The 243,793-nt window shown below is 40.6% G+C and overlaps 7 protein-coding genes and 3 non-coding genes across 19 annotated transcripts in view; 7 read left to right on the top strand and 3 right to left on the bottom strand.

Annotated features, from left to right (window-relative positions):
• LOC148894763 (partitioning defective 3 homolog B-like) overlaps positions 1 to 54,449 on the bottom strand; it is a 141,775-nt gene extending 87,326 nt beyond the window's left edge. For 3 of the 4 annotated variants that reach the window (XM_089002561.1, XM_089002560.1, XM_089002563.1), the window contains exons 1-12: positions 54,207 to 54,449; positions 51,915 to 52,123; positions 42,452 to 42,553; positions 24,781 to 24,934; positions 21,086 to 21,180; positions 17,175 to 17,227; positions 11,771 to 11,854; positions 10,794 to 10,919; positions 9,836 to 10,088; positions 8,987 to 9,095; positions 6,076 to 6,215; positions 5,846 to 5,974 (exon numbers count right to left, since the gene is read on the bottom strand). In XM_089002561.1, coding sequence (XP_088858687.1) covers positions 5,846 to 5,974; positions 6,076 to 6,215; positions 8,987 to 9,095; positions 9,836 to 10,088; positions 10,794 to 10,919; positions 11,771 to 11,854; positions 17,175 to 17,227; positions 21,086 to 21,180; positions 24,781 to 24,934; positions 42,452 to 42,553; positions 51,915 to 52,031 — 1,362 coding nt within the window. In that variant the 5' untranslated portion in view covers positions 52,032 to 52,123; positions 54,207 to 54,449. Of the gene's footprint in view, positions 1 to 5,845; positions 5,975 to 6,075; positions 6,216 to 8,986; positions 9,096 to 9,835; positions 10,089 to 10,793; positions 10,920 to 11,770; positions 11,855 to 17,174; positions 17,228 to 21,085; positions 21,181 to 24,780; positions 24,935 to 25,163; positions 25,308 to 42,451; positions 42,554 to 51,914; positions 52,124 to 54,206 lie in introns of those variants that run through there. The other variant, XM_089002562.1, reaches the window with a different exon arrangement.
• trnae-uuc (transfer RNA glutamic acid (anticodon UUC)) lies at positions 15,612 to 15,685 on the top strand. Its single transcript has one exon. It is a non-coding gene; the product is annotated as a tRNA-Glu (tRNA).
• A 69,950-nt stretch (positions 54,450 to 124,399) lies between the features above and the next one.
• On the top strand, positions 124,400 to 124,472 carry trnak-cuu (transfer RNA lysine (anticodon CUU)). The gene has a single exon. It is a non-coding gene; the product is annotated as a tRNA-Lys (tRNA).
• Positions 124,473 to 127,689: 3,217 nt separating this feature from the next.
• glb1l (galactosidase, beta 1-like) lies at positions 127,690 to 134,330 on the top strand. Its single transcript, XM_089002672.1, has 16 exons — positions 127,690 to 127,916; positions 128,183 to 128,352; positions 128,433 to 128,583; positions 128,818 to 128,878; positions 129,133 to 129,227; positions 129,329 to 129,509; positions 129,582 to 129,640; positions 129,722 to 129,843; positions 131,482 to 131,522; positions 131,606 to 131,724; positions 131,819 to 131,893; positions 132,615 to 132,701; positions 132,779 to 132,892; positions 132,981 to 133,112; positions 133,500 to 133,718; positions 133,782 to 134,330. The coding sequence occupies exons 1-16, from the start codon at positions 127,857 to 127,859 to the stop codon at positions 133,980 to 133,982; spliced, it is 1,887 nt and encodes a 628-aa protein (XP_088858798.1). The 5' UTR covers positions 127,690 to 127,856; the 3' UTR covers positions 133,983 to 134,330.
• ankzf1 (ankyrin repeat and zinc finger peptidyl tRNA hydrolase 1) lies at positions 134,011 to 141,644 on the bottom strand. 4 transcript variants are annotated; one of them, XM_089002671.1, is made up of 16 exons: positions 141,576 to 141,644; positions 140,742 to 140,880; positions 140,567 to 140,661; positions 140,284 to 140,386; positions 139,984 to 140,195; positions 139,746 to 139,855; positions 139,444 to 139,597; positions 138,463 to 138,685; positions 138,267 to 138,365; positions 136,400 to 136,582; positions 136,162 to 136,269; positions 135,253 to 135,529; positions 135,040 to 135,151; positions 134,798 to 134,965; positions 134,643 to 134,713; positions 134,011 to 134,553 (listed from the first exon to the last, which is right to left on the bottom strand). In XM_089002671.1, the coding sequence occupies exons 1-16, from the start codon at positions 141,576 to 141,578 to the stop codon at positions 134,427 to 134,429; spliced, it is 2,184 nt and encodes a 727-aa protein (XP_088858797.1). In that variant the 5' UTR covers positions 141,579 to 141,644; the 3' UTR covers positions 134,011 to 134,426. The 4 variants fall into 4 exon arrangements, with proteins under 4 accessions (XP_088858797.1, XP_088858796.1, XP_088858795.1 ...); XM_089002670.1 differs by having other exon boundaries at positions 136,400 to 136,585; XM_089002669.1 differs by having other exon boundaries at positions 134,011 to 134,713.
• A 377-nt stretch (positions 141,645 to 142,021) lies between these two features.
• trnak-uuu (transfer RNA lysine (anticodon UUU)) lies at positions 142,022 to 142,094 on the top strand. The gene has a single exon. It is a non-coding gene; the product is annotated as a tRNA-Lys (tRNA).
• A 3,771-nt stretch (positions 142,095 to 145,865) lies between these two features.
• igf2bp2a (insulin-like growth factor 2 mRNA binding protein 2a) lies at positions 145,866 to 204,755 on the top strand. 4 transcript variants are annotated; one of them, XM_089003448.1, is made up of 16 exons: positions 145,866 to 146,268; positions 147,146 to 147,206; positions 179,462 to 179,510; positions 180,902 to 180,953; positions 181,417 to 181,480; positions 181,795 to 182,088; positions 183,280 to 183,414; positions 185,314 to 185,436; positions 186,089 to 186,224; positions 187,555 to 187,686; positions 190,528 to 190,596; positions 193,471 to 193,587; positions 193,675 to 193,749; positions 194,011 to 194,142; positions 194,254 to 194,367; positions 195,504 to 204,755. In XM_089003448.1, the coding sequence occupies exons 1-16, from the start codon at positions 146,094 to 146,096 to the stop codon at positions 195,600 to 195,602; spliced, it is 1,827 nt and encodes a 608-aa protein (XP_088859574.1). In that variant the 5' UTR covers positions 145,866 to 146,093; the 3' UTR covers positions 195,603 to 204,755. The 4 variants fall into 4 exon arrangements, with proteins under 4 accessions (XP_088859574.1, XP_088859573.1, XP_088859575.1 ...); XM_089003447.1 differs by having other exon boundaries at positions 145,867 to 146,268; positions 187,549 to 187,686; XM_089003449.1 differs by lacking the exon at positions 190,528 to 190,596 and having other exon boundaries at positions 145,868 to 146,268; positions 187,549 to 187,686.
• Positions 204,756 to 205,895: 1,140 nt separating this feature from the next.
• tmem41aa (transmembrane protein 41aa) lies at positions 205,896 to 209,633 on the bottom strand. Its single transcript, XM_089003451.1, has 5 exons — positions 209,414 to 209,633; positions 208,440 to 208,590; positions 208,002 to 208,163; positions 207,538 to 207,676; positions 205,896 to 206,797 (listed from the first exon to the last, which is right to left on the bottom strand). The coding sequence occupies exons 1-5, from the start codon at positions 209,596 to 209,598 to the stop codon at positions 206,574 to 206,576; spliced, it is 861 nt and encodes a 286-aa protein (XP_088859577.1). The 5' UTR covers positions 209,599 to 209,633; the 3' UTR covers positions 205,896 to 206,573.
• Positions 209,634 to 210,235: 602 nt separating this feature from the next.
• On the top strand, positions 210,236 to 222,108 carry ehhadh (enoyl-CoA hydratase and 3-hydroxyacyl CoA dehydrogenase). The gene is made up of 7 exons (XM_089003446.1): positions 210,236 to 210,458; positions 210,667 to 210,770; positions 210,966 to 211,135; positions 211,663 to 211,774; positions 212,141 to 212,245; positions 216,995 to 217,336; positions 219,904 to 222,108. The coding sequence occupies exons 1-7, from the start codon at positions 210,385 to 210,387 to the stop codon at positions 221,136 to 221,138; spliced, it is 2,142 nt and encodes a 713-aa protein (XP_088859572.1). The 5' UTR covers positions 210,236 to 210,384; the 3' UTR covers positions 221,139 to 222,108.
• Positions 222,109 to 223,008: 900 nt separating this feature from the next.
• LOC148894772 (UPF0524 protein C3orf70 homolog B) lies at positions 223,009 to 240,866 on the top strand. Its single transcript, XM_089003452.1, has 2 exons — positions 223,009 to 224,016; positions 237,631 to 240,866. The coding sequence occupies exons 1-2, from the start codon at positions 223,833 to 223,835 to the stop codon at positions 238,251 to 238,253; spliced, it is 807 nt and encodes a 268-aa protein (XP_088859578.1). The 5' UTR covers positions 223,009 to 223,832; the 3' UTR covers positions 238,254 to 240,866.
• Positions 240,867 to 243,793: the final 2,927 nt, after the last annotated feature.

Below are 243,793 nucleotides of genomic sequence, written 5' to 3' on the forward strand. Positions count from 1 at the left end.
ACAGCTGAAGCTGAAATGAAGCATTAACATGAAAAAAGGGAAATGTTGCCCCCTTGTGGAAAAGAAAACAATTGCCAGAGCACATGGCCAGCGCTGTATCGGCATCCAAGCATGAAAAAACAAAACCGAAACAAATTCGGAAATGGAGATCTATGTCATATGTCTATTTCAATTCCCAAATAAATTCTTGAATGGCAATGAATGAGTTAAAGATTTTAAAATGACCTCGCCAAAACAACTTTCCAAAGAATGTGTATGCTTAATAAGTTGTAACTTTTTAATGAGTGTCTCAAGCAGCCAATGATAGACATTTTCATGGATCTGGTGCTTGGTGGTACTTCATTGCAGGTTGTTCACAATTTTTTTTCATCTTGAAATGGTAATAGTGGTTAGCCTTGTTTCACTTCCATCCATCAATTTTCCAAACTGCTGATATCCTTGAGGGTCACAGGCAGCTGGTTCCCATCCTTGTTGTCTTCTGGCAGAAGACAGGGCATATGCAGAACTTGTTGCCAGCCAATCATAGGGCACACATTGACAGACAACCATCCGTGCTCACAATCAGACCTTGGGACAATTTAGACTTTAGACCATTCGAACATACCATGTATGTTTTTGGAATGTGAGACAAACATGCAAACTCCACACAGGAGTAACCAGCCAATAACCGTGCTGTCCATGTGTAGCCTTTATTCAACTAAAATGTCTATGACACAGCTCTTGATAAAAATGCTCATGCAAAGGTATACGGGGGGAAAGAAAGATACATATTCTCAGATGACATCCCCTGAGAGGACGGGAAGTCCAACAGAGACAGTGAGGTCACTTTGAGTTTGTGTGTTGACATGGACATGTGCGCACACACAAGTCTCTGAGGGCACAGCAGATGGGGAAATGTATAAAGACGGTTGTATGAGGTCACAACGATGACGTTATCAATACAAACACAGTAGTGGTGTAAGGTATGGGAGAGCAGAATGAAGCTGCTTCTCAATATGTCGTCTTAATATAGACAGGACATGCGTTGGGGACCATCTGGTGTAATCAATACATTCGCAGCTCTCTTTGGGTGGATTTACTTTTTCCTTCAAGGTGGTAGCCATCTTAAATGCAGAATTCCTCATTCTTAAAATGTATTACGCATTAATAATTGTGTTGTAGAACTGGTAGCTCGATGGACAGCATGTGGGTTTATACATACTGTACATTGTGTTCATTAACATGATTATATGCCGAGAAAAAGATGACTGGGTGCCAGTATGTGTTTCAGCTGTACAAATATAGTAATGTGTTTGTACTCCACTGATCGCAGATGTGAACATACAACACCATATGGTGATCTGAAGCGAAACAGCAGCAATGATGGGGGAGGAGATCGACAAGATGGATCCATTATTTCATTGTGGTTCTTGTGGCTCAATTTCCCTTACACAACCAACATGGCATGAACCAGCAATTATCATCAACTCATTCCATGCCAGCAATTTTCGAAACAGACTACACTGACTTTTTTTCCTCAAAGACATAAAATAAAATAATTATAATATGTTCCTTCTTGCTTTTTACATTCTATGGTAATCAACAGTAGAATGGTGGTTGTTTTGACCCAAGAACAAAAAGTGGAAAAAATGAAATTATAAAAAAGAAAAATTGTGAAAGATAGCAACTTTGATTGTAATCATTTATTTGGTAAGACTTTAAATGATAAACAAAAAACAAAAAACCTACTGATTTCAAGGCAAATAAATTTGAAAAATATATATAAAAAATAGATATACAACAAAGAAATGTGCTCTTTGTGTAACTGATTCAATGCATGGCATCGGTAGCTTGTTTTACTCATTCCCCTCACAACAAACGGGATCATATTTTCTCATAATCACAACACTTGTTCTCCTGGCAGTGGGAGGTGTACACACGTATGTGACGTACAGCATAATTGGCATTCCTTTGCCTGATCAACTGTCAATCATGACAATGGTTTATAAATCTAAATTTCACAAAAACTGGAAATTATTCTTTTCGAAATCCATCTGTTGCCCACCTAATGCTTAAAGGACAACCGACGTCACTTTTTGTTTTTTAACTGACGTCAGAAAAACGTTTTATAGCATCTAAAATACCCCAAAAAATATTTTTAGTCAAATGCAAAACACCAATAAAAATGACTTAAAGTGTCCAAAATCTGAAAAAAATTGAGCTGCAAATTGGGCATTTTCAGAAAGTCCCGCCCCCAGTTTGTGACGTCACGCACGTCTTGCATTGCTTGTGAATCAAAACAATGGCTTCAGATTCGGAGAATATGCTTTCGTTACACATCCAGTTATGAATATGATTCAAATAGTCCTGAAGAGGAAAGCGTACATGTTTGCAATCGATTAAAGCAGGGGTGCTCATTACGTCGATCGCTACCGATCCATGCGCACCAAATCCAGCGGACATTTCAACAGCTTCTTCCCCCAAGCCATTAACTCTTTGAACTCTTTGAACTCTTTAAACAGTAGCCCAAATGGAACCGTATAGTGCCACTTAGCCATTTTTTGATGATGATACTAGTGCAGCGTGTTCTACCGGAAACAAATTCCTTGTGTGTTCTACATACTTATACATACAATAAAGATGATTCTGATTCTGATTTATTATACATAAAATAATGTATATTTTGTGTAGTTTTAAGGCTTATTTAGTAGAAAATTATGTTTTATGGGGACCTGGGAACAGATTATTGTCATTTTTAATGGTTTCTTATGGGAAATAAATGTTTGGCAGACAAACTTTTCGGCTTACACACACTTTCTGGGAACCAATTTAGTTAGTAAGCTGAGGTATCACTGTACAGTGAACGCCTTGGCTAACGAACTTTTCGGCTTACGAACGTTAAATTCACGAGAATTTAATCTTGGCATACGAACTATTTTTCGGGATACACACAGAGCACAACAATGAGTGATGTCTCGTTCATGAACGAGCCCGTTCTCCAAACAAGGAAATGGCAGCACACTTTTTTTGTCCTCTATTCCCCACCTCCAGTCTTTGTTAAAGCCGCACGTTATTGGTCAAGAACGCAGCAGTGGGGGGGGGGGGGGGGGTACAGAAACACAGAGGTGCAAACTTAAATAGATAGGCGGACGAGTGTGAGAAAATGGATAGAAAACACAGTGAAATTTGGACTCGTTTCAACTTTATTGATCGTTCAAAGGCAGAGTATAAACTGCGAGGTTAAAATATCCCATCAATCAGGCTCTACAAATAACCCGCACAAGCCATCTGCACACTTCATGTAAAAAGCTATCAACCCAGCTAAACGGAACACAATTGATGAGGAACTAGGTAAAATGATCACAGAGAAAGCACGGCGACTTCACTCGGATATCATCAAGAGGCAACCTGGAAGTTCGTCATCCATTGATGATTTCAAGGCTAGCCACGGATGGTTCGAGAACTTTAAACGTCCTACAGGAATTCATAGTGTCATTTGTCATGGTGAGGCCGCCAGTTCTGATGATAAAGCTACCAAAGCTTACAAGGAATCATTCCTCAAGATGGTGGAAGAAGGTGACTACGTTCCTCATCAAGTGTTAAATGCTGATGAAACCGACCACTCCATTCCATCAAGGCATCAACGGCCATCACAAAGGTGAATAATAATAATAATAATAATAATAATAATAATAATAATAATAATAATAATAATAATAATAATAATAATAATAATACATTACATTACATACATTTCAAAATTCTCAAGAACACTTTACACATAAAACGACTTTATTACACAGCACAGTTTATTTTTTTATTACAGTACCACAGCACATTTATTATACATCAAGTAAGGTATCTTTTGCGTAGTTTTAAGGCTTTGAAAATTAGAAAGTAGAAAATGTTGTTTCATGGGGACCTGGAACGGATTATTCTCATTTTAATGGTTTCTTATGCAAAATTTATGTTTGGGATACAAACTTTTCACCTTACACACTGTCTGGGAACCAATTAAGCTCGTAAGCCAAGGTATCACTGTATATCTATTTTGGCAAGAACCTGATATTTTGGAAAATACGACCCTGCCAAGTGCACAAAATAGTTTGCCTGCATTAAATTCATAAAGTAACGTAAGAATGTCCATCCAAGCTTTTAAGCGTTGAGATAAAAACATTCAGACATCGTCTGTTCCTCTGTCGTCTCAGTTGGGGCGAAGTAGTAGTAGTAGTAATATAGTGGTCAATTTAAAAAAATAATTTAAAAAGGCTGAATTCTCTATTCTGTGTCATTTGTGCGTATCCTAGATTATACACAGTCTGAATAATTATATCCAAAACCCAAACAACCACACACAACTACTTTATTGACATATTCAAGCTGAGCTAAGCAATTCTATGAGAAATTGCAGTACACTCGTATAATTAATCAGTTCTCACGATTAACTGTAATGGAGACGCAATCCATCCATTTTTCACATTCATTCCTCAATTCCAAGCCGTCCAGCCAGAGCCGTATCGATTGATCTGCTTTCTTCTCCAATTGAAATAATCACCACAGTCAATTTTTCCAAGATAACATTTGCATTTTCATTTGTAGAACTCGAGATTACATTTGTGCACTGGGTGCCAAACATCTCGGAAGAAACAAAAGCTTCAGAAATAATTGAATGCCCGATGCCCCCGGACAGAAAGTGAGTAACGGTACATGAACTCTCTACATGTGCAAAAATGAATAAATAAATAAAACTGGCCTCTTTGAACTATTGCATCCTGTGTTAATGGAATATTAATTAATTACTTCCCCACAAATGAAAATCAGCCCCTAAGTAGATTTATTAACTGAATAGAGTTGTCCTCTCAGGACAGGTGTGTGAACTTGATCAAAATGCTAATCAACATTGTGTTAGCGTGCTGAAGAAGTCCATGATTCAAAATGGTTTTCATTTGTACATTTGTTTGTTACCTCAAAATGGTTTAAACTAAGTCTTAAAAATGCAATATTTGATGTCAGGACTCATTGAGAAATTGATTTTAAAATTGAAAACAACCATAAAAAAATAAAAATGAAATGAATGTGAAAAATGAATGAGTGTTCATTTTGTTGGTAAAACTCCAGTTATGAAGTAAAAAAAATACCTGTGCTCACAATGCACTACACAATCACATTGCAGGCATCTCTTATGCCGTTAGTTTATGTTTCTCTCTCTCTCTCTCTCTCTCTCTCTCTCTCTCTCTCTCTCTCTCTCTCTCTCTCTCTCTCTCTCTCTCTCTCTCTCTCTCTCTCTCTCTCTCTCTCTCTCTCTCTCTCTCTCTCTCTCTCTCTCTCTCTCTCTCTCTCTCTCTCTCTCTCTCTCTCTTTGCCTCCCCACTCTCTCTAGGGTGTGTACAGACTGGCAGAGACAGATGGAGAGATGGAGAGACGGATGGAGAGAGAGAGAGAGAGAGAGAGAGACAGACAGACAGACAGACAGACAGACAGACAGACAGACAGACAGACAGACAGACAGACAGACAGACAGACAGACAGACAGACAGACAGATAGATAGATAGATAGATAGATAGATAGATAGATAGATAGATAGATAGATAGATAGATAGATAGATAGATAGATAGATAGATAGATAGATAGATAGATAGATAGATAGATAGGATCCCCCCCTTCCCTGCGAGCTGGTTGGTTGTCATCCAGAAGAACAAACATGGAACAAATTGTTAATGATTGAAAACAATGACTCTTTAATCAGAGGAAGAAACCCACTATATGATATGGAAGAGAAAGGCAAAGTCGATGAACAAGATATTATGACTGCGTGGTTTGAAGAAGTCACGGGGTTTCCAAATAAAGCATTAACTGGACCTTACCATCTCGCGTGGTAGAAACATGTCTTCTTGTCGTAGAACCACAAGACACACACTCTCTCCATGCCGTGTGCTGCGCAGCATGCACACGAGTTCCTCCTGTCCGACACCTGTTATGTCCACACCGTTCACCTGGAGACAAAGAATCCATTAAATATATAGTACCATAAACATAACGAATATCAACATGGAAAAGAATAAATAAATAAAACTGATCAGGTGATTATCCTTACCTCCAATATGCGGTCTCCTGATTGCAAGCGTCCATCCTTGACAGCCGCCCCACGTGGCAGAATGTTTTTGACAAAAATTGGACCAGGGCCATGAACCGAAGAATCTCTAGTTACCACTGTAAATCCAAGACCTTCTGAACCTAGAACAGTGAGTTACAAATATTGGTTAATCCTTTCAATCAAGTAGAAACTTTCTGGATCCAAATCCCACTGTAGACAAGACACAATAAAATAAAATCATGTGGAGTGAAAATGACGAAAAAAAAACAATTCTTGTGACTTTTGGGTTGTCCCATCACGTTTTGTCACAGTTGTTCACTTGCATGTTTTGTTTGTTCACACTCTATTCGATCTTGACACATCCCAACACTGTTATTTATGTATATATTTATTAATGTTTCTGACTGGGTATGAGAGCATTGGCCGGGAATTGACGATATGCCGTCCGCATGCACGACAGCATGTACCACAACACTAACAGAACACCCATTTATCCGAAAGTAAATCTACACATAGAATATGTATATATATGCACTTGTATGTGTCCATTTTTAATGACTTTTTGCCCCCATAAAACCATCCATAATTAACACATTCACTGCCAGACGTGCAAAAATGTGTCCACTCCAGTGCCAGGGTTTATGTCATTGCCACTCGAAATCCAGGATCCACAGAATATTGAGTTTTTGGACGACATAAACATTCAATGCAGCGTAAGAAACCTTAGACTCTCTTCTTTCATCAGAAAAAAAGAGTTAATTCCTAAATTATATGAGTCTGGAGTTATATTAAGCTGTAATAAAGCGCTAAGGAAAAAACATTGCCAGAGGCCATGGCCACCGCTTTATCAGCATCCAAACAAGAAGAAAAAGAACACATTCGGGAATGCCGCTCTACATCATATTTTCAATTCCGAATGAATTTGTGAATGGCAGTGAATGAGTTGAACAAGCAATTATTTAAATAAGTAATTCTCATCCATTGCGCTGTGACATAATTGTGTGCCGTATGAGATCATTGTTTGCCGTGGGAAAATATCCAATTTTACTAGTTTATTTTTTTATTTTTTTGTCATTCAGTACCTATTTGTTAATTGCACTGATGTCTTTTTATTCAACTGGCCAGCAACACATAGTCAAAGGCAGAATGAAAAGGTACTCCTACATTAGACTGAAGAAGGTATATCGAGCTGTTTATCTGCTGCCATTCATGCAATAAAATAAGTCATGCCCCTAATATGTCTGCTTTGATAATAATAATCCATTTCATTTCTAAGCGGCTTTCAAAACTCTCAAGGTTACTTTACAGTCACAGAATCCGTTTTTCTGTGGGTGAGCAGTGGCAGCCACACGCGCCAGTGTTCACTCAACCAGGAATAACTCAAATAGATCAAAAGTTAGCTAGCTAGCTAATAGATAATTAATAGATAGATTGCTAGCTCGCTAGTTAGATAGCAATGATAGCAAATAGACAGATTGCTAGGAAGCCACCCAGATATCTAGCCAGGTAGCCAGCTAGATGGCTAGCTAGATAGCTAAATACCTAGCCAGATACCTAGCCAGTTAGCCCCTACTGCAGATGCCCCGCAGCTTGATACCCCATAGGATTCCCCATAGGTTGGGAGTTTAATCTTTAGTTTCTGTGTCACTTTTGAGGTCCACTGTAAAAATCCCAAATTGTAGGACCTTTGAAAATATTTCACATTTTGACTAACCACAGTGTCACTGTGCCCTTTCGTGATACTTAATCAATATGGTGCAAAAATCGTTAACACAAAATAGGTTTGTGATGTACTCTCATGTGGTTGTCGCTGGGCAATAACGCAAACACAAGATATGAAATGCAATTGACCACATTTCATTTTCAACACAACACTCGTATGGGCGCATGGGGAAGAAAAATTACTTCAGCATGAGTTGGAACCAAACAAATGTTGCAATGTGCTTTGGGCAGCACATAAGACAAAAGTCAGTGTATGCATTGCTTTGAACAGGTGGCTTGTATCTGCAAAGAGTTCAGGTATGTGTGCGCGGGGCAGGGGGTGAAGTACACAACATTAAAGCGGAAATGAGATATAAGGGTAACAAAGCAGAAGAGTGAAGGTTCTGGAAAGAGAAGTGAGGAAGATTAAAATACTAATCAATGAAAAACAGGCTCACGTATGTGCACATGCGCACACGCAAACACGCACGCACACACACACACACACACACACACACACACACACACACACACACACACGCACACGCACGCACACACACACACACACACACGCACACACACGCACACACACACACACGCACACACACACACACACACAAACACAAGCAATATGTAAGAAAGCACTCAAACATGAATGCCAGAGTCCAAAACACAGGCTGGGTGTGCGTTTTATAGACCTCATTTAGTGTGGTCTCTTTAGCAGTGCCAAGTCAGCAGTTTGGTCTGCTATGAATTCATATCAGCAGAAATGAACAGATCAATAAAGATTTAATAGACCTTGAAGAGAACAAGTCAAAAAGATGGAGAGAGGAAGGGGAGCTCCACAAGGATGGGAAAAGGGTAGGTAAGGGAACAAAAAAAAAGAAACCAACATATGTACATTGTCACAGTCTGAAATATGTGAGATATGGTTACTAATACGACTACAATGTTGGTCATTGTTTTGTTCATGTTCCCATTGGATGGATTGTAACTGAGAAAGTAAATTCCTTGCATGTTTGAAAAACTTGGCAAAAATGGCATAAATGTTCTTCATAACTGTGAAACAAGGATTAAACGAGCAATTTTACTATATCACAGATTTGTTTTCTACTTTATGTATCAGTATTGAAAAGCAGAGTAGGATTAAAATAATGTTGGTTATGTATGTACGTAAATCCATGTTACAAAAATATGCAGTATAATTTACCTTTCTTCAGGTCAATTCTTAATCTGCGTCCTCCTTTCTTACTGGCCATCAGACTGGACGAGGCAGGGCTTTTATCTGAGAGTGAGCTCTCACTTCCTCCTTTTGATCTCTAGATAGACAGGAAAAAAAACGGTATTAAATAGTGTACACTGGTTTCAAAAAATAATCAAATAGCAACACAACATAAACTGCAGAGGACATACACTCACAGATATTGAAATAGCTGGTGACTTTCAAGTAACATTTAGGAAACATCAACATTTTCAATGTTAATTGACATAAAAATATTGTAAAAAAGAGAGGTAGTGTAAGACAAACCACTGTGCCCTTGGTATCAAACTTCTGACATCAATATGATACAGTATCTCTTTTTCAGTGGGCGATTGAAACTGAATTGAACTCGTATCACACAAAAAACTAAGTCTGTAAAAGCAATTGAATAATAGCAGGAAAAATATGTATTTTTTTAAACAATATTTGGACACTAATTCGGAAACTCTTGATAAAATACTATCTTTTTTTAACCCTATGCTCCACGAACAGAAGGCATTCACTGTACAGTATTCAATTAAAAGTAGAAATGGCGATTTGAAAACATTTAATTATTTATTAATCTCCTTTTTCTTTTCCTTTCGGCTTTTCCCTTCAAGAGTCGCCATAGCGAATCAATGTCATCCATCTATCCCGGTTTGTGCATCCGCTTCTCTCACACCAGCTACCTTCATGTCTTCTTTGACCACATCCATAAACCTCCTCTTCGGTATTTAATTATTTATTTAGTGTTTTTAATTTGATTGCTGTCAAGCTATATTGTGAAATGATGTCAGTTTGGATGTGCTAAAGACTCACAGCGGCTTCCAGAGAGCCAGCCGCTTCTGCCACTTTCACAATGCCACTCTCGGGAGGCTGGAACACGGGTTTGGCTTTGACAGGTGGAGGTGGCTCTTTGGTTTTGGGAATTTGGGAACTGCTGTCAGGACTAGAATGGTTGCTAAAAAGATGACCGATCAGACTCTTCTCAAAGCGTTCTCGGTTGGATGAGGAAAGTACTTCCAAGGTGACCATGGGATAGTGCATTGCCTGCCGGAAGATTTCTTGGGCTCTGGGAGAAGGGAATAGTAACAAACACAGAATAAATAAGGGAGCATTGCAGATGAAAAATTGGATTAAATATAAAAAGTACACAGGGCAGCCACTAATATGGAACAATGTTTTAAAAAAAGCACAGGCCAAGTCAAAGTTTTTCTGCAATACAACTCAGAATAATGATCATATATTTTGAATTAAAAGGGATGAATGTTATGTTTGTTTTTTTGCACTCATGGCATGTAATCATTCAAACATCTAGTCCATGCATTGCTTGCAGTGGCACCTTCATATGTGTATAATTAGGTTAAAACCCCAAATCCCACTAAGTTATCCTACTTGGTCGGTACTTCACTGATGTAATAAACACTGCCAAACATCAAGTCTCAAATGACTCCTGTACAAATCTTCTCTGAAAGTAATAGAATGAGATGTGTAGAAATACAAAGTGATCTCTGTGGATTCCCCCTCAGACATCTGCCAAGAGTCTTTTGTATTATTCTGTGATGTTGCCACATGTTATATTAGCCTTCTGACAAAAGGAAGACGACATCATAGGTAACAGCAAGAGAGACCAGAAAATCAATGCGTATTGACACCCTACATTCAATTGCATTAAACAATGTTGAATACATTATTTAATTAGTTCTTTTGCTTGCTAAATTCTGACAGTATTATCAATCATATGGCCCTGGAGAAACAAAGGCAGGAGTAAACTCACTGGTTAAACGTCTTGTCCATGAGGTCCGTGTTGTTAATCTTGACAATGCATTCATCCTCCTGGAACAAACCTTCCTTACTGGAGCGACTTTCTTCCTCCACGCCGCGGATATACAACCCAAGAGACCTGTAAGCAAAGTTACCAGTGAAATGTATTATAGAGTGCCCTGATCCATTGACATTGTTTTTCTATCTATGTATCTGCACAGTGGAACCTTGATTTAGCAGTGATCCTTTTACGAGTGTTCAGGTGATTTGTGAGCAGAAATTAGAGCTACAAGCGCCTGACAGCAACTGGGAACTTCCCAACAAGCAGCATTGTGGCAGATACTGCACAGGTATTAAAAAAAACACCCCCCCCCCCCCCAAAAAAAAAAAACACCCTAATGCTTGATTGATGCTGTTTCTTGCCACACCCAGTTGAGATTTACTCAAAAACCTTCATCAAACACTCATTCACTGCCATCCCCGAATTTATTCGATAATTGAAAATATGATGTAGGGCGCCATTCCCAAAATTGTTTGTGTTTTGGCTTTTCTTGAGTGGGTGCAGATAAAGCGCTGGTAAGACCTCTAGCAATGTGTTTCCACTCTACGAGGGGGCAGTATTTCCTTTTTTCCATATTCACACTTATTTCCAGCTTCAGCTGTTGTTAAAGCACAATATAAACCAATATGTATGTATTACATTGTATTTTGGACAGCCAACCTCATTTCAAGTGCATCTAACAATTAATTTATAAGGTATTTTATTTAAATATTTGTAATTGTTTTATTTATTTTTTACATTTTTATATTTATGTTATTCAATTAATTTGTGTTCCAACCGTCACAGATTAATGGTGTTTACATTCATTCGAAATGGTTAAAATGATTGAAGGTAAAACTATTTAGAAAAATTAAACTCAAGTAAACTTACGACTGATGACAAGCACGACGAATACAATTTGTATTAAGGTTGGTGTGTACATAACTCACCGTCCACTGAGAGATGAGCAGTACGGAACCACGTGAATTCCCAAAGGGCTGTCCCCTCCCAGGATCTCCACTGTTCGGGTCAGGCTTTGCAAATTGAGAAAATAAATATGAAGAATTATTGTGTCCATTTTCTTGAAAGAAACGGAACACAAATCAATGTCTTTGAAACATGGGGGGAAAAAATGACAGACAATTCTCAAACATGAGACAATGACTTCGGAACTGCCTCGGAAAAGAGTATGTTCTTCTTATATCGAGTTAATACATTACCAAAATGATACATTATGATCACAAACATCCTCATTGGTTGAAAGGGGGTTATATGAAGTTAACCCATTTGCACCAACATTTTTTTTCAATGGGATACTTTTTGTGGAAAGTCATCCAAACAGCTCGCTTGTTACATGTGAAAATAAGGCACCAATATGTGCTCATTTTCTGTCTTTCTTTGTGGTCATCTATGAATATGTCTCTCAATTGGATTGTTCACATATACATCTGATTAGTGTCCGTCCGTGTTTAAAAAGGAGCCCTTATTGAAGTCCTTCTTTGACTAGTTTATGTATCAGAGCGCAGCCAATAATCCCTGCCTGCCTTACTCCCAACTCCTTCTGTGTATGCGTTTTCTCTAGAGAAGTTGTCGTCAATTTATTTCTGTGCGCTGTAGTTACAATCTCAATTATGTCCTTTTGACTTTCTCTCTCTTTAAGTCCCTCCACCCAATCTGCAAAGCACCCATTGAACTGAGCAGTAGCTACGATGATAGGATTCGGAGAGATGACTTGGATAATGGTGGGTGGGAAAGAGCAAGCGATGAAAGCTCCGCATTCTCATTACTTCTTGCCACTCTTCCAGAAACTGTATCAACAAATTAAGCGAACAAGAAGGTGGAGAAATAAACAAATGCGGTGAGATCGGGGAAATAAATCACATGACTCAAGATCATGCTTACGTAATGGGCTGCTAAGCATTATGTTTTATGGAAAAGTGAGACATGGGGTGGAACTTCTGGTCGAATGGCTACAATACTAAATAGTGATTTTTTAATCAATAACTTATGATCACAAAGCAGGGATTTGCCAGATTTCAGACATTGAGAATTGTAAGGTCACCAAAAATTAATGACGTGGATGGGGTAAAAAAACAAGAATAACACGAAGACAGAACAAAAAAAGCACATAAAGGAAAAAGGAAGCAAGTGGGGACTCTAAGATAGATGCCGTGAAACGAGGGAAATACTGAATTAATTAAACAAAACTAATGAATAGTATTATACTCCGAAAGGAAAAATGAAGACTCTCTGATGTCTTCCTATATCTCTTCTGCGATTTCTTACAGCCGCACCACAGCCTCAATACAGAATCAAGTACTTGGGATACATTTACATTTCCTTTTTGATTTCAGGATGTTCGAGGGGGAAAAATACTAGTGCGAGGTGATGGAATAAATTGGGTGTAAAAAGAGAAAGGTGACCAATGCAAAAGGACAACAGACTATAAAGGCCGCACACGTGCATGCACACGCACGTAGATGAAAAGAGCAGGTGTTCTCAACCTGCCACTTCACTGATGCTTGATATGAAAGGCTGATCCATACAGAGGAGAAATTACCCCGAAAGGATGCATAGTACAAAGCCGAGCATTTTCATGCGGTCATCTCTTTTCTAATGGATTGAATGGATCCTTCTCCTTTTGCATCACCCACATTTTTACAGGTTGATCTTCAAAGTGCATCCCAGAAAATAGGAGTAGAGTGAATGCAAAGTAGGGAAAATGTTAATGCTATGCAAAAATGTTAATCTATGCAAATACAAATTAAAAGACAAAAGGAGGAATCATTTATATTTGAAAAGCATATTCTCCATGTGATTGGTGGATCACTAGATTCACGGGTGTTTGCTTTTGGACACATTTTGGAGCGATTGGAGTGCATCTTTTGCCAAGGTCATGGGCATTTCTGACAGCAGTTATGTAGTTTTCAACAATGGAACACTAGGTGGTCAAATGAACTGGGACACATCTGTTTATAAATATTTCAACCGTTGACTGAACCAGACCCTGAGGTGAGGTACATATAAAGAGTTGAGCGTAAAGAGTTAGCAGTTTCCCTCTGTTGCGATCAAAGGTTAGGAAGCACTCAATTCTCAGACGTCTAGAAAAAAATTATCCTGAGCGAATAAATCCATAGTATAGGGAGTAATGTAACTTCACTGATGTGCTTGGAAAACCATAAGGACGACAAGAGTAAGTTTTACCATTGTTCAATACTCCCGCTTGCAAATCCTTACGCGCGGAAGATCAAAAGAGTTCGGCAGAATCATGGACTCTGATTATGACGTGAAACAGAACGACAGCCAATTCCAAAGCTCAGTGAAGCTTGTGCTCTCGTCAGACGTGAATAGAGGAGAAACAGTTTGTGCTGAAAATGTACATAACGTGTCTCACAGGAGAAGAGTTTGAAAGTAGTATTTACCTAAGAGGAATGTGTCTGGATATGGACTGATATCACGATCAGTGCAAATACTGAACATCTGTATTTGTACTTGGACTTAAAAAATGCTCCGACACGACAACAAGGATACTACTTCATCAGTCCGACATAAGACCAAAAACCATGCATGACGTGTTGAAATACTTTAAGGTTGCCACAGATGACAATTGTATGTTAACCGGCCACAAATGAGAATCCGAGAAATGAATGATAACTTGGCTAGTGAGCTTCGCTTCTTTCATTTTGTGTTCTTTGACTCTTTTTCTTTGTATTTTATGTCTGCATGCCCAGTGGCACTGTGCTGCCTTATCAGCCATACGATTTAATAGATGAGATTAAGATTGTTCGCAGAGATATAGTATGTGTGTAGTGGTCTGTGCAGTTTACCACCATTAGAAAAAGAGTAAGCACACACAGGGTGTCAATTGTGGGTTCTCAACAGGGTGTCAATTGTGGGTTCTCAACAGGGTGTAAATTGTGGGCTAGAAAACACTTAATATGTTCAGATAAAAAATGTCATACCTGTACTGCCACTTTGGTTAATCTTCATCTTTATTCAAGACCAATTTAAATTTTAATTTTGTGTCAAACCTTTTGCATAAGAGCACAAAGCAAGGGCATGGTCTGGTGCGGAAAACTTCACAACATAGTTGTTTGTTTTCAGGAATGTGACAATATCAAATCTGAACAATAACTTTTATTTTTAACTCATTCATTGCCATTCACAAATTTATTCGGGAATTAAAAATATGACGTAGAGCGCCATGCCCGAATTATTTCCGATAAAGCGCTGGCCATGGCTTCTGGCAAGTTTTTCCCTTCCACAAGGCATTTCCTTTTTTCCATGTTAGCACTTTGTTCCAGCTTCAGCTGTTGTTAGAGTGCTATAAAAACCAATATGTATGTATTGCATTGTATTTTGGACAGCCACCCTCATTTCAAGCTCATTTAACTCCAGACCCATCTTCTTTTCCTTTCAGCTTTTCCCTTTAGGCGTCGCCACGGCGAATCAGTCTCCTCCATCTTCAGAGGTTTGATTGGCATTTTTGATTTGGCCAAGCTTAACGTCAGATGCCCTTCCTGACACAACCCTCTGTATTTATTCGGGTTTAGGACCAGCACAATAAAAAACTGGCTTGTGTCCCCTTGAGGCTACATAATAAGCAACTCATTGAACTTAATAAAGATAAAAATGCTCCATGAAAGGCTTCCAAACACAAAATGGTCATTGGCACAGCAGCATTCAAATAAAGTAAAACTATACCAGACTCTTATTAGGAAAAAACACACATTCAGCCAATTAGGATTCATGGTTAGGTGAGAAAAGCTTACATGAACAATTCAAGCAGTGTCCCATATGGTCTATAGTGGTTAGGGTTCCTGGTTTTCACCCAGGTGGCCTGGGTTCAACTCCCGGTGTGGGAACACACATTGGCCAACTTCAAGGTGTGAGAGTGAATGGGTGTTTATATCTGTGTGCCCTGCGATTGGCTGGAAACCAATTTAGGGTGTCCCATACAAAATAAGTCTCATCATTTGGTTGGGAGACTCCCGATTTTGACCACAATCCTCACGCCTCACGATTAGAGAGCCGAATCTCCCAGTTTCCCAAAAAGTATATATATATTTTTGCCGCTCTGATGTTTCACTATTTTGTAACAATACCATTTGCCCCCATTTGGAAATAAGTTAGGAATTAACTTTTTTCTGATGAAGAAGAGATTCTAATATTTCCTACGCTGCATTGAATGTTTATATAGTCCAAAAACTCAATATTTTATGGGTCCTGGAATTCGAGTGATAATGACAAAAACCCTGGCACACATTTTTGACACATTTTCGCACGTCTGGCAGTGAATAAGTTAAAAAGCACTCCAGACCTTCCTCAGCTGTTTTTCCAGGAACAGCTCCCAGGCAGAAATATGTGGCACTATTAAAGTCTTTCCAAAAAACAATTTGCAGTAAATCTCACCCTTTGGGTAAAAATGACGTTTTTATTCAAATGTGATGTCATCCTCTTCCTGTATTTACAGTAGTTGATGCGCAGATTGATTTAAGGAACACTTTATAGTTCTAATATTTATAGCCGTAGTCCTGGTCCATAGTTTATGGTTTTTTGCAATTTCAAGGCTCATTTCACCGACACACGCAGAAACCACTAAATCACTGAGACATCACTGCATGCTGAGAATTGTCTTGTTTGAGTTTGTATGAGTGCAAGCAATGGTGAAAATATGCAGACTAATTCCCAAATAAATCAAATTATTATGACTGCAGAGAAGTTTATATACATATTTAATATACCCACAAAACTAACAGTAACCCCGGTAGGATGAAGGGATGCATGTATGAACAGACAGGATATTTTTATTTCTTGCAAAACAACCCTAGATGTTTGAGTACAAATGAGAGCTGCCCAATTTAACGTTTGGAGTGGAAGATACTGAATACATCCCATGGGTCATTTTCTGTGCGTGTGTCTTCGTCTGACCTTGTTTTGCTCTTTTGTAGTGGGCTAATGATGGTGAAGCTTTATACTAACTGTGGATTTAAAGGCCTTGATCTACATTAGATGATGAATAAAGATGGCCAAGTAGGACACAAAAACATAAACATGCACATGCACAAAGACAAGAAGGCCCACGTTTCATAACTGCACAAGTGGAGAATCAGCCCATGTTCATGTGCACATGGCTACTTTGACCTTTTTTCTCCATTCATTTATCTTGGTGTTTGGATTTTAGCAAGTTTACTTGATGCTCCTCTTTTACTGCAAATCATAATTATGTGCAAGCGGTCATAGGTTGAGGCTAGGAATTATATATTTGATATATAGATTATACCTACCTAGCTATTTTACTTGAAGGTGGAACTCACACTCATAAAACATTGAAAAGATGCACATCAAACTGACCTGTCAATGAAAGTATATTTGACTTGGGGTCTTGCAACAGCTGGACTTACAGCCTGTTGAGAGAGCACACAAACACATTGTTTTAATGATCAAGTATCAAAAAGGCAGAAATTGTCATGATCTGGTTGGCGACCAACGGGGGGGGGGGGGGGGGGGGGGGGGGGGGGGGGGGGGGGGGGGGGGGGGGGCTGGGCTGTCCGCCACAGGTGCGGGTCGTCCCGATCAGATTGGCGACCAACGGGTAGCGACGTCAGCCCTGCCTGCAGCCTCGCAGGTGCTGGTCGTTTAATCACTGACACTTAAAAGGACACCCGGCATGACCATCCGCTGTCGGTTCATTGTTTGCTGCATTGTTTGCTGCTTGTTTGTTGCATGCTGTGCTTTGTGTGTTTAACCTTGGCGGACTTTTACTTTTGGTCTTCTTTTGATACTTTGTATTTCTTCTGTTCAGATGATTTTGATGTTTTACATTTTGTTCCTGCTGACCTTTATTTTAATACAATTTGTCAAACAACCTCCTGCTCCCTCCTGCCTGCTTTTTGGGATCCGCACCCGCCATCACCACCTTGCAAAACGTGACAGAAATAAGCGACAGAAAAATCATACCCCATAATATTGTTTATCCTCATTGCAGTTGCAGATAAACTGCAGCCCTTGACAGCAAATTTTCCCCAATGAATGAATGGAAATGTCATTATCTGGTCCAACATTGCGCTTAATGTGGTGTTTGTGCCTTGGCCACCAGTGGGGAGTATGTGACTGGATAGACATAAATGTATAGACTTTTACACAGACACAGGAAGAAGATGACATAGCTGACAGGAAGCTGCAGTACCATTAGTCATTTTTACAGAGGATAAAGAACATATGATTGTGACTATTGTTGTATTGATTGTCTACAGGCATTGCTACACAAATTGTGTTAAAATACCAATTACTTCAAGTGTTAACTAACATTTGGCATTTTCTATTGTGTTTGCATTAAAGTTGGTGGGTTTCCTGAAGTAAAGATTGAAATACGCAATGGCTTTTTGATACATATTTCATTAGTTTTGCCTCAAATGTGAAGGTCAATCAACATCTTGAAGCCTTTTTTGAAGAAAAAAAACTATACTGTCAAACTGCACCTTTTTGTCAAGTGATTTGAATTAAATCTGTCATGCAATAACACGTATCTCAAAACATTTGTGATAAGGGTTACTCGAAGTCAAGGCACAACTGTATTTTTCGTTGCGGTCTCTGTATTCTGTGAGACCGTGTTATCTTTTCCTGCTCATTGGGTTCAGTGAAGGAGGCTCGTGAAAGTATGTGGTACTATCATGTGTACTGTGAAATGTTGGTCATTACACACCACACATACAATAAAATCATTTGTTCCTTTACTGTATGTGTGCCATCAGGGACAAATAAATGGTTACGTTGGCTGGAATCAGTATGTGTGTACCTCATTTTAGATATCTGAGTGTGGCAATGAAAAGAAGTGAGAACGCCATAGTAGCACCAACAGTGATTGACAGATTACACATACACTACATATGCTCGGGCTTTGGGGCCTTGAAAACAATTAGCCTGGCCATGATGCAGATGCTGTCATACCATCTTAATGACTCTCAGAGTGGCAGGTAACATCCATTATACTGACACCTTCATTATATTATCAACTGCTGAAATACTGTATTAATTGCTAAGTGTCACATTGTGACTAAGTCTAACAGTGCATACTTGGATGCCTCATTTAATCGCTCTGAAGTTATTAAAAGAGGCCAATAATTCAGTGTTTAACCAAACATTAGTTTGTAAAACATCATTGTATTCTGATAAAAGCAATACAGTACTACACTTTTTTGTACTGCAAATGTCCATGCACCCCGAAACGGTTGTCAGCCAATCACAGGGCACACTGAGACAAACAAGTGCGCTTACACTTACACCTAAAGACAATTTAGAGTCGGTCGAAGTGCAAACCACTGTGTCACCGGGCCGCCCTTACTGCAAGCTGTTTTTAGGTATACTGTACCTCAAAAACACACAGACTCTCTCGAGTCGAATTCTGGGCAACAGCAAATACTGTCTCTGTCTTAATCATGATGAACGCATTGTAACTAGCCTGTCAATGCACAACACACACCACAAAATAGTTTTTTAAAACAGGAGAGAACACGGAGAGAGATTCATTGTAAGAACATCACTTCCTTCCTCTTGCAGCTCTCACCGAAAGGCCAAGTGGCTTTTTGAACAATTACACTGGACCATTACCTCCATTTGAACCTGGAAGGGCAAGTGGGCGATCGACTCTGTGTGAATGAGTGAAACCGAAAGAGAAATGGCAAAAAAAGTGATGTCACATTGTGGTGAGGAAAATAGTCTATTCGGATAAAAAGACCAGGATCATATCTATTTTTAGTCATTGTTTGGATTGGATTGGATTTGCCTTTATGAGTCTTGCAGTGGCGAAATTTACATTTCACAGCAGCAAAGTGATGAAAGGAATGAAAGTAGAAAAACAAAATACATGAGCTGCTGGAAAGGCAGCCACTCTCGCGACGCCGTCTTGAGGTCAAAAGAAAAAAAGACTAAATAACAAATAATCTGACATCTAGTTATTTTTCATTTATCAGTGGTCTTTAGTTAAAAAAGGCCCTGGAGCACTATCAAAGACACAATGTGTAAACAATGTGCCTTGCAAATCAAGCGAACAGAGAGACACATGTTTTTATCTGTCCTCGGGGAGACTGGCAGCAGAGGAAGAATTGATGCAGGCCGTCCAACAACATGCCTGAGCTGAGGCTGTTCTATATGGGGGGGATAAGCTAAAATCCATTCAAGTCTGCGTGCAAGCCGAGCAGCCTCCTCTCATTTAGCTCTCTCTTTCATAGCCATCAGGGTTATTGTGCTTCACAGCAAGCTGAATGACCCTCAGTGAAGGCGAAATCTTTTTCGCCCCTCACGAACTGCACACACAAACTTCCATACAATTACTTTGATTATTTTTGGCATGTGGCCTAAAAAAATACAGACATCAATTATATGATGTTGTGCGTGACTGAATGTTACAAGTGTTCATCAAAGGGGTTTGAACCTTTAAATCATTCACTGCCAGACGATGTGCAAAAATGTGTCCATGTAAGAAACCTTAGACTCTCTTCTTTTATCAGAAAAAAACATTGCCAGAGGCCATGGCCAGCACTTTATCAGCACCTAAACAAGAAAAAAACAAAACCCGAACCAATTCGGGAATGGCGCTCGATGTTATATTTTCAATTCCCGAATACATTTGTGAATGGCAGTGAATGAGTGAATATTTTTTTCAAAATCACTGCATGGTTCAAGTTACGCTATTCAAGATTTCTATTCTCAAGTGGCACAATCGAAATATACTTTACAGGAAGCCTAAATTAAAAAAAATGTGATGGAAATTTGTTATTTTACAGTCCGAATCAGATTGTGAATAAAAATCAAAAACGAAATCAGATATCTGCAAATTTGAGTGCATCCCTCAAAAGAACGGAACCACGGCAACAAGATACACTACGGAGATTAGATGTTGAGGAAAAAAAACAATACTAGTCCAGAGCGAGATCTCAAGAGGCTCACCACTCAGGTGCCCAATCGGGCATGGAGGAGCTTTCAAAAGACATCATCTGGGATTTACAACCATGTTAAGGGAATAACTGTACAATAACATGTCAAGTCCTATACTCATGAATGAAATGATCACAGATATATTAGTATTATAGTAAATATAATTCAGAAAGGTAAATGTTGAGGTAACATGTATAAAAAAATAGGTGTGCAGACTAAAGGGCAACCTGTGAGTCCAAAAAGTTATTCACTCTTTTGGTACTGTATATGGAGTCGCAAATGAAGGTTCAAGGTTTCATGTGACGCGCCTTGCAGTGTCAGTGTCTTACCATCACAGAAGCATCTTCCTGGCGGGAGGATTCAAGCTCGGCTGACTGAGCACCGAGAGCTGAGTCGCTGCTGCTTCTCACCAGCAGGGGGGTGTCTGTGAAAGTACAAGGGCACATATGGAAGTGCAGAGATACCTTGGCATACGAACTTAATTGGTTCCCAGACAGAGTGTGTAAGGCGAAGTGTGTATCCCAAAAAGTAAGTTCCCATAGGAAACCATTAAAATGAGAATAATCCGTTCCTGGGTCCCCATAAAACATAATTTTCTACTTTCTAATTTTCTAAACCTTAAAGGACAACCGACGTCTCCGGACAAGTTGTGTCCATAATTTGTAAAATGGCTTCAAATGACTTCTACTGAGCGTATTTTACAAAGATTCCACCGCATATAGCTATATTTTACATTTTAAGACCCGCGCTAAATATTCAGGAAGTCTTGTTTTTGAGTTGGTGACGAGTCCGTACGTGACGTCACTAAAGGACCACCCTTCACCATAAACAAGACGCATTGTAGCGGTCCTTCCATCGCGTCAATGTATTTTGCTGTATTTGTTTGGTCTGGGGACCTCGTGTTGCACCCAAAAGCCGCCAGGAGGCCATAAGAGGGCGTCCAAGCGCCATATAAGGAATTTATCAGCCTGTGGAAACGGAGGTGGCCACTGGAGGTCGCCATTTTGTGCCTCTTTTTTTGGGTGAGAGATTTTCCCCCAATGTTTCCTCAAAATGGCACAAATAAATTCTTTAGTCGATTGCAAACATGTATGCTTTCCTCTTCAGAACTATTTGAATCATATTCATAACTGGATGTGTAACAAGAAAGCATATTCTCCGAATCTGAAGCCATTGTTTTGATCCACAAGCAATGCAAGACGTCTTGGCGGGACGTCACGAACTGGGGGCGGGACTTTCTGAAAATGCCCAATTCGCAGCTCAATTTTTTGCAGATTTTGGACACTTTTGCATTTGACTAAAAATATCATACTGCGTGTTTTGGGTATTTTGGATGCTATAAAACGTTTTTCTGGTGTCAGTTAAAAAACAAAAAAGTGACGTCAGTTGTCCTTTAAAACTACAACAAATATACCTTATTTTACCGATAATAATTGTGCCATGGTATAATAATTAAAGAAATACACTGTACAGTATAATAAAGTCATTTTATTTACCTTTGTGATGGTCGTTGATGGCTTAATGGAAGGGAGTGGCCAGTTTCATCAGCATTAAACACTTGATGAGGAACGTAGCCTCCTTCTTTCACCATCGTGAGGAATAATCCTTGTAGGTGCTTTCTCTGTGATAATTTAACCCAGTTCCCCATCAATTGTGTTCTGTTTAGCTGGGTTGATAGCTTTTTGCATCAAGTGAACTGAAGGCTTGTGCGGGTTATTTGTGGAGCCTGATTGATGGAAATTTTAACCTTGCGGCCTACACTCTGCCTTTGAACTATCAAAGTTGAAACGAGACCAAATTTCACTGTTTTCTCTACATTTTCTTCAGTCTCTCTTTCTCTGTCGTCAGCCTGCCTCTTTAATGTTTAAACCACCTCCCCTCACTGCTGCGTTCTTGACCAATCACGTGGCTTTAACCAAAGACTGAGGGCGGGGAATAGAGGACCAAAACAAGCCGGCTGCCATTTTCTTGTCAGGAGAACGGGCTCGTTTGTGAACGACACATCACTCATTGTGGAAGCTCGTGTGTATCCCGAAAAATAGTTTGTACGCCAAGGTAAAATTTTCATAAATTATACATTCGTAAACCAAAAAGTTCGTAAACCGAGGTATCACTGTATTCTTTTGTACATTCATGAGGATTTGGACACTTCGGAATAAACTGTTGGCAAAAAAGGAAAGCTAGGTTTATGATTTGGATGGTCATCACTGTATTGGTCGATTATAAATTATATGCAATGTGTGGAATTGTTAAATCAAACACGGCACTTTATGAATAATGGAATGCACTACTTGGCTGAATAGACGCAGCAGGTGATTCAGTCTAAATGAGGTTAGAACTCTGACATCAACTGTAACAAAAATTGTAATAATAATAATAATAATAATAATAATAATAATAATAATAATATATTTAATTTATAAGTGCCTTTCAAAACTTTCTAAGTCACTCTACAGTCACAGGACAAACTTTTCTGTGTCAACCCGGATGTGTTGCATTTGCATAATCAAAATGACAATTAACAAGAATAAGTAACTAAAGGTTAGCCAAAGTAGTACTTAACCTTTGTATTGTCTACACAAATCTCATTTAAGAATTTATGTTTAATCCATGAACTGACCAAACGAATGTTGTCAACAATGTGTATTTCCCAAATGTGAGTCGGTATAGCCTCTTAAGCTGTGTATGTATTTCATGTGGTACCTCTCGCAAGCTGACGCTCATTGGTCCAATTGGTTGATAAGTATGTGATTTGCAAATATGGGTATGCATACTGCTAACATAATATGGTGTCTTCCTGTTGCACATTTCATCACCTCACTGCATAAAATAATCATTAAATAGAAGATGATGAATGAAACACTGCAGTGGACGACCAATGTGAGAGTTTAGAAAAATAATAGGAGAAACGTAACATGGTAAAACGTTCAAGGATCTGCATACTCCCTACTCTCACATTTAGCCTCTTTTATCTAAATCAATTAATCATAATATGTACATTAAGACACTGGTTACATGAGCCTTGTGGTTCCATTGGTAATCAAATGACAAAGGTTTGAATAAATACAGTTATATAAGTGAAGCACCATGAACAAATGGCAAATGATATTGGGGGGGTAATTTATTGATTATGACAAAATGGACCCTTGGTGCTCTGAAGACTGTCTGGGGGGTAGGATGACATCAATGATATAATCAATACACCCCCGCCCCATTGAATGGCAATGAAAGAGATAAAGGAAGAGGACAAAAGAGGCATAAATAGTTGGCTCAAGATGGCAGCAGCGTGAAAGAGGATGGGAATGAAAGCGAAACTAATTTGGCAAGTTCTCTAGTGCGATAACAGCACAAATGAGAAGCTAACAAGGGGCAAAATGTCAAGTATTTATCCTCAGGGACTCTTCAAGATCAATTTATTTGTGGGCGGTGATAAAATGTTGTTTTCGGAAAATCCAACATTTGAAAAGGATTCGCAGGAAAAAAAGTGAAAGTCAAAAAAGGAGCAAGAGTGTTTGGAAGAGAAAAGTTGTTCTATAGTAGCAGTCGGCGACAGAGGGCTACCTCTGACCTTCTCACACTGACAGTAATAGTCTCCAGAGCGCTGTTACCTCTAATCTTCCATGACAACCACACATTACCTCTAATCTTTCCTACCAGGGAACCACACTGAAACAGACTAAACTTCCTGTCTTAACAGTGTCTGGATCGAACTGCTAGGGCATCCTCGCTATCTCGGATAGTTTAAAATCCCCCAAAGCCACAGTTTGAACAGATTCTAAAATGCAATATGTTTTAAAGGTACATCGGTGCTCTGTTATGGCATCCTGAGCATGATTTTTATATCTGCTAAAACATATCACTCGCATCACTAAAATTAGACTGATACATTCAGACGGTCAGCGGATCCAGCACCATATACTGCCCAAACATTTGAATGAACCTTCTTAACTTTTTCACTTATAGTGGTAGTTGGTTTGAAAAAAGTGGCATTGGTGCATCCATCTTTTTTTTCTCCAATACTCACTTGACTTGAGAGCTGATGAATTGACTTCTATCTCTCCTCCCGAGATTGGTTGGAAGACAGAGAGCTCAGCCTGGTGGAGATCATGGCTGGAGGAAGGGCTTGTGTTGGCTGCATCCCTCCCTTGGGCTTCCTGTTCTTCATACACAGCCATCAGCTGATCAATGAAAAATAAAAACACAAGCATAATCTGGTTATTTTCAGCAATTCTTAAAAAACGATATTCTTCCAAGTCAGTTGCGCAAGGCTGAAAGTCAAAGAAAACATAGAAAAGATAAAGCAGGATAAAATTGACACAATGACTACAATTCTCTGTAGATTCACAACACCACAAAGAATAGTTCCTGAAACCGAACAAAGACAATGGGTGTCTTTGGTTTACACACCTTGTGGATGAGGACACTATAAAGGACGTCCAAGGACCCCAGCATTCCAATGAGTGTGTAACGACTACTTAACCACAGCCTCCATTTGCATCCTTCCTCTTCATGTGTGTGACACCCAGCTCCCACCCTCGTAGTTATATAGTGAAATCCCCATCTATTGAACATAGCACTGAGTCTGCGTTTAGCTCAACATGAGACAGAGCTGGTCAACACTGGGTTCTAGGGGCCTCCACACAAATGCTGAATAGGCCTGTGGTGTACACACGTGGCTCTGGGTGTTTGTGCCATAGACATAGTGGTAAAGAAAAAAGAAAGCAGAGGGTGCCAGTAAAGCCAGAGCTTGATCCATATGAGGGTCACTGGATTTCTGTATGAAGTGCTGACATTTGTTTGTAATGGTCCAAAATAAACCATAAAAAAGTCTGCACACCTTCCATTAGAATATTCTCAAACTGGGAAGAAATGTGTGTGTGTGTGTGTGTGTGTGTGTGTGTGTGTGTGTGTGTGTGTGTGTGTGTGTGTGTGTGTGTGTGCGTGCGTGCGTGCGTGCGTGCGTGCGTGCGTGCGTGCGTGCGTGCGTGCGTGTGTGTGTGTGTGTGTGTGTGTGCGTGTGTGTGTATGTGCATGGGTGCATGCGTGCGTGTGAATTAAAATACTGTATAAACATCTACAAACAAAATAAATGAGATTTTTCTTGTATGTCTCATCTACACAATGCTAATTCAATTAGGTCATAATTACAGTCGTACAGAGTACAGGTAATAATCTCAAGTAACACTTAAAGGAAAACCTACGCCTCCGGACAGGTTGTGTCCATAATTTGTGAAATCACTTCAAATGACTTCGACTGAGCGTATTTTACAATGATTCCACTGCATATAGCTATATTTTACGCTTTAAGACTCTTGTTTTCGAGTTGATGACACGTGACGTCACGTTTGGAACGAGAAAGCGACACACAATGCATTTTGCGGTACTTTGTTTGCTCGGAAAACTTCGTGTTGATGGCGAAATTAGAAGGAAAACACATAAATAACGCGATGGTGAATCGTGTGTTGCACCAAGACAACTATTTGGTATTCGCTGACAAATTCCCAGCAGACAAATCAGCCCATTTCCGTCGGAGCTTGGGGTGCATCTTCTGCATTTTCTGGGTGCTACATTTCTGTCCAGATACCTCAAAATGACACGGAATAACTTCAGAACTATTTGAATCATATTCATAACTGGATGAGTAACAAGCAAACATCTTCTCCGCAAGCAAGACGTCTTGGCAAGGCAAGGCAAGACGTCTTGGCGTGACGTCACAAACAAGGGGGTGGGACCTTCTGAAACTTTGACGTCGTTTTTGAACACTTTATGTCATTTTTATTGGTGTTTTTCATTTGACTAAAAATATCAGCCTGCGTGTTTTGAGCATTTTAGATGCTATAAAACGTTTTTCTGATGTCAGTTAGGAAACAAAAAAATGGTGTCGGTTGTCCTTTAACTGCCAGACATGTGCAAAAAAAAAACTCCAGTGCCAGGGTTTTTGTCATTGTTACTTGAATTCCAGGACCCACAGAATATTGAGTTTTAGGAGTACATAAACATTCAATGCAGCGTTAGAAAACTTAGACCCTCTTCTTTCATCAGAGAGAGTAAATTCCTAAATTATATGGGTCTGGAGTTAGATGAGTTTGAAATGGTACCTATTGGTTTATAGCGGGCCTTAACAATAGCTGAAGCTGAAAAAAAGCGCTTACATGGAAAAAAGGCCATATATATATATATATATATATATATATATATATATATATATATATATATATAAAACGTTTATATATATACAGTGATACCTCAGTTCTCGACCATAATCCGTTCCAGAACCCTGTACGAAAAGCGATTTGTTCGAACACCGAAACCATTTTTCCCATTACAAATAATGTGAATCGTTTTAATCCGTTCCAACACCCTGAATGTTTACCTTTTTAGTTCAGTATGTTATACATTATTTTATGCATGAAATTGCACATTAAAATGCTGACCAACACATAAAAAGCAATGTATATCTTAGAAAATGTTAAGGAAAATGGCAAAGACACAAATAACATAAACATAAATGTAACCCAGGATAATTGTACGTTCGTAAAGAAAATAATTATGAATAGGATTTTTTATCTTTGTGGTGGTCAGCAGAAGGCGCAGGTGGACGGAGGAAAGAAATGTATTGTTTGGAAGGAGACTATCTGAGGGGTGCTCACACGTTCAAATCTCATTGCTACGGATGACTCGGCTACAGGATGTTCTTTTCTCTTAAAATATCTATCCAATGACACTTGCTCTCACTCCTATAGCTAGATTTCATTAGATTTGATAGCCTCCTTATTCTTTAATATCGTACTGATCGTAGATTTCGCCATGCTGTATTCCCTACCAGGGGTGCTCAATATGTCGATCGTGGTCGACCAATGGCTCTCCATGGTACTATTGGTAGATCGCAAGACAAGGTGATGTGACATTGTCAGGAACTGACGCTTAACAAATCAAGTGGAGTTCTTTTGAAAAAAACTCGACGTCAGCCAATCAGCCATCCCTTTATTTGATTGATACACCGGAGAACCAATCAAATGACATCTCATTGAGAGACTCACTGCGAGCTCAAACAACGCCGCTTTGTTGCAAAGTGAACAAGGATGTCGTTAGTTACATCCTAATTTTTCGCTCGGTTTTTCCCCTTAAACGTAAGATTAAGGGGAAGTTTAAGTATAACCATATATATAAGTAATTAACTATGAAAAAAGTGGAAGAGCTGGACCTAGTAAGAAGAAAAAAACGTATCACTTTTATACGGAATGAGAGGATGACTTTTTTTCACGATGACATTTTCAAGTGCGGTTGCCTCGTCTGCCAGTTATCAGAGTGAACTCAGGTAATGGCAAACAATTGACATAATTATGTTGTGTTGTGCAACATACGCGGATATACATCAACATAAATTGCAATAATCTTCACTATATTTCTCAATAAATATAATGAGTAGATAATTTTGACTTGGTCATTTCAAAAGTAGCTCCCTCGCTGAAAAAAGTGTGAGCACCCCTGCCCTAGCCAGATCAGTACTCGCACACCTCCTTCATATTTTGCTATTATTTCTTTCTTAGTTGTACGCACTACTTTTCTTTTTTGACTTGGAGCAGCACTTACTTTCTTTGGAGGCATGATTAGGGGCTTAATCTCTTCGTACACCTATATTAAATGCGAGAGCAAAACGCAGCACGTCCGCAAGCGACAACAGTTGGTCACGATGAGAGCGATACACCCATACGCAGCTCAGCATCCCACCGTTGCGTACGCACTCACATGTCGTACCGGCGTTCGAAATCCGATTGTTGTTCGAACTACGAAGCAAGAATATCTCGAAATGTGTTTGAACTGTGAGTCGTTCGAAAACCGAGGTCTCTCTCTCTCTCTCTCTCTCTCTCTCTCTCTCTCTCTCTCTCTCTATATATATATATATATATATATATATATATATAAAAAAAAAAAAATCCTCGTCTCACCCACCATGGGTGGTGTCTGTCCCCATTTCAGCTCGGGTCCTCTACCAGAGGCCAGGAAGCTTGAGGGTTCTGCGCAGTATCCGTGCTGTTCCCAGCACTGCGCTTTTCTGGACCGAGATATCCGATGTTGTTCCCGGGATCTGTTGCAACCACTCGTCGAGTTTGGGGGTCACTGCCCCAAGTGCTCCGACCACCACAGGCACGACTGTCACCTTTACCTTCCAGGCTCTCTCCAGCTCCTCTCTGAGCCCTTGGTATTTCTCGATTTTCTCATGTTCCTTCTTTCTGATGTTCCCATCACTCGGGACCGCTACATCCACGACAACGGCTTTCCTTTCCCCTTTATCTATGACCACGATATCTGGTTGGTTGGCCATTACCATCTTGTCAGTCTGTATCTGGAAGTCCCACAGGATTTTTGCTCGGTCATTCTCCACCACCTTGGGAGGTGTTTCCCATTTTGACCTTGGGGTTTCCAGTCCATACTCCGCACAGATGTTTCGGTAGACTATGCCAGCCACCTGGTTATGGCGCTCCATGTAGGCTTTCCCTGCCAGCATCTTACACCCTGCAGTTACGTGTTGGATTGTCTCAGGTGCCTCTTTGCACAACCTACACCTTGGGTCTTGTCTGGTGTGGTATATCCTTGCCTCTATGGCTCTGGTGTTCAGGGCCTGTTCTTGGGCAGCCAGGATGAGTGCCTCTGTGCTGTCCTTTAGGCCAGCCCTCTCTAGCCACTGATAGGACTTCTTGAGATCAGCCACTTCTGCTATGGTTCGGTGGTACATCCCGTGTAGGGGCTTTTCCTCCCATGATTGTCCCTCTTCCAGCACCTCATCCTCTGTTCCCCATTGACTGAGACATTCTCTGAGTACATCATCCGTTGGAGCCTTCTCTTTGATGTATTCATGGAGCTTGGATGTTTCATCCTGGACAGTGGCTCTCACACTCACTAGTCCCCGGCCTCCTTCCTTACGGCTTGTGTACAGTCTCAGGGTGCTGGACTTGGGATGGAACCCTCCGTGCATGGTGAGGAGTTTTCGGGTCTTAACATCTGTGGTCTGAATCTCTTCCTTTGGCCACCTTATTATTCCTGCAGGGTATCTGATCACTGGCAGGGCATAGCTGTTTATTGCCCGGGTCTTGTTCTTGCCATTGAGCTGGCTTCTGAGGACTTGCCTCACCCGCTGGAGGTATTTGGTCGTAGCCGCTTTCCTTGTTGCTAATTCGAGGTTGCCATTGGCCTGTGGTATACCAAGGTACTTGTAGCTGTTTTCAATGTCTGCTATTGTTCCTTCAGGGAGTGAGACCCCTTCAGTGTGAACTACCTTGCCCCTCTTAGTCACCATCCGACTACATTTCTCCAGCCCGAATGACATTCCGATATCACTGCTGTAGATCCTGGTTGTGTGGATCAGGGAGTCTATGTCCCTATCGCTCTTAGCATACAGCTTGATGTCATCCATGTAGAGGAGGTGACTGATCGTAGCTCCATTTCTGAGGCGGTATCCATAGCCTGTCTTGGCGATTATCTGGCTGAGGGGGTTCAGTCCTATGCAGAACAGCAGTGGGGAGAGTGCATCACCTTGGTATATGCCACATTTGATGGACACTTGCGTTAGTGGCTTGCCATTGGCTTCAAGTGTGGTTTTCCACATCCTCATCGAGTTTGCAACGAAGGCTCTCAGGGTCCTGTTGACTTTATACAACTCCAAGCATTCATTGATCCATGTGTGTGGCATCGAGTCATATGCTTTCTTGTAATCAATCCAGGCTGTGCACAGGTTGGTATGTCGGGACCTGCAGTCTTGAGCGACTGTTCTGTCAACCAGCAGCTGATGTTTGGCACCTCTAGTATCTCTACTAATGCCTTTCTGTGCTTTGCTCATGTATTGATCCATGTGTCCACTTATCTTAGCCGCAATGATGCCTGACATGAGCTTCCATGTTGTGGAGAGACAGGTTATTGGCCGATAGTTGGAAGGAACTGCACCCTTTGAGGAATCCTTCATGATCAGGATTGTTCGCCCTTCGGTTAGCCATCCTGGGTGAGTCCCATCCATCAGCAGCTGGTTCATTTGTGCTGCTAGGCGCTCGTGGAGAGCTGTGAGTTTCTTTAGCCAGTAGGTGTGGACCATATCTGGGCCTGGTGCCGTCCAGTTTTTCATACCTGAGACTCTTCCTTGTATATCTGCCGCTGTGATGGTAACTGGGTTCTGTTCAGGGAGGTTGCTGTGCTCCTCTTTCAGAGTCACCAGCCATTGTGCACTGCTGTTATGTACGACCTCCTTCTCCCATATGCCTTTCCAGTATCTTTCAGTTTCCAGCCTTGGAGGGTCTGCTCTGCTGTTAGAACCCTGCCACTGAGCGTACACTTTCGCAGGTTGTGTTGCGAACAGCCTGTTTATTCTTCTGGCCTCATTCTCTTTCGTGTACCTCTTTAGGCGACTGGCCAAGGCCTGGAGCCTTTGTTTGGCAGTTTCGAGTGCTTCAGGTATGGTTATCTGCATGTACCTCTTGGGTATTGGCCTTTTATTCACACCTCTCTGGGTCTCCGTCAATTGACTCACATCTTTCCGAGCCGCCTTGATCTTGGCCTCCAACCGTCTTTTCCATGGTGGGTAATGAATCTCGTGGCTCTCATGGTTGCTCTTGTAGCCAAGCATGTCTAGGATCACTGATGCTGAGGTGTATATCAGCTCATTGGTTTCCGTGATCGTTCCGGTCGGGATCGTTCTCAGTGCTGCATTCACAGTTTCCATGAGACTTTCAGGTGGTACTTCACATAGCCGTTGTAATCGGTGCCTTCGTTGCCCAGTTTTCATTCTTGCCATGATCTTATCTCTCAGGTCATTTGCTGCCTCGCTCAGCATTTCATTTATTGGGGCTGGCTTCCCAATCTCATTATTCATTGGGGCTTGCCTCCCAATCTCTGGTTGAACCTCTTCCTGTGATGTGGCAGCCTGGGGCCCTTCACCTCGGAATTTGTGTTGTACCTCATCAATCTCAAGTTGTGATAGCAATTGCCGTTTGTGGATATTGGAACACTGAGCTACTAGTTGTTTCGTGGTCAACCGTGACTGTGGGTTTCGAAGTAACCATTCAGCCCCCATTCTCCGCATGTAACCCCTCTGACTAGGGTTGCTTGAGTAGTAGCATTCCAACAGAGCCATGTTATCGCATCTCGTCCATCTCCGCTTTGTTCCAGTAGCCCATTTTTCATCAGGGTGCTCTGGTTCCCCAGCACCTGACGCAGACCTTGTTTGGCCGGGCGACGTCTGAGCCGGCATGTCATTCCATTTATTGTCTCTCATCATTGTATGAGGTAGGCATTAGCGTGAAGGGTCTTGCCCAAGGACCCACACTGGATGATGTCATTGTGCTCATTTTCTCTGCCACAAGTGGGATTCGAACCCTCGTCTCCCATATGCCAAACCGATGCATTATCAACTGAGCTATCCAGCCGCTTATATATATATATATATATATATATATATATATATATATATATATATATATATATATATATATATATATATATATATATACCTACGTTTCATATAATAATATATATACTCACGTTTCATATAATAAGCAATCAGAATCTGGTGGGTAGGTGAAAACAGGTGTCTTTATGTGTTTACAAAGACTCAATACATTCTGTGTCCTAAAAGAATATTGTTTATGTGGTAATGTATTAGTGTGTAACCTTTACAAAAGACTACCTCCGAGTGAGTGTAGAGCACACAAGGCCATATAGAAGAGTGTTATGTAGACTCGTAACCCAGATGGACACATTCTACGCTAACCAATTGCGGCTGATCCAACAGAAGGCATCTAAGGGCGCTTTCACACTTGCAAACTCGAGTAGTTCCCTCCACTTAATCCGGTCCACTTTTAATCACAGCAAATGAACTATTGAGGAGAGAAAATCAATCATTTTTGTGTAGTTTACACATGCTCTCACTCTCTCTCTTTTTTTAACTAATGGTTTCGCTCAATACCATAAACCTTGAGCCTACATCTCCAAATCCCATTCAAAGCCAACATACCTTTTTCTCATTTTTTCTAACCTCTTATCTCATTCAATTAACTTGCCTCACAACAATGTATGTCTGAGTAGCTTTTGAAGTTGGAATTGCTTTCTGTCAGGTGTCACTGATTAGAACACCCTCCAACCCGAACGCTGATATGCAGTAGGCCTTTCTGTGAAACTTTCTTGGATTTGGGAGTTTGCTTCAACGATACTATACATTTTCAAGCTGAAAATACATTCAACAATACAAAAATATATTTAGAAATGTGTCCATCGTCCTAGGAATCTGTTATGATTTTCCGTAATTTGCTGTAACGATAAAGGTGTAGTGAGATTAAAATTACTATGAGATCATCACTGTCAGGTTACGATATTCAAAGCAGCACAGATCCATCAACAACCATATTGTTTTTTTGGCTTGAGGCTTACACAACACTGTGCACTAGAGACGCTCCCCAGTTTACGAACATTTGAATTACGACAAAACGGTACATAGGAACATTTTTGCAAGTACTATATGTCAAAGAATGTTTGTACAGCGATGCTGTAAATTAGATTTTGTATTGCATGCCTTTTTCCGGCCGAGCTCACTTGCGATTGCCTGTGTACTGTGTTTCACACATACATTGGAGGTTTCAAGGGTTTATGCAACGGACACCGAGGCTGATCAATCAGTGGCTGAAGTGTTGCCAACAAGTTCAGGCCCCGAACCGTCGAGCTATCTTAAGATTGGCTGCATAAAGTATGTGGGCGGGGAGGTAATCCTTCTTACCAGTTGACGCTCTGAGGAGAAGGTGCCAAGCTCTTTTATGATTGGCTGTGTAGAGTATGTGGGCGGGGAGGAAATCCCTCTTCCCAGTTGATGCTCCGCGAGGACTTCCCCGTTCAGTGTTTGACTTAAACATACATTCCATCCAAAATATAGCACTGAAGCTACTTACGACCGAATTCACCGCTCGGAACGTATCTCGTTCGTAAGGAGGGCAGCGTCTGTACTTTGTAATTTCTTGAGAATTATCATGATATTTTGGATCTGATTATATCCCTACTTGTTGCACTGCATTCAATGTCACGGGTATTGAAAAACACAACATGGGTGAAATTGCCCGAAGAGGTTGAAAAATAGCAACAGTATGCAATAGAAAATTGCTATGTACTGTACTTTGGCCCGGTAGTCGAGTGGTTAGCACACCGGCTTCACAGTGCAGAGGTCGCCGGTTCGCGTCCCGGTCCGGCCTCCCTGTGTGGAGTTTGCATGTTCTCCCCGGACCTGCGTGGGTTTTGTCCGGGTCCTCCGGTTTCCTCCCACACTCCAAAAACATGCATGGCAGGCAGATTGACCACTCCAAATTGTCCCTAGGTGTGAGTGTAAGAGTGACTGTTGTATGTCTTTGTGTGCCCTGCGATTGGCTGGCAACCAATTTAGGGTGTCCCTCGCCTCGTGCCCGAAGACAGCTGAGATAGGCTCCAGCAACCCCCGCGACCCTAATGAGGAGGAAGCGGTACGGAAAATAAGAGATGAGATGTACTTTGACAATGCGCCACACTCATGGGCAGCGGAAGCTAGCGGATGAGTCCAATGTTAGCTAAAACCATCTTGAGCCCAACACCAATACAGTGATACCTCAGATTACGAACTTGATTGGTTCCCAGAAAGTGTGTATAAGGCAAAAAGTTTGTCTGCCAAATATTTATTTCCCATAAGAAACCATTAAAAATGAGAATAATCTGTTCCCAGGTCCCCATTAAACATATGTTTCTCCTAAATAAGCCTTAAAACTACACAAAATATACCTTATTTTATGTATAATACATGGGCTATTGTATTGTAATTACAGTAAAGTCTCGTTATATCGATATCGGATATATCGATAGTCCCGGTTATATCGATACTATTTCTATGCACGCACGGAGAAAATTACATGCAAACAGGGTCGGATATATCGATAGTCCCGGTTATATCGATATTTTTTCGGACTCCCTTGAATATCGATATAACGAGACTTTACTGTAATAATAATAGATATATTGCACTGTATAATAAAGTCGTTTTATTTACCTTTGTGATGGCCGTTGATGTAGTTGCCTCTTGATGCCTCTTAACGCTAGCCTGTGGTGGGGTCTTTTTCGGTCCCATAATAGCTAAAGTACTCCACTCGATAGCAAACCACATCTGCACTCAAATAGGGTGTGGAATTAAACTAGTCCACCAGCCACGAAAGCATTTGCCAAGAATGTTTTCATTAATCTTTGTTCAAGCGTGTGGTTTGGTGTTTATCCGCAGAAAACTAGTCCGCCAGACACCGTGGCGCTGTGTGGTTTGGTTCATCCGCCGAAAACTACTTTGTATGCCAAGATTATATTCTCGTGAATTTAATGTTCGTAAGGCGAAAGTAAGGCGAAAGGTTCGTGAGCAAAAGTGTTCGTAAACCAAGGTATCACTGTAGTTTTATGTCTGTGACTAGGAATAAAAAGGCAGTGACACGAAGTCCAACAGCAACAGTGCAGCATATATAAATTGCACCTCATTAACATGTGTTTTTAATGACGAAAATAGACAAGTGTTTTTAACAGAACAGGTATATGTTTTAGTAGACTGGTTACTTTAGATTATTTCCTAGTGTCCTCCTCCTCAAAGTATTTTCTTTTCTAGAAAAAAGTTCAGTAGCATGCTCTGATTACCTGCTGAAAATGTGTCCTCTATTTTTTTGAGGTACTGACAGACCAATTTCTCCTGTGAACAATTCAGGCTCATATGTTTGATATTAAATCATTCACTGCCATTCCACAATTGCAATATTTACCTCCCACAAGGGGGCAGCATTTGTCTTTTGTACAGCCGCCCCCAATTCAACCTCAGATATCTCCAGACTAATATATAACGTAGTAATTAACTCTTTTATCTGATGAAAGAAGAGTGTCTAAGGTTTCTTACGCTGCATTGAATGTTGATGTAGTCAACTCAACATTTTGTGGGTCCTACAATTTGAGTGAAAATGACAAAAACCCTTGCATTGGAGTAGAAACATGTTTGCACATTATCTGGGAGTGAATGAGTTCATGCATAGGACTGGTCAAAAATAGCCCTTTGAGAAAATCATAGCAACGGTGATTCATAAACTTTTTAAATAAAGAAAGAATTCTAAAAAATAATAAAGTTCAAACAATGTCATGGCAAAAAAAGAATCAGAAGTGAAAATGGGAAAATGAACTGAATCACTTCACAACACATTGTCGCTGCACCAACTAGTTCATTGTGCTTGGTTTAGAAACTCCAAGCCCTTATTTACATTGTGACCGTCAGGCATCCTGTACTTCTGTAAATTAAGCAACAGCATTCACTGCCAGATACAGTAAAGTCTCGTTATATCGATATTCAAGGGAGTCCGAAAAAATATCGATATAACCGGGACTATCGATATATCCGACCCTGTTTGCATGTAATTTTCTCCGTGCGTGCATAGAAATAGTATCGATATAACCGGGACTATCGATATATCCGATATCGATATAACGAGACTTTACTGTATGTGCAAAAACGTGTCCAGTCCAGTGCCAGGGTTTTTGTCATTGTCACTGGAATTCCAGCACCCACAGAATATTGAGTTTTAGGACTACATAAATATTCAATGCAGCGTCAGAAACCTTGGACTCTCTTCTTTCATCAGAAAAAAAAATAGTTAATTCCTAAATTATATGGGTCTGGAGTAATGAGCTTGAAATGAGGGTGGCTGTGCAAAATACAACGCAATACAGTAAAGTCTCGTTATATCGATATTCAAGGGAGTCCGAAAAAATATCGATATAACCGGGACTATCGATATATCCGACCCTGTTTGCATGTAATTTTCTCCGTGCGTGCATAGAAATAGTATCGATATAACCGGGACTATCGATATATCCGATATCGATATAACGAGACTTTACTGTATATACATATTGGTTTATATAGCGCTTTAACAACAGCTGAAGCTGGAACAAAGCGCGACCATGGAAAAAAGGGAAATGCCGCCCTTTGTGGAAGGGAAAAAACATTGCCAGAGGCCATGGCCACCGCTTTATCAGCACCCAAACAAGAGAAAAAACAAAACCCGAACAATGGCGGTCTACGTCATATTTTCAATTCCCGAATACATTTGTGAATGGCAGTCAATACCATCATCCCAGAACTCCTCATCCCCAAACTTCTCCAGCTTGGTGTGTCCCCCACGATCTGCCAGTGGACCCTCAGCTTCCTGACAGGACGGACACAACAGGTCAGACTGGGAAATATATCATCCACAACACGAACCACGAGCACTGGAGCCCCGCAGGGATGCGTCCTCTCTCCATTGCTCTTCTCTCTCTACACGAACGACTGCACCTCAACGCACCCAGCTGTCAAATTCATAAAGTTCGCAGACGACACTACGGTCATCGGTCTCATCAAAGACGGCGACGAGTCTGCGTACCGACAACAAGTGGAGCAGCTGGAGCTCTGGTGCAGCCGTCACAACCTGGAGCTGAACACGCTCAAGACAGTTGAGATGATGGTGGACTTCAGGAAACATCCATCACCACAGCTACCCCTCACACTATCCAACTGCCTGGTGTCAACCGTTGAGACCTTCAAGTTCCTGGGAATCACAGTCTCCCAGGACATGAAGTGGGAGGTCAACACCAACTCTATCCTGAAAAAGGCCCAACAGAGAATGTACTTCCTGAGGCTGCTAAAGAAGCATGGCCTGCCACAGGAGGTGCTGCAACATTTCTACACGGCTGTCATCGAATCCATCCTGTGTTCTTCCATCACCGTTTGGTTCGGGGCCGCCACAAAAATGGACAAAATCCGACCTCAACGGACAGTTAGGACGGCGGAAAAAATCATTGGCACCGCCCTACCCACTCTCGAGGACTTGCACACTGCAAGAATCCAAACTAGGGCGCGGAAAATCCTACTGGACCCTCCGCACCCTGCCCACCACCTTTTCCAGCTACTCCCCTCAGGGAGGCGCTACCGATCCATGCGCACCAAATCCAGCAGACATTTAAACAGCTTCTTCCCCCAAGCCATTAACTCTTTGAACTCTTTCAACAGTAGCCAAAATGGAACTGTATAGTGCCACTTAGCAGTTTGTTTGTTTTTTGACAACGATACTAGTGCAGCGTGTTCTACCGGAAACAAATTCCTTGTGTGTTCTACATACTTGGCAATAAAGATGATTCTGATTCTGATTCTGAATGAGTTAAATTGACATGCCCTCCAGATAAAAAAACATTGATAAACATTCCTTTTTCAATAAATCAAGCTTTTTGTCACCGCTCTACCTGAACTTCTGTGTTTTGGTCGCTTCGTTCTACATGATTTGATTAAGGAAGTAATTTCACTCTCCATATCCCAAATCACCTGCTCGCATTTGGTCACGCTTTGGCATCCTCACCATGTCGCCTCCCTCCGCCCTCCGTCTCTTACTTCATTCGTCATCTCTCTTACCCCATCTTCTAATGAATTCAATCATGTTTGAGTCACATCTTGGTGTGACCAGTCCTGATACATATGTTGACCTTTAGCTAGCAACCTTGGAGGGGGTTAATTGAGTCAAGGCATTTACTCTACAGGAGAATAAGCCAGAAAGCAAGAGAGATTAAGGAACAGCGGCAACAGTTGCATTAAGAGAGTCCGAATGAGACAAATAGGTGCAATTTGTCAGCACATAAAAGGGGACGAAGCAGGAGAGGGCAAGAGGAAAAAAGGGGTTAAATGCTGGTGTGAATGGAATGAAACACACTGGGAGGTGAATAGTTAAAGAAGTGAGGAAGAGAGTGAAATACAGCCAAATGTGGGTTTAATGGGAACATTGTGTGTGCCATGGGTGCAAGGTAACAGTAAGAAGGAGCCAATCAACAAGCTATGGGAGACGAATTTAAGTGATAAGGAGAGGAGGTTAACAGGTTGATTGAAATGAAACCGGGTGAGAACCTGATAGGGTGAAAAGGAAACGGTTAATTATGAGTATAATAAATGCTCGAGCCTCTCCTCTGCATGGACCTTTACTCTTAATGAAGGAAACACAGCTCCACCTGAGGTCCGACCATAATTGATGGATGCAGGAAATCGGGAAATGGGTGTGTGTGTGTGTGCGTGCATGCAATTTGTGTTTAGGATGAAGCCCAACTCCTCATGGAATCATCATGATGATTAACTTTTGTAATGAAGTGTCTGAAAGTGGGGTTTGTTGAGGAAGATGACAAGGAACTGGTCACTTATATCAATAACCCATCTGTCAGTCATGGTAGGAAGTCAATGGCTAAATTGTAGAACTACAAAAGAACTAAGTAGTGTTAAGGCTGTCAGTGACAATTCATTCAGAGGGGTGATCAACTTTATTCAAATTGTTTGTTTTGATGATGTGTTTGTGTGATGTCCCTGTTATCTCAAGATATGTTTCTGGTGACAAACCCTTGCAGCAAATATCACGGGACATTGCGTAGTTGTCAAATTGTTAGTGCAGAGACGACAGAAAACCATTTTCATTTTTGCTTCAAAAACACATTTGAAGACTGGCTCATAAACATTTTTAAGGTAGACCTCATCGTTTTGTTTTAGAACACAAATCAAAGCGAGATCATTGCATTACAAAATGTACGTTATTACATTCTAACATTTCTTAAAATGGTAAATATTTTGTTTTGAATTCGCTTAACTCATTCACTGCTATTTTTTTATATTTGTCAACTAGCGTCACCAAAAATATGTTAAGGTGGATTTTGAAATGGGTTGGAGCGGAAGTGGGTCTCGCCCAGCTTGTCTGTTAATTTCAGGATTGTTCACCACTGTCATGTAAGGATAAAGATCACCAGTGAGTAGTGTTGACATGTATAAATAAATTTCGGCTTTAGAAATTAATCACTGTTTTGCCCTTTACAAAAAGCTCATATTCTCAGCTAATTGGTCAGAAACTTGTGTTTTTTGGTGAGCCCGCCCATGATTAAGAACAGAAACAGCTAGAAACCTCTTGGCAGTATGGAGGAACAATATTTTTTTTAACATATGGCAGTACTAACGAACTAAGAATAATTGATATGATCATTCACAGCATGAATCACTGTAGTTCAGCTCCACATGCACATATTCTATGTACAAAATACAAGAAGATGAAAGCAGTTCTGAAAAAAACTCTGGAAAGCTCTGGATTTTTTGCCTCAAAAACAGCTTAAAAAGACTTGTATAACACAACAAACATGCACCAAAGAATGTGCGAAAGGCGCTTGAAATTAAATTTATTATTATTATTATTATTATTATTATTATTATTATTATTATTATTATTATTATTATTATTATTATTATTATAAATGTTAGCAGCCTCTAGTCTACATGAACACACTACGATTCTCTGTAAATGAAACCATTTCAATGCGTGAAAGCAATAAGGTACACTGCTTTCTTTAATCCAAGGTCAATATTATTCTTACCGGCTGGCCACTTCACATGGAGGGCCCGAGATGGCAAAGGTGACCAAGAAACTGTTTGCATAGCGATACACTGGGTGTGTGACAGAAACCTTAGAGTGTGTTTGTCTTTCACTTTTGTTCACTTAACTTTATAAAGCTGACATTACACGATAGAAAAATAAACATCTCAGAATCTACTTGCTAGGAGAAATGCGATCTCGAATCAGGAAAGAATGTTTATTCTTTGTTTCTCGTATTTAGTAGTCATAGCTGTGGGTTGACATGGACCCAAAATAGCATCAGATGTCGTTAAATGTATGTATGTCTCGATGTAATGAGATGTCGTTATGAAATAGCTATTATGACCAAAAATTAACAGTTAACAGAAAATGCAATTTACAATTTCCAGTATGTACATCAAATGCCTTTGAATGTCGCCGGCAGCTAATATCTGTGTCTTGCGTGCTTATTCCTGGAAAGCCTTCTTGTAGTTCGCGAGGTCAGTAAACAATTATGAGGTAATTGTGAATAACAATGCACACGTCACCTCACAGAATATTAACAAGTATCAAAATGCCTTAGAACATGCAAAACAATCACAGCAGATTGTGTCATGCATATAAATATCTATATATCATACAATAAATAAATATGGCACACTGTGTACACTTAACAAAATGCAGTGTAATCAAGATGCATTATGTGTGTGAGGGCACACGGCTATTGAGACCGCTTTTACGCTGATGCAGCCCAGTCCTTTTACGGACCAAGAAATAGGAGCGTGCTCAACCAAATGAAATTGATAAAGCTAACATACAGTACTTTATTGGTCTAATTTACGAAAATCCCAAATAGCGACAGCTAAATTGCTGGTTGGAACATATTGTGTGCTGTTGGTGACTGTGTTGTTTGTGATTTCCTGAGATTGTGATATTTTACAAAATTTACTGTAAAAGATCGCGAGTGCTGTTCTGACCGGGTGTAAAAGTGATGGAGATCAACAGACTTAAAAGAGAGGTTTGCGCTTGCTGTAGCTCTGACGGTTGTGTTCTGTGAGCACGCAGATGAGGACCGTATCTACGAAGGGAATTTTGAAGTGATGGAATAGGAAGCGTTAGTGGAAGAGGAAAACAAACATATTGCTGAAAGAAAACAATTAATTTGCAAAATTTTGGTGAGCACAAGAAAAAAACAATATGTTGTTTGAGTTAAACTGCCAGTATGTGAAAGATGGGCAGAAATACAGTACTATGTATGAATATATACAGTACTATAATCAGATTTACTTTAAATTACATAAGATTATCTTTTATTATCTTTTATCTCAAACTGGAGAAATTTACATTTCACAGTTGCAAAGGGATGAAAGGAAGAGGTAAGGATAAGAATAAGTAGAAAAACAAAATACAGGAGTCGCTGTAGAGGCAAGAACTCACATTTTCAAAACCATCTTTCGGCATCTTTTGTCACAAATGATGATTTATCAGGGGGTTGGAAATTACGCTAATTCACTTAAAAACTGCAAAGAATAGCCCAGTGACAAGGTACTTGGCTTTGGAAGTAATGTGTCTTGTATGAAGCTGTGTGGAAGGGCAAAGTAAATCATGCTAGAGCAATGTAAAACAATGTATCCCTTTCGGAATGTCATCTTTCAATAATAAAGGAGCTGATAGGAAAGTTCCACAAAGCAAACTAAAGAAGGCGAGTTTCGGCCTGAAATGTAGCAGAGTTCAAGGGAGTAAAACAGAAAAAAACACAAAGATAACATAAAGGGAAAGGCAATATGAGTGGAATTTCAGTGTGAGGGAGAATGATTACCCATATTTAAATTATAGCCTGAGCTAGCGCTTACTGGTGTGGGCTGACAGCTTCTGTATGGCTAAGTTTGAGTCAAGTCCTATTTTAGGCTTGTTACCTTCGCAACAGTTCACAAGAGGAGTATGAAAAATGCCCCCCCCCCCCAAAAAAAAAAAAAAAAATACATATATGTTAAAGGTAAAGAAAGAAGCAACAAAAATGATGACTTTAGTGAGCTCCTCAAAACAATTCAATATATACTGCACTTAAGACGTACAGTCGGAGGCTGCAAAGCAATATAATGAAGGAACATTGTGTGATACGTATATAACAGTAGATGGGAGGGGGTGATATGATAAAATATCTAAGAAGAGGAAGCTTGGGCAGTATGCATTAGGCCCATCAGTGAAATGTTAATAAGTCTAATAAGACAATCACATTTGCATTTTGCTGGTGAGCCGAGAATGTCAAGTTCTTACTTTGTCCTTGTCCTCCACAAGATCACTCAGTATATCGTCAGGGTCAAGAATCCCTCCATCGCAGTATTCAACATGGTGTGTCCGAACCACGAATTCCCCTTCCTGTGCAACAAAAGAGCAAACACATTCAAGTCAAGATATAATGTATACATCTTGAATAGATTTTTTTAAATATATTGAGTGAGACTCAAAGATTAGGATTTCCTCGTTTAATTGTTCTGTATTATAATTTTATTCATTCTCCAAAACACCAACATCTATTACCAAACCATGTTCCGGGTTTAAGTGAAGCAGATCCGGTGGAACGAAAATAACTCTTGATTGTGGAATTTTTCGTCCTTAGGATTGAACTGTGATTCATTTGAGCCAAAGCGGAGAGGCTACCTTGATGACTGGAAACACATTCCAGTTGATAAAAATTGGAGAGAGCTTGAATGCATGAATTGAGCCAAAAAAATTAACTCCCCCGGCCTCTAATACTTTTAAATGGGTGTTAATTATAGGTGAGTTTTCCCTTTTCACGGCCCAAACTGGTCCCTTTTATCTGCAAATAGCTCGATTTTAAAAGTTTAAAAAAATAAAACTTTCATTTTTGTTTCCCCGAATGCATTGTGTAGCGCAATGCATCAAAATGTAGTAATAAGGACCTCGTTCTTGCATGTTTTTGTGTTGCCAGCAGTTTGCAATATTTAAGGATTTATGTTGCGCAGTTTCATCCATCCATTTTCCATCCATCCATCCATCCATTTTCCGTACCGCTTATTCCTCAGTAGAGTTGCGGGGGGTGCCGGAGCCTATCCCAGCTGTCTTCGGGCACGAGGCGGGGGACACCCTGAATTGGTTGCCAGCCAATCGCAGGGCACACAAAGACAAACAACTCCTTTGGACAATTTGGAGTGGTCAATCTGCCTGCCATGCATGTTTTTGGAATGTGGGAGCAAACCGGAGTACCCGGAGAAAACCCACGCGGACCCAAGGGCACATGCAAACTCAACACAGGGAGGCCGGACCGGGATGCGAGCCGGCGACCTCTGCACTGTGAAGCCGGTGTGCTCACCACTCGACTACGAGGGCGCCCTTGTTGCGCAGTTATTTTTTTTAATTATTACTCTTATTTTAAACAAAACAGGACTTCAGATTGAAAACAATCCTCACTTGGGTCAATTCATTATACACCTTTCATTGCTCATCAAAGCATTGTTTTTAATAATCAAGATTTGTTTTCAATGACGAGTCCATAGGTCTAATAAAAATTCACTTTCCTACTTTCATACTTCTCACCATTGTTTCGTCATTTGGATATTTCACATCTTGTGCTGGACAACTACTATAGATTACCGTTATTATTACCATCCCGAACTGCAGTATTATCACTGCCGCACCATTCCTTTTATCCGCAGCATTAGGTCTGTGATTGATGACAGTGACGCTGCATTGGACAGCCGCCGACAAATAGTTGATTGTAGTTGGTTGTTAAACAACATCGGGCCACAGCACACAAGCTTGCAAATACCATGTGTCCACATGAATTGTGATGAACCAAAGAGCATGCACGAATCAAAATGTAACATGGCTGTGTCTCATTAAATATGTGGTTTTCATTACACTCCAGAGGTAAAGGATTTTCTGAGATCAAGTCTCCAAATCACGACTCTATAAAAGTAATTTTCAGCGGTTCTATTGAATACAGTACATGCCTGAAGGAAATTGGTCATTACCCGTACACAATCTATCTTTGACAAAGTGTGTATTCTATAAAATCAAGGCAGATTCAAAGGGCTATGAGGTTGGAAATAGACATGTGAACCATAACTCACCATTGTTCACAAGATATCTGACAAGGTGCCATGTCATTGTCATTGTCATGTGTTCACTCAAACCTCAAATTTTACTTTGGGTTAGAGGAAGACCAATATAAAACAGATCGGTTGCTCAGGGCAACAAAGCATCCCTGGAATATTTTCTTGCAGCCGCAGTGAAATGGCAACGCGTTAGATTCATACCGTTAGATCAGGTCACCATTAGAGTCCAAAAATAAATATATAAATAAATAAAATGCATTTTTCCTCAAATTAATGATTTTCGTCTTACATAGTCCAGGACTCTTACAAGTATATGTATATACATCAAATTAATTAAACATTTAGAACACCTGCAGATACTGTGTACTATCATACGTCAACTCAGGTTGTAAAATACACTCTCAGGCCACTGAAGCAAGTGTGGAAGCTTATGAGCCGTGTGCAGGCTAGCTAGCAGTAACTTCGCCTCTGGACCGGCAAATTGAATTTCATTCCGATCGTTTGCCTGGATTTTTACCAATCACGAGGAACGGAAACCATTCATGTTAACGGTGAGTACTATCACAAAGTTATTTTAAAAAATACATTCTGATATTTTGTTGAAAAATGGCCGCACGTGTGCGTGTGCGCGCGCAGTCAAGCATTTGTATGTGCGCGCGCGCGTGCATGTGGCTCTCACTGAAAAACATTTCTAAATATTTTACTTTTATGGCTCTCTTAGTCAAAAAGGTTCCGACACCTGATCTAAAGGCATATAGCATTTTCATTATCTCTGCTGTGGAATTAATTCACTCAATTCTGCTTTGGTATACTTTACCATATTTTGGAATACGTTTTGCAGTTCTTCCACCAACTTGTTTGGCATTCTTTTTTTTTTTTTTGTTTATTTCTAACGTTTTCAATTTATATAACAAGACTATATCAGAAGTTCAAAACGGGAATACTTCTCTATTTCAGTCTGTGTACATTTTGAGGAATCGAAACCAACACAAACACCATTGTAGTGAAGACCTATTCCACTGCATTAAAATGTCCAATAACAACATTTACAGTGCTGGAGTCTAACAATGTAGTAGATTAGTAAAACAGTTCATTACTGCCACAATGTAGCATGTGGGGAAAGCAGAGGGCTGGTGGGGATATTTTGGATCAAAGTTAAAAAAATACTCTGAAGTATGATGAATCACAGAAGCAGATGTCATGGAAATAAACAAACAACAGGCGGGCTGTCTCGGCGACTTGTTCGAAAGATATTTGCATAGCGCCAGGAGCAACAGGAGGATCGGACAGTGCATCCACACACACAGCAACACCCGAGAAACATCAATTGAGATTGCAAACAAACTACAGATTATAATTACAGCAAGAACACGAGTGAAAACAACAGGGGAAAAGAGAGGAAAAACGAAAACACAATTAATACGTTATTACATCCATGAGGAATGAAGGGGGAGGGAGGCATAATAACTCAAAAGGCGAAACAAAAAATCGGCATCACTTAAAGGACAACCGACGTCACTTTTTTGTTTCTTAACTGACATCAGAAAAACGTTTTGGAGCATCTAAAATACCCAAAACACGCAGTATGATATTTTTATTCAAATGCAAAACACCAATAAAAATGAGTTAGTGTCCAAAATCTGAAAAAAAATGAGCTGCGAATTGGGCATTTTCAGAAAGTCCCGCCCCCAGTTCGTGACATCACGCCAAGACGTCTTGCATTGCTGCAGAATCAAAACAATGGCTTCAGATTCGGAGAATATGCTTTCTTGTTACACATCCAGTTATGAATATGATTCAAATAGTTCTGAAGAGGAAATACATGTTTGCAATCGATTAAAGAATTTATTCCGTGCCATTATGAGGCAACATTGAGGAGAGATGTCTCAACGAAAAAGAGGCACAAAATGGCGACCTCCTGTGGCCACCTCAGTTTCCACAGGCTGATAAATTCCTTATATGGAGCTTGGACGCCCTGTTCTGGCAGCTTTTGGGTGCAACACGAGGTCCCCAGACCAAACAAGTACAGCTAAATACATTGACGTGATGGAAGGACCGCTACAATGCGTCTTTTTTTTCGGTCAGGGGCATTGCTTTCGTGACGTCACGTACGGACTCGTCACCAACTCAAAAACAAGACTTCCTGAATATTCAGCGCGAGTCTTAAAACGTAAAATATAGCTATATGCGGTGGAATCTTTTTAAAATACGCTCAGTAGAAGTCGTTTGAAGCCATTTTACAAATTATGTCCGGAGTTGTCCGGAGACGTCGGTTGTCCTTCAACTAAAAAAGCTGCAAAAAATGCTGCCAATCCAGACATGCTTAACAAGGCATAACATTCACAGAGGGAGGGTGAAAACTAGTACCTCCGATTTAATCAATACAAGAGACAGTGAGGCCCTTAAATACAGCTTCAGGAAAACCTACCTGGAGAATGTTCATCCCTGGAAACATTTATAGGACCACTAATGCGGCTGTAGTGGTGGAAACCGCCAAAAAGTAAAAAAAAAGTCTGATCTGATCGGGCACAATAATATCAATTATACTGCTAGGATTTAAAAATGTATGAGAATATTAAATTATGGGTGCACCATAATTTCTTTTTTTTAAAAACACCTCCAATTACAACCGCCAAGTCTTGTTCAGAAGTGCACGTCATTGTTCAGGGTTGGTGTTTACTTTATCATAGATGCTATTTAGACAAACGGTGTTGTGCTGTTGACAGGTTTTGTTCACTGTTAGCACATTTGCTCAATGTTGCAGCTGCCTAAGCTCCTGGTCATGGACTTCCGTCAGCTTCAAGCTGCCACAGCGGCTTAAGAATGACACTTCAAGTCGTACTGAGGGAGCCAGGGAGTGAATACAACTGTTATGATTCACTGTTTAGTGCTATTTTTAATTTCACATATCAAAACAGGTCTTGAAGTTTCACGCTTGACCAATAATTCTGCCAAAATATAGTGGGGAGCAATCTCCAAAAGGCACTTGGACGACTGCTGATATCCTACAAATTATGAATCGAGTTTCACTGCCTTGTTGTTTTTGTTTTTTTCTGAGGAGGGGCTACTTCCTATTTGTGGGCCATTTCCACTGGCTTTGATCGCATTCATCCATTATTGAGAAGCTTTCTGTGAACACAGGATTTTGGAATTGGATCTTCTATGACTGGTGTTGTGCATTCTAGTTTTATCTGCTTGTGCTGTTTGACACAAGGGAGTACTGTGTGAGGATATTGTATTTATATGCCGCTGCATTTGAATCACATCGCCCTGAGCTTACAAGTCATGGTGTGTTTGTTGTGAAAAAGGCCTCGTGGCGCGTGAGTCTATTTGTGTCGTAGGTCTTTCGAGAGAATGAAATCCAGACGTAAAACAGCAATGTCGATTCCAGAAGAACTACTGGTAGTTTCTTAAAACTCCCATAGTAACAGGGATTCAGAACATTCTGAAAAAATACACGGAGGAAAAAGAGCAACTAATTGATTCATTCTATCCAACTATCCATTTTTTGATCCGCTTTATCCTCACCAGGGTTGTGGAGAATGATGGAGCCAATCCCAGCTATTTTAGGGCAGTGGTCGGGGGATAACCTGAACTCGTTGCCAGCTAATTGCAGGGCACACAGAGACAAATAACCATCACACTCAGAGCTATACAAAGGAACAATTCAGACCAGGGGTGCCCAGACTTTTTTGACATAGCAGAAGAGTTCTCATCACGAGCTACAGACTGATAAGCGCTAACAACTATCATTCGCGCAGTCATGCGCCACCGTAGGATAACGTTGCTCTGCTTTATTTTATTTTTTTATAAGTACTTTTTGTGAAAACGAGACTTATAGGATAATTTGGGTGCAGTGTGCATTAACACAAACATATATTCCGAACGCAAATGCTTTTTGTTTTTTTTTTTAACTCTACAACCTTTGTGATTGACTTGGGACCAGCCGGCGAGCTACCGATCGATCGCAATCAATGAAATGGGCAGCCTTGATTCAGGGTGTTCAATCGGCCTGCCATGCATGTTTTTGGAATATGGGAGAAAACCAGAGTACCTGGAGAAAACCCACACAGGCACATGGAGAACATGTACCCACGATCCAGACACTGTGAGGTCGATGCACTAACATCTCAACCACAGAGCTGCCACAAATTGACTGGACTATAAATTTACCCCATAGTCAAATTAAGTGGAATGCCCATTCATATTAGGGACCTAATTATAAATGTGCTTATCATCTCCAATTAGACAGAGCACACTGTTATCTTGACAAGTTGTATTTAAGGTGGAACCAGAGTTCAAATGGGGTGGGTGTCTTGGGGCTGTGTAGAAATTGAAGGGTACACCAGAGGGGGAAAATAGTATGATAAATAGTATGATGGGGAAAAACACATGGGAGCGCTGGGCATAGAGGGTTGACCTACAGATGGGTGAAAAGATGACAAGGCTAAAACAGAGGGGAAGAGATTAAACACACTGTGTGTACATCTCACCCTCGAGTCCTACTGAGGCCATACAGCAGTACGTCCACTTCGGCTGTGCTGTTTAAATAACAGCCGGTATTTAAGAGGTCACTGAGGAGATTTGGTTATCTGATGGGAAGAGTAGGATTGCTGCCCTGAGAGTAGCACAGGGAATCAACAAAAGGAATCACGGGAGGGAGACATTTGCACATTTGCATTTTACACCGACTCACAACTTAAGTGGAAATGAGTCATGCAGCCTCCTATCTGGCACATCGCAATTCAAATCAGATATGCGTTAAATTTTTCATGCGGCAATTAGGAAGAGCTGGACCTCTGTGGCTTTGGCGGAGACTTTCCGATGCGAAAATCAGACCGTCCTTTTACAATATTAAATATAACAACGATGTTAATAATTGTATGGCTTCAGAAGGTGCAAGGGGGTTGTAGATGCTCAATATTCTGAAAGCTATGCTGCTCCATAAAAAAAGCTATTTTCATAAGACTTTTTGTTGTTCATGAACATTATTATGAAATTGACAATAAATTTGATGGCTGAAATGAGATTCCAACCAAATGGAGCTCTCGTTTTCTTTGAAATCAATAAACATTGAGTTTGAAATAACCTCAGGTCGGTCTTGGATATATGCTTGTTAGGGATATATTTGTGTACGCCACACATATTGTCAGGTATGGGGGGAATAAAATGTTATTTGCAGTTATTTAGTCATGACCTCATTGCCTGCCGGCCATCTTGAAATAAGAGTTTCCTGTTGGCCAGACGTTGATCAAATATTTTTTGCTTTCAGGCACAGTATTTTATTCTGTGGTAATATACTGTAAGCACTTATAATATTCTGTCAGAACTTATTTTATACCTTATTTCAATTTTTACCAGTAATAATCAGCAGTAAAACATAGGTGAGTTCCATCAAAATTACAGTTACTGACCACAAAGTGGAAAAAACACACATTTGGGGAAAACAAGCAAGTAACAACGGTGACGCTAATATTTCCGTTTCCACCCCCCATCTTGTCTTCCACATGATGTTTTGCTGATCGCAATTCCAAAGCAATGCAACGCGACCATTTACAGCATAAGTAGGCAAACTAGGTTGGTACACATCTGAAGTTCGATGTGAATGATTGCATGTGTTTCATTTGGACTTGTCATGACATGCATTTCAACACTGAGCGGCTCAGTTAGTTGAAGTCGCAGTGCACAGGAAAGGAGGGAGAGAAGAAGAGAGAGGGAGAGAAATCGACGAAGAAATCTTATTTAACCGAACAAACTCCCTCGGGAGCAGTGTGTCAGCTACGCCACTTCTTGTCAGTGGATCGAAAACAGTGACATGTAAGTAACTATTGATTGCAGTGAGTTTCACTGGAATTGTGAATGTTTTTATTATAATTAATTAACATTAATGTTGTGTATCCAAATGTGGTATCCAAACAAAGAACAGTAATTAGTGCGGAAGAGAAAGTCAGATGGACAGTGATACCTTGGATTACGAACTTAATTGGTTCCCAGACAGTGTGTAAGGCGAAACGTGTGTATCCCAAAAATTAATGTCCCATAGGATCCCATTAAAATGTGAATAATCCATTCCCAGATCCCATAAGACATAATTTTCTACTCTCTAATTTTCTAAGCCTTCAAACTACACAACATATACCTTATTTTATGTATAATAAATGTGCTATGGTATTATAATTAAATAAATAAACTGTACTATATAATAAAGTCGTTTTATTTACCTTTGTGATGGTCGTTGATGGCTTGATGGAATGGGATGTCCGGTTTCATCAGCATTAAACACTTGATGAGGAACATAGCCTTCTTCTTTCACCATCTTGAGGAACAATCCCTTGAAGGTGCTTTCTCTGTGCTAATTTTACCTTTTTCCTCATCAATTGTGTTCAGTTTGACTGGGTTGATAGCTTTTTGCATCAAGTGTACGGATGGCTTTTGCGGGTTATTTGTGGAGCCTGATTGATGGGATATTTTTAAATATCCCATCAATCAATATTAAGTATTTTTAAATACTTATGTTTTGTAATAAAAAAAATTGAGAATCATAGTCAGCAATAAAAATTCTAACCAAAGTGTATTGCTCCTAATTGCTGCTGCAATATTATTTTTGCCGCGATACTAGTTATACTGTAGACATATGAGTGCAGGAGACACATCAGGTGAGGAACCTAACATACTCCATCCCATCTCCTACAATACACGCTACTGCAAGACACTAAAGTGATTCATTCCTTTCTGCTGTCAGAAAAAATATTTTTGGAGATCGTTCATCCCATTCGCCACAAGCATGTACAATAGCTCACCACTGTGTTATGGGTCAGTTAAGCCAGGTAGAATGTCCAAGGAGACCACAGACTAAATTCATGCAACACATATTTTTCTAATTTAATCGTTCCTCATTTAAGATTCAAACATTTTGACTTTGATGTTTGTACACAGGCCCTGTTACTTCACTTTGTATATGCAAATTTCAGGATGAATAGATTTTAAGAGTGAGGCTTTAACGCAATAATATCCCACGCTGGTCTAACACATTTAGTTGTTCAGTTCGTCTTTTCAATCAAATTACAGCCTGTGAGATTTCTTTGCTTTGACAAGTAAAAACAACAAAGTGAAGCATGCAACAACAAACATGCAACCAGATGCTGTAAACAGAAGTTATTATGAATAATCCGGAGGAACTCACGCCAATGACATCAGTAAATGAAGTTATTGATTTATGGTCAAGTACAAAAAGTATTACTTTCTCCCCATGAAAGGCATCAAAGGTTTATTTGAAAAATATTTCAGAGGGAAGTTACATGTAGTGGAGTGTCACACTTCCCTGTCATTTATAAAGTTGATTTGGCCAGAATGAAATATTTCATGTTTTTTTATTATAATAATCTAATAATTTTGATTACTGTTTATAGAAAATGAGAACCTCAAATTCCTCACCACAAGAAACTAAATCAGTCAAACTGACATTTGGTCTAGAAATTAAAGATTCCAAGAATTATTTTTATGTGTGTAATGTGTAAGAGGTCTTTCACTTTCTAATTGAACTACTAAAATAATAAAAGAGTTGCAGTCAAATTTAAAGGGATTTATTTAAAACAGTTGCTAAATGTCATGATTATGATTGAAATGGTTATGATTGAAATGATTTTCCAAGTTGACCGTACCTTTTCCAGCAGTTTTCTGTATCTCAAGGTGGCTTGTTGGATGAGATCCCTTACAGTCCATCCCTCTTTACAAGGAACCACCACACCCATTTGTCCAAATGTCACTGTCACTTTCATTGTGAGACTCTTCCCTGAAGTTTTAGGTGATGGCCGGAGAGCTGTGTTGGGGTGGATAAAACTACAGAGTGGTAGAACGGAACACTAGAAGCCTGGGGAAAGCAAGCACACAGTGAGTGGAAGAAAATGTTAGTGAATCATGGTGTATATGGAACCATAAAAGCTGAACAGTATGAGCGACGCTAATGAGAGTAATAACGTCACAATACTTCTAAACAACCTGTGACTGATGTTTAAAAAACGGAACCATTACTTTTAAAGCCACATGTTAAACAACATCGAATATAATACGGAGGACGTAAAAGGTTTACATAACCTGTTCAAACTACCTGATGTAAAAAAATCTCAGAGTGATCTCAGATCAATCTAATGTTCTTCCATCATTAAAGTGACCTATTGCCTCATTGTACAACTCAATTGACATTTCTTGTGGCGAGTAAAAATTACAGAATGAAAAGTTGGTCAGCTAAAATTATCTGTGCTTTTAACTTGCATGCAAAAATTAAATACTGTATACACGAACACAGCAAGGCACCAGTGAACTCAACTCACTACACAAAAAGCAGAAGTTACGATTCTCTAAAAAAAGGCTTTAAGGTTTAAGGTTTGCTGTCTCTCCAGCTTGAAGCTTACAGTCAAACTAAACTTTTAACAGACTGTATTTGAGACAAACACATTGACTTTAAGTCTGCTACCTCATTGCTAATAATGTACAAAATGGGAACGACCATGAATGGAGTACCAAAGCACATCAGGTGCAGCAACACATGTACACATCTATCCATTTTCCGATCTGCTTTATCCTCACACGGGTTGTGCTGGAGCCTATCCCAGCTGTCTTAGAGGAGTAGGCTGAGGACTGGTTGCCAGCCAATTGCAAGGCACATAGAGACGAACAACCATCCATGCTCATACTCACACTTTTTTACAGTGCTCAATCAGCCTGCTATGCATGTTTTTGGAATTGGAACTGGTGTACCAGTAGAAAACTTACGCAGGCACGGAGAGAACATGAAAACTCCACACATCAAATCAATGACTTCTGCATGGTGAGGTTGACGCGCTAACCGCTGGATAACGTTCACACTTAGACAGATCCTCTAAAACAGGGGTGTCAAAGTCATTTTTTGCCGCGGGCCACATTGTAATTATGGTTTCCTCTCGAGGGCCGTTATGAATTTGGGGAACCCATTAGAATGTTTAAATCCCTTCAAATATTACATATAGAGCACACAGCAAATTAATGAATAACTCGTTTTCAAATCTGAAGTCAAGAATAATGACTTTTATTGTGGTTGACACCCAAAAATATGACATTTTCGCTCAGATTTTAGCAATCATCATGGAATTTAACAAGTTTGATTTAAAAATTACAAAAAAATTACAACAGCACACCTCATTTGAAACGTGTCAACATGTTTAATAACATATATTACGCTGGGTCCGAGAGGACAGTAATTTCATCTGTGCTGCATGTCATGCATATTAACATATTTGACAATAAAGCTTTAAAATTCTACTTAATTATATAATAAATGTGTGGTTTTGTTGTATGCTTCTTTTTGTTGTTTTTTTTTTTTACAGAATATGATGTGCCAAACATAACTTTTGAAATTATGGCCAAAAAGATCAACATCGGATTGATCAAACCATAAATAAATTTTCGTCAGGTGATTATTTGAATGTGTTATTCTAATGTCATTTTTAAAAGCAAAGGGGGTCATTGGATCAAGAAAGTTTGGGAAACATCCCTGCACTGTACTGCACCCTTTCTTCTCCTTTTATCGCTCTTTTAACCATCACATTTTAATTGGTGGCAGACAGTTGCGTCTCGGTGAATTTATGTACCGTTGGGGCTTCAGTGCAGGTTATTTTGTGACATTTCCCTGCACAATACTGTCCAATGTTCTCCGAAGTTGCCTTGGCAGATGTTTGTGTCATCTGCTGTCACTTAGCTAAATGTATTAGCTTCGTAAGGTGGAAACTAGCAGCGCGAACGTAACAAGCACAGCAAGGCTGCATTCCGTTACAAGTGCAACACGTATACGCATAACTCCCGATTTCCCCGTGAACTTGCCGAAAGAAACGGGCTAGAAAGTTGGAGTTTCGCATCATTTCAAAACATTCCCTTTCGATTTCAGCAGGCCGATTCCAGAGCTAGCTCACATTAGCTACCTTAGCTGAACTTTGTTGGGAAACGTGCAGTCGCTCAGGTATCATTCCACAAGTTTTGCCCCCCTTCTCATGTTTCCTTTCTCCAAGTCATCTGTCCACTTCATCGCTCAGCGTCACTTGATTACGCGTGGTTTTTACATCGGACAAACTGGAAACGACGTGTAATTGACAGGGAAACACTTAGGGGAAAGTTTTTGGGAAATCCTTCCCAATTGTCGCTCCGGCTGGCCGGTTCCTGACCAACGCTTCCACAGCAGGCTGCTCCACTACTTTCTTAAAGAGACAGTACACAAATGCTGCAGAAGTGTTATTTTCGGGCGAGCCACAGCATGTCCGCGACCCTCGTATTCGCTTGTGTCTAATTGAAGAAACGTTTTCGAAAGTATGGTTTTTTTCACCAAAGTAACAAGGCCGACTAGTATTTGTGTTATGCAAACCTTGCAAACGGTTCCAAAATAACCAACCGTTAATCATCTGATACTGTCACCGCCAAAACAACAAACCACTGAAGCCAATCAAAATAACCTATTTTGCATAACACCACACACAAGTTGATGGCTCTTCAAAGATGAAACCCCTCCTTGAGAGGCGGAGCCCTCCTTTGTAATTAGCAACTCAAATGTTGCATGTGTATGTCTGCTGCTAATTGATTTGGACTTGGTTTCGTTTCTGGGTCATTGAATTCCATTGCTTCTAATGAACCGCAGGGGAGGACACGCATGCATAATTTTACTCTTTCTTTGGTTTAAAATTGGGAAATAATGCCGATGCTTGAATAATGATTCTAGATATGAAAATTTGGAAATGGTTTAATGAACTGAAGAAAGTTTCTCTGTGTGGAGCGTTGTTTATTTTTGTTGTTGTTTATTATTGAACAATTTCAATTGCAAACCCTATATATGTTTCATTTCCGGGTTCTTTAATAAAAATATTTTATTTTAGCCCATTGTGTTCGCCAGCAACATGTTACACCAGAGAATGTGTCCAATTGAACAGAAGAAAATAGTTGACCAACAGTGCTTACATTTTAATGAACTCATTCACTGCCATTCATGAATTTATATGACGGAGAGCGCCATTCCCAAATTTGTTCGGGTTTTGTTTTTTCATGCCTGTGTGCCGATAAAGCGCTGGCCATGGCCTCTGGCTATGTTTCTTTCTTTTCTATAAGGGGGCAGCATTTCCCTTTTCCTATGTTAAGGCATGGTTCCAGCTTCAGCTGTTGTTATAGCGCTATATAAACCAATATGTATCTATCGCATTGTATGTATTTTGGACAGCCGCCCTCATTTCAAGCTCATATAACTCCAGACCCATATACTTTAAGAATTAATTCTTTTTTTCTGATGGAAGAAGAGTCTAAGGTTTCTTACGCTGCATTGAATGTTTATGTAGTCCTAAAACTGAATATTCTGTGGGTCCTGGAATTCAAATGACAATGACAAAAACCCTGGCACTGCAGTCAGTGAATCAGTTAAATGGTGAATTCAGAGGGGGGGAAAAAGCAAGGATTTCTTTGGGTGTCAGAGTGAATATTGATGAATAATTCAAATACAGTTGTCACTATGTTTCTTCTACCTTACCGTTTGTGCTTGAATTCATTCAGAGATGTCATGAGATTGGTGCCAGGAAGCATTTTTTGCCTTGCATTTGATGTGTTTTTCAGGACAGAAATAATTCTGTATGCATTCAAACCTACAGCCGTATAAAAAAGTGGTCAGTCATACTCTCTTCCTGGCCGGTGCCTCGCCACATGAAAAAAATCCCATTGTCAGCGGTATCGAGCAAATGTGAATGCGCCCCGCTGGTGGGCCTGATCCATCAAGGCCTTGACAAATAAATCAGTGTGTCGGGAAGAACATGTTATGCACAGTGGGAGAGCAGAAAATTGACCAATGCAGGCTGAACACATGGATGGTAAAATCACAGACTTCGACTGCAGATGGTTGTTAAAACTAGCCATCCATTTTATATCACGCCTGTCCTCATTAGGTTCGCGGGTGAGATAAAGCTTGTCCCTGCTGAGTTTGGGTGTGCACCCACAGGTCACCAGCTAATCACAAAGAACATCAAGACAAACAACTATTAACACTAGCGCTCACACCGTCGGACAATTCAGAGGCTTCAATGAACCTAACGTGTTTTTCTTATGTTGCGGAACAAAAAGTATGCACGGCAAGCTTGGGGGAAAACATGCTAAATACACACAGTGGAGTCAGACGCGTTAACCAAGAATGTTGCTTTTTTAAACACAAAATAGGAAATACATTAACCCTTCCATGCACCTTGCAACCTGATAACAGGATGAGCTGCCCACTATAGTAATTGCTGTCTTTGAAAGGGTTAATTTTCTGATGGTTGGACAGGAATGGACACATACAACCAGTATTAGCCATCTTAAGTTGACAGAAATACATGAAAGCAATCTGCTTTAGAGTGCCAACAGATTACAGGTCTCTGAATTATTTTTCCAAAAGCCTGCCGACGAGTGTGGTGTTGAGTGGAGTTATGTGTCTGTCAGAAATAGAGAGATCAATACTATCTCTGCAGGGATATTTGATCAGTAACACTCTAGAATTTGCTTGTGCCACATACGCACCAACTAAAACCTGTACTTTGGTCTTCTTGCTTATCGAAACAATTACAATATAGAGATGCTTATTGTGTTTTATAAAGGTGTATTACATGATCAAACAATGTAAAGAACTAAACAGTTTGCCTGTCACCATTATTTTTTAGAGCCCCTTCTGGTGGACACAACTTTGCCACCAGGGAAAAAATAAATAAAAAAAATCACAAAAATAAAAAAAACATCAAAACGACATTTCTAATCTCCCAAAATCTGTAAACCAGGTCACTTTAAGCACCACTCTGTTTTCACAAGTCTTATTGTGTTGGTAGCCAACATCTCCAAACGGGTTGCGGTGCATTTCGCTAGAAGTGGCTGAAAGCTAATAACCATACATACCATTGCATTATTTCAGTGCACACCATATTTGATACATATCATTGTTTGTTTTTGGATTTATGAGCTGTTCAATTTATCCGCATTCCAATTATTGTGGAACAAGTTTCATGAGGGACGGTAATAAAGCCAGTCTGTTCAGTGATTGCTACAGTGTGCTAATTAATTGGAATGAAGCGTGGTGATTCCACAGCAACAAATATAACATCCCCAGATGAACTTTAATACACTTGAAATCCCCATGTAACAAGCAATCTGCAAAATGTAGCATTCAGGGGACGGCACAACTTCTCGCTTTGTGACAAATACCAGTACAGTTGCGTTCGAAGGGAAGAAAAGCACATGGAAATTTCAGTCAGCTATTAATTAACAGGTGTTATCCGACCGAAATACAAAACACCTTTGAAGGAGCAGATGCACACTTGTGAACCTCAGGAAATAGTTTTTTTGTCTTTGTCTCTCAATCGCACCTTCAGCTAATGGCTCAATTAACACACTACCATATCAGAAAATGTGAATAAATCCACCTGACTCCAAGGAGAGAAGTGAAGTGAAAGAAAATAATTGATACTATTCACAGAGTTGCACTTTGAAACCTAATTATGTGTGTGTAACAGGCAGAAAATTCATCTGACAGCTCCAGAAACTTAATAAGCACACAGCATGAATGTATTCCATCATTTTTAGCGAGCTTGTATTCACATGTGACACCTGCTTTTATAGTAAAGAGCGAAAAAAAAACCCTGGGGCACTTGTGTACATTAGACCAATTATAAATTTACGGGCGGATTTATTTATCTTTTTATTTATTTAACATGATAACTAAACTCCACGAGACATTATATGTAGGAGTCAAATTATCACATGAATTGTGATTAATAAATTACAGCCTAATTAATGGGGGGACGCTTAACATCACTAATTGTATACATGTAGGCCAAAAAAGATGCCACAAGTTGTGTACCACAGTGGCGTCTTGAAATGCAAGTTTGGTTCATTCCAGGAACGTACTCGTTGCACTCCATTCTTTGAAATGCCATGTCTGTTTCAGTTACAAAATACACGTGATTTGATTTTTAATAAGAATAGCACTCTATAAAAATTCGACTCACTGAAATAAACCAATACAGTTATGAAATAATTCAACATTCAAACGGAACAAAAAAGGTTTCGACAGGTATTTTGCCTCAAATCAATGGGCATAGTGCTGCTCCTCCCTGGTGGCAGGATACTGACATATGACATGATGATACTGTGAATAAAGACAGACTCAGCTCCTTAGTAAGCAACAGTAATGTAATTCATAAGTAAGCTACAAAACATCAGTCGTTCTCCACAGAGGATAAATGCCCATGAGAATTTGGGTGTATTTTGCATCAGTTGTGTTCAAATATCCATTGGTTCAAGATTTAAGAATGTAACACTTTTACACAATGCTATTTGTTAGCCTAGCTAGGCCGTTTTCCACTATGTATGACCATTGAGGTGATGGACTTCCCACCACATTAATGTGGTTGTTACTCAGACGTGACTCTCATCACATTCTACAGTCATGCTGCATGTTTCACAGACTTGATGACGCAAGGCACATGCTGGTACATTTCACGATACACAGCCCAACATTGAATTTCCATTTATCAAACCGGTCCGTATGTGTTGGGGGTTTAATTCACCCGACTACAATATTACCACTGAAGGGCATTGGTGGAAGTGAAATATACAACACTGCCTGTGTTGTATGTAATAGAGAAACACATCATACAGCATGAACATGTCATTGATTGATTAATTTAAGAGTTGTTTTGGACAACAACTGGGTTCTGCAGCACAGACAAGTAAGCCGTGGTGTGTTTTAGTTACCCAGGCAATATATATTCATTTATTTTCTAATTTGGTGTTGCTGGCAAAACTCTTAAATGTCACCACAAATCAATATGGTATGTTACATTTTCCGTTTCGGTAGAGTGAAAATTGAATGTGAAGTGACGAACAGAGAAACAGCTTTGGGGGCTGTCTTACAATGAAATGAAATCATAAGAATTGCAGACTGAAAGGCCACCAAGTTCATGCCCTCTATCTCCTTTCTCTCACTTTTACAAAAAAAAGTGACATTTTCAATGCATGAAGCAATTTAATCTCCTCTTTTTTCAATGAAAAGGCCTGTAAATGAGGGCCTGTGAAATTAAGAAGATATATCAGCCCAGAGACAATTTGTTGATCTGTTCCCCACGGGTCTGTCCTTTTCTCCGTCTAATACAAAATATGGGATATTATCAATGCATGAAACTATTTAATCGTTTCTCCCATCACTCCCTATTCTCATATGAAAGCCTCTGTGAATTAATGTCTCTGAAATTTAGTGAGAGATCCTTTTTTTTAGCGCTACTGTGAACGGTCCACTTGTCAGAGGTCAGACTCGTTACCGATTGCATTTTGAAAATGGGAATTACATTCCGTCTGACAAGCCGGCCCTATTACCTCATGTAAATTCATTAATGGAAAACCAACACCCACTCAAGTCTTATACCGTAAAACCTCTACCAGTGCATACTCACTTGCAGTCCTATTGCTGTCATTTTTTCAAAATAACTTTGTTATTGATCTATTTCAAATTAATCAGTTCTGACAAAAATAATCAAACATTTAGACAAGAACGATAATTTCAGAATCAAAGATAGACCATTCATTAATTTTCATTGTCAACCATGGCCAAATCTTATCTGAACTGACTTTAGGTGAATGTCTTTTAACAACCTGGACTAGTTTACAGATAATCAGAAGGCACATCGAGCGACAGACAACCACTCACACTGACATTCACGCATCATGAAGTGGAGAATGAACTAACACTGCATGGAAGGAAATCATGTGAATGAGACAATCAATCTGCCCCATGATCGATTAGGAACCAGTTTGGGGTGTCATCTGACTCTCATCTAAAGTCATTTTAGGTGAAAGGTTCCAGTTCCCCATAATCAGTGTTTGAAAGGCTTTGACGTTGGGCGTACAACTTTCAAAACGGCTCAGCCCGGGTGGCCGACAACTTCTTCAAGAAAAAAAAAAGGGTTTTTTTTTTCAAATGAAACGCTTGTTTGATTCGGTAAAGCATAAGCTACAAGCAAACCGCGACAAGCCACGTGGACTCCTCTTTCAAAGCGCCTTTCAAAACTCTCAAGTACACTTTACAGTCACGGTATAGCCGAAGGACGACACAGGCTTCTGATTGGCTGCCGTGCCGAGTATGCAAATTGCCAAACGAACGTTCGTTCAGTAGCGGCAGCCAATCAGAAGCCTGTTTCGTGCTTCGGACTATACTGTGACTGTAAAGTGTAGTTGAGAGTTTTGAAACGCTCTTAGAAAGAGGAGTCCACGTGTCTTTTAGCAGACAACGTAACGCAAACATTGCATTGTGCACCATGACGACAACTGGAGCAAAATCTTCAGCAGGGGATATTTACCATAAATTAAACAAGGGAGAATTTGTGGTAGGTACTTCCTTAATTAAAAAAATCCTTTATACTTCGCAACAATGTTTTTTTTGCGATTAGTCGTCTTATTGTGTTTCAAGTTGTGAAAAATGAGGCAGGCAACTTTATGGCCGGGCAGGCAACGTTTCAGAGTTGTTTGCCCTGTGTCACATCTCGTCGCCGTCCTGGGCGCGCCCCGCCCCTCCTGTCACCTCCTCCGCTGCTCCCGGGAGACGGCCCCTCCCATCATCACGCACCTGGGTTCCCACAGCTGATTGTCATTCCCTTGATTGTGCCTTCTGACTATATCTACCGATCGCGCCATTCAGGCGCCGTCGGAGTATTCTGAAAGCCACCCTGTTACTTCCGTGCCGTCAGATCAGCTGTCACCGATATCCCTCAGTCACCTCATCCTGTTGTCCTTTTTTCATGCGTGCCTCAGTAAAGACTTTTGTACACGAGTATCTGTCTGGCCGTGTATTTTGGATCCACACTCCCCGCTTTCCTTTCGTCACTCGAGCCCAGCCCTCGAGCCTCAAGTGACGTGACATAATACTCCGACCAACTATGGATCCCGCCGGCGAAGACAGATATCTCGCCGCCCTCACCGAGCAAGCGGAGCGTTCAAGCCAGCTGGCCCGAGCCATCGCGGAAATCAGCCAAATTACCACCATGCTGGCTCAACGCTTCGAGGCGGCTGAGGCACGCATTTCCGCTCTCACGGCCAAGTCTTCCCCGCCCGTGAGTAGGCACGCTCCTCAAATTCCTCTTCCCTCCCGCTACGCAGGCGAAACCGGGCGCTGCGCTCAGTTTTTAATGCAGTGCACGCTCGTGTTTGAGCAACATCCATACGCCTGCGTTAGCGATGAGGCGAAGGTAGCCTTCATCACCAGCCTGCTCACGGGAGAAGCCGAGACGTGGGTGCTGGCCATCCGAGAATCCCGACCGGAGCTGCGCACCTTGTACCCGGACTTCGTCGCCGAGTTACGCCGGGTTTTCCATCATCCGGTGACGGAGTCCGAAGCGGAGGGGAGACTACTGGACTGCGTCCAAGGGGCCCGTTCAGCCGCGGAATACTCCGTCGACTTCCGCATCCGGGCCGCTGGCAGCGGCTACGGCGACCGAGCGTTGAGGGGGGTGTTTCGTCGCGGATTGAACACCGACCTCAAGGACGAGTTGGCTACCCGCGACGCGGGCACCACCTTCGACGACCTGGTCGCCATAGTCATCGGCCTGGATCACCGCCTTCGGGAGCGACAGAGGGAGCAGCGCGGCCGACGGCCCAGACAGCCACGCAGCCGGTCCAGATCTCCCACACCCAGCAGCGAGCGTGTGCGGCGCCTGGAGGAATCCCCCGAACCCATGATCGTAGGGGGGGGGGAACGACCACACTACCCCCGGGGCTCGTCGCACCCAAGGCCCCCAGGCGAAGACCTCAGGTCCACGCAAGTCCCCGTCTAGACGGCGACCACAGCGACCTCTGGAGGTCAAATCCACGACCCCCGTTACGCGGTTGGAGCTGGACAGCGAATTAATCGGCCCGTCCAGCTGCCAAACCGTGCGGGCCCTAGTGGACTCTGGGGCCGACGGGTGCATCATTGACCCCCAGTTGGCGGACTCGTTGGGCTGCCAGCTGATCGATCTTCACCCCCCAAAGGAGATGGTCGACCTGGACGGCAGACTGTTAGCCCGAGTCACCCACCTCACGGCCCCGCTCAAACTCCGGGTCGCGGGGAACCACGTCGAGCACCGCCAATTTTTAGTTATGCCCTCCCGGAATGCGCCGTTGGTATTGGGTCTCCCCTGGCTCAATACCCACGACCCGTCAATCTCCTGGGAGGGTCCCACCATTCAGGGCTGTGGCCCCTAATGCTACGCCAACTTCCTACGGTCGGCTACGGCAGGGCGAGACGCCTCCCGCGGTGGGCCGCCGGAGGCCATATGCCTCAAGGGCGTGCCACACTGCTACCACGACCTGCGGGAGGTGTTCAGCAAGGACAACGCCCAATCCCTGCCGCCCCACCGACCGTATGACTGTGCTATTGACTTGCAGCCAGGGGCTCCATTACCGGACTCCAGACTTTTCCACATCTCACAACCGGAACGGGAAGCCCTGAGCACTTACATAGACTCCTCCCTCGCGGCGGGACTCATTCGGCCGTCACGGTCTCCGCTGGGCGCAGGGTTCTTCTTTATTGACAAGAAGGACGGAACCCTGCGTCCGTGTGTCGATTATCGGAGTCTGAACGACATCACCATCCGTAACAAATACGCCCTCCCCCTCATGGACTCAGCCTTCACGCCCCTTCAGTCCGCAACCATTTTTTCTAAATTAGACCTCCGCAGTGCGTACCACTTGGTCCGCATCCGGGAGGGGGACGAATGGAAAACTGCATTTAAGACACCATTAGGACATTTTGAATATCTGGTGATGCCGTTCGGACTCACGAACGCTCCCGCCGTATTCCAAAATCTGATCAATGATGTGCTCAGGGACTTCCTCAATGTTTTTGTTTTCGTTTATCTGGATGACATTCTCATTTTCTCTCGTTCTGCAGAGGAGCACCGGCAAAACGTCCGACGGGTCCTGGCGCGGCTCCTGCAAAACCGGCTCTACGTGAAGGCAGAGAAGTGCGAGTTCCATGTCCGCTCTCTGTCCTTCCTAGGGTTTGTCGTGGAGCGGGGGCAGCTCAGGGCCGACCCTACTAAGACTAAAGCGGTGGTGGAATGGCCGATCCCGAAGACGCGCAAACAGCTTCAGCGGTTTTTGGGGTTTGCCAACTTCTACCGCCGCTTCATCCGCGGGTATAGTCAGAAGGCACTCCCCCTCACTAACCTCACGTCCTCAAAGATCCCCTTCAGGTGGACGCCCGACGCTGAGGGGGCATTCAACCGCCTCCGTCTTGCCTTCACTAACCCCCCCAGTTCTGCGTCATCCCGACCCGGATCTCCCGTTCACGGTCGAGGTTGACGCATCCGAGTCCGGAGTAGGGGCCGTCCTGTCCCAGCGCTCTCCCATGGACCAGAAGCTACGCCCATGCGCCTTCTTCTCCCGCCGGCTCAGCCCCGCCGAGGCCAACTATGACGTCGGCAACCGGGAACTGCTGGGGGTCGTCCTGGCCCTTCAGGAATGGAGACACTGGCTTGAGGGAGCGAAACACCCCTTCACCGTCTTCACGGACCATAAAAACCTGGCGGCCATCCGGTCGGCCAAGAGACTAAACTCTAGACAGGCCCGATGGTCACTCTTCCTCACCCGGTTTAACTTTTCTCTCACCTACTGCCCAGGGTCACAGAACACCAAGCCCGATGCCCTATCCCGCATCCATGAGCCGGCAGAAAGGGAGGAGACCACCACCAACATCCTGCCGGCCCAACGCATCCTGGGTGCCCTGAGGTGGGAGGTTGAGAGAAAAGTACAGCAAGCCCAGGGGACGACCCCCATCCCCAGGGGCTGTCCTAAGGATCGCCTGTTCGTCCCCCCCCCTCTTCGCACGGAGGTGCTCGTCTGGGGGCACACCTCCAAGATAGCTTGTCACCCGGGGGTCAACAGGACGATCCAACTCATCGCCCAACGGTTCTGGTGGCCGGGGTTCCGGAGGGACATCACCCTCTTCGTGAAGGCCTGCCCGACCTGTGCCTGTGGGAAAGCCTCCCATCAGCCCCCGGCAGGACTCCTCCGGCCGCTACCGGTACCGTCCAGACCCTGGTCCCACATCTCCGTCGACTTCGTGACAGGCCTCCCCCCCTCCCGTGGCAAGACGGTCGTCCTTACCGTTGTGGACCGATTCTCCAAGTCGGCCCACTTCGTCCCGTTAACCAGGTTGCCGTCCGCCATCGAGACGGCTCAACTCCTGGTTAACCACGTCGTCCGTCTCCACGGGATTCCGACGGACATCGTGTCGGACCGGGGACCGCAGTTCGTGTCCAAGGTATGGAGACGTTTCTGTCGGTCCCTAGGGGCGTCGGCGAGCCTGTCGTCTGGATACCATCCCCAGACCAACGGACAGACGGAGAGGAAGAACCAGGACCTGGAGGCGGCCCTCCGGTGCGTGTGCCTCCACAACCCGGCGTCGTGGGCCCTGCACCTACCCGGGTGGAGTACGCCCACAACTCCCTGGTCTCCGCAGCCACAGGTCGGTCCCCATTTATGTCCGCCTGTGGCTATCAGCCGCCCTTGTTTCCCACTCAGGAGGGCCAGGTGGAGGTCCCGTCTATTGAACATCACCTCAGACGGGCCCACCGAGTCTGGAAGGAGACCAGGGACGCCCTGACACGCACCGCATCCCGGAACCAGCGGGTGGCGGACCGTCACCGGAGACAGGCACCCAACTACCAGGTCGGGCAGGAGGTGTGGCTGTCGACAAGGGACCTTCGGCTGGCAGGGTCTTCAGCCAAGCTGGGCCCACGCTTCACGGGTCCCTTCCCCATCGAGGCCATCCTCAGCCCGGTCTCGGTGAGGCTCCGGCTGCCACCCACCATGAGGATCCACCCCGTTTTCCATGTTTCCCTCCTCAAGCCAGTGGAAACCTGCTCCTTAGCCCCCACGCCCACCCCCCCACCTCCCCCCCGGATGTTGGCCGACGGACCGGTCTACACCGTGCGGGAGATAATGGACTCCAGGCGCATGGGCAGAGGAGTGCAGTACTTGGTCGACTGGGAGGGCTATGGACCGGAGGAACGACAGTGGGTCCCACGTGCCTGGATCCTCGACCCATCTCTCATCCGGGCGTTCCATGCGGCTCACCCCTCCAAACCTGGTGGGCCGCCAAGAGGCGTCCGTTGAGGGGGGGGCACTGTGACATCTCGTCGCCGTCCTGGGCGCGCCCCGCCCCTCCTGTCACCTCCTCCGCTGCTCCCGGGAGACGGCCCCTCCCATCATCACGCACCTGGGTTCCCACAGCTGATTGTCATTCCCTTGATTGTGCCTTCTGACTATATCTACCGATCGCGCCATTCAGGCGCCGTCGGAGTATTCTGAAAGCCACCCTGTTACTTCCGTGCCGTCAGATCAGCTGTCACCGATATCCCTCAGTCACCTCATCCTTTTGTCCTTTTTTCATGCGTGCCTCAGTAAAGACTTTTGTACACGAGTATCTGTCTCACCGTGTATTTTGGATCCACACTCCCCGCTTTCCTTTCGTCACTCGAGCCCAGCCCTCGAGCCTCAAGTGACGTGACACCCTGGTGTACGCTAACTTTTTGTCGTGAGTTTCAGACACTGCCATAACCCTGAATGATAAGAGAAACAGTCTATCAAACAGATGGATGGATGCATTCACTCACTTAACTCTGAAGGCTATGAATCATATACATTATAATATTTAGTCATTATGAAACAAAACATAATAAGCAATGTGTTTCCAAATACCTTTGTGCTGTATTACGACAATCATAGCCTTCAAATAATGTTCAACTGAAAGTGGCACTTTATCCATCCAAATACGTAACATTGAGCAAGAAATATATTTAGGTAGTTGCAAAGCCCCAATCCTGAGACGACCATCCGACTTTAAGAGATAAGAAATAGAGAGTAAGGAAGAAAATCCAACCAGGAAATAGAGAGGATAGAGGAGGCCGAAAATATGCCGCGAGGGTTAAGAAATCGAGAGAAGCACACAGCAGCTTAAAGAACAAGGCAAATAATAAAAGACAAGCTTATAGCAGATTGACTACCACTGACTGCAGCCCGAATGAAGTCAAGGTTTTCCAGAGCATGAGAAGGAATGGAAAGCAAAACCCCTTTGTTATGTTAAACAGACCATCATCTTGGCCCGCTTTATACATCTTAACATTATCATTGTGCAGAAGAGCAGCGATTGACACAGACGCTTTCTTTGGATTAATCCTAGAGCAGTTCACAGAATGTGTGCCAATGCAATGTGTTGCTTCCCATAAGCTGGTCATAATATAAATGTGATATGGAACAGGGTATGGATTCCTCTGTATCGACCTACTGTAAGTCTGCAAACTCATGAGCCGTGTCAGATAAGTCCGTAGCAACAAAAGACCATTCATTTTGTGCATCATGTATGCAAATGGTTCATTATACTTGAAGATTACCACGTTTGCACACCATCAAAATGCAAAGTTATCTGTTTAAGTAGATTCTGAAGAGTGAATTTGTTTATTTCACTTTTGGAGTCACTTTTTTTAGTTTTAGTTTTTTGTTTGAAAACATTGTCCTTTAAAGATGCAACAGGCCCATCGCACTTTCTTTTTCAGGAGAAATCCTCAATTTTTTTATGAAGGTTAAATCTGTGCATTGGTCATTGTTGACTCATTTCTATTAGGCTTAAAAATTGCCCAAAATGGCAGAATTGACCGCGAATTGTAGACTTCCTGTTCAGTTCCATGCATTTCATGCTTCCTGTCATGACACGGCACCCAATTTGAGTGAATTTTGGAGCATAACATACATTTTGATCGGGATACACACACTTGTCAAAATGTGTTTCATTCACCAGAACAAGAATGATAAACAGACATTCTAAAACGACCCTCACACCTCCTGGTGCTTGGGCAGTAAACATACAATTGTACTATCCAATTTTTAGTTGCAGTATTTTGCTGCACTTGAATCCACACGCCACTTCAAGTGCTTCATTCTTCGCCATGTTAACATCGACAATGAATCAAATGGAAGCACATACAATGGTATCGTTAATCCTGACACTAGATGTCTTTGCAATCCACTTTGTGAATTTTATGCACAACCATTAACGCTCATAACTGCTGTGTTTGGGTTTAGTGACACTGTGTCATTTTGAGCAGTTTTGTGGTGCAGCTCTTGGAACAGATCTAATTAGATTATTCTGTTATTTAGTGTCAATTAAATGTATTATTATTATTATTATTATTATTATAAATCCTAAACTAGTGAGTCTGAGATACACCCACCCCCTCATCTAGGTATCAAGGGAGCTCGCTCGCTCACTAGCTAGTGGTGTAGTTAGTTACAGTATCTAGCTAGCTCACAGTAATGCCTGTTCAAATGCTTGGTTACATCATATTTAAAATAAATAAATAACACCAGAATATATAATTTAAGAACAGTTTTAAATCCACCAATGATACGATCTAAAACATGTTCACCTCAATCAGTCATTTAAAAATCTGTGAGAAAGAAAAACAATACATTGAGATCATGTATGTTATATGTACAGCATGTGCTCAGAATTAAGTCGTGACGTTCAAATTCATGTTAAACGTGAGTCAGCAAACACATGTCACTGTTCGAAGTTTCTCTGATTAACCAAAAATAAAGTACATTTTTATACAAAAACGCATCTTAAGTACATTTAAATTATGGAAGTTATAAAAAAGTGCACATTTTTGTATTCTCGGCAAGTGTTGAAGACTAATTCTCAAAGTGCCATCAGGGGCTGATAAAGGTCCAGTTTGGTGGCCTGCGGGTCTACTGTGAACAGCGTGTCTACTGTATGCAGATGAAGATACTATTTGGTTTTGCTGGCCTCAACAGACTGTGACCTCTTTGAGGCACTGTGCGAGGCAGATGTCAGACTAATGTGAACCAATGTGAATAACTGTCAACAGTTGCAAGTCAGAGGTCATGGATCTCTGCCACAACGGTGGGGGTTTATGTCTATGTCCAGGTGGATGTCCAATAAGTCTCATCAGTTTGAGCTATCTTGCAGTGTATCTGTATCCTCATGAATAGAAGCTGAGGCATCCAACATGGAGATTTGCCTCATGGCAGTAAGAAAGTCAGAGAGGTAGTATGTTGAGGAGTTCAGATAATTGCAACACCTTATATATATACAGTAAAGTCTCGTTATATCGATATCCAAGGGAGTCCGAAAAATATCGATATAACCGGGACTATCGATATATCCGACCCTGTTTGCATGTAATTTTCTCCGTGCGTGCATAGAAATAGTATTGATATAACCGGGACTATCGATATATCCGATATCGATATAACGAGACTTTACTGTACATATATACCATATATACACTAGATAGATAGATAGATAGATAGATAGATAGATAGATAGATAGATAGATAGATAGATAGATAGATAGATAGATAGATAGATAGATAGATAGATGGAGATATGGAGATGCATGCATGTATATGTATATGCATGTACTTACATATCAAAATATAATAATATAAAAATATTTATAAATAAAATTCAGATCGTTCTCTCTGTATTCGACTTCATAAGTCTTCGACAAAACCACAGTGTGCCTCAGATAAAAAAAAATCCATAGATTTATTTATTAGAAACAATATTTTCATAGTCTGCTCTCATCTAAAATTCCATTTCTTTGTTCATTTTGATGAAATAGAAGGCAGGTTGAGATATTACTGTATGCCTTGGAAAAATGAATTATAGATGATTGGCCTGAGACGATGGTGCCCCTGAATCCACTCACAATCATATCCCACTGCAGACTGGCTTTTGTAAAGAAAATGCCTCTGTCATGTTTTCTTTTTGCGAGTTTTCCACGTGTGTGTGCGTGTATGTGCGAAATGGGGTCTGGTGAACATTTTAGTCTGTAATGAGGGTTATGATATTGGAGGGATACATCACAGCTCTCAGATTGAATTTTCAGTAAGCTGAGGTTTGAACAGGTCACAAGGCACCATGGGGCTAAAAGGACGAAGGAGGAAAAACAAATAACGTTAGGAGAAATTGTGTGGAAAAGTAGGATTTGCCTGGCATTTTACAGTTCAGCATTATAAAAAAAAAATCTATTTTATTTGGCATTCAAGTGTGATCGCTGGCTGAAATCACACCCACATGCACACACACATGTGCATGCACGTGCACACACAAACACACACTCACACATACACACGCACACGCACACGCACACACACTGACCTTTTCAAAGCGTTCTACATTTTTTCCACCGCCTTACTCTTCATTAGCCCAGGGTCATTTTCTTTGAATTAATCCAACACACATTGGTAAAAATATGTACATAAACAAGGGGCTAAAAAAAAGAAAACATTATACTTTCTCGTGTGCAAGAAACCCTGAGTGCGAATTGTGTAATAATCTTCACTATATGAATGTCCCATAATCTATTGTTATTCTCAACTTTACCAATCTTGGTTTCGATGGCCTATTGGCATCTATTTTACTGACATGTGCTGCATTTTAAAAAGATCAGCATGAACAATCGATAGTCTTTTACAGCACTGCATGTGAAAGTAAACTTTCCAAAGTTATACAATTAAGAGTAGCAGTACTGACTCTCCAAATTGTTTTATGTCATAGGGAAGCTGAGTCAAAAGCCTGCAAATTTGACAACATGGACACACCATGGTGAATAGGAACTTATCAATGTCATTTTTAATGTGTGACAGAATCAGAATCAGAAAGCCTTTAATCCTCCCACAATGGGGAAATTTGCAGTCCACAGCAGCAATGTGAAATGGGATGGGGGTGGGGCAAAGGAGCATGGGGGTGGGGGACTGTGTGTCAGTGGGTCTTGCAGCCATTGAAACTTTGACAAACTCAAGATGCACGGATTATCAATTTATTGTGTGCTGCATATGTGTGTGTGCATATGTGTGTATATACTGCATGCGTTTCTGTCATAGAGGACAATAAAGTAATGGTAGTCCACAGAAATGTAGCATTCCATTCATCACTCACACATCCATTAAATGTTCAGTTTCTTTATCAAATAAGCGTAATACGAATCAAATGGAAAATATATATCCAAACAGATGATTGTCCTTCAACATATTGTAATTGCATTGCACTCTTTTTTGTGTTGTATTCATATGAGCATTCAATGTGACTTTTGAGCAAATTCATGTTCAGTCGTTTGAATGCCATTTTCTGCAAAGAGAAGTTTGATAGATGAGATGAAGGGATGAGATGAGATAACATGTATTTGTCTCGCGTTGGAGAAATCCTAATTCACATCAGCAAGGTTAGGAAAAGAATAGAAAATGAAAAAGAATATGTCGAAAAACAAAACATAGTAACTGCTGGAAAGGCAGCCAAAATAACAAATAATATGACAAAACACAAAAGACACAGAGAGTCATTCAATCTTAAGCACTTTTCTGCACCCTCTTGGTTGTCTGGAGCAGTTATAGAGTAAAGAGGGGAGGATTAAAGTGTCCTTTTCACCAGTGGATCAGGGTCGTCATGCTGGAAATGTGCATACATCTGCTACAAGCTAAATTTGGAAAGCAAAAATGAAGCAGTAGCATTCAGTGACGAAAAGTGATTGTCTCATTTACTGTCCCACATAATCCGCTTCAATTCCAAACTGTGATTTACAGGTCGCAGGCTGCTTTCTTTTCATCGTCAGCTCCTCAAGCCATGTAACCATCCAGCCGCAGACCGTCCAACAATTCCGATCTCTCCGCTGAACAAAGCAGGGCTATAAAAATGCTGCCTATTACAGGCGCCGTAAAACACAAGTTCCCCAGAGCTGTCCAGCAATGTCAGTCAAATGGCACAGACATTCAACCAAATCAAAAACAGTGCTAGTATACTCGTGCTGCCCAAAAGGTGCAACCACCAAACACAGTCTCCTCCTTGATGAATGCTGTAACCAAAGATAATGAAAAGCAATCCACATCCAGTCCAGACAATGCGATAACAACACAAAGTGACAAAACAAAGCACAAAAACAAGAACAAAAAATCAAGGCTCATGAGATCACTTGCGGCTTCCTACTTGGGCGCCATCTTGGCCTTCATGATCACCAATCAAATTGTAAATGGAGCAAAGATACAAGTAATGGCCGTTTACGGAGGAACGATAGCCCCGAGCAAAATTCTTCACTCTCCATACGGAAATAATACATAATTTACAACTCACAGCTGAGCAATTGAGGACAAAAGAGAGAAAACGGGGAGATGAGGGAAACAATGAAATAGGCAAAGGAAGTTGAAAAAGGCAGTGTGAGTGTGTCTACACATGGAGTACTGTGGTGAGTGACAGATGCAAGTGTGGTTTGCATGTATGTGTGAGTGTGCACGTTTAAGCGAAGTAATGCCTGCTCTTACGTACATGAGCGTGCATTCGGTGCTGACCTTTGCGGTTGTGTACGTTGTGTACGCATGCACATCTTTGCCAAGCTTGTTCATTAAGTGGAGCCTGAGATCGAGGTGACAATGAGCCCAGAAGAGTAGGTTGCGTCACACGTGTGCATACACACGCACACATACACACGCACACACACACACGCACGCACAAACACACACACTCGAGAACAACAGCTGTTGGTAATTAAAGATTCATGCTTAAATTCCTGTGAAAACTCAGTAAACACTAGGGACAGGAAGTAGAAGGAGAGGGGGGATAAGAATGACAGATGAAGAACAAGAACACATTCAAGAACCCGAGACAAAAGACTGATGAGAATGAAGTCAAATCACAATACTGATTTTTATGTGGGATTTTTGTTGTTGTTGTTGACCTCTATCACGTTTTGCGAGGTGGTGATGGAGGGTGCGGATCCCAAAAAGCAGGCAGGAGGGAGCAGGAGGTTGTTTGACAAATTGTATTAAAATAAAGGTCAGCAGGAACAAAATGTAAAACATCAAAATCCTCTGAACAGAAAAAATACAAAGTATCAAAAGAAGACCAAAAGTAAAAGTCCGCCAAGGTCAAACAAACACATGCACAGCATACACAATGCATGCAACAAACATGCAGCAAACAATGAACCGACACCGGATGGTCGTTCCGGGTGTCCTTTTAAGTGTCAGTGATTAAAACGACCAGCACCTGCGAGGCTGCAGGCAGGGCTGACGTCGCTACCCGTTGGTCGCCAATCTGATCGGGATGACCAGCACCTGTGCAGGTGCAGGCGGGGCTGACAGCGCCCCCCGTTGGTCGCCAACCAGATCATGACAACCTCATCACGCACACAGGCACAAAACAATAATGAGATCAAATTTGACCCTGATTCCCTTCTGGTCAAAGTTACGGCCGAGTCGCGCACCTTTCTCCCATCCAAAATCCATGAAACACAAAATTATTTAACATTTCTTTTAGCATCATGACATCATTCACCCCCTCTCCTCAGAGTTCAGACATTCTTGTCAAATAATCAGCAATAACATTTGTTGTCAGGGCAGAGAATGTCATATGTGACAGGTCCTATTCTCCTAGTCACAGCGTATGGGCCCTGCCACTTTGCCAGTAGCTTACTTGATCCCATATGCAACAATATTAACACCTTCTGTCCAGGGTGCCAATCTCTCCCTGATAAATTCTTGCCGTTATTCTCGCTGGAGATCCTCTTCCAGCTCCTGACGTTCTGCATCTTCCGTTTCTTTCTGGAATTCTGGGTTCAGAAAGCATTTGAATTGCAGCTTGTCTTAGATGATGAAACTGTGGAGGTTGGGCATGTTAGGTAACCCAACTTGGGAGTTTCTTGTGCGGGAGAAAGGTTCGTTGGCCTGGATGTTCGAGAGTCAGCGCCCTGGGCTGCGGTCACAGAGGAGGATAATGTTGACTAAATCGACTGTCAAATGTCCATTCTTACTTCTTGGTGCATCTGATCTCTAGATCTGTTCAATCAACATCACCTCTTGTCTGAGTCTTAGGCTTCACCACTGGTTCCATCTCACTCTGCTCAGTTCCATCTTTGGCTTGGCAACTGTCAGACGCCTCATGGAAAAGAAGAACGGCATCTTCTTGGGGCAACTCAAGCTTCTGGTTTCCTTGATCCCCTTCAGAACTCTTCAGTCCAGTTTGGTTGGCCCGTGCTACACAACTTCTTACTCGTCCCACCTTCTTCCTCTCGGCTTCCTCTTATCCTTGTCCACTTCAGCAAGGCGTAACGATCCCACCTTCTTCATGCAGGGTGAAACGATCCCACCGCTGCCACCAATTGTCGTGCGGCGATTCAGCAAGCAGGTGGAAAGTTGATAAAAGTTCACTCAGCCAGATGCAGGAAGGGTATTGTGAGTTTTCTTTATTTGAAGTTGATAGACAGAGTCAAACATGTATTCCAATTTTTCCTATAATGAAGACTATGATTTAACGTTTTACAGTGTCGTTTTCTGTGGCAAAGTGATGGGAAGTCTTTCTATGCGAGAGGGCATGCTAATAGGGATAATAATTTGAGCATTTTGCAATCAAAATCAGCAAAGGCATTGATTGTTACATGTCTCCGAAAGATTATTCTGAGCCATTTCGAGTGTGTAGCGTGATTTTTCCTCCCCAGGGACTGATTTTTCTTCCCTGGTTTGTGAGCAAAACGGACTGGCCAACAATTGTAAAGTTTAAATTTGTTGAATATTTCCAATCGAAAATCATTGTGCGTGAAATCAACGCAGAGCTGTGCCAAGTCACGGATACTGTGTAATACATCTGCAGCTAACGGGTTGTTTGCAAATTACATTGTGACATCATATCTGTTGCAGATAAGAGAATTAATAATCTGGCTCTGCACAATATGGATGTCGTGGATTTAAACTTTAAACCGACTGTGACACTTGTAAAAGCTGAACAAACAATACTATGAACATAACATTCTAGTGCGCACATCAACCCAAATCAAAAATCTTTTAAGATATCGATTGCCCAACAATGTTGAATTTATGTGAATTGCTTACCGTTACGTGAAAGAGAACTCAAAAGCCCATCTACTTCCCATCTGCCTTTATTTGACAACATACAGAAAAACACAGATTTAAAAAACAAAAACACGAAAAAACTGATATAAATACACAGAGAAAACAATGCTAGTCTCCCACTTCAGTGGCAACATAGTGGCAGCAGATGCAAACAACTTTGTACGTGTCATAAACAAAGCTCTACAGCTAGTCATAGTGTGATGAGTCTAACTATGATAAACTGTTGTTTGGATTCCAGCTGGAGACAAAATATGAGGCGGTGTTGCATTCATTTGCATAGTAATGCTCTTTCAGGAACTTTGCAAATATATTTGACTGATTTTTACACAGATTTATCAATGTTTGCTAGGTAAAATGATGAGGACGCAGAAAAACGTTAAATGCTTTGAAACAATCTAATGCTACTATTACAAACAGCACGTTGGAATTGTAGATAGCAAGTTGACCCCAGTGAAGAGGGTCCAAATCTAGTAGTTTCCTCATTCCTTGCGCTTCCTCCCATACCACAAAACACACCATTTCCCTTGAAGTCGGCAAATATTCCATAACTGTAAATTAAAGTCTTCTTCTTTTCCTTTCGGGTTTTCCCTTCAGGGGTCGACATAGCAAATCAGTGTCCTCCATCTAACCCGGTTTTGTGCAACCTCTTCCCTACCTTCATGTCCTCTTCGACAACATCCATAAACCTCCTCTTTGGTCTTCCTCTCGGTCTCCTGCGTGGCAGTTCAAGGCTCAGCATCCTTCTTCCGATATAGTCACTCTCTCTCCTCTGGACATGTCCAAACCATCTCAGTCTGGCCTTTCTGACTTTCTCTCCAAAGCCTCCAATATGAGGGGTCCCTCTGATATACTCATTCCTGATCCTATCCAACCCGGATAGGATAACTGGATAACTGTGATTTAAAGTGATTGCTTGTAATTGATTGTAATTGCCCAATGACCAGCAATAGCAGTGTAGCACAATTCTTGAGTAAGGCTCCCAGCACAGAAAATATATCCAATACAACCCAATATTCTCTGCAGTTGAGTAGACCGTGTCAGGTCACATCTCATAGTAAAAAAGTCAGATGCAAAAAAATTCTACACAAGCCTGATTCTGCGGATGTGAATGTTAAACTGTGGAATGATGAAATGTTCATTCACTCGTCAGCAGTGGAATGTGTCAATGACATGAAGAATTTCAACAAGTGACATCGTTGCCTGTATTGCAAAGGAAAAGAAAAAAAACATCTGTTTATTTAGCGTTTCAAATCTTTCTGTGAGCGTGATTAGAAATGATGCTGTCATCAGTAAAGAGATGATAATGTCCGTTTTCTCCACCTTGGGAATCTTTCTTAATTCAGAATTTAGTGGAAATGTCTTTTCTTGACATTTGCAGGGATCTCCTTCCTGTATGCGTATTATTGTGGATTTTAACACTTTACAGATGGCTATTGAATGCCTAAAATATATCAAACAAACCACTAAATTTCATTTCAAACATAACTAATTAGTATTTGTACACATAATGCCAATGATCGGAAACAACGTTAAATACCAAATCCTGAAATGGGAAAATAACAGCAGCTTTGATTGCACTGAAGCTGAACATGTATCTGCAACACACAGACAGGAACCTTGGCAATAAATGCCATTTATTTAAAACTGCAATTGCTTAATTATTGCTCAGTTATGCAAAGCACAGTCGCCTATGATAATTAAGCGCTGCATATAATTTTATCGGGAAGCTGAACAAAAGGATAATTTACAATTAATATTATTCAGAATAAAAGGCTGGTTCATCATCGGCTTGTATTCTAAATGGATTGCAGTATCAGTGATAAGACTAATGTTTTATTTTAAATAAAATTACCTTTTAGAAGACAACACCACTGCCATGTAGGCAGAGAACATTAGCGTTGATGTACAAAAGATGAAATGGAGACTAGTGAAGTAAGTAGTTTTTTACGACAAAACAAGGGTAACAAGGGTAACAAGGGTACATAACAAGTTCTCCAAAATACAGTGAAACCTCAGTTTACGAACCCCTTGGCTTACGAACTTTACATTTATGAAAATTTGACCTTGGCATACAAACTATTTTTAGGGATACACACGCAGCTGTCACAATGAGTGATGTGTCGTTCGCGAACGAGCCTGTTCTCCTAAAAAGAAAATGGTGGCCACTGTTTTTGTCCTCTATTTCCCGCCCCCAGTCTTCGGTTAAAGCCACGTGATTGGTCAAGAACGCAGAAGTGGGGGATGGGGCTACACAGAGAGAGAGAGTGAGGCCATTCTCCAAAAAACAAAATGGCGTCTTTGGTTAAAGCCACGTGATTGGTCAAGAACCCAGCAGTGGGGGGGGGGGGGTTAAACATTAAAGAGACAGGCAGACAGAGAGAGAGTGAGAAAACACACACACGAAAGGGAGACAGAGCTTGAAACAAAAAAACAAAAGTGAAAAAACAAAAGTGAGAAAATGGATAGTAAACAGCGAAATTTGGACCCATTTCAACTTTGATAGTTCAAAAGCAGAGTGTAGACTGGAAGGTTAAAATATCCCATGACTCAGGCTCCACAAATAATCCGCAAAAGTTGTCTGTACACTTGATGCAAAAAGCTATCAACCCAGCTAAACAGATCACAATTGATAAAGAACTAGATACAATTATCACAGAGAAAGCACCTACAATTCCTCAAGATGGTGAAAGAAGCCTATGTTCCTCATCAAGTGTTTAATGCTGAGGAAACCGGACACTCCATTCCATCAAGCCATTAACTACCATCACAAAGGTAAATAAAATGACTTTATTGTACAGTACAGTTTATTTCTTTAATCATAATACTATAACACATTTATTATACATTAAATAAGGTATATTTTGTGTAGTTTTAAAACGTAGAAAATTAGAACGAATGGGGACCTGGGAATGGATTATTCTCATTTTAATGGTTTCCTATGGGAAATAAATTTTTCGGATACACACTTTTCACCTTACACTCTGTCTGGGAACCAATTAAGTTTGTAAGCCAAGGTCCCACTGTAAATGGTTTCCGAGTTATGGCCCACGGGGCATATGTGGGCCTTGTAATTTTTTCAGTGGCCAGCATCATGACAAAAAAAATCTACAATACTAAAAATAATATTCCACATGGGCCCAACATTTCTCTGTATGTGAAGATACAGACGAACCAACCACTCATTTGTCTATTTTCTAATCCGCTTACTCTCACCAAGGTCACAAGCACAGGGACAACATGTAAACTCCACACAAGGCCGAATCGAACTAATGCACTTTTTAGGACAAAAATAATTTGAGGGTAATAAAAATAATTCATAGTTTCTTCAAAAATAGCTCTTCATATTGTTATAGGAGATCAATTTGGAGAGGCGTTTTTGTTCCGGTAGATAACGCAGCCAGCAGCTAATTGAGGAACGGCATCTATTTGAGTGGAGGCCACTACCTGAGGGGTATTCATCTTCATCCAAGGCTGATTTTTTTCCTCGGCTTCCTGGTAAAGTAGCGCATCAGAGGCGTGACAGTAGAACCGGGATTTATTCGGCTGTCCCTTTCAGACAGAACTCATCGAAGCGGGATATTACCGTGTCACGCAGCTCATGTGGCTTGGCGCAATGAAATAATCAATTGTGGGTGTCAACGCGACAGCTACAATTGCTTTCAACACAAAAGGGACATGTGACAGTGCGTTTCGGGTGTTAAACCTGACACTCGGGTCGTGGTTGCGACTTTTCAGGCCTTTTTACTCCTCTGGTACTGTGTCTGAAGCCCGAGGTGACTTCAATCACACATTCCTCATCGCTACTTTACACCCAGGATAGCAAAGATAAGAAAAAAGCAGTTTAGATGGATACTTTTTATAGAGCTCAAGACCAGTTGAACAATTTTGCTTCCAACTTTGTTTTCATTCCATCATTAATTGATGAGAAGGTTTCAGACGTTTTGCTTCTTATCCAAGAGGCTTCGTCAGCGAACTAAAAATCATTTTCAAAGAAGTACAGATGACGGCTGAAGAAACTAAGGCTGAAGAAACCTGCATGACTAAGAGCTTACACTGACGTATTCCATCGTCAAGGACCTTCATCTTATTCAGACATGCATTTTAAAATGGCACATCGCTACTGAGATTTACATGTCACTTCGTCTCATAGACCACTATCTATGATGATAGTTGTCAAAAATCTCACTTATAACTCTTTCTAGAGTTCTGCTAAGTACAGTTTTCATTTGAGTAAAAATGTTGATTATCCATTCATAAATTTTCTGATTTGCTTATCCCTACAAGAGTCATGGCTGTGCTAGACTCTATAATGCAATATAGGTGGCATAGGAGGTGTAAATTCAGCCTTGTAGAGGCTTGGACAAATTGTGATCACGCTTCGTGATAATGACTCAGTGCAAAAAAAACAAATACAAACATGTCTGACCAGGTAGCAGAAGGACCTCTCAGCTGTTCATGGATCAAGCCACCTACATCAAATGGTGATCCACCATGCTTTCTGGGAACTATTGGATGAATGCTAGATATGACCATAGTGTAGTTTGCTGTGAATACATCAAGAGGGGGGGGAAAGAGAACAATGAGAAATAAATATCCAATGAGGTTCAGTTCTATAACGATAACTCTATAGACTGGCAGCATTATGAACGGGCGAAAACAAGGCAAATCACCAGAATGTGTGTTGCCTTCATTTCAGTCGTGCCTCTTACGCTTACATTCACGGCCATCATACCTCCTGAACCACATTATATATATAAATTTATCTATGCGCTCCATCAGAGCTATTTGTGTTCAATTTGTGTTTATTCTTAAAAGCCATTTGTATGTTTCCTTCGCGACTCTCAAGCACACATTACTTACCAGGCACTAGAGGGCTTGCTTGGTGAAATACCGAGTCCATGTCTGAACGCTGCACTTTTGTTTGATTTGCGATTTGGTTTATGATCCCGTAGCTTTAATGGAAGAGACACGCACTCTGATCCCCATTATCCAGGTGCTGGCATAAAGAAAGGCAGATAAGAGGAAGAGGTGGAACACGAAGGAGAGAAAAGATTGTATAAAATAGACCAAGTCACAGACATCATGATCAAATTCCATCAGTGAAGGAGATAATCAGATTGAAAGACACAGTGGAAGGTGAGGGAGCTTTTTTTCAGTTCAGCAGAGGAGAAAATAGATTGATGTTGATGATTAACTGATAGAACCCGAGAACACAGACAGCATGATTTACCAACACAAAAGTGAGGGTCGCGCACAAGATAATAGCAAGAACAGATCAATCCCTGATCAGCATCTGTGAGGGCTACCAAGGAGCCTGGCCTCCCTTTGTAAACCAATCATTTACAGAATCACCCCACCCCCCTCATATTTCATCTGTGCCAAAGCTTCAGTCCGCCATCAGCTGAGGCCACGATCCATTACCGATGGCCAGGAGCTCAGCATGGAGGCCCACTCTGGGCAATGAAAGCGAGGTGCAAAAGTGAGGAGGAACAGGGTAGGCGGGAAGGAGCTGGAAAAGGGTGGAGGAGGGAAAAAGCAGATGACAAAAGGGGTATAATGGGAGAGAAGAGGAGTCCGGTGATGAGGATTCTGAATGTATCCATTATGGAGCATCAAAAGGAGAAAATCAAATGGCCAAAAACAGCCAAATGGAAGAGAGAAAGTGATGGAGATGAGGGCTGAGTGAAAGTACAGGTCGAGAAAGACACAGATGGATATGGAAGGGAGATTGCTTTTTCTCTAATTACGTCCCCTTTCAGCACCACAGAGACAGATAGAAAACTAATTCCACCTGCCCTTCTTCTCGTTCCCACTACAGTTCTAAAAGCACACATTTGTTTTTCTCTTGGCCCTTTCACATGCTGCGTATGTTTTCGTGCACATGAACGCATTGCAATAATGACCCGAACAAAAGACACATTTCTGCTGGCTTACCCTCGACCGCCATAGTGCACTTTGCAACAACGGAAGGCAAACTTTCGTTTTCAATCTCGGCATCCGGGTCCAACTACCGGGACATTTATCACCATGCCATCATCCCCGGCTGCTATGGATGCGCACACAAATCATCAGAGGTATTGGACTGTACAATGGCACCATGAAATGCAAGTTTTAATACGTTACTTGTATACATCTGAACTCACAACTGTCATATTTCAAATCATCTCTCTCCATTACAATGCCACTCAACATTTCTAGCCTACCAGTCCCCTTTAACCATTTCAGGGACAGTGGTTACAACAGTGGACCTTATATCATGTTATAAGGTGACAGGTTATCATCATTGTTTGGATGAAAGGGTTTATTTAGGAAGTTCTTTTAAAAAATGTAACACCATCTTGTGAACAAATGCAAGGGACATTAGGTTACAATCCCAAGTATGTTTTCTTTTTGTAATGAATTTATTTTCTTCAGTCCACCCTGCAGTCCTGTTTGAATTCACTTGCTTCCTTGTATGTGGGTCTGCAGCCTTGCCACACTTGACACTTGCCACAAATAGAACGCACATACCTTACAGCTGGAGCTTGGAGTGCTAATCAAACTCAGAAAGATGCAGAAGTAAAACACAAGCAAAATTGAATAGGAACAATATCATTCTTTAATTGACGTTATGAAAAATATGTTTTTTTAATAATATATGCTGATTAGGAGTGTGCAGTTCTCCACAACCCTCGATTCAATACATTGAGTGCAAAATGGTTCAAGGATTGTTCAATTTGAAAAAAAGAAATACAGTATGGTTTGACTTTCTGGGCTCTAGGTTCGATTCAAGAGGGTACAGCTCAGTTCAGGAGGGTAAACCCAAACATGTACTGAATAATACAAAAACCATGACTATATCCATAGTGAAAAAAATGACTTACAAATGTAAGTCCTTGCGGAAACAACATTTGAAGAGCAAGAACACAGAACATCTCGACGGATTCAACAATTGGCGAGGGTCATGAGCAGGGTGAATTACCAGACAGAGACTTGACAACGTGGAAATCTTTAAATAAACGGCTGCTTCAGCGGGTGTGCAAGCTGGTGGGATGTCCCTCCTCTGCCACCTACTGCAGAAACACAAGAACAGTGTTGCTACAATACTCTGTTACATTATGTTTCTCTTTGAAAACATCTGTGTAAGCTCTCAGTCGTACAGAAGTGGCCCATCGATTAAGAGGTTTCTTCAGCCGTCATCTGTACTTCTTTGAAGGTGTCGGACGTTTCACTTCTTATCCAAGATGCTTCGTCAGCGAACTAAAGTCTATTAATCTCAAAAATATTTAAAATGTTGTGGGTGAAAGGAATTTCACTGTATTTACTACTGAGTAGGTTAGAGGTCTAACCTATATAATGTTATATTGCCACCATACGAGCAGAGCTTTGTCTTAAACTGAGGGTCAACTATACCTTACCAGGTTTTGGAGTTAATACATCATTGCTTTGTAACAATGAGTACGTGTTTGTCAGCAGAAAGAATTGGTAGTGAAATCAGCATCTTGTTTTTGTTTGCAGTGCTGCCAACCAAGCACAGGAGAATCCATCGTCATTCATCATTTCATCAGCAATCCAAGTCAAATAAGTAAAATATAATGCAATCTTCAAAGTCAAAGTCAAAGTCAAAGTCAGCTTTATTGTCAAATATGCTAATATGCATGACATACAGCACAGATGAAATTAATGTCCTCTCGGACCCAGCGTGCAAGACATGCAAGGCACTTATAACGTGGCTAAAAAAGACATACAATTGACAACAGACAATACATGTAATTTCTGTATGTAACGTGAGGTAGTGTCGTATGGAAAGTGAGGTAGTGACGTATGTAAAGTGAGGTAGTGACATATGTAAAGTGAGGAAGTGACGTACATAAAGTGACGTAATGTCGTAATTGCAAAACAAACAACTAGAAAGGGTTGAAGTGAGGTCTTGTCTAATGAGAAATAACAAAAAAAATAGAGTTCAGGATGATCGTACAGCATGTAGCGTGTACTCAGAGTTCGGTGAGTGTGGCAGTGGGAAGGGGCAGGCTGGGCAGGGCTGGGAGGGAGTTGAGTCTCCGGACTGCCTGGTGGCAGAAACTGTCCTTGAGCCTGCTGGTTTTGGCTCGGAGACTCCGCAGTCTCCGACCCGATGGCAGCAGGCTGAAGAGGCTGTGGGAGGGGTGGGTGGGATCGCCAGCGATCCGGATGGCTCTGCGGGTGAGGCGGGTGTTGTAGATGTCCTGAAGGGGGGGGAGAGAGACACCGATGATCTTCTCAGCTGTCCTCACGATGCGCTGCAGAGTCTTACGGCAGGACACGGTGCAGGCGCCGTACCACACAGTGATACAGCTGGTCAGGATGCTCTCTATGGTACCGCGGTAGAAGGAGGTCGTGATGGGGGTCGGGGCTCCAACTCTTTTGAGCTTGCGGAGGAAGTACAGGCGCTGGTGGGCTCTCTTGGCCATTGATGCCGTGTTGTGGCTCCAGGACAGGTCATCGGATATGTGCACTCCCAGGAACTTGGTGCTGCTCACTCTCTCCACTGCAGCACCGTCGATGGTTAGTGGAGCATGCTGGGGGCGCACTCTCCTGAAGTCCACAACAATCTCCTTCGTCTTCTCCACATTCAGACGGAGATTGTTGTCCTTGCACCACGTGGCCAGGCGGCTGACCTCGTCCCTGTAGGCTGTCTCCTCGTCGTTGTTGATGAGGCCCACCACAGTCGTGTCATCCGCAAACTTTATGAAGAGGTTGGAGCTGGGTGATGATGGTGAGCAGTCGTGCGTGAGCAGAGTGAAGAGGAGGGGGCTCAGCACACACCCCTGGGGGGCCCCTGTGTTCAGCGTGATGGTGCTGGAAGTGTTGTCGCCAACTCTGACTGCCTGTGGTCTCCCCGTCAGGAAGTCCAGCAGCCAGTTGCACAGGGAGGTGCTGATCCCCAGTTTGCTCAGTTTATTGGTAAGCTGTTGGGGGATGATTGTGTTGAATGCTGAGCTGAAGTCGATGAACAGCATTCTGACGTAGGAGTCTCTGGTCTCCAGGTGGGTGAGCGCTGTGTGGAGAGCAGTGGAGATGGCATCATCGGTCGAGCGGTTGGGCCGATATGCAAATTGGAAGGGGTCATGGGTGGGGGGGAGGGCAGCCTTGATGTGGTTCATAACTAGCCGCTCGAAGCACTTCATGAGGATGGGAGTGAGTGCGACCGGGCGGTAGTCATTGTGGCAGGTGGGGGACGACTTCTTCGGGACCGGGATAATGGTGGTGGCTTTGAGGCACGTGGGCACAACAGCCTGGCTCAGGGAGGTGTTGAAGATGTCCGTGAAGACATCTGTGAGCTCCACAGCGCAGTCTCTCAGAACACGGCCAGGAATGCCGTCGGGACCCGGGGCTTTTCGTGCGTTGGTCCCTCTGAGGGATCGCCTCACGCTGTCCTGGGACAGTGTCAGCACCTGTTCGCCGGGAGGTGGTGGGGTCTTCTGTGCTGGAGTGCTGTTGTCTGCCTCGAAGCGGGCGAAGAAGTCGTTCAGCTGGTTCAGCAGAGTGGTGGAGTTCTCGCAGGTCTGTGGAGTGGGCTTGTAGTCTGTGATGGTCTGTATCCCACGCCACAGGTTCCTGGTGTCACTGCTGTCTTTGAAGTGGTTGGCGATCCTCCTGGAGTGCTGTCTCTTGGCCATCCTGATGCCATGTGACAGGTTGGCCCTGGCTGTCCTCAGGCCCAGCTCATCGCCAGCTTTGTAGGCAGCGTTCCGAGCCCTGAGGAGCCTGTGGACTTCACCCGTCAGCCATGGCTTCTGGTTGGCCAGGATGGTGACAGATCTGGTGACAGTCACGGCATCCATGCACTTCCTCATGTAGGAGGTAACAGAGTCTGTGTACTCTTGGAGGTCGGTGTTGTTGTTGTAGGTGGCCGCTTGTCTGAACATGTTCCAGTCTGTGTTGGAGAAGCAGTCTTTGAGTGCCTCTGACGACCCATCAGGCCACACCCTTATCTGCTTCTTGACTGGTTTCATGACTTTGACAAGAGGCCTATATGCGGGCATTAACATGATAGTGGAGTGGTCCGAAGCTCCTAGGTGGGGGAGGGGGTAGGCTTTGTACTCTCGGTTTAAATTTGAAATTATTTATAAAAATACAAACTACGATCTTGTTCATCTTACTTCAAATCAAAAATTAGTCATTTCCCATGATAGCATTTTGCAAAAGATGAAAGTCCCAATTATTCCATTGTGATTACATTTGATGGAATCTTCATTTTCACACTATCAGAAATCAAAGATCTCATTGAAAGGGGTAATTTCCTTCTTCTGATTCTAATGATACCAATGAGAGCACAAAGGACTGGACGCAGCATGGATTATGCTTCAAATACAATAGAGACATCTATCCAACATAATCACACAACACTGACACAAAAAAAAAGGAATTATGACTAATCACTATGAATCGTTATTCCTCACGGTGTATTTGAAAGCTGGAATGAAGAGCAGCAAAGGCAGTCATGAACTAAAGAGTATATACGTGACCTTTTGTGGATCTTGCCTATATGCACTTTAGACTTGCGTCTGATAACCTGCAACAGCTACATAAAAAAGTTCAGGGTAAAAAAATCTTTGAATGCGACACACAATGAGTGGCAGGGCGCTCTGAACACAACTTGGTTTGGCATCGCCACGGGAGCAGTAGAACCTGAGCGAAAGGTTCTGATAGGCCCAGTGGGAAGGAGATTGGCCTGTGCCTGATTGGATGATTAGGGGCTACAGGGGCTCAAATCAGCCATTTTCAGAAAGAGAGTGGTTTGGTTAAGTGGACTGGCACAGTGTGTGCTCTGTGTGGGATCTTTTGTGTGTGTGTGTGTGTGTGTGTGTGTGTGTGTGTGTGTGTGTGTGTGTGTGTGTGTGCGTGCGTGCGTGCGTGTGTGTGTGTGTGTGTGTGTGTGTGTGTGTGTGTGTGTGTGTGTGTGTGTGTGTGTGTGTGTGTGTGGGTGGGTGCATGCGGTAGCTCTGTGTGTTTCTGCACTTGCCCTGTGCAAGTGTGCGTGTGTGAGTATGGTCTGAGAGGTTTAACCCAGTTTTAAAACTGAGCTACATTTACATGTGGAACATGAACGAAGGAATCATGGCAGTGGGCTGAGAGGATTTTGAAAATGAAAGTGAAGTTGGTGTCAGAGGGTTCATTTGATTGAAGGATTGAAGAAATAGAAGGGTGAAGAGATTATTAGTGCGATGATAGCAGGGACGTGTGCTAACATGAAACAGGGAATGGCTCGTGATCCAAACCATATGTCATACATGGAGGTGACAATTTTCACGGCATGGAAGTTGCTCACTGGTGTTATTAGGTTAGATGTACGCTACACAGCTCAAGTGTCACAAATCAGATCAATGTCAAGGAATTGAAAATAGAAAAAATATTGCATGGAATCTGATATCTTCAGATAGGAATCGGGGCTCCTATCAGGTAGAGAATAACTTAGACTCCAATGATCTCATTGATGCCTTAAAGGACAACCGACGTCCCTGGACAAGTTGTGTCCATAATTTGTAAAATGGCTTTAAATGACTTCTACTGAGCGTATTTTACAAAGATTCCACCGCATACAGCTATATTTTACGTTTTAAGACTCGCGCTGAATTACTCCGGAAGTCTTGTTTTTGAGTTGGTGACGAGTCCGTACGTGACGTCACTAAAGGACCGTAAAAAAGACGCATTCTCGGGGTCCTTCCATCACGTCAATGTATTTTGCTGTACTTGTTTGGTCTGGGGACCTCGTGTTGCACCCAAGGAGGTCGCCATTTTGTGCCTCTTTTTTTTTGGTTGAGAGATTTACCACCAATGTTGCCTCAAAATGGCACAAATAAATTCTTTATTTGATTGCAAACATGTATGTTTTCCTCTTCAGAACTATTCGAATCATATTCATAACTGGATGTGTAACAAGAAAGCATATTCACCGAATGTGAAGCCATTGTTTTGATTCACTAGCAATGCCAGACGTCTTGGCGTGACGTCACGAACTGGGGGCGGGATTTTCTGAAAATGCCCAATTCACAGCTCAATTTTTTGCAGATTCTGGACACTTTAAGTCATTTTTATTGGTGTTTTGCATTTGACTAAAAATATCATACTGCATGTTTTGGGTATTTTAGATGCTATAAAACGTTTTTCTGATGTCAGTTAAAAAACAAAAAAGTGACGTCGGTTGTCCTTTAACTGATGAGATGAATTTTGATGCTGTAGTACGCCCATATTTTGTAAAATGTATTCAATAAGAAAAAGGATTGCTATTGTGAAAACGTAGCAAAATATCATGAAGTAAAGGAGGCATATCATTTTCGGGGAGCTCTGATTTGCTTCAGGGCTTTAAAAGATGGAATTGTGTGCAATTACACCAACGTCATTAATCATGTGCAGCTATTGTTCATGATGCTCTCCATCAACCATAATATTATTGTGGCATGTGGTTAATGCTGAAGCAATGAACTGCAACAAATTGGGTTTGTAGCATTAAGACTATAGACTATTAGCTCATTACTACAATTGCTGTGAATAAAATAGACCACTGACATTAGAAGTGCCACTCGTTAATTATAATCACATGACATAGTATAATGACATTAATATTATAGTAGATGTAATAGTTAATAATACAAAGTTAATGTAGCTGTATATGTCATGCATTTTGAAATTCTGCAATATTTACATGATGCCTTACATGCCTGCTTTTTAAAGCGTTTCCAATGAAAGCAAGTGGAACAGAGGAAGGCTAGTCACTGTACAGGTGTTTGAACAAAGAACACATGTTATTTTAGTCAGCTGGGTGCCCATGACAACGGGGATGTGTATCCCAGTGTGTGTGTGTGCGTGCGTGCGTGCATGCGTGCGTGCGTGCGTGTCTGCGTTTCAATCTGTACAAGCCCATCAATAAACCTTCTGGATAAGGCATGGTGTCTAGTTCCATGTCATTGATTTAATTTTTTTGGAAATGTTTAGTACCATACTTTTTTTTCAGTATATTTAAGTCACATTCAATCTTTACGTACAGTACTGTACAATACATTTGAATTTCCAATTTTGCACTTTTTTCCTGCTTTTAGTGTTTTTTTATTTCCCTTTAGGTGTAGTGTTCTAGAATGAGTTCCTGAATGAGTGTAAAAATTGCGAGCGACGTAGCCTCATGTGATTCACAAGGCAAAAAAATATGTGGTCATGATAGTCACAGAAAATTAATATCCAAATACATCAAAACCGCATCATTAGCAATACTAAGCTACTTGACACCGGCAAACGACATTAGCCCTGGCTGCTACATTGTAGTGCAAGTGGAGTGAAATGATTGACACCTCATCAGTCACAACCTCTGTCACTGATTGCTTCCTGCTTCGGTTTCCACAGGGGCGGTGCTTTCTTAAAGATCGGCTCAAGAGGTCGAATTTTGTACAATCATACACTAAAAGTGTGTTTTTTAAAAGTGTATAGAGCGGACATGAAAAAAAAAAGATTACATTTTGTTGTTTCGTTATGTAGCAGAGCCGTAAAGTTGTATTTGCTGTTGAAAATGAAGGTACTTATTACATTGTGATTATATTTGATTAAGTCATTCTCCTTGAGGCCAGAAATCATACAATCTCATTCAAGGTATAATTTCCTCCTTCATCAGCTAATTAAGCCAATCAGAGTGGCTCTTACCATCACTCAGCATGTGTGAATTTGAATGAAAAATGAACAAAAGCTTTTGTTTCTTTGTATGATTTGAGTTTTTTCTCCCCTTTTTTTAACACAGAGTCATTTCGGGAGGCAGGCTAATCTGAAATGTATCAGTAAAAATGTAAGTTTACCTTTGATCTGTCATAAAAAGTACTGTTGCCAAAGTTTCAGAGAAACATTGGATCTGTACCTTATTGTGACATCTTATGAGGTTTGTTCCTAAAGCCTTATATCTGAAGGAGATGTTATTTAAGAGAGTGACGTCATCTTGACTGTGTGACCTGGACCACAAGTCACTTAGCCCCTGCATGAAAGACAGGATGAATCAGTCGTGGGACGATACATTGACTGAAGTAATAAAATCTGAGATGAATCAGAATTCTCAGATGGACACATTTGTAATTTGTACAGAAAGCGGAGTTGTTTGGAGTAAAGAGGATGTCTCGTCACAGCTGGTGACCTGCGATTGACCTCATCTGAGCGTGTTAAATCAGTTCATTATTGCCCCATTAACCTCCACCCTATGACATTGCAAAAGGGCAGCCAAGTCAAGCAATTGCTCAGGGCACACAGCTGAAGGGAGCTCTGAGAGACGGCTGACATTGGCCCATATGAATGAACGGAGTTGAGGTTGGACAATCAACTACCAAATTCTAGATATGGCCTTTTGATACACGGTGGGCTCTGTGTTTCGACACTGCGCACTCGCCCTAAAGCGTAAAACTGCTGTATCGCAATTTATCCTGCTCATGGAAGCCTCGGTATCACGAACCAGCAAACTTTAGGGAAAGGCTCCATTGACTTTTTTTACCCCAAAGTCTCCCAGGGGTCATACAACACCGCTTGGCGTTTGTACACTGAAAGAACCTATCCTACATGACTTTGGGAAGACTCCACCCTGGATCGGTCTGCAGTCAAGCACACGGTACTCACTTAACAATCATCTCTACCATCAACCAGTGGGAACAGATCTTGCTGTTTGCGTGCAGGTCAGTGACCCACATTAACATAAGAGTTCTCATTCGGGGCAGTTGGATCAGCCTTGTTCACTAGCTATACTTTGTAAAGATAAATACACACTTTCAATCTGCTGTTCAAGTTAATTCACTTTGTTGAAATATGAGTAGATTCAGTCAATATTATACAATGCACATGGCTGGTAATGTGAACTATGAAATTGTTCAGTTTTGTTCAGCGTTTTCTGGAGGCGTGGGTTCAAACTGATGTCAGGAAAATGTTGTGTTTGGGGCTTGCAGGGTACCCATGCACAGCCAGATGAGGTTAGAGTATCGTCCTATCTCTTCCTCGGCGTCCAACACCATAATCAAAATTTTGGTTAATGAGTATAAATTGATTACATTATTTTGCAGGCGGAAAATGTCAAAAAGGAAAAAGAGACTGATGTAGGAGTAGGACCAATTCGAAAAATTGCTAATTCATGAGCATCACCAGGGAAAGATTGAAGAACAAGTGGTGAATTTTAATTATGTTGTATAGTAACTCATGTCTTTGTCATGTCTTTGTTTATGATGATACTAGTGCAGCGTGTTCTACCGGAGACAAATTCCTTTTGTATTCTACATACTTGGACAATAAAGATGGTTCTGATTCAGATTCTGCTCAAGAAATAGACAATCTTTCTCATCTTGTGATGCCAAATTATCTGACTCTGTGTGGGTCTTTTTTTTTACCAGTCTCCGTTGATGTCTGTTTCATTTTAACAGTATCTCAATTTCTTCAATTAAAGCACACACCTTGTGGACTTTTTTAAAAAAAGTCAATGTAGTCTCTGTGGGTTTGGATTTTTACAGTATATAAAACGGCAAGGATAACTTAAAAAAGATGATCAAACAAGCTAATAACAGTCAGGATTTTCACAATATTCTTCTGTCTATTAATACCACTTGCACTGTCAGTCCAAAGTGAACATGATCATCTCCGCCTTCTTCTTCTTTTCCTTTCAGCTTTTCCCTTCAAGGGGTCACCACAGCGAATCTGTGTCCTCCATCTTCAGAGGTTTGATTCGCATATTTATTTTGGCCACGTTTTTACGTCGGATGCCCTTCCTGACACAACCCTCTGTAGTAGTCATATGGCAATGGCCAGTTGATGTGTATTCACCAGAGGATAATTTAGCTTTGCGGGTATAGTGATTAGCACCACAGTGTGCCAGGGCGTGGTGTCCTGCCATATCATCGACTTCTTTCATAGTAAACATCCATTTGGTCTTGATCACGGGGATCGTTGGACTTGTTCAGTAATCACTGCTGTGCTCGCAACGACTAATGAGCCCGTCCAACAGACGCCGTATATGTTCTTATAGGACCATAAATTACAGTATGTGCAGAAACAGTCCATCTCACACATGAAGAAACACATACACCAAAATCATTCCATTAAGATCCAATCCCTAATGGAATTGCTAACTATACTTTTGGGGAGGCGAATCATAATTTTCGCATACGTTACATGCACCAATAAGAGTGTCACAACTGCAACGAACTAGGTTGTCTAATTAATCAAACTGTGCTCAAGGGAGGAACGTGTCATTTAATTTGTGACAAGTGAAAAGAAATAAATCACAGCTCGTACTTTGTTTTCACTCTAATGGGTGACTCATGGTGTTCAAATCTGAATGGTCTGAATATAAAATTGTTATGGGATTTAATAGGGACTGATGAAGGAAAACTGACTTTTTTACAATTGCCTGTTTACTGTAGTCGGGAGTGTCTGTGCATGTCCCATGTGAAACAGCTTCTGGGTGAAGTTGTCAATGTGGTTCTGGGAAGGGGTGTGTTTGACGATGTGTGGATTACATTGGATTAGCCTTTTTTAGTCTCGCTGCAAAGTGATTTTATGATGACATTTCACAGCAGCAAAGTGTTGAACGTGAGAGGACAGGAAAGGAAGAAGTAGAAAAATAAAATACAGGACCTGTTTTAAAGACAGCTACTCTCGCGGCGCCAACTTGAAGTAAAAGCAACAACAACAACCAACTAAATAACAAATAATGTGACGCAACACAAAAGACACAGTCATTCAATCTGAAGCACTTTCTGCACCCTCTTTGTTGTATGAAGCAGTTCTAGATGAAAGACGATATCAAAGCGTCCTTTTCACCAGTTGATCAAGGATGTCATGATGAAATGTACACGTCTGCTACAAACTAAATGTTGAAAGCAAACACGAAGCTGTAGCACCCATTGACGAAAACAGATTGTCTCACATATCCTGTTTCCAAGCTGTGTTTCCAAGCTGTGACAGTTCCAAATACACATCGACACTCTGCGCTGTGTTGCTCACATTCGCTCCATACACAGATCTGGAAACAAAAACCTCACTCCAACACCAAAATTGCATCAGATGGAGCTAGGCTAATAGTTTGCTTTGGCCTGGCACAAAACCAGTAACAGACAAATGATCAGGATATGTATCAGACTTCAGACAGGTGCTGATGAGCTGACCCTTTGTATCAACACACTAGATCGGGACCCTCTAGGACCCCGGTTGGACACTCCTGCTTTAAATTCTCGGTTAGTGTTAGTTAATGGGTGACCCCTGGTCTAGTGATTAGTGCATCGACATCACAGTGCAGAGGTACCGGGTTCAATTCCAGCTCCGGCCTGTGTCCCCTCCAATTTTCTGGCCACCGGTTCAGGGTGTCCCCCACCGACTGCCCGAAGACGGCTGTGATAGGCTCCTACACCCCCAGCAACCATTGTGAGGATGGATGGATGTTCTGTAATGAAAGCGTGAATGCATCGGGAAGTGGCCAGCATGAGGCTGGTGACCAGTCTCGGGTGTTCCCCACGTCTAAACATACAAATGATTCAATATAGTGTGATCTGCAATTTCTGCGAGGCAACTCTTTAGCGACTTTTTAGCGAGAATTACGTTTGCGTTGTTTAGTACATTACCATTCTAAGAGTACGAAAATGCACACCTGACAACTGGGAGCAGTACATTTTTCTGGTATGTAGCCTACCTAAGTGCTTCCAAAGTGGAAGGTGCCCCCCATTTGCTTTTTCATATGAAATGTATATAATTATCTTCATGAATAAGAAATAAATTGAATGGCAGGCTGCTTCAAATCACAGAATGAATGAGCATAGCATTAGTAAGAGTGCGGCCTTATATACATCACGAACCAGCAAACTTTAGGGAAAGGCTCCATTGACTTTTTTTACCCCAAAGTCTCCCAGGGGTCATACAACACCGCTTGGCGTTTGTACACTGAAAGAACCTATCCTACATGACTTTGGGAAGACTCCACCCTGGATCGGTCTGCGGTCAAGCACACGGTACTCACTTAACAATCATCTCTACCATCAACCAGTGGGAACAGATCTTGCTGTTTGCGTGCAGGTCAGTGACCCACATTAACATAAGAGTTCTCATTCGGGGCAGTTGGATCAGCCTTGTTCACTAGCTATACTTTGTAAAGATAAATACACACTTTCAATCTGCTGTTCAAGTTAATTCACTTTGTTGAAATATGAGTAGATTCAGTCAATATTATACAATGCACATGGCTGGTAATGTGAACTATGAAATTGTTCAGTTTTGTTCAGCGTTTTCTGGAGGCGTGGGTTCAAACTGATGTCAGGAAAATGCTGTGTTTGGGGCTTGCAGGGTACCCATGCACAGCCAGATGAGGTTAGAGTATCGTCCTATCTCTTCCTCGGCGTCCAACACCATAATCAAAATTTTGATTAATGAGTATAAATTGATTACATTATTTTGCAGGCGGAAAATGTCAAAAAGGAAAAAGAGACTGATGTAGGAGTAGGACCAATTCGAAAAATTGCTAATTCATGAGCATCACCAGGGAAAGATTGAAGAACAAGTGGTGAATTTTAATTATGTTGTATAGTAACTCATGTCTTTGTCATGTCTTTGTTTATGATGATACTAGTGCAGCGTGTTCTACCGGAGACAAATTCCTTTTGTATTCTACATACTTGGACAATAAAGATGGTTCTGATTCAGATTCTGCTCAAGAAATAGACAATCTTTCTCATCTTGTGATGCCAAATTATCTGACTCTGTGTGGGTCTTTTTTTTTACCAGTCTCCGTTGATGTCTGTTTCATTTTAACAGTATCTCAATTTCTTCAATTAAAGCACACACCTTGTGGACTTTTTTAAAAAAAGTCAATGTAGTCTCTGTGGGTTTGGATTTTTACAGTATATAAAACGGCAAGGATAACTTAAAAAAGATGATCAAACAAGCTAATAACAGTCAGGATTTTCACAATATTCTTCTGTCTATTAATACCACTTGCACTGTCAGTCCAAAGTGAACATGATCATCTCCGCCTTCTTCTTCTTTTCCTTTCAGCTTTTCCCTTCAAGGGGTCACCACAGCGAATCTGTGTCCTCCATCTTCAGAGGTTTGATTCGCATATTTATTTTGGCCACGTTTTTACGTCGGATGCCCTTCCTGACACAACCCTCTGTAGTAGTCATATGGCAATGGCCAGTTGATGTGTATTCACCAGAGGATAATTTAGCTTTGCGGGTATAGTGATTAGCACCACAGTGTGCCAGGGCGTGGTGTCCTGCCATATCATCGACTTCTTTCATAGTAAACATCCATTTGGTCTTGATCACGGGGATCGTTGGACTTGTTCAGTAATCACTGCTGTGCTCGCAACGACTAATGAGCCCGTCCAACAGACGCCGTATATGTTCTTATAGGACCATAAATTACAGTATGTGCAGAAACAGTCCATCTCACACATGAAGAAACACATACACCAAAATCATTCCATTAAGATCCAATCCCTAATGGAATTGCTAACTATACTTTTGGGGAGGCGAATCATAATTTTCGCATACGTTACATGCACCAATAAGAGTGTCACAACTGCAACGAACTAGGTTGTCTAATTAATCAAACTGTGCTCAAGGGAGGAACGTGTCATTTAATTTGTGACAAGTGAAAAGAAATAAATCACAGCTCGTACTTTGTTTTCACTCTAATGGGTGACTCATGGTGTTCAAATCTGAATGGTCTGAATATAAAATTGTTATGGGATTTAATAGGGACTGATGAAGGAAAACTGACTTTTTTACAATTGCCTGTTTACTGTAGTCGGGAGTGTCTGTGCATGTCCCATGTGAAACAGCTTCTGGGTGAAGTTGTCAATGTGGTTCTGGGAAGGGGTGTGTTTGACGATGTGTGGATTACATTGGATTAGCCTTTTTTAGTCTCGCTGCAAAGTGATTTTATGATGACATTTCACAGCAGCAAAGTGTTGAACGTGAGAGGACAGGAAAGGAAGAAGTAGAAAAATAAAATACAGGACCTGTTTTAAAGACAGCTACTCTCGCGGCGCCAACTTGAAGTAAAAGCAACAACAACAACCAACTAAATAACAAATAATGTGACGCAACACAAAAGACACAGTCATTCAATCTGAAGCACTTTCTGCACCCTCTTTGTTGTATGAAGCAGTTCTAGATGAAAGACGATATCAAAGCGTCCTTTTCACCAGTTGATCAAGGATGTCATGATGAAATGTACACGTCTGCTACAAACTAAATGTTGAAAGCAAACACGAAGCTGTAGCACCCATTGACGAAAACAGATTGTCTCACATATCCTGTTTCCAAGCTGTGTTTCCAAGCTGTGACAGTTCCAAATACACATCGACACTCTGCGCTGTGTTGCTCACATTCGCTCCATACACAGATCTGGAAACAAAAACCTCACTCCAACACCAAAATTGCATCAGATGGAGCTAGGCTAATAGTTTGCTTTGGCCTGGCACAAAACCAGTAACAGACAAATGATCAGGATATGTATCAGACTTCAGACAGGTGCTGATGAGCTGACCCTTTGTATCAACACACTAGATCGGGACCCTCTAGGACCCCGGTTGGACACTCCTGCTTTAAATTCTCGGTTAGTGTTAGTTAATGGGTGACCCCTGGTCTAGTGATTAGTGCATCGACATCACAGTGCAGAGGTACCGGGTTCAATTCCAGCTCCGGCCTGTGTCCCCTCCAATTTTCTGGCCACCGGTTCAGGGTGTCCCCCACCGACTGCCCGAAGACGGCTGTGATAGGCTCCTACACCCCCAGCAACCATTGTGAGGATGGATGGATGTTCTGTAATGAAAGCGTGAATGCATCGGGAAGTGGCCAGCATGAGGCTGGTGACCAGTCTAGGGTGTTCCCCACGTCTAAACATACAAATGATTCAATATAGTGTGATCTGCAATTTCTGCGAGGCAACTCTTTAGCGACTTTTTAGCGAGAATTACGTTTGCGTTGTTTAGTACATTACCATTCTAAGAGTACGAAAATGCACACCTGACAACTGGGAGCAGTACATTTTTCTGGTATGTAGCCTACCTAAGTGCTTCCAAAGTGGAAGGTGCCCCCCATTTGCTTTTTCATATGAAATGTATATAATTATCTTCATGAATAAGAAATAAATTGAATGGCAGGCTGCTTCAAATCACAGAATGAATGAGCATAGCATTATTAAGACTGCGGCCTTATATACTTTTGTAAGAAATGCCACTAAAATACATATAATGTAATTTAAATGTTCCTGAAGTATGATACATTAGGCTACCGAATTAGCATAAGAGCTTTTCTGGTGTTATAGAGTGTGGGGAGAAGGGGAGATCCTTCAGGATTGTTCATATTACCACTACTCAAATTGAAATGAGGCTTAGACTGTATATAGAATTCAATTAGGTTAGGTAGACTAAAAATAATCACAAGGCTAGGTGTGCTAGCCTCTGCAATTGAAAGCAGTGAAACCCTGAACTGGACTCAGCAGCATACGATTGAAGAATAGTACGGTAGTAGTTTTGCTTAGGCAAAACAGGTTAGGCAACATTCGTAATGCTGATGAGGTGATACCGGTGCGAGTGGGGCAAATAGGCCAGTCGTTAGTCAGGAGTGTAGGAACAATCAGTATCAATATATAAATAGGGCCGATACGACCAGTCAGACTTTAGTTTGCTGACGAAGCCTCTTGGATAGGAGGCAAAACGTCCGAAACCTTCAAATTTGTACAGATAACGGCTGAAGAAACCTTCTCATCGATGGACTACTCCTGTACGACTGAGAGCTTACACAGACGTACGGTAGTAGTAGAAGTATAATAGTGCATAATGTACTAGTGTTTGTATATTTTCTATAAATAGTAGGCAGTTTGAATGATATGTTTCATGAGTTTGCTTGCCGTAACTAATTATAAACTGAAAAGCTACACTATTCTTATTCGGAGTCACAGATTGTAAGTATGTAATAAGGCATAGTGCTCGCTTGTGTTTTATCAATGTTATGGATGATGAATGAGATAATTACAAAAAAGGGCTTCTCTAATCTTTCAAGTGAGCTGTTATAGAAACAATATATCAAGTCAACTTCAGAATTGCCCGATAGAGCAGAACAATACTCAGAAGGAAATCTACTTTACTCAATTATACTGTAACTAGTTTAATAAAAAACGCTATGCGACCTTGGCTGAAAGCCAGACTTTTGATGAACATTGTTGGACAAAGGATTAATTTGACTCAAGTTTGCTTCAAGAATGACACAGGAGAGCTTTTGAAATGGAGAAAATCGATAAAATAAACGTGCTTTTTTTGGGGATGTAATTCCCCTCCAACATAAAGCAGTAGATTGTTTATTCTCATTTAAGTTCACTATAGTTGGACTAATTCGAGACTTGTTTATATGTAAGTTTTTTTGTTCAAATTCAAGTGGATAATCCCTTTTTTGTTCTTTTGACTTCAAGATGGCGAAATGAGAGTGGCTGCTTTTCCAGCAGCTCATGTATTTTGTTTTTATACTTTTATTGAATTCATCACTTTGCTGCTGTGAAATGTAAATTTCTCCACACAAATAAAGGCAAATCCAATCCATAATCAGGAAAAAAAGTTTTCATGGGCTTCCTCCCAGTTACAAAACCCAATATTCAGTGAATCATACAAACAACGTTTTAGATGTGTAATTTTAAGCAGATTCTTTACTTACAGACAGTGTAGGTGTTCAAATAGCTGACATGTTTCGGCGGCGGAAGTAGTCGCCGAAACATGTCAGCTATTTGAACACCTACACTGTCTGTAAGTAAAGAATCTGCTTAAAATTAGATATCAAGTAGACAGGATGAACTTAGTACAACGAACGGGTTTTAGATGTGGTTTGCTTTTTCTTTGGCTTTTTGGGGGATGCCACGAGAAGACAGTAAAAGTAATGGCAAAAAAAATGTGTCACACATATCTGTCTTGCTTGCTCGGTACAATATACACTAAGTAAGTGATGGTGTTGGGAAAGTTTGAATGCCCTTTTTGTTATCCTTTTGACATTTATCATTGAAAAAGCATTCAATCAGTTTCTTGGTACTCAAGTACCTTTTTGACTGAATACTACTATTTTTAGTTGACTAAAACTCTCACTTAAGTCCAATTTTATGGAATCTACGGAAGACTGAAAGGGACACAAGCACTGGTTTTAACCATCAAATTCCCATTGCCGTCACATACCCATTTAATCATAAGTAACCACGTTCTTTCCTGAGAATCTCAGCTTCAACAAACAAAAACACCTCCTGAAAAGTAATTTCGTGAAGTCATGTTGTTGTGAAACTCCTGCCGGGCAACATTGGCCAGTGAAGAGGGTCCTTTGCTACATTACTGTTACCTCGCCTTGAAGTGCAATAGAGCAGAAAGTATCTGTTGCACTGATCATATGAAAAATGTGTTTGTGAACTCGAGAAAGATGAAGCTTTTCTACATTATAATACATCCTACAGCCTGCATCCCAGTGGCGTGTTGCATTTGACATGCTCAAAGATGATTGTCTTAGAGTGTGACATGCTGGAGAAAAATTGAGAGGATGCAAACAGGATGTTTTTTTCCCTTTTTTTCATGATGACTGTTCAAGAGTGCCACCTAGTGTTAACAATATGTATTATTGGCTGAAATATTGGCCCAGGGCCCAGGTTCATAAATAAATGTGCTCAGAAAGACCGGAAACTCAAATCCAACTCCATTTTGAGTCCCTGAATAATTGTAAAATGTTGAGACTGTGATGGAAATGTACTTAATAAAATATTTTTAGTTGTCTAGCCCCCCCCCCCTTCCATGCTATTTATTCCATTAGTTGAAATATGCTGTGAAAGAACCTCCACTCTCCACATCCATCACTAATCATTATTGCATCTTAGCCTAATTGCCCTCTCTCAGTTGCGCATGCACACTTGGCGGGTGGGACAGGGGAGGTATAAGAGAGCGACAGAGAGAGAGAGAGAGAGAGAGAGAGAGAGAGAGAGAGAGAGAGAGAGAGAGAGAGAGAGAGAGAGAGAGAGAGAGAGAGAGAGAGAGAGAGAGAGAGAGAGAGAGAGAGAGAGAGAGAGAGAGAGAGAAGTGAGATATGCATAGCCAGCTCCTTTCCGCCACCAATCAAATTACTTGACCCAGCCGCAATACATCAATGCCAGACTGTTTATTAAACAAAAAGCCATGATTAAATTATTAATGACTAAGATTAATTAAGACCCCTTGTACCAGACACACTCACAAACACACACACGCACACGCACGCACGCACACACACATACACACGCACGTCAGAGAGTTAGCTATATGCATACACACACTCATACAGGCAGCCAAACACTCAAAAGAAAAATACATTCATCTTTGGCGCATATGCGGGCGCGCAAACACACACGAACACACGCACGCACCACACGCGCACACACACACACACGTGATGTGACGTCACATTAAAGTTGACTTGACATCCCTGACAGCAAGAGCCCAAGACATCCAGCCGAGTTCAACGCAACATGCCTCGGAGCCTGTCAAGGGTTTGTTTATCAAGGTGCTAATGCTTCTGTAATAGTAGACTTGAGGTAGCATCTGGTGCAGTAATAGGCCAAATGCGGCATGGTGCACATTTGTACACGTTTGGGGGTGGTGAATTATTTCTTTAATACTCTATCCGAATCTATAATCCAATATATCCAAACATTATTTTATTCTTGATTTATGTTCTGATTATTCATGGTCGCCCCACACAATACTATATTTTCCATCTGCCCTTATCCACATCAGGTATTTATCATTTCACAGATGTTCTGTTACTGTAATGCAGTACAGTAAGTATTTTGTACTTTTTTTCCTGTCACACACGCGCACACACATTTTTTTTTTAATTCTGATTGGAAGGGATTGATAGATGAAAGATGCCACATCACTTCTCTGTATTCATGGTGGCGGCATCAATGCACAATTGAGTGGCTCCATTGTGGCCTTCATGATCTTATTGCACACCACACTTGATGATCATCCAGATTTACGGTTTGTGATTACTCTTGGGGTGAATCACTAGACACCGACATTAAAAAATAAATAAATAAATAAATAAAATAAATACAAAATATAATAATCATAATAATAAAAAGATATACATGCCATAAAACAGCAGTAATATGTGCGTCCATAAGTAAAAGAGAGAGAGTGCATTTGCATTTTTGTGTGTGAAAGTGGATGTTTATGAGGAACGGCAAGTTCAATGGGCCAAACAAACCACTCAGCACATTATAGCCGTGAGCACTAAATTACAACGACAACAAAGGCCGTAAAGGATTGTATGATGCTGTAAACCACCAAAATCATTAGCACAGCTGCTTAATTGCCCGACCGAGCCTATCCAGACGCGCACATACTTCCTTTGGCTTTGTGTTCTACACTTGTGTGTACTTGTACGTGGCCGCAAGCAAACAAAGTGATGCTGTGTGCATCCATACACTTCCCAAAGAAGCCATAAAAACGCGTGATAGATGGAAGGACAAACATATTAAGCGCAATCAGTTAAGGAGACGATGTAGTGTTGCGATGATGCAGTTTGTTCCGAAACAAATTCATCATGCCACAATTAGTCTGCAACAAGAACATTCTGCAGTCTCTTTATTACTTGAACATTCAGCATGTGCTGTTCTCAACATTTCAAGTCAACGGATGCTTTGTCGCATCCCTTGTGATAGATGATCATTAGACCTGCAGTAATCAGTATACATTCCGTGTGTGTGTGTGTGTGTGTGTGTGTGTGTGTGTGTGTGTGTGTGTGTGTGTGTGTGTGTGTGTGTGTGTGTGTGTGTGTGTGTGTGCGTGTGTGTGAATGGTTTCTTACGAGTCAGTCATATAAGTCATCTGTCATACGACTTACTCCAAATGGAAGTGTTTTCTCATAAGGGAGCGAGAAAACGGGCCGACATCAATTCAAATGGTTCTCACATTATCAGGTGACCAATAAATCGGGGGGACAGCAAAAGCCAAAATCTTGGTGAATTTATGATAAGGTTTCTGTTCAGCAGCTTAAAGGACAACCAACATCACTTTTTTGTTTCCGAACTGACATCAGAAAAAACGTTTTATAGCATCTAAAATACCCAAAACACGCAGTATGATATTTTTAGTCAAATGCAAAACACCAATAAAAATGACTTAAAGTGTCCAAAATCTGCAAAAAATGAACCCGGAAGTGGCCAGTTTCAGAAGGTCCCGCCCCCTTGGTCGTGGTGTCACCTCAAGACGTTGCAGGAGAATCAAAACAATGGCTTCAGATTGAGAGAATGTGCTTTCTTGTTACTCGTCCAATTATGAATATAATTGAAATAGTTCTGAAGAGGAAAGAATACATGTTTGCAATCGATTAAAGAATTTATTCCATACCATTTTGAGGTATCTGTGGGCGGGAAATGTAGCACAAAAAGAGGCAGAAAATGGCGACAAAGCTCCTGTAAGGAATTAAATAAGCCCGTTTCTACAGGCTGATTAATTCCTTACATGGAGCTTTGTCGCCCTCTTCTGTAATATCGGATATATCGATAGTGCCGGTTATATCGATACTATTTCTATGCACGCATGGAGAAAATTACATGCAAACAGGGTCGGATATAGCGATAGTCCCGGTTATATCAATATTTTTTCGGACTCCCTTAAATATCGATATAACGAGACTTTACTGTATATATTATATTTTTGCCTTCTACTCCGGTGAGAAGGTTTCTTCAGCCGTCATCTGTACAAATGTGAAGGTTTCGGACGTTTCGCCTCCTATCCAAGAGGCTTCGTCAGCGAACTAAAGTCTGACTGGTCGTATCGGCCCCATTTATATATCCCTTCTACTCCGGTGCACTTCATGTATGGAACAAGTTTGAAAATACACCATTCATTGGGGGTATGCCTTAAACTCTGGTGCGCCTTATACACTGGAAAATACAGTATATAAAGGGCGCTACAGTAGAGGCTGGGGTGACGCATATCTTCTTCTACTGGTTTAAATAGAGTCGGTGGCTGCTGACAGTACTTGCCAGACCTGTTGATGCTTAATATTACTTCACATATAAGGCGCATCTGCGTATAGGGCGCAGGGTCATCTTTTGAAGTACATCAAGGTTCTTTGGTGCGTGTCATACATGCACCGGACAATACAGTGTTAAATAAGAAAGGAAAATAGTTCGTATAGTTCTCGAAATTCATTTCTGAGATTTTTAATTCTTGAGGCCAGATGGACAAAATCCAAAAACGATGTAACCGCTGCTTAGTAGAAGCTAACACTGATAGGTAATGAGAACATTGGAAGCCAACAATACTCACTGTAGCTTCACCTACCAATTTGATATGTAAGCCTCTCATACCTCTCTGTTCATGCTTCAAATGAATAGAGCTTGTCCAACTTTACAAGTCATCATTTTAGGCTAATTAGTCAGATAAAGAAACTCATCTGCGGAGGTTTAAGGTATCATTGACTGTTGACAACACCGAACAACAAACAATGCGTATACTAACAATACAAAGTCATTTGTTGATAATATATTGAAACAAAATAACCTTCAAACAATATATCACAAAGTCAAAAGTTTTCCACCTGTAACTGAGGCAAAAAGTTCAACAACCGTACGGAATACAAATAACCCACCAAATGACATTTGTGCATTCATAATAGTTTCGGGTAGGAGTGGAATTTTATCATTTTACATGATGAATGTCTCATGGGAGCATCCTTGCAAGGGGGCCTATTCATCATAAAAAGATCATAAAAAACTTTAGCCAGGAAGTCGTGGTGTGAATGTCCTCCCCTTGGTGCAGATGATAGAGGTGACACTGACTATAAAATTTGTGTACGTTGAAGTACACTTTCCTTGTTAATTTACAACAGTCATCTTACTTTGCAAATTGTATGTGTGCATGAGTATAATATCAGCCAGTACACCCTGTACTGTAGAAAAGCAGACACTGCACAGTTAATAAATTGAGAAACCAAGTGAAACAGATGACAAAGTCTAAATGTGTACCATCCAAACTAACTTTATCATCTCACAAAATAAATAAATAAGAACGCCCAAAGTTGTTGCTTGCTCAAATCAAACATACTGAATGAAAGATGGCTGTGATATTCAATGTCTTTCTTATTAGCAAAAAAGAGGTCGAGGCTGTCCACCTGCTCTTCTTCTTCCAATTGTAATAAATGTTGGAAAATAGCAATGCCGCCCCCAGTGTGGGAATGTGGAATCACACCCATAAAAAAACGATATTGTACTGCAGGGGTGTCAGTCATTTTTTGCTGCAAGCCACATTGTAGTTATGGTTTCCTCTCGAGGGCTGTTATGAATTTGGGGAAGCCATTAGAATGTTTCTGTCACGGTTTGCAAGGTGGTGATGGCAGGTGTGGATCCTAAAAAGCAGGCAGCAGAGAGCAGGAGGTTGTATTTGAGAAATTGTACTAAAATAAAGTCAGCAGGAACAAAATGTAAAACATCAAAATCATCTGAATGGAAAAAATACAGTGTGTGACTGATTGGAAACGACCGGCACCTGTGCAGGTGCAGGCGGGGCCGACAGCGCCACCCGTTGGTCGCCAACCAGATCATGACAGTTTCATCCCCTCCACATATTACATATAGAGCGCACAACAAATGAATGAATAACTAGTTTTTAAAAATTTTAAAAGGAGTCCAAGATGGCGCCCGAGTAGGCAGCCGTCAGCAAGTGCTCTGATGAGCCTTGCTTTTTTTGTTGTTTTTGTCTTGTTTTTGTGTTTTCTTTTGTCACTTTGTGTTGTTGTGCGTCGTGTGGAACGGATACGGATTGTTTTTCAGCATTTTTGACCACGACATTCATCAAGGAGGAAACTGTGCTGAGCGGTTGCGTCTTTTCGGCAGCATGAATATGCCTGTACTGTTTTTGAATGGGAGGAATGTCGGTGCCATTCGACTGTCATCTCTGGACAGCTCTGGGGCCATTGTGTTTTTTTGCGCCTGTAATGGGCAGCATCTTCACAGCCCCGCTTTGTTCAGTGGAAGGTCGGTGCTGTTGGACAGTCTGCGGCTGGATGGATACATGGCTTGAGGAGCCCGCGATAAGAAGGAAGGAGTGTCAGCGCAGAGCGCCGATGCGTATATGCAACTGTCGCGGGATGGAATTGAAGCAGATTTATGTGGGACAGGAGATGTGAGACGATCTCTTTTCGTCAATGGATGCTACAGCTGCATGTTTGCTTTTAACATTTAGCTTGTAGTCGACTTGCACTTTCCACCATGATGTCCCTGATACACTGGTGAAGAGACGCTTTGATCCTCTCCTCTTTCATCTGGAACTGCTTTATGTAACAAAGAGGGTACAGAAGGTGCTTAAGAATGAATGTCTCTCTGTGTCTTTGTGTTGTCATGTTATTTGTTATTTAGTTTTTTTTTGTTCTTTTGACTTCAAGACGGCGCCGCGAGAGTGGCTGCCTTTCCAGCAGCTCCTATGTTTTGCTTTTCTACTTTCATTTCTTTCATAACTTTGCTGCTGTGAAATGTAAATTTCTCCATTGCGAGACTAATAAAGGCAAATCCAATCCAATCCAATCCAAATCTGAAGTCAAGAATAATGATTGTTATTATGGTTTACATCCAAAAATACGAAATTTTATTTCAGATTTTAGCAAGCATCACAAGTTTGATTTGCTTTTGCGGACCAAAAAAAAGATATGGCGGGCCGGATTTTGCCTTGACTTTGACACCTGTAGTGTATCACTGGACAAAAAAATCTGCCAAAAAGCAGAGTACTGTAGTTTCTTGAACCTGACCCCCCCCCTTCTCCCAACTACACACACACACACACACACACACACACGCATATAGAATAATGACATTAGCGTGATGTGGATGTGTCATGTTTAGTTGCTGCTCCATTCTTCAACGAAACAAGTCAACGCATTGTTTTTAAAAAATATACTTTTAAAATATTTTAATATAAAATATTAACATATGATAAATCTCTTGACCGATCAAGCAGTATTATGACTCGGCACAGAGGAGTCAAAGGACTCACATTCAATAAATCTTTCGTGTCATTTACATTAGAATGTGTGACGCGTGTGCTACTAAAAGTTGTTCCAATGTGTCGTGTCAGGCGTTTTTGGCCAGTCAGCACTAATGCGGGCACTCAAGCATAATGAGTAATGAAAGGGCGTCAATAACAGTGACATCGCTTTTAATAATAGCCACCATCAGCAGAGAAGCAATGAGAAAGGAAAAAGGCTCTCGAAAATGGATGGTGACTGAGGAGTAAAGGAAGAGATAGTTAAAAACAACATGATGACAATACTAACCGGTGGCTACCACTTTTGTAAAGGAAATGTATAATGTGGCAAACGCTTTTTACTTTTCCACTAGCAAGTGAACCAAATTGTCTAAATAGAGTTGCTTGTTCTGTAGCCAGAAGGGGATACAAGCCAGTGTCTTCTTGTGTCGGTCCCAAGCCCGGATAAATACAGAGATTTGTGTCAGGAAGGGCATCCAACGTAAAAGCTTGGCCAAAACAAACATCCGAATCAAAACTTTGAAGATGAACACTGATTTGCTGTGGTGACCCCTTGAAGGGAAAAGCCAAAAGGAAAATAAGAAGTCATGCTACAGTAGCATCTGATCAATTTTTTGTAGATAGAAAGTCCAGATAGCATTTTTTTGGGAACTGAATGTACACATTTTCAGAAAGATCTTTAAACTTGTGTCTTCTCAAAGGTGTGATTTAGCCCAATCCTCGATCAGACATACATTTTAATATAGGGAGGGACAGAGAAGACATGTGCCCGCCTCCATCCAATAGATCTCATCTCATCTCATTTTCCGTACCGCTTATTCCTCATTAGGGTCGCGGGGGTTGCTGGAGCCTATCTCAGCTGTCTTCGGGCACGAGGCGGGGGACACCCTGAATTGGTTGCCAGCCAATCACAGGGCACACAAAGACATACAACAGTCACTCTCACACTCACACCTAGGGACAATTTGGAGTGGTCAATCTGCCTGCCATGCATGTTTTTGGAGTGTGGGAGGAAACCGGAGGACCCGGAGAAAACCCACGCGGGTCCGGGGAGAACATGCAAACTCCACACAGGGAGGCCGGACCAGGACGCGAACCGGCGACCTCTGCACTGTGAAGCCGGTGTGCTAACCACTCGACTACTGGGCCGCCTCCATCCAAGAGATAAGTCAGACAAATATAGTTAAGTAAAAAATAAAAATATAAATAAAAAAAAACACACAACAAACGTTATTCTCACTTAAAGGACAACCGACGCGTGCGGACAACTTATGTCCGTAATTTGTAAAATCACTTCAAGTGACTTTTACTGAGCGTATTTTACAAAGATTCCACGGCATATAGCTATATTTTACGTTTTAAGACTCGCGCTGAATATTCAGGAAGTCTTGTTTTCGAGTTGATGACGACGGAGCTTGGGCGCCATCTTGTGCATTTTCTGGGACGCTACATTGGAGTCCTGACGGCTCGAATTGATACGGAAAGACTTCTTTAATCGATTGCAAACACATCGTGTTGATCCATGTTGATGGCGAAATTAGAAGGAAAACACATGAATAACGCGATGTTGAATCGTTGTGTGTTGCACCAAGACTACCATTTGATACTAGTCGACACAAATTCCCAGCAGACAAATCAGCCCATTTCCAACGGAGCTTGGGCGCCATCTTGTGCATTTTCAGGGAGCTACATTGGAGTCCAGATGCCTCAAAATGATACGGAAGGTCTTCTTTAATCGAATGCAAACATTTATGCTTTCCACTTCAGAACTGCGTATTTGAATCATATTCATAACAGGATGAGTAACAAGAAAGCATCTTCTCCGAATCTGAAGCCATTGTTTTGATTCTAGAGCAAGGCAAGACGTCCTGGCGTGACGTCACGACCTTCTGAAACTCGTCATATCATTTTGAAGTAGTTTTGGGACACTTTAACTCATTTTTATTGGTGTTTTGCATTTGATTAAAAAATATCAGCCTGCGTGTTTTGGGTATTTTAGATGCTATAAAACATTTTTCTGAAAAAATGGTGTCGGTTGTCCTTTAAGATGTCAAAATGATTTTGTGAGAGTCAGACAATAACTGCATTCCTTCAATGAACACATTTTAACACATTACCACTGCTGTGTACATTTTTGCTAGTGGCTCTTCAGGATTAAATATTACAGCCATCTTGTGATCTACAGAGCGTTTTTTACACAAAATACACATGCACACACACACGCACACACACACACACACACACACACAAGCAAACAAAACTTGCTTACACACCATGATGAATGAAACCAAAAATAGAATGAATCATCACCTCCAGATTCCAGTCATGGCTGAGATGATTCACCGTGTTTCTTGGTGACTGATGTCAGACAACATATTAATTTCCACAGACAAAGTTGTTCTTATAATAATAATAATAATAATAATAATAATAATAATAATAATAATAATAATAATAATAATAATAATACATTTTATTCACTTTACAGTCATGTGATAAGAACATTTATTGTGTGCCACACAGACAATAGTAAAGTATGTCATAAATGCTCAAAAGTCAGTCTGGTATGAAAAACATAAATACATAAAAAAGACACATTCAACAAAAAAAACACAAAAGCAAGTCATAAAATTGTCACATTTCCAACAACTGCTGTGTCAGCCTAACAAAATGTTTATTACAACAAAATATGTTAGATAAGATATACCAACAGCAGCGAAATGTACTGTGACACAATCGAACAAAGCAAAACAACAACAAAAAAATGACACATTTACAGCTGGATAAACATCAAGTATAAGTTGCAGCTTTGAGCAACTGTGATTGCTGCAGCAACACATCCTGTACCACATGTCCACATCTTGTCTCACAAGTGATAATAACAACAAAACTGTCAGAAATAATGAAGCATGAAGACACATGCTGAAATATTTTCAGAAAATAGCAGCTTTGCAAACATCAAAATGGAAACTTCCTCACAATTGCTCACAATGCCTCATGTCATCTGTCTCAGCTAGTGAGTCACAGTTTAACACATCAGCTGCAGACTATTGCAAAATAATTTGCAAAAAACAGTGAAGTAATGCGAAAGTTAGGTGTGTTTACACCAATGGGGGAAAGAGTCAACTAAATGGTATGCTACGTGAATTATGTGTATGACGTGAGTGTTGATGTCTGCATTGTAGCTGCCATACGGTGACAGTCGTGTAGTTGTTTGAATGCAATTTCGACGTGTGCATGTATGATTGTTTCAGGTGATGTGTATTCATCGGATATACTGGACTTAATGTCACTTTTTGATGATCCTGAACGTTAATATCGAGATAAGACTTGCTAAATATTAATATTACAATTTTAATAAAACCATAGGAATCAAACTAAAGGAAGTCCAAGACAGCACTCGAGAGGGAAACCATCAGCAAGTGCTGTTACAAGCCTTGCTTTTTTTGTTGTTTATGTGTTGTTCTTGTGTTTTCTATTGTGCATTTGTGTTGTTGTGCATTGTATGGAAGGTATACGGATTGTTTTTCAGCATTTTTAACACCCAAAACTCATTTGTACTCTTTGGTCTTAGTTTTACTCCCTGGTGCTTTCTACCCTCTTTGTGACTGATTTCTTGCTTTATTGTTGTGTGTTTGATAGTTGCTTCATGTACAGCACTTTGCATGCAGCATTGGCTCTATAAATACAGTTGAGGTGTGAACAATTTATTCCCGGAGGAACTGTGACTTTTAATGATTTATTCCTTTCACATATGATTGTACGGTCCATTATATTATCGGGTACTGTTTTCATCAGCTACGTCAATTAGTTTGTTGACAAGCTCCATGCATAGAGCTTCCATGCTTTTAGTGCAAGAACAGTGTCATGGACGCAAATTTTGATAGCATTTTGCAAATACATAAAAGACATAAGTTTCCAATAGACAGTGTTTGATAATCGCACATCTCTTCAATATTGAAATCGGTCGGAAATCTCATTGATTTCCGACCAGCTGTTTCGTTGTTGTCATGTTCTACATGTAAACCATCAACTCACGAGGACGTGCAGAAATGGCAATGATCTTAGCTGTAGTTACCTCGGTTACCACGGTTTCCTGTACTTGGTGCTTAATGTAGTTTCACTCAACATTGACAGGATAAATAGCGACGGGCTAGAAAATGATTGTTCAACACCCTTTGCCTGTTTACTTACGAGCATGTTTAACAAGTTGAGAAACAGCCCGACATTGTGCTAATTGATTAGTTGGTTTTCAGAGAGCTTGAAATCAAAATGAAAAAGAAAGTTGAGAGGGGAACCAACTGGATCAGAAGTAGGAAAAGGCTACATTTATTTTCTTTCGGGTCCGTGTGATTAGATGTGAGTGATTGTTAAAGGTCGCTAGCTTTGACATTCATTGTTCGTTGGTGATGGCTCGTGATCAAAATTTGAGAAAAAAAGTCCAAATGGCACACAAACACACACACACACACACACACACACACACACACACACACACACACACACACACACACACACACACACACACACACACACACACACACACACACACACACACACACACACACACATTCCTGTTTCAATGGTTTTGTGAGGTCCGGATAACTCCAGATAAGGAGTGAGGACCACTGTTGCTGATAAGTTTAGAGAAGAACTAGTGTTCCATTTGAACACTAAATGTCACCCCATTTCCCACTTCAACTTCTTTAAAAACAAAGAAATAATAATAATAATAATAATAATATAATAATAATAATAAGGGTGGCCCGGTAGTCGAGTGGTTAGCACACCGGCTTCACAGTGCAGAGGTCGCCGGTTCGCGTCCCGGTCCGGCCTCCCTGTGTGGAGTTTGCATGTTCTCCTCGGACCCGCGTGGGTTTTCTCCGGGTCCTCCGGTTTCCTCCCACACTCCAAAAACATGCATGGCAGGCAGATTGACCACTCCAAATTGTCCCTAGGTGTGAGTGTGAGAGTGACTGTTGTATGTCTTTGTGTGCCCTGCGATTGGCTGGCAACCAATTCAGGGTGTCCCCCGCCTCGTGCCCGAAGACAGCTGAGATAGGCTCCAGCAACCCCCGCGACCCTAATGAGGAATAAGCGGTACGGAAAATGAGATGAGATGAGAATAATAATAATAATAATAATAATAATAATAATAATAATAATAATAATAATAATAATAATAATGGAATTGTATAGTGCCTCTTTGCAATTTTTTTGCTGATGGTACTAGTGCAGCGTGTTCGACCGGAAACAAATTCCTTGTGTGTTCTACATACTTGGCAATAAAGATGATTCTGATTCTGAAATAAAAAGTGGACTTGAAACTGAAATAACAGGAGAGAGGTTCAAAGTCCTCACCCCTGTTGTGAATTTGGTTAAAATATCTATTTACTTTTTGTGGTATGAACTTTTTCCTCTCATTAAGCATGCACACACACACACACACACACACAGTGAGTAAAAAGTGTGTGTATCCAAGTTAAATGAAAATACACACCAAAAATCATTTTGGGTGAATTTGTGAGGACCTCTCTGAAACTTTAATAGATGCCTATATAGACCCTCTAGAAGCCTTTAGAATGAAAAACCTGTGAGGACCGGCCAAAAGGTTCTCACTTGTCAAAAATGTCCTATAAAAATGTATAAAATGTTAGTGGTCCTAACAAGACTAGTCATACAAACACACACACACACATACACACACATTTTGCAGAAACTAGCCCCACCAAATCACACACCTGAGGTTTGGATCTCGGCGCATCATCGCAAAACATCTTTAGCTTTGGTTTTGTTTGTAAGCTGCCTCCCTTCCATGCATTGATAGGAATCTAATGCGCCACCTGTATATGCTGATTGCTGCATTTCTTGTGCCCTCAAATGCTGAGACAGGCGAACATTCAGGGGAGAGTCCAGGAATTCGGGACAAAAGACATGAATTTTGAAAATACATCATCTTGAAGTATGACAATATTTATGCGAGGTGGTAATAAGTAGGAGTAGGTCAGTATTTGTGCAGCTGCAGACTTAATTATTTGCGTAGCACCGGGTTTAGGATTGGCAGTGGCCTGACATTGGTGAACTGACCGGGAACCAGAGCTGTACCGTCTGCGTGAAAGGCGGCAGAGGCATGCATCTAATCAGGGCTGGGCTGTCTAACTATACAGTAGACCAGGGGTGTCAAACTCATTTCACATTGTGGGCCACATATGGCCTCGGTAGATGTCAAGTGGGCCGGACCATTAAAATTATACCATACATGCTATAAATAACCAAAATACCGAAACTTGTTGAAAACACACCAAGCAGAAAGTTTTCCCACGCGTCTCTGTAAAAAAAATATGACATGGTCCATTTGTCATTGAAAATTCTACACTCCTTATCTACTTTTCACCGTTTGGATAATGATATTTTGGCTAATGAGGGTGTTGAAACTGCTTTGAAAAAGCACCACTCTGCCCCCGAGTGGACAATCCTTGAATTGCACATCATTTTAAAAAAAGAATTCTATGTCGTTCATGCATTTTTTCCACTTTTGAATTATCCTGCGGGCCTGATAAAACCTCATTGGGGGGCGGTTCCAGCCCGTGGGCCGTATGTTTGACACACCTGCAGTAGACAGTAAATACCAGGAATCACACAGATCTCAGATTCAACGCAAAATGACAGAGATGGGAAAAATTATGACTTGATGTCCTTCATTGAAGAGAGGTGGCAGTATGTCACATATGTGCAGGCCAAATAAAAGCCTCAAGACCCCAAAGTAAAAATGGACTGGACTTCCAAATTGAATTGTTGAAATTTAATGTGAATTGGATTTACTTGATTTTTGCCACACTGTTTCAATAAATAAATACCAAAAAATTCACGGTTCCATGAGTGGATCTGGACGCAGATTTTACCAAACTGGATTAAGCGCCCTAGAAATTTGCCACAAGTGATATTAATGTATCATAGGCAATGACACACAAAATGGGTCAATTGGATCATTACTTGGTGTAACAGGTTCTTCGTTTGAATTCAAGTCTGTTCAGCATTTCCTCAATCTCAAGGCGTCTGAATTCAACCTGCTTGAAGTCCAGTGCAAAATGTCACCATCAGTCACAATGATGAGGACTCGCAGTGTCCGTGCGTTGTATTTTATCAAATGCCAAGTCAATTCATCAGCAAGCTCTGCAGAAGCCTGAATAACAATCTTGATCATGTGAAGCATTTTTGCTTCGGAGCACTTGAGACTTTGGATTTCGGTCTAACTTTATGTTGATGCTAGTTTGCTGACCATGACAAAAAAATGCACTGACCTAAACCCAATTGAGAATTATTTCGATTTCGCAGCACTCTTTCCCTGAAATAAACTGAAATTTACTTGTGGACTCGTCCACGTCCACATGTCAAATTCACGTCCACGACGAGCCGTGCCACATCCACGTCCACGTCAGGCCGAGACCCGTTCCCATCAGGCTGTTCAAAGTTTCTACCCCGTGCCAAGCATTGCGCATTCACGTTGAGCCATTCTTCGTCGCGAATTTGGAATTGAGTCAAATTCACGTCCACGACCCTACTATTTTGCAGATAATTTTGTTCAGTGAAGGCGTTTCTACGTACGGTGTAATTCTGGTGTCACCCACTTGACTAGATGGTGACAAGTAATTGAGTTTGACACGATGTAAAGTTGGAAGAAAAATTAAAAATATTAAGTATTTTCTCAGTATTTTTCACCTGCAGAAATTGATAGTTTTGTTGCTTCTTTTTATAATGTATAAATTTTGCTATGATTTTGACCTGTATTGGATTTGTGTGTAAATCATAACTTAAAGGACAACCAACGTCACATTTTTGTTTCTTAACTGACATCAGAAAACGTTTTATAGCATCTGAAATACCCAAAACACGCAGTATGATATTTTTAGTCAAATGCAAAAGACCAATAAAAATGACTTAGTGTCCAAAATCTGCAAAAAAATTGAGCTGCGAATTGGGCATTTTCAGAAAGTCCCGCCCCCAGTTCGTGATGTCACGCCAAGACGTCTTGCATTGCTGGAGAATCAAAACAATGGCTTCAGATTCGGAGAATATGCTTTCTTGTTACACATCCAGTTATGAATATGATTCAAATAGTTCTGAAGAGGAAAGCATACATGTTTCCAATCGATTAAAGAATTTATTTGTGCCATTTTGAGGAAACATTGGGGGAAAATCTGTCACCCAAAAAAGAGAGGCACAAAATGGCGACCTCCTGTGGCCACCTCAGTTTCCACAGGCTGATAAATTCGTTATATGGCGCTTGGACGCCCTCTTTTGGCCTTCTGACGGCTTTTGGGTGCAACACGAGGTCCCCAGACCAAACAAGTACAGCAAAATACATTGACGTGATGGAAGGACCGCTACAATGCGTCTTTTTTTTTCGGTCAGGGGCGTTCATTTCATGACGTCACGTACAGACTCGTCACCAACTCAAAAACAAGACTTCCTGAATATTCAGCACGAGTCTTAAAACGTAAAATATAGCTATATGCGGTGGAATCTTATTAAAATATGCTCAGTAGAAGTCATTTAAAGCCATTTTACAAATTATGGACACAACTTGTCCCGAGACGTCGGTTGTCCTTTAAGTTAGGTATTTTGGAAAACTGGATCTTGTTTGTGGAAAACACAACCCAGCTTTTCTTATTGGACCAATCCCCAACAATGCTTCATGTGTATACTTCCTAAATAGAACCATATTAGTTTCAGCTCTGTTTTGGATGAATGTGCTGATAATAAACATTGTCTATTGTCAGGAGGCGGTGATGAAAGGTGCATGGATTATTGCCTTTGGCAATCTGATATCAGAATTCCAGTTGATAAAGAGGGAAATCACTGAAAAGTAATAAGTCTCAGGGTACGGCTTTCATAATTTAAAAGATAAATTCATGACATTCTGATTTAGTTTTTCAGCTTGACAGCCCAGCAGATCATTTGAGGAAACAATATGAAGCTAATACAATCTGATGAATAGTGTCTACCTTCAGTCGGTCTTGCTTGGCATTGCAATTCGTAATTGTCCAAGTGTAAATAGTAAATGTACTACTTTTTTATATTTTAATATTTTACTTTGAGTTTTTATTTACGTTGGTGTATGACTCCAGGGAAGGAAAGAAACCATCCATATTTGTCTTATTTACGAGGCATGTGGTTTTATTAAGATTGGTTATCCTTTCTCACCGCTCAAGAGTCTCATTGTGTTAGATTGACTGAACCTAATTTCTGTAAAGAGATTCAAACAACAGGCCAGGGAAATATTAATTAAGCAGAAAGACACTTATGCGTCACTAGTCTGTCAGTTTGCTCACTGACTATGCCGGCACTCAGTGCAGTTACTGTGCACTCAATAACTGTGATGCAGGGGAGAAAGAAAATGTAGAGACTTTTTTGTTATTTGTTGTCTCTATGGTAGACTAGCAATGGCTTATACGCCATCGCTAAACAAAAGTCCATTGTTGAGAATATGTTCAGCTTTTTCTATTGTTTTTTTGTTGCAGCATTGATCGCAAAAGAATGGAGCAACCTCAACGTAGGTGTTAAGAGAAGAATCAACACCTGGCACCCCAAGCTTGACTATATATAGCACGGGTCGGGAACCTTTTTGACTAAGAGAGCCATAAAAGTAAAATATTTAGAAATGTTTTTCAGTGAGAGCCACACGCACGCGCCCGCGCACATACAAACGCTAGCGTGCGCGCGCACACACACACACGCGCACGCACGGCCATTTTTCAACAAAATATCAGAATGTATTATTTAAAATAACTTTGTGATAGTACTCACCGTTAACATGAATGGTTTCCGTTCCTCGTGATTGGTAAAAATCCAGGCAAACGATCGGAATGAAATTCAATTTGCCGGTCCAGAGGCAAAGTTAATGCTAGCTAGCCTGCACACGGCTCATAAGCTTCCACACTTGCTATCTGAAATCTACTTCTCGCAGAAGTATGTTGATGCTAACGTTAACATGGGGCTTGTTAAAATGTCACTGACATTCGACTGTTTCATTGTAAATTAGAATCAGAACATTTTCTCTCCTCTAATGCTCCGGTGCATTCACGCTGAAGTGCACTAGTTGGGCTCATTTAAAGGGGCGTTTACCTGTTTCAACATGACAGCCACTATCGTCCAATCAAAATGGTGCTTTCGGCCATTCGAGGTCAGTGTCATCCAATCAAAGTAGCGCTTTCCGCCAACTGCAGCCCCAACGGGAAATGAACGGCGAAATAAAACGACAATATGTATTTAGTTTTATCGGCGAGCCATATGCAATCATCAAAAGAGCCATATATGGCTCGCGAGCCATAGGTTCCTGACCCCTGATATATAGTGTGCAAAAAAATGTAAAAAATAATAATAATAAAATAAATAATAAACCATTATAACTAATTATAAACACATGGATCACAGAATCTCCCTGGAGTAAAGCACATTCTGTCTTGTTTTGCAGATCTGATTAGTAAAGTTAAAGATCAATCATCATAAAAATGACATTAAAACCGATCATTGTCACGGTTTGCAAGGTGGTGATGGCGGGTGCGGATCCCAAAAAGCAGGCAGGAGAGAGCAGGAGGTTGTTTGACAAATTGTATTAAAATAAAGTCAGCAGGAACAAAATGTAAAACATCAAAATCATCTGAATGGAAAAAATACAAAGTAGCAAAAGAAGACCAAAAGTAAAAGTCCGCCAAGGTTTGCAGCAAACAAGCAGCAAACAATGAACCGACGACGGATGGTCGTGCTGCGTGTCCTTTTACGTGTCAATGATTGTAACGACCAGCACCTGCGAGGCTGCCGGCAGGGCTGACGTCGCTACCCGTTGGTCGCCAATCTGATCGGGACGACCAGCACCTGTGCAGGTGCAGGCGGGGCCGACAGAGCCCCCCGTTGGTCGCCAACCAGATCATGACAATCATCATCATAAAATGCAAATTATCTGCCGATTCAACTCATCAGATCTGTTTAAAGTCAAATACATATGGATAAAACAACATTTTGAAGGTTTTTAATGCTTTTTATAGTTTGTTTCAATTCAATAGACATTGTACTGCTCCTTCTGCTTTGCAAACTTTGTGGGGGTGGGGGGCTTCAAAACAGACTCAGTAAGCTGCAGTAATACAAGTCAGGTTTTGGAAAGGGCAAAACATACAAGCATATGAGTGTTGATTTATTATTATCCATCTGCGTGTGTTGCTATACAACAGGGGTGTCAAAGTCATTTTTTGTCGCGGGCCACATTGTAGTTATGGTTTCCTCTCGAGGGCCGTTATGAATTTGGGGAACCCATTAGACTGTTTAAATCCTTTCAAATATTACATATAGAGCACACAGCAAATTAATAAATAACTCGTTTTCAAATCTGAAGTCAAGAATAATGACTTTTATTGTGGTTGACATCCAAAAATATGAAATTTTGGCTCAGATTTTAGCAATCATCATGGAATTTAACAAGTTTGATTTGCTTTCGCGGGCCAAAAAAAAAAATGATGTGACGGGCCGGATTTGGCCCGCGGGCCTTGACTTTGACACCTATACAAGTTCTGTTCAACTATCCATTGCCAAAAAATTGTCATCATAGATTGTATAGAGAGGTAAGAGGGTCTTTTTCCTTCAAGTCCCTATGATATGACAACTACTCCCGACATCTGAATTTGACCACATAAGTTGCTTGTGTAACATGCATTTTGCTGGTAATTATAAATGTCGTCATTAGTATTTTACATAAATTTGTTAATGTCATCGCTTGTGGCGAGGGCGTGCGGGAAGAGTAATCCTGCATCAGTAGTCCTAAAGACAATTTTATTGCCATGACTTGTTTTTCCTTGCTCTCATCTCGCTTTCTGCACCATCTCTCCACCCGCAGCCGCCATCATACATCAGCCTGCATCGGCCACACTTTGCCTCTCTACTTCCCCCACCTCGCTCCCGACGACATATTATTACTCACCCTGGCCATCCATCCACTCAGCTCCCTCCCACTCGTGCACTTTTTCATTACTCTTTATCACCCCGGCATCTCGCTCTATTTTGCCACACCCTGTAGTGCATTCCTCTGTGTGAATTATTTCTTCCATTCATTAATTTTCCCCTTTGATGCAAACATGCATAAGACACGTCAACCTGCACATCTACACAATTGCGGTAGAGGCCACAGCATTTCTATTAGAAAGAGCGCCATCTTTGCTGTGCGGCTCTGGCGCTGCATGTGGCTTTTTAGCGTTACCGAGCGGTTCATGGAGCTTTTTAAAATACAGTGATACCTCGGTTTTCGACCATAATCCGTTTCATAAACCTGTTCGAAAACCGATTTGTTCAAAAACCAAAACAGCACTTTTCATTAAAATCAATGTAAAAAATCTTAATCCGTTCAAAGTCTAGAAAACAACGTTTTAACTATTTCATCGCATAAACTGGTTAAAAACTTAATAATAGAGCAGGTCATGTGTAAAATTCTATAAAAACAAACTTTTATGTTCACCAATTTTTAACATTAACATCTGTACATAAAAAAAATCTATCTTTCTGCCACGGGGCGTGTTGGCACCTATCCCAGCTGTTTTTGGGCAAACACAGGGCACACTAAATTTTCAAACCATCCTCTGCTTGCTTTAAAATCATACTACTCAGGAGATCTTAACCAAATATGTCAGCATTTGCGCAAAAATATAACAACAACAATATTAATGCGCCGGTCACAATGAGACAAAGAAGAAGACGTGACATATAAGGAAGTGACGTATAAGGAAGCAGATGGTAGTCGAGTGATGCATTCAAATGCACTCAGTTTGATTGAGAACCAAATTTCGGTTGTATACCGGGGCATAAAAAATATGACATTTTTTGGTTGAGAACCGAATTGGATGAGAACCGAGACATTCGAAAACCGAGGTTTGACTGTATTTTAAAATGGAAAAAGATTGGGTAAAACTATTTTTTAAATTTGAATATGGCTTCTGTAGGAGGACACACATTCTTAATAAGTATTTTCCAATGCTGTAAAAATACAGTAAAGTCTCGTTATATCGATATCGGTTATATCGATAGTACCGCTTATTACGATATTATTTTCATTTCCCTTGCACATTTCTAGTCTTTTTATGTATAATTAGTACCGTTTAGTACGATACCCGGTTGTTACGATAATCATAATAATAATAATAATTATTACGGTGCTCCTTTTCATCCCCCGCCGGCCATTTTTGTTGTTTACATCGATATATCCGTCGCGCCATTGGTCAACTTGGTCACGTGTCTTGTTACGTGAGCCGCCATCGGTCGCGCCATTGGTCGACTTGGTCACATGAGCCGCCATCGGTCGCGCTATTGGTCGACTTGGCCGTGTGACTTTGTCACGTGTCACGCCATCAGTCGCGCCATTGGTCGACTTGGTCAGGTGACTTGGTTACGTGCCCAGCACCCGGGTAGCAGAGCCATTTTCACGCTAGCTCGTGTGTAGCAGACGAGATTGAAGTGTTTGTGTTAAAAGGTAAAAATGGGAAGCAGAAGAAGATTGATGACTTTTTTAAATTGTATACATAATACAGTAAGATGTAAGCGTTGCAGTTTCCCTGTTGTGTTATGTACATGCCCACTGTACTGTATATGAATGCAATCGTTTTTTGCAACAATGTTTCTTGTTTTGTCTGCTGAAGCGCGATGATTTTGAAAATTATCAACATTCTATACTGTGTATTAAAGGACAGCCGATGTCACTTTTTATTCAAATGCAAATAAAAATGACTTCACGCCAAGACGTCTTGCATTGCTTGTGAATCCAAACAATGGCTTCAGATTCGGATAATATGCTTTCTTGTTACACATCCAGTTATGAATATGTTTCAAATACACTGTAGTTCTGAAGATTAAAGCATACATGTTTACAATCATTAAAGAATTATATGTGCCATTTTGAGGCAACATTGGGGGAACATCTCTTACCCAAAAAAAAAGGGGAGCTAATGGCCAGCTCCGTTTCTTATATGGCGCTTGGCTGCCCTCTTTTGGCGGCTTTTGTTTAATGCAGTTCGGCGCAGGATCGGATATATCGATAGTCCCGGTTATATCGATATTTTTTCGGACTCCCTTGAATATCGATATAACGAGACTTTACTGTATGTCAAATAAATATTGCATTCTGACATTTCTCTCAACATAGATTTGCATCATAGTGTGTGACGTTTCTATCAGCAGGGTGACATTTTTATTTACACCTTTGTCAGGTACAGTTCAGCTGTTTTTTAATGTAACAATATTAGCTGAGATGTATTTAGGGACTACTTTTGTATGAAATATATTTTAATTGAATAATTATTTAATAATAATAACTTTTTTTCTCTATATTTAAACAATATGAAGTCACTCACTGCCAGAATTTTTGCAAAAAAATGTGTTCACACCAGTGCCAGGGTTTTTGTCATTTTCACTCAAATTGCAAGACCCACAGAATATTGAGTTTTAGGACCACATCACCTTCCAATTCAGTCTAAGAAACCTTAGACTCTCTTCTTCCATCAGAAAAAAGAGTTAATTCCCAAGTTATATCGGGCTGCAGTTATTTGAGTTTGAAATGGGGGAGGCTGTACAATACATATTGATTTATATAGCGCTTTATCAACGGATGCAGCTGTAACAAAGCACTAACATGGACAAAAGGCAAATGCTCCCCCCTAGTGGAAGGGAAAAACATTGCCAGAGGTCTGACCAGCGCTTTATAGGCATGAATGGCTCTCCACGTCATGCTTTTCAATTCCCGAATAAATTCGGGAATGGCATTGAATGAGTTAATGTTTAAATTGCACAATGACTTCTGAGTGCCCCAAATAACAAGCTTTTATAATTATGAGCTTAGTAGATTTTTATTTTATTTTGTGTTCCTGCTACTCTGCCCCACACCAAAATTTTTTGAATAGCGAAAAAATTACTCTTCGACATAGCGTGAGCTGAGGCATAATATTTTAGTGTTAGGCCATAAACAAATCCAGTCGGTGATATATACATCTGTACTCATAGTCCTCACAACACATTTGTCCTCCCCCCCCCCCACTCATGCTCCCTCCCTGCATCCATTGACCCCCAGTCAATCCCCCCCCCCGCCACTCCATCTTGCATTGCATATAAACTAGTGGCAATGCAATGATCACTTTAAACAGGTTGTATGTATGCATGGAGGCTCACTAAACGATAGTGCCGTGCATGGCTACCCTCAGTCGACTATGCAATGTGTGCCTGCACTGACTGTAATATTTGCACATTATCATGTGCCACGAATGAGTGAGTGAATGAGTGCAAGGGATTCATGGCCAAGTGTGTGTACTTTGCATGTGTACGGATGTTTTGTTGCCAACTCGGGAGCCTTGTAGGATTAAATCTAAATTTAATGCGGGACAGGGAAATGCACATGATACATATATAAATAGGTGGATGCCAATGCTTTGAAATAACATGAAAAACACTTTTATTTTGGTAATGTAATTCAGAAAGTGTAATTCATATTTGATATAAACTCATTACACGAAGTATGAGCGACAGTACAATCAGATAGATCAGATCATAAACAGTTCTTCAAGCTCACTTTTTTGTTTTTTAACTGACACCAGAAAAACGTTTGATAGCATCTAAAATACCCAAAACATGCAGTATGATATTTTTAATCAAATGCAAAACACCAATAAAAATGACTTAAAGTGTCCAAAATGTGCAAAAAATTGAGCTGCGAATTGGGCATTTTCAGAAAGTCCCGCCCCCAGTTCGTGACGTCACGCCAAGACGTCTTGCATTGCTAGTGAATCAAAACAATGGCTTCAGATTCGGAGAATATGCTTTCTTGTTACACATCCAGTGATGAATATGATTCATATAGTTATGAAGAGGAAAGCATACATGTTTGCAATCGATTACAGAATTTATTTGTGCCCTTTTGAGGCAACATTGGGGGAAAATCTCTCACCCAAAAAAAGAGGCACAAAATGGCGACCTCCTGTGGCCACCTCCGTTTCCACATGCTGATAAATTACTTATATGGCGCTTGGACGCCCTCTTCTGGCCTTCTGGCGGCTTTTGGGTGCAACACGAGGTCACCACAACAAACAAGTACAGCAAAATACATTGACGTGATGGAAGGACCGCTACAATGCCAATGTCCTTTCGTGACGTTACATACAGACTTGTCACCAACTCAAAAACAAGACTTCCTGAATATTCCGCACGAGTCTTAAAACGTAAAATATAGCTATATGCGGTGGAATCGTATTAAAATACGCTCAGTAGAAGTCATTTGAAGCCATTTTACAAATTATGGACACAACTTGTCCGGAGACGTCGGTTGTCCTTTAAATGTCTGACAAAAAAAAACATACCACAAAATTAGGACGGACAAAACCAAATGAGATCTAATATAAAATTGCTGCCTTTACAAAAAGAAGGAACAACCATTCACATCCACTAATTATCACCTGATGATTTCGATTCAGCGTTTCTGTGTTAATCAATAGTGGCACGTTTTGGTTTGTGACCAGTGTGCAGCTGCACAGGTGTTTGGATCATTTTAATCAGTGGCAGTGAAAAGGACTCCCAGCACAACTATTCAGTGATTCATTGATTCATTGTTTGTTTCACCCTGTCAGGTTTGTTTTGTCTTGTCTTGTTTTACCCATGGTTTTGTTTGCTACTTTGGACCTTTTTTTGTTGTTGATGACTTTGTTGTTTGAGATTTTGTTCCTGCTGACTTTATTCAAATACAATTTGTCAAATACACCTGGCTTTTTTGGAGCACCACCACCTTGCACATCATAATAAATAGTCACATGTACTGATTGAAAAAAAGCTGAGTGGGGATGGACTGACTGTGTGGAGTTACTGAAATATACGAAGCCAGGTATTTTTATTTTTTATTTTTTTTGCGGCGTATTCTCAATGCAGCTACATACATATGTAAACATCACGCTGCCACACAAACAAAAATAAAGATGTGCTTTGAAATGATATTGGCAATCTCCTGGTATGATGACATGTCAATCAACAAGTGGACACAGATGGCCCGGCCACTTCTCTGTGATGGTTTGTGACTTACTGAATGATTGGAGTGAGGTTGGATGTGTTTCTCTTTATTATGCGATCTACCTGAACTCTACTAAAATGCTCAAACTGTGGAGGGGAACACAGCTCGGTTTTACAGGGCACGTGAGGCAAGACCTTATTTTCTCTATATAGTCAAAGACTACAGACAGGGGCTGTCATCTCTTGATTATGTTAGATTTGTACCTCAAGCTCCAGGCATAGATACTTTATTCCTTTGCACAAAAATGTGAATTAATTCACAAGTATAACTACACAGTATGTCTGTGTATGCTCTCAGTCGTACAGGAGTGGACCTTCTCTGAAAAGGTTGCTTCAGCCGTCATCTATACTTCTTTGTACATATGTACGTCCGACACCTTCAAAGAAGTATAATAATAATAATAATAATAATAATAATAATAATAATAATAATAATAATAATAATAATATATTTCCTTTCTAAGCGCCTTTCAAAACTCTCAAGGACACTTTACAGTCACAGGATTTTTTTTTTGCGCATGAGGACCAGCAACCACACGCGCCAGCGTTCACTCAACTCGGAAGTAACATAAGGTTAAAACAAAACTGTTATTCTTTTCCTTTTGGCTTTTCCCTTCACTGGGTTGCCACATCAAATCAGTGTCCTCCATCTTTAGCGGTTTGATCCGCATGTTTGTTTTGGCCAAGCTTTTACGTCAGATGCCCTTCCTGACACAACCCTCTGTATTTATCCGGGCTTGGCACCGGCACAAGAAGACTTATGTCCCTTTGTGGCTACAGAACAAGCAACTCGCTCAGTAAAAGGCTCCCAAACACAAAATGGTAATCGGCACAGCAACATTCGAAAAAGGAAAAACTATACTCACCATTTAATGAGAATGCATATTATCTCGTTCAATTCTTACAGTAAAAATAGTGTGCATCCACTTAAAGGACAACCGACGTCTCCGGACAAGTACAATAATTTGTAAAATGGCTTCAAATGACTTCTACTGGGCGTATTTTATTAAGATTCCACCGCATATAGCTATATTTTACGTTTTAAGACTCGCGCTGAACATTCAGGAAGTCTTGTTTTTGAGTTGGTGGCGAGTCCGTACGTGACGTCATGAAAGGAACGCCCCCTGACCGTAAAAAAAGACGCATTGTAGCGTCTTTCCATCACGTAAATGTATTTTGCTGTACTGTTTTTTTTTAAACCCTTGTGTTACATCCAAAATCCGCCAGTAGAGGGAGTCCAAGCTCCATGCAAGGAATGTATCAGCCTGTGGAAACCGGGCTGATTCATTCCTCACAGGAGCTGGTCGCCATTTTTCCGCCTCTTTTGTGGGACGTTACATTGCAGTCCAGATGCCTCAAAATGACGTGTCTTTAATTGATGGCAAACATGTATGCTTTCCTCTTTAGACCTATTTGAATCATATTCATAACTGGATGTGTAACAAGAAAGCATATTATCCGAATCTGAAGCCATTGTTTTTATTCTCCAGCAATGCAAGACGTCTTGGCGTGACGTCACGAACATGGGGGCGGGACTTTCTGAAAATGCCCAATTCGCAGCTCATTTTTTTGCAGATTTTGGACACTTTAAGTCATTTTTATTGGTGTTTTGCATTTGACTAAAAACATCATTTTGGGTATTTTAGATGCTATACAACGTTTTTCTGACATCAGTTAAAAAACAAAAAAGTGACGTCGATTGCCCTTTAAATACTGTGTCTTTTAGAGGACCAAAGATCTCATCATATTACATTGCATGTATACTATCTTATCAATACAGTTAAAAAACAAAAAAGTGACGTCGATTGCCCTTTAAATACTGTGTCTTTTAGAGGACCAAAGATCTCATCATATTACATTGCATGTATACTACCTTATCAATGTCGGTCAAAACAAAACAAAATAATAATAATAATAATAATAATAATAATAATAATAATAATAATAATAATAATAATAATAATAATAATAATAATATGAATAATTTGCAGATCTGTAGAACAAGTTTTTCTGCTTATGTTCTATACTGTGTTGAATTTTTTTTCAGCACTTGAAAATACCAGATGGATTCATTCCTTTCAAACACAGTCTGCGACTGTAAAGTGTTCTTGACGGTTTTGAATGAAACCTATTATTATTATTATACATGGGTGTGTAAAGTCCATCTGAGAGGCTGCTCTATGAAAATCCGATAAGAGTGGTTAATCAGGCATTTGGTATTTCTTCCGTGTCATTTGCTTTAAGTAGTTCAGTCCCAAAACTTTACATTAGAAATGTTTCCTCTGCTCTTCGAGATAAAGAAGGGCAAGATTTTAAGAGTTCGTCGTGAGCCTCCTCCCTCTCCACAAAAAAAATAAGATAAATGCACTTTTACTGCCAAGCTTTAAAGAACTGAGAATCGTGAAAAACAACCACACCCAGCCACAGATCTTCTCACGACAGGAGCTGCAACCATTTGTCAAGTCCTACCATTGGTAGTAAAATATATGATGACATGCAGCTGTAATAAAGGTGAATTTGAGACACGTGTAAATTGAATTCTTAATCTACGCTGCACGCTTTTCTCAGAAATAAATTGAAGGGTATTACAATGAAGAACAGGAAAATACAAAGTTGGACGATTGTATGTAAAGCCTTGACGGATTGATTACTTAACAACTACTTTCCATATTATTTGGATGCGATTTCCCCCTGGTTGTGTTGTCACGTGCGTTTAATACCATACAACAGTGTTTTTCAACTTTTTTGAACCACGGCACGTTTTTTTACATTGGAATTTTTTTGCGGCACACCATCAACCATCTCGCAGGAAAGAGGCAATCGGTGACGTGTTGCCACACGGACGAATATTAAATTGCACTCCCAGTCTTTTTCAGCACGGACACTGGACAATGACATAATATTGGCAGAAAATGATTAATACACGTTTGTAAAATTTTCATTGGATAGTTTCTCACGGCACACCTGACGATGTCTCACGGCACACTAGTGTGCCGCTGCACAGTGGTTGACAATCACTGCCATACGTCTTCACGGACAATATCACAGTAGATAATCAGAAAGAGAACGCACTGCACATATGCCCGGCTAGCTCAGTCGGTAGAGCATGAGACTCTTAATCTCAGGGTCGTGGGTTCGAGCCCCACGTTGGGCGCATGGTTTTTTTCTGACCGAGAAGCGTATTCTACCTGTTTTTTGTGTTCTCCTCACTTGGCCAATAAAGATAATTCTGTTTCTAATATCTCACTTATTGATAACGATCTGAAATGAGCATACTAAAGATGTCGCCATTCTCATTGATTGCAAATGACACCTAAACAGGGAGTACAGGGGACTGACAAAGGACTTTGTGGACTGGTGCCAGCAGAATCACCTCCAGATCAACACTGGCAAAACCAAGGAGCTGGTGGTGGATTTCTGCAGGAAACAATCGTCACCTGCACCATTGAACATCCAGGGTTCGGACATTGAGAGGGTGACCTCCTACAAGTACCTGGGTGTTACTCTCAACAATAAACTGGACTGGACAACAAACACGGATGCCCTAATCAAAAAGGGACAGAGTCGCCTCTTCCTCCTCAGGAAACTGAGGTCTTTTGGAGTTCAGGGGTCACTCCTAAAGACTTTCTATGACTCTGTGGTGGCATCAGCCATCCACTATGGCATTGTCTGCTGGTCAGGCAGCATCACCACCCGGGACAGAAAAAGACTGGAGCGCTTTGTCAAGCGGGCCAGTTCTGTCGTGGGCTGCTCGCTGGACTCTCTTGAGGAGGTGGGCAACAGACGGACGCTAGCTAAACTAAAAGCTATGACGGACAGCCCCTCCCACCCCCTCCTGCCCATCCTGACAGCTCTGGGTAGCTCCTTTAGCCAGAGACTATTACACCCGCGCTGCAAGAAGGAGAGGTACCGCCGCTCGTTCCTACCGACTGCTGTCAGGCTTCACAATTCCCAATGATCACATGTGAAAAAAAAAAACAACAAAAAAAAACTGGACACTTGTAAATATGGGTTGTTGCAATATATCTAAATGCATCTCTTTATTCTGCACTATGTACAGTCTTGTTTATAGAACGGTTTTTGCACATCTACATTTGCACAGTATACAGTTGACATTTTTATTTTGTTATGCTTAGAATATCTTGTTTTCTATCCTTTCACTCCCACCCCAACCCCATCCCTCTTCAATTGCTGCTGTGGACTGCAAATTTCCCCATTGCGGGACGAATAAAGGTATTCTGATTCTGATTCTGATTCTCATTGATCAGTAATGACGGCGCATAAACAAATGATGTCATCTACATTGATTAAACAGAGTATATCTTGCAACACCTATTGTGGATCTTCGTTTCCGTTGTTTCATATCTCCTATTTATAAAGTTTAAGTTAACTGTAAAACTGACAAACAACAAAAGTCAAGTAAACATATTTAAGCACCAAAATGTTCTAAAAGGTATAATTTTATCGAATGAAAGTCCACTAATGTTAGCACGAAGTGTGAAAAAAAATAGATGGGCAAATGGAAATTAACATGAGTATTACAATAAATACAAGCCTTCAAACAACTGCACCTTTAACAGACATTGGAGCTGTCACACACACAAAACATAAAACATAGAATTAAACAATATACCATATTTCGGTTATAATACAAACTGCCTTGATCTTCCTTTCGGGTTTTCCCTTCAAGGGGTGGCCACAGCAAATCAATGTCCTCCATCTTCAGCGGTTTGATCCGCATGTTTGTTTTGGCCAAGCTTTTACGTCGGATGCCCTTCCTGACACAACCCTCTGTACTTATCCGGGCTTGGGACCGGCACAAGAAGACTGATGTCCGTTTGTGGCTACAGAACAAGCAACTCGCTCAGTAAAAGGCTCCCAAATACAAAATGGACAAACCGGCTTGATGCTAACATTAAAAACCAAACGGCGCTTAAAGTGCAATGGAAATGAGCATCCCTGTGAGAGAATTAAAACCATTCACATGACTGCTGATTTGACACACAAAGCAATCCATTCTTTCGAAGGGAACAATGATTTTGTCTAAGGTTTACAGTTGCCGGTAAGCATCTCTGCCTCTTCTTGTTTCTAAATTTGATTTAGACTACTTCCTCAAAAAAAGCAAGTGGGGAGATTTTAACAGGTGTGTAACATCATCATGGGTAGCATGGCGACCCAGTGGTTTGCACAGATGTGGTTAAGTTGTGCTTCAGAGTTAACAGTTGTGCGAAAGAGGCAAATTACATTTTTGAATCAAACAAAAGGGCCATGTAATTGGAGTAAAAAAGAAAAAAAAGTTTTGTTCATGGCAAATTATTTTTGTGTGTATGTTTTCAAAGATTGCCGTGCTAAGGAGTTTTTAACACTAACAAAAACAAATAAAATGGATTCAAAACTCCAGACCAGAAAAAGACCCAATACCAGGTTTTGATCACAAAACCCCCAGAAACGGCCTGTTAGTTAAGTGGTTCGCAATGAATGAATGAATGAATGAATGAATGAATGAATGAATGAATGAATGAATGAATTGTTAAAATGAGTGATTCCTTTAACATGTGGATCAAACCTCTGAAAATGGAGGACACTGATTTGCTGCGGCGACCCCTTGAAGGGAAAAGCCTAAAGGAAAAGAAGTACACTACTGTACAAAGATGAAGAGAAATCTTCTATATTTTCATGTTTGATGCCTGGTGTGATTTACGTCAACTGAATTTTACTGTTCACCACCAGCGTCACCGTAGCGCCATCCTGTGCCCGTGACGGTACATGTCATGGTTTTGGTCTTTTATAAATGTAATAATATATAGTTGATAATAATATAACCAGATAGATTCGGTGGAAGAGGGATTACTTAGTGTGTTTAAAACATTTTAACGTCGTAAAAATAAACTGTCAAATTACGCGGTTCCATTGCTGGGATACGTAAGCGCGTCCACCATATTGCATGTGTTACCAACAGTGACAACATATCGGTACAGTATGTACTGTAAAACGCAAAAATATGATAGCAGCTCATTCACCTGTCCATTTACGAACTACACGAATTAATGTCATTAGATGAGAAGTGAAATTGCATAACTCTTATTTGTCCGACATTGGAGAAATTCCAAATGCTCAGTAGAAAAGTTATGAAAGGAACAGAAAAGATAAAAGAATAAGTAGAAAAAATATATATCAATCATCGAAATAATTGTTGCAATTTCCATGTGAATGCTCATCTCATGGAATTTAGCTATCGCTATAAACGTTCATAAAATTCCAAAAAACACATACCCTTGAGATTTATAACCGCTCGTCCGAGCAAGACACATCCAATATGGCGGCATTAACGCACCAATGGGATCTAAAAGCGATTTCCACTTACTGGTTCCCGTCCTACGGCCAACAGGTCACATGATGGCGCATGGTCCCCTCGGGAACAACAAACTACTAGAATGTTCACACTTTTTGAATTGCTGAGCCTACATCCTCGGAATTTCTCCAGAAACAACACTAATGTTTGGGCTTTTGTAGAGGGATACGGCAATAGGCAGCCGCCATGTTCGCGAGTGTCTTGTTCTTCGTCACCCTGAGCTGTGCATGTTCAACTGCCCAAGGGGTAAGATCGAACGTGCAACTTGCTTTTCTTTATTCAATCAAGGCAATCATCTTAATTAGTTTGACCAAGCTGGGGGTTTATAACAATGCTGAATTTGCGTTGTATTTGTTCTTATTCTTGTGTGTTAAATTTCCTCATATTTATAAAAAAAGTGAATGATAACAAAATCATCATCTTTTTTCAAACTCAGATTAATTGAAAAAAAAATCGACAAATCGCTCTGAACTAAATCTGTAAAACTTTCAGTACATGTTCTTGTTTTGCAGTTGTGGTCTGAGAGATCATTCACCATAGACTATAAAAACAATTGTTTCCTGAAAGATGGGAAGCCCTTTCAGTATATCTCTGGCAGCATTCACTACTCCCGAATTTCACGCTTCTACTGGAAGGACCGGCTGCTCAAGATGTACATGGCGGGACTTGACGCAATCCAAGTGTAAGGTTGAAGTATGAAAAACAGCTTTGAGGACAATAATGTTGACCAATCTGATGTTTTTTTTATATCCCTGCATGCAGATATGTTCCTTGGAACTTCCATGAAACAGTTGAAGGAATCCACAACTTCACAGGGGGCCGTGATTTAGAGCATTTCTTGCATCTGGCCAATCAGACGGGTCTTTTGGTCATTCTGCGTCCAGGCCCATATATCTGTGCAGAATGGGAGATGGTGAGAAATCGCTGTTTGTATTTGATAACATCCATAAAACTGTATAGAGCGCTAATTATGTCACACCATCAAATTCATTTTTCACCCAATTCTGATTTGATATAATTTTGAAACATCCCATGGAATAAATTGATTCAAGTCAATCCGTCATCATTACAAAACTTGAAACCTTGCTGTCCAACTGGGATCTACCCCTATGTCTGCAACCTAAAATGATTTTTTTTTCTCTTTCAGGGTGGATTGCCAGCATGGTTACTTCAAAGAAACAACATACGATTACGCTCTGCTGATCCAGGTCCAACATACAAGCATGTAGGAATACAAATTACAGTAAAGTCTCGTTATATCGATATCGGTTATATCGATAGTACTGCGTATTATGATACTATTTCTATGAACACAAGGAGAAAATTTACATGCCGCAGGATCGGATATATCGATAGTCCGGTTATATCGATATTTTTTCCGACTCCCGAGAATATCGATATAACGAGACTTTACTGTATTTCATTGTTTGCTCAGTCGCTTGAAATTACTTTTGTTGTCCAGTTTATTTGCAGGCGGTCAGCAACTGGTTTGCTGTTCTTCTCCCCAAAATGTCACCCTGGCTGTATGCTAATGGTGGAAACATCATTAGTGTCCAGGTATAGGAAGAACTGCAGTAGTTTCTTTGAAGGCTTTTCTTCCTTCCCACTAAATACAATGCAACCTTCAAATCCGTTGTTGCTCCTGCTGTCACTGTCAGGTAGAGAACGAGTATGGAAGCTACTACGCTTGTGACCACAACTACATGCGTCACCTGCGGACTGTGCTGCAAATTTTTCTGGGAAAAGGTACCGTCCTCTTTACCACCGATGGCAACACAGACAAGGAAATGACATGCGGGACTCTGGAGGGATTATACGCCACTGTGGACTTTGGCACAGGTTTACCTTTGCACAATTGTAGATTATCTTTGTTAGAAACTCAAAAATGTTGTGTTATCTGCCTTCCTGTAGGTGACAACATCACTGAAGCCTTCAACAGGCAAAGGAGGTTTGAACCGCGAGGTCCTTTGGTGAGTTGCAATATGTAAATTTAAAGTTGCGGTATGCAGCGACGTGGACAGAGGTGAAATGTGTTTTTGATGACACTGCAGGTCAATTCAGAGTATTACACTGGCTGGTTGGATCACTGGGGTGATGAACATGCCATGGTTGATACTCAGAAGGTCAGCAGAGGTTTAGCAGAGATGCTAAACATGGGTGCTAACATCAACATGTACGTCCACACAAACACTCAAATCCTCAATGCCCTACAATAGAACCTTGGGTTGAACACAAGCTCTCACAGACCTCCATTTTGTTTGAAATTGAAAACAATTTAATTTAGCTAGCGCTATTCAATAATAATTCAGGCTTTTCATTAAAAACGTCTGATTTCTTTTCACCTAATTTTAGATTTCCAATTCAATTTTCCCACTAAATAACAATGGCAATACTGGATTTAAAGGACAACCGACGTCTCCGGACAAGTTGTGTCCATAATTTGTAAAATGGCTGATCTACTGAGCGTATTTTACAAAGATTCCACCGCATATAGCTATGTTTTACGTGTCCCCGTACGTGACATCACTAAAGGACTGCCCCTGACTGTAAAAAAAAGACGCATTGTAGCGGTCCTTCCATCACATCAATGTATTTTGCTGCACTTGTTTGGTCTGGGGAACGCGTGTTGCACCCAAAAGCCGCCAGAAGGTCAGGAGAAGGCGTCCAAGCGCCATATAAGTAATTTATCAGCCTCTGGAAACAGAGGTGGCTACAGGAGGTCGCCATTTTGTGCCTCTTTTTTTGGGGTGAGACATTTCCCCCAATGTTGCCTCAAAATGGCACGAAATAAATTATTTAATCAATTGCAAACATGTATGCTTTCCTCTTCAGAACTATTTGAATCATATTCATAACTGGATGTGTAACAAGAAAGCATATTCTCCGAATCTGAAGCCATTGTTTTGATTCACTAGCAATGCAGGACGTCTTGGCGTGATGTCATGAACTGGGGGCGGGACTTTCTGAAAATGCACAATTCGCAGCTCAATTTTTTGCAGATTTTGGACACTAAGTCATTTTTATTGGTGTTTTGCATTTGACTAAAAATATCATACTGCGTGTTTTGGGTATTTTAGATGCTATAAAACGTTTTTATGATGTCAGTTAAAAAACAAAAAAGTGACGTCGGTTGTCCTTTAAGAGGTTTTGCTTTGTTTGACCATTTCGGAGGCTTGCTTTTTTCCTCCTCACACACACCCAAAACTTTTTAAAACCATCACAAAAACTGTATTTTTTTCCCAAAACATGCATGTCTAAGAATTCACGCCAACAAACAAAATGATCACGTCATGTAGTTCAACTTTGTGTGGACTTTATATCTTGTTATTCCTAATGGAAGATTTTAACTTGACATGCAAAAAAATATAAGTAATTTCCAATTAATAAGTGAAAAGAATCAGAATCACAAAGCCTTCAATAGTCCCACAATGGGGAAATGTTCAATGTTTGTGCAATCTTTTTTGATGAAATGACAACACAGTACATGTCTTGCTCTGAACTATGGAAGCCACACACAAACCCGTCCTGACAGATACTGTCTTTGATAAAATTGATTAATTAACCAACTCTAATAAAGCTAATGATTTCAGATACAGTAAAGTCTCGTTATATCGATATCGGATATATCGATACTATTTCTATGCACGCACAGAAAAAATTACATGCAAACAGGGTCGGATATATCGATAGTCCCGGTTATATCGATATTTTTTCGGACTCCCTTGAATATCGATATAACGAGACTTTACTGTATTTTAATTAGATACACCAATTGTGTTCCAAATAGATCATTACTCTTTCCTCCCCACAGGTACATGTTTGAAGGAGGGACCAACTTTGGCTACTGGAATGGTTCGGTGTAAATTCACTGCTTGTAATGACAATATTGTCCATGTTTCTTTGTTTACTCATCTCGTGTCACTCCTCGTGGTAAGGTGCTGACCACGACACCAAGTTCAGTCCCGTGGTGACGAGTTATGACTATGACGCGCCACTTTCGGAGGCGGGGGACCCAACAGAGAAGCTGCTGGCCATCAGAGATGTCATTAAAACGGCACGATGGATTTACACGCCACCTACACCGTGTTGATGCACTATCTACGCTTGTACATGTAGTGAGAGCCAACATTGTGTTATTGTCACTGCAGTTTAAGGCCATTCCACTTGGACCCATGCCACCTGCTACTCCAAAATTTGCCTATGGCTTTGTAATGCTAACAAAGGTATGTTTTCTTTCTTCTTTTTTTTAATATACCTCCTCCACAAGTTGCACTGGGCATCATTTTTTTTCTGTGAATCCATTTTGGACATACTGGTGCATCTCAGTGAGTTGGATTAAAATTCATTTGCAGGTTTTCAGTCACATATTCGTAAAGTGAAACACACTCCAAAAATATTTTAATGTAATCTTTTCCTTTCTCTTCTCATGTTGTTATGCTTATCTTCTAGCTAGCCATCGATTTTCCAGACCGCTTAATCCTCATTAGGGTCATGGGAGGTGCTGGAGCCTATCCCAGCCGTTTTCAGGCACTAAGCAGAAGACACCCTGTATTGGTTGCCAGCCAATCGCAGGGCACACAGAGACAAACAACCAACCAGTCACTCTCACAATCACACCGAGAGACAATTAAGAGTATTCATTCAGCACTGTGCATGTTTTTTGTAATGTGGGCGGAAACCAAAAGACCCAGAGAAAACCCACGCGGGCCCAGAACATGCAAACGCCACACAGGGAGGCCGGAGTGAGTCTTGAACTCACAACCTCTGCACTGTGAAGCTGGCGTGCATCCCACTCGACTACTCTTCGAACTAGCGATTTTGTTAATACCAATTTGCCTATTCAGATCCTATTTTGCAGGTGTCCACAATTTTATATTATAGATGAGACATTTTCTAGGTTTTTGACGCCTTGCTTTTCATGCAAACAGACATTTTTTCCCCTAGGTGGATAACATCAACAGTCTATTGGACACATTTTCGCTGGGGCCCGTTCAATCAAAGTACCCTTTAACGTTTGAGGAGCTGAAACAGGTAGCTTGACTTTAAAAATAGAGAGAAGTCCCCTAGCTTCTGGTGCGTCTCAAAGCTAATGCATCATCTGTGTTCAGTTCTATGGATACGTGCTGTATCAGACCACATTACCCCAAAATCTTACCAAGCCCACGCCACTCATCTCTCCCTTGAATGGCATCCGTGACCGTGCGTATGTTTCTGTCAATGGGGTAAGCCTTCACTCAAAACAAAGTTGTGTTACAATACAAAGTCAAATCAAGATTGAGTGTTATGATTATGGTTAAAATATGTGAACAGGTTTTCCAGGGTGTATTGGAGCGAGACTCTGTACTGGTGATGAACGTTACAGGACGGCAGGGGGATATCATGGACATCCTTGTGGAGAACATGGGCAGAGTTAACTTTGGGAGCCATATTAATGACTACAAGGTAAGGCTACAATAAATTGTTTGGCCTATGAAGTTGAAAGTTTGGCAAATGATATTTGCTTTACAGGCATTTTAAAACTGTAAACTGACCACATCCCGTATTTAAAACCGACTCGTCAAACAGTTCGTACTTTAGGACTGCTGTTTTGGTTAGCAATAGAATTTACTTTTTCAGTTAACCCTTGGTCATCTTTGAATTGAGAATCACATTTTCTATCTTTCTTCCTGGGGGGAAAATGGATTGCATCTGCTTGAGCAAAGTCATTTGATTATACTGCTGGAAGATGTATCAAGCATTTAATTGAAACATGGTGTTGATTATAAAAGGCACCACTAAGGAAGATAACTTTCGCGAAACGATTTCAAGGACAAATTCAATCAATTCCAGGGTATCATCGGCAACCTAATCTTGGGCCAAGATGTACTAACTGACTGGAAGATGTACCCTTTGAACATTGACGACGCCGTTTCTGCTGGTTGGCCTCACACGCTGAGTTTGCATGACCAAACAAACAGACCTTCAATTGGACCAACCTTCTACAGGGGAACGTTGCAGCCCAACGGTGTAGCGTGGGACACTTTTCTAAAACTAAATGAATGGAAAAAGGTAAGATAACATAGTTAAAATGTATATACTTGCCTATCTTGATCCATTGTTTTTTTTGGTTAGGGTCAGGTTTGGATCAATGGTGTAAATTTGGGGCGATACTGGCCAGCCAGGGGCCCGCAGCAAACCCTTTACGTTCCTGGACCTCTGCTCAGTACCACCCTGCCCAACAACATCACGGTGCTGGAGCTAGAAGAGGCGCCAGTACATTTAAGGCTTCTCTTCATGGACCGACCTCTGCTCAAAGTTGCTGATAAATCCTGACAATATGATACAGTCCATGCTTGTCATGTCCAGTTTAAGATTTTATTACCTTGACTACTGTTGTTTTATACACACCCGATTCCAGTGGTTATGATAGTGTTAAATAAAAACAGAAGACAATGAATGGTTTGCAAATAATCAAGCTTATCATAATTTACGTCCGTGTAAGCTCTTATCATGATTTGAACACACTACAAAAACAAGATATTTAATGTTCAAACAGATAAAATGTATTTGCAAAATAATCTTTGTCTTCATAGTTTATCATTTGATAGTACATCATTGATGCAATGACAATTTAGTTTTACCCCTGAGAGTAACAGTGGATCTTTTAGAAAGAGCATTTATGTATTTTTGCAAGATAGATGCTGTTTAAATCTACTTTCTGTAATAATAATTCATAATTTCCCAACCTCAAAAGGGGTAGAATCATATAAGAAGTCCTTAGCTCTTTCCTGCTGAAGCATTAACTTTGCGATGTGCTTGCACGCAGCCAGGGCTGCAGAAGGAGAAATCCAGGTACTGGAATGGGATCTTGCCAAGCACAGATTCTCCACAGAGCCAGCACCTCCTAGTAATAGACAGTCCAGAACCACAAAAAGGGGGCAAAACTGACATTTGGTGGCCATTTTGTGACACCTTGTGGATGTAGACACATACTTGATGTTGGAGAGGCCGACTCCGGTCGCAGCTACTTGTTCTGCCAACCTCCCCTCAGCTGCCAAAGCTCTCTGGTGTTAAAAAAAAAGAAACATTTGCGACATGCTGGAATTGGAGGTAAAATGAGTATTAAATAAACATGGCCAAAAAGTCACCTTTTCCCGATCTGATAAAGATGCAAACTTCTTCTTTTCTTCCAGTTCCATTTCCTGTTGTCTCTTCTCTTCCTTTTGTGTCTTCTCGCGTAGTTTTTTCTGTGCCTTTTGAGCCTTTTTCTTCTCCATCTTCATTGATTCAATCTCCGCTGTTAATGGCCCGGGTACCTTTCGGAGGCGTAGATAAAAAAAAGTGTTTCATTTGCATGCATGTGACAAATTCAACATGCTTAGCTTCTTACCCGAGCCTTATTGTAGTCATACTTGTCAGGATTGTCACCCATGTATTTACGAAACACGTTCCTTGTATCCTTGTCGGGGCAGACGTTATATGGGGTCCGCCCTTTGAGATCACTGCGGGAGAACCTTGTGTCACAGCCTTATTCCAAAAGACTTCACACAAACTAAGTTTTGGGAGGATTAAAAACAACAATTCGAATTAATGATATTCCTACCTGCATGCCGGATCAGCTCCAGCATCCAGCAGCAGCCTGACGGCAGCCTTCTGAGCGGCCGCTGATGCAACATGCAGCAAAGTGAACCCCGAAGAGTCAATGTGTTTATTAAGAAGAGTCAAAGGACTGGCAGTGTCTACAGCCTCGCTAACTGGCAGCTCTTGAGGTTCTTCAGAAAGATGGAGGAGATGGCATAAGGAAGCCACATCCCCAACCTTACAGGCTGTGAAGAGGGCATCCCTCAAGATGTACTCAGATGATGAATCCTCTGTTGCTTCTATTGGACAATAAAATAGGCTCGTTACAATGCAAGCACGAAACAAATTAAGTTCTCCGACATGAAACATCCATCCATTTTTGATAGCGCTTGTCTTTATTAGTTCTGCAGGTGCGTTAGCTGTAGGCCGCTCATCATATTGTTGCCTGCTAGTGCTCAAACAACAATCCTGAAATATCTAGCGATCCATTTTCTATCGCTTCTCAGGGTCAGGTTGCGGGGGCAACAGCACTAGCGGAGAACACTTCCTTCATTTCAATTCAACTTTAGTCACGTGATTAACATAAGTGTAAACCAGGGGTGTCAAAGTCATTTTTTTGCCGCGGGCCACATTGTAGTTATGGTTTCCTCTGAAGGGCCGTTATGAATTTGGGGAAGAAATTAGAATGTTTAATCCCCTCCACATATATAGCGCACAACAAATTAATGAATAACTACTTTTCAAATCTGAAGTTAAGAATAATGACTGTTATTGTGGTTTACATCAAAAAATATGAAATATTGGTTTGGATTTTAGCAAGCATCATGGAATTTCACAAGTTTGATTTGCTTTCGCGAGCCGAAAAAAAATGATGTGGTGGGCCGGATTTGGCCCCCGGGCCTTGACTTTGACTCCTGTGGTGCAAACGTACCCTTCCGTTGTTTCTGCTTTCTACTCTTGCTCCTTGGTTGTGTTTGCTGAGCGACGTCATCTTCCTCAATGACTTCATTTACTTCTGTGTTACTGAGGTCTCCCATATCTGAATAAGAATTATAATTATATGTGTTAATATTACAATTTATTCATACCATTACAATGAAAAATGAAAATTTTCCACTGCGACACTAATAAAGGCAAATCCAAATCCAATCCAAATCCAAAAAACGTACAATTTTCTTCACATTTGTTATCCACCTCCTCTTCCTCCTTCTTCTTCCTTCTCCTCCTCCTCCTGTTGTGTCTAGAGGGTTGGATGTCAAACTCCTTGAGGTCCTGGGTTCCAATGGTCGACTCCACCATCTCAAACTGGATCTCACCTCTTTCCTCCACATCTGAGCTGCTCTGGGTCACTTCTGCTGAGGTAGAAAAAAAAAAAATCCTCATAGTGGTATAACAATATACTTTGTGACCCTTCATAATCCAATACTTGGTCTATATGAATTCTAACGTTTTTAAAATCATTAGAAATACAGTAAAGTCTCGTTATATCGATATTCAAGGGAGTCCGAAAAAATATCGATATAACCGGGACTATCGATATATCCGACCCTGTTTGCATGTAATTTTCTCCGTACGTGCATAGAAATAGTATCGATATAACCGGGACTATCGATATATCCGATATCGATATAACGAGACTTTACTGTACATTGTTGTCGATTGTGAGAATTTTCAACATGCTAACTTCTGTGTGTTTGTGTTTTTTATAATTTGAATATTGAACGTAGTGTGTTCTCAGCCTGGTGAGATAGCATTTCTTTTCTGCTGTCACAATAACCTTCCACAAGTATATTCGATATGGTTACCGTATTTTCAGGTGTATAAAGCACACCCAAAAGACTTCATTTTCTTCAAAAGATGATCCTACGGTTATACGCAGGTGCGCCTTAAATGTAACGTAATATTGAACCACAACAGGTCTCGCAACTACTGTCAGCAGCCACCGACTCCATTTCCTTCTGTAGAAGTAGTGCATAACCCCAGTCGCTACTGTATTGCCTTGTGATGTGCCCTATATTTGTAATTTTTTATATATTTATATCTTATACTGTATTTTGAAAACTTTTCATTCACGGTAGGTGTGCCTTATCGTCCGGTGATCCTTATATATGGAAAACGTTACAAAATACACCATTCATTGGGGGTGTGCCTTATACTCCGGTGCACCTTATACATCAGAAAATACGGTAATTATTGACAATATTCATCTCTGGGTCCAAAGTCACCAAAACACTGCTGCATTTTTATCAACGTTATATAACTCATTCACTGCCAGACATGCAAAAATGTGTCCACTCCAGTGCCAGGGTTTTTGTCATTGTCACTTGAATTACAGGACCCACAGAATATTGAGTTTTAGGACTACGTAAACATTCAATACAGCGTAAGAAACCTTAGACTAGCATCGTTCATCAGGGAAAAAAGGGTTAATTTCTAAATTATATGGGTATGGGGTTATATGAGCTTTAAATAATGGGCTGTTGTTATGTGTCAAAATACAATGCAATACATACATCTTGGTTTATATTGCGCTTTAAAAACAGCTGAAGCTGGAACAAAGCGCTCACAAGGTAAATGCTGCCCCCTTGTGGAAAAGAAAAAAATATTGCCAGAGGCCATGGCCAGCGCTTTATTGGCACCGAAGCATGAAAAAAACAACACTTGAACAAATTTGGGAATGGCGCTCTACGTTATATTTTCAATTCCCGAATAAATTTGTGAATGGCAGCGAATAAGTTAAATATGACATATTTCTAAAAGAAATGTGTCTAATTTTATTAATATTGAATATCTAAGGGCATCGTAAGTTGTTGTTTGTTTGTTTATAACATTAAATATTGGCAATGAACAAATGGAAACCAACATTTAAACAAATTTGTCCTGCAGTAGAAACGGTAAAGCTGAGTTCTGAACTGCACTTTTAGAAACATTTTCGCAATTTATTGATTTTCCAAACGACATTGAGTAGTTGCAGTTTGGACAAGTGTAAAACTGCACAGGGTCATAAACAGAGCAGTTTCTGATCTCGAAACTCACCTTTTTCTTGTTCAGTACTCAGTAAGGCTGCAGGTTGGTCAGTCTTCTTCCATGCCTTCTTTGATACGTTGCTGAAACTGGACATATCAGTGTCTTTTCCTGGATAAGGACATTGCATGGACATTATTGTATCATTCGACCTCCGTGTGACAAAAACATGATCAACTCATAGACTACTGCATTGTAATTCATTTACCATAAACAAGAACTGTGGCAAGCTCATGGTGCACCCGCTGTACTTCGCGAAAGGTTGCCCTCCGTGTGGCGAAGGGAATGCTGTGGACTCTCGAGTCTTTTTTGTCCAGTGGACTTGGGCGCCCGCCAAAGAAGATTGTCTTCTGGTAGCGTGGAGCTCGCACAAATATAGCAGATGCCTCCTTCAAGTGATCGCTCCAGTTCACCAACACATCCTGAATGTCCTGTAAAAATGTATAAGTCTCCACTCAGCTCGGAAGAAATAAGGGGATCATATTGAGTGTAAGAAATACAAACATTTCACGCATTTCATCTCTGGTTACTGATCCATTTCTAATGTGTTCACATTTCAATTTGAATGCATCTGCTTAGGTCAAATTGTTCCTAATTTGAAAATAACTGTACTGTAACAATGGTACAAAGATAAAATTAATCACATATGACCATTCAGAGGTCATTCAGTGGAGACACATGACGTGGATTATCCTCAATTTAACAAATTCCCAGTAGTCATTCTATACTGAGTAGTTAGGGCAGGTGAGCTATTTTTGTACACACAAAGTTAAATTTCAGGTTTTATAATTAGCATCAAATTTAAGAAAATAAAAACAGTACTTTGGGCTGAGTCCTGTGCCCTTATGAATAAATTTTGTTTATTTTTCACACAAAGGTCTCAAGAGGGCTCAGCAAAGTGACTTCATCGACAAAATTGTTCTCTTGTAAACTTTGTCCTCTCTGATGCTAGCCGAGTTGCTCGTGAAAGCTGTGAATCTCAGCAAGGATAAAAAAAGCAAAAAATGTTAAAATGTCCTGATCAAAAATGTGTGTAAAAAAGTATTAAATGTATACTATAAAAAAGTACACACAGGAAATTTGCTGAACAAAAGAAGCAAATTATGCTGATGGCAGTTTGAACGCGAGGTTTTGTGCAATGTTTTCCAAAGAGCAAATTGTAAAAGCGCAGAAGATGTGCTATAGTTGCCTTGACGAGAGCTGCCTCATTGTAGCGTCTCAGAGTGGCTCCAGCAGACTTTGGTGCGTGACTTCGGTTTTGAGAATCTTTGAGTCCTTGGCTGGTGCCCCTCTTGGCGCGCACAGTGTATCGATGGAAGGTCTTGTGTTGAAGGACTTCTTTCCTAAGTAAGTAAAACAATCATGTTGGCAAATATTGGACAACGTATGGAGCCTGTTAAAATAATAAACAAGTTGATAATGAAACAACAGCAACTCAGTGTACTCCATTTAGCTTCAATTCGTGCATTAAAGTGTCAGAAATGAACTTACCCTTGGAAAACAGCACCCGCAAAATGACCACCGCCTGTCATCAGGATTATCCACAGTGATCTCTTGGTAATAGATTTTAAGCAGACCTCCAAACCTTGATCATCATCTGACTGACCAAATAAAATGATCATTAATAAAAGTCACATTCCGTAAATCTTCACAATGCATTTCTTCCAAATTTTGATAACATTGGGTAAACGGATTGAAAAGGGTTCTCCATTCTGATCCTAAGTCTTACCTTTGCATTTAGAATGCAGCGATAGACTGTCAGGTATTGTCCCGTTGAATCCTGGAACACCACTTTGCTGGAGAGCCTTCTTGTCATTAAGCTAATATCATCCGAGTTGTCATTATCGCCACCAGCGGCGCTCCAGCCCGTTTCTGCCTCATCTACATCCGATTCCTCCTCGTCCGAGTCAGACTCTGAACCCGAGATACTTGATAAATCCCCTGTATGGTGATAAGTACAAAACATTTGGCAGAGGTAGAAGTGAAACATAATGCCCAACTTTAAACTACACGGAAGGATTTTCCTTACCAGTTCCAGTCTTGCTCTCAAATTCTTCTGCGGTAACTGGCGACTTCCTTGACATCTTAAGTCTCAAGTTGAATCGATGCCAGTCGAGCTTATAGTGTTCCATCTGAAATTTTATACACACCTGCATATTAGCAAATTGTGGTGCATGGAGACAAACATGTTTACACAGCATGAATAAAAGCACAATTAAGCTTTAATGACTACTCCGTGAGTGTTCCTGAACTAAGGTAATTTTCCCTTGAAAATATAATGTGTTAACCGAGATGGAACTGAAAGCATTGACCTGTTCTTCACGGTTTATAAAGGAGCATCTGCAGGCAGAGCAGGCCATTTTATCCGGGACTTCTCTGACATCCTCGGTCGCTTGATCCTCGAACTCTGAAAGAAATGAAGTTGTATGATGCAAACCGAGTATTATTAACAGAACATGTATTGTGCAAATACGGCATTCTTTATACCTTCTGAGGCCGGCTTGTCCTTCGGACCACTTTGTTTTACAATGGAGTTTACTTGTTTAAATCCTTTGAAGGCCTCATCTTGGGCGGACAAGTCAAATATGGAGCAGTGGTCTGGATTCACGGGTTTTATGTCAAAAACCTGGAATGGCATTACGAAGAAAAAGCATTCATCGCAGGCCAATTGTATTTGCGATAAACCACAATCCTTAACAGAAACAGTGTACGATTAAAAACAAATCCACAAATAATACCGTTCACAGAAAACTGAAAAATGAATAAACACAGATGATCAAATAACGAAATAACAGATGCTGTAGATTAAATTAAGATGAAAAAGCAGCAGTGAACAATAACATTTTCAGGACAGATTGAACCCCCCCCCCCCCCCCCCCACACACACACACACACACACACACACACAAACAAACACACAGTTAAGGCGCGTTGAAAAGGGACGCTTTTTCAATAATTGTCTTTTGAAAAGACTCATTATGTCCATCCGACGTACGACTACGTAAGGAGTCGGAGGTCTCATTGTGAACTACACGGTCTTCGGTGATTTCAATGCCAAGAACATTCAGAGCTTTGTCAACTCGCACTGCAGTTTTTGAGTCTTTGGCTGCTATTAAGTACGAGTACAGATTTTAATTGTTTCAAATAACGAGAGACAAAACACGAGGAAACGCGTCTTGGAGCTCGTCATCGATTACGGATGTTCAAATCAAAGGTATGTACATAAATATATGAATATATTCATGAATATATGAATTCGTATTTCATAAATAATACAATTCATACGTAAAGCCAATTCATACTTAAAGCCAAGCGACTTACCATTTTTACACGATATTTACACTATTGCATGACGATGATGTCAGTTGACACGCCAAACCTCACTTCCTCGTTTGGTGGTGTGCAAAGCAGATCTTTCAACAGTGCCTCTAGCGGCTGCCATATCGATTGGACCCGTATAAATATTTTTGTGTGTTTTTATCGTTGTATTGTGGAATAATAGTGTATAAAATGTACAATCGTAATAAACATGTACTCGTTACTGCTTGTTTTACATTCACTGTATACTCTTGGTTGGAATGCTTCTGACAATCTCTCGAACAAATCACCGTTTTGACTCAAAAGTGCGAGCAGATGCAAATATAGACGCTGACAACGAATGCATTAAATTTGAGTCTTTTGGGAAACAAATCGTTTCCGATGGATCCTAAGGTTTTAGTTCCTTAAGTTTCAATTTGTAAATGTAATTTACCTACATTTCCAATAGAGCCCGGATAGCTCAGTCGGTAGAGCATCAGACTTTTAATCTGAGGGTCCAGGGTTCAAGTCCCTGTTCGGGCGTTGCTTTTTGTTCGGGAATGTTCATGTTCCAATTTTCCTCAAAGTCAGCTTTATTGTCAAATATCCTAATATGTTTGACATACAGCACATGATGTTAGTTACAGGACACCCCAATTCTTCAAACTTCACATCATAAGAACCATTAAGTGCATACCAATGACCATATAGAGTGTAATTGCATTTATGAACAGCTCCCTCTCAATCATAATGAGAACATGAAACTGTCGAAAATCGAAACAGATTTGGATTGAACTTGAACAAAGTTGAACAGAAATCCCAGTTAACCTTTGGAGCGATTTTTGTTCACCTCAAAATAGAGATCTGCAAGCATCTGAGGTAGTTTCTGTAAATGTATTCCCTCCACTGCTGACATACAGACCGAATTGAGCCGCTCATTTATTTTATTGTTTAATAGGTGAGAGCATGGTCAAGAGGGAGGCGATGGATGTGATCTTCAAAGCGAAGGACATCCAAGGTAAGTTGACGTTGAAGATGACGTCTTGTTGGCATCAAAACAGGTGGAATACAGCGTATAGACAAATTGCTGCAACAGACGACAAAACATTTATCTAGAACTGCCTTTTATACAGAACACAGTCAAAATATATTTGTTTCTTGAACGTGAGACCACATTTGGTAGCACCTAAATGATATTTCCAATGACTGAATTTTCCCCTAATTAGCGCCTCTAAAAAAGTTTCCATGTTGATAGTGTAAGCAGCCTCGGTCAGTGAGGACATGATTTGGTCGACAGAGGCAATTGTCTAATAAAGTAGAAGAAACTACAATCTCAAAATAAATGTTTGACCTTCCCGTTTCTGTATGACTGTACAGTACACGAATATTTACAATTACAATTTAAAACCGACCACAAAAGCTCATAAATTATATTTTTGACAAAGACAGAAATGATGGACATTCCACCTCCCATGAGTGTAATTTTTTTATAAAAGAAAGATAATTTTTGGTGTGCTTTTTCCCATTGTTTACTTCTTATTTTTATAGGACTTTTATATTTTATTCGTAAACGGAATGTTTTCTTCAATTTTGTTTGCCGTAATTTTGTCTGTTTTGTTGACGTCAACAACGCGCCTGAGGGACATCTGACAAAATAATGCCGCAATGTCTTCCCGCCTGTATGCCTCCCAAAGGTTGTTTTTTTATTTTTAAAAAAATCACTGCTTTTCATGTCGACCAAACACAAATATGGACTTGATCGCTTCTCTTGGAAAAAAAACATTCTGAAACTTTAAATGTCTTATCGTAAAGAAAGCTGAATCTTACATGCCGTGAAAACACAGTACACCCAAGGTTAACATCATGACGATGTGGAGAGGAATACTGTATATGGTTGATGATAACATGGACCCCATCACCATAGAAACAGAGATGTAGAACATTTCTTTGAGAATATGTATTCAATTTGTTCCATGTTCTCATGAGGCCAACTTCCTTGACATACAGATACGGGTCCATGTGATTCTTCATCTCCAAGGAATGTTGGTCATTCCCTGAGTGGCGGAATTTGTGTTTTTGGGGGGGTTGGCGGGGGTCAGGGCGATTTTTGTCATGTTCTCTGTCACTGTTCAATAAAGCACATTTAAAACAAGAACATGACGTCACGCGTTGTACCACCCATTCGGCTTCAGTTGCTTCTTTTAAAGTAAAGTTTCCGAACAAAGCTTCTCAAAATAAAATACAATTTAATTCAAAGTGAACGACCATGACGGCAGTGCCACTTTGGTTTGGTTGTGTTAATTTTTATATCTTTAAAATAGTGACGGAAACCTGAGACGCTTAGCTTAGCTCAAGCTAATTGTCCTGGAAAGCTAGTTCGGGCAACTGTGCACAGTAGTCTCACGACTTCATCTGTTTTTACATCGTTTCCGCGTTCCAACGACACAGTTTTAACATTAGAATTCAAATATGATCAGACAGCTCCATAACTAACAACAAAGTGTAAATTTAGGAGATTGTTTCCATATTTATTTTCATGATGTGCTAATGTATGTGTGACAAGGTTAATTTCAATGCATAAAATCAGTGTTCAACCACAAACGACTCAAATCCGACACACCTTATATTTGTATGACCCCCAGTTGCATGGAAGTGTATTTTGGTCATTTAAAACCAATGACATTAACTTTGGAATGTGTTCTATTTGAACAACAGCCACTTTTTCAATTTCATGTTACTGTAGTTGTGTCTTGACCCGTTGAAAAGAAACATCCAAAGATTTGTATCCCCTTTAATAGAAATGAAACAGGTATAAAAAAAACATCATGAAAATACACTACGTGGGTTGAGGGGTATGGGGGTTGGCTTTCTTTTTCATAGCAGCCCTACCCTAAGTCAATGAGAAGGTGCCGCCCACACTGCTGACCATCTTTGAAGACTAACACACTGACATACTTGCCCATAACAACCATGGTATGATGTAAACAACCCTTACCAGTCTGTTATGCCATTGACTTGATTTTAATCACCTTATTATAGCGTTGCTTTTTTGATTGTTGCTGTGCTCATGACCATTTTGTGTTTGGGAGCCTTTTACTGAGCGTGTTGCTTATTCTGTAGCCACAAAGGGACATAAGTCTTCTTGTGCCGGTCCCAAGCCCGGATAAATACAGAGGGTTGTGTCAGGAAGGGCATCCGACGTCAAAGCTGGGCCAAAACAAATGAATGTAACGTCTGAAGATGGAGGTTACTGATTCGCTGTGGCGACCCCTTGAAGGGAAAAGCCGAAAGGAAAAGAAGAAGATTATAGCGTCCTCTGACTGCAAGCAACCATTTTGAATCTACACAATTCCATTTAATTGAGTCAGTCGTGTGTGTGTGTGTGTGTGTGTGTGTGTGTGTGTGTGTGTGTGTGTGTGTGTGTGTGTGTGTGTGTGTGTGTGTACGATATCTAATATACAGTAAAGTCTCGTTATATCGATATCGGTTATATCGATATAATATCGTACCGCTTATTACGATACTATTTCTATGAACGCAAGGAGAAAATTACATGCGCGCAGGGTCGGATATATCGATATTCCCGGTTATATCGATATTTTTTCGGACTCCCAAGAATATCGATATATATATATATATATATATATATATATATATATATATATATATATATATATATATATATATATATATATATATATATATATATATATATATATATATATATATATATATATATATATATATATATATATATATATATATATATATATATATATATATATATATATAAGAGAGAGAGAGATATTGAGATATACATACATGTATATATTGCAAATTTCACCACTTTTTTGTGGGGGGACATTTCTGATTCTGATTAAAACACGTGGATGTGAGAGCCGAATTACCCTTTGGGAGTTTCAATTCATGCAATGAGTATAAAATAATAATTTATTTTAATTTTTCAATGTAGGTCTTATAAAAAATATTTATATAATGTAATTAATTTGCAGTCCAGTGGTATATCGTGTATATTAACAAACGATAAAAGCATGCGTTCACTGTCAGTGCAAGATATTGTGGAACGGTGTGATGATCAATAACAAGATTAATTATTTGACTGGGAAAATAATACAAATGGAGCATTTGATGAGACAAGTCGACATTCGGGGCCACTTTCTGGTGTATTACACGCGGGTCCGAAAACCAGCAGGGAACCCCTTGTATGCTCCATGCACACTTTTTTTGAGGGGCGCTTTTTATTTTAGAGGCGGTGCTTGTTGGCTCCAGAGTAGTGTCGTAACTCCCAGAGTCCCCGTGAAAAAGAGTTTGGCCAGGGCCAGAGTTGCTGGAAGGGGGGGCTTGCTTTGCTTATAGCTTTTAGGGATTTTTTTTCAAAGGGGGGTATAACTGCTGCCTTTTCCCCTCCATCACCACCTTTTTTATTTTCCATTTTTCTCATTTTCTTTTTTCAGCCTCGCACAAGGATCTCTGGGGTTTATTTCTCTGTCCACCCCCGTCCTATCTTGCTCCTGTCAGATCATGAACAAACTATATGTTGGGAATCTAAGTCCTTCGGTCACTGTGGAGGACTTGCAGCAGCTCTTCGGGGAAAGGAAGCTGCCAGCGGCCGAGCAGGTCCTCGTCAAATCCGGCTATGCCTTTGTGGACTTCCCCGATCAGAACGCGGCCGTCAAGGCTATCGAGCTTCTTTCGGGTGGGTGAGAAGTGATGCTTGATGAGATGTCACGTTTTAAAAATAACGTACCGAGTTAGTCACATGAGCACATGCACGAATTATTTGTGTGCGCGTGTGTTTTTTTTTGTGCGTGAATCTGAATCTGGTTTGGTGATTGAGTGGTGCGCGCATTAAGACTGAATCAATGATCGATTGCCGTTCACTTTTTTTGAAAGTAGCGCTTAAATGTCCCCTCTTAAAGACAACACAAGCGCTACAAGACGCTCAGAATGCGTGCAGATTCCATTGTAGAATGCCTCGATTTTTTTTGGTCACCAACCCTGCTGGAATGCATGCGCACGGGGTGCTCTTGATGCTTCGGGTAATTATTTTTCACTTATTTTTTCTCGTGATTTTATTGAAGGGAGCCGAGCTACGTCCGCGCGGAAAACTTATCACGTCCGTGTTCCTCGGACGCCTGGCCGTGTTTTTACGAGGTGTCTTGGCGGTGGGTCACGGGGGTCCGGAGGAAAGTGCCCATAAACAGGTAGCTGGAAAAGGGGAGGTGGTGGGCGGTGTATGGGGACGAGGTGAGACGATAATTCCGGGGCTGCTACGCCAGGGCACTCGGAACCGCCTCCACAAACTATGGTTCTTCTTCACCCTCCCACGCCCTCTTGCTCCTGCATCTTTACCATGAGAATCGAACACCCCGTTGAGTCAGGTTCGGTTAGCGGGGTGCGAGGTGGGAGTGCAAAGCATGGCTGCCCATTCTTCACGTACTCACTATATCCATTATGCTACATACTGCACATGTGCTCTTTAAGGATTCCCACGAGTGATTTTGCACAAGCTCTCCAAACTTCAACTCCTCTTTAAATGGTTTCCTAATGTTGCACTGCCTCTGCTTCTCTAGGGAAAGCAGAACTGCATGGCAAAGTGATTGAGGTGGACTACTCCGTTCCCAAGAAGCTTAGGTAGGCCTGACTCGGCGTGGCACATGGACGTGCGCGCGCAAACACACACGCACACACACACACACGCACACACACACACACACACACACACACACACACACACACACACACACGCACACACACACACACACACACACACACACACACGCACACACGAACACGCGCGTGCGCATTTCTTGTCAATGAACGTAGATGTGCCTTTTCGTGGGTTTCTCTCTCTCACACACAAACACACACTACTATATACTGTGGATAGGTGCTCAATTAAAAGTTATAAAGGGCGTCTGGAACATCTATGAGAAAGTGTCATTTGTAATATGCATAGAATGTTGGTCCATTAATGTTATTATTTGCTTTTGTGTTTAAAAAAAAACAATAACGGTAAATATGGTGACAACATTTGGTATTGTGATAATCATTTGCTAAAAATATTTCTGAAACGAACATTTTAAACCAAAACCAAGATGACTTACGCTCTACAGAAAGCCTTCTGGTCCTGGACCCCACTCCCACCCATATGGCGTTGGTGGAAATGTAGTATTTTAATGTATTATTTTTGCACCAAAAGCGAGCAAATATTTATATGACACAAGTCTTAATTGTCAGTGTACCTGAATTGAATCATGACTACACAGAGGACCCCCACCCATGTGGTACCAACCCCCACCGTGTAGGCAGTATCACCGCAATGCACAACAAGGAGCATACCAATCAGCTTCCTAACTGAAATGTAAGCGTGTACGTGGAAAACGAAAAGCATCGCTAACATCACTGTGTCTACGTATTTTTTTTACTTCAACGACCACGCCATGTCATCAATACTCGACATAACATTGTACTTTTTCGCTTTTTTTCGAGTCTTTCCGCTTCCGCTGGATATGTAAATTGGTTAGCCGCTCCTTCGCCTTTATGGAGTCGCCATATTGCGTGACAAAAAGGTAAATATTCAACCCCCGAGTGGAGGAGCACGTGACCCTTGCGGCGCCCCTCCGACCCCAACCCCCACTCTTCCGTGCACGCTTCCCTGCACTCCCAACCTACGCGTTTTGTGGGGGAGGGGATCTACGTTTACGTGAGTAAATCAGCGCCGTAAACAATTTAAAGTTGGGTTTGTGGACGCCATTTGGTGCGCAACGGCGCTTTCGAGTTGCTCGCCAACATGGCGCACAATGGGTGCGCCACTCCCCACAAAGCCAACGTGCACGTAGGCCATGATGGCTGAGCCTTATAATGGCTGCCACGATGGCCCTTTTCCTGCGTGGGGCGGGATCAGACGGGGCAAAAAAGTGCATACATGTGTGCACGCAGCAAGGGAAAAAAAGAGCCTGTGTGTTTGAGAGTGCGTGGATTGCCTCAGCCCACACATGTATGAATGTACATACCCCCAGCCCTGCCCCCGCTATTCCGCAAGCCTCGCCATTTCAGGGGAGGTGCAATATACATGGGCGAAGCCACAGAGGAGTAGGTTACACCTTTCCCTCACGTTCTGACTTTTTTTTATGACCCACTTCGAATTGTACGGCAAACTAAGATATCATTTTGGATAAGATAGCCTTTATTAGTCCCACAATGGAGACATTTGTAATCTACAGCAGCAAAATTGAAAGGGACGGGGGAGGCACGTCAAAAGGCAAAACAACATTTAAAATAAAGTATTCTATGCCCAGTATTCCGTGTTCCACAGACGAAATAGTCCCGCAATGTACTAATAAGACGCCCCCATGGCCATCATAATTAGATCAAGACGCAAGTTAATGTTAATATCATATGAATGGAATTGTATTGTATTAATCGTCATTGTGCAAGACACTACAATTGTCATGGAAAAGAATACTTGTACATTTTAAATGGTGTACATTAGTGTAATTTAATAAATAATGCTATTCACATTTCAATTTTTTTGTGGGTATCTTCTATTCAAATAGTCTATAAATCATTACCTTTTGGTTAGTGTAATGATATACAAGTGGCATATTATCCTCAAGGTCGTGTTAGTTTTATTGACTATTTTGAGCTGGTTGATTTAACATGCAGTGACTCAATTTTGCTTTTTGAAATAAGCAGATTAACATTTGTCATTAGAGGTAATACATAATGTGTTTTTTTTCTCCATTTCATTGCATGTTGCTCTTTTTTTCTGTTCAGGATTATCATATTTGCTGAAAGACAATGCTGTGGTTCAGAAATTGCATTTACTTTAAATCTGTTTGGTTGTTTTATTTCCTGAAAAAAATGACAAAACTAATTGAATCCAGAGACTGTCAGCATTAGTTTTAGTTTTGGAGCATTTTGCAAATTGGGTCATTATAAACAGGAACATCACATTTTGTTATCTATTGAAATTAAAATTCATCGGATTTCATATTTGATAACAAGCACAAGGAATAGCAAGAATTTTGTTTTTAGTCGTCAAACCATTTAAGACAAGTGAAAGTAATTCCCCTTGTCAGACTATTTTTCACCCTTTATACATTTATAACCGTATAATTGCGAGTTTGTATGATGTTTAATTGAGGCATCTTATCCTCTACCTCATGTACTGGCAAATCAGTTTCCATGGGGGTTGACCTGGTGTGAATCCACCTTTTGTTTATTTAATTAAATGATGTGCAGCATTGCTTGACTATTAAATGTAGTCCATGAGTACAAAAGGGACATAAATGGGTTGTATGCAATGTAGACCTCTCTCTCTCTCTCTCTCTCTCTCTCTCTCTCTCTCTCTCTCTCTCTCTCTCTCTCTCTCTCTCTCTCTCTCTCTCTCTCTCTCTCTGAATCAATTGCATTACCAATTTGCTGTTTTGTAGATAATTCTCAAGAGGTGTATATATCTGGCTTGCGCCACATCAGGTCAGAATGTGAGTCAAAATGGTGAAAGGCGATAGCCATTGCTTGACCCGTTTCAAATCCATAAAATTTTCTAGAGGAAGCTTTTGGCCAAGCTGACCACCTTCCCCTGTCTCAGTGTCTCCTCTTGCCTGAGGTACAAAAGGTTGCCAACTGTTTATTTTTTTCTTAGTTGGTCTTTATTTATTGTCTGTAATGTGTGAACTCACACTGACGTCCTCATTTGCACAGCGATCATTCATTCACAAAAGCGCCATTATGTTTATTTTGCTTCATAACAGAGTCGATGTAGCTTGAGCATGCTCAAGCACAGCTCATGGGCGAGTCCAGTATGTGAGAAAATTGTAAATTTCACACTCCGAGACTGGTAAGAATTACTTGTTTAAACTCTTAAAATCTCTTTTTAACAGCCCAGTGCTTACACATCCGTGGCTCACCCATGTACTCACCCATGTACTCATTAGTCTCAAACTCATTGCCGTCCAGCTTTGGTGAAATGATTGCCAAACTGGCCAATTTGACAAAGGAAAGCGTTGTTTCACCTTTTTTTTTTACATACAGATATATTAATAAAGCACCATTTTAATTAGAAGCGAGAAGAGCATTGACCATGCTCTCTCTGAGATGAGTTCCATTTAAGTGAAGTGATAGATCCAGAGATCTCTGGTTCAATAATGATTTAGTACTATATAGTACTTTGCACCATTTCAATCAAACAGTTGTTTCCATTTCTTGGTGTGGTTGATTTGTTCAGGTTTTAAAACAGTAAGGAAAAAAAAGGGATATGGACCAAATTAACTGGTCCCAAATCAATTGAATGAAGTGGTATTAGTTTGCTCCAAAACGGAATCTAGCACGTTTCGATTGTGGCGAGAAATCAACCAGAACTTGAGCTGATCCAATGACAAATGAACAAGGTCAACTTTAAAGGACAACCGACGTCTCCGGACAAGTTGTGTCCATAATTTGTAAAATGGCTTCAAATGAGTTCTACTGAGCGTATCTATATTTTACGTTTTAAGACGTAAAATATAGACTTGTTTTTGAGTTGGTGACAAGTCCGTACGTGACCTCACTAAATGACCGCCCTTTACCGTAAAAAAGACTAATTGTAGCGGTCCTTCCAACACGTCAATGTATTTTGCTGTACTTGTTTGGTCTGGGGACCTCGTGTTGCACCCAAAAGCCGCCAGAAGGCCAGCAGAGGGCGTCCAAGCGCCATATAAGGAATTTATCAGCCTGTGGAAAGGGAGGTGGCCATAGGAGGTCGCCATTTTGTGCCTCTTTTTTTGGGTGAGAGATTTTCCCCCAATGTTGCCTCAAAAGGGCACAAATAAATTCTTTAATCGATTGCAAACATGTATGCTTCCTCTTCAGAACTATTTGAATCATATTCATCACTGGATGTGTAACAAGAAAGCATATTCTCTGAATCTTAAGCCATTGTATTGATTCACTAGCAATGCAAGACATCTTGGCATGATGTCACGAACTGGGGGTGGGACTTTCTGAAAATGCCCAATTCGCAGCTCAATTTTTTTTGCAGATTTTGGACACTAAGTCATTTTTATTGGTGTTTTGCATTTGACTAAAAATATATACTGCGTGTTTTGGGTATTTTAGATGCTATCAAACGTTTTTCTGGTGTCAGTTAAAAAACAAAAAAGTGACGTCGGTTGTCGTTTAAGGTTTGATGGTGATGGAGTAAACCGATGAAACCGATAGCTTCCTGAACACATCTTGACTGTAGTGTGTTTGTGGTTAATATATCGTCATGTATTAGCAGTGTCTTCTTTTTAATGTTTAAAAAGATATTTGGTTAAGATGTTGCTTTAAAGTACACTTGAGTGTTTTTTTGTCTGTTATGCTGGAGCCTGGTAATTTATCCAGACAATTCTTAACCTTAATCACTGACAGTCATGTGCAAAAATATGTCCACTCCAGTGCCAGGGTTTTTGTCATTGTCACTCGAAATCCAGGACCCACACAATATTGTGTGTTAGGACTTGATAAACATTCAATGCACCGTAAGAAACATTAGAATATCTTCTTTCATCGGAAATAAAGAGTTAATTATATGGGTCTGGAGTTATATTAGCTTGAAATGAAGGTGGCTGTCCTAAATACAATCCAATACATGCACATTAGTTCATATAGCGCTTTAACAACAGCTAAAGCTGGAACAAAGCGCTACCATGGAAAAGGGGAAATGCTGCCCCTTGTGGAAGGGAAAATCATTTATCGGCAGCCCCGCAAGATAAACCAAAAAACAAACAAATTCCCAAATACATTCGTGAATGCAGTAAATGAGTTAAGAAAGGGGCAATTTTGCTTCATATTGCTTGAATTTCCTCTTTCGCGCTCTCTTCCGTGGAGCAAAAGTAGTTCCTGTTTACATCCTTGCACCTGTCCTTGACCAATAAGCGAAGAGAACAATTTCACATGGGATCTTGTGACAGCAAATTTTGACTGCGAGGAAAGGAACCAAAATTGGAAAAGAAAGGCACTCCCTTTTTATAGTAAGACAAAGCTTAGATGTGAAAGTGTCTTGACAGAAGTTCGGTGTGATTGTTCTACTCGTGTGGCTCATTTGTTCAAGTGTGACCACTGAATATTATGATACAAAACTAGTGGAGTGAGATAACTTGAAGAGGTAGCCTTGATCCTCTTGCTAGGCAAGTGCCTTGTGGGTGCAGTATATAACTGACTTTGGAATTGAAAAATGCTTGAGAAAATCACAAATATGTGGCAGTAAAGATCAGTACTAGGCATCAGAAGAATCAGAAATATTGAAAATGATCGTGTAGAAAAAAAATTGAGGACATTTTTACCAAAAAATATTGGTACAGAAGCTGCTTTTTATTCCTTTCATCTCGGTTGTCCTTCCAAATGTGTGCATTTGATACGTTCGCCCTCTGATTTAGGACAACAGGAGAATCCTATTTGAAGACATGCAATGGATTCCAATTTTTCTTTGGCTCATGCTTGCAACGGGTTGCCAAAGGTGTGGTCTCCATGGGAGGGTGGGCAGCTGCGGCATACAGCAGGTGGTGATACTCCTTGCCTATCGTCTTGTCTCAACACCTCATAGTGTAACCGTGCAATGATGTCTTCTGAACAGGTGAAATGAAATGGCATCCGCCTCCCGGGCAATTGACTCCCTTGCCCATAACCAGGTTGTGGCATCCAAAGAAAATGTGACTCCTTGCCATTGTATCAAGTAGTATTATTGTACAATGTGCTGCAGTTGTGTTACATCAATCCTCAAAGTAATGATTGTGAAATGTTTGGACAAGAACAGCACAGTGGAACAGAGGTTGTTTGCACCTTTAATGTGGTTGTGGCTCCGACTGTTATTTGCGCTTGTGTGGGTCCCCTCCAGTAACCAAAATCATTCATAAGGCTCATTGGGTCAGAATTGTGCTTGTTAGGTGAATTGACCAAGGGGTTCTTTCCTGTCTTAGACAATTCCCTCCAACAACAGCGATGAATCAATATTTTTCCCTAGTAGTGAGGGTTTCCCCTTGTTTTTTAACACAACAAAAAGACGACACCCATTTATAATAACCTGTAAAGTCAACTATACCACCGTAATCTACATGCCAGCCTAGTGGTTGTCAATGTCACTTTGTAAAGATGTTTGCTGCACACAGTGGTTGTGTTTTAAATGGACTCTTTGCTCGAGAAAAACACGACATATGTGCTTTGGTCCTTCATTGTTTTTTTTTTTTTTGTGTGGCTGCACATGTATGCACTGAGCACATAGGATACAAGTGCATAATCTATTATTATTATTATTATTATTATTATTATTATTATTATTATTATTATTATTATTAGTAGTAGTAGTAGTAGTAGTAGTAGTAGTAGTATTTTGATTATTATGGTTGTTGTTGTTATTTTATTTTTATTTATTTCCAACATATAAAAATAAGTTCAGATAAAATAAGAACTTTAGTGAAAAAATGCTAAATTAAGACAATAAATTATGAAAAAACAAAGAGAGAACTAAGACCCCTGAGCAAAGTACTGTTAAAAAATAATTTAACATTCGTTAAATTATTATTCTGGCCTGAGTGGTAGAAAGTATGAACGTATCAATCCCGACCTCCTTGTGTTATTTCATGATTAATATATCCCTCAAATCTTAGAGTAGTGTAAAATTAAATACATACTATTCCACTGTAAAATACATCTTGTGTACCCAAGGCATATTTAACTACCGATTTTTTTTTACCCATAATATTTTACAAACTTTTAGTGTAGATATTAATTGTCACATTATTTCCCAAGTACTGCACAAGATATCTGAAACCCTTGTTTTCCCCGTACCATTGAGCTATTCATAAGCATAAAGTGTTTGTGTGTTATTAACGTACATTAAAATTATATTTGTTTATGGAGTCATCCTAGTCGTTGTAGTTTTTGATATCGCCCGTTCCATATCTTAACGCCTATTTGCTCCTTCCCACAATTATCCTAGACCAGACGTCGGCAACTCGGGGCTCCGGAGCCGCATGTGGCTCTTTCACCCCCCTGCTGCGGCTCCCTGCGGCTTTAGAAAATAAATAACGAGTATTTAATTTAATGTATATTATTTTAGTTCATTCGTTTTTAAAATGTAATTCTAAATTTGAAGATTATGGTGATTATAAATAATACAAAATAAAACGTATTCATTTTTTTTTTGTCGCTCATAATATACGTCACAACCATCGACAGTGGACGTATGTCCGGTCACAACCGCCTAATTGCACACGATTTCTTGAAATTTTCGACTCCCAGGTAGGCCAACTATGGATAAATCTAAGAAAAGAAAAGTGTCTGAAGATAACAGAACGTTTAATGATACGTGGGCAGATTCATTCGCCTTCACTGCTGACGAGACGGGTTTACCGGTATGCTTAATATGTAATGAGAAGTTAGCAAACAACTAAAAGTGAAATGTCGCAAGACATTTCCAGAACAAACACACAGCCTTTGCTCAAAAATATCCGGATGGAGATGAGAGAAAAAGAGCCGTTTCGGAACTGATGCGGAAGGCTGATCAGAGCAAAAATCATTTTATGAAGTGGATGAAATCTACAAATTCAGCTACAAATGCTAGTTTTGTGGCCGCTCAGGAAATAGTCAGGCACGGGAAGCCGTCAAATAGACATTGAGTATTATATTTGAAAGTAATCTTCAACCCAACGTCTTTTTTTCGGAGTTTAAAATGTTTTTGTTGCGTGCAGAAATATACTTTCGCTTCTCTGTAACAGTTCATTGATTCATAAATGCAACACACTATAGTTTATTTATGCATATATAGAGGTAAAAAACGATGCTGAAAAGATGCAGTGTTGTCTTCATTTTAAATGTCAAAAGGATTTTGTGGCTCCCAGTGTTTTCTTTTCTGTGGGAAATGGGTCCAAATGGCTCTTTGAGTCGTAAAGGTTGCCGACCCCTGTCCTAGACCCTTTGTCTTTTGCCATCAAGTAGAAGAGTCCTAACAATTTATAATGCAGATTTTCCCAGACTTCGGAACAGTAATTTAAATATTGTAGCAGAAGCAAACAGTTCACAAGTGCATAGTGATTTCTGGGTGAAAGCAAATACTTTCTTAGCTTACTTCGCAGCTTTTGATTTGATACGTTGTATGCCTTGATTCCTGCTACTTTTATTTACCCATTATTTGGAATGTTATTTCTTTTACTCTCTCTTTAATGTAAACATTCTATGCCATATTCATTTACTGTATTTTCCCGTTTGTAGGGCACAGCCAAAAGCCTTCATTTTATTCAAAAGATGATGCTACGCTTTATACGTAAGTGCGCCTGATATGTGAAGTAATATTGAGCCACAACAGGTTTCGCAACTACTGTCAGCAGCCACCGACTCCCTCTACAAAAAATGACAATCAGCAGCCACCGACTCCCTTCTCCCTTGTAGAAGAAGTGGTGTTTAACCCCAGCCTCTACTGTAGTGTCTTATAACGTCTTATGTATATTTATATACTATATTATATTTGGATTTTTTTTTTCATTCATAGAAGGTGCGCCCTGTACTCCAGTGCGCTTTATATATGGAATAAAAATGAAAATACAACGTTCATGGGGTTGCACCTTATACAGTTCTCCAGTGTGCCTTATACACCAGAAAATACGATGATTAGTTTATTTGACATTTGCTAATGCCACTCTTTTTTTGCTATTTTGTTTTCATCAAACCAAAATGTTTTCTTAATTCTGAGGCAGTGTTCTCCCTTCTGATGCCTATTTTGTGTAAGACTTATCAAAAACGTGCATTTTCAGACTCAGTCTTGTTGACAAGAAAGTCTCTTTATTATGGTCGTGCAAAACAATTCAAAACAATTCACTTTACAGGAGATGGACACCGGTTGTTGATCACTTTGTAGAGAAACACGACACTTAGTGTTTTCTTTGAAACATTTGTGTGGGTTGAGAATATGACACATGTACATGTGTGTAGTAGCGTGTCTCAAAGTCAGCGCAAGTAGTGACGTGTTATCAATGTGAATGACCTTTTCCACTACTAATGCTACAAAAGCCCCATGATCCTCCATTGTCGTCAAGCATGCCTACTCAGAAAAGTCATCACACAGGGCCATTTTTCAGAGGTGACACTTTCCGCACATGTTGACAGAAACCTTAGCGCAGAGGCCAATTTTTCAAGATGTACAGTTTCTTTGTGAACAGCCAAATTGAACCATTTTCTATTTTTAGACCACAGCAGTGTGTAGTATACACTCCTTAAGTCAGTTGAAATAAACATATTTTTACACCATAACTGAGAAGCGGTATTTTAAAAAAAGCACAGAAGGATGTAATTTTCAGAATCAGAAAGCCTTTAATAGTCCCACAATGGGGAAATTTTCATTTTAAGACCTTTGTCATTTCTCTGTAGAGTCGCGAGTGCTGACTGGTTTGAGATGCGGGTCCAGCTTACAGCTTGTTGGGAGCACTTACTGTCGAGCGGTCAAGGTGCTGATTTTATTTGACAGTGAATACATATCCCCAGCAAGCAGCAACAGTAAAACACCACTGTTCATTTCGGTTCTCCTTGTGATGCAAAGGGAAAAAAAGGTGCTGAGTCCGATTGTGTGTCACAGCCCAAGCCCTTTTGTGACCTTTTTTATTCATAACCCTCGCCCTGAGCCATCCGTCTCGTCCTTTTCCATATGTATGCGCTCCCATCATAGGAACGGCATCTCCGCAGTTTTGCCTGCCTTTATGCTGAAACGTACTCCCCTACAAGCCTGCCTTTGTGCCTCTGGTGTCTGACTGAGAAGAGTAATCACAGAGTGACTTCCGAAAGAGGCAGTGTCAGAGCCGGAGACGGGAATATTTGTGTGGGTGCGTGTCCAAAGTGTCCAAAATCTGCAACAAAAATGAACCCGGAAGTGGCCAGTTTTAGAAGTTGCTGTGGTGTCACCCCAAGACGTCTTGCCTTGGTGGAGAATCAAAACAATGGCTTCAGATTTGTAGAATATGCTTTCTTTTTACTCATCCAGTTATGTATATGACTATCAAATAGTTCTGAAGAGGAAAGCATACATGTTTGCAATCGATTAAAGAATTTATTCCGTGCCATTTTGAGGCAATAGGGGCGGGTGAATGTGTAAGGAATTAATCAGCCCGTTTCCACAGGCTGATTAATTCCTTACACTGAGCTTTGTTGCCCTCTTCTGCTCTTTTTGGTGCAACACGAAGTTTTCACACCAAACAAGTAGAGCAAAATGCATTGACGTGATGGAAGGACTGCTACAATGTGTCCTTTTTTCGGTCAGTAACGTGACATTTTTCAGTGACGTAACGTGAGGACTTGTCACCAATTCAGAAACAAGACTTCCGGAATATTCAGCGCGAGTCTTAAAACGTAAAATATAGCTATATGCAGTGGAATCTTTGTAAAATACGCTCAGTAGAAGTCATTTGAAGCCATTTTACAAATTAAGGACACAACTTGTCCGGAGACGTCGGTTGTCCTTTAAGTTGGATGGTTTGAGCCCTCATTAGCTTCAGAATGGGACGTTTGTTTCAACAGTTCAACAATAATACATCATATTAAACGGGTGTCAATGGCAGCTGTTACGACTGTATCAACTGAAGCAGACAAATTCACTGTGCGGATGGGACCTACAGCTCGTTCTATTCTCCTGACATGATGGATATGCTTTGATAAGGTTTATGGTTAGTCTGCAATATCTGTGGCATAATTGGTTCGGGTTGAGAAAAATAAATATGGTAGTCTTTCAAATTACATTATTACTGTCACGGGTGTTGCAGTAAATACATCAGGCAATGAAATACAGAGGGATGTGTCGGAGCAGCGTAAATGGCAACTGCACATGAATGCTGTATACCATATACTGTATGTAGATATACATAAATAAATAGATGTTAGACCTGAATGCAAACAGCTGCAAGAATGGTCAGGAGCACACAGTATGTCTCTATGAAAGCCATTGACAATGAAATAAACTGCAGCAACATTGTCAGTGGTATATTGATACTTACATGTGAATGATAACGGAAACAGGTCCGTAGATTTTACTGTATCCACAGATACAAATGTGACGGAAACAGGAAATTCAAGACTACCGTGTGGCCTTGTGTGTTTACAGTAAATGTTCATTTCACTTCACCAGCTCATACCTTGCAGTACAGAACATCGTCTTCAAAAGAATAAAATAATAATGGTTTGTATTTGTACTTCACGGGTAGTGAAGTAGTGTATTTTTGGTACAGAAACTTGTTTCTGACATGGTAAAATGAGCTTTTAATTCCCTCTGTGTTTAGCCATACAAATATCAAATGTATCCATTCACCAAAGTGAACAGGTTAATTAAGACTCAGCCTTGGCCGCTGTCCCATTCTAAACGTCCTGCTGAAGTGTCATTTGATATTTGTCAAGAATGACTTCACATGAAATGACTGTTCTTTCAATCTTCTGTACGTTATTGATTATGGAGAATTATGGACCTCAGTGCCATGTAGTAGAAGTCATAGTAATTATTCCTTTTTTCCCCAAATAAAAAACATTTTAGTGTACGGTATTTGATTCACACAATGATTTTGTATGCCGCGTATTATGTGGATTATCCTATATTTCTACAGAGAAACACACTTTTCCCTAAAATGTAGGTGAACCATTTGCATCAAAACATGCATGTTGAGTATGTCACTAAATATTTGATATCTAAACAGCCATGCATATATTCTTGCAATACCAGAATTTTAAACAAGGAGGGGATTTTCATTGATGGCATAGCTACCGTTCACCTCCCTGTCTTCTCCAGGGAAGGTCACACCCTCTTTTTACTGCAGCATTCGCCTGCTCCTCCTTCTCATCCTCGTGCCTATACAGTACAGTATGTATGATTTTTGTGTCAGCGTCACTTCATTATTTATATGCCCTATTAGCTTTTGCGTGAATTATGAGTCATCTTTCCATTATGAACAGAAGCTGGCGTTTTGTATCATAACTGGTTGCGCAAGTCCATTTTCTTTGACAATTGCAGATTGAGACAATGTAGGAATGATTGGAGTCCCATTCGGGAAAATATTTCAATCCTAATTTGTACCAATGTAGTGGGTAGGAGGATGACATCAAAAATAGGACAGCAACACTGTATAGTCACATAATTAGCTACTTTATGAACTCACTTCAGATTATGCATACCTGTCAACCTCCACGGCTCCATGCCCGTACAAACTGTCGTCTTTTACCGTACAAAATCATCTTACATCATTTTTTTTCAAACGTGTTTATTTATGTAGTCTAACATGTTATATTGTACGTGTGTTTCGTTATATCATTCTGTACGTATTCTTAATAAATGATGATCGATATGTTTTCCAGATTTCTACGTTTTTGCCGTATCAAATTGCGTCTTTAAATCATAGAAACCGGAGGCAGCTATTTTCACGGCTTTTTTGCAAGAAACACAATACGAATTTTCCACACCTTTCTTCGAAGCTTGTATCAATCCATCGTATCAACGTGACATTTGCTCCCACTCTTTGTGATGCTTGCCTCTTCCATTTAACTTACGGCGTTTTAATTGAGGTTCGGCCATTGCGACTTGTTGTATCCAAAGAAAATTCAAAACTATGTTGTAAAATAGGCCAACTGCTCTGCTTTCACTCTGTGATCGGAATGATGCAATGGGAAATCCCCAGGCGGCAGACGCATGCGCACAGTAGCATCAAACCGTTCGCTTCGTTTGCAACGGAGAAAAAAAAACGATACCGAGATCGAGGCTACCGCGGCGAACTCGTTTGACTTGATTGATTTGCCATTTCGTGATAGTCGCTGTATACCGAATGGTACCCATAATTGACAAGTTTGCGTTTTTCCATACAGATTTTATTGTACGTCTAAAAATGCAGAATAAATGTACTTTGTACGTCAAAAACGTACAGGTTGACTGGTATGGATTATGGGACAGTAAGTAATCTCAAAAATCCTGAGGTGTATTACTGTAATAAAATTAATCAGATTTAAAGGACAACCGACGTCACTTTTTTGTTTTTTAACTGACATCAGAAAAACGTTTGATAGCATCTACAATACCCAAAACACGCAGTATGATATTTTTAGTCAAATGCCAAACACCAATAAAAATGACTTAAAGTGTCCAAAATCTGCAAAAAATTGAGCTGCGAATTGGGCATTTTCAGAAAGTCCCGCCCCCAGTTGATGACGTCACGCCAAGACGTCTTGCATTTCTGGGGAATCCAAACAATGGCTTCAGATTCGGAGAATATGCTTTCTTGTTACACATCCAGTTATGGATATGATTGAAATAGTTCTGAAGAGCAAAGCATACATGTTTGCAATCGATTAATTCATGCCATTTTGAGGCAACATTGGGGCAACAATGGATCATCAGAAACGAGGCACAAAATGCACAATGCACAAAATGAGGCTTTTGGGTGCAACACGGTTCTCAGACCAAACATGTACAGCAAAATACATTGACGTGATGGAAGGACGCTACAATGCATCTTTTTTACGGTCAGGGGGCGGTCCTTTCGTGACGTTACGTACGGAGTCGTCACCAACTCAAAAACAAGACTTCCTGAATATTCAGAGCGAGTCTTAAAACGTAAAATATAGCTATATGCGGTGGCATCTTATTAAAATACGCTCAGTAGAAGTCATTTGAAGCCATTTTACAAATTATGGACACAACTTGTCCGGAGACGTCGGTTGTCCGTTAAGAGATTGGGCGTAATTTACCGTTAAGCAGATGTGGGACCCTGCCAAACGTTTCTCATATCAAGCCCAAAGGTTCACCTTTTGATTGTAAGTACAAGCGACAAGAAATTCCTAAACCGTACAACACATTTTTAAATGCTGTGTGGTCTTATTATGGTAGTTTAGAAAACTCATACTGCTAATAGAAATGATAGCCATTGTAACAAAGGACTCCCTGGTAACTCTGGTGTCTTACAAGAAATCACACTCATAATTTGCTTCTTCATCAAAGCCCTCAGGTATAAGGTGGACAATGTCATGCACAATGCCGCCTTGCTGCCCAACCCCCCCTTCCAGCTGCCTTTCAACAATGTTGCCTCTCCCTGGCACAGCGTGGCAGCGCTGAATAAGGCCAGCTGTGCATCAGTAAATAGTGTACGACTGTATGCTATGTACTGTAAGCTGAATGTGAGCCTCCCCTATCGTATAGTGTAACAGTGACAGGCAGTTTATTATTAGCAGCTTACTCCTTATTGGTGTACCTTAACAGCAGTATACATCCTGTGTTTGTGTGTATGTGTGTGTGCGCGTGTGTGCATGTGTGTGTCTGCGTAACGTGTCTGCGTAATGATAGGTGTCCGCTCTGTAATGTATTTCTGCAGCTGAGACGTTCTCTGAGCACGAAGCAGCAGTTCATCTCAAACCGATAACAGCTGAAGTTATTTATTACTTTTTTCTTTTTGGACAAGATGTACAGGGTGACCCAAAAAGCTGCATACCCATGAACATTTCAATTGTGGGTTGATTAAAAAGCTATTTATTTCAAATTACAGCCACACATTATTCAGTTTATGGAATACCATTCACCAGAGTTTCAGATATGTCTGTCAATTTTTAGTCAATATTGTGTCCACCATTTTGTTACAAGCAAACCTGTACTCGTCTGACGAAGTTGTCAATCATTTTTACACACTCCTCTTTCGGGAGTATGATAAATGACTCTGGGCGGCACAGCCGTTTTGATGTTGCAGCATATTCTGTGATATGAATAACTTAATAAGACCACCATTGAGGCAGAGTGATAGAGAAGAGCAGACGAGGCATCACAAGAAACTCATGTTTTAACACACACTTGCTTGTTCTCTAATAGCCACCGATGCTAGAGCCAAGTAAAGAATTTCCTAACCTGTGTGCTTTTTGGTCAGTGGATATGTTATTAGACAGTTTTTTGACAACATTTTATGTAGATTTTGACTTTCCAGGATGTGACCACAGAGCTTTCAGTTTCACATAGTCAATTATTGTACTCATCAAGAAAAGATTTTCAGGTGAGACCATTTATTTCGACTGAGTCTGCTTGTTCAAAAACAAAAATGACCAGAGGGCGAAGCCCAGATTTGTTTGTTGTGGGGAATGGAAGTAAATAGGATGAATGTTAAAAAAAAAAAAAAAAACTCTTTCATCAACTCTCATTCCTTAGGTGTCATTGCTCAATGACAATTGAGATTCAAATCTGTCACTGCCCACTTGACATGACACACATTTATATAGAATCCCAAGCGATGTCCAGGCCGCTACCTTCTTAAGCCCACTACCTTATTTTAAAGAGAAGGCTTTAGAACCATTTTAGCCAGCGGATTAAAGTCTGGTGGAGATAATGCCACTTGAGCCACTTTTGAGTCACGTGACACAACACGGCCCAATGTTATGGGGCGGAGCATGATGACGAATTTTCATTTATTGAAAGTTTTAAATACTTCTTAAGCACCCTTATTTATTCTTTTTCATTTGAATATCAAGGTCGCTTGTAATATTCACTTGTAGTTGATATAATGTACTTAAACTTACCACAACAATAACGCTCACCTGTTTTCTGAAGCAGAGTTGCAATTTCTTTGTTTACTGAGGCCTGAGCAAATTTGACTGTCATTTTTAGTAGAGAGGTGGATAAGCAAAACGGGGGGTGAATTTTGCTGCTAAACTGAAATTACACAAACATAATATTAACTCATTCACTGCCATTCAGGAATTTATTCGGGAATTGAAAATATGACGTCGAGCGCCATTCCAGAATTTGTTGGGGTTTTGTTGTTTTCATGCTTGGGTGCAGATAAAGCGCTGGAGCTGTATAGAATATACGTCTGTGTAAGCTCTCAGTCGTACAGGAGTGGTCCATCGATGAAACGGTTTCTTCACCCATCTGTACTTCTTTCAAAGAAGAAAAAAATTATTATTGTAAAGAACATTTTGCGATTGGCTTCCCCCTGAAGCTTTCCTCAAGTAAGCTTAAAAGATGGAAAAAATAGGGGAAATCAAGAGGCGTAATAACCATGTTTGAAAAAAAGTCAATGGTTAGCACAAAAAAACATTTTATTATTTGCTCTCTAATTTGTTTTGCAGGCTATCTCTCACCATCTCTCTCTGTTTCTCTCTCTGCTCTCTCTCTCCCTCTCCCCCTTTCCCACTATAAACTCTATAACCATACTTCTAGAATTTTTTTTTGTGTGTTTTATAGTACCCATGATTTTTCTTCTCTCAGTTATGCCAGTGACTCTTGTGTTTTATGTTTCCGACAAGTGGTACACTCGGTCTCTCTAGTGGTCCACAAAATCATTACTGCCTGAGTCTGCCCTTTTAAAATTTTGGGTTCAAAGCGTTTGCATTTAATGCTTAAGATTTTTGTTTAACATCTATTGAGGTTAGGATTTTTGTTTAACATCTATTGAGGTTAGGATTTTTGTTTAACATCTATTGAGGTCCAGTTTTCATTGAACCGTTCGGTGCAATACGTTCTGATTGAATCATTTTTGAATTCACTTTCTTTCACTGGATTTGCCCAAAGTTGTTTGCTCCCCTTCAGGGAAATTGTATTACAAAAAACAACGGTATGGATATTTAAGCCCACAGTGAATTTTATACTGCATAATGTGACGGTGGCTTCCAATACAACTAAACAGAGTGGGTATAAAATAACTGGTTTATTTGTTGATGATCACTAGGCCCACTATGCTGTTGTATTTAATGTTAAGTAAAATGTATTTGTAAAGCCTTTAGTCAAAAAAAAGTGTAATCATCCTCATAATTCTAGTTTTAATGATGTTTACCGTTTTTTTTTTTTAGATGATACTTTTTTGAGCCACTGATTTATTCTGTTCGGAGTCACAGCATGGCTCCAATTCTCATCTTGCTGACTGGACAAAAGCCTGACAACAACCTGGTCTGACTGCCAGTCAAGACCATTGGGAACAACACATCGTTTGATCATAGCTGCATTAGAATTTAATAACCTCGGTGTGTTTTATTTTGCAGTTGGGTGGAACTGTGGACTAGTTGTTGTTTGGCTCAATTCATGAGGTTTTAATGACAGTTCCGTTTTCCTGTGTGGAATCTGCATGTGCCCGTAAAAGAACCTTGCTCAGATTACTTTACTGGCCACAGTCTCAAGGTGTAAGAATAAAAATGACCATTAGGCCCAGGCTGGACAGTATTCTCTTCACCACAGATTATTACATGAAAAGTAGTCATTGCCTGTGGCACACAGCAAAGTTGAACAAGATGGGTAAATCTAATGCAAATACTTCTTAAATCCCTATAATCATCCTTGTCGTCCACATTCCTCAGAGGGCTCACATTCCTGTCTCGCACCAAAAACGTAGAAGCCATTCAAACTCAACAATTTGATGAAAAGTGAACAAGTGTGAATTAACGTCCACCACGGGAAAGTGTGTCTTCAGTCTTGTCAGTCATTCTCATTCTAGTTTGTGCTCTGAAAATATACTTTCCATCAGAATAGAATAAAGCACTGTACTCTGTGGTTGAATGGTTCGGGTTTCCACATTGTTCCTTTTGACCCAAAACTCGTCAATCCAGTCTACCCCCCCCTCCTCCGAGTCATTTTGTACAACAGAATGCTACTAATCTCCAATCTTCCACCCCACCCCCTTTTGACAAAAGATTTTGGTACTTTCTCACGCCAAACAAAAAGCACTTTGTTATTAATCTGTAAATGCATGAAGCCGGTGTGTTTCATTGTTGATTCAGGAATATCAATCAATGGCAAGGTGGCCGCGAATTAAAACATGACGGCCCTTATCGTCACCCATCATTTGCAAGACAACGTTGTCTTCAAGTAGAATTGGAGCAATATGTTTATATGATCAAAATGTAAGATGCATGTAATGTATTTTCTTTGAAATGTAATTTGGAATTTCTAATTGTGTTCAATTCTGAAGGAAAATAATCAATGTGTTCATATTTTTTCATTTTACACATTACATACTTGAATCTACATATTACACATAATGTACTGCACTAAGACATTAACGTTTGACAAATATTGTGGACATTTTTTTAAACTCAAAGTTGCATTAAATGGATGCACAGTAATTCATTAACTGCAGTTGTAATCTTTTTGGGGAAACCACTTGATTCAGGAGCAATCTTTCATCTCGAATTAGAATGAGGGTCATTTCAAACTTGTATGTATGAATGCAAAGTATGAATGCAAAATTATGCCGTAGTGAAGAATGACACTGTCCAAATAATATTGAACCATTGAAAATACAATACAATACAATACATATTGATTTATATAGGGCTTTGTTCCAGCTGAAGCTGAAACAAAGCGCATAACATGGACAGCTATCAGATACAGGAAATAAAGCAGTCAAAAAGAATGTTGAAAGCACCAGGGAGTGAAACCAATATCAAATGATATCTGATACATCGAAATGGTAAATGTCATGTTTTTTGTGGTCCCCCAGTCCAGTCCAGGACTTGCGCCTATGACAGGCAGGCAGGCACCTGGCTAGGCTCAGCCCTCAGCCCTCCACCTCTACTGTAATAGTTTATGGTGGGCAGATTAACGGATGAGACCTGACGAACGCCAGCTTGTGTCCACCCTTTGAGTGGCCAGCAGAGTGAGGGGGGTAACACGTTGCATGCATATGGGGGTAAGTACGCCCTGTCAAGGTGTTAGCGTTTGTGGTTGTACGGGCTGCCTGGATTCTCAGCTCCACTGCTGACTTTGTGCTTTGTGACGGACACTTCAGAGACTGCGGAGGGATGTTACAGGCTCAAGGAGAGTTGCTCGCTGTTACTGTCCACAGGAGAAAAAAAAAATCCATTCCGAAATGCTTGTCCTAACTAGGGTGGTGGGTGAGCTGAAGCCAATCTCAGCTGACTGGGTGAGAGAGACATACACTAATCAATTGCATGAAACAAAGATATTCACAGTCATTTAAAATGTCAAAGCAAATGAGTCAACCGCACCACATTTTATCTCCAACTGTGTGTAAAAATGACAAATGTTTTTTAAAAATTATTTAGGTCTTTTTATTCATCACTTTAAGGATTGGGGTTCATTTGCTTGACTTGAGTGGAACGGCTTCTCTTCCCACTGAGTGATTATGTGACCGTAGAAAGCTACATGCATTTATTTATTTATATATTTATTTATTATTTATTTATTTGTTTGTTTTTTGGTCCATGTGGTCTTTGACTTACTCAGAAACTAGTCCCGGGTGGGTGTAGCAAACATCTTGTTAAAAGTCTGCCCTCACACCCTGAACAAGATAAGTGCTATAAAATATGGAATGATGAATACAATATTCACCAATTTGGATGATAAGTGTAACTCTTCAATTTCAGCTGTATATTGCATTTGTGGTTTTATCCACTTGTTTCCTGGAATGTACTGAATGTGGGGGGAAATATTGAAGCTTGATGATGGTATGTGTCTCAATTGCCACAAAGAGCAGGAAAAAAAAATCAATATACAAACCTCAGATTCAATCCACGCTCAATAAAATGGAGATTTGCTGGCATTGTCGAGACAATCTGATAATTTGGTTAATTTTACTGCACTTATCCAGTTCTGGGTCGTGGGTGAACTCAAGCCTATTGCAAGTGATTTAACCCTGACAAATCACCCGTCATTGGCATATACTGAAATATTACGCTACAATGTTACATCAGTCCGTTATTGGTCCCACAAAGTGGCAATTTGGACGTGGTGTCTTTATATGTTTTTATAAACGGCTTAATTCAATGTGCTACTTGTTTTGTAAACATTTCAGGAGGATTCTGTAGTATAAGTATAGTCTGTGATGTATTCTAGAGGCTTCTTCCGTCACAATCTTTATTTTCAATGATGGATGGATGTCTTATCGCCGATGTCTTATAGGCGGATGCTAAAAAAATCTATTGCCGCATTTGGTGAGTCTGTTGCCTTCCGGGTTTTCTGTTATATGTTACTGCAGGGATTGGTGCATAAGCACAGAGCTTTTTGTTGCCCTTTCCTCACTCAACTGTCACTTTGTACACAACTGTCAGATTTATAGCTGAACATGTTTAAAAAAAATAACGACTTAAGGAAGTAGGTTGGTGCAGCCGACGAGAGATCTCCAAGAGCGAACGGCGACAGTTGCTTCGCAAACAACACTTGCACAGACATTTAGCGATGCTGTAAACTCAGTATGCATGGACAGACCAAAATTAAATGTAACGTGAAACATGATATTATTCTGTTTGTAGATTCCTCTAACAACAGTGAACGGCTTTGTTAATAATATATTTTTAACTCATTCACTGGCATCCCTGAATTTATTCAAACTATGACGTGGATCGCCATTCTCGAATTTGTTCGGGATTCTGTTTTGTCTTGTGGGGGTGCCGATAAAGAGCTGGTAAAACCTCTGGCAATGTTTTTTTTCATCCACCAGGGGCAGCATTTCCTTTTCTTCCTTGTCCGTGCTTAGTTCCAGCTTCAGCTGTTGTTGAAGCGCTATACAGTATAAACCAATATGGATGTATCGCATTGTATTTTGGACAGCCACCTTTATTTTAAGCTCATATAACTGCAGATCCAAATAATTTAGAAATCAACTATTTTTTTCTGATGAAAGAAGAGATTCTAAGGTTTCTCACACTGCATTGAATGTCTATGTCACCGGTGTTAAAGTCAAGGCCCGGGGGCCAAATCCAGCCCACCACATGATTTTTTTGGCCCGCGAAAGCAAATCAAACTTGTGAAATTCCATGATGATTGCTAAAATCCTCACCAAAATGTTGTATGTTTGGATGTAAACCACAAGAAGTCATTATTCTTGACTTCAGATTTGAAAACTAGTTATTCATTAATTTGTTATGCGCTCTATATGTAATATGTTGAGAGGATTAAACATTCTAATGGCTTCCCCAAATTCATAACGGCCCTCGAGAGGAAACCATAACTACAATGTGGCCCGCAATGTGGCAAAAAATGACTTTGACACCCCTGGTTTATGTAGTCCGAAAACTCAATATTCCGTGGGTCCTGGAATTCGAGTGACAATGACAAAAACCCTGGCACTGGAGTAGCACATTTTTGCACATCGTCTGGCAGTGAATGAGTTAATTGATCAAACAGACATATTGAGAAAAAAAAGTGAAGTGCTTCTTTTCAGTGTATGGTGGTGTTGTTGGCACGGTGGTCTTCTCACCATTTGCAGATAACTGCCACCTGCTTGTGAACCATAATTTGGCCTCACAAAGTGGCATAAAACACTTCTGCGTGTGGCAAGTCCACTCTCAGTTCAGCCACAGAACACCACGAGACAAAACCGCCCCGGAGGGATTACGATGGCCAAACTTGTGGTCGAGTAGAGCAAACTAAAGTAGCAGTCATGCTGTGGTCGTGACACAAGCTTGTCGGTTTATTGACGGGAGGAAAATAGGGTCGAGATTGATTATCAACTTGACATATATAGCAAACCAAATCCCAATTCTGGCAAAAGACAAGGCATACGTATGTGTGGAATATGACTTGGTGGCAAAAAGGTGCTTTCTCCCTAAATAATTGTTTTAGTAACCATGGTTGTCATGAGCATTTTTAATCGAGCAATGCAGCTGTGTGTATATCAGAAATATCATTCCAGATGCTCTAACATAGTAGCGGAGATATTTGGCAGCATAAATTGAGTGTCGACCTACGTGAAATGGATTTGTGAAGAAATCCCCCCCCCCCCCAATTGAAATTCACATGTATTTGGAGCATACTGTAAGAAGGAACGTTCAGCTGAATCACGATGGCGTAGCGTGTGTGGTGGAATGTGATGTTTTTATTTGAATATCTAGTGGAACTTTCACCTGCCTTCTTTCATGAAATTTAGACAAGTTGTTTCTTGTGGGCTCCGGATCTTTATTTGTAGTGGTCATTTCAGCAAAGTGAAAGTGTTATCTGATTTACTTGCAGAGAGAAGCTGAGTGTGTAACTCATCCCTTGTTATTTGGGTTCATGCAATCAATACACTGATAATGACAGTGTCAACTTGACATGAGTAATTGCAGCGTAGCTTGTTTCACTTGTCGCTTTTTTTGTATTTATTTATATTTTGGGAGCTTGAACGGAAAGCTGCATGATCTTGATTCAATCTTCCCTGTTCAGTCAGACTTTCTTACGACGTGCCTGTCAGACTGATGTTTGACGCTTGTATCTGCTGGATGAAATGCTCTTGCAATTTCTGTGTTCTGTGACGCAAAAGATAGACCCTTTGTTTCCCACGTATGGGATTCATCGAAGATCGCTTGCTTCAACTTATAGCACTTTTCTACCATTGGTACTCACTGCATTTTCCCTCATTTATCTACGCAGCACCAGCAGCAACTGGCTTGGTCAAGGACACTTTGACAAGGTCACAATGGCTGGGGATTGAACCCCAAACCATTGGTTTTAGGGACAACTACTCTCCCCCTAAGCCATGTCACCCCTGATTCGAGTTTACAGAAAACCTGTGGATGGGTTAAAGCAGATTTGGTCAAGTATTAAAAACTTCAACCGTCTCAATCTATACCCTTGAGGTTAGACCGTGTCTCTGAATTGCGCTATGTTTTTCTCTCTTCGGGAGTCACAGCCAGATGAGCTCTCGCCCGCAGAGGGTTGATAAGGGAAACATAAGCACCCGGGCGCTTCCCGCTGAGATGAGATGCTTTGCAATGGCATGGTGCGTCCGTTTCCTCACTGTTGCAGTCTTTCGTGTATGGAGGCGATGCAAGCCTTTTATGTTTGCTGAGGCTGCAGGTGGGGAAAATTCAAGAATGCATCTATAAAGGGGAATTGTCACACAGTAATTTCATCATATTTTCCTTGTGCATGTTTGTTTAGGTGTTGATTTGAAATGACACAGTAAAGTTCAAATGGTGTGTGAGTCGTTGAATTGATATGAATGATACATGTGAAATTGTGTCATTGAAGACAAAGAAAACAGATTTCTACATCCTATTTACATATTTAGATATGTTCCTTATGTTTGTGCAATGGCCAAATGATATTTTCTCACTGTGCCATTTTGCTAAAGAGCATATGTGGAAATACAGTACGCACTTGCATCTTGCAATTTTTGTGTGTGCTTTTTTTAAACACGCCGACTTGCTGTGAAATGACCATCGCCCGGTCCAAAAGGACTTCATGCACATTTAAACCACACGTTACACGGGATCAACAGCAGTCAAATAACAGCGCTTTGTGTTGTATGCCAGCGTGTTTACTAAAAGTGTATCATTATTTTTCCTCTGTTAAAAAGTTGGTACAGATCTTGTCGTCTTCTAATCATTTAAAGCGTTCTAATCATTTAAATCATGTTTAAAATGTGTCTTTATGTATTTATTTTGAGAAAGATATTAATAACTAGAGAGATACAAAGTCACTAAAATGTCCTGAGCTTCATTCAAATCCAGCAGATTTGAATGGTGAAACAGAACGGCTCAGACCTTGTTCTAACTTGATATTATTGCACCTCGGTGGGCCATGTGATCATGAATAGCCACCTCTAATACGGCTGCCTGATTTACTCGCATGAAATTCATTTAAATCTCATACTTTTCTTGATCTCATTGCTTGTCACATGTTTAAAATGCACAGCAACTGGGATATGGGCATTGCAGATTTGTTAATTTATGCAACATATACATTGGTTTAAAGATGTTGTGACATACAATATGAGGATGGGCATCGTCATCCAGCAGTTGGTTGATTATTTTTTTTAACAACATGCTCCACATTGACTATTTGAGCTTTGAAAGCAATTGAGGTAAAATGGATGGAACAATCGGCTCATGTCAACGATGGCGATTTCTGAAAGAATTTCAAAAACAAACAAATAAAAAAATAAACGCACTCACTCTTAAACTCACTTAAGTCTGATGAGCTAAGCCAAAAAAAGCTTCACAATTCAGCACTTGCAATTTATCAGGCCCTATTTCTCAACCTTAAGCGAGCAAAAGCAAATATTTTACATTTGGTAAATTTAATGACACACCACCAAATGAAAATGCTTCAAAAAGCATGTACAGGAAAACCTAAAAATAGGATGATTACCCAATTTACCTACAAATTTGACATGACCCAATTCAACTTTATTTGTCATGTACTTTAAAGGACAACCAACGCCACTTTTTTGTTTCTTACCTGACATCAGAAAAAACATTTTATAGCATCTAAAATACCCAAAACATGCAGTATATTTTTAGTCAGATTCAAAACACCAATAAAAATTACTTAAAGTGTCCAAAATCTGCAAAAAAATGAACACGGAAGTGGCCAGTTTCAGAAGGTCCCGCCCCCAGTTCGTGACATCCCGCCAAGATGTCTTGCCTTGCTCGAGAATCAAAACAATGGCTTCAGATTCGGAGAATATGCTTTCTTGTTACTCGTCCATTTATAAATATGATTCAAATAGTCCTGAAAAGGAAAGCATACATGTTTGCAATCGATTAAATAATTTATTCCATGCCATTTTGAGGTACATATGGGGGCGGGAAATGTAGCACAAAAAGAGGCAGAAAATGGCGACAAAGCTCTTGTAAGGAATTCATCAGCCCGTTTCCACAGGCTGATGAATTCCTTACATGGAGCTTTGTCGCCGTCTTCTGCCTGTTTTTTGGTGCTACACAAAGTTTTAGGACCAACCAAGTACAGCCAAATGCATTGGCGTGATGGAAGGACTGCTACAATGTGTCCTTTTTTAATGGAAATAATATGGCGTACATAAATAAATGCAAAAACGGACAATTACCCGTTCGATTTTGTGCATGGGTCCTGAATAATTTTTGTTACATTTTGTGATGATGACATCCACCAATTTCACAGAGAATGGTGAAATCAATGTTGGGAGCTATTTCTTTATTTATTTACCGGCATTTGTTTCTATTAATATTCCACGGAGTGCTACCTTAGTATTTTTTTATTTGGTGGGGGGTTGTTTTCTGACCTCTGAACCGAAGTCACTGGCTTGCAACATTTGGTGAGTATTCTGGCTGCATGCTGAGATCCCCAGGAGGCCTTTAATTAGTCAGAAGAAACATAATAAATAGAAATTCCAGGAGAACTAAAAATATGTAAAAACAAAAAAATACATGATTTCCTTTTTAATTTTTTTCCATTGACTGATTAATTGAATTATATATATTTTTCAATTAAAATATTCTTGCTCATAGCTGATGAAGAAGAAAATGTGTTAACTATACAACAGCTAGCAAGCAACGAGGTTGCAACCCCTGCCAGTCACCACAAAAGATGAATGTGGTTAACGTAACATTTCCTGTGTTTTCTACAAAATAGTGGCCGTCTTAAAAAAACCTAAATAAAATCTGATTGTTTTAATGTGAGTTTTTTGCACTCAAGAGTAAGCAGCAAACCTTACCAGTTAAAAATTGTTCAACAGTGCAGTTGGCCTAGAAGAAAGGGTGTTTCTAATAAAATATATATAAATAAATAAATAAATGCAGTAGATTTTCTTTGCCTGGAGAACAATTCTGAGTGAATTGAAGGTTGTGTTGCGAAGGTGCTTTGTGAGGCAGACATACTGTCGACAGGCCCAGTGGACTGAAAGGCTATTTCTCTTTATTCATCCAAAGTGAGCCTCCCGCTGGGCCTGCGAGCCGTCGCTAACAGAACCGGCTTCTGCACACAACTAGGAGGTAAACAATGCTTTTAGAGGCCTCATTACACACAATTATTTGACCAATGTGTTTATCTTTCAGCGTGGAAAGGGGACCATTTTATCCTCAATTCAACAAATGCTTTACTCAGATGTGACTATTTTGATGTGCTAATCAATTAATTTTTGCACTGATGCAATTTAAACAATGATGTGTTGGGTATGTAGCAATACAAAATTCCGCCTTTGTTTACATTATTATGATTAAGATACATGCAGTTTTGACTGACACTGAGAGTGATGTTTATGTGATATGTTGTTGATGTTACAACAGGAGCTGTTGCTACTAAAGTGTCTTTGAGAGTTTTGAAAGGCGTATATAAATACAAATTATTATTATTATTATTATTATTATTTTGACTGGAGCGCATAAAACAAGGCAAAATCATTTTATTAAGAGATTTCAAATTGTTACCCCCCTCAATAACTACAATAATATTTTTATTTTCCTGTTTATTCCTTAGCATAAATGTAGCAACTAGTCGGAATATAAAACTAAGACCAAAGCTGCTCACTGTTGTATAATAAATGTGTGATAACAGTGACATTTTCCAAGTCAGAGTCAAAGTCAGCTTTATTGTCAAAGATGCTAATATCTATGACATACAGGACAGATGAAATTACTGTCCTCTCAGACCCAGCGTGCAAGGTACTTATAATTTCTTTGACAAACATAATAAACACGAAAACGCCAATTTTCCGGGAGAGATTATTCGCTTTCTCTGTCGCATTCTCTACGCTGGAGATGTGATGAGTTAATTAAAGGCATAACAAATTTGTATTCGTTTTTGTGTGGTAAACAGAAAGGTATTGCTTCATAATTTCAGCAATGCTGTGTTTTTCGGGAGAGTTGCAAAATGCATGTATAATATTGGACAACAAATGCATATTTTCAGGCAAATAGAAAATTCCAGTATTATTATTTAAAATGAAAATTGTAAATAACTAATACAAACAAAAAATATGTGTTTTTATCTTCTTGTTGTGTTTATTATTTTGCTTTGTGTTGACTATTATGTGAAGCGCTTTGTAGCAGCTGCAGCTGTTGTGTAAGTGCTATACGTATAAATTAGGATGTATTTTTTGCGGCCCGGTAGTCGAGTGGTCAGCACACTGGCTTCACAGTGCAGAGGTCGCCGGTTCGGTCCCGGTCCGGCCTCCCTGTGTGGAGTTCGCATGTTCTCCCCGGACCCGCGTGGGTTTCCTCCGGGTCCTCCGGTTTCCTCCCACACTCCAAAAACATGCATGGCAGGCAGATTGACCACTCCAAAATTGTCCCTAGGCGTGAGTGTGAGAGTGACTGTTGTACGTCTTTGTGTGCCCTGCGATTGGCTGGCAACCAATTCAGGGTGTCCCCCGCCTCGTGCCCGAAGACAGCTGAGATAGGCTCCAGCAAACCCCGCGACCCTAATGAGGAATAAGCGGAACGGAAAATGGATGGATGGATGGATGGATGGATGTATTGTATTTATTGTCTATATACATACTCACACTAGTGGTGTGAGTTTGTATTACTTCTGGGTTGAGTGAACGCTGGCGCAAATGGCTGCCGCTTCTCCCCCACAGAAAAAAAATAGCATCCCGTGACTGTACAGTGTCCCTTCGAAAAGTTTTAAAAGGTGCTTCAAAATAAAATGTATTATTATTATTATTATTATTATTATTATTATTATTATTATTATTATTATTATTATTATTATTATTATTATTATTATTATTAAATTCACAGAAATGTCAACGTGTGGAGACTTTATTTAGATTCTGCAAGTACATTTATTATTAATGGCCATCCTGTTCGAGTGCAAGCTATACTATGAGCCCTCATGTGATTTTTCTCCTTTGGAGGTTTTTGTGAATGATGTCACTCATCATTGAGTTGAAGGGTGAGCAGCTTCTTCCTTGCCCCGCCCTCTCGCTGGTCCGAATCTGCCGGACCGTCTTGTGTGCTTGTATACCAGGGGTGTCCAAAGTCGGTCCTCGAGGGCTGCTGTCCTGCCTGTTTCCCAGCTCTCCCAGGAGCAACACACCTGATTCAAATGATCAGCTCATCAGCCAGCTCCGATAAATTCCTTATATGGAGCTTGGACTCCCTCTTCTAGCGGCTTTTGGGTGCAAAACATGTACAGCAAAATACATTGACGTGATGGAAGGACGCTACAATGCGTTCACCTTATGCATGTGCATGTAAACATAATAGTCAACAGTGTCATGGGTCTTACCCATCCTTGCCGTAAAAACAGACAGACGGGCAGACTGAAGATGTTCCTCCTAGCATGTAGCCACAGGCATGCTTAAAATGAAATGAGGCAAGTGTCACGTTTTCCATAAAAATCCAGGAAGTTGCATATTTGGGAGCGACGAGGCAAGCAAGTGGTATGTGTGGTGAGGCACATTAAAGAGGAAGGGCAGCGAAGGATCATTCGTTTGTGCAAACAGAGCATTAAAGCAACAATATGCAAAAAAGAAGAAATCACTCTTGATACACATCAGGCCCCACAGGATACTCACCCAGGATTGCAACGTGTGCATTTGAACAACAACGGCCTTATGAGAACAAAAAAATGCTGTTCATTTGATATACATGACAAAATAGTGTGACGATCAAATGAAAGTGCATCAAATCCAAATTGCATTCAAACTCATTCCAGCCATCTGTTTTCTGTGGCGTATCCTGTACTACGGTCGATGGTGAGCATCTATGGAATCCATCCATCCATTTTCTGTACCGCTTATTGCTCATTACGGTCGCAGAGGGTGCTGGACACCCTAAATTGGTTCCCAGCCAATAGCAAGGCACACAGAGACAAACAACCATTCGCACTTGCACTCACACTCACACCTAGGGACAATTTGGAGTGTTCAATCTGCCTGCCGTGCATGTTTTTGGAATGTGCTAGGAAACCGGAGGACCCGGACAAAACCCACACGGGCCCGGGGAGAACATGCAAACTCCACACAGAACCGGCGACCTCTGCACTGTAAAGCTGGCCATATGTTAAAAAAAATGTCTGAGGCCGTCCTCCAGGTGTGCATTTTGCACAGCGCTCACTCAGCCAAGTGAATACACTGCATCTTTATATATACAATATAGTCTCGTTATATTGATATTCTCAGGAGTTAGAAAAAATGTTGATATAACCGTACTGTCGATATATCCGTCCTGCGCCGAACTGCATTAACAAAAGCCGCCAAAAGAGGGCATCCAAGCGCCATATAAGAAACGGAGCTGGTCATGAGCTCGCCATTTTGTGCCTCTTTTTTTTTGGGTGAGAGATGTTCCCCGAATGTTGCCTCAAAATGGCACATATAATTCTTTAATTGATTGCAAACATTTATGCTTTCCTCTTCAGTGCTTTCCTCTACAGTGTATTTGAATTATTTCATAACTGGATGTGTAACAAGAAAACATATTATCCGAATCTGAAGCCATTGTTTGGATTCACAAGCAATGCAAGACATCTTGGCGTGAAGTCATTTTTATTGGTGTTTTGCATTTGAATAAAAAGTCACATCCTTTAATACACAGTGTTGAATGTATGGTAATTTTCAAAATCACGCTTCAGCAGACAAAACAAGAAACATTGTTGCAAAAAAACTATTGCATTCATATAAGTGGGCATGTACACAACACAACAGGGAAACTGCAATGCTTACATCTTATTGTATTATGTATGCAATTTAAAAAAGTCATCAATCTTCTTCTGCTTCCCATTTTTACCTTTTAACACAAACACTTCAATCTCGTCTGCTACACGCGAGCTAGCGTCTGAAAATGGAAATGGCTCCGCTACACGGGAGCTGGTCACGTAACAAACTAACGTGACCAAGTCGACCAATGGCGCGACCGATGGCATGTATCGATATAAACATAGCAAAATGGCCGGCGGGAGATGAAAAAGAGCACCGTAGTAACCGGATTATTGTAAAAACCACAAATCGTACTAAACGGAACAAATTATACATAAGAAGACTAGAAATGTGCACAGGAAGTGAAAATAGTGTCGTAATAAGCAGTATTATCAATATAAACGATATCGATATAACGAGACTTTACTGTATGTAGAGTACAGTATATATACACACATACACACACACACGTACAAGATAATCATTATTTCAGTATACTGCACATACTCGTTTTGTGACATCTGTTATTTTTGGCGTATTTGAATGATACCTGTTGCTTTCTGTTTGGAAGTACCTCATAGTATAATAGCCCTCATTTCAACATTGCAACAGCCCCTCATAGTGAGTCTCTTTTTAGTGTTCATGTGGGGTGACATTTGATCCAGCGAATATGAAGTAGCAGCACCAAGAGCAGCACACAATCAAAGATCACTGGTGTCCATTAGCACAATCAACAGGGAAGACCTCACTCAAAATCGTTGTGAGATCCAAGGAGAGAGACACTGCTGAGCAGTTGCCACCCCCCCGCCCCCCTCTTGACATTTTGGTTGAGTTGTTGCAATGAGACAAAATGCTGACAACACATGCATGGAGTGACGGTACGCAAGTCGTCCACTGACTCCAATGCAAAATCAATTTCAAGCCTAGTTTAATAGTTGCATGACACACATGTCAAACACATTAAACTAATTTGTTTGCAGTATTGAATGAATGAGGTGAAGAGTGGAATGTCCGAAATCTGCGATTCTCACACTCTCTCCTCCTCCTCAGCCTCCTGGTTTTCCGTTTGTTTTTTTCCGTTTTTTCCTGGAAGAGCACAATCAGAAAAAGTTATTCATTCACGTTCCGCTGCCTGCCTGTGAAAATCTCTGACCTGCGCTCTTTTCCGGGAAAGATGCAAAATCCTCTATGGTGGAATGCGCGCCAGCACAACGCAGACACTAATTTCTCCCACTTTCACCTTTCCTCCCGCTCTACCCATCACTTCAGCTTCTGGAATGTCTGCTAATTGTCCTCCAAAGTGCTCTTAAGGACTTTGGGGTTGTGCACGAGTGTGTGCTTTTCCCTGCCACCATATAAATGTCTGCTTATTTTTTAAATCGCAACTCCCATGTTGACTGCACTACCAATTGTGTTGTTTCTCACATTTTGTGGTCAGCGGGCTCCTTTGTGTGAGCTATTAATGTGGAATTGCAGTGATAAAACAGCACGGTGTGGAAATCTAACACTAAAAGCTGGTAAATGCGTGTATGTGGCTACTGTCAAGCAATCTTGCCTTTCAATCTTTCATAATGTACACTTTTATAATGTACACATCTATCTATCTATCTATCTATCTATCTATCTATCTATCTATCTATCTATCTATCTATCTATCTATCTATCTATCTATCTATCTATCTATCTATCTATCTGTCTATCTCTCTCTCTCTCTCTCTCTCTCTCTCTATCTATCTATCTATCTATCTATCTATCTATCTATCTATCTATCTATCTATCTATCTATCTATCTATCTATCTATCTATCTATCTATCTATCTATCTATCTATCTATCTATCTATCTATCTATCTATCTATGTAGTATATAGTAGCGACATCACTTTATATTTGCCATTCTTTTAACTGTTTTAACAGTTAAAAAAAACAATGTCTAATAAACTAGTATTATTGATTAATTATTCTTTTGCCTTGATCACCCCAACGTTTTCCACTGAAGGAAATCATTACTGAAATCATCATGTCATTGTTTTAAATCTGTCCCCATCATAAAACTTCGATTTCCTGTTCGATAGTAACATTTGATCATTTAAAACAATTGAGGTATATCACGAAGAAATTAACTCGTATTAAAATGAAATTAAAGTATTACAATATATAAACGCATAGATGCATTTTTAGGACAAGGGCATGCTGGACATGATTCCACTATATATTCAAGATGGTCACTAAGGCCTGCAGTGAGGCTGCTGGACAGTGATGATGTCAGCGAGACGTAACCATGGCAACATAGACATACATACGAGTTGTATCAAAACAGGAGCAACTGTCCGTGAAAAGACATCATCTCCCCTGCAAAGAAAAACAACCAGGAGGTGATACTTAGCATGGTTAATCCTTTCTTCATCTCATGGAAATATTGTATTGTATTGAACTGTGAAACGTTCAAATACTTTATGCAGCCACTAATACAATGAGAGGGCTGGGGCGGGACATATAATTAGGATGTGCGAAATGAGACAATGGATATAAAAGATATGAGTATTCCTGTGTGCATGGCTACCTTCCTCCTTCATTAAAATTCACTGTGTCTCCCCTCTCCGCAGGAGTCGGAAGATTCAGGTCCGGAACATTCCCCCTCATCTACAGTGGGAGGTGAGTTGTGTGTGTGTACGTGTGTGTGTGTACGTTTTGTGTGTGACCCAACAGCATAGTCATTCAGTTTGAAACCATTAAGTTTGAAGTTTTGCTTCATTTCGGCTGTTGACTCACTTGTTTGCATGTCCTTTAAAGGACAACCGACGTCTACGGACAAGTTGTGTCCATAATTTGTAAAATGGCTTCAAATGACTTCTACTGGGGGTATTTTAATAAGATTCCATATTTTACGTTTTAAGACTCGCGCTGAATATTCAGGAACTCTTGTTTTTGAGTTGGTGACGAGTCCTCACGTGACGTCAGAAAAGGACCGCCTCCTGACCGAAAAAAGATGCATTGTAGCGTCTTTCCATCACGTCAATGTATTTTGCTTTACTGTTTTTTAAACTGTGTGTTACATCCAAAAGCCACCAGCAGAGGGAGTCCAAGCTCCATGGAACGAATGTATCAGCCTGTGGAAGCGGGCTGATTCATTCCTCACAGCTCGGTGGCCATTTTATTGCCTCTTTTTGGGTGAGACATTCCCCCCCGCCCGTTTGCCTCAAAATGACATGGAATAAATTCTTTAATCGATTGCAAACATGTATGCTTTCCTCTTCAGAACTATTTGAATCATATTCATAACTGGATGTGTAACAAGAAAGCATATTCTGAAGCCATTGTTTTGATTCTCCAGCAATGCAAGACGTCTTGGCGTGACGTCACGAACTGGGGGCGGGACTTTCTGAAAATGCCCAATTCGCAGCACAATTTTTTGCAGATTTTGGACACTTTAAGTCATTTTTATTGGTGTTTTGCATTTGAATAAAATTATCATACTGCGTGTTTTGGGTATTTTAGATGCTATAAAACGTTTTTCTGATGTCAGTTAAAAAACAAAAAAGTGACGTTGGTTGGCCTTTAAGCTTCTACAGTGGAGTCTGTTTTTTTTACTAATGTAGGCTTGAACAGCAAATTGAAATATGTTGCAGAACATTACTGTATATTCCGGTGTATTAGGCACACCTAAAAGCCTTCATTTTCTTCAAAAGATGACTGCGCTTTACACCTTATATGTGAAGAAATATTGAGCCACAAAAGGTCTCGCAACTACTGTCAGCAGCCACTGACTCCATTTCCCCCTGTAGAAGATGTAGTGTGCGGTCCATGCGGTGATATGTAAAACATAACCCGAAGCTCTTCTGTAGCGCCTTATAGTCCGGTGTGCCTTATATATGGAAAGAGTTTGAAAATACACCATTCTTTGGGGGTGCACCTTATACTCCGGTGCGCCTTATGCACTGGAAAATACGGTGCTCTTTTACTCTAAGACTAAGTCCATGCGCTTGTGTGTCCTATTTGTCTCTGCGTCCTCACTCACCTAACTGACTACATCATCTTTCCATCAGGATTTTGACGGTCTGCTAGCTCGATATGGTACTGTAGAAAACGTGGAACAAGGTAGACCACCCTTCTTTGTCTTATTTCAACATATTGATCATATGGATCTACAGTATTTTAATGCTAGCAATAATTTTCCATTTGAAGTTCATACTGACGGCAATATTTTGCATGTTTGTTGATGTGGCTGTCAGTGGACTGCCGTCACAAATTGATGGGCGATTGGCAACAAAGCATTTAGGAAATTGAGCTGTCAGAACAAGAGCGCTGATCCGGGAGATTGTTGTCGTTACATAATGATGATCACGTCTCATGATACACTTTACAGTCACAGACAAGCATAGATACAATAATAAATAAAATACAATTACAAATAGAATACAATAAATAACATACAACTATCAATGGAAACAAGAGATAGAGCTTCACAAAAAATGCAATTTTAAATAGGTGGGTTTTAAGACGGGATTTGAAGGTGGGAAAAGAACAAATTGACCTTTAATGTATGCCTCTTCTCTTACAGTCAACACTGACACGGAAACAGCTGTGGTGAATGTTACATACGCAACCAAGGAGGAAGCTAAAGAGTGAGTACAATGAATGAGAGGCGTACTTTGATTTTATAAAATCTTCCATAATGAGAATAACTGCCATATGTCTTTTTAACATCTGAACGGATATGTTTAAATTTGTGTGTGTGTGCGTGTGTGTGTGTGTGTGTGTGTGTGTGGTGTACGTCATGCGACCAATGCAGCACATCGTAAAAAGCTAAAAAAATCTCAAAACCCAACACAATAAGCCTCAAGGAAAAACAACGGCTCGATTGCTTAGCTGTTGACAGGTTCAATTGAAATGAGTTTTCATTTTGCCAAATATTTGCTGTTGGTCATCGACCCTCCAGAGCCATTGACAAGCTGACAGGACAGCAGTGCGACGACTTCTCCTTGAGGGTGTCGTACATCATGGACTTGGATGCTGCTCCGCCCGTCCAGGATGTCCGAGGTCGACGCGGCGGCCGCTTGTCACGGGACCAGGAGACCACTCAGCCCGGACCTTCGGGAGGCTTTGGTGCACCGCGGCCCCGACAGCAGCAGAACTTTCCTTTGCGCATGCTCGTGCCCACTCAGTTTGTGGGTGCCATCATCGGCAAGGAGGGCCTCACCATCAAGAACGTCACCAAGCAGACGCAGTCAAAGTAAGCGGCTTAGGTAGTTGGTCGGAGATGTCTCACCCTTTGAAACAAATTAGTTCATGACTGTAACTCTGAAAGAGATGGGCAACTACCCATGCTGTGCTCTGATTGATTGGTCACTGTATTTTGTGGAAAAATACATGATCGGAATCTATCGATCAATGCCTTTCATTGGCAGTCACAGAGAGACCTGAAGCCTTTACCGCCGTCCCTTTCTCTTTCCTCAACTATATATACAGTAAAGTCTCGTTATATCGATATCGGATATATCGACAGTCCCGGTTATATCAATACTATTTCTATGCACGCACGGAGAAAATTACATGCAAACAGGGTCGGATATATCGATAGTCCCGGTTATATCGATATTTTTTCGGACTCCCTTGAATATCGATATAACGAGACTTTACTGTATATATATATATATATATATATATATATATATATATATATATATATATATATATATATATATATATATATATATATATATATATATCCGATATAATGTAACCGATGTAATTTTCTCCTTGAGTTCATAGAAATAGTATCGTAATAAGCAGTACTATCGATATAACCGATATCGATATAACGAAACTTTACTGTATATATAAAAATAAACCTCACACATTGTAAATAGCATAGCCACCTTATGTCAAGTCAATACCGTTACATATATCAAATATGCTTTTTATACTGTATTTTTATACTTTGCACAGTTCTTTCTATGAAACTTTTTTGTGCAGTTGTACATTTCAGTCTCCTGACATTTTCTTTTGTGCATAGAATACTTTTCTATTTTATATACTTTTTTAACTTTTGACCCCCCCCCCCCCTCCATTACCCTTTCACTTTTGCTGCTGTAATATATATATATATATATATATATATATATATATATATATATATATATATATATATATATATATATATATATATATATATATATATATATATATATATATATATATATATATATATATATATATATATATATATATATATATATATATATATATATATATATATTTTTTTTTTTTCCCTGCTATTTTAATTTTACTAAGCATTGAATGTGTTTTGGAGGATCCATATTTTTTAACACCCTGTGCTTTTCAAACAAATTGTCAATGATTCATCAGTAAAATACAGTACATGCATGTTCCTGAACTGTCTACACTTTCGTATTACTTCCAGAGTGGACATCCATCGGAAAGAAAATGCGGGCGCAGCTGAGAAGCCAATCACCATCCACTCGTCTCCAGAGGGCTGCTCCTCTGCTTGTCGTATGATCCTAGACATTATGCAGAAGGAAGCCAGCGAGACAAAGACGTGAGTCCACATTCACATTACGTCTCGCAGGGGATTAGCCATAAACGTCAACAGCCTATAATCTTATCCTTTAGCCGGCCAGCACACCTTGTAATCTAAGCGCGCATTCTCCCCGCTTTGGACCACTAACACAGTAAACACGCGACATACCTCACACAGGCTGAAACGTGATCAGGACTTAGCGTTAGAGGAAGACAGAAAACATATCTAATTGGCTTTGACTTTTAACAACACCTTTCTGTGTGTCACATCCGAGCATATACTGTACACTCTCTGCTTATTTACTATTGTGTGCTTTTCAATTCAAATGTAGGAGCGGCAGTCTTTTTCATCAGTCACGCTTTGTTCTTCACTGGGAATAATGAGGTCGTTTATTATTCATTTCAAATTCCTGACATGTTTAGCTTGTTAGGAGCTTGAAAGCAGATGTTTTCAAGAAATCTTCCCCGACGGCTGTCATCAAAATCTAATTTTATGCTTGCTTTGGATTTTCAGTCTAGACTTAGGAGGCACGATTAATCAAAAATAAAATATGCAGTAGAATTTGGGTGAAAATGGAGGGGCAAACATTCAAAGTTATTATGATAATCAAATTAAAAATCTGAATCTAATTGGAAAATTCTGTACAATGTTCCCTTGTTGTCCCATTCCAGAATTTGTTCGGTTTTGTTTTTCTTGCTGGGACTGCCGATAAAGCGCTGGCCAGCCCTCTGGCTATGTTTTGTCACTTCCACGAGGGGGCAGCAATTCCCTATTTTCCATGTTAGTGCTTTGTTCCAGCTTCAGCGCTATAATAATAATAATAATAATAATAATAATAATAATAATAATAATAATAATAATAATAATAATAATAATAATAATCCATTTAATTTCTAAGTGCCTTTCAAAACTCTCAAGGACACTTTACAGTCACGTTTTTTTTTTTGTGCGAGTGAGCAGCGGCATTCGCGCCGGTGTTCACTCTACCCGGAAGTAACACCAATATGTATGTACAGTATTGCATTGTATTTTGGACAGCCACACTCATTTCAAGCTCATATAACTCCGGACACATATAATTTAGGACATACCTCTTTTTTTCTGATGAAAGAAGATAGTCTAAGATTTCTAACGCTGTATTGAATGTTGATGTAGTCCTTAAACTCAGTACTGCAATTTGATTGGCAATGACAAAAACCCTGGCACTGGAGTGGACACTTTTTTGCACGTCTGGTAGTGAATGCATGTATTGCAGTTTATTCATACTATTTTCAGTGTTTTCTTGTTTCTTTTTCCTCTACTAAACCCAGCTCCTGCCTAAAGATTTGTATTTGTCTTCTTTTCTGTTTAAAAAAAATGGAAGGGAAATCTGCTTCACAAAAACGAAGATCATGAACTTTCGAGCTCTTTGTCCCCAAAATCCCCATTCCCTCTTTGTGGCTGCCTTCAGAAAATATGCTCCGAGCCTGCTGCTCTGCAGGCTCGACTAAGAGTCAACTAAGAGCCAAATTCACAAAGGGATTGCATAGCTTTTTTTGTGGCACGAGCCAATAAAACCGAAACAAAGAGATTTCACGTCATTCTTAAAGCACCTGGAGAAGGTCAAAATGCGTCACTAACGATATCTATCAAAAATGCGTGTTATTTGCACGTGCGTAAATGAGGTACGTGGCAGAGAAAGCGGCCACCTGTATGCAAATAAGCTTTATTGATAAGCAAGGCCTAATTCATTAATACCAGCGTGCAAGGAACATTTACAGAAATCTCAAGTAAAACTTGCGCTACTCAGTGGAAGCCCCCTTTAGCGAGGAGTCATATTTTTCTGAAAACTTGCTGAAGAACCCATCCTTAGTACTGAATAAACAAAACAAACACACGAAATGCTCCATACATGTGTGTGTCTAATTCCTTGTGAAGGCCGGAGGAGATTCCTCTAAAGCTGCTGGCCCACAATAGCCTGGTAGGCCGCCTCATTGGGAAGGAGGGCCGCAACCTGAAGAAGATCGAGGAGGAGACAGGGACCAAGATAACCATCTCCTCGTAAGCCGCCTCCCTTCCTCTCTTCATTTAAGCTTGCTTTTCTAGAAGAACCCAGTATGTCTAGACTCCAAGGCAAATATCCAAACTCTATTCTCCAAGTATAATCTCAAAACTACAGTCTGTCTCTTACACCTTACTATGTACTTGATCTCAGATAACCAATCATCACATACATTTCATTCAATATTTAAATTATCACATGAAATTATGAATAATGTTGTGTATCCTCTAATTGCACATCATGCTTCAGACTGTATGAACATGTACGAATGAAAATAATAATAATAATAATCATACATTTTATTTCAAACGCCTTTCGAAGCTCTCAAGGACACTTTACAGTCACAGACAAGCATAGATAAAATAATAAATAAAACACAATTATAAATAGAAACAAGAGATAAAGCTACACAGAAAATGCAATTTTAAATCGGTGGGTTTTGAGATGGGATAGTGTTGTTTATCAGCACAAGTGTTCATGCCTGCTTTGAATGGTCCATACTTCATTAACTCCTGAGCCAGAGAATCCAGAATCCAATTAAAACCAATTCCACCCTACTATGTCTTCATAGTGGAAAATGTGGCTTATTTTCTTTTGCACATGTCTGTGATATATCTCTGTGTGTGTTTGTGTACGTGTACCATGGTCTAGGTTACAAGATTTAACCATTTACAATCCAGAGAGGACCATTACTGTCAAGGGCATCTTGGAATCACTTTGTAAAGCAGAGGCAGAAATCATGAAAAAACTGAGGGAGGCCTATGAGAACGACGTCGCTGCTATAAATGTAAGTGTGTGCCAACACGTCATTTGTTTCTGTGTGTGTATGTGTGTCTGTGTGTGTGTGTGTGTGTGTTAGCTAGTACAGTATATGAGTGTAAGCTCAGTAATAAGCAGCTGCTGGTAAACAGAAAGAGTCATCCGATCGCTTTACAGTCATCTGACTCTCGGCAGAGCTTCTGACTCACGCCCGATTTCTTCCCGCTGTGCACGTGAGTCGTCCCCGTAACGCAGCTCCTTTGCAGCTTCTATCTCACCCCCACCCGCTCTCCCATGACATCATCAGTCAGTACTGGCTGCAACCTGCCGTTGTCCCAAGAGGATTTGGGTCATAATTGGACACACTGCTAATTTTACTCTTGCGTACTGATAACCTAAATGAGAAAATAACAGAAGTGTTCAGCAAATATATGCAACCAGCTCACTACTACCCAAAGCCGCCTCAGAATGCCGTCACAAGAAATCATATTTAGTTACAATGTCGTCATATAAGACATTATAGATTTTTGAAGTGTTTTTCATTCAAATATTTATTCCCCCAACACTATAGATAGATAGATAGATAGATAGATAGATAGAGATATACATGTACTATATATATATATATATATATATATATATATATATATATATATATATATATATATATACACACAGTATATACAGTGTGTCTCTTAAAATCAATGTTTAAAATTCTTCCTTGTCAGCACTTAACTTTGAGCTCCATCTAGTGCGATATATACGATATTACACCAGAATGTTGTGCTGTTGCCTACTCTAAAATTAATTACGCTGTTAACAAAACTCAATTAAAACGAAGAGAAACGTGTGCCTTCATAACACCCTTTAGTTTTGTGCAACCGTTGTCTCAGGTAGGATCAGTGAGCATGAAAGCAAAATGGAACATCTTACAACAGCTAATATAGTTGAAACAAGCTGCTTTAAAATCATTTGTTTATAATGAGTAGTATATTTGCTGTTACCACGGTAACCCCCAAGGACACATTTTGTCCATTATCTACTGTGTACCACTTGTCGTCAGTAGAGTCTTGAGTGGACTGGAACTATTTAAGATGACGTGCAACACCCTTGACAAGTCAAGGGCAAACGTAGACCAACAACTATTCAAAATCCCAACCACACTTGTGTAAAGACTATCTGCAAAATCTGCATTTCTACCCCCAAACTAAGAACCGTGAGATGAATTTAGTCACCACTCATCCGATATGCCACACATATTTGAGTGGTCCAATATACAATACTCTTCTTAATTTATCTTCCTTTGATATTGTACTAACTCCAAATAATGTGACTGTGTTGCCTTGTCCCAGCAACAGGCCAACCTCATCCCAGGTTTGAACCTCAATGCTCTGGGCATCTTCTCCTCTGGTCTGCCGGTGCTGCCCCAAGTTGCTGGACCTCGTGGCTCAGCACCCCCTGTTGCACAAACAGGATACAACACATTCTTAGTAAGTCCCCCCTGCCCTATATACAATCATAAAAGCTATGAACATTGTGGGAGGCCATATATGGGCTCGCAAGGGCACAACCATCATGCATTTTCATAACAGATAAAAGCTGCGATGAATGACATACGTCTGGCAACCACTTACTCACGGAATTATACCAGAATGATAGACAGCTTTGGCTGTTGTTAAAGCCTTATATCAGGGGTCTCAAACTCAATTTACCCGGGGGCCGCTGGAGGCAGAGTCTGGGTGAGACTGGGCCGCATCATGATTTCCACAAGAAAAGCATAGATAAAACATTCCAATGTTCTCAAAATCTTTATTTTTAACACACAAAAAATGAATTAAATGAATAAAAAATAAATTAACCAGTAATAAATAAATAAATAAAATAATTATAATGATCATAAGGCAGATACAGACGACTGAGAAAACCACAGGAAAACTAATTATTTTAATAAAGTTTCAAATGTCTGTATTAACAGTTCTTGAACCTTTAGCTTTCTTAACATAAATAAAATATTGAACATGAACTGTCCTAAACATGGCTTCTCTTGCCTACTTGTTGAGCTTCACACACAAGTTTCATTCGTATCAATCATGCGGGCCTCACTAACGTTCATCTTTCATATCAAGGCGGGCCACAAAATATTCTTTCGGGGCCGCAGTTGGCCCGCGGGTTTGAGACCACTGCCTAATATAAATCAATATGTATTGTATTGTATCGTTGAGAAGATCAGAAGCAGAAGTGCCTACGAATATGAAGAGTCTTGGCTATCTTGCTGAGCGCACACAAGAAAAATCAGTATGTTGTTCATCAGTTTTGTCCATATGGTTCATATTTGGCAACCAATCTTGTGGGTTGTAATTTTTCCTAAAATGTATTGCAAGGTGCTCCTTATCAAGAATTTTTGGGGCCAGTTCCTCACGCCTGCCACCATTACCAAATTCACATAACCACCAGGACAAAGATGGTCGCTAAACATGGTGATTTTTTTAGCATGCTCTTAAAATGGGGCAGACTCAAATGCTGATTGCTTGTCTAGCGTTCAGTCCAGGGTGCACACTGGCATTAGTCCAGAGCCAGCCCACCCGCCACCTTGTATAAATGCATGGTTTGACTCAGAATCAGAAAATCAGAAAACCTTTAATCGTCCCACAATGGGGACATTTGATCATACTATATACGTAATAATAACAACAATCAAGGGACAGAAATACACTGAACATAACTCATAAGTAGATTGTGTGTGCGTGCATGCAAGCGAGCGTGTGTAAAAGCACTGAATGTTCTGCTTTCTTGAACACATGTGCTGTGATTCATCCTAAAAATAAGTTTCCGGGTATGAAGCCAAATCTGCACAGCCACTGCTAAGCGTTACCAATACAGACATTACTAGTACAGTGGAGATGCTGTAAAAAGTGTACTCACCTCTGTTCAAAAGTCAGTTATTGTGTTCAAAAATGAGACCAAGATAAATCATTTAAAAATGTTCCCACCTGTGACTTGTAACTTCTAACCCAATTCGGGTCCTAACTCATTCACTGCCATTCCCGAATTTATTCGGGAATTGAAAAGCATGATGAGGGGCGCCATTCCCGAATTTGTTCGGGTTTTGTTTTTTTCATCAGAATCAGAATCATCTTTATTGCCAAGTATGTAGAACACACAAGGAATTTGTGTAGAACACGCTGCACTACTTCGGTCAGACCTCTGGCATTGTTTTTCCCTCCCAGAAGGGGGAAGCATTTACCTTTTGTTCAGCCGCCCCCACTTTCAATGCAGATAACTCGGCAACCAAGTAAGCTCAGAATATTTTTTTTTCTGATGAAAGAAGAGAGTCCAAGGTTTCTTATTGAATGTTTATGTACTCCTAAATAAATATCCTGCAATTTGAGTGAAAATTACAAAGACCAGAGTATACACATTTGCATAACGTCTGACAGTGAATGAGTTAAGATTAGATTTATTATAACTAGGAGCACAGTGGCCCCTCACAGGACGTTTTAAAGGACAACCTACGTCACTTTTTTGTTTTTTAACTGACACCAGAAAAATGTTTTATAGCATCTAAAATACCCAAAACACGCAGTACGATATTTTTAGTCAAATGCAAAACACCAATAAAAATGACTTAAAGTGTCCAAAATCTGCAAAAAATTGAGCTGCGAATTGGGCATTTTCAGAAAGTCCCAACCCAGTTCGTGACGTCACGCCAAGACGTCTTGCATTGCTAGTGAATCAAAACAATGGCTTCAGATTCGGAGAAATTGCTTTCTTGTTACATATCCAGTCATGAATATGATTCAAATAGTTCAGAAGAGGAAAGCATACATGTTTGCAATCGATTAAAGAATGTATTTGTGCCATTTTGAGGGAACATTGGCGGAAAATCTCTCACCCAAAAAAAGAGGCACAAAATGGCGACCTCCTATGGCCATCTCCGTTTGCACAGCTCATTTTTTGGTCTTTAAGTCATTTTTATTGGTGTTTTGCATTTGAATAAAAATATACTGTGTGTTTTGGGTATTTTAGATGCTATAAAACGTTTTTCTGATGTCAGTTAAAAAACAAAAAAGTGACGTCGGTTGTCCTTCAATGCTCACCACAGATGAGTCAGTATGCGTGTGAAACAAAGTCTGCACTCATTGCCAGCATCTCGAGCGGAGTAGCATGAGACCGAATGGGCCGGAATGAATCGGTGGGCTTCACAGAGCGTGATTCACTGCGACTTCACGCCTAGAAAAATCCCCCCCCCCGGGTCGGCCTGCATGAGTGTGTCTGGGAATGTGTGCGTACACACACCACCCTGATCCGCCTGCTTGTTACTTCACTTGCAGAGTCACTCTTCACATCTCAGTGGCCTGTACGGGGTTCCTCCAGCAAGTGCCATCCCCCACCAGCACTCAGTATGTCCTCCAAAAAGCTGCACCACACTGACGGTTGTCATGGTGACACCTGGTCACAACACTGGGTAGTTTGCAGTGATCAAAGTGTATCACATCAAGCTGAGATGTGGTCCTAATACCGTCTCCAATAGCCCCCAAACACATTTCATTTATTAACTCCAGACATGTGCAAAAATGTGTCCACTCCAGTGCCAGGGTTTTTGTCATTGCCACTTGAATTCTAGGACCCACAGAATATTGAGTTTTAGGACTACATAAACATTCAATACAGCTTTATAAACATTGGACTCTCTTCTTTCAACAGCAATAATAGTTAATTCCTAAATTATATGGGTCTGTAGTTATATGAGCTTCAAATGAGGGTGGCTGTCCAGAATACAATTCCATACATACATACTGTATTGGTTTATATAGTGCTGTAACAACATTTGAAGCTGGAACAAAGCGCTAACATGGGGAACAGGGAAATCCTTATGGAACATAAAAAACATTGCCAGAGGCCATGGCCAGCGCTTTATCACCACCCATGCATGAAAAAACAAAAGCCATTGGTCTCCCACAATTCTAATTCTGAGTACAGAGGATTCGACAGTTGTTAGTGGTAGCGTGGACGGCAATGTTGAAGTAATACGTACTCATACTGTATTATTTTAACTTATATACCTACAGTAAATGAAAGGCGGAAACGATTGTGAGCAAATGTCACTATGATGGGAAGTTATACAACACAGGAAATCACAACGATGATCACACTGTTGAATTTGCCATTCTAGATTAAATCTGAACCTGACAAGTTTTAAAGGGCAACCGACGTCACTTTTTTGTTTTTAACTGACATCAGAAAAACGTTTTATAGCATCTAAAATACCCAAAACACGCAGTATGATATTTTTATTCAAATGCAAAACACCAATAAAAATGACTTAAAGTGTCCAAAATCTGCAAAAAATTCAGCTGCGAATTGGGCATTTTCAGAAAGTCCCGCCCCCAGTTCGTGACGTCACGCCAAGACGTCTTGCATTGCTGGAAAACCCAAACAATGGCTACATATTCGGAGAATATGCTTTCTTGTTACACATCCAGTTATGAATATGATTCAAATAGTTCTGAAGAGGAAAGCATACATGTTTGCAATCGATTAAAGAAGTCCTTCCGCGTCCCACAAAAATGGCGACCAGCTCCTGTGAGGAATGAATCAGCCCGTTTCCACAGGCTGATAAATTCCTTCCATGGATCTTGTACTCCCTCTTCTGGCGGATTTTGGGTGCAACACAAGGTTTTCAAACAAAACAGTACAGCAAAATACATTGACGTGATGGAAGGACGCTACAATGCGTCTTTTTACGGTCAGGAGGCGGTGCTTTACTGACGTCACGTACGGACTCGTCACCAACTCATAAACAAGACTTCCTGAATGTTCAGCGCGAGTCTTAAAACGTAAAATATAGCTATATGCGGTGGAATCTTATTAAAATACGCCCAGTAGAAGTCATTTGAAGCCATTTTACAAATTATGGACACAGGTTTTCCAGAGACGTCGGTTGTCCTTTAATGTATTGATGTTAGTGGAAGGAGCAGGCGTATGTAATGTTGTGGACCATGAGAGGAATTATTCACAGTTGAAACAGAAACGAGTGTCCTCTTTTGCTGTGTGGCAAAGTGTCACCTTGCGAGAGCGTTTGGAAGGGGAAAAAACCCTTCACTCCTTGAATTGGATTTATGTGAAAAATAGAAATGAAGAGAGCAAAATCCGACATAATCCATCTTTAGCCTGACAGCATCACCAACCGCCACTAGAACACCACAAATATGTCTCGATTGAGAGTTCCAGCCCAGAGTTGAGCTCGGACTCATTAAATACACTCAATAAACCGCAAGTACACAAATTCACGAGGCCAGATGGCAAAGAGCTCAACTCTTAGCCGAGTCTTGTTTGCTAGTCGCTGAATCAAAACATACAAGAGCCTTCCGACCTCTGCTTCATCTGAAGCTTGTTTTTGTACATGTTGGAGTAGACGATCCTTTGCGTTTGGATTTTGAAAACAACATATGGGCCATATTGCGTTGTTGGCCACATGTGCGTGTGGTGTCAGGAGGAAAGTGAGGTGTTCAAATATGAACATTAAATTCTTAATCGTTGTACTAAGTTCATCCTGTGTACTTGATATCTAATTTAAAGCAGATTCTTTACTTACAGACAGTGTATTGTAGGTGTTCAAATACCTGACATGTTTCGGCGCATACTTCCGCCTTCGTCAGAGTGTCACGGATGTTTACACTCAACATCCGTGACACTCTGACAAAGGCGGAAGTATACGCCGAAACATGTCAGGTATTTGAACACCTACAATACACTGTCTGTAAGTAAAGAATCTGCTTTAAATTATTACATTCTTAAAGCACAACCGACGCCTCCGGACAATTTGTGTCCATAATTTGTAAAAATCACTTCAAATGACTTCTACTGAGCGTATTTTACAAAGATTCCAACGCATATAGCTATATTTTAGATTTTAAGACTCGCGCTGAATATTCAGGAAGTCTTTTTTTCGAGTTGATGACGATCCCCTACGTGACGTCACTAGAGGAACGCCCCCTGACCGAGAAAGCGACACACAATGCAATTTGCGGTACTTTGTTTGGTCTGAAAACTTTGTGTTGGTGGCGAAATTAGAAGGAAAACACACACACACACACACACACACACACACACACAGACACACACACACACACACACATATATATATATACACACACACACACACACACACACACACACACACACAATGTATAAATAAACTTAGTTAGTCTTGAACCTTTGTTTTTCAATTATTGCGTGTCTTTGTGTAAATATTTCTTTTTTTCCATTGACAGGCTCCAGAACAGGAGGTTGTCTACCTCTTTATTCCAACTCAGGCAGTGGGAGCTCTCATTGGCAAGAAGGGTCAGCACATCAAGCAGCTCGCCCACTTTGCTGGAGCCTCCATCAAGGTGCGTTACAAAAAAGAAGTCTCACATTGAAATTAAAAAAGTTTAATTGAAACATGCGGTCCAATTCTTCCTCTGATTTGTTTACAGATCGCTCCGGCGGACAGCCCTGATGTCACAGAGAGAATGGTGATAATTACCGGGACGCCAGAGGCTCAATTTAAGGTAAAAAAAACGAAAACAAAAAAAGCATCGTTTTATTATTGAATATGAGAATTGGGCCTGACTCACAAATATTTTCATAGTTTGTGTCAGAAGAGAATATCTTAAGAAAAGTTCATTTTTTGCTCCTGTTCATACGATTTCTTTGGAGGTTTCTGTGAAATGGCTTTCTTCCAACAGAAAAGACATATATTCTCTATAGTTGCACACATTTGAACATGGCTGCAGTCTCTGTGATTTTGTCAAATGTCCTCTGATGTCCAGGCCCAAGGTCGGATATTTGGAAAGCTGAAAGAAGAGAACTTCTTTTCTGGGAAAGAAGAAGTCAAACTGGAGACGCACATTAAGGTTCCTTCGACTGCAGCCGGAAGGGTCATTGGGAAAGGTGGCAAAACGGTGAGTCGACTGTCGCGTTGGCCTCTATTTGTCCGTTTTCTACCCAAATTTGGGGCGCGAGGCGGTCTTTTGCGAAATGAAATGCTGACCGTGTTGCTGTGTGGATTTCAGGTGAATGAGCTTCAGAACCTTACGAGCGCTGAGGTCATCGTACCGCGGGAACAAACTCCAGACGAGAATGACGAAGTATTTGTGAAGATCAGCGGGCATTTCTTCGCCAGTCAGGTATGCCAACTCTTTTTTTTTTCACTGCTCAGTAAGTAAACGTTTACATTTGACACAAAATGAGTTGCCGTAACTATTCACATGTACTTCTTTGATTTACCGGTACATTTGGTTTGCTTGTTGGCTGGATTATTTCGTCAACAGCAATTTGGTTTTCCATGGGACATATTATAAAAAAAAACTAACGTTGAAGATATACAAATAGTTGGATCTCGGAATTGAGTGCCAACCCATCAAGTGTGAAATTACACACAAGTCATTTTTTCCCCTTCCTGTAACATTAAAAGGTGGACAAATATAGTTTGGGAAAGATGTAGGTAAAAATTAAGTAGGTAAAACATTTGAGAATAAATCACAGCCACCTCATTTCATTTGATTATATTACTTGCACACAAGTAATACATTAAAAAGAAGTTTTAACTCATTCACTGCCATTCCCGAATTAATTCAGAAATTGATAATATGACGTAGAGTGCCATCCCCGAATTTTTTCGGGTTTTATTTTTCCATGCTTGGGTGGCGATAAAGCGCTGTTTTTTATGTTCCACAAGGATTTCCCCTTTTCCCAAGTTAGCGCTTTATTCCAGCTTCAAATGTTGTCACAGCAATATAAACAAATATGTATGTATTGAATTTTATTTTGGACAGCCACCCTCATTTCAATCTCATATAATGCCAGACCCATATAATTTAGGAATTAACTTTTTTTTCATATGAAAGAAGAGAGCCTCAGGTTTCTAAAGCTGTATTGAATCTTTATGTAGTCCTAAAACTCAATATTATGTGGGTCGCACAATTTGAGTGAAAATGACAAAAACCCTGGCACTGGAGTGGACACACTTTTTGCACATCGTCTGGCAGTGAATGAGTTAATATATGAAATGTGTTTGGGGACTATTAATGAGTGAATTAAATGTATTATATTATATTATTTTATATTATATTATATTATATTATATTATATTATATTATATTATATTATGATGATGATGATGATGATGATGATGATGATTATTATTATTTTATTTGTTGTTATTATAGTAGTCGTATTATAAGTCTGCATGAGTTTAAACTGTGTGCCGAGGTATAAATCTCTGGCCATAATGAATTTGGCCTGACCTGACGCTTTTTACCAGACTGCACAGAGGAAGATCCGGGAAATCATTCAGCAGGTCAAACAGCAGGAACACAAACACCAGCGAGGTGCCGCCAATTCACCGCAACACTCCAAGTGACCAGCGGGCACCGGCCGTTGAATGTAGTCCTCCTTAAAACGGACAGAGACCTCTCGTCAGACAACGTCCGCAGCCTGAGAGGGAACGTGCAGGGCAGACCAGCAGTGGCGGGATCAAAAAAAAAAAAAGATAACCAAAGAACTTGATCGAGGAGGGCAAGCGAACGAGAGCCAAAGGCGGTGAGCGGACATTTGTGTGCACTGCCAGCCCTGCGACAGCACACACAGCAGGATCCTGATATTGCGAGAACAGCAAAACAACAACAAGAAAAAGACAGAGGAAGCATCGTCTTAAAGAGGTAAAACAGGAAATAGCACGTCACTCTGCATATTTGTTCTCTTCAGTTGGATTAACATACTGTAGGCCTAACATAGGTAAAGCGACTGTATTAACGACACAATTAAAACAAGATGGAGATGAACTATCCTTAGCAGTATTAATAAAGGGTAGATGACTTTATTGACATTTACAACAGCAAAAACATCGAGCAGTTCCCCTACTTTGAAAAAAAAACAATAATCAAAAAGTACAGGCCCCATTCAAATATATGGTGATTTTTTTCTAAATAAGTCTCTGTAAGTGTGTGCCAATACTTCTCAAGAATCTTTTTCCCTTTTTTATCACTCTCTCATCAATAATTTTAGGAGGATAAATATATTTGAACATGTGAAATTCCCCCCTTGCCACATTTCAATGAAGTAGAATTTCAGTCATGTCAGTAGTTCAATTCAAAAAGTCAACCTTGGATATCAAAAATTCAATCAACTTTTGCGATGGCCAATTTCTACTTAGTTTTTTTTTTTTCCTTTTCAATACAATATGCCTTTATTTACAGTACATTGAACTTTTTCAACAGCTGCAAACTGTAATTTCTTGAGCTGGAGAAGCCCGAAAGGTATAACCAGCAAATTATTTTTATTTTTTTTTGGTCCAAATCAGTTTTACAACATTAAAGTTTCACTTTTTGAATTGAACTACTAAAATCAACGACGCTTTCACAGATGTTCTAATTTATTGAGATGCACCGGTATGTACAAGGGGCTAAATAACGACTACTTTTGTAGTCCTATTGATAGATAATGTAACCTCTTTTAAAGAGCAGAACAAAGAAATGGACTAAATAAGGTCCCACTTCTCCTTTTAATGTGACGTCACTTTCGCTTTCAGTGTTCACGAATGGAATAAGACGTAAATGGCAGGATAGACCCATCCTTGATTGGCTAGGAGGAGGACAATACCTAAGCAAAGAAAATACATTTGCTTAAAATCTCCGGTGACTGGAATACATCACACCGGGTCATTACAATGAGGCGCTCTAAATTTGTAAAAGGCTTGCTTTCCACTGTTTGAAATGTGGATGTTTTCTGTCATATTCCATTTGAGGATACAGGTAGCGGAAAGTGAAAGCTTACCTCCAGGAAGTGGTGATGTCACGGTGAAAAGTGTTTATGTATTTGAATATGCGCACACTCTGCCTTAAGGGGGGGGTGTCATGTGAGGATGACTGTGTGGTTTTTGCATGGTGGCAAATGTGAAGGTAAGGGTGGTACTTGTGTGCCACCCCTCAATGGCACAACGTGAGCGGGTGGCGTAAACGCACTCTCAGGGTCCGGGGAGCTTGGTGTCAAAAAAAAAAGAGAGAGAGGAAAAAAAGGGGGCGTGACAACTGTGAATGTATCAAACGCAGCCTTTTTTTTAAACTTTGATTGTCAACAAAGATATCAAAAAGCAGCCCTGGCCTTGTTCAGCAGGTCAGACACCGTGACCTTGAGTTTTATTTTCTGTGCTGGCTGTGTGGGTCACTCTATAGCCTTATTTTATCATTCTTCGTCGCAAAGGTTATTGCCACACCTTCCTCTGTGTGTGTGTCTGCGTGCGTGTGCGTGTGTGTGCGTGTGTGCGTGTGCGCATGTGTAAATATACATATACAGTATATATATATATAAAAAGAGAGAATAATATTTATGAATCTATTTTTTTCCTATTTTGTGATGAGAGCTATTGATATGAAACAAAAGAAAATGAAAAGTCCTCTTTTTTTATTTTTTCCTGCTTTTTTTTCTTTGCCCTGCCAAACAACACTGCCATGTTGTTTTGAAGGGAAGTGTTTATTTTCTTGAAAATCAATATAAAGAGAAAAAGATGAAAAATATTATGGGAGAACAGTAAACGTGAACCACACCGCAGGGTGTAAACAGTGCGCATGTCAGTATTGTGATCTACCTCAGGCTTCAGGGTACCTCAGTCCAATCTCTCATTTCCTCTTCCACATACACACACACACACACACGCATACACACATTCACACACACTTTTTTTCCTCATTTTATATGCCTTGTTAACTGATCATTCTTGATCGTGTTTTTTAAAGAATTTACAAAACAAACAAAAAACTATGAATGAAGAACAAGATGAGCCGTTTCCTGTGAAGTCTGTACTTTGTCATGTGACTGCTTTGCTGAGACGTGAGAAAAAGAAAAGCTGGGTTGAAGTGGGGGTGTAAATGGCCATGTCATCGCTAAAGACGGATGAAAGCAAATGCAAATCCAATGATAGAAACCAACCAACTGGCCCTCTTTAAAATTATACTAAATGTTGAGGAAATTTGTATTGGGTTGATTACGTTATGCTTCTTGCAACAATGGAAAGCTTGTTGAATTCCCCTAAATGATGCCACGTATGTCAGGACGAACATTTTTGAGATGATAGCATTGCGCTTATCCTCATTTGGTTCATAGTTGAACCAGCTGACTTTGGGAAAAAGGTGAAATACTCCACGGACTGGTCACTAAAATTGTTTTGATGAATAAATATGTATTTTTGTTTCTGGTGTAAAAGCTTGGCCAAAACAAACATGCGAATCAAACCTCTGAAGATGGAGGAGACTGATTCACTGTGGTGACCCCAAAGACAAGAACCGAAAGGAAAAAAAGAAGTACAGTATTGCAATACAGTACAGTACAGTATTGCAATAATACACAAGCGTAGAGTGTTCTTGCTCTATGTTTTTCATTTGCTCTCTGCTGGCGAACACTTTGTTTGCGGGTTTATGCGTACTTTCAACTTTAAAGCAAAATCAGAGTTCACATTTCTCTGCACAATTTAGAAATTTTGAAATACTCTTTTAATTCACTTAAATTTAATTTCTCTTAAAACCGACACCACTTTTTTGTCTCCTAACTGACATCAGAAAAATGTTTTAGAGCATCTAAAATACCCAAAACACGCAGTATGATATTTTTAGTCAAATGCAAAACACTAATAAAAATGACTTAAAGTGTCTAAAAACTACTTCAATTTGAAACCGGAAGTGGCCAGTTTCAGAAGGTCCCGCCCCCTTGTTCGTGGTGTCACGCCAAGATGTCTTGCTCGAGAATCAAAACAATGGCTTCAGATTCTGAGAATATGCTTTCTTGTTACTCATCCAGTTATGAATATGATTCAAATAGTTCTGAAGAGGAAAGCATACATGTTTGCAATCGATTAAAGAATTTATTCCATGTCATTTTGAGGTATCTGGAGGGGAAATGTAGCACTCAAAAAAGGCAGAAGATGGCGACAAAGCTCTGTGGAAACGGGCTGATTTATTTCCTTAGAATTTTTGTCAGCGAATATCAAATAGATGCTTGGTGCAACACATAACGATTCACCATCACGTTATTTATGTGTTTTCCTTCTAATTTCGCCATCAACACGGATCAACAGACCAAACAAAGTACCGCAAAATGCATTGACGTGATGAAAGGGCTGCTACAATGTGTCCTTTCTCGGTCAGGGGTGTTCGTGACGTGAGGACTCGTCACCAACTCAAAAACAAGACTTCCGAAATATTCAGCGTGAGTTTTAAAACATAAAATATAGCTATATGCGGTGGAATCTTTGTAAAATACGCTCAGTAGAAGTCATTTGAAGCAATTTTACAAATTATGGACACAACTTGTCCGGAGGCGTCGGTTGTCCTTTAAACTTAAATTTAAATAAGTAAGTATTTCCCAGATGCACAAAATATCCAGTTTTTACTACATTTTGTTCACTTTCTGTCCATAACTGAACTTAAAAGCGAGTTTTGAAATTTGACTCACCGTGACAGTTTGAAACATTTAGTAGACAAACAAGCAGTGTCACTCAAGTTTCATTTTCACGTGTATTCACGTGTATTCTGCTCCCTTCACACATTTAAAGGACAACCGACGTCTCCGGACAAGTTGTGTCCATAATTTGTAAAATGACTTCTACTGAGCGTATTTTAAAAAGATTCCACCGCATAGAGCTATATTTTACGTTTTAAGACTCGCGCTGAATATTCAGGAAGTCTTGTTTTTGAGTTGGTGACGAGTCCGTACGTGACGTCACTAAAGGAACGCCCCCTGACCGAAAAAAGACACACAATGCATTTTGCGGTACTTTGTAGCAGTCCTTCCATCACGTCAATGTATTTTGCTGTATTGTTTGGTCTGAAAACCTTGTGTTGCACCCAAAAGCCGCCAGAAGAGGGTGTCCAAGCTCCATATAAGGAATTCATCAGCCTGTGGAAACAGAGGTGGCCACAGGAGGTCGCCATTTTGTGCCTCTTTTCTGGTGATCGTTTCTCCCCAATGTTGCCTCAAAATGGCATGGAATAAATTCTTTAATCGATTGCAAACATGTATGCTTTCCTCTTCAGGACTATGTGAATCATATTCATAACTGGAGGTGTAACAAGAAAGCATATTCTCCGAATCTGAAGCCATTGTTTTGATTCTCAAGCAATGCAAGACGTCTTGGCGTGATGTCACAAACTGGGGGCGGGACTTTCTGAAAATACACATTTCACAGCTCAATTTTTTGCAGATTTTGGACAATTTAAGTCATTTTATTGGTGTTTTGTATTTGAATAAAAATATCATACTGCGTGTTTTGGGTATTTTAGATGCTATAAAATGTTTTTCTGATGTCAGTTAAGAAACAAAAAAGTGACGTCGGTTGTCCTTTAAAGGGGATTCAGAAGGCTTTCCAGGGGTAAAAGAAGCAGCATTGTCAGATACCAAACCCATTTCCTCATTTTTTGTTACCTTCGAGATAAAAAAAAAAAAATTAGCAACACACCAACCGTCTTACTATCTGTTGGTGATTTGTTTTTATTGTCTTTCCCTCCAAGGACAAAATGACACACAAAGTTGCATAAAATACACTGATTCTTGGTGTGAAAAAAAAAATAGAATGTAGACTTTTCGCTGTTCACACTAGTGGAGGTGAGACAACAGCAGTTCTCAAAAAGCGACTCATGCAACGGATATCCTGTTTCCTGTTGTGAGTCGAGTACCACCGCCGTTCGCTCTCACATTTTTTTTCATGCTGTGTACATTTGACAATTACCTCTGTGAATCAAAGGCTGACTTTATTGTTTTGTTCCTCCGGCGCTCGTGGGGCCGTCAGCGGCCAATACAGAGTCCCATTGAACACACATAATAACCGTAACCTCAAGCAATGCCTGAGGCTGCTCAGAGCCAGCCTAACTGCCTCCTCTCCATAGTAGGTGGCTAACGTAGACCTCCCACGCCGAGACTTCTGCTAGTCAGGGATGCATCTGGGCCGCCCCCTGCGCCATTTACGCATTTTGACAGCCACTGGCGCAACTTTGTAACTCTCAGGCTTTTCCAAGTCGACTGCCGAAAGATATAGTTGAATATTCATTTACCCATGGTGCATTGCAGTATTTACATCGAACATGGCGGATGGTTGCAATATGGAATATGACAACAGGAGTAAAACTCTAAAAGGCATCTAAAACAAGCAGCAAACAAACATTACCGTTTTTTTAAGAAACAATTGAATACGTCTGTGGAGGGTAGTGACAATTCGTTGCAGCAAACTGCTGTGAATGGTTCAAATTTAGTGGATCACAGGAATTATTTCAGAGCTGGTGCGGCACATAACTGTAGAATATCAAAATAGCACAGGATTGATTGGGTAGTAACTAAAGAAAATTGAAATTTTGTGTTTATATTATGTATGAATAAATTCTTTGACTTGAATTAAAATTGTTTGTTGATATATTACAAAAATTGATTTTACTCAAATAATGGCTTTTCATTTACAATTTAGACATGTAATTCTACAATGAATGTATTTTGGTTTCAATCAGTTGTGTATACTTTTGCAATCTTGGTCAATCAGGCCCCATCAATTTTAGAATTTTGCCCCCTTTTCAGACCAACTGGTCCCCTTTTTTAATTTCCCAGATGCATCCCGGGCTAATTGACCTCCTTTTTATTTTTATTTTTGACTTCGCAGACCGTCTGTCTATCTGCTATCTCTCTTCGGGGCTCTTTAAGTGGTGGTCTTCCCGCTCTGAGGTTGGACGCACTTCTTTTTGCAAGGAGCGTGCCGTTTTCTAAGGTTTTCAGGGGTGTTCCTGGACTTTAAATATTCAAAACCACACTTAACACACGTCACTGAGGATGTATTAGTCGCAATGTTTAGACATAACCACAATGGTGGTTTGATAGTTGTCGTTTTTTTCCCCCTTCTGTGTTTATCTTGTCTTTTGTCGATCCGGTTTTCTCGTCACCGACACTGTTTTGATGATGATTCTTAGCTTAGTTTCATTTGGGTTAGACTGCTGCCAAGACTTGGCTGTAACACCGTGGGTTTCAATGACGCAAGTCGATGTTCCGAGCAAAAACGTCAAATGGCACGATGTCGAGCGCAGATCTCCGCCAAGGCCAAAACAATACCTGTTGAGATTTATCAAGACATGCATCGTACAAAATGAATTGTTTACTTATGCAAATATTTGGATGCTTTCTTTTGACATAGTGGAGCATGAGGGCCACCCTGAATGAAAAATAATAACACTACAGTGAGACCTCAACTTACGAACTTAATTGGTTCCCAGACAGAGTGTGTAAGGCGAAAAGTGTGTATCTAAAAAAAAAAAATCCCATAGGAAACCATTAAAATGGGAATAATCCGTTCCCAGGTTTCCATAAAATATACTTTTCAACTAAATAAGCCTTAAAACTACACACAACATACCTTATTCTATGTATAATAAATGTGCTATTGTATTGTAATGAAAGAAATACACTGCATTGTATCATGAAGTCACTTTATTTGCATTTGTGATGGTCATTGACGGCTTGATGGAATGGCGTTGGAGGTCGAAGGTCAAACGGAATTGCTGTTTGGAAAGAGAGGCACATTACATGACGACTGTAATTAAAGAAATAAACTGTGCTGTAAAATAAAGTTTTATTTACCTTTTTGATGGTCGTTGATGGCTTATGGAAGGAGAGTCACCTTCCATCAGGAGTGTTGATAACTTAACCTCTGGTGCTGTTCGGTTGTGTGCTTCTGCCGAAGATCACTTCACCAGCCGTGGTGGGTGTGTATTATGAAAATAGTGCTTATTCTAAGGTTTAATTTTCAGAAATGTGAAGTTTGTAAGACGAAAAGTTTGTAAGATAAGGTGTTGAGGTCTCACTGTATATCACAGGTGTCAAAGTCAAGGCCCGCGGGCCAAATCCGGCCCGCCACATCATTTTTTTCGGCCTGCGAAAGCAAATCAAACTTGTTAAATTCGATGATGATTGCTAAAATCTGAGCCAAAATTTCATATTTTTGGATGTCAACCACAATAAAAGTCATTATTCTTGACTTCAGATTTGAAAACGAGTTATTCATTAATTTGCTGTGTGCTCTATATGTAATATTTGGGATTTAAGGGATTTAAACATTTTTATGGCTTCCCCAAATTCATAACGGCCGTCAAGAGGAAACCATAACTACAATGTGGCCCGCGGCAAAACATGACTTTGACACCCCTGCTGTACATGATTGCAATTTTGGAATTTAGAAGTAAAAATGTTGCACAGTAAAGACCACAGTCAGACAGAGTCAACAGAACTACATCAGAAAGTCCATGAATAAAGTTTTTAAAATTCTAAGCTTATACAATACAAAGCCACTATGGGCAAATTGAAATGTTAAATGGTATTGGGGGGGGGGGGGGCGGGGTTGGCAATTCAATTAGCACATTTTTTGGGGGGGTTAAGACAAATTGACATTTTATGTGATTTTTTAAAACTAACATGAAATTGTAATGTTACTAGAAAAAAATGCTTTGAAAAATTATAAATTGTAATTATAATTACAGTATTACAAGAATATAGTTAAGTGAAAAAAAGATAAGACAAGTGTGGAAAAACTACTAGTAATGAGTCCATATTGTTCTATAAAGGCTACTGAAAAGAAAAAAAATACTACAAGCAAAACTAAATTCATGTGTGCAATGGATTAATTGGTTAGAGCCATTGTTCCTAATCTTTAGCATTTCAGGCTTTCAACAGTAAATATTTTCCGATTTCTTTAGTCTAGACCAATTATCTGTTTCACTAAAATAAAACATTTGTTTTTTACTTTAGAAAACAATTAGCAACATTTTAACATATGATGTACCAAACCATGAAACAATTAGGTTTGTGTTTTCTTTACTAACAGTTTGATACCATGTCCTGTTTTTAAACAATGGACTGGAAATCATAATCATTTTTAAAAGAGTAATCAACATTTTAAACGATTATAAGAGGGTTAAGGAAATTGTAGTAAGTCTAAATTGTATATGGATTTGTTTTGGGGGGTATAAAATTTTCTGACATTGCAATTCTTTCTCTTCGTCATGTTCTTATTGGTTCTTAAAATTGTTTTTAGTGTATTCCCTTTAACTGACAAATACCGCATTAACTTCCTTGGTGGAAGTAATAAAGAAACAAAAGCAGATTGGCAACAGGATCCAGGTGTGTCAGAATAATACATTTGGATGAGTAACAAGTTCAGCAGCAGTGTTTTGTTCAATAATGCACGAAACTTCTACTTGTGGTTTTACACATCTCGCCATTTGAGAGATTCCTTGTGTGTGTGCGCGTGTTGTGTGTACGCGCGTAAGTGTGTGTTCGACAAGTGAAACCCCTCCAATGTCCCTTGGGCCGAAAGGTCTCAAAACACGTCAAAAGTTCACGGGTGATGTGCACCGGATTGACACGGGATCCGTGTTCCGTCACGTTTGTGGTGGATCCGTGCCTTCCGGGTCCCCGAGCGTACTGTTGTTTGACTTGTGAGTGAACTGTATTGCTGAGCAAATCTGGATCTGAGCAATAAACAGTTTGAAAGATGCTCCCCTCATTCTTTTTTTCCCCAACAGTGCATCAATGTTACAATGTAAAGTCGTGGCTTTGTTATCCTAATCAGACTTCCCTTGTCATCATGGAAACAGAGCAGAATGATTAAACCGGAGCTCTCATTAGAACCGGCCAATCACCTGCACACATACTATAATAGTGCAGTGAGTCTCTTTACATGTTTTCTTTCAACTACTTTTCAATGGATCTCCTTTAAAGGAAAACCAACTTTTTTGTTTTTTAACTGACATCAGAAAAACGTTTTATAGCATCTAAAATACCCAAAACACGCAGTATGATATTTTTATTCAAATGCAAAACGCCAATAAAAATGACTTAAAGTGTCCAAAATCTGCAAAAAAATTGAGCTGCGAATTGGGCATTTTCAGAAAGTCTCGCCCCCAGTTCGTTTCGTCACACCAAGACGTCTTGCATTGGTGGAGAATCAAAACAATGGCTTCAGATTCAGAGAATATGCTTTCTTGTTTCACATCCAGTGATGAATATGATTCAAATAGTTCTGAAGAGGAAAGCATACATGTTTGCAATCGATTAAAGAATTTATTTGTGCCATTTTGAGGCAACATTGGGGGGAAATCTCTCACCCAAAAAAAGAGGCACAAAATGGCGACCTCCTGTGGCCACCTCTGTTTCCACAGGCTGATAAATTCCTTATATGGCGCTTGGACGCCCTCTTCTGGCCTTCTGGCGGTTTTTGGGTGCAACACGAGGTCCCCAGACCAAACAAGTACAGCAAAATACATTGACGTGATGGAAGGATCGCTACAATGCATCTTTTTTACGGTCAGGGGCGGTCCCTTTTAGTGACGTCACGTACGGCACGTAATGACATGAAAACACTGTTGACATCTCTGACCAAGTCAATCAAACTGAGTATTATTGCATTTCTAAAGGCTGAATGAAATTGTCTCCTGCATAGCTCTCATACTGTATTTGAGTTGTGCAGGTGTACCTAATATTGTGGCCTATTAATCTTTATCCCCCGGCCCCTCTTCCCTGCCAATTTCTTGCAGTTTTCATCACGAACTGAGTGAGGGTTGTATGAATAATTGAGTGGCTTTCTGCTGCCTGGGGGAAGCATACATTCAGTAAAAAATGAACAATACTGTCCATGTTTGTTACATGTACACTGCTTGTCTTTATTCAGGGAGTGGGTGATCTTGAGTTTATCCCTGGAGTTTATATATATAGTATATATATAACACATATCTATTAGTGAGAGACAAATTCAAGATACCTAAAAAATTAATTTAAAAAAAAACAGAAAAAAGCAAATAGAATTTCAAGACATAAGCATACGTTTTTTTTTTACAAATCTATGACGACAGTGACACATTGACAACGAAGTGAACACAATTTCCTACAGCACTGATTGGACAAGCAATGTCATGTGATCATCTGCAGCCAATGATGACCAAGTGGGCGTGTCATCGCAAATTAACACGTTGAGCCGCATGTGTTTAACCTCCATGGCAGAGGCTCCGTCGAACCCCCGATTTAGGAATTGCTCGAACCTGGGTAAAGAAACACTGCTCTAAATTGTTCAATACAATACATATTGAGTTATACAGCAGGACAACTTTGGAGTTGTATTCAAAATTGACAAATGCTATTTTGTACATGGTTCCAACTAAGGTGCTCCCCTTGAAGTCATTTTTCCCAAAAGCAGTTTCAATACTGCTGTGAGGTAGCTGATTGATTGGAATCGCCGAAAGTTGTCCCTCCCTGTATATTTCCTTGTACAAACTGATGGCCGGGTCCCGCCGTCCCGATAAAGAACCCACATAGTGTTTCAGTGGACTTTCTTGTTGTCGGGGAGTCCATTGGGCTCGTGGAAGGCGGTCCCTCTGAGGCGCCGCTGGCCGTAACGGCGTATGAGGGCACCGGGCACCAGTGCCGCGCAAGCTGTTGCCAGAAGCTGGGCGAGGCGCTGCCAGGAAAACAAGTGGTCCAAGGATGAGACTTCTGCCAACATGACACCCGTCTGCACACAGATGAAGTTGTAGGGCAGCAGACCTAAAAGACAAGACGGCATGCTACGCTAAATAAAGGTATTTCTTGTTCAATTTATGAATTGCAAGAGTCGGTTGAATTTCACCTTCAGGTATTGTCTTTGTCAATGAATGACAATGAATAACACATGACAATGAATAACACATGACAATGAATAACACAATCAAATCAATTAAAATGACAGTAGTGCATACATTTAGAACCAGAGGCCATTAGGGCATGTGTTAGGGAATATTAATATTCAAGTGCTGTATTTTCTGGTGTACCCAAAAGTCTTGATTTTCTACAAAAGATGACCATGCGCCTTTTATGCAGGTGTGCCTTATGTGTGAAGTAATATCGAGCCACAACCGCCGACTCCATGTTCTCCCTGTAGAAGTCGTACGTAACCCCAGCCTCTACTGTAGCATCTTATGATGTGGTACGCCTTATATTTGGAAAACTATTCTATATTTAAATATTATATTTAGAAAACTTTTTTCATTGATTGAAGGCCGGTGCACCTTACATATGAAAAAGTTTGAAATACACCTGCGCCTTATACTCCAGTGCACCTTATACACCGGAAAATACACTAATTCAACTCGTCCAAGTACTGATGGTTAATAAATAGGATCATAGAAACATCAAACTACAATCAAGCGAGTCGAGATGAGTATGTAGTTAATTGACATGTAAACTCCAAAAGCACTTCATGCTTTGACATGATGTGACCACAATCCCCCATCAGCTTCTGTGCTTACCGATGAAGACGGAGCAGAAGAAGAAGGTGACGGGGATGTTGACGACAGGGGCACACATGTTGAGGAACCAGTTGGGCGTCATGGGGAAAAACCTTAAGAAGAGAAGGAAGAAGAACAGGCAATCTTTGTTTTGCTCCACCTGTGAAGGAAAGAAAGTAATATCAGTCACAAAAAGCCAAGTCAAGAAAACATACTGGACAATGATGCCTTGAGATATAACTTTTATTCAAATTTTAAAACATCTTCACCCATAGAAATGAATTGAAATCCACTTAATCTGTTCCAGCCTTGTCAAAAAAACTGCTTTGACACAATTATCAATATCGGTTTCTTCAGTATGTAATTTAAAACAGATTCTTATCTTACAGAAAGTGTATTGTAGGTGTTTCAAATACCTGACATCAGTATGTCTATGTGTATGTCAGTTCTTCAGTATGTGTCAGTAAGTGTGTGTGTGTGTTTACCTTACTCTGGAGCATGGACACCTTATCTGGGAAGAGTCTGACAATGTAGCCTTTCCCAAAGGCCTGGGACAGAAGGTAGCAGGCTGTGGACCCCAGCGTGGTGAGCACACAGGCCAGCAGCAAACCCCAGTACAGTCCAAATATGGCTCCCGCTAAGATGTTCTACACAGAACAAGAAGTCTTGTTATTGACCTATAGCAGGGGTGCCCACACTTTTTCAGCATGGGAGCTACTTTTAAAATGATCAAGTGATAGAGAATAAGTAGTTATCATATTTAAAAGTTTCATGCTGTCATATTCTTAGTCAACATGTGTGACTCGAATACACCATTGAAGCAACAGACAACCTGAGGTCAGTCAACTGGAGATCAACTGGTCGATCGCGATTTACATATTGAGCTCCATTGGCCTATAGGGTTGTGTCAACACTTTTCTTACCAGGAAGGAGGATCCGGGGATGGCAAAGGACTGCTTGTAGAGGTAAGCACTGCAGAAGAGAAGCAATACATAGGCCGTGTGCTCCGTCTTGTAGAATTGAAGAAGCTCGGAGAGTTCTCGCAGATCCTCCAAGTCAGATGGAAATTTCAACCTATGAAAAAAACAAACAGGCGGGTCAGAGGAAAAATGCACAATACATTAACGTGTTGTTTTGCTTTGTTTGGACAACAATCATTTGTAAGACAAACTCAATGTACTTCATATAGTTAAACACATTGAAAGGCAAAATAGAAAATTCAAAGGGAAAAGGTTTTCCATTCGTAATTACATTATACATTTAGAATTTCAATAAAAAGTCCTTAATCATCGGTGTGGGAAAAAGAGGAGTTTAAAATTTGGATGAGAATCAGTTCCTACTGAACAGAAACATGTTAAAGTTCAGCTGTTGTTGAAGCATTATATAAATCAATATGTATTGTATTGGATTGGATTTAAATAAAAAAAATACAAAGCCATTCCACAGACTTCTGTAATTTCTTCCATTTTAGATTTAGGTAGGGGTTTCAATGCAAGTTTCACATGATGTGACGAACACTTAGATTTTAAGAAATATAGTAAATTATTGAAATAGAGCTGTCATGACACAATAGTCAGGTTTTAATAAGATGAAAAAATATTAATGCACATTCATAACACTTCACATAATTTTTTTCCAAGGAAAAAATGTAATCTGCAAGTATAGGAGCATGCTGCCGGAATAAAGACAGAAAAGTGGCTCGAATATTGTATTATGAGGAACGAACATAACATCTGTATTACGTATTATACAGACTGAATATACATAATAAAAGTGTTCATTTCATAAACCTGTCGGCTTCGGCTCTATCTAATAACACGCTTACAAGTTCAGCAATACAAAATGAGAAAAGTGAGCACATGAGCATGTCCATCCGAATTAATAGAAATACTCCAACCTGCTTCTCGTGTCCTCTGTACTCTCAGTTGACACCTCGGACCCTTCTGCTTCGGCGGCGGCATGTTGGGTCTCGGCTGGAGTCTGAACCGGTCTCTGTGGTCCAGGGGGCAAGTAAAGAGACAGGAAATAGAGGTACACGGTTGCAGCGACGACCACGGAGGCAAGTCCAATGAGTGAGCGCATAGTCGCCACTCAGTTTATGTTTGTTTGTGTTTTTTTGACAGACAAAGCAGCCGGGTCACGTGACAGGCAGAACTGAAACGTGCGTACTTAGTGACGTCACTTCCCTACAACGCTCTTTTTTTCACGATTGTCATTTGACCCCAAAGATGAAATATAAATAACATTTGAAATGAAGAGTGTTCGATTATTTTATTTGGCGTCCCAAGCGTTGCATTATGACGGCAACAGCAAAGATAAAACGATAGCTGAGTCACATGACACGCCCACACAAGCCACCCTTTTAAAATTGTCACTTTCCCCTCTACAATGTTCACCCGATGCCGCTATATTTGAGTGTAAAATTGTTATATTATTTCTAACAATATATGAGTGGAAACTTTAATGAGTCAATTGATCGAGGACATTGTATCCTACTTGCGGAAACACAAAAGGGCCGCCCAACTCATGACGTCACTCTTCGCATTATTGTAATAATTCATTCTATTTTTTACCACAGTTAAATATTTGGGTGTAAAATATACATTAACTTATATGGTGGTTAAGTATTTATGAATACCGTAGTTAATAAATAAATCAAGACGCAATTGTTTTAAACTACAGCCACGTTAGGGGGCGCAAATGTTCTTGAACGCCCCGAGTTGTGCTCATTTAAATGCAAGATGAAAACAGTTGTGGATGCTATCGTGCCTTTTGAGGGTGCAAGAGTTGAAGTAGTTCTGTCAGCAAAAACATCGACGTTACAAAGTTCACTGCACGCAATAAAAAAGCCATTGCTTTTGTGGGAAAATGGCTCAATATTCTCGCATTTTGGGAAACGTCGGCTTGATTACGCTTCAAAATCCTCCTGTTAATGCATTAAGGTATGTTGTGCAGAATTTTGATTTGTTTTTATTCTTTGAAATTAGCACAATGTGATGAGAACCCATATGTGTTAATTCCATATCAGGAGATTGCATTGAAGGGGTCAATTCACACCTGAACACTTTAGGTTAACTAATACTCTCTCTCCAAATGTGAGATATGTGAAAGTCAATTCACAATAAAGTGTGTACTTTATATATAATACAGTGCAGCAGTACGCCAGGGCATCGTAGACACTGTGAAGACAGCACTTGAGGATCCCGATGTGAAGTCTGTTGTGATATGTGGCCAGAATGGAGTGTTTTGCGGGGGTAAGCACAGCGTAGAACGCTACGCTTTGTTGTTAATCACATGAAAGGGGGCGTTTTATGTAAAAATGACTCATATACCAGTTCACAAGTTCAGAGTTCTAGCCTCACATTAAATTGAACTACTTACAGAATAGTCATACCATCTTTTCACTGATGATATTGCATACACAAAACACTATGTGTCTTTATTAACAGGAGCAGATATCAGAGAGTTTGGTACACCCATGACTGGGCCTCCACTGGTGCCAATGATCCACGCCATAGAAGTGGCGGACAAACCAGTGGTGGCAGCCATCGAGGGGGTAGCACTGGGTGGAGGCCTGGAGTTGGCACTTGGATGTCACTATCGAATAGCTCATTCCAGGGTTAGTTCAATATTCAGATCCAAGTACATTCTCAGGTCTCACACGATACTTCACTTGGTTAATGTACAAAATCTCAAACATTACAGAGTTAATATTTTTTGAGCTGCCTAAGACGGCTTAATGGAACAACCTAAATTGTTCCTGTACGTGACTGAGGGCGAATGATTGCCTGTCTTTGTGTGCCATGCGATTGCTTGGCAACCAGTTCAACGTGTCCCCCGCCAACTGCCTGATGACGGCTGTGAGAGGCTCCAGCATGCTTGAGATGCCTATTTGAGAGAAGACAATTATTTGAAAAAATACAAATTTGGCACTGTACCGTTTAAACTGCATCAAGGGAAATGTAACTTTTTATTTTGTCCATTCATTCGAGGTTGCACAAAGCAATTGAGAACATACGGTAGAATAACACACAATGATTACGCTTACGATATATGTATTGAAAACAATTGTGTACAACTTTTATTGTCATTAGATAAGACAGCGCACATTCACGTTTACTCATGCATACATCAATTTAATTTCAGGCAAAAGTGGGGCTTCCAGAGGTGACTCTGGGTCTGCTACCTGCTGCAGGTGGAACCCAACGTTTGCCAAGGCTTACCGGACTACCGGCAGCTATAACTCTCATCACCACTGGTCACAACAACCACTAAATTTTACACTTTGCATTGAAGTCACTGTTTTTTGTTTCGATGTGGAAATACATGCAATTTGTGACAAGATAAATTGTCCATAGGTGTAAATGTTTTTATGTATTTAATATAATAATAATAATAATAATAATACATTATCATTGTTGTTATGCTGAATGGCTTGGGATTTGTACTTCAGACACTGCAAATGCAACATTCTTGTAAATGTAGTATACTGAAATGACCAGCAGAGAGCAGCCTTGAACATCATCGTTTATCTTGGGAATTAGAAAAAAACACACTTTACTGTATATAACATTACTTTTTTTTGAAGCACATAGACTCACTTGCTGTCGTGTTTGTCTCACAGGGCGTCACATCACCGCCGCCGAAGCGCTAAAACTCACAATCGTGGACCAGGTTACAGATCACAGCACTGTGGATACAGCTGTCAAGTTTGCCAAGAGTGTTGCAGGTCAGACTACATCTTGCCATCTACTCACATGGTATGCCATCACTGGTGTGGCAGGGCATCTGTGTAGAATTTTCTCATCTACAATTGTCAGAGAAGTGAAGGGGATGAGAATACTCAGCAGCAGCCATGAATGTTTCATGGCCGCGTGAGACGTGGTGCTCTGATGTCTCCGCAGCCTTTGCTGTATTATTCAGAAGGGGCAAAAGGGACAAACATTCTCAGAATATTCATGGGCAATCTTTGTCTGTTTGTGAAAATTAGTTAAATATTGGCATTTGTTTTTTAAATCAAAATCATGAATGGGTAAGTGTTTTCTCCTTTTTCCGTACACAAAACAATTGAGGGATTTACATCGTGTTGGTATACGAGGAATTACTTTTGGTGCACCTTCACATGCAATGACAATACCATATTTACTCATCATACATTGTCCAATTTAAAAAAAAAAGGCCTGACCTCAAACAGGTGTTGCTAACTAAACACACTGGGGCCAAGCTAGTGAGTCATTCATCACACTATATACATATATAAAAATATGTGCCTATTTTGCAGACTGTTTGTCATAATACTGCATGCTTTGGCCAGTCATAACTTCAATATATTAGCCCCAACGTGTGAGATATTTTCAAGGGCAACTGACGTCTCCGGACAAATTGTGTCCATAATTTGTAAAATGGCTTCAAACGACTTCCACTGAGCGTATTTTAATAAGATTCCACCGCATATAGCTACATTTTATGTTTTAAGACTCGCGCTGAATATTCAGGAAGTCTTGTTTTTGAGTTGGTGACAAGTCCGTACGTGATGTCACTAAAGGAACGCCACCTGACCGAAAAAAAGATGCATTGCCGCAGTCCTTCCATCACATCAATGTATTTTGCTGTACTTGTTTGGTCTGGGGACCTCGTGTTGCACACAAAAGCTGCCAGAAGAGGGCGTCCAAGCTCCACATAAGGAATTTATCAGCCTGTAGAAACGGAGGTGGCCACAGGAGGTCGCCATTTTGCGCCTCTTTTTCATTGAGACATTTCTCCTCAATGTTGCCTCATAATGGCACGGAATATTTTTTTTTAATCGATTGCAAACATGTATGCTTTCCTCTTCAGAACTATTTGCATCATATTGATAACTGGATGTGTAACAAGAAAGCATATTCTCTGAATCTGAAGCCATTGACACAACCCTCTGTATTTATCCGGGCTTGTGTACCCTTGTGACTACACACCAGTACAATCTTTGCAAAGGCAGATTTTGTTTCATTGTGTGTTGCACAAATGGTCAAATGTGGCTGGTTATATTACTTGAATTACAAATCAGTCTATAGTTATTTGAAAATTAAATTTGATTTAATATGACAACAAAACTGCATTTGTATAAGTAATTGTGTCCTTTCAGACACATACTGTATGTGGCCTTGTACTTGCAGCTGTATAAATAGCAGCTCCCTGCCATTCAAGCAGGTCTGGGTTAACACATACTGTAATTATTGAATCATAATTCTTCAATAAACCTGACTTAAATGTTATGTTTTAAAAATACTATGACCAAAATAATCCTTGTTACACACTTAACACAATCTTAGCTCAACCTTTTGACAAGAAACATAAGAAATTATAACTACAGTCAAGCTAGGCCAGCCCACTTTAAAGGACAACCGACGTCTACGGACAAGTTGTGTCCATAATTTGTAAAATGTCTTCAAATGACTTCTACTGAGCGTATTTTACAAAGATTCCACCGCATATTGCTATATTTTACGTTTTAAGACTGGCGCTGAATGTTCCGGAAGTCTTGTTTTTGAGTTGGTGTCGAGTCCGTACGTCACGTAAGGAACGCCCCTGACCGAAAAAAGGCCACATTGTAGCAGTCCTTCCATCACGTCAATGCATTTTGCTGTACTTTGGTCTGAAAACGTTATGTAGGACCACAAAGAGGCAGAAGAGGGCGACAAAGCTCCATGTAAGGAATTAATCAGCCTGTGGAAACGGGCTGATTAATTCCTTACACGGCTTTGTCGCCATGTTCTGCCTTTTTTGGGTGTGACATTTCCCACCCCCGATGCCTCAAAATGACACGGAATAAATTATTTAATCGATTGCAAACATGTATGCTTTCTTCTTCAGAACTATTTGAATCATATTCATAACTGGATGAGTAACAAGAAAGCATATTCTCCGAATCTGAAGCCATTGTTTTGATTCTCGAGCAAGGCAAGACGTCTTGCCGTGACACCACGAACATGGGGGCGGGACCTTCTGAAACTGGCCACTTCCGGTTTCAAATTGAAGTACTTTTTAGACACTAACTCATTTTTATTGGTGTTTTGCATTTGACAAAAAATATCATACTGCGTGTTTTGGGTATTTTAGTTGCTATAAAACGTTATTCTGATGTCAGTTAGGAAACAAAAAAAGTGATGTCGGTTGTCCTTTAAGATAACTCACTTTTGAATGTTATTGGTATTATTTATTTAAACTTTTTAATGGTGTAGAGTGAATTTAGGCTCTTTTGAATTAACCATTTCCCTGTTTTCCGCATTCTGCCAACACAACTTCAGTCAGGGTTGTTGGATAAAAACGAGGATGCGAGCAAGTCAGGCAGAAATGTACAGAGAAGCACAAGAAGGATGGGAGTTCGTCAAATAGAAAAATTTGACTATTCAAACGGATGATCCCATTTTGTTTTAAGTGGCGAGGTTACGAACGGTTGACATAGAATCAACATCATAAAGGCAACGTAAACTGAGTGGGCACGTGTGCCAAGCAGTGGAGAGCATCCATGTGTCAATGTACAAGAGTGCGCAGTCAAATGGATGCACGTGTCCCTGATACAGTCCACACATGCATATACTGACGGGATTAAGTATTTTCACGCAGCGGTTGTGACATCTGCCCGACGCATCTGTTGGGACCACCCTCTCATCGCTGAAATAATCCATGGAAATAGTGCAGCAGTTACCGATTAATGGCTGACTGAAGTAAAGTTCCCTTGTGGTCATCTTCTACCACCAAAGCACATAAACGTCGACTTAAACTGTGGGCATGATATAACATTAAAGCCTGAAATTACCACCCTTTCATTCATTCTTGATTCACTGTTAGTGATGTGATCTGCTGATTGGAACAAATTGGAGTCAGTGGATTGGTGAGCGGCCGTTTAATCTTTGCCACGGTGACCCATTTTCTAGAGCTCAGGGTAATTCAACGACGCTGTGAAAGATTCTAGCTGCTGCCTTGTGTAATCATGTCAAGAGAGACAGGAATGAGGAATTGAGTAGACCTCCCCCCTACCGAAATTGAAATCAGCGCAAACACCAAACCTATTGATATTGAATCCCCGCGTAGCATCTCACAAAAAAAAACAACTTCCAAATTGGAACACACAGTGAGTCTACCATTGAATAAGCAGACAGTAGGAAATGTGAGGTCTTTCTGACAAAAAAAACAAGAAAAAACATATGAATAAAAATCTAACCCAACACTGAGTATAGTGTTAACCATAAAAAATGTTAAAGATCTAAAATAAATCACCCGAAGATGTCCATTTCCTCAATTTATTCTTGAAATCATCAACAGCTAAATGCGCTTTATCACACATTTTCCCTTTCTTTTAAATATTTGTTGTCCTGTCTCCACAGCTGTGTGGTTGTTTTTCATCTTAATCAACATTAGTAAATTTCAAATTGCTGTGTTGCAAAGTGAATGGAAAAATTAAGGAATGCAGTTTATCAGTGTGAATGGAAACACTTTTGAAAGAAATATATAGTTTTGGCCCACTCTGTATATGTGGGTGATACTATGCCAAAAATAACAATCTAATGGTGGACGTTGGGGGAAATTTTGCATAGCAATGCAAATGTTGGTCAGAAAAAGCCCTTTAAAGGACAACCGACATCTCCGGACAAGTTGTGTCCATTATTTGTAAAATCGCTTCAAAAGACTTCTACTGAGCGTATTTTAATAAGATTCCAGCGCATATAGGTATAGTTTACATTTTAAGACTCGCACTGAATATTCCGGAAGTCTTGTTTTTGAGTTGGTGACGAGTCCTCACGTTACGTCACTGAAGGAACGCCCCTGACCGAAAAAAGGAGACATTGTAGCAGTCCTTCCATCACATCAATGCATTTTGCTGTACTTGTCTGAAAACTTCGTGTAGCACCAAAAAGAGGCAGAAGATGGCGACAAAGCTCCGTGTAAGGAATTAATCAGCCCACCACTGATTAATTCCTTACACGGAGCTTTGTCGCCATCTTCTGCCTCTTTTTGGTGCTACATTTCCCGCCCCCAGATACCTCAAAATGGCACGGAATAAATTATTGAATCGATTGCAAACATGTATGCTTTCCTCTTCAGAACTATTTGAATCATATTCATAACTGGATAAGTAACAAGAAAGCATATTCTCCGAATCTGAAGCCATTGTTTTGATTTTCCAGCAAGGCAAGACGTCTTGGGGTGACACCACGAACAAGGGGGCGGGACCTTCTGAAAGTGGCCTTTTCCGGTTTCATTTTTTTGCAGTTTCAGCACACTTTAAGTCATTTTTATTGGTGTTTTACATTTGACTAAAAATATCATACTGCGTGTTTTGGGTATTTTAGATGCTATAAAACAGGGGTGCTCACACTTTTTCAGCATACGAGCTACTTATAAACGTTTTATAGTATAAAACGTTTTTCTGATGTCAGTTAGGAAACAAAAAAGTGATGTCGGTGGTCCTCTAAGGTCTGCTTTTTTTCACCTTCAGAACAGTCTCTAGACGGCCGCCGTGTCAGTGACCGCCCGTGCCCTTGTCCTCCCGATGTGGATGCCCTATTTGAAGCAGCGATGCAGAAGATCCGGCAGAGCGCCCGTGGAGCCATCGCGCCGGTGGCTTGTGTCCAAGCACTGCAGGCGGCCGCCACGATGCCCTACGCGGTGGGCATGCAGCGGGAAAAAGAGCTGATGGACACGCTGTTCACCTCTGGCCAGGCTCGAGCTCTGCAGTACAGTTTCTTTGCTCAAAGAGCTGTGGCCAGGTGGAGTCTGCCCAATGGGGCACGCTGGGATGACAGCAAGCCCAGGACGATTCGTAAAACGGCAGTCATCGGTAAGACTTGAGCACTTGATTATTGACATGAAATAACCATTTTAATATCAGATAAACGACTCTTAACTCTGACATTTTAGCTTCATTTTACATGTTTCAATTCCATTTAACCAGCATACTATTATAAAATATAATATAATAAATCACATTTGCACCTCCTTATGCGTGATATTTACAACATAATCACCCCCCCCCCCCCCCCCCCCCCCCTTGACGCAGACTCTGCGGTTGCTTCTATCCAAGCCTGCAAATTTCATGCACAGGCTGCAAAGACTCACACATCCAGAATGCTCAAGAAGCAGCATTCCCTGTAGGGAGGACACTATGACTTACACCAGTTTGACTGCAAAGGCTTGTTATCAGTGATATGCTATACAGTACTGCGATATCCAGAGCGAAATCAAATTAAGGAGAGAAAGTTAATGTGAGCAAATATTTATCGTTAGTTCTTGTAACCACGGATTCTTGGTCCACAAGATCATCAAGGTATGACATGTCATGATTATTAATGGCTTTCGATGAATGACTTTGCATCATTTCCAGAGCTAACTAATCAGTGGAAAAAGGCTGATGATGTTTTTGTATTAGTAATTTGCAGAGGCATTAACTCATTCACTGCCAGACATGTGCAAAAATGTGTCCACACCAGTGCCAGAGTTTTTGTCATTGTCACTCGAATTCCAGGACCCACAAAATATAGTCTATATAATAGTTTCAGAACTACATAAACATTCAATACGGCATAAGAAACGTTAGGCTCTCTTCTTTCATCAGAAAAAAAGTTGTTTCCTAAATTATTTTGGTCTGGAGTTATTTGAGTTTGAAATGAGGGCAGCTGTCCAAAATACAATGCAATACATACATATTAATTTATATATCACTTTAACAACAGCTGAAGCTGGAAAAAAGCGCTAACATGGGAAAAAAGGGAAATGCTGCCCCCTTGTGGAAGGGATAACATTCCCAGAGGTCTGAGCAGCGCTTTGTTGGCATCCAAGCAAGAAAAAAATGTACAAATTCGGGCGTGGCGCTCAACGTCATATTTTCAATTGCCCAAAAAATTTGTGAATGGCAGTGAATAAGTGCAAAATAATAGCAATTTACGCTTGTATCAATGTCATTCATGGCCAAATGAACTCGCTGCCGCTGCTCACCCACACAAAAAAGTTTTTATCCAGTGACTGTAATGTGTCCTTGAGATTTTTAAAGGCGCTTACAAATTAAATGTATTATTATTATTATTATTATTATTATTATTATTATTATTATTATTATTATTATTATTATTATTATTATCTAAATAATCTATGCACCATAAAGGACAACCGTCTCCGGACAAGTTGTGTCCATAATTTGTAAAATGGCTTCAAATCACTTCTAATGAGCGTATTTTACAAAGATTCCACTGCATATAGCTATATTTTTGTTTTAAGACTCGCTCTGAATATTCCGGAAGTCTTGTTTTTGAGTTGGTGACGAGTCTGTACGTGACGTCACTGAAGGAACGCCCCTGACAGAAAAAAAGACGCATTGTAGCAGTCCTTCTATCACGTCAACGTATTTTGCTGTACTTGTATGGAATGAAAACCTCGTGTTGCACCAAAAAGCCACCAGAAGAGGGCGATCAAGCTCCATGGAAGAAATTGATCAGCCCGTGGAAACGGGCTGATCAATTCCTCAAAGGTCGCCATCTTCTGCCCCCTTCCCGGTGATACATTTCCCCCCAATGTTGCCTCAAAATGGCACGGAATAAATTCTTTAATCGATTGCAAACATGTATGCTTTCCTCTTCAGAACTATTTGCATCATATTCATAACTGGATGTGTAACAAGAAAGCATATTCTCCGAATCTGAAGCCATTGTTTTGATTCTCCAGCAAGACAAGATGACACCACGAACCACGTGACGTCACGAACTGGGGCCGGGACTTTCTGAAAATGCCCAATTCGCACCTCAATTTTTTTGCAGATTTTGGACACTTTCAGTCATTTTTATTGGTGTTTTGCATTTGAATAAAAATATCATACTGCGTGTTTTGGGTATTTTAGATGCTATAAAACGTTTTTCTGATGTCAGTTAGGAAACAAAAAAGTGACGTCTGTTGTCCGTTAATGGTGGGGCATGGATTAAATGCATATTATGATTATTACACAGATGTGCCCTAAACCGCCCACAAAAAAGCAGGCACCCACAAAACATGCGCAATCTGTAGCTTTGCTTTGTGCTGCACATTATAGTTTTACAATATTGAAGCCTCATGTCATTGCCAGAGGTCTGGCCGGCACTTTATCGGCACCCAAGCAAGAAAAACCATAACCTGAACAAATTCAGGAATGGCGCTCCACGTTATATTTTTAATTCCCGAATAAATTCGTGAATGGCACAGAATGAGTTAAAAACAAATTGATGAAGGGCCATTTTTTGAATAACAATCTTCAAATATTTCAAGCCTCAACATGGCGGGTTGCTACAAAGACTTTAAAGGCCTCCTTAAAGACACATCCAATTTTATACAATCAAAGTCACTTGAATAATCATTTGTATTTTACATCTTTGATCTGCTTAGGTCTTGGGACAATGGGCAGAGGCATAACAGTTTCCCTTGCTCAGGCGGGGTTGTCTGTGATTGCTGTGGAAGCTCAGGAGAAGCCATTGAAAGAAGCACAGGAGGCCATATCAGGGATGCTTCAACGAGGGGCCAAGAGACGAGGGGGGATCCCTCCACTTGATCTGATCACCTATAGTGCAAACCTCCAAGCAGTCGCGGATGTTGACCTGGTCATCGAGGCTGTGTTTGAAGACATGGAACTGAAGAAGCAACTCTTCAAGAATCTGTCTGCCATTTGCAAACCAGAAGCATTCTTGTGCACCAACACGTCCACATTAGACATCGACCTCCTGGCCTCGCAGAGCCGCCTCCCGGAGCAGGTGGTTGGGGTGCATTTCTTTGCCCCGGCACACGTCATGAAGCTGTTGGAGGTGGTGTATGGCTCGCGTTCCTCTCCCGAAGCTGTGGCCACCGCCATGAATCTGGGCAAACAAATGGGCAAAGTGGGCGTGGCTGTGGGGAACTGTCACGGATTTGTGGGGAACCGCATGCTGAAGCCGTACCTGGAACAAGGCTTTTTCTTGTTGGAAGAGGGAGCCACACCCGATTTGGTAGACGAAGCGCTGGAGGAGTTTGGTTTCACCATGGGGCTCTTCAGAATGTCAGACCTCTCCGGCATTGATGTAGGCTGGAGGGTTAGGAAGGGAGAAGGTCTGGTGCAGCCCGGCACTTCAGTTCGGGTCCGACAAGGCCGCAGGTACAGCCCCCTCGGCGATCTGCTCTATGAGCAAGGGCGCTTTGGACAGAAAACAGGCCGAGGATGGTATCGTTATGACAACCCTCATGAGGCCAAACCTGACCCATGGCTGAACAACCTTCTGGAGGAATATCGAGCCCGACATGGCCTGGCTGCACGCCGCATAGAGTGTCAGGAGGTGCTTGAGCGCTGTCTGTACACCCTGATCAACGAGGGCTTCCGCATCCTTGAGGAAGGAATAGCAGCTGGACCTGAAGACATCGATGTCATCTATGTGCTGGGCTACGGCTGGCCCAAGCACCGCGGCGGTCCGATGTACTACGCCAATATGGTGGGCCTGACTCGGGTCCTGGAGAGGCTGGAGCACTATCTGCGGGCCCACCCAGACGTGCCTTCCCTTCAACCCTGCAGCCTCCTGCGCAGGTTGGTGGCCAGCGGTAGTCCACCTATCCACAAGTGGAGAAAAATCATCAAGAAAACTCAGAGCCACCTATAAATCTGCTAGATATTTTAATCATCTCCTAAAATTAAAAACTACACAATGACAAGAAGTGCGGCCTCCAAATAGATGAAAGTACTTTGTTTGATTTTCCAACCAACCTGAACAATTTCACTGAATCTCAAATGACTGCCAAAGAAATTAGATATGCTTGAACTTTTCTCCCTTGAGACTCCTTCTGAATGGAACAAAAGCCTTCTCTGCTGTAAACAGCACACCTTTTCGTTTTTTTTTACCCCAAACCATAAATCTTTTTGGTGGTTATTGGCAAACTGTTTAGATGCTTTTTCCACAGACGTCCCTGGAGTGCATATAAACTGCATTGGAAAAGTCATCTTTACTGATGCTCCATCCGCTCCATTTTGTCTTCCATTCAACTAGTCCACTTTGCATTGGTTCACGATGAATACAATCTTAATGAAAAAGAAAAACAAGCCTGGAACATGGCAGATTTGTTACTCCACAAGTCATTATTCCTACATCCCATTTATTACTTGAGGTACATTTTTCTTGAATCCCCTTTTTTTTCGTCTAATCGTCAGGATTTAGAGCTTTTGCGTGTATTATAACATTGTAAATGGTGTTCCTTTGACTTTTATCTCATTGGGGATGAAGGCGGGGATCTAAATCCGACGATTACACTGCAAAGATTACAATGTGACTTGTGCAGTTGGCGCAGCCTAAGCTCTGTCTGACTGACGCAACGGTAGCTGCCAATTGTGCACCATGCAGGGGATAAAAGAGAGCAGCACAAAGACGTGGACCTCCGGCCAAGTTCGGACTCAGCTTATGTGAGTCTTGAGTTGATTAAAAATGTCAAACTCACATGCAGTGAAGAAAAAAAAATGTTGTGCAACTCTGGCCTGTAATAACCCCCTGTGCACAATTTACAGTTTAATCGTGAATTGCGTGAGCCACTCAAGATCCATGGAAACTTTAACTCATTAAAAACAAAGAAAAAACTTCATCTATTAAGCATCACAAGCACATTTTTGTGTTTGAGTATGTCTGCTGCATGCACCATCATCAATATTGGCAAATGGTTGGTTTGATGATGATCCAAAAGGGAAAACTTCCATCTTTCTATGCACTTTCTATCCCCTTTAAAAGCACATTGCCTAGTCACAATGTCCTTTCTCCACCCCCACATACCAGCTGTGACTCATTTGCCTGAAATATTAGAAATTAATTTAAAAAAAAGGTAGTGACTAATCGTGACGCACCTATTTTCTTGTTTTGCCCATGTGACATTCGCAACGTCTTAGTCTCCTATGGTGTCCTTTGCAATCAACAGCAGCTTGCAAAATGGCCGCCACCTGAAATTGATAAAAAGGGACGGATTTAGCATCTTAATTTGTATTTCACAAATATTATAATACACATTTACAGTAGACTAATGAGGCCTGCATGGGACATTGTAGAGAACATTTTGATACAACTTCCCCTTTAATCACCATATTTGTGAAGACACTGGGTTGAAAATGCCTTGTGCTCTTTGACATGAAATGGAAATGGTTGAAGAAACGTGCCATTTTGGGGCCATGTTGGCCGACCCTTATACTACGTATCTGAAATGTTGCACAAAAAATACATAATGCATTTCCCTCCTTTACTGTTTGCTATTTCAGCTGCAACCTATTTACCGTTCACTTAGCAGCAAGCAATCAAGCATTGGGCGAACATGAAATTGCCACAAGACTTGAAAGCATAAATCTCATCACTGAGAGGCACAAGATCTTAACCAACATGGGTGTTAGGCTAAGAAGAAATAGGAATGCTTACTGGGTGTGTGTTATTCACTAAGAATTTCGTCACGGACAATTAAAATGTGTTTACCCACCCGCCCCTGGTTATTATTTATAGGGAGGGGCCCGGATTGTTTTTCTCCGCCCCTGTTCACCACTATCCCAAGTGCTATTCTACTGGATTTAAAAAGTCATTTAACTCCAGCTCAGGGCAATAATTACAATCTATCGTTTCATCTGCTAATTTCGGAAATAGTAACAGCAGTCCGATGTCTGTGGTGACTCAGCTGGGCAGGAACTCCTTTTTGGATAAATCAGTGCGATTGAGATCCCACGCCCACCTTGGAGAAGCAGCAGCTGACGGTGCTGCCACCGAGCGGCCACAACCTCCGCAAGCGGAATTACACTACTAATTCATATTACACTCGACTATTCAGTCTTCTTCAACGAATGTGTTGTGTAAACTGCTGAACGTGTAGGAAGGTGCCTTTCTCGTTTTTTTCTTCACCAGTGGGCAGCTGGATTCGTGTCTTTCGACCCCCCCCCACCCCGTCGTGTGTTGAAGTTGACATGGTGTGAGTGACGATCTCACGCACACACACTGGCACAGTGGAGCCTCCCGAGGGCTGGATGCCACGATGGGGAGAGCTTTCGAACGCCAACGTGAGAGCCTTTGAGGACAAGAACACCCCGGGGTCGTCGAGCTTCACACTTTTTTTAAGAAAGAGGTCGCCCGCCGCCTTCTAAGCGATTGCGAGCGGTGTTCAAGCCCAGCGATTCGCCGTCGGAGCCTCCACCCGGGAAGGCTTCCTACTTGGAACTCGCCCGCCCACCGCGGCGCTCGGTTGCTGGCATGTTGTAGTTGTTTTCCCCCAAAGTGGTGCGTTCTTCATCTTTTTTTGGAGGCGGGTAGTCGACGTGGAAGTGAAGTTCGGGCAATGTTGTTATGGCCTCCTACGGTGCTCCAAAGTGTCCGAAGAGTGAGAAATTGGACGAGGCGCAGAATTTGGCCAAAAGCTGCGCGGGGAGACCAGACTTCCTCCCGTGTGACGGACTCTCCATCTGCGCCACGCATAGCCACGGAAAGTGCTTCAAGCTACATTGGTGCTGCCACCTGGGATGGTGCCACTGTGAGTTGTTCGTAGTCTCATTTTTTTTCTGTTTTGAAAGAATCTCGTTATAGAGCAACGTCAATAATATGTCCCCAACACCTCAAAGTTTTTAATATGCCCCCAACACCTCAATGTTTTGTGAAATAACCACAAAACAGCATTCTTGAGTTTTTGCATGAGAAAAGCATACATTTGGAAAATGTATGAATTGAATAGTGTTTAAGAGTGTTTCCATCTTCATTTAATGTTTTTAATGGTCTTCTCGACTGTGTGCATCTCGGCTACGAAGCGGTAGTATAAAATACTGAGCGATATATCGATTATTAAGGCACATCTCACTGGGTGTTGAAGATTTTTACATGTAAGGAATGTGTTTTGTGTTTTTTTTTTGGTCAGGGTTATTCGCAAAGACGTTCGCCAGACATTTGGAAACAATTTTAATGGTTGCACACTATACATAATAAAATTTTCAACATGTTCAAAATTTCCTTGCAACCATCAAGTCGTCATGTCAACGTCTTTACAACCTTTATTGTACCTTGTGTTTTGTTTGCAGTGTTGTTTGTTTGTTTCTGTTGCTTTGTATGTTTGCATGCCATTTGAATAAAAAAAAGTACCTTAAAACAACATTTGCTAGGAATGCAAACATGCTTCATGAAGGAGGAGATGCCAGCAACTGATACTAAGGAGCCAATATTCCTTTTCAACCAAAGGGAAACTATTCGCATTATTAGTTTTTTTTTTAGCAAAATGTGGTTATTTTAATCCTAGACAAATAGTTGAAGGAACACTCAGGGTCATCAGCATGTCTTAAAAAATTAAAACCAAAGACTACTTGAGTAATGTAAATAGAATCACGCCGATTGGTATTGTGATATTATATGTCTGCATTTGTTATCTTAGTCTCTCTGGTGTCTTGTGATGTTTGTTGGCATTAAGCAAGATGACTTTGATTAGGCTCAACAATGTGGTTTCGTTTGACATAAAGGGTAATTTGATTTAGTTGTATGTTAAGTATTACAGTCAACTTCAACTGGAAGAACTGCAAGAAAGTACTTGGCCACATTTTTAAAAGAATTGCCCACTAACTGTTGTTGCGAAGTTTGCTGCCACCGTTGTTATTCGCACCTAAAAAGAAGTCTTGCATTACACAAAAAGTCATGAGTCAAGTATGTGAGGTACAAATGGGTAGGTGGAAAATGAGTCACTTCGTGTCTCCTGTGTGGGGTTTGCATCTACAATAAAAAGTGTATTCTTATTTGTATTCATTTCAGCTCATTGGGTTGTGCGGGAAGAACAGTGTCAGTCGGTTGCAATCTCGGCCCCTTGTGTTTGTGTGGGTTTCACCGCATACTCTGGCTTCATTCCACATTCCAAATCAAATCACTGTCACTTGGGTTTTGGTTTGTTTTGACTTTTGCTTTTTAAATTCAGTTAATTTTTTAGAGCAGGTTTGTTAAATGTTTTTCCCCAAATACATTGTTTTAGTCTAGTAATTATCTTTGTATTAATTTTAGTTCCGTTTTTTTCAACTAAGTTGAGGATTTTTCAAAAGTATAAGTAATTGAGTTGTGTGTGTAACAGAATACTGCAATTCTCAACTCACAGTTTGACAATCCTTCTGGATGAACCAACAACAAGAACAAACTAAAAATACCCACAAAAAAACATTTAAAATGAACCCCGGGAGCTTATGTATGATATTAACTGACAAAGATAATAACAGAGGACTTCTTCACTATAATTATAGTCCCTGTTAGTGTTATGAACGTACTTTAAGATATAGTTTCAGTTCGTTTGATCTCGCTGTCTCGATGACAATTGCTTTCAAAGATGGTGGATGCCCATCTGTTATTGTGGTTGTAGTTTACGGGGATGTTACCCCAAAACTTCAAATTTACATGCTTTTCCCCCCGTCATTATGACAATGTGCAGTAGTGCCACACTGCAGCAGTCGACTGACTTAATTAGTGCCTGGGGAGTTAAATGCCTGGCTCAAGGGAACCTCAACCATGTAGGCATTCGTGATGCAGAAAACAAGGATGTAGTCGACTGGATAGAAACGGTGCCTCGTTTTGTTTGTTGTGAGCCTCGCATGTCTCTCAATAAGATGAGACAAACATGAGGAATGTCAGTTTGATATTACAGTAGGACAGAGTAATAAGCATTTTACACTGGTAAATTACATGAACCCGTAAAGAAAATGTGACATGAATGCTATTGTTGACTAGGCTCAAAATCTCAATTGCAGAAATGGAATTCTTGAAATTGCTTTGATCTGTAATAGAATGTCTTTGGATGTAGAAAGTCAATCATTTTTGTGTATGTGTGTGCAGAAGTGAAAAGACTTCCCCCATTCCGTTATGAATTCCCTTTCATAGTGTTAATCCCCCCACCCCTCAAAGGTTTCAGGTTTCACATTACAGTTGAGACCTGATTGGCTCCCACTGTACTTGTGATGTCAGGCACAAATCATTGCAATCGTTTTTCATTTCAGCGATCGTGCTGGGAAATGCACACATTGAATTCAATCAGGACGTTGAAATGAAATGACTGACCCTGGGCTTGATTATTTTACAAAGAGACGCTCGCAGTAGGCACTGGAGAAAAGAGTGACTTAATGACACCAAATAAATACATTCGTCTTAGAAAACGGGGATTCTGTTGCAAAAATTATGTTAGTGGAGTGATATGCCCAAGCTTGGCATATCACTCCACCTCAAAATTCTTTGAAACATTTAATTTGCAGACATCAACTGTTAGTAGTTATCTAACACCACCGTGGATGGTTTCAGAACTGGGTGTCACAAAGTTTGAACCTTTTTTTTTAAATGAACATTTAATTTAAAATGTGAATGGTCGCTCGATGAGGACAAAGGCAACGAGTGAAGCCTGCAGATGTTACTGCAAATCTCCAGGTGGGATTAAATGAGCCTTGAAGAAAAGCACCCCACTCCTTTTGATGTTGGCATAACCACAGGAAATCCAACCAGTAAATGAAATACTTGAAGACCGTAAAATATGAAACAATCAAATCGAGGGTGATAAGAAGTACGACAATTACGCTTTGTGTTCCACTGCTGCGCAAAGCGCTTCACATGAGCTCTGTTTGTAAGGTTAAAAAAGGTCATATGTTCGGCCAAGTCTTCAATTACTCAAAATGGCTGTCAGTCTTTGCGGTTTGTTTATCGAAGCATCTACACCAGCTTTCTAGTCATTTCCCTGCTTCCACAATGTTTTGAAATAAGTGCTCAGTTTTATACAGAACAAGTTCACATTTGGAGAAATAACAGCTCTTGCCTGTTTTTTTCCCCTCATTTTTTTTTGACAGATTGAGGACATCTTTTTCTCGAAAGGTCGATTGATTCAAAACAACCTTTTCCCACCGGGTAGTACGCTGGATGCGGATTTGCACGCGTGACAGAATCTGGAATCGATGCATTGTGGTGGTTTCTAACCAATAGGAATTATCCGAGCCATCCTCTCGACTAACTGGTTTATATCTCACGTGTGCTTATGAAAAAGTAATATTCAATAACTATGCCATTCACAAATTGAGCCATTTAAAAAGAGTTCCTTGTGAATATTTGCCTCAAATTTATTGGAGAAAAAGACGTCTGCCGCTGTTGTGACTGTGTCATTCCCAGCCACAAGTCGTTCTCTCATTTCGCTCCAGTTTGAGTCAGTCCCACCTCCACCATCCGTCCCCCTGCAGACACATGCCAGAATCACAAAGTAAAACCTATTTCATTACATAGCCCAAAGTAGTTCTTGAGATGGGTGCTTAGTTCCTCTATTTGAGGTTCCACGAGCTATTTTAGGCTTTGCAGCACACTTAAAGGACAACCGACGTCACTTTTTTGTTTCTTAATTGACATCAGAAAAACGTTTTATAGCATCTAAAATATCCAAAACACGCAGTATGATTTTTTTTATTGAAATGCAAAACACCAATACAAATGACTTAAAGTGTCCAAAATCTGCAAAAAAATGAGCTGTGAATTGGGGATTTTCAGAAAGTCCCACGCCCAGTTTGTGACGTCACGCCAAGACGTCTTGCATTGCTTGAGAATCAAAACAATGGCTTCAGATTCGGAGAATATGCTTTCTTGTTACACCTCCATTTATGAATATGATTCAAATAGTTCTGAAGAGGAAAGCATACATGTTTGCAATTGATTAAATAATTTATTCCATGCCATTTTCAGAATCAGAATCAGAATCAGAATACCTTTATTCGTCCCGCAATGGGGAAATTTGCAGTCCACAGCAGCAATTGAAGAGGGATGGGGTTGGGGTGGGAGTGAAAGGATAGAAAACAAGATATTCTAAGCATAACAAAATGAAAATGTCAACTGTATACTGTGCAAATGTAGATGTGCAAAAACCGTTCTATAAACAAGACTGTACATAGTGCAGAATCAAGAGATGCATTTAGATATATTGCAACAACCCATATTTACAAGTGTCCAGTTTTTTTTTTTTTTTTTTTTTTTTTCACATGTGAGGCAACATTGGGGAGAAACGATCACCAGAAAAGAGGCACAAAATGGCGACCTCCTGTGGCCACCTCCGTTTCCACAGGCTGATAAATTCCTTACATGGAGCTTGGACACCCTCTTCTGGCGGCTTTTGGATGCAACACAAGGTTTTCAGACCAAAAAATACAGCAAAATACATTGACGTGATGGAAGGACTGCTACAATGTGTCTTTTTTCGGTCAGGGGGCGTTCCTTTAGTGACATCACGTACGGACTCGTCACCAACTCAAAAACAAGACTTCCTGAATATTCAGCGCAAGTCTTAAAACGTAAAATATAGCTATATGCGGTGGAATTTTATTAAAATACGTCATTTGAAGCCATTTTACAAATTATGGACACAACTTGTCCGGAGACGTCGGTTGTCCTTTAAGGATAAATGAACATTATATCTATATATATGTAAACTGATAGATATCTATATAGATATGTATATTATACACACACACACACACACACACACACACAAAGAAGACCATACTTGAAGATCATACTCCATGTTCTTGGTTTTTTCGATGAAAAAGTTGCCCCCACCATCATGGCTGCGTCTTTTGAGGAAATCTTTTGAGGAAATCTCACATTAGAAATTCAAACCTCAGTTATTTGGACACCTGTAAGATGTATTTTTTTCACCAAGCAGCGGGGTCACGCGATATCTTTTATTGACAGGGCGCAGCATCTCATTTTAAAGGTCAGCGTTTTTCACTCGCTCAGATCGAAATGTCAGGGGTGTTGTTCGCTCCCCTCGTTCCTCAGACTCTTTCTCTACTCTCGGCCTGGCACTTTGACACCGCCGCACGAATCACCGCGGCTGAGCTTCAACCTGACAGCTTGTCCTTCTCTTTGGTCCCGCCACGTTTTATCCCATCTCCAGCTACTCCGGAAAGCCACAGATGAGCATAGAGCACAATCACGATACTCGGCAGCGGCTCGTCAGGGCACAATGTAATCTTTTGGAGTTGTGACATTCAGAATGTGCATGCCTTGTAATTTGAAATCATTTGATCAGGACAGAAGATTTCAACGTCATTTTCCTGTGTTTATTGGAAGCCACGCCCATAAGGAATTTCACCCCACCCCCAAGTCTGTTCACTGCTACAGATTTTTTAATATGTATTTTTTTGTAAACATTGCCTTGTCCTCCTTTTTTGCTTTCAATTGTTCAATGGCTGTTAACATGGTGCTGCTCTATTAGCACAAACTGCCTTGTAGCAGTTACAATATTTAATTTTGGCTTGCTTCCCGCATTACAAAATAAAAACCAGCCATAGCATAATGTACCGAATGGATTTTAGTCTCTCAGCATAATCATGCACTATAGTCGGACTAAACCAGCTTAGACGATGGTATCAGGCGGAATCAGGACACCCGGGGAGAAAAGTGGAGCTGCATACAATAGCTTCCCTGTGACGTGTAACAATGCATAGTGGAAAAAGAGAGAAATGTGACGTGTTCTCTACTCTGCAGTTTTGCCATCATCTACTTAGATCAATGTGCAAAGCACTGTGCAAAAAGAAAGCACTCTCCAAATAAACAAATGGGTTATCTTATGTACAGTAAATTGGATAAACATGGTTCAACACTTGATCAAACACAAAATATTGAAATTTTGATGCATCTGGGAATGGATGTTTTCGTTAAAACGACGCTGCAAATTTTTAATTAATTAATTTTTCCATGAAAACGCTTTTCACCTAAACAGTGGGGGGTATTGTGTCTGTTGCTCTTCTAATTTGCACACAGCTGTTTCTTTGCTGGAGCATTATACTGACAAAATGGAGTCGAATTGGATGGAGGTGAACGCTGTAGCAGCTGACAGCATCAGTCAAAGCTTCTCATTAGTCATAATTAGCTGTGCTTAGTGTCCCCGCCAATATGTCATGTCTGATGAGAGATGTCGCTCACAGCACCAATAAAACCAACGGATGTGAAAGCCCCCCCCCCCCCACACACACACACACCCTGTCCTTCCTCTCTGCAAAGTGATTACAATCACTGGGCAAGGTAATTACTCATTAAGCTGAAAATCAAAATCCTAATGAGGAACAGGATTCTCAATAAGCTCTTTCATCTTGCATATTTCTACTTTTGTTAAATCGTTTACCCAGATGTGCACTTGAGTAGCGTGAACTTGTCAATGCATCATTAAGCGAGTTGATACCGAACCGCCTGCCAGCGTTGAAGCATTTTGATTCTGCTTTATCTAACTCACAATGTGGACATCGATCTCTTCCAAATGGAATTGATTGTATTTTTTTAGATGTAGTAAGTAAGAAGTAAGGCACTACGATTATTCAAAAACAAATCTCATGTGAGTCAAAAATGTTACGTGTCTGTAAGTATAGGAAATTATTTGATGAGAAGAAAGGAGTGTCAGTGCAGAGCGGCAATGCGTGTGTGGAACTGTCGCGGCTTGGAATTGAAGCGGATTTACGTGGGACAGGAGATGTAAGACGATCTCTGCGCAGTACAGTCAAACTCTGACTAAAGTTAATGGATCTCACACAAATGACATGAAAGTCCCATATTTTCCCGTGTATAAGGCACACTCAAAATCCTTGTTTTTTTTTTTTTTTTTTTTTAAAGATGACCATGCGCTTTCTATGCCGCTTGGGCAGAAGTGAAATATTTAGCCACAACAGGTCTGGCAACTACTCTGAGCAGCTACTGACTCCATTTTCCCCTGTAGAAGAAGTTGTGCGTGGTCCATGCTGCGATATATAAAACGTAACCCCAGCCTCTACTGTCGCGCCTTATAATGTGGTGTCTTTATATATGGTAAACGTTTTGAAAAATGTCATTCATTGAAGGTGCGCCTTATATAAAAAAAAAATTGAAAAGACGCCATCCATCGGGGTGCGGCTTATACACCTGAAAATACGTTAAGTTATTGCCTTAACTCATTCACTGCCATTCGCAAATTTATTCAGGAATTGAAAATATGACAGAGCGCCATTCGGGTTTTGTTTTTTATGCTTGGGTGCTGATAAAGTGCTGGCCATGGCCTCTGACAATGTGTTTTCTTTTCCACAAGTGGCAGAATTTCCCTTTTTTCCATGTTGCGCTTTGTTCCAGCTTCAGCTGGTGTTAAAGTGCTATATAAATCAAACTTTATGAATTGCATTGTGTATTTTGGACAGCTGCCCTCATTTCAATTTCATATAACTCCAGACCCATATAATTTAGGAATTAACTTTTTTTCTGATGGAGGAAGACAGTCTAAGGTTTCTAACACTGTATTGAATGTTGATGTAGTCCTAAAACTCAATATTCTGTGGGTGCTGGTATTCAAGTGACAATGACAAAAACCCTGTCACTGGAGTGGACACATTTTTGCACATGTCTGGCAGTGAATGAGTTAATATTAAATTACACAGTGAATTCCACGAGTGTGGCAATAAGTTTTCACTGCTAGAAGGGCACCTAAGTGTTCATTTGTCAAAGTGGTCCAGATGCGGGATGAAAAAGCAAAAGCTACAGCTCATGTTATTACTTTAAGTCGTGCCAATTGTTTTCCTGCTTTTCTGTGTGAAAGAAACAGAAAAAAACATTCAGATCAGAAGAGCTTCAACGCCCAAACATAAATATTTTCCCCTTTTGTAGAAATGGCACGAAGGCTCCTTGTTTTGTACAGCCTTGTTATGAACAGAAGGAACAATTCTGTCCATGCATGTATATTCTGTCGACATGAGCTGAACTCACATGGCTGTGCGGAGTCATGAGACAGGAAATGTGTCGTTTCGCACGAGGGCGGGTAATGCATTTTCCCCTTTCCTGAAATCTGAACCCTTTGTGCCCACCCAGCTGCACCATATATCGACAACAGGCCGGCGCTTTACCGCGAAACACGACATCATCCGGCCATATATTTCTTTCTTTTCCCTGAGGCTTTTTCAGTATACAGTGATACCTCAGCTTACAAACTTAATTGGTTCCCAGAAAGTGTGTGTTAGGCGAGATGTTTGTCTGCCAAACATTTATTTCCGATAAGAAATCATTAAAAATTAGAATAATCCGTTCCCAGATCCCCATTTAACATAATTTTTGACTAAATAAGCCTTAAAACTACACAACATATACCTTATTTTATGTATAATAAATGTGCTATTGTATTGTAATTAAAGAAATAAACTGTACTGTATAATAAAGTCGTTTTATTTACCTTTGTGATGGTCGCTGATGTAGTTGCCTCTTGATGATATCCGAGTGAAGTTGCCGTGCTTTCTCGGGGATAATACCCTCACTCACACGGTCCCCTGCTTGCTGCTTTTCGCTAATCCAAATCAACAGAAGTTTTTCAACCTCTTCTATTGCTTAGACAACACAGACACACCCTTAGCCACATGTAGCAATGGTCGATTTAGCATACTCGTACTGGGACGCTAAGTTACACAAACGCACACCTCGTTCGTGTTTTTCGATGATCTTCTTGTAATTTTCTTTTGTGTCCTCTTTGGTTTAACACTAGCCTGTGGTGGGTTCTTTTTCGGTCCCAATAGCAAAAGTACTCCATTCGTTAGAAAACCACGTATGCACTCAAAGGGGCTGTGGAAAAAAAGTCGGCCAGCCACCGTGGCACTGTGTGGTTTGGTTCGTCCGCCGAAAAGTAATGCGTATGCCAAGATTATATTCTCGCGAATTTAATGTTCGTAAGGTGAAAAGTTCGTGAGCTAAAGCGTTCGTAAACCGAGGTATCACTGTAAATCTGCTTTGCTCAACATTTACTTTTTTACTTTCAAAGCAAGCCGATATTGAAAGCTCCACACCTCTTCCATCCGGCTGCATTCTTTTCAGGCGAGTACAAACATGGATGGCCCGACGCTGTGGGAGATGGAAAAGTGCTCCTGAGTTATTCACAGAAGAGCTTCTTCATTCGATCCTCTGCCAGTGCTTTGTAGGGAGCAGATGAAGAATTGTGTCCAATTCCCTTCCCCATCCTTCCCACCTATAAATGCACACTATACGGAATGAATCCTCGTCACCTCATAAATATCGCAATTATCTTGTGTCTCTTTGTTGTCATAGCTTTGTTTTCTTTTTCTTCCCCACAGACACGGTTCATTACCTTGGGAACAAGCCACCTCCTTAGCTTTTATGCATCCTGCATCGTGATTAGTTATTTCTTTTTGTAATGAGGATCTATAATCTCCCTTTTTTATCATGTGCCGAACGGTCTCATTTGCATCTCCTACATCCCCCACAATGCCTTTCATCATCAGTCCTTTTGATTGTGTTGCTTTCAGGCGCTTCCATTTAAAAACATGATGAAAGGCTCTTGAGTTGGGGCTGCGACCTTCGTGTCCTATGGTTTGCGTGGCCAAGTGTCGATGCAAAACACACGGGGGGTGTTGAAGAGTACACGCTGCACTCGTGACATTGTGTTGTCTTTGCAATGCAATAATAACTGCCTGTTTTCAAACTTCCGAGGCAGAACACCTCATAAAATTAGATTTTGGATTTGGATATAAAGTGTGCAGGCTACCTTGAGTGCGATATGACGAGGAAAGCTGTCATCTGTTTTGATTTGGTGCTCCTACCAAAAATCATCAATCTAAACCATATGTGTATTAATCCGCTGCGGAAATCCAAACATAGCCCAGTTTCAGTAAACCTGCTGTCTGGTGAACTACGTTATCCTTAAAAGTAGTCAAATCATCAACATGTTTTTTTTTGCCCTTGAATGCATCCTAAGATGAATAGCATAGTTATCCAAATAATCGTTTCACAAAACAAGGAAAAAGTCCACTTTTCTTCAAATTCAAACGTTCTGGATTACAATGTAAATCTTAGAATCCCTCAGAATAGCACATTGCCGCAATTTGCCAATAAGGGAAAAAAAAGAGTTGCCATACTAGTAAAGAAAAACCTGACATTCGTTCAGCGGTGTGTAGACTTTATATACCCACCCGACATGCAGCGTGAGAGGAAGAGATGTACAAGCTTGCATTGTCTGATCGTCTCCTGAGAGCCACTTAAACAAAATGTCCGCGCTCTCTCACGGCTGACGAGCATCACCATAAACTCTTCCATACCTCCATTCATTTTCTACAGCCCTGAGATCCATAGAGAAACACGTTCACACCTGGGGGCAATTTACCATCTTCAGCGGGGCGGACATTCCGTGGATATACAGTATAGTACGTTCAGCAGCCGGAACGTTATGACTGCTTGCACATCAAGAAATCCAGTATAATTGCTGTAGCCAGTATTCGAAAATGACATAGATTTCTCAGTCAGAAAAGTACAGGATGGTTGCAACCATTTTTGCTTGTCGTTTGGGTTGGCTCCACTTCGGTGGGTTTTACATTTCCGAATATACCCACACTTGTGGTCACAGAAACAAGGTATCATTTTCTTTCTCATCTGCAGAGAACTCTCTCTACGTGCCCCTTCTGGTCCGTGTTTACTTTGGTACACTGTCACCCTTTAAAGGACAACCGACGTCTCCGGACAAGTTGTGTCCATAATTTGTAAAATGGCTTCCAATGGCTTCTACTGAGCGTATTTTACAAAGATTCCACCGCATATAGCTATATTTTACGTTTTAAGATTCGCGTTGAATATTCAGGAAGTCTTGTTTTTGAGTTGGTGACGAGTCTGTATGTGACGTCACTGAAGGAACGCCCCTGACCGAAAAAAGGACACATTGTAGCAGTCCTTCCATCACGTCAATGTATTCTGCTGTACTTGTTTGGTCTGAAAACCTTGTGTCACACCAAAAAGCCACCAGAAGAGGGCGACCAAGCTCCATGAAAGGAATTTATCAGCCTGTGGAAACGGGTTGATTAATTCCTTACACGGCTTTGTCGCCATTTTCTGCCTTTTTTGGGTGCGGCATTTCCCACCCCTGATGCCTCAAAATGACACGGAATAAATTCTTTAATCGATTGCAAACATGTATGCTTTCTTCTTCAGAACTATTTGAATCATATTCATAACTGGATGTGTAACAAGAAAGCATATTCTCAGAATCTGAAGCCATTGTTTTGATTCTCGAGCAAGGCAAGACGTCTTGCCGTGACACCACGAACATGGGGGCGGGACCTTCTGAAACTGCCCACTTCCGGTTTCAAATTGAAGTACTTTTTAGACGTTTTGAGTCATTTTTATTGTTTTTTTTTTGCATTTGACTAAAAATATCATACTGTGTGTTTTGGGTATTTTAGATGCTATAAAACGTTTTTCTGATGTCAGTTAGGAAACCAAAAAGTGACGTCGGTTGTCCTTTAAACAGGTTGAATGGACAATTTTGAAGGGAACCCGCTGTTGAAACGTCTGTATTTCCCGCACTATAAGGCGCACCTAAAAACCTTCAACTTTTTGCGCGCCATATATTTGAAATAAGTTTTAAAATGTCATTCCTTGAAGGTGCACCTTTTAATTGGGAAAATACAGTACATTTTTACTTTTTTTTTTAACTCATTCACTGCCAGACGTGCAAAAGTGTGTCCAGTCCAGTGCCAGGATTTTTGTCATTGAATATTGACTTTTAGGACCACATAAATATTCAATGCAGCGTAAGAAACTTTAGAGTCTCCTTTTTCATCAGAAAAAAAGTTAATTTCTAAATTATATGGTTCTGGAGTTATATGAGCTTAAAATGAGGGCACGTGTCCAAAATACAATACAATGCAATACATACATATTGTTTTATAGAGGGCTTTAACAACAGCTGAAACTGGAACGAAGCGCTAACATGGAAAAAAGGGAAATGCTGCCCTCTTGTGTCATATTTTCAATTCCTGACTAAATTCGGGAATCGCAGTGAATGAGTTAATCGAGTGAGTATTTTTTTTTTTGCTATTTCCAAATCTACATACAAACTCGTTTTTGCTGCTGGCCACATTTTTGCTACCGTTTTCCTTGGAGGGCCGTTATGATCATTTAACAAAAATCAAGAATAAGCGTTTATTCACCTATTGTTGAGAAGTTTGGTAACAAGAAAATGCTGACAATATCACTCCCATTTTTACAAGTGAGAATTAGAAATATTGCTCGAGATTTTAGCAATCATAAAACTCGCCATCTTTGATTTGTATTCGCACACTACAGAAAATGATATGGTCGGCCAGATATGGCCCACGGGCCTTGCGTTTGACACCCATGACTCACATTGCTTTCTCAAGTGCATCAAGTTGTCATAATATTACTTCTAATAATATAATACAAGTAATACAGTGAGACCTCAACTTACGAACTTAATTGGTTCCCAGACAGAGTGTGTAAGGCGAAAGTGTGTATCTCAAAAAAAAAAAAAATCCCATAGGAAACCATTAAAATGGGAATAATCCCTTCCCGGGTTTCCATAAAATATACTTTTCAACTAAATAAGCCTTAAAACTACACACAACATACCTTATTCTATGTATAATAAATGTGCTATTGTATTGTAATGAAATGAATATACTGCATTGTATCATAAAGTCACTTTATTTACATTTGTGATGGTCATTTATTGCTTGATAGAATGGCGTTGGAGGTCGAAGGTCAAAGGGAATTGCATGAGGACTGTAATTAAAGAAATAAACTGCTGTAAAATAAAGTTTTATTTACCTTTTTGGATTGTATTGTATTGTATTGTATTGGATTTGCCTTTATTAGTCTCGCAGTGGAGAAATTTACATTTCACAGCAGCAAAGTTATGAAAGAAATGAAAGTAGAAAAGCACAACACAGGAGCTGCTGGAAAGGCAGCCACTCTCGCGGCGCCGTCTTGAAGTCAAAAGAACAAAAAAAATTTTGATGGTCGTTGATGGCTTATGGAAGGAGAGTCACCTTCCATAAGGACTGTTGGTGCTGTTCGGTCGTGTGCTTCCGCCGACGATCACTCCGCCAACCGTGGTGGGTGTGTATTATGAAAATAGTGCTTATTATAAGGTTTAATTTTCATAAATTTGACGTTTGTAAGATGAGAAGTTTGTAAGTTAAGGTGTTTGTAAGTTGAGGTCTCACTGTATTGTAATATGTTGAGCATTTTTTTCAAAATGAATCAAGTGGTTTTTTTTTAAGTGGGATATAATTGTCACCGTGTTGTTGCAAGTTAACAGTTTTGCCAAAGATGTGTAATTGATGTCCCGCTTGTCCTCCTCCAGGCAAATACGTGTACCAACCCATGACCAACGTGTGCCAGCTGCCCAGCACGGCGGTGCCCCCCGCGGCCACGGAGTACAGCAGCACCATGGACCTGTCCGTCTCCCTGGCCGAGCGCTTCCTCAAGCTGGCCCCCTGCTTCCGCTCGCCTCCTCACCTGGAGTCTCCCAAGTACTGCGTGATCGCCGACCTCTTCGTGGACGACTACGTGGTCAAGCGCATCAACGGTAAAATGTGCTACGTGCAGCGCCCGCCTCCGCCCGTGCTGCCCGAACCACCTCAGCCCCAGGCTCCGCCCGCCCCTCAGCCGCAACCCACTGCCAAGGCCGCGCCGGCCCAGCGCAGCCATAGCGAACAGAAAAAACAGGCCTCCCCATTGGACAAAGTCAAAGGTTCCAAAATGGACCACTGCTCGTCCCCCTCCAGCTCAGAGGACTCCGGCATCAACGCGCTCGGCCTGCACTGTATGGAATCCTGCGAGGACGAGAGCGAGCGGGATGACGACGAGTTGAGTACGGATGGAAACTCCAGTCCCGGAAGCCTGTGGGATCAGGACGAAAGCTCCTTGCTCTCTCCCTCCAAATCGATGATTGAGATTATCGAAAAGATCGAAACAACTGTCTGAAATCGTCATCATGACGCAAGCGCCTGAGGATTTCAGACCCTCGTTTGTTTTCCTCTGTCCACCTTTAATTGACAATCCCCGCATGGAGTGAATCTCTGCCACTTTCTACCAGACAGGACACAAAGATGAAGCACAAGCGTGCCAAGCACAAGCACAATAGGACCGAAGATGGAAAACGGGAAGGACAAAAACAAGGTGAAAGTACAAAGGAGCGTTCGGGCCACACTGAATCGACAAAACCAGGCGAATGTTAACTCATTCACTGGCATTCGCTGATTTATTCGGGAATCAAAAAGCATGACGCCATTAACAACAATTTGTTCGGGGTTTGGTTTTTCTTGCGGAGGAGTGGGTGAGGGTGGATAAAGCGCTGGTCATACCTCTAGAAATGTCTTTCCCTCCCATGAGGGGGCAGCATTTGCCTTTAGTACAGCCACCCCCATTTTAGTTCGGATAACACCAGACTAATATAACTTAGGAAAGAACAGAGTTTGTGGATTATTTATTCACTATTTGTTTCAAAAGAAACACGTCATGTGAAAGATTTAAATGACAACCGACGTCACTTTTTTGTTTTTTAACTGACACCAGAAAAACGTTTTATAGCATCTAAAATACCCAAAACACGCAGTATGATATTTTTAGTCAAATGCAAAACACCAATAAAAATGACTTAAAGTGTCCAAAATCTGCAAAAAAATGAGCTGCGAATTGGGCATTTTCAGAAAGTCCCACCCCCAGTTTGTGACGTCACGCCAAGACGTCTTGCATTGCTTGTGAATCAAAAACATGGCTTCAGATTCGGATAATATGCTTTCTTGTTACACATCCAGTTATGAATATTAATCAAATAGTTCTGAAGAGGAAAGCATACATGTTTGAAATCGATTAAATAATTTATTTGTGCCATTTTGAGGCAACATTGGAGGAAAATCTCTCACCCAGAACAAGAGGCACAAAATGGCGACCACCTGTGGCCACCTCCGTTTCCACAGGCTGATAAATTCCTTATATGGCGCTTGGACGCCCTCTTCTGGCCTTCTGGCGGCTTTTGGGTGCAACACGAGGTCCCCAGACCAAACAAGTACAGCAAAATACATGGACGTGATGGAAGGACCGTTACGATGCGTCTTTTTACGGTCAAGGGCGTTCCTTTAGTGACGTCATTTGAAGCCATTATCCAAATTATGGACACAACTTGTCCGGAGACGTCGGTTGTCCTTTAAGCGTGTAGTTCTTTCTCCGGGAAACACGCTGACGTTTAGAAAGTATTCAGCTTTTATACTCCTGATAATCAGGCTTTATCGACTTTCATTGAAACATCGTTAAAGTGTTGCAGTAGGGAAAAGAACCTTGAGAGCTTTGAAAGGCGCTTGAAATAAAATGTACTCTTATTATTAATATTTTAAAAAACTAAACTTGTACTCCCAAACCTTATTTTTTGGGTGGGGAGGGGGTTACTTCTCAATGTCTTTTCCTATGTACACCCTAAACTGGTTGCTAGCCAATTGCAGGGCACACAAAGACAAACAACGTCTTTTTCTCGTAAAATATCGACATTATTGTCAGAATTATTTGAAATATAACTTTAGTCAACTTCATTTTTCCATTCATTGTATTTTCTTTTCAGTGTGTTCCCAATACTCAGAAAGGATGTTGTTGCAAGCATTTATGAAAATGATCACTTGCACATGCATCAAGCCATCAGGTGTTCTCTGACCAAAGCTTTGGTTTCAGCCCACCCACGCTAAGGTGAAAAAAAAAACTCCATATCGTAAGGACCAAACCGGCTACCTATCATGCTGAGTCTTTCAAAGCCGCGTTTGTGTGCACTTTAATCACGCTGACATGCTAACAATCGGTTGCGCAGAGCGGTCCGTGTTCGACAATCAAGGATTTTACACACAAGCACATTCCTATGCCGTGCCTGCTATGGAGGACTAAGGATGTCACATCCAACCACCACCACCACCTCCTTTGGTCCAGTTCAACCTGCCCACTTTGCAAAATGTGAGCTTAAAATCAAAACATGACTCGTTCTGACCTCCATTAGCAACAAAGAAATGAAGCAGCGCTGATATGTGTCAGTGTGACTGGGGTAGATGGGGGGGGAGTCTCTTCATCCATTAGAACATTCCGGTGGAGGCCAACAATGTCGTTTTGAGCTTTGGAGTGAAATGTGTTGTGAGGATTGCGGTGACGGGAAGCTAGGCTAGGCTAGTGCTGACTTGACTTTATGCTGTGAGCCTTGTAAAGGTTGATCAGTGCACATTTTAAAGAGATGAGTATGAATTCATTTATGTGATGCATATGATGTTAGAGTTCAATATAGAACATGAACAGGGTTTGACCTCTTATGAGTAAAATACAGTTGGTCAAATGTTCGGTCTACCTGATTTATTTGAAAAAAAAATATGTAACAAGTGGCATTCACAAAACAATTTGCATGTCTGTATTTACCCGAAAAAAAATCATATATAGTACAGATTGCATTGGTTACACAGCAAAAGGCACATATATTCACATAAATTGGGTTTCTACCAATATCACACTTTGAGTTTTATGTTCTGAAGCTTATGTTATTTTCGTATCAATAAATACTATTGACAATTATTTTTTGGTTTGTGTGTCATTCGTAGAGTTGAAAAATAACTATATAATAAAATAATTCCTATTTAGGATGCACAAGTAGTTGGCAGCAATGTTCCCTCTAAACTGCGCGCGTGCGCAATCGTGACCTGCTTGCACATACTCAGCGCACAAGAACATCTATGCAGCGCCATTTTGCAATGTAACTCAATGAGTTACAGTTACAGGCGTCCAGCCACGTACGCTACGCAGCCAATCGGAGCAGAACTGCGCGAATGTGCCTGGCCCATACGCGCCGTGATACTGGCGTGAAACCGATTGGTATGTGGCCACAGCGTACACGTTAGTGATGGGAATTCTGGCTCACTGGTCCGGCTCACGAAAAAGATCCGGCTCTTTCGGCTCCCAAATGGCTCTTCAGTTGTTTTTTTTGCCTAAATTAATTAACGACCAAAAATCATGTACAATTATGTGAAATACGAATTACTCATGTCAAAAATACAGTACAGTAAAGTCTCGTTATATCGATATCGGTTATATCGATAGTACTGCTTATTACAATACTATTTCTATGAACTCAAGGAGAAAATTACATGCCGCAGGATCGAATATATCGATAGTCCGGTTATATCGATATTTTTTCCGACTCCCGAGAATATCGATATAACGAGACTTTACTGTATATCAAATATTTTTATTTATATGGCTTGTTTTATATGTGCACGGCGATCATCCACGAACTTTCACTTTCCCTGTGGTTACTCTTGTCTGATGATCAGCTGTCACTAATTTGCTTTTCATATTAATAATACTCTCATACCAACGAGTAAAAAATATAATTGAATAATAACAACAACATAATGTGATAACATTTGTCTACCCTAACCCCCTGCCCCTCCTCCTCACTGCTGCGTGTGTCTGTAATTCTCCCTTCCCTCCTCTACCACAGATATCGACCAATCACGTGCGGCTTTAACTGAAAACTGGGGGCGGGGAATAGATGACAAAAAAAGTTGGCTCCCATTTCCGGCTCCTTGTTGTAACTTCAGAGATCCAGCTTTAAGAACCGATTCGTTCGCGAACGACACATCACTGGTACACATCTGTAAGTGGACGCCATCAAGATAATGTGCATCTATTTTCAGAGTGATTAGGAAAGACAATACGTTACACGCCAGTGACGACTTGTCCTGAGAACGTTCTCACCTTGACTCGAAGGCCGCATTGATTTTTGGTTTTGCATTTATCCTTGCCCTTCTGCATTGTGTCTATTGATTTTTTTTCCTGCAACAGCTCAACAGTGCATAATAAGATGGAAAATAATGATCATTTATTTCCAGAAAAAAATGTAAACTCAAAACAATGTGTGTCAAAGCAACATACATTTGAACATGAACAGTGGAGCAATACTCACAGACATATATTCTTTATCCTCTGCGAAGAAAGCTAATTGAGGAACCGTGTCCGTTTTTATATATTATCCTGTCGCGTGGAAGGACAAGGATCAATACAGATGAACTCCACAGTACGATGAACTCTGATTTCCAAGCAATACGGCATGAAGGCATTGTGAACCCAGACTTGAAGTTAGAACCATTGAATTATGAGGCACACATATGCTGTCCGACAAAAGAACATCGCTAAAACACAAACACAACTCTATCTTCAATATTCAACCATTGCTCTGGATTAAATATAATAAAGTTAAAAAATGACATTGTGTGTGTGTGTGTGTGGGGGGGGGGGGGTGTTAAAAGGTTATTTTGTCCTCTGCTTGGTGCTGAAAGGACAACCGACGTCTCCGGACAAGTTGTGTCCATAATTTGTAAAATGGCTTCAAATGACTTCTACTGAGCGTATTTTAATAAGATTCCACCGCATATAGCTATATTTTACGTTTCAAGACTTGTGCTGAATATTCAGGAAGTCTTGTTTTTGAGTTGATGACGAGTCCGTACGTGACGTCACGAAAGGAACGCCCCTGACCGAAAAAAAAAGACACATTGTAGTGGTCCTAACATCACGTCAATGTATTTTGCTGTACTTGTTTAGTCTGGGGACCTCGTGTCGCACCCAAAAGCCACCAGAAGAAGGCGTCCAAGCTCCATATAAGGAATTTTATCAGCCTGTGGAAACGGAGGTGGCCATAGGAGGTTGCCATTTTGTGCCTCTTTTTCATTGAGACATCTCCCCTCAATGTTGCCTCATAATGGCACGGAATAAATTCTTTAATCGATTGCAAACATGTATGCTTTGCTTTTCAGAACTATTTGAATCATATTCATAACTGGATGTGTAACAAGAAAGCATATTCTCCGAAACTAAAGCCATTGTTTTTATTCTGCAGCAATACAAGACGTCTTGGCGTGACGTCACAAACTGGGGGCGGGACTTTCTGAAAATGCCCAATTCGCAGCTCCATTTTTTGCAGATTTTGGACACTTTAAGTCATTGTTTTGGGTATTTTAGATGCTATAAAATGTTTTTCTGATGTCAGATAAGAAACAAAAAGTGACGTCGGTTGTCCTTTAAGTGGATGACCGAAGAGAGGGGCCCGCTCGGTAAAATGTCATGATGCAAACTCATGTAAGGCCTGAGGATGGATGGTGCGATTCTGCGGCGGCAAACTTTTTTTTTTCTCTTTGGTCATCTCTTTTTAATTTCCATCTTCAAACGTAAGTGAATGATCAAAGGCTGCTTTTATAGTCACAGTGTGATTTCGCTGGCAGACACCTTCAGTGGGGCGATATGCAATACGGACGGTAATGAAACGGTCCTTCAAGGACTGCTCCATATTGGCGCAGCGTGAGTCACAAACTGTCCACGAAGACTTTTATGTATGCATGTCAGCACACCAAGTTTCGTTTTCAAGCTGTTGCGGTTCACGACATGCAAAGTATGAAAGACATTGCAAGGAGGACGTTTAAAAAATGATAAACTTAGTTTCCTTT

The sequence above is a fragment of the Hippocampus bargibanti genome, linkage group LG08 (genome assembly GCF_051943395.1).
Source record: "Hippocampus bargibanti isolate YZ-2025 linkage group LG08, ASM5194339v1, whole genome shotgun sequence".
NCBI classification, from domain to species: domain Eukaryota; kingdom Metazoa; phylum Chordata; class Actinopteri; order Syngnathiformes; family Syngnathidae; genus Hippocampus; species Hippocampus bargibanti.

Bases quoted from the DNA above. Each gene is read 5' to 3' on its own strand.
- glb1l (XM_089002672.1), top strand. From the start codon at position 127,857: ATGTTCGCGAGTGTCTTGTTCTTCGTCACCCTGAGCTGTGCATGTTCA. The intron at 127,917-128,182 runs GTAAGATCGAAC...CTTGTTTTGCAG, and splicing joins CATGTTCAACTGCCCAAGGG to TTGTGGTCTGAGAGATCATT. The intron at 133,113-133,499 runs GTAAGGCTACAA...AATCAATTCCAG, and splicing joins GCCATATTAATGACTACAAG to GGTATCATCGGCAACCTAAT.
- ankzf1 (XM_089002668.1), bottom strand. The intron at 138,686-139,443 runs GCAACTATAGCA...ACATTTTTACAG, and splicing joins ATGAGGCAGCTCTCGTCAAG to GACATTCAGGATGTGTTGGT. The intron at 136,586-138,266 runs GTGAGTTTCGAG...TTTCTACCTCAG, and splicing joins GAGTACTGAACAAGAAAAAG to CAGAAGTGACCCAGAGCAGC.
- igf2bp2a (XM_089003447.1), top strand. From the start codon at position 146,094: ATGAACAAACTATATGTTGGGAATCTAAGTCCTTCGGTCACTGTGGAG. The intron at 146,269-147,145 runs GTGGGTGAGAAG...CTGCTTCTCTAG, and splicing joins GGCTATCGAGCTTCTTTCGG to GGAAAGCAGAACTGCATGGC. The intron at 193,750-194,010 runs GTAAAAAAAACG...TCTGATGTCCAG, and splicing joins CGCCAGAGGCTCAATTTAAG to GCCCAAGGTCGGATATTTGG.
- tmem41aa (XM_089003451.1), bottom strand. From the start codon at position 209,598: ATGCGCTCACTCATTGGACTTGCCTCCGTGGTCGTCGCTGCAACCGTG. The intron at 208,164-208,439 runs GTAAGAAAAGTG...TGTTCTGTGTAG, and splicing joins TCCCCGGATCCTCCTTCCTG to AACATCTTAGCGGGAGCCAT. The intron at 207,677-208,001 runs GTAAACACACAC...TTTCCTTCACAG, and splicing joins TGTCCATGCTCCAGAGTAAG to GTGGAGCAAAACAAAGATTG.
- ehhadh (XM_089003446.1), top strand. From the start codon at position 210,385: ATGGCTCAATATTCTCGCATTTTGGGAAACGTCGGCTTGATTACGCTT. The intron at 212,246-216,994 runs GTCAGACTACAT...TTTCACCTTCAG, and splicing joins GTTTGCCAAGAGTGTTGCAG to AACAGTCTCTAGACGGCCGC. The intron at 217,337-219,903 runs GTAAGACTTGAG...TGATCTGCTTAG, and splicing joins TCGTAAAACGGCAGTCATCG to GTCTTGGGACAATGGGCAGA.
- LOC148894772 (XM_089003452.1), top strand. From the start codon at position 223,833: ATGGCCTCCTACGGTGCTCCAAAGTGTCCGAAGAGTGAGAAATTGGAC. The intron at 224,017-237,630 runs GTGAGTTGTTCG...GTCCTCCTCCAG, and splicing joins CCACCTGGGATGGTGCCACT to GCAAATACGTGTACCAACCC.